General features: G+C 48.9%; 10 protein-coding genes, 1 long non-coding RNA gene and 2 pseudogenes across 14 annotated transcripts; 5 read left to right on the forward strand and 8 right to left on the reverse strand.

The window, feature by feature from the left end:
• Positions 1–10,388: 10,388 nt before the first annotated feature.
• On the reverse strand, positions 10,389–16,555 carry LOC147091867 (uncharacterized). The gene is made up of 2 exons (XR_015075238.1): positions 14,993–16,555; positions 10,389–11,709 (listed from the first exon to the last, which is right to left on the reverse strand). It is a non-coding gene; the product is annotated as an uncharacterized LOC147091867 (long non-coding RNA).
• Positions 16,556–19,244: 2,689 nt separating this feature from the next.
• On the reverse strand, positions 19,245–102,211 carry LOC147091868 (uncharacterized). Its single transcript, XM_085976629.1, has 5 exons — positions 101,981–102,211; positions 99,159–99,336; positions 91,727–91,825; positions 84,345–85,086; positions 19,245–20,114 (listed from the first exon to the last, which is right to left on the reverse strand). Exons 1-5 carry the CDS (start codon positions 102,209–102,211, stop codon positions 19,355–19,357), a joined length of 2,010 nt encoding a protein of 669 aa, XP_085832755.1. The 3' UTR covers positions 19,245–19,354.
• LOC147091869 (histone H2B type 1-A-like) lies at positions 55,924–57,413 on the forward strand (annotated as a pseudogene).
• LOC147091870 (histone H1.4-like) lies at positions 57,907–58,801 on the forward strand. Its single transcript, XM_085976461.1, has 2 exons — positions 57,907–58,266; positions 58,523–58,801. The coding sequence occupies exons 1-2, from the start codon at positions 57,907–57,909 to the stop codon at positions 58,799–58,801; spliced, it is 639 nt and encodes a 212-aa protein (XP_085832587.1).
• On the forward strand, positions 62,669–80,380 carry LOC147091871 (uncharacterized). 2 transcript variants are annotated; one of them, XM_085976883.1, is made up of 3 exons: positions 62,669–63,066; positions 70,769–70,950; positions 79,283–80,379. In XM_085976883.1, the coding sequence occupies exon 3, from the start codon at positions 79,389–79,391 to the stop codon at positions 80,172–80,174; it is 786 nt and encodes a 261-aa protein (XP_085833009.1). In that variant the 5' UTR covers positions 62,669–63,066; positions 70,769–70,950; positions 79,283–79,388; the 3' UTR covers positions 80,175–80,379. The 2 variants fall into 2 exon arrangements, with proteins under 2 accessions (XP_085833009.1, XP_085833008.1); XM_085976882.1 differs by lacking the exon at positions 70,769–70,950 and having other exon boundaries at positions 79,283–80,380.
• Positions 102,212–113,219: 11,008 nt separating the features above from the next.
• LOC147091872 (uncharacterized) lies at positions 113,220–149,635 on the reverse strand. Its single transcript, XM_085976901.1, has 5 exons — positions 149,433–149,635; positions 149,018–149,174; positions 139,470–140,184; positions 121,643–121,650; positions 113,220–114,313 (listed from the first exon to the last, which is right to left on the reverse strand). The coding sequence occupies exons 3-5, from the start codon at positions 140,073–140,075 to the stop codon at positions 113,386–113,388; spliced, it is 1,542 nt and encodes a 513-aa protein (XP_085833027.1). The 5' UTR covers positions 140,076–140,184; positions 149,018–149,174; positions 149,433–149,635; the 3' UTR covers positions 113,220–113,385.
• Positions 149,636–153,651: 4,016 nt separating this feature from the next.
• Positions 153,652–153,986, reverse strand: LOC147091873 (histone H4-like; annotated as a pseudogene).
• A 599-nt stretch (positions 153,987–154,585) lies between these two features.
• Positions 154,586–155,405, reverse strand: LOC147091874 (histone H2B-like). The gene has a single exon (XM_085976630.1). The coding sequence runs from the start codon at positions 155,403–155,405 to the stop codon at positions 155,031–155,033; it is 375 nt and encodes a 124-aa protein (XP_085832756.1). The 3' UTR covers positions 154,586–155,030.
• Positions 155,406–157,016: 1,611 nt separating this feature from the next.
• On the forward strand, positions 157,017–161,762 carry LOC147091875 (uncharacterized). Its single transcript, XM_085976884.1, has 2 exons — positions 157,017–157,396; positions 160,200–161,762. Exons 1-2 carry the CDS (start codon positions 157,389–157,391, stop codon positions 161,596–161,598), a joined length of 1,407 nt encoding a protein of 468 aa, XP_085833010.1. The 5' UTR covers positions 157,017–157,388; the 3' UTR covers positions 161,599–161,762.
• A 28,934-nt stretch (positions 161,763–190,696) lies between these two features.
• LOC147091876 (uncharacterized) lies at positions 190,697–215,873 on the reverse strand. Of its 3 annotated transcripts, XM_085976904.1 has the most exons (3): positions 215,466–215,873; positions 204,219–204,400; positions 190,697–192,762 (listed from the first exon to the last, which is right to left on the reverse strand). In XM_085976904.1, the coding sequence occupies exon 3, from the start codon at positions 192,312–192,314 to the stop codon at positions 191,610–191,612; it is 705 nt and encodes a 234-aa protein (XP_085833030.1). In that variant the 5' UTR covers positions 192,315–192,762; positions 204,219–204,400; positions 215,466–215,873; the 3' UTR covers positions 190,697–191,609. The 3 variants fall into 3 exon arrangements, with proteins under 3 accessions (XP_085833030.1, XP_085833031.1, XP_085833032.1); XM_085976905.1 differs by lacking the exon at positions 204,219–204,400; XM_085976906.1 differs by lacking the exons at positions 204,219–204,400; positions 215,466–215,873 and adding an exon at positions 196,032–196,107.
• A 4,062-nt stretch (positions 215,874–219,935) lies between these two features.
• LOC147091877 (uncharacterized) lies at positions 219,936–220,577 on the reverse strand. The gene has a single exon (XM_085976631.1). The coding sequence runs from the start codon at positions 220,575–220,577 to the stop codon at positions 219,936–219,938; it is 642 nt and encodes a 213-aa protein (XP_085832757.1).
• Positions 220,578–221,817: 1,240 nt separating this feature from the next.
• On the reverse strand, positions 221,818–222,318 carry LOC147091878 (histone H2B type 1-A-like). The gene has a single exon (XM_085976575.1). It carries the CDS (start codon positions 222,302–222,304, stop codon positions 221,894–221,896), a length of 411 nt encoding a protein of 136 aa, XP_085832701.1. The 5' UTR covers positions 222,305–222,318; the 3' UTR covers positions 221,818–221,893.
• A 9,091-nt stretch (positions 222,319–231,409) lies between these two features.
• Positions 231,410–231,721, forward strand: LOC147091879 (histone H4-like). Its single transcript, XM_085976576.1, has one exon. It carries the CDS (start codon positions 231,410–231,412, stop codon positions 231,719–231,721), a length of 312 nt encoding a protein of 103 aa, XP_085832702.1.
• Positions 231,722–267,870: the final 36,149 nt, after the last annotated feature.

Here is a 267,870-nt window from a genome sequence, read left to right on the forward strand (position 1 = left end):
TTCTCTGTTCCAAGGAGGACAGTCCGAACTTAGAACATAAGAAGTAGGAGCAGGAGTCGGCCATACGGCCCCTCGGGCCTGCTCCGCCATTCAATAGGATCATGGCTGATCCGAACCTAGACTCACATCCACTTCCCTGCCCGCTCCCCGTAACCCCTAATTCCCTTATCAGCTCAGAAACTGTCTATCTCCATTTTAAATTTATTTAATGTCGCAGCTTCCACAACTCTCTGAGGTAGCAAATTCCATAGATTTACTACCCTCTGAGTGAAGAAGTTTCTCCTCATCTCAGTTTTGAAAGGGCAGCCCCTTATTCTAAGATTATGCCCCCTAGTTCTAGTCTCACCCATCAGTGGAAACATCCTCCCCACATCCACCCGATCAAGCCCCCTCACAATCTTATATGTTTCGATAAGATCGCCTCTCATTCTTCTGAATTCCAATGAGTAGAGGCCCAACCTACTCAACCTTTCCTCATAAGTCAACCCCCTCATCTCCGGAATCAACCGAGTGAACCTTCTCTGAACCGCCTCGAGAGCAAGTATATCTTTTCTTAAATATGGAAACCAAAACTGTACGCAATATTCCAGGTGTGGCCTCACCAGTCTGTCAATATGCTTCTATTATGATCTCTTGATCTGTGGCCATAAAAACCTTCAGTCTCAGCCCTTATTATAGAATAATAGATGGAGTATATTCTTTGTGGCTTACACAATACTGCCTGAGCAATTTGGACTTCTGCTTAAAGCCCAAATCATAAGGCAGTAGAATGTACCAGGACAACCCTACCGGATTATTAATTTCAATTAATTTTATTACTTTTCCAACCTCTCCTCATAACTGAAGTCCCTCATCCCAGGTAACATCCTGGTAAACCTCCTCTGGGCCCTTTCTAAGGCCTTTACACCTTTCCTCAAGTGTGGGGCCCAGACTTGTCCACAACACTCCAGCTAAGGCCTAACATGTGATTTATGAAGTTTCAGCATCATCTCTTTGCTTTTATATTCTATTCCTCTGTGTATAAACCCAAGTAACCGGTTATTGGTTGTTTAATATCTGTGGGGCACTGGGGCACTTGCCTTCATGGGTTTTGCTCCCATCTGGTGTCACTGGGGCAACTCAGAGTCACCCCTACAGGTGGTGAAAAATGGCCCAATCTCAATCGGATGACAAAGATGAGGAGAAATGTTTTCACTCAGAGAGTTGTTGGGATCGGGAACGCTCAGGGAGTGGGTTAATGAACCCCGGGATCCCTGATAGCCAGCCAGGATCTTGTGCTGCTGCTGTGCCAGAAGAGAAGAGAGGAGAGGAGAGGTCTCTCTCTCTCTCTCTCTGTGTCCAGGAGGAGAGACCACATCTGTTGCTGCTGCAGCTACTATTGGGGTGCCAGAGGAGAGGAGAGACCAGGAGACCAGACCAGAGCTAACAACAAAGGGAAGCCATTCCATCATTGTTTCCCCAACTGGTCTCCATTACAGGAGAGGGAGAGAGGGGAGAAAAATGAACATCCTACATCTGTTCAGAAGGAGGGAGAGCCGTTGGAAAATTTCTACAGGTGGGTGTCTCATGGTGCACTCTCATAAAGACTTTGTATTTAAGTGGGGGGGAGGAAAGAAGGAGAAGTAAACATCTAGGGGTGTGTGTGAGTGTGTGTGGTTCTTGTAAAAACTAGGCCACACACACCACTAGCAAGCACCCCTCCCTATTGCTTGACCTGGGACAGCTGGAGCTGCACAGGCGAAGTCATCATTTAATTATCACATCGTTAAGACCTGGTGGTGGACTGAGCCTGGGCATCTCCAGCTTTATTTTCCCAGGTGAAGACATCTTCTCCCCCCACAAGAAGACCATCAATAGAGACTTATTTTTCAGAGAGTGCACCCCTGCGAGCACCCACCCGCCATCTTGAGTGGAGACCCAGCCCCTGCGGCCTCCCTCCTTCCCACCCCCCTTTCTCTCTCTCTTTGTCTCTCTCTAAAGAGGCACCTCATATCCATTAATTGCCCGTTGAGCAGAGGGGTGAAGGCCCCTCTCCCAATTTAATCAACAAGGGGAGAGGTGCGCCTTCACTTTTAAAGTTCCCTCTGCTCAGGGAAAACAACCATTGAGGCCATTAAGATCGCCAGGCCTGTGACTTGGGTGGGTGTAGCCCTTTATAATAAGCGCCCCACGATGGTGACCACATCATCGCCGGTGATGGGGCCAGCAAAATCATACGCAAGTGTGGCAGCCACGGCCAAGGCTGCTCCCGCTGCTTCTGCTGCCCCGTCACCTTTCCAGCTTCTCACTAAAAAACACGGGGTGAAGAGCTACACTCACCCCAACATGACTATTGAGGCGTGCGTGAAGGCCATGGCTGAGGTTGTCAGCCCTTCAGCCATCATCGCCGCCTCGAAAATGTACGGCAAGGCTGTGTTCTTCCTGGCTTTGGAGCGGGCGGTGTCCTTGGCCGTAACCAAGGGGCTCACCCTGGGCGGGACCTTCCTGCCGGTGGATCCTCTCGAGGCCACCGTGCAGAGGATCCTCTTATCAAACATCCCGCCCTTTGTTTCGGTTGAGCTCCTCCTCCCCCATCTACGTCAACTGGGGGAGGTGAGGTCGGGGATCACACCAACCCCGCTCGGATGCAGAGAGGCCAGCCTCCAGCACGTCTTCTCCTTCCGGCGCCAGCTTTTTGTTCAGCTGGCGTGGGAGGAGGACACCGAGGGCACTTTTATTGTCTGTCACGAGGGGGCTGCTTACCGCATCTTTTGGACGTCGGACGGTGTGCGGTGCCACGCCTGTAAGGATGTGGGGCACGTACTAAAGAACTGCCCCGCCTCCAAGGCCCTAGGCAGATGGTCAGATCTCGTGCTGCTCGTTGGCTCCATCCGTGCCGCTGTCAAATTCATGGGTGCGGATGAGGGCATGAGGCCGCGCGAGCAGCATCGGATCAACAAGTTCCTCGCTGGGCTGCTGAGGGAGTGAAGTTCGAATAGCAGCCACTCTCCCTCCTCCCATTAGGTTAAGTAGAGGTTGCACTATGCTCTTGTCATGAAGATAACCATAGCCAGCCTCAACATCAATGGCAGCAGAGATGCGCGCCGTAGATTTAATAACTTCTCGGTCCTCCGGGACGGGAGGTATGCGGTGTGCTTCCTGCAAGAAACCCACACCATTCCCGAGGATGAGGCCACGTGGCCCCTGGAGTGGCAAGGAGGGGTCAGCATGAGTCACCTCTCCAACTATTCCAGCGGGGTGGCTATCTTGCTGGCCCCGCATTTTCAGCTGGAGATCTTGGGGGTCAAGGAGCACGTGCCGGGCTGCTTGCTCCAGGTCACTGTTTGCCTGGGGGGCGTGCCGCTCCATCTAGTGAACATGTATGCCCCGTGGCCGGTGCGCAGCAAGTGCGCTTCTTTGAAGAAGTGTCCGCTCTTCTGGGCTCCATCGACGTCGGCGAGTGCGTCATCCTCGGGGGGGATTTTAATTGCAGCCTCGAGGTGAGGGACCATTCAGGTCCCCCGTACGGCCTGGCGGCGATGGAGAAGTTGAAGGACCTGGTCGGGTCCTTCAACTTGGTGGACGTCTGTCAAAATTTTCATCCCGACTCCAGCGCCTTCACTTACGTGAGGTCTGGAGGAGGAAGGTCCAGAATCGACCGCCTTTACATTTCCCGGGCGTACGTCTCCTGCATTCCGGCAGCTTCCATGCGGCCGGTGCCATGCATGGACCACCACCTGGTGTGGGCGGAGCTTGTTCTGTTACGCGCACGGTGGGGTCTGCGTATTGGCATTTTAACAATCTGCTGCTGGAGGACGAGCTGTTCCGGGATTCATTTCGTCAGTTCTGGGCTGACTGGAGAAGGAAGCGGGGGGGCTTCCCCTCCTTGAGGCTATGGTGGGACGTGGGCAAGGCTCACGTCCATCTCTTCTGTCAGGAGTACGCGAGGGGGTCGACCAAGAGGCGGGAGGCCCGGGTCGGGCGGTTGCAGAGTGAGGTGCTCAAACTGGAGTCCCGTCTCGGTCAAGTCGTCAATGACCCAGCCCTGCGGATGGTGTACAAAGAGAAGAAGGGCGCACTGAAGGACCTGCAGCTCGTCGGGTCCCGAGGTGCGTACGTGAGGTCGCGGATCCAGATCCTCCGGAACCTGGACCGCGGCTCCCCCTTCTTCTACTCGCTGGAAAAAAGATGGGGGGTCCGTAAGCAGCTCTTGGGGCTGCTGGCCGACGATAGATCACTGGTCTTGGATCCGGAAGGGATCAGTGCGGAGACCCGGGCCTATTACGGGGCTCTGTTCTCTCCAGATCCGTCCAGCAAGGATGCGTGCAAAGTTTTGTGGGAGGAGCTGCCGAAGGTCGGCCGGGTGGGCGCCGAAAAATTGGACGCTCCGCTAAGCTTGGCGGAGCTGACTGGCGCCCTCAGCCAGCTCTCGAGGGGAAAGTCCCCGGGGCTGGGCGGGCTGACTGTGGAGTTCCACAGGGCATTCTGGGATGTCCTGGGGGGCGACTAAGCGGGGGTCATGGGGGAAAGTCTGGTGACCGGGGAGATGCCCCTCTCTTGGCGCAGGGCGGTCATTATCCTACTGCCTAAGAGGGGCAATCTCCGCCTTTTAAAAAACTGGTGCCCGGTCTCCCTCCTTAGCACGGATTATAAAATTTTTGCCATGGCCATGTCTGCCCGCCTTGGCACCATGCTGGCCCACATGATCCACCCCGACCAGTCCTACATGGTCCCGGGCCAGACTATCCATGATAACATCCATCTGGTCCGGGATCTGGTCCACCATTCCCAGAGGGCTGGTCTGTCGGTCACCTTTTCCTGAATCAGGAGAAGGCGTTCGACAGGGTGGATCACGAGTATCTCTTCGGAACTCTGCACGCATTCGGGTTCGGGACGCATTTCATCGCCCGGATCCGACTTCTGTACACCGCCACGGAGTGTCTGATTAAAGTTAATGGGTCTTTGACGGCGCCCCTTCGCTTCGGGAGGGGGGTGCGTCAGGGATGCCCCATGTCCGGTCAGTTATATGCCATCTGCGTGGAGCCTTTCCTGCGCCTCTTGCGGAAGAGGTTGATGGGACTGGCTCTGCAAGGGCCGGGCGTGGAAGTCGTCCTCTCGGCTTACGCCGATGACGTGCTTCTCATGGTCACGGATCCCGCTGACTTGCGGAGGATGCGAGAATGCCAGCAGATTTACTCGGACGCATCCTCCGCCAGGATCAACTGGGAGAAATGTTCTGGACTCCTGGTGGGCCAGTGGCGGGTGGACTCCCTGCCGGAGGAGTTCAGGCCCTTCGCCTGGAGCACCATGCACCTCCTCTACTTAGGAGTCTACCTCAGCCCCACCGAGGACGCCTGGCCGGCGAACTGGCAAGAGCTGGAGGCCAAAGTCACCACTCGCCGAGGACGCTGGACAGGACTGCTCCGAGTGTTGTCCTACAGGGGTCAAGTGCTGGTCATAAACCAGCTGGTGGCTGCCATGTTGTGGTACCGGTTGGTCACTTTGATCCCGCCCCCTGCGTTTGTCGCCAAGATGCAGAAGAAGCTCATTGACTTCTTCTGGGACAAAGGGAAGCACTGGGTCTCTGCCGCAGTTCTGAGTCTCCCGCTTAGGGAGGGCGGTCAGGTGCTGGTGTGCCTTCGCACCCGGGCGGCGACTTTCCATCTTCGGAGCCTGCAGAGATACCTGTACATCGAGAATCCTCCTCGATGGTGTGCGCTGGCGATGTATTTCTTCCGCCATCTGCACGGCCTCAACTATGACACGCAGCTCCTGTTTGTGGAATTGGGTCATACGCATGCCTACCTGCAAGAGTTGCCTGTCTTCTACCAGGAACTGCTATGGGTCTGGAACAGCATCGCCTCCAAGCGGAGTTCTCCCCCGTCAGGAGTGGTGGCTCTCCTTCAGGAGCTGCTGCTCAGGAATCCGCACCTCCGTGACTGCTGGATCGGGCGGCTGGCCTGGTAAGGTGACCAGAGTTGGGGACCTGCTTAATGGCAGAGGAGTGGGCTGGATGGTGCCGGAGGAGCTGGTGTAGCGCCTGTCCTGGGCCAATGTCCGGCTCGCAGCCAAAGCCATCGAGACGCTGAAAGCGGCACTGGGCCCCGACTCCACTAGGTGTATCGAGGAGGCTCAGGCATGTGGGGCGATCCCGTCCTAACTGAACCCTGTTCAAACGTAATTCCTCATCGGCGCGCGGCCCCGAAACCCCTCTCGGGGACCGGCACCTCACAACTTGAGCCATCTCGGGGAAATGCCCTCCATGCCTTTCAGTTCTGCGCGGAGGGGTTTCCTGTACCGGCTGCTCCTGCACACTCTCCACTTTGCCACCTTCACCTGCTGTCTGGACACGCCTTGGCGTGCCATCTTGCTGTCCGGCGGAGGTCCCCAATGGGGGGCTCTCTATGCGGGAGTCCTCCCTTTATCTATTGGGGACTTGGCCTGGAGGGTGTTGCATGGAGCAGTCCCGTGCAATAAGATTTTAAGTAAGTTCACAGACTCCCAGGCCTCTTGCTATTTTTGCGGCCTAGAGCAGTCCGTGTTCCATGTTTATGTGGAATGTGAGAGGTTGCAGCCCCTGTTCCATTATTTGAAGGGGCTGCTCCTTGATTTTTGGCTGCACTTCAGTCCCACGCTCCTGATCTACGGCCACCCGGTGCGGAGGAGAGAGGGCAGGTCGGAGGAACTCCTTGTAGGACTGCTCCTGGGCCTGGCCAAAGTGGCCAGAAACAGGTCCAGGCAGCGGGTGGTCGATAGGCCCGATTGCCTGCCTCTCTTCCATGGCTATGTTCGTGCCCGGGTTGCCCTGGAGATGGAGCACGCGGTGTCTGCTGGCATGCTTGAGGCCTTCCGAGACTGGTGGGCACCACGGGGACTGGAGTGCATCACCACCCCGGCCAATGTGATTTTAATTTAATTTGATAAGTTTTTTTAATTAATCCAGTGTTTTTAAGCTTCTTTACAGTCCATTTGTTCAGCTGGGAGAAGGGGAGGCTCCGCTCCGCGATGCAGAGAGCCCTGCAGATGGAGAAGAATGTCAACCAGAGTCTGCTGGATCTGCACAAACTCTCCATTGGGAGCGCCGACCCTCAACTGTGCGAATTTCTGGAGACCCACTATCTGGATGAACAAGTGAAGATGATCAAGAAGCTTGGAGATCACATCATTAACTTGAAGAGACTGGGACCCCTGCCTTGTAGGCATGAGGCCTTGTGACTTTGTACAAAGAGCCGAGACTTGAGATCTGTGAATGTCATTAAAATAAATAAATAAATAAATAAATAAACTCTGGGTATGCCGCGCCGCAGGGTTTATAAAGTTGGAGAACGGTCTCAGGCCCGAATGAGATCCAGTGGCCGAATGTGTTCCGCCAGACGGCAGCGGTGAGGCTTTTTCTCGGTGACAGACCCGGGTTACGCGCCACCATCTTGGTGAAGGAAAGACAGACCGGTTCGACCTGCAGCAGGGCGCATGCACGGCCATCTTTGTACAGGAACAGAGAGTGGGCAGGGCTTCAGGGTCCCAGTGACCAAGAGAGACAATCATTGACTCATTGATTTTATTCTCACTCTGCACACAGCAGGTGTAGAACTGAACCCAACCAGAGTAGAGGGAGGGGGAAAACAGGGAGTGGAGGAAAGAAATGTTGGAGATGGTGCGATGGGTTTGGATTTCAGCACAGGGAGGAGGGAGAGTGTGTGGGATGGGGATTTACAGCTTTGGGGTTAAAATGTGTTATTCCGGTTATATTTCTAGATTTTCCATTTTCTGCCCACAGGGCAATCACAGTGCACTGACCAACACCTCAGCTTGTCAGAATAGGGCAGGTGGAACCGAGCCAGAGGCAGCTCTGGGACTTCAGCTTCTGAGCATTGGGTTGGGAAAGAAGAATTCCATTGTTTATTGGGCCCTGGCGAGCACTGCCCTCCCTCCCACAATTTTAATATTTTGATGCATCTGTCTATTTATATACTAGGAATGTTTTAATTACTTTCACAGCAAAATGCATTTATTATTAAACCTCCACAGAAGGAACTGTGGTAACAATTGAATAAAACTCAGAGAGTTGTCAGGATCTGGAACGCTCGACCTGAAAAGGTCATGAGCTGATTCCATCAATGATTTTAAAAGGGAGTTGGGCGGGTACTTGAGGATGAGGATCTTACAGGGTTACAGACAACAAGCAGGGATGTGGGACTAAGCACGAGTGCACTTTCTAAGAGCCAGCACAGGCACGATGGGCCGAATGGCCTCCTTCGTGCTGTACTTTTCAATGATTCTATGAAAACTAACAGAACCAAAGAAATGATCTTCCTTGGTTATTGATCATTTCACTAAATTTCAAGAGTTCTCTATACACCAACAACAACTTACCTTTATATAGAGCTTTTAAAACATCTCAAGACACTTTACAGTAGGGTAATAAGACAATAATTGACACACATACTTTGTTTGCGGTCCAGTGCACTGACACAAAGTTCCTTCACAACTGTAACAATTTTATTGCAGTTGCTGTGAAGGCTGCGCTCACTCTACTCGTACACCTGGTCTCCAAAGGAGGCAAAACTGGACTAATGCTGCCGAGCTCAGCTCTTTTTGATCAGAAAATATCAACTGTTTTGCCTCGCCAGGAAATGCACAAAAGAGGCAGCAGTGCTGATTGGCTGCCCAGGGAAGTCCTATTTAGATTAAACTCCTTCACCCAGAGGGTGCTGAGAATGTGGAACTTGCTGCCACAGGGAGTAGTTGAGGTGAAGAGCATGGATGTATTTAAGGGGAAGCTGGATAAACACATGGGAGAAAGGAATAGAAGGAGATGCTGATAGGGTGAGATGAAGAGAGATGGGAGGAGGCTCGTGTGGAGCATAAACACCACATGGACCAGTTGGGCCGATCGGCCTGTTTCTGTGCTGTACAATCTGTGTAATTCTATGTAATAAGAGAGGAGAGAATGTTCCATAGAAACTAGAATTATCTGTTCCGAAATTTAATCCTGAACTTACAGTGATGTCTTTTGTAAACTGCTTTTACAGGGAATATCATCGGCCTTTGAATGTGGAAGGAGAAATGTTTGTTTGTTCTGTCTGTGGGAAAAGATTTCAAAGATCGGTGTGACTGGAAAAGCACCGAGACACACACACCCGAGTGAGAGTGTTCCTGTGCACTGACTGTGGAAAGAGCTTTAACCAGTTACACAGTCTGAAAAAACATTGCACCATTCACAGCGGGGAGAAACCGTACACATGTGTGTGTGGATGAGGCTTCAACCGATTGTCCAACCTGGAGAGACACAAGGACATCCACACCATGGAGAAACTGTGGGAATGTGGGGACTGTGGGAAGGGATTTAGCTCCCCGTCCCGGCTGGAAACTCATCAATGCAGTCACACCGGGGAGAGGCCGTTCACCTGCTCCAAGTGTGGGAAGGGATTTAGTGAGTCATCCCACCTTCTGACACACCAGCAACTTCACACTGAGGAGAGACCATTCAGTTGCTCTCACTGTGGGAAGAGGTTCAGGCAGTCATCTCACCTCATTGAGTACCAGTGCATTCACACTGGGGAGAGACCGTTCACCTGCCCTGTGTGTGAGAAGGGATTCACTAATTCCTCTGACCTTCTGAGACACCAGCGCATTCACACTGGGGAGAGGCCATTCACCTGCTCCGTGTATGGGAAGGGATTCAATCAGTCATACAACCTGCTGACACACCAGCGAGCTCACACTGGGGTGAGGCCGTTCACCTGCTCCGTGTGTGGGAAGAGATTCACTCAGTCATCCAACCTGCTGACACACCAGCGAGATCACACCGGGGAGAGGCCGTTCACCTGCTCAGTGTGTGAGAAGGGATTCAATGTCATCCAACCTGCTGAGACACCAGCAAGTTCACAAGTGACTGCAGAGGTTCGATTCTGCTGTTAATCACATCCAGGACTGAACCATGTTCATTCTGACAGTTGGGGTTTGTTTCTGCTGATGTTAATAACCCCTATAACTGGGCTGGATTTTAATATTCTGGATATATAGCTGATTTGAGTTGTCGGGGCTGCAGTGTCCCTTTAAGTACTGCTGTCTGATCTTTCCCCTTAATTTCTGATGAGTGTTCCTGAAATATTTTACGATAAAATTATGAACTTTTACTTCAATCGTATATTAATCTTTGCTATAAAATCTACAATTCATTGTCTGAAAGATTCCATTGACTATCATCTCCAATTAGAAAGTGCTGATTAATCCTCGCTGACAGCTCTTACTGACTTGCACATTACACACAGTGGCACCTCCATTATCCACCAGAAAGAAGGGGAATGGGAATCGGTGGAGAATCGAGAGTCCTGTTAGAACCGGGATTTCCTGGTCCTCGTCTTGAGTTCCGTAGTACGAAGAATGATTTCAGGCTCGACGGTTCGGAGAGTTAAAACAACATTTTATTACTTCCAACTGTTCGCAGTGGTCACACAGTGTATTGAGGTCTTTTACAGTACATTCGTGTCCCGAGAGTCACATCGGGTTAGGCACGTGTTGCCAGCATTTACATCTCCGGGAGGTGTCTGACTCTCTTGATGATCCACACGTCTTCTGGCTAAGAGCGAATACCGGTAGGGAAGCCCCTTTTATACAGTGGGACAAGGGTCATTACATCACTTCCCTGGCAACAAGCGTTCTCCAATGGGGATCACTTAAGCCCTTTCAGTTTGGCCATGATCTGGTCTTCAGTCTGGCGGGCAAGTCCTGACTTGTCTCACTGCTGCATATGCCTTCCTTAAGTACCGGATCGTGATTGGGCACCGCCCAATAGCTAGTCAATCATCATCTAGCTAGCAGTTAAGCCCTTTCAGTGACCTTTATTGCTCGTTAACACTTGGCCGCAGGCTGGGGCAGGTGTCTCTCTTTTCTGCTAGCTTTGCACTTTGCAAAGCTGGGGCTGCTCTTTAATCTAATCTAGACTTCCCTTGTGCGAAGCCATTTTTGTAAGCCAATTCATCGTCCATTTTATTCACATTTCCACATTCCGCCCTTTGATTCTTTGTACAATCTCCAAGAATCATTATATACAAGGTATCCTCCTGATAGTGCACTTTATCAAGACCATACCCAGTGGCTCCGTTTTGTTTGTGTTCTGGCCATGAACACAACCAAAAGGGTTTTAATTTCGAGTTTACAGACAACTGTGTAGGACCGAACAGGCTTCCTCTGGGGGTTTCCCCTCCTCTGCTGCGTCTACTTCTACCCTAATTCGGGAGAGGCGAGGGAGTATAGTAGCTCCTGCACGACTTATACAACATTTGATAATAGTTACAAAAATAATAATTCCCAAAATTACGCCACTTATAACAATCAAACCATACAGTAATTTCTGTAGCATACACTCCGGTCTCCGTGTATCTGTAGGTGGGTCTGATAAAATAAGTTATTCTCTATAACTCCTACCCATGTTAGAAAAAGGGTAAAGGAGATGGCTAGCAATATGCTGATGGGAATCATGGTACACAATAAGTCCAATTTATTCTTCTGTTGGGGCTCCTGTCGTATCTCTTTTCACGTGTGTCGCGTGTATCCAAGCTTTTTTTTTCCTTGTACTTTCACGGCTGCTCCTGTGGTCAACAGGATGACATACGGACCTTCCCACTTGTCTTCCAGGGGGGCTGGCTTTATTTTCTTTACCCAAACTTGTAGCCCGGGGACTAAACTGTGTCCTCCCGGTGGGGGTTCTTGCCAAGCTGCGCTGACCTGTTGGGAAGCAAAACTGACAGCATCTGTTAGATCTTTACAATACTTTAGTACTGTATCACTTAGAAGATGAATGTCAGCCCTACGTAGATCTATTGTTCCGGGTAGCGACATTGGTCTACCGGTAACGACCTCATAGGGACGGAGTCCAGTGGTCCTATTCGGGGTGGCTCGAATACTACATAGGACGAGGGGTAGGGCCTGAGGCCATGGCATTCCTTGAGAGTGATACTTAGTGAGCCGTTGTTTAATTGTCCTGTTTGCTCTTTCCACTTGTCCCGATGATTGGGGGTAGTATGGGCAATGCAATGACCATTGTATTTGTAGTAGTCTACAAAGTTCTTTAATTATTTCCCCCGTAAAATGTGTGCCTTGGTCTGAGTCAATACATAAGGGCACGCCCCATCTAGGAATGTAATCTTTACACAAGACTTTTGCGGCTGCAGCAGCGGTGGCGCTTCGAACTGGGGTGGCTTCGATCCATCGTGAAAAGCGATCGACCATCACCAATACATCTGTATATCCCTGACATTTTGGCAAGGAAATATAGTCGACCTGCAAATGTTGGAAGGGCCCTGCCGGAGCAGGTGCTTTTAACATTGGTACTTCAATTTTTTGTCTGGTATTTACTTTTTGGCATGTCACACATTGCTCCACTATTCTTTGGGCTTGAGTTCGAAACCCTTTTGCCCACCAGTTTCTCTGGAATCTGGCTGTCATTTGCTGTGCGGCTATGTGTCCACACGAGTGTATTTGTTGGGCCAAAAACGGCATCAGTTTCTTTGGGCATCCTACTGCTCCCGTTTTGAGATGTTGCCATATGCCATCTTTATTGGCTTGCAACCCATTTTCTAACCATGTCCATTGTTCCTCCCTTGGGGTCTCTCTTTGCATTAGTAGGATGTCCCCTTGGTCGTTGTTTGTCGTGATATATCGCACCTGAGGTGTTGGGGGGGTAATGGTACAGGCGGCGTATTTTGCTGCTTCGTCTGCCCTAGCATTGCCCCTAGCTTCAGGGGTATCTTCTTTGTTATGGCCCTTACATTTTAGTATGGCCACTTCTTCGGGTAACTGGATGGCATCCATTAATGCTGTTACCTCTCTTCCATTTTTTATGGGTGTACCTGCAGCTGTCAGAAAACCTCTTTGTTTCCATAATTGTCCAAAGTCATGAGCGATGCCAAAGGCATATCTAGAATCGGTATATATATTGGCCGTCTTGTCTCGAGCATAGAGACAGGCTTGGGTGAGGGCGACTAGTTCTGCCTGTTGTGCTGAGGCCCCTCCTCCCATACTTCCTGCTCGTACTACTGCGAATTCTGTTGTAACCGCCCACCCTGCCAATCAGGTTCCTTTTTCCACAAAGGATGACCCATCCGTGTAAAGGACCATTTCGGGATTGTGTAAGGGTAGTTCCTGCATCTCAGCCCTCTGCTGCATGGCGTCTAACAGGTTTACACAGTCGTGATCACTTTCTAGTTCTTCGGGGTTTGTCAGGGGCACCATGCTTGCTGGATTGCCCGGTCCGGATTTAGTAATGGTCAAATTATCTGTTTCCATAATCGTGGTCCATCGGGTCCATCGAGAGGCGGTCACTTGAGCTACCTTATTCATTCCTAACATAGCATGGACGGTGTGCGGGCATTGGACCACCAACTTTTGTGATAAAACTACCGGGGCTGTAACTTCTATTGCTAGGCAGGTTGCTTGCATAGCTCTCAGACAGTTACCCCATCCTTGGGCCACCAAATCCAACTGGGTACTATAGTATCCTACGGGCCTGTGTCTATCTCTGTGGGCCTGGGTTAGTACTGCTGTCATATACCCGTCCTTTTCGTGTACATAGAGGCGGAATGGCATCCGCGCATCGGGAATGACTAAAGCCGGTGTGCTACATAGGGCGCGCTTCAGTTCTTCGAACGTCCGCATTTGCTCTGGGTTTAATGCGATCTGATCCCTGGAACCCGGATTGTCCTTTAGCAGTTTGGTCAAAAGCTGCGCTTTTTGGCTGTATGATTCTATCATAGCTAGGTCAGGGGGGACTATTAGGACTGGTGGAGCTGGAGGTGGTACGGCAGGGAGTGCGGCTCCGGCAGCTGGAGGTGGGTTGGCTGCTTGATGCGCCGCTAATGCCGCTTGGTGTGCTTGTCTGGCTGTGTTAAGTAGGGCGTTTGCTCGTCTGGGGATGGCCATATTTACTATTGCCATCAGGGCGGCCGACTCTCTTGCGCTAACTACTACTGCTATAACCTGGCATCCATCAAATGGGTGCAGGTTATAGATTGTTCTTTTTCGTTCCAAGAACTGACAGGCTTATACTCCGCTTTTCTTTGGGTGCGGCATATCAGTTGCCCATTGATCTATATCTTTTGGGTTGGCCGGGTAATAGGTATAAATTCGGAGATTTCGGCCGCCTACTTCATGTTTTTGTAACCTGATGGGGGCAAGGCGTGGGGGTGGTTTCTCGGTTATATCTTCTTCATCTGATGAGTCCGTAAGAGGAGTATTTATTTTAGCAATATGGGCTTCGTTTGATCGGGGTTGGGGCGTGGGCTGTTCATATGCCGGACGGGCTGTAGGGGGGGTTGCAGGATAGGTAGGGTACAAGGGCGTCGGGGTAATCGTCACCACTTTTGGGCTTTCCCTGTGTGCCTCCCTTTCCTTCTTGGTTTTTGCCTTCCACTTTTCTGCTCTTTGGTTTGCTTTTTCAAGGCATTTTTGGTGTTTCTCTAACTCGGTTTTGTATTTTGTTATCTGTTCATGGAGAGCTGTTTTTTGTTCTTTTTCTTTGGCCTCTGCCGCCTTCTGAGTTATTTCTCCTCTCTGCCTACACTGTTTCAAGGTGGCCAATACCCAGCCCGTTTTTCTTTTCCCTCCTTTCATACGGGTGGTCTTGCCCCATGCTCTTTTTATATCATCAAGGGACCATTGTCCTTTTGAGGCATCAAATTTTTGTTCGATATTATATTCATGTTGTGGGACGTCGAATGTACTTTCTATATACTGTAAGTTGGATTACTATTTCTTCTAACGTGGTTTCGGGAGGGGCTTTGCCTCCTTTTTCCGTCGTTGGTTTTTTACTTGGTTCTGTCATGTTGCCACAGGTCGTAGACTTAACGAATAAGTTTATCGATAGATCAGAGTCCCGGACTCTGTCGCGTGCTAGCAATGGGACACTGTGCTCCGTTAACCGCCAGCCAGAGGGTACGCTACCCGATTGGTTCGTTCAATAAAGATCACAGAGACAGGGTGCAAAAAGGGCACAATAAATTATAGTGCTTACCTTTTTCCCCTTTCTTGATGTCTTGCGATCCTGTCGACTACGCCAAGTTGTTAGAACCGGGTTTTCCTGGTCCTCGTCTTGAGTTCCGTAGTACGAAGAATGATTTCAGGCTCGACGGTTCGGAGAGTTAAAACAACATTTTATTACTTCCAACTGTTCGCAGCGGTCACACAGTATATTGAGGTCTTTTACAGTACATTCGTGTCCCGAGAGTCACACCGGGTTAGGCACGTGTTGCCAACATTTACATCCCCGGGAGGTGTCTGACTCTCTTGATGATCCACACGTCTTCTGGCTAAGAGCGAATACCGGTAGGGAAGCCCCTTTTATACAGTGGGACAAGGGTCATTACATCACTTCCCTGGCAACAAGCGTTCTCCAATGGGGATCACTTAAGCTCTTTCAGTTTGGCCATGATCTGGTCTTCAGTCTGGCGGGCAAGTCCTGACTTGTCTCACTGCTGCATATGCCTTCCTGAAGTACTGGATCGTGATTGGGCACCGCACAATAGCTAGTCAATCATCTTCTAGCTAGCAGTTAAGCCCTTTCAGTGATCTTTATTGCTCGTTAACACTTGGCCGCAGGCTGGGGCAGGTGTCTCTCTTTTCTGCTAGCTTTGCACTTTGCAAAGCTGGGGCTGCTCTTTAATCTAATCTAGACTTCCCTTGTGCGAAGCCATTTTTGTAAGCCAATTCATCGTCCATTTTATTCACATTTCCACAGTCCCAAAATGTTGCCCCTCCCGTCTGGTACAGCAATCCCCTTGGCACGGGAATGGAGACAAGTCCAGTTATTGTGACGGGATGAGTTAAAGGTATTTACTCAGACGGGCGGAAGGTGGGAAGTGGTGTTCCACGGGGATTGGTGCTGGGACCACTGTTGTTCACCATTTACATGAATGATTTGGACTTGGGAATCAGAAGTACAATTTCAAAATTTGCTGATGACACTAAATTGGGGGGTGTAGTTAATACTGAGGAAGACTGCGATAGCATCCTTGTAGAATTATTCAGTTGTGTTCAGTAAATAACACCATTTATTAATTTGCTTTGACTGATCACATCACTATATAGTTATGTGAAAAACAGAAATCATTAAAAGCTCCCAATTTCAGAATTGTTAGATTCAAACTCAACTTCTTCCAAGTACATTTCAAAAATAGTAATGGATGTAGGCGAGATATTAGGACTGTTGTCTAACACAATCCAAACACAGTGACACACAGACAGATGGGCAGGTGTTGCTTCACAGCGAATCCTTTCAAGCCTCACTAAAAAGTGGCAGACTGGCAATCCATTGGTCACTAATGGAGTTGTGATCTTTGTAAATTAAGAAATGGAAATGTGTCAAAGAGTTGATTAACAGAGTGGGGCATCATCTTCCTTTGATTTCTATTTCTGACACCAGGCAACAGAAAAAGGTCATTACAACACGACATAAACAGACTCTTCAGGTGTGAGACATCAGACTTCAGAACAACATGTCTGCCAGCTCTGGCCACAAACCTCAGTACAGTCAACCTTTCAGCAGCTGCAGCCGTGATTAAATAACTAGTAGTTTAACATGTCTAGTAGAGCTTTTGTATCAAAATAGAAGAAATGTATTTGTGACACACACACAATTAATAATTCAATCACAATGTGATTGTGAGGATGGATTATCGCCTCTTCATACCTTCCATGTCCAGCGGTCGAGGAAGGTATCAAGTTAACCGGTGGACACCGCCTGCTCCCTCTCCAGGGCCACCTAGGCAGGGACAAGACCATGGGAGAGAGGCAGGCAGCCAGAGCGACCCCCCATGGGCCCCACCCATCCTGGACCTACTAATTGCTGTTTTCGCAAGGCCCAAGAGCAGGTCCAGGAGAAGATCCTCCCACTTACCCACCCCCCTCCGCACCGGGCGGCCAAAGATTAGGAGCGTGGGGCTAAAGTGTAACCAAGAGTTGAGGAGCAGCCCCTTCAGGTAACTACACAGGGGCTGCAACCTCTCACACTGAATATATACACGGCCCGTGGACTCCTCTAGGCCACAGAAACCACATCTGGCCTTGGAGTCCAGAAAGGAGCTTAAAAACTGTTGCACACGACAGCTCCCTGCAACAGTCTCCACCCCAGATCCCCAATGGTGCTGGGAAGGACTCCCGCATAGAGAGCCCTCCACTGGGGACCCTCGCCTCCGTCAGACAGCAAGATGACCCGGCAGTCTGATTGAGATTGGGCAATAAACAAAATTAATCAATAAATTATACAGAAACCCTGGTGTGAAGTACGCTGGCCACCAATTTTCCGTTACTAACTCGCACCTCAGGCCCCGCCCAGTCTGGTTTAATTACTAAATGTTTTCTAACTCGGGTTCAGGCCTGTCATTCTGAGGGAAACAAGGCCTCATTTATTGGTGTGTCCCACCCGAGTGGCTGTTAATAGCTTTAATAAACTGGCAGCAAGGTTTTTTTTAAAAAGGTGGAAAGAGGTGAAAAATGCCACTAGCGATGCCTCAAAACTCACGGACAGAGAAATCCACTTCATCAGTGCCCCTGCCACAGGACTCAATATCCACCCCCTCCACCACTGGTGCACTGTGTCTGCAGTATGTACGGTCTACAAGATGACCACGGTCAGGCCGTGTGGAGTCAAGGGCCAGGCAGCAGAATGGATGGAAAGATCGCTACAAACTTCCCTTAACTCCAACCCTCTGATTCCTGTTTTGTAGCCAGCTCTCCATCCATTCTGCTGCCTGGCCCTTCCCTCCACACGGCCTGACCTGGGTCATCTTGTAGATCTTACATACTGTTATGGATAGCAAGCTGGTCACAAAACAGAAAACAGAGAGTAGGGGTTGGGAGTAGCTACTCAGACTGGCAAAAGGTGGGAAGTGGTGTTCCACAGGGATCGGTGCTGGGATCACTGTTGTTCACCATTTACAGAAACGATTTGGACTCGGGAATCAGAGGTACAATTTCAAAGTTTGTTGAGGACACCAAATTGGGAGGTAGAGTTAATCCTGAGGAAGACAAAATGCAAGAAGACATTAATAAATTTCAGAATGGGCGTATAATTGGCAAATGAATTTCACTGTAGATCAGTGTGAGAGGGTGTGTTTTGGTGGGAAGAATAAGGAGGCCACTCACTATTTGGACAAGGGGGTGAAATTGGGTTGCTTTGTGCCTCCCGCGATATTCAGCGGGAGGTTAGCGGTGGCGGTAGACGGTAGCGCCCCGCGGCACTGCACCGCCGGCAATGACGTCATCGCCATGCGCAGCACCCCGGCTGCAACCTTGGGTATGCGACCCCTGACCTATTGCCGGACGATATGTCTGACAGGGTCAGGGGTTGTTCCTGCAGCCGCGGCGACGCCACTGAAAAGGCAGGTGTTGGGCGGCAACATTTTATTTTGGCTGACTGCCAGCACCTGCCCCCTTCCCCTTTCTTCCTCGGGGTGCTGGCCATGATCGCTCAGCCCGGCACTCTTCTTGATCTGACACCCCGCTCCCCAGTGGTCCAGCAGGGCCCTGGTGTGCGCAGTGCTATGCCCCTCCACTTCAATCAGGGAGGGAGGTCTGCTATGACAAGGTGCTATGTGCCAACAGGCATGGCGCTGTTTCACAAAGCACCGTGAAATTCACTGGTAGTGCCTCAAAGAGGGAGGGGAGCGCTTCCAGTAGCACCCTGCCTCCTGCTTGGGGCGCCACCGCCGAATATAATGCACAGGGGCGCTAACTTTGTCAGGGGGCTAAAATTAGCCCCGGTGACGTTAGCGACCCAAAGGGGGCGCCACCGAATTTCCCCCTAAGAGTCTAAATGGGCTGGAGGAGCGGAGGGATCCAGGGATACAGATACACAAATCACTAAAAGTAGCAATACAGGTTAATAAGGCCATTAAAAAAAAAAGCACTGGGGTACATACCTAAAAGGAGCCTTCTGTTCCGTGCCTAGGAGCTCTGAACCATGGCAGAGAGCGGCTGGGACACGTTTCTCACACGCCTCGAGATTAACCCGCACGGCAACTTTGCTGTCAGTGAAGAGAGACAAGGAAAACCAAAGTGCCGTTTGCCCCTCTCAGTGTGGCCCTGAAGGACTGTGTCCAGGCTGGAGTTCTGTTCCCGCCGTACGATCCTCCCCCAGATTGTCCTTTCTAAGCTCCAGCCAGGTGATGCTAAACACTCAGGTGGGAAAGAAGAAAATCTACAACAATGTGTTTAAAACAAAGCTGGTTTATTTGACATCTATCCAGAATATTAAACTCCAGCCCAGTTCCCGGAGTTATTAACATCAGCAGAAACAATCCCCACCTGTCAGAATGAACATGGTTCAGTCCTGGATGTGATTAACAGCAGCAACAACAGCAGAATCCAACCCTTGCAGTCACTTGTGAACTCGCTGGTGATTCAGCAGGTTGGATGACTGAGTGAATCCCTTCCCACACACGGAGCAGGTGAACGGCCTCTCCCCAGTGTGAGTGCGCTGGTGTACAGTGAGCTCAGATGTTCGCCTGAACCCAGTCCCGCAGTGAGAGCACCTGAAAGGTCTCTCCCCAGTGTGAGCACGTTGATGGTGTATCAGTTCCCCGGAACTTTTAAAGCACTTCCCACAGTTCGAGCATTTAAAAGGTCTCTCGTCAGAGTGAACTCGCTGGTGATTCAACAGGGTGGATGAGCGACTGAATCCCTTCCCACACGTGGAGCAGGTGAACGGCCTCTCCCCAGTGTGAGTGCGCTGGTGGACAGTGAGATCAGATGACTGCCTGAACCCAGTCCCGCAGTGAGAGCACCTGAACGGTCTCTCGTCAGTGTGAACACGTTGATGGCATATCAGTTCCCAGGAAGTTTTAAAACACTGCCCACAGTCCGAGCAGTTAAAAGGTCTCTCATCAGAGTGAACTCGCTGGTGTCTCAGCAGGTTGGATGGATCAGTGAATCCCTTCCCACACTCAGAGCAGGTGAACGGCCTCTCCCCAGTGTGAACTCGCTGGTGTGTCAGCAGGGTGGATGCCTGAGTGAATCCCTTCCCACACTCAGAGCAGGTGAACGGCCTCTCCCCGGTGTGAATGTGCTTGTGTCTCGATAGGCCAGAGGATTGGCTGAAGCCTTGTCCACACACAGAACACGTGTACGGTTTCTCCCCGCTGTGAACGGTGCTTTTTGCTTCCATATTCAAAGGCCGATGATATTCAGTTCCTGATGAATCGAGTGACTGTCAGATGATGTGTGGTTTGAGTTTCCCATCTGCAAATCCTCCCCTTCTAATACCCTGTAAAATTAATTTAAAACAGGGAGCGTGAGAGAGAACCCACGAAAGAGGCAGGTTGTGAAATTGAGCTCAATGTATCTGGTCATTTGTGGGGCCGGCACTAGAAAAAAGTGACCATGAAAGCTGCCGGATTATCATAAAATCCCACTGGTTCACTAATGTCCCTCAGTGAAGGGAATCTGCCACCTGGTCTGGGCCTCTGGCCTCTATGGGAGGAGAGAGAGAGAGGTGGGAGTGGGAGGGGGCAAAGGAAAGGAACTTTATACATCTGCAACTCGACCAGAACTTTGACAGAACCTCCAAAACCCGCAACCTCCAGCACCTAGAAGGACAAAGGCAGAAGGTGCATGGGAGCACCATCACCTCCAAGTTCTCCAAGTCACACACCATCCTGACTTGGACATATATCGCCGTTGCTACATCATCACTGGGTGAAAATCCTGGAACTCCTTACACAACAGCATTGTGGGAGTACCTTCACCACACGGACTGCAGCGGTTCAAGAAGGTGGCCCACCATCACCTTCTCAACGGGAAAATGGGGATTGGCAACATATTCTGGTCTTGCGAGTGACACCCACATCCCAAGAATGAATTAAAACAAATCTGTAGATGTAAACTGGATTAAAAGCCTCTACAGAAATACCTATTCCTAAAACAATATTCTTTTACATTGTAGGGACAGTGTCTGTGTAACAACCTAATCTCCCCCAGAATCCACCTCTTGACTGTCACACATTGGAAATTGTTGGGTCCTCCTGGGCTCAGAAGTACAGGGGGATAAACCCAGCAGCTTCTCCTCCATCTCCACTCCAGCTCAAACTGAAGCAACAAAAAGACCCACACAGGCGGCCAGGGACCTACCTTCCGTCAGCCTGCAGTAAAACTCTTCCCTACAGGCACTGACTAATGGCGGCCGCAGCACCCACAATTCCCCGCGCCCCAGAAACCGCTCTATCCAACATGCTGATTTCCCTGCTGAGAGTGCGCATGCTCCCCGGGGCCGCGGGCCATTCTGGGAGCCTGGCTCCTGTCCTTTGTCCCGAGTCGGACTTGGTGGAACCGGCTGAAGAAACCGGGAAGCGGCAGCTCGGATGGGGGAGGCGCTGCACCCTGGGTTTCATGGTACGAGGGCCCTGGCCGCACGTCTGCCTGGCCTGGCGCTCTGATTCTGATAGAGGTTTTTGATGAGGTAACAGAGAGGGTTGATGAGGGCAATGCAGTTAACATGTTGTACATGGATTTCCAAAAGGCATTCGACAAGTGCCACATAATAGGCTTGCCAGCAAAGTTGAAGGCCATGAAATAAAAGGGACAGTGGCAGCATGGTTACAGAATTGGCAAAGTGACAGGAAACAGAGAGTAGTGGTGAACGGTTGTTTTTCAGACTGGAGGAAGGTATACAGTGGTGTTCCCCAGGGGTCGGTACTAGGACCACTGCATTTCTTGATTAATATATATATATATTAATGACTTAGATGTGGGTGTACAGGGCACAGTTTCAAAATATGCAGATGACACAAACCGTGGAAGTATAGTGAACAGTGAGGAGGATAGTGATAGACTTCAAGAGGACATAGACATGCTGGTGGAATGGGCGGACACATGGGAGATGAAATTTAACGCAGAAAAGTGTGAACGGATATATTTTGTTAGGAAGAATGAGGAGAGGCAATATAAACTAAAGGGTATAAGTCTAAAATGTGTGCATGAACAGAGAGACCTGGGGTATGTGTGCACAAATCGTTGAAGGTGGCAGGGCAGGTTGAGAAAGCAGTTAAAAAAGCGTGCGGGATCCTGGGCTTAATAAATAAAGGCATAGGCCTAGAAATTGGGTTTTGGCTTAGCCAGGGCTTTAGCGCCGGAAGTTAGTGCCGGTGCTAAGTCCCCCTGCGCGCGGCAAAAATTCAGTAGCGCCGTGCCCAAACGGCTGCCGGCGCTACTGAAGGGTCTTAGCGCCTGGAAAAGGGCGCTAACTGCCGTTTAGCACTGCAATTCCGGCGCTGCGGCACCCGATGCAGTGCGGCAGGCTGGGGAAGTGCAGGCCTCCTCCTTCCGTTAAGGAGGAGCTGCCTGCACCTGGCCGCGGCCGGCGCAAATCTGTTTAAAAATGAGCCCGGCACCTCGGACAAGTGCCGGGCTTGCATCTGTTCCGGGGGTGGGGGGGGGAGAAGTCCGGGGAGGGAGCTGCGGGCAGGCGGCCGGCGGGAAAGCGGCCGGCCGCCGCGGGGCCTTTAATGCGCCGGCGCAAACACATGTTGGACTCTGTTGCCAGAGTCTTAGTTGCGGCTGCCACGGGCGAGGCGGCCGCAACTGAATTTCGGCGCTGGGGCCCGTCGGCATGGCAACCGGGACGCTGCGCACACCGATGACGTCATCGGTGCCGGCGCAGCGCTACAGGTGCAACGCCACTTTAGGGCCCCAGGGAATTATTCAACTGGCCACAACTCTGGCGCTAGTCCCTCTAGCGCCTCAAAAGCGGCGCTAAGGCTAGTGAATTTCTAGGCCATAGAGTCCAAAAGCAAGGAAGTTATGATGAACCTTTATAAAACACTGGTTCGGCCTCAACTGGAGTATTGTGTCCAATTCTGTGCACCGCACTTTATGAAGGATGTGAAGGCCTCAGATTTACAAGAATGGTTCCAGGGATGAGGGACTTCAGTTAGGTGGATGGACTCGAGAAGCTGGGGTTATTCTCCTTAGAGCAGAGAAGGTTGAGATGAGATTTGATAGAGGTATTCAAAATCATGAGGGTTCTGGACAGAGTAGAGAGAGAAACTGTTCCCATTGGCGGAAGGGTTGAGAACCAGAGGACACAGATTTAAGGTGATTGGCAGAAGAACCAAACGCGACATGAGGAAAAACTTTTTTTACTCAGCGAGTGGTTAGGATTTGGAATGCACTGCCTGAAAAGGGTGGTGGAGGCAGATTCAATCACGGCTTTCAAAAGGGAATTGGATAAGTGCCAGAAGTAAAGAAATTTGCAGGGTTACGGGGAAAGGGACTAGCTGAAGTGGTCTTGCAGAGAGCCGGCACGGGCTAGACGGGCTGAATGGCCTCCTTCTGTGCTGTAACCATTCTGTGATTCTATAAAATATTAGAAAGTTTGTTCTACAGAAGCACGAGGTTTATCTGCTTTTATTGATGAATTTTAAAAGTCTCTATTAAAACCTGAGCCAGTGTGTTGTGAGCCAAAGAGCCTTGTGTCCAATGAGGGGAATAAAGGCCCACAGCCTCCCCTGGCCCCGAACAAGGGACTGGAGAAAGTCGCTGCCCTGTGGATCAGACAATCAGCCGGCGCTAGTCCCGCCCCTCGGGCTCCCCGATTGGTTGGTTGGAGGACTCGCCGCCGGCTCGCTCCTCCAGCCCTGCCCCGCTCGCTCCCTATTAGTTGGAAGCTCCCGTCAATCAGGCCCTGGGCCCAGGTCATGTGTCCCCGAGGAGATCACGTGCTCCGTCCAACTGCCGCCGCTCGGTCCGGGGCCTCGCGGCCTCTCAGGTTTTTCTATTTCTCTTTATTCTCTCCCGATCCACCACTCCCCCCAACCCTGCGCGATTCTCCACCCAATCGGAGCGGAGAAAACTCACTTTGTGTCACCGATCGCGACTCTGGAACTGACATCAAGGCCTTTCCCCGGAATAGCCCACGCCGACTCCGTCCGGCAGCAGCCGACCGCGCAGGTGCTGCTCAGAGTGGGGGAGGGGGGTTGGCCCCCTCTGGGCATGCGCGGTTATTACCCTTGATCGCTGTGCCGGACTCTGTCTAAACCACCGCTCCCTGTGCGCATGCGCAGACTATCGTCTGTCAATCAACCATCAGCCAGTAGAGGTCGCTGGTGAGACCAGTGAAGAAAGAAACACTTGCATTTCTATAGCGCCTTTCACCACCACCGGACGTCCCAAAGTGCTTTACAGCCAATGAAGTACTTTTGAAGTGTAGTCACTGTTGTAATGTAGGAAATGCGGCAGTCAAATAGCGCACAGCAAACTCCCACAAACAGCAATGTGATAATGACCAGATAATCTATCTTTTTGTTAACTCTGTTTCTCTCTCTACGGATGTTGCCTGGCCTGCTGAGTGTTTCCAGCATTTCCTGTTGTTATTTCAGATTTCCAGCATCCGCAGTATTTTGCTATTATCCTTTTGTTACACTGATTGAGGGATAAACATTGACTACGACACCTGGGATATTTCCCCTGCTCTTTCCCACATTACAACAGTGACTACACCTCAAAAGTACTTCATTGGCTGTAAAGCACTTCAAGACGTCTGCTGGTCATGAAAGCACTATATAAATGCAAGTCTTTCTTTCTCAAAATAGTGTCATGGGATCTTTTACATCCACCTGAGAGCAGACAGGGCCTCAGTTTAATGTCTCATCCGAAAGACGCCACCTCTGACAGTGCCTCAGTACTGCACTGGAGTGTCAGCCTGAACTTTGTGCTCAAGTCTCTGGAGTGGGACTTGAACCCACAACCTTATGCCTCAGAGGCAAGAGTGCTACCATAGAGTCATAGATTTATACAGCACAGAAAGTGGCCCTTCGGCCCATCGTGTCCGCACCGGCCATCAAGCCCTGTCTATTCTAATCCCATTTTCCAAGCACTTGGTCCGTAGCCTTGTATGCTATGGCGTTTCAAGTGCTCATCTAAATGCTTCTTGTGGTAAACCACTGTTTGTATTCCATTGTGTACATGCCTGGACATGCCTCGGCTGACTCCACCCACAAGTCCTAGTATAAAAGTGGCTGCTCCCCAGCCCTTTGTATTTCTGGACCGGTCGACCACTCGAGGCAGACCTTCATTCTTTTGTTAATAAAAGCCTTTAGTTACTCTCTTAACTCTCAGTCTTTTATGAGTAATTGATAGCGCATCAATTTTATTAACAAAATTTTTATAATGGAGAAGATCCTCACACCAGCATGCCTGGACTTAGATCATCGGGAGGCGGACTCATCCACCAAGTTTACTCACTGGCTTAAGTGTTTTGAAAAATTCCTGATCGCCTCCGCTGCAACGGTCAAATCGGACGAGGACAAACTGGATGTCCTGACCTCCAAAGTGAACCACCGACTGTACTCGGTCATCCAAGACGCGACCTCGTACGCGGACGCCATCAAGCTCCTCAAGGACCAGTACACGCGCCCAGTGAACGAAGTGTACGCCCGGCACCTTCTGGGGAGTCGTAAGCAACAACCTGGGGAATCGACCGTGGAATACCTTCAGGCACTGTATGTGCTTGGCCGGGCCTGTGGTTGTAAGGATGTAAAAGCCGCCGTGTACACAGAGGAACTTATCCGGGACGCTTTTGTAGCGGGCCACAGGTCCAACTACACCCGACAGCGACTGTTGGAGCAGAGTGACCTCGATCTCAACAAGGCCTCTGAACTCACACTTTCATTGGATGCAGCCTACCAGGGCATGGATGCCTACTCCTCTGCACCGTGGACGCCGCGGGGAATGACAGCCTGGGACACGGTAGGACCGTCTCATAGCGCCGTGCCACCCCAGCCACGGCCCAACTACCGCAGCAGTGTCCCAAGGCCAGACAGCAGTGCCCCAAGGCCAGAAATGCTACTTCTGTGGCCAGGCAAAACACCCCAGAGCGCGCTGCCCGGCGAAAAACGCGACCTGCTCGGGCTGCGGGAAGAAGGGACACTACGCTAGCGTCTGCAAGGCCAAAGCCACCCCGAACCCCAGCAGCGCCGCGTGTGGGCCATGCGGGCCGCCATCTTGGGCCCCCCCGGCCATGTGCGAACCACCGGTACAGCAGCCATTTTGGACGCCTCCAGCCACAGGGGGATCATGGACGCCGCCATCTTGGACGACAGCCGGAACGCAGCAGGCCCCCAACACCGCCTCATCTGATACCCGCAGCGACACACCGACCCCTACGCTGGCATCCGTTACACTGGACCAAGCGAGACCGCACCAGCTGGCCAGCTCCACAATGGACATTAAGGTAAACGGTCACGATACAATCTGCCTTTTTGACTCTGGGAGCACGGAGAGCTTCATCCACCCCGACACGGTGCGGCGTTGCTCTCTCCCGGTCCTGCCTGTGCACCAGCGGATTTCTATGGCCTCCGAGTCCCAGTCGGTGGACATCGGCGGCTACTGCGTGGTGACACTCGTAGTAGACGGGACTGTGTACGATCATTTTAAACTCCTGGTTCTGCCCGACCTCTGCGCTGCCGTACTGCTGGGGTTAGATTTTCAGTGCCACCTTAAAAGTGTTATGATGGCGTACGGTGGACCCCTACCCCCACTCACAGTCCGCAGCCAGCAGCTTCCAAATTGCCCGCCGCGCACCAGGTGTAACCTCTCCACACTCAGTCACCCCCCCCCCCCCACTGTTTGCTAACCTCACCCCCGACTGTAAGCCCATCGCCACAAAGAGCAGGCGATACAGTGCCGGGGACAGGGTTTTCATTAAAACCGAAGTGGAGCGGCTCCTGAAGGAAGGGATTATTGAGGGCAGCACCAGCCCCTGGCGAGCCCAGGTTGTGGTCGTTAAGACCGGCGAGAAGCAGCGCCTGGTCATCGACTACAGCCAGACAATAAATCGCTACACCCTGCTGGACGCCTACCCACTCCCCCGCATAGCTGATATGGTCAACCAGATCGCGCAGTACCGCGTCTTCTCGACCATTGACCTGAAATCAGCGTACCACCAGCTCCCTATCCGCCCTGAGGACTGCCAGTATACTGCCTTTGAGGCAAACAGCCGCCTCTATCACTTCCTTAGGGTTCCCTTTGGCGTCACCAACAGGGTCTCCGTCTTCCAAAGGGAGATGGACCGGATGGTAGATCAAAATGCGTTGCAGGCCACTTTCCCATATCTGGACAATGTGACCATCTGTGGCCGTGACCTGCAGGACCATGACGCAAACCTCGAAAAATTCCTCCGCACCGCCCAACTCCTAAACCTGACATATAACAAGGAGAAGTGCATATTCCGCACAAACCGCCTCGCCATCCTTGGCTGTGTTGTGGAACACGGAGTCATCGGCCCCGACCCCGACCGGATGCGTCCCCTTATGGAACTCCCACTGCCTCAAGGCCCTGAAGAGGTGCCTAGGGTTTTTCTCCTATTACGCCCAGTGGGTTCCCTGCTATGCGGACAAGGCCCGTCCGCTGATCAAGTCCACCTCTTTTCCCTTGACGACAGAGGCCCGCTTAGCCTTCCACCGTATCAAGGAGGACATTGCCAAAGCCACCATGCACGCAGTGGACGAATCCATCCCCTTCCAGGTGGAAAGCGACGCGTCCGACTTTGCCCTGGCCGCTACCCTCAATCAGGCGGGGAGACCTGTGGCCTTCTTTTCACGAACCCTCCAAGGCCCGGAGACCAGACACTCCGCTGTTGAGAAGGAGGCCCAGGCGATTGTGGAGGCTGTGCGTCATTGGAGGCACTACCTGGCCGGAAAACGATTTACCCTGCTCACTGACCAGCGTTCAGTTGCTTTTATGTTTAACAACAAGCAGAGGGGCAAAATCAAAAATGACAAGATCTTGAGGTGGAGAATCGAACTTTCCACCTACAACTACGAGATCTTGTACCGGCCCGGGAAGCTAAATGAACCCCCGGATGCGCTATCGCGTGGCACCTGCGCCAGCGCGCAGATCGATAGACTGCGGGCCCTCCACAATGACCTCTGCCACCTGGGGGTCACCAGGTTCTTCCACCTCATCAAGGCCCGCAACCTGCCTTACTCTATTGAGGAGGTCAGGACCATGACCAGGAACTGCCAAGTCTGCGCTGAGTGCAAACCACACTTTTATAGACCAGACAGGGCCCACTTGATAAAAGCCACTCGCCCCTTCGAGCGCCTGAGCGTTGATTTTAAAGGGCCTCTCCCCTCCTCCGACCGCAATGTGTACTTCCTCAATATTATTGATGAGTACTCCCGTTTCCCGTTCGCCTTCCCCTGCCCGGACATGACCAGTGCCACGGTCATTAAATGTCTGAACGACCTCTTCACCCTGTTCGGTTTCCCCAGCTATATCCATAGCGACCGGGGCTCATCGTTTATGAGCGACGAACTCCGTCAGTACCTGCTAACTAGGGGTATTGCCACAAGCAGGACCACCAGTTACAACCCCCGGGGGAACGGACAGGTGGAAAGAGAAAATGCGACAGTTTGGAAGGCCGTCCTGCTAGCCTTAAAGTCTAGGGGCTTTCCAACCTCCTGCTGCCAGGATGTGCTCCCCGATGCGCTCCACTCTATTCGGTCACTGCTCTGCACGGCCACTAACGCCACCCCTCATGAGAAAATGTTTGTCTTCCCAAGGAAGTCCACATCGGGGACATCGCTACCGCCATGGCTGACGTCCCCAGGGCCCGTCCTACTGAGAAGACACGTGAGGACCCATAAAACGGAACCCCTGGTCGAGAGGGTCGACCTCCTCCACGGCAACCCCCAGTATGCTTACATTGCGTACCCGGACGGGCGGGAGGACACAGTCTCCAGAAGAGACCTTGCACCCTCGGGGGCCTCAGTAACCCACTACCCACTACCACCCCCCCTCCACGATCCGATACCCAGCCCCAGCAGACGGCAGGCCTGGGTCCCGCGACCCGCTCGACATCTACGAGGACGACACGCCAGCGCCACAGCCTACGCGGGACTTGATGCCGGAAGCTTCACTACCCCTGCCGTCGCCACGCCGATCACAGCGGCAGACAAGACCTCCGGAGAGACTCCAATACACTAACTTTTAATACACTTCACCCCGCCGGACTCAATTTTCAAACAAGGGGTGAATGTGGTAAACCACTGTTTGTATACTGTTTGTAGTCCATTGTGTACATGCCTGGACATGCCTCGGCTGACTCCTCCCACAAGTCCTAGTATAAAAGTGGCTGCTCCCCAGCCCTTTGTATTTCTGGGCCGGTCGACCACTCGAGGCACACCTTCCTTCTTTTGTTAATAAAAGCCTTTAGTTACTCTCTTAACTCTCAGTCTTTTATGAGTAATTGATAGCGCATCACTTCTTGAATGTTGTGAGGATTTAATGCCTCTACCACACTTTCAGGCAGTGAGTTCCAGATTCCAACCACCCTCTGGGTGAAAAACCTTTTCCTCAAATCCCCTCTAAACCTCCTGCCCCTTACCTTGAAACTATGCCCGCTGGTTATTGACCCCTCTACTAAGGGGAAAAGTTCCTTTCTATCTACCCTATCTATGCCCCTCATAATTTTGTACACCTCAATCAGGTCCCCCCTCAGCCTTCTCTGCTCTAAGGAAAACAACCCCAGCCTGTCCAGTCTCTCTTCATAGCTGAAGCACTCCAGCCCAGGTAACACCCTGGTGAATCTCCTCTGCACCCTCTCCAAAGCAATCACATTCTTCCTATAGTGTGGCAACCAGAACTGCACACAGTATTCCAGCTGTGGCCCAGCTAGCGTTTTGTACAGCTCCATCATAACCTCCCTGCTCTTATATTCTATGCCTCGGCTAATGAAGGCAAGTATCCCATATGCCTTCTTAACCACCTTATCTAACTGTCCTGCTGCCCTCAGGGATCTATGTACATGCACACCAAGGTCCCTCTGATCCTCTGTCCTTCCTAGGGTTCTACCATTTATTGTGTATTCCCTTGTTAGTCCTCCCAAAATGCATCACCTCACACTTCTCAGGGTTAAATTCCATTTGCCACTGTGCTGCCCATCTAACCAACCCGTCTATATTCTCCTGTAGCCTGAGGTTTCCCTCCTCGCTATTTACCACTCCACCAATTTTCGTGTCATCTGCAAACTTACTGATCATACCTCCTACATTCATATCTAAATCATTAATGTACACTACAAACAGCAAAGGACCCAGACCCTGTGGTACACCACTGGACACAGGCTTCCAGTCACAAAAACAACCTTCGACCATCACCCTCTGCCTCCTGCCACTAAGCCAATTTTGGATCCAATGTGCCAAATTGCCCTGGATCCCATGGGGTCTTACCTTCTTGACCAGTCTCCCATGTGGGACTTTGTCAAAAGCCTTACTGAAGTCCATGTAGACTACATCAACTGGACTGCCCTCATCCACACACCTAGTCACCCCCATCGAAAAATTCAATCAAATTGGTTAGACATGATCTCCCCCTGACAAAGCCATGCTATCCTTGATTAATCCTTGCCTCTCCAAGTCCCTCAGAATTTTTTCCAATAATTTCCCTACCACTGATGTTCGGCTCACTGGCCTGTAATTCCCTGGTTTATCCCTACCACTACCCTTCTTGAATAATGGTACTACATTAGCTGTTCTCCAGTCCTCTGGCAACTCCCCTGTGGCCAGAGAGGTTCTGAAAATTTGTGTCAGAGCCCCTGCAATCTCCTCCCTTGCCTCACACAGCAGGCTGGGATACATCTCGTCTGGGCCTGGGGGTTTATCCACTTTTAAGCCCGCTAAAACCACTAGTACCTCCTCCCTCTCAATACTAATTTGTTCAAGTATATCACAATTCCCCTGCCTGATTTCTATGCCTACATTGTCCTTCTCCATAGTGAACACAGATGCAAAATATTAATTTAAAACCTCACCTACATCTTCTGGCTCTACACACAGATTGCCACTTTGGTCCCTAATGGGCTCTACTCTTTCCCTGGTTGTCCTCTTGCCCTTAATATACTAATAAAACACCTTGGGATTTTCCTTTATTTTGCCCGCCAGTGTTTTTTCATGACCCCTCTTCGTTCTCCTAATTTCTTTTTTAAGTATCCATCTGCACTTTCTATACTCCTCTAGGGCTTCCACTGTTTTTAGTCCTTTGTATTTGCCAAAAGCCTCCCTTTTTTTCCTAAACCATTCTCCTATATCCCTTGACATCCAGGGTTCCCTGCGCTTGTTGGTCCCACCCATGACCTTCACGGGAACGTGTTGGCGTTGTACTCTCTCTAATTCCTTTCTGAAAGACTCCCACTGCTCTGATGTGGATTTTCCTACAAGTAGCTGATCCCAGTCCACTTTGGCCAGATCCTACCTTATCATATTAAAATCGGCCTTCCCCCAATTTAGAACCTTTATTTCCGGTCCATCTTTGTCCTTTTCCATAACTACTTTAAATCTCACCGAATTATGGTCACTGTCACCAAAATGCTCTCCTACCAACCCTTCTACCACTTGCCCTGCTACATTCCCTCGAATTAGGTCCAGTACCGCCCCCTCTCTTGTAGGACTTTCGACATGTTGGCTGAAAAAGCTCTCCTGGATGCACTGTAAGAATTCCACACCCGCTAAGCCTTTCACACTGTGACTATCCCAGTTAATACTGGGGAAGTTGAAATCCCCAACAATTCTTACCCTATTATTTCTACACTTCTCTGAGATTTGCCTACATATCTGTTCCTCTATCTCCCCCTTACTGTTTGGGGGCCTATAGTACACTCCCAGCAAAGTGCTTGCCCTCTTTTTGTTCTTAAGTTCTACCCATATGGCCTCATTAGAGGAACCTGCTAAGATATCATCCCTCCTTACAGCAGTAATTGACTCCTTGATTAATATTAGTAACCTGATTTTTGGTCAACTCTTGGAGTATTCACATTTAATAAATCTCCGGGAGAAAAAGTCGCTTCACTTGTACTGGTTCCTGTGCCCTGATCACCTTCCCCAGGAGCAGGGCCTTGACCCTGACTTTGTTCACTTGTACTGGTTCCTGGGGCCTGACCACAGACCCCACAAGCAGGGCCTTGATTTTGGGGGTGCTTTACTGCACCGCTTGGTTTAGTTGAGAAGAGCCCCATCAGGGCGAGCGTGGGTCAGGGGTCGAGCGCGGGTGGGTAAGGGGGTCGAGCGCGGGAGGGTAAGGGGGTCGAGCGCGGGAGGGTAAGGGGGCGAGTGCGGGAGGGTCAGGGGGCGAGTGCGGGAGGGTCCATCTCCAGGAGCAGTGTGTATCTGAGTCAATGGGACTCCCTCTGATCTTTCTCCTCGGTCCATCTCCAGGACCAGTGTGTATCTGAGTCAATGGGACTCTCTCTGACCTTTTTCCCCCCAGTCGATCTCTGGAAGCTCTTTGAATCGGAAGAGTTCTCTCCGGTTGGTGCTCTCACAATCCTGTGCTGGTTCACCTGCTGTCGTTCCTCAGTCTGCAATCCCTGTTTACTCTCAGCTGTGGACCTTTCTCAATCACTCAGTTTTTCACCGGGAAATCTAATTATGGCAGGACTGAAAATAACAACATGAATAGTGTGAAGTAATGTAATATAGACATTTCTTCTGCTAAATAACAATAAAAGTTTGGGTCCGAGTACTTTCGTCCGATTGTGTCCCTTTTCTCAGATCCCCGCCATGCCCGCCTGGGCTTCCAGCAAATCACCAAAGTTCTGGATAGAAATGTACAATTTCCCTGTGCTTTAGGCAAACCGAAGCTGGGGCCATCTTTCCCAGGTAACACAGTCTGATCTCACTGGACTCATCCTCTCCGGGTTACACACTGTCTGATCTCACTGGGCCCATCCTCCCCAGGTTACACACTGTCTGAGCTCACTGGGCCCATCCTCCCCGTGTTACACACTGTCTGATCTCACTGGGCCCATCCTCCCCAGGTTACACACTGTCTGATCTCACTGGGCCCATCCTCCCCGGGTTACACACTGTCTGTTCTCACTGGGCCCATCCTCCCCGGGTTACACACTGTCTGATCTCACTGGGCCCATCCTCCCCGGGTTACACACTGTCTGATCTCACTGGGCCCATCCTCCCCGGGTTACACACTGTCTGATCTCACTGGGCCCATCCTCCCCAGGTTACACACTGTCTGATCTCACTGGGCCCATCCTCCCCGTGTTACACACTGTCTGATCTCACTGGGGCCATCTTTCCCAGGTAACACACTGTCTGATCTCACTGGGCCCATCCTCCCCAGGTTACACACTGTCTGATCTCACTGGGCCCATCCTCCCCGTGTTACACAACGTCTGATCTCACTGGGCCCATCCTCCCCAAGTTACACACTGTCTGATCTCACTGGGCCCATCCTCCCCGGGTTACACACTGTCTGATCTCACTGGACCCATCCTCCCCGGGTTACACACTGTCTGATCTCACTGGGCCCATCCTCCCCGGGTTACACAATCATAGAAATTTACTGCACAGAAGGCCGCCATTCGGCCCATCTTGTCTGAGCCGGCTGACAAAGATCTATCCACTCTAATCCCACTTTCCAGCACTTGGTCCATAGCCTGGTAGCTTACGGCACTTCAAGTGCATATCCAAGCAGTTTTTAAACGTGATGAGGTTCTCTGCCTCTACCACCCTTTCAGGCAGTGAGTTCCAGACCTCCACCACCCTCTGGGTGTAAAAAACTCACCTCAAAACCCCTCTAATCCTTTGACCATCTTCTTTAAATCTATGCCCCCCTGATTATTGACCCTTCTGCTAAGGGAAATAGGTCTTTCCTATCCACTCTATCTAGGCCCCTAATAATTTGATACACCTCAATCGAGTCTCCCCTTGGCCTTCTCTGTTCCAAAGAAAACAACCCCAGCCTATCCAATCTTTCCATAGCAAAAATTCCCCAGCCCAGGCAAAATCCCCGTAAGTCTCCTCTGCACCCTCTGTAATGCAATCACAGCCTTCCTGTAATGTGTTGACCAGAACTGCATGCAGTATTCTAGCTGCGGCCTAGCTATACAGTTCACGCATTACCTCCCAGCTCTTATATTCCATGCCTCGGCTAGTAAAGACCTTTCTCCCCTGTCCATCCACTAGAGGGTGCAGAGTGTAGTGTATGTAACCGTTCCACCTTTAAGAGAACTATTTTAAGGGTTGCACTACTTTATCTTGGCTGCTGTATACTGTAATACCGGTGGTGACCATATAAGTGCTGTGTAATGATTTATTGGGCAGTTCCGCCCTGACCTTCAACCAGTAAAGACCTGTTAAAGTTTACTCTTGTGGTCTGTATAATAATTCTCATTGTAACACACAGACTTAACAGTGGCGACGAGTACGATCTTACCCTGCGGCAGAGATACATCCAAGGCAGTTTAACGGGCGTCGAGAGGAGGCATCCGCCCTCATCATTCTGCTGAGAGAAGACTCGGGTCTGCAGAGAAAAGGAAGAATTCTGACACGAAGCCTTCCATCAGCAACAGGCAGTGATCATCCCTTCTATCACGGTGGTGGGTAAGCCAATCAGCGATGAGCAGCAAGTCGGCCACGTTGACTGTGAGTAGGGGAGAAAATTAAAAAAAAAAAAAAACGGAGGATATAAGGGCGGAGAACTCGACCACGGCCGGGGAAAAGAGCCGGACAGAAATCGGGGCCAGAGGCGCTGAGACTGGGGCAGCGTAAGGCACGGAAGCCGCAGTGAATGCAAACGCAGCCGGTGTGAGAGACCGGGCTACAAGCGGGCTGGGAGACGCAACAGCGTCGAGAGAGAGCTCGACCGTGACCGGTGAGAAAGGCCGGGCAGCTACCAAGGCCGCGAGGCGCAGCGACCGGGTCAGCGTAAGGCGCGGGAGAATTTTTTTTAAAAAACCGCGGAGAACTCAGCCGCAGCCGGGGGGGGGAAAGGACCGGACTGCAAGAGGGGCTGGGAGGCGCGATTTGAAAATCGCTGGGGGAGGGCGAACACAGCAATACGGCAATCACCATTACAGCCAGCGGGGGAGAAAGGCAAACGCGGGAAGCCGCCATTTTCAGAGGCGGGGGAAGACAAGCGCGGGAAACCGCCATTTCGGAAAAAAAAATTAAAAAAAATAATTATTTTGTTTCTCAAGAAGATCGCGAGGATGCCTAAGCGTGGTAACATCAACGATTTTGATCCCGATGTTGAAGATTGGGCCACGTATGTAGAACGCATAGATGAAGGCAAATAAAATATCAGATGAAGATAAAGCACTAACCTTACTAAACTCAATGGGTGCGAAGACATACGGGCTATTGAAGCATTTTCTATCACCAGCTAAACCGGCGGATCAGACTTTCGCTAAAATTGTTGCTGTCCTGAAGAATCATTTGAACCCCACACCGCTGATGTTAGCGGAACGATTTAAATTTTATGCGAGAACGCAACTGAAAGAGGAAAGCAACGCGGAGTATTTAATTGAACTGTGCAAGCTAGCGAAATACTGCCAGTTTGGGGAAAGCCTGACAGAGGCACTGAGAGACAAATTCGTGTGTGGATTGTCGAAAGAAGGAACACAAAAGCGGTTGCTTGAAGAGAATGATCTTACACTGGATAAGGCTGTCACTATTGCAGCATCGCACGAAGCCGCAGCGAGAGGCACCGCGGAAATGCAGCTGAAGGCAGCGGTACTCAGCGTAGATCAAATGGCTTCGGGTACAACGAAATGTTATCGTTGTGGGAAGACAACACACGATCAGAACCAATGCTGGTTTAAAAACCACGAATGTAGAAAATGTGGCAAGCTTGGTCACATAGCTAAAGTATGCCGGTCAGGAAAGAAGACCAGCAACAAAAAGTCACCACAGGAAAAGTGCAGAAAGGTACATAAGGTGGCTGAGAAGAGTTCGGATGAACAGAATTCGGATTCAGACTCCAACAGCAAGGAACTGGGTAGTCTGAGAATTCACAACGTGAGTAAGGAAGCTGACCGACAAACTATCTGGGTCACACTGCAGATAGCAGGAGTCCAAGTGAAGATGGAATTGGACACCGGATCGGCGTTGACGGTCATGAATAAGCAAGATTACAAAAAGTTATTCAAACATATTACCCTACGGGATACGGAGATAGTATTGCAGACATACACGGGGCAAAAAGTATACCCCATCGGAAAGATAAAAGTCAAGGTGATACACAAGGGCAAAGAACACCAAGGAATGGACTTATATGTACTACCTGAGGGAGGTCCACCACTTCTGGGACGGGAGTGGATCAGGAAAATAAATATGGACTGGCACTCCCTAAACGCAATAATGGTAGATTCCAGAAAAAAAGATGTCAAACCTGAACGATTGTCCAGAATGTTGAATGAGGCTAAAGAGGTGTTCCAACAGGGACTGGGAACACTGAGAGGAATTAAGGCAAAAATCAAGATTGCAGAACATGCAAACCCAAAATTTTTCAAAGCCAGACCGGTGCCGTATGCGATACGACCTGCTGTGGAAGCTGAGCTGGAAGGGCTGGAACGTTCAGGAGTACTGTCTAAGGTGGACTGGAGTGAGTGGGCCACGCCCATTGTTCCCGTCATGAAGCGTTCATCGAGTAACAAGCCAGGTGAACCGGGGAAGGTCCGCATCTGTGGAGACTTCAAGATCACAGTTAATCCGGTGCTTCACACGGTGCAATATCCGCTTCCGCGGATTGAGGATATCTTTGCTTCATTGTCTGGCGGGAAATGCTTCACCAAGATAGACCTGGCGCAAGCGTACTTACAGATGGAAGTTGAGGAAGAGTCGCGCCAGTATCTCACAATCAGCACGCACAGAGGCTTGTATCGATATAATAGACTGGTTTTTGGAGTGGCTTCGGCAATTTGGCAGAGGGCCATGGAGCAGGTATTACAGGGAATTCCAAGCACTCAATGTTACTTGGACGATATCCTGATTACAGGAGATGACGATGAGGGACACCTTGCAAATTTGAAACTGGTGCTCACCAGGTTGAAGGAGTATGGCCTTCGAGTTAATCGCCAGAAATGTGAGTTCTTTCAGAAACGGATCTCGTACTGTGGTCATGTCATTGACCAGGAGGGGCTGCACAAGTCACGTGACACGATCGAAGCTGTTGTGAAGGCTCCCGCTCCGGAAAATGTATCCCAGTTGAGATCGTTCCTAGGGTTAACTATTACCATAAGTTTCTGCCAAATCTATCCACGGTGCTGCACCCGCTGAATGCTCTTTTGCAGAAAGAAGTACCATGGAAGTGGAGCGAGGACTGTAAGAAGGCCTTTCGCAAAAGCAAGACATTGATCACCTCAGAGGAAGTGTTGGCTCACTTCAACCCAACGCTACCTATTCGTTTAGCTTGTGATGCTTCTCCTTATGGTATTGGAGCAGTACTCTCACACAAGTTGCCAAATGGCTCGGAAAGGCCAGTCGCATTTGCATCCAGATCATTGACCTCCGCTGAGCGCAACTATGCTCAGATAGATAGGGAGGCTCTCAGCCTGGTGTGGGGAGTAAAGAAGTTTAATCATTACCTGCAGGGCCAGAAGTTTACACTGCTGACAGACCACCAGCCGTTGGTATCCATATTCAACCCTAAAAAGGGCGTTTCCATTATGACAGCGCAAAGGCTACAGAGGTGGTCCCTTTTCCTAGGGGCACACCAATATGACATAGAATACAAAGGATCAAAACAGCATGGGAATGCTGACGGTTTATCACACCTACCGTTGCCAACGGTAGAAGAGGCGCCTACAGTGGACCCAGTGGAGATGTTCCACTCAACCATAGTGGAATGTCTACCAGTAACAAATTCTACGATCGAAAAGGAAACAAGAAATGACCCGACTCTCTCACGAGTCTACGATTTAACGGTGAAGGGATGGCCAGCACATGGCGAACCACTGTTGCCAGCATTTTCGCAAAGAAGAGAACAGCTGTCAGTGTGCCGAGGAACTTTGATGTGTGGATCCAGAGTGGTGATTCCACCCAAACTCCAGGATAAAGTGCTGAAGGAGCTTCACGAGGGGCATCTGGGTGGAGTGAAAATGAAGAACCTAGCCAGAGCGTTCGTGTGGTGGCCAGGTATCGATGGAGACATCGAAGAAATGACCAAGAGCTGTTTAGGATGCCAGAAGGTCCAAAACGCCCCACCACAAGCTCCTCTGCATCCATGGGAGTGGCCCTCATCTCCATGGCAAAGGGTACATATCGACTTTGCTGGTCCATTTATGGACTCAATGTTCTTAATCACGGTGGATGCACACTCCAAGTGGCCGGAGGTAATAAAGATGTCCTCCACCACCACGGAAAAAACCATCACAGTATTAAGGACCATATTTGCCAGGAATGGGCTGCCGGAACAGATCTGTTCTGATAATGGACCGCAATTTGTGTCCGAAGAATTCAGGAAGTTCTTAAAAAAATGGGGTTAAGCACTACACGTCCGCCCCATACCATCCCGCCACCAATGGATTAGCTGAAAGGTTTGTCCAGACCTTCAAGAAGGCCATAAAGGCCATGGGTAATGAAGACATAAATCTACAACATAAGGTAGATAACTTCTTGTTGGCGTACAGGAATGCAACACATGCGGTCACAAACCAAACTCCCGCCATGATGTTTTTCAATAGAAGACTAAGATGCCGGCTGGATTTGATCAAGCCAAACATCAGAAGGGACGTAGAGAACCAGCAATTTCAAGGCATGAATGAAAGGCCAACTAGAACCTTCCAGATAGGTCAACAAGTTTTGGCCCGGGACTACCGTACCAAGAAATGGCAGCCTGGAACTATTTGCACACGACTAGGACCGCTGATGTATACTGTGGACATTGGTGAAAGCATAATAAGGCGCCATGCTGACCAGATCATAGCGTCATCCGAAAAGGGACAACCTACACAACTCTATACGCCTAATGATGAAGCAGAGATACCCATAGTATCTACCTCCGATCCGGTGATACTGGAACCAGATGAACCCGACACTGACATTCAAGCGGAATCGACCTTGCCAAAAGAACCTACTACACCCCCGAAAACTACTACACCACCGAGGCGTTATCCGGACCGAGTCTGGTAGCCTCCAGAGAGACTGAATCTGTGAACTGTTTTTACATTAAGTTGTGTATATATGTTATGATGTTATGTTTAATGGGAAGATATACTGTTAACCTAAAAAGGGAGGATTGTAGTGTATGTAACCGTTCCACCTTTAAGAGAACTATTTTAAGGGTTGCACTACTTTATCTTGGCTGCTGTATACTGTAATACCGGTGGTGACCACACCGGTATATAAGTGCTGTGTAATGATTTATTGGGCAGTTCCGCCCTGACATTCAACCAGTAAAGACCTGTTAAAGTTTACTCTTGTGGTCTGTATAATAATTCTCATTATAACACACAGACTTAACACAGAGCAGATGTAATTTTTTTCACCCAGAGGGTGATGGGGGTCTGGAACTCACTGTCTGAAAGGGTGGTAGAGGCAGAGACCCTCAGCACATTTAAAAAGTACTTGGGTGTACACTTGAAGAGCCGTAACCTACAGGGCTGTGGAGCAAGAGTCTGCAGGACGGGTTCATGGAATCCATTCGGGACAGTTTCCTGGAACAAAATGTAATGGAACCAACAATGTTAGAACTTGTATTGTGTAATAAGACAGGGTTAATTAGCAATCTCATAGTAAAGGATCCACTGGGGCAGAGTGATCATAATATGTTAGAACTTCACATTAATTTTGAGAGTGACTTGCCGAAGTCCGAAACTAGTGTCTTAAACTTAAATAAAGCCAATTACATAGGTATGAGGGGCGAATTGGCTGAGGTAGATTGGAAAAATAGATTAAAAGGTATGGCGGTAGATAAGCAGTGGCTAGCATTTAAAGAAATATTTCATAATTCTCAACTAAAATACATTCCATTGAGAAACAAAAACTCCACAGGAAGTGATCCAACCATGGCTAACTAAAGAAGGTAAGGATAGCATTAGATTGAAAGAAGCTTATAATGTTGCAAAGAATAATAGTAAGCCTGAGGATTGAGAGTTTCAGAAACCAGCAAAGATTGACCAAAAATTGATAAAAGGGAAAAAATGCAATGACAGAAAACTAGCAAGAAATCGAAAAGCAGATTGTAAGATTTTCTACAAGTATGTAGGAAGGAAGAGAGTAGCAAAAGTAAACATTGGTCCCTTAGAGGCTGAGACAGGAGAAATTATTATGGGGAATAAGGAAATGGCAGAAACGTTAAACAAATATTTTGTATCTGTCTTCACAGTAGAAGACACAAAAAGCAGACCAAAAATGGTGGGGAACCAAGGGTCTGATGAGGGTGAGGAACTGAACATAATTCATATAAGTAGAGAAAAAGTACTAGAGAATCTAATAGGACTGAAAACAGACAAATCCCCTGGACCCGACGGCCTACATCCTAGGGTTGTAAAAGAGGTGGCTGAAGAGATAGTGGATACATTGGTTTTGATCTTCCAAAATTCCCTAGATTCTGGAATGGTCCCAGCGGATTGGAAGGTCGCAAATGTAACACCGCTATTCCAGAAAGGAGGGAAGAGAGAAAACAGGGAACTACAGGCCAGTTAGCCCGACATCAGTCATTCGGAAAACACTGGAATCCAGTGTTAAGGAAGTGGTATCAGGGCACTTAGAAAAATCATAACATGATTAGGCAGAGTCAACATGGTTTTATGAAAGGGAAATCATGTTTGACAAATTTATTAGTTTTTTGATGATGTTACTAGCAGGGAGATAAAGGGGAACCAGTGGATGTAGTATATTTAGATTTCCAAAAGGCATTCGATAAGGTGTCACATAAAAGGTTATTGCGCAAGATTAGGGCTCATGGGGTTGGGGTAATATAGTCGCATGGATCAAGGATAACATAATTCATATACAGGAAACTTTGTGCTATCCGGAGGTGAGCTATCCGGAGAGGAAAATCATGTTTGACAACTTTTAGTTTTTTGATGATGTTACTAGCAGGGTGGATAAAGTGAACCACCACCACCACTACTACTACTACTACTACTACTACTACTTCCCAGAGATTGCCTAAGAGAGGCCGGCGCTGCTGTAAATGTCGGAGATTCTCTGATCCACACTCACCGCACCATCCGCCGCTCCTCAGTCCCGCCGCCATTTTATCTCCTTCCTCAAACCGGAGCCTCATCCGGGGACTGCGAGCAGCACCGAGCATGCGCACTGCGGCCACGCAGCCCGCGCTTAAAATCGCTCACTGAGTCCGTCTCTTCTATTGGCTGTGACTCGTAGATTGACAGCTGGGCTCACCAATCGCAGCCCGCAACGCCTCGGGGCCCCGCCCACTGTTAAAAGGCCGCCGCCAGCTCCGGGGTCACGTGGCTCCTGATCGGCCGTTCAACCGCCTCAGCGCGCGGGTGAGGTCATAGCCCCGCCCACCCGCGAGCCCTTGTTGCCCAAGGTGCCGGCCGACTGCTGGCCCTTCTCCCCGGGCGGGCGGCGGCTGTCCTTCCCCCCGGGGGGGAGACTCCTCTCTAACTCTGTTCTCCAACTGCTCCTCCCCGCTCCGGGCTGCGGCTTTTATAGCAGCCGCCGGCCCCGCCCAGGCCAGCCCATCCGCGCCTTCTGATTGGCTGAAAACCCGGCAAATCTCTGCCTCTGATTGGCGCGTTTTTCAATCCGCTCCAACCTCGGACACCAACGAAAAAGGCGGCTTATAGAATAAGAGCTCGTCTGTGATTCAGACTCGTTATTGTTAAAGTGATGGCCCTCTGTGGGACTGAATATTAACCAGTTATTAAAATCATTGCATCTGTGGGACTGAATAATAATCATTATTGTTAAAATTATTGCATCTGTGGGATTGAATAATAATCGTTAAAATTATGGTATCTGGGACTGAATAATAATTAAAACTATGGCATTTGTGAGACTAAATAATAATCATTACTGCTAAAGATTGTCATCTGTGGGACTGAATAATCATTTTAATTAAAATTATAGCGTCTGTGGGACTGAATAATCATTAAAATGGCATCTGTGAGACTGAATAATTCATTATTAAATTGTGAATTATGGCAAATTGATCCTTTAAAATTACTGGTCCCTGAATTGAGATTTAATTTTATTTTAGCTTTTCAGCGACCCGCTTGTAAATGAGTGCTTTATACAAAACAGGGCAGTGACAATGCATCATTTTGTTATTATATATTTGTTAAATTTCAATCTATTTTAAATTAACGATATACTGTATTACAAAAACACCATCAAAATCTGAACATACGACAAAAAAATGAAAGTGAGGGTTAAATAAAGAAAGGATGATAAAACATTTTTTAAAAGAGTTTCATTCTTTATGCTGTCCATATTTCAAATGTCATTAGTCAAATGAAAATAAATAGTCTCTTCTGGATCTCGTGAGTGGCTCTGAAAAGAGCCTTTGGGTTGAGTTTTTAAGGTGGGAGGAACGAGAGGCTTTATTTGCAGCTGATGTATTTGGTGACTGCTTTGGTCCCCTCTGAGACGGCGTGCTTGGCCAGTTCCCCGGGCAGCAGGAGGCGGATGCCGGTCTGGATCTCCCGGCCGGGAGGAGATGGTCTGGCGTTTGGGGTAATGGATCAGGCGGGAAGGCCTCACAGGCGATGCGCTCGAAGATGTCGGTGATGAACGAGTTCATGACACTCATGGCCTTGGAGGAGATGCCGGTGTCGGGTCGGGGTGGGCCTGCTTCAGCGCCTTGTAGATGTAGATGCTGTAACTCTGCTTCCTGGTCTTCCTGCGCTTCTTGGTAGCCGCTTTCTTCGGCCCCTTTTTCGGGACGACGCCACTTCAGGCCTGGTGAATGGACACGAGAGGTTGTGATGGAGAAAGTCTCCCGGACGCGCTATTTAATAGCTAGCCGTATGCAAATGAGGAATCAGAAAGTGAAGGATTCCTATTGGTGAACCAGCGCATAAGTATCTATTGTGAGTTAGGAACAAGGGGTGCCAACTGGCCAATCAGAAACGCTCATGGTGTTGCAGCTGGTTTCAGGCACGTGGGGGAGAGTCTCCACATGGCTGCAGCTTGAAAAATATATTACAATAGGAAAATACTGCGGAAGCTGAAATAACAACAGAAAATGCTGGAAATACTTGATGAAGGGTCCCAGACCTGAAACGTTAACTCTGTTTCTCTCTCCACGGATGCTGCCTGGCCAGCTGAGTATTTCCAGCATTTTCTGTTGAAAAATGTATTTTTGGTACCATAAGTTGCCCTGTTAAATTGCAGACTGCTTGCCCAACATTGATCCAGCTGAATGTTGGGAAGACCGGTCCCCGCCACTAACTGCGTCCCCACGCCACCGACTCCCTCCCTCTCCCTGGGCAGCTGGCTGAGCCAGACTGTTCGTAACCGTGGTGTCATATATGAACCCCCACCCCCCTCAGATGAGCTTCCGACTACATATCCACGCCAGCACTAAAACCGCCTATTTCCGCCGCCGGTACATCACCCAACCCCGCCTCTGCCTCAGCTCATCTGCTGCTGAAACCCTCATCCACGCCTTTGTTCCCTCTAGACTTGACTATTCCAACGTACTCCTGGCCGGCCTCCCACATTCCACCCTACGTAAACTTGAGGTCATCCAAAACTCTGCTGCCCGTGTCCGCACGTGCACCAAGTCCCGTTCAACCATTACCCCTTGTGCTCGCTGACCTACAGAGGCTCCCGGTTAAGCAACGCCTCGATTTAAAAAATCTCATCCTTGTTTTCAAATTCCTCCATGGACTCGCACCCCCCCTCCTCCCCCACACACACACAAAGCTAGGTGGGCGTGTGTGCTGTGAGGAGGATGCTGAGAAACTCCAGTATGATTTGGACAGGTTGGGCGATTGGGCAGATGCATGGCAGATGCAGTATAATGTGGATAAATGCGAGGTTATCCACTTTGGTGGCAAAAACAGGAAGGCAGATTATTATCTGAACGGCAATAGATTGGGAAAAGGGGAAGTGCAACGAGACCTGGGTGTCCTTGTGCACCAGTCGTTGAAGGTAAGCATGCAGGTGCAGCAGACGGTTAAGAAAGCAAATGGTATGTTGGCCTTCATAGCGAGAGGATTCGAGTAAAGGAGCAATGATGTCGTGCTGCAGTTGTACAGGGCCTTGGTGAAACCACACTTTGAGTATTGTGTGCAGTTTTGTTCGCCTTATCTGAGGAAGGATGTTCTTGCCATGGAGGGAGTGCAGCGAAGATTCACCAGACTGATACCTGGGACGGCAGGAGTGACGTATGAGGAGAGATTGGGTCGATTGGGCTTGTACTCACTGGAGTTTAGAAGAATGAGAGGGGATCTCATTGAAACTTATAAAATTCTAACAGGACTAGACAGACTTGATGCAGGAAGGCTGTTCCCGATGGCGGGGAGTCCAGAACCAGGGGTCACCGTCTACGGATAAGGGGTAAGCCATTTAGGACTGAGATGAGGAGGAATTTCTTCACCCAGAGAGTGGTGAACCTGTGGAATTCTCTACCACAGAAGGCAGTAGAGGTCAATTCATTAATTATATTCCAGAGAGAGTTAGATATATTTCTTAAGGCTAAAGGGATCAAGGGATATGGGGAGAAGGCAGGGACAGGGTACTGAGCTTGGATGATCTGCCATGATCTCATTGAATGGCGGAGCAGGCTCGAGGGGCCGAATGGCCTACTCCTGCTCCTATCTTCTATGTTTCTATGTTTTTTCTATGTTTCTACCGTTATTTAATGGAATTAAATCCTCTCTACCTCTCTCTCTCCGCCTTTAAAACGCTCCTTAAAACCTCCGTCTTTCTGCCCTAATATCTCCCGATGTGGCTCGGTGTCAATGTTTGTCTGATTACTCTCCTGTGAAACGTCTTAGGACGTTTTACTACATTAAAGGCACTATATGAATGCAAGTTGTTGTTGGAATACCTAGGCTAGGCAGATGGATCATGGAGACCTGGGATTATCGTTAGCAGCATGACTCGATATTTCATCCATAAACCACGCCTGAAATCAAATATAAAGAGGCACATTCTTTGACAACGATACACATAAAACATACCATAGTCACGCTGAAGCAAAGATTCTGCTACTTGAACAGGTCTGGGAGGGTGAAGGGTGGGTGCTGTCCTATTGCACAGCGCTAGAAAGGTATCCATTATAGTGGTATGCTGCAAAGTGCATAATTATGCTCTCAGAAGACACGTCACCATGCAGTAGTTGGGACAGGAAGGACAGTCAGGATCGACAGAGGCTGAGCTCACGGCTGGCTGCTCCACCAGACTGGCGGCAAGGAAGACAAGCCCAGCAACTTCTAATGGACAACCATTTCAATTAGACATTCAAAGGTCACTTCAACACCAGCATTGCTGAACTCATGTTCCCAACGAAACTGATGCACCAAACCCATCCACACCATTAAGCTCTACCCAACCCTGGCCATCAAACATATCAATCCCATTCATTTCCTGCTACCGAAATGTGCCCCAGTAAGAGTGAAAACGTGATTCCAATAAACAGTGCAGGATTCATTATGAATTAATGCCTCCTTATCCCACTGCTTCTCTGTGTCCAGTGCGTCTCCAACTACCTAATGTAAGCGACCTGATGGACGTGACTGAATGTTTACTTGGACACAGATGACTCTTTACCTCCTTCTGCTGGGCCATAAGATTGCCCTGTTAATGCCACATCTAACACTGCAGCGGCTGCCTGAGATTGCACTCTCTGGCTCAGTAGGATGGCAAGGATACAGCAGGACCCTGAGCAACAACTCCCTTCTCCAATATATCCAAGTTTGCTGATGATACAAAGCTGGGTGGGAATGTAAGTTGTGAGGAGGATGCAAAGAGGTGTCAAGGGGATATAGACAGGCTAAGTGAGTGGGCAAGAACATGGCAACTGGAATATAATGCGGAGAAATTTGAAGTTATCCACTTTGGTAGGAAAAATAGAAAAGCAGAGTATTTTTTAATTGGTGAGAGATTGGGAAATGCTGGCGTTCAGAGGGACCTGGGTGTCCTTGTACACGAATCACTCCAAGTTAACATGCAGGTACAATTAGGAAAGCAAATGGTATGTTGGCCTTTATTACAAGAGGATTTGAGTATAAGAGTAAAGACATCTTACTGCAATTATATAGGGCTCTGGCGGACCACACCTGGAGTATTGTGTACAGTTTTCATCTCCTTACCTAAGGAAGGATATACTTGCCATAAAGGGAGTGCAACAAAGGCTCACCAGACTGATTCCTGGGATTGGGAGATTGTCCTTTGAGGAGAGATTGAGGAGACTAGGCCTATATTCTCTAGAGTTTATTAGATTGAGAGGTGATCTCATTGCAACATACACAAGTCTGACAGGGCTTGACAGGGTCGATGCAGGGAGGATGTTTCCCCTGGCTGGGGAGTCTAGAACCAGGGGTCAGTCTCAAAATAAGGGGTCGGCCATTTAGGACGGAGGTGAGAAATTTCTTCATTAGAGGGTTGTGAAACTTTGGAATTCTCTACCCCAGAGGGCTAAGGAGGCTCAGTGATTGAATATATTCAAGACAGAGAAATAGATTTTTTAATATTAAGGGCATCAGGGGATAGTTCAGGAAAGTGGAGATGAGGAGGCGGAGCAGGCTCGAAGGGCCAAATGGCCGCCTGCTGTTCCTGTTTCTTATGTTCTTATCTGTGCCTACGCCTGCCACGCCCCTCATTGTCAAATCTCGCAGTGAGGTTTACCAGAATTTTTACATTTCACAGACCTCTTGTCGATTGAATGGGTGGCTATTAAAAGAACCTTTTTTCTTTGGTTCAGATCCATAATTTTAATTTAATCTTTTCAACCACCGAATCCATGGAGTGTCCGCCCCTGGTGTTTCAGCGCATACGCCACGTCCAGGGCAGTGACCATCCTGCGCTTCACGTGTTCCGTGTAGGTGACCGAGTCTCTGATGATGTTCTCTAGGAAGACCTTCAGCACACCCCGGGTCTCTTCATAGATGAGACCGGAAATGCGCTTGACGCCACCTCGCCGAGCCAGGCGGCGGATGGTGGGCTTGGTGATACCCTGGATGTTGTCACGAAGGACTTTGCTGTGCAGCTTGACTCCACCTTTCACAGAATCACAGAAACCCCACAGTGCAGATAGAGGCCATTTCGGCCCATCGAGCCTGCACCGTCACATATCCCACCCGATCCCCATAACCCCTACACCAACACATATCCCACCCTATCCCCGTAACCCCACGTATTTAATCCCCCTAACACTTAGGGTCAATTTATCATAGCCAATCATCCTAACCCGCACATCTTTGGACTGTGGGAGGAAACCGGAGCACCCGGAGGAAACCCACGCAAACACGGGGAGAATGTGCAAACTCCACACAGACAGTCACCCGAGGCCGGATTCGAACCCGGATCCCTGGCGCTGTGAGGCAACAGTGCTAACCACAATGCCACGGTGCTGCCCAGCCCCTTGCCCCCTTTCCCTCTGCCAGTCATAACTGAAACTTAAGCTATTGCAAAAGAAACAACCCCAGTAATTGAATTGGGAATAAGAGTTTTGGCGCCGCACACTCCTTTTATACAATGCTGGCGGACCAGGTTGGAAACCCATAAATGGGCGGAGTCAGGATGAAAATGAGGACTCCCGGTTCCTTCTCAAGTAGCCAATATTGAACTGCACCCATGGGGGAGATAAGCAAAATACTGCGAATGCTGTCAAATCTGAAATAAAACAGAAACTGCACGGAATATACGCAGCAGGTTGGGCAGCACCTGTGGAGAGAGAGAGAGAGAAATATAATCGATCTTCCTTGTGCCACACCTTGTTTTGGACACAGTTTTGTCTCCTTCAGCTGTGCTTTATTGAAGTCCTTCCCAGTTTTTATCTCCCATTACATGTTTCGGTCCTTCCAGCAGACGACTTTTCCATTGTACCACTGTTCCCTCCACCCCCCTCCCTCCGCCTTTGTGGGGTGTTTCCAGTTCACCCGGGTTTTCACAAGTTAACAGGGGTGGAGGGTGGGGGTGGGGAGATGCCTTCAGTTAGATGCAACCTGGATGAAGGCAGCCTAGACACCTCTTTCACAGAGTGTTGTAATCGCTGATAAGCACAAAGGTTTAATATAATAATGACTGGGAGATGGCTACTCTCCGAGTCCTCCTGACCCTCAGACTTGAGCACCTACCAGCAATCAGTGAAATCCCAATTGTGATCTGAGGTGAAACCTTTGCTTTAGAAAGTAGCTCCAGGGGTTTCAGAATGCAAGGGCCACTCTATGTGTGTTGTCCATCAGCAGCTTTACCAGCAAAAAAATTAATCAGAAGAGCAAATGACAGAATAAACAGCCACTTGCCAATATACAGACAAGACTACTAGGAATCATTCCTAATAGAAATGTTACTCCATCTCCCCATATTTCCAATTGCATGTGATTACTATGGTTTACAATACTAATCAATCTTTGCTAGATAGGAAGGTCTATGGATGCAACATTAATATTTTGTGGCCTATTTCTCAGTAATTGTTTTCCATTGTTTCCCTAAACCTCTCTGTCTCTCAACCTCTCTTTCCTCCTTCAAGACACTCCAAAAAACCTACCCCTTTGACCAAGCTTTTGGTCATCCACCCTCATCTCTCCTTATGTGGCTCGCTGTCAAATGTTGTTTGATAATCGCTCCTGTGAAGCGCCTTGGGACGTTTTACTACATTGTTGTTGTTTTGTGCACCTCTTAAGTTAATATGCAGCATATTCCTTTCTTTCCTGTGAAATTGGAAGTGGTAGAGAACCAGGAGCCAATGTCGGCCGACAAGAGCAGGGGTGATTTGTGAGCGGGACCTGGTGCGGGATAGAAAGCGGGCAGCAGAGTCTTGGATCAGCTGAAGTTTGCCGAGGATGAAGGAAGGGAGAAACAACAACAGAAAATGCTGAAAAAACTCAGCAGGTCAGGCAACATCCGTGGAGAGAAATTTGAGTTGACGTTTCGGGTCGAACCCTTATCGACCCGAAACGTCAACTCAAATTTCTCTCCACGGATGCTGCCTGACCTGCTGAGTTTTTCCAGCATTTACTGTTGTTGTTTCGGATTTCCAACATCCGCAGTATTTTGCTATCATACTAATGAAGGAAGGGAGGCTGCCCAGGAGAGCCTTGGAATAGCCGTGCCTGGGGGGCGACAAAGGTACGGATGTGACTTTCAGCAGCAAATGGTCTGAGGCAGGGGTGGAGGCAGGCGATGCCACAGGGGTGGAAGTAGGTGATATTCGTGATGGAGAGTAAGGGGAGAAACCCAGGGGCTAGATTTTCACCTTAGCACTCAGGCGTAAAACGACTGTTGCGGATCGGCTGCCCGTTAATTAAACCGCCCGATTTTCATTCCGTTGAATTTAATGTAGTGAAAATTGGATGACTTCTATAACAGGAAGACTCGCCAGATTCAACCCCCAGACTGAGCCTTATGACATTTATGAACTAACAAAGCAGGTTCACTCCTAAGTTAGAAATTTCTTCCAAATCCATGGGAATCTTGAATTGTTTTTTTTATTGTTTTGAAAGCCTCTTGCATTAATATACAACATTCCTTTTCTTTTAAATTGGAGGTGTTAGGGAGCCAGGAGCCAAAGTAGGTCAGCAAGGGCAGGGGTGATTTGTGAGAGGGACCTGCTTTCAGCTGTTGCTCTGTGGGTAGCACCCTTGCCTCTTGAATCAGAAGGTTGTGGGTTCAGAACCCCCACTCCAGAAACATCAGCACACAATCTAGGCTGACACTCCAGTGCAGTGCTGAGGGAGCGCTGCACTGTCGGAGGTGCAGTCTTTTGGATGAGACGTTAAACCGAGGCCCCGTCTGCTCTCTCAGGTGGATGTAAATAGATCCCAAGGGCCACGATTTCGAACAAGAGCAGGAGAGTTATCCCCGGTGTCCTGGCCAATATTTATCCCTCAATCAACATAACAAAAACAGATTATCTGGTCTTTATCACATTGCCCATTTGTGGGAGCTTGCTGTGCGCAAATTGGCTGCTGCATTTCCTACACTGCAACAGTAACTACACTTCAAAAGTATTTCATTAGCTGCAAAGAGCTTTGGAACATCCTGAGGTCATGAAAGGCGCTACACAAATGCAAGTCTTTCTTTACTTAATCACATGTTTTTTTAACTTGTCACAAACAAGGCTTTTCGTTCAGCCTGTTATACCGAACGCTCAACCATTCCGTCCAGGGAGATCAAGACTGCCATGCTTCTTCAGCCTGGGGAGAACTGGACAAACAGGCCAGGTTGCTTTCTTCAGTGCCCAGGTGTAGTGCTTGGCAGGGCAAAAGCTCCAATGGCAGAAATTGGAACAAAAAGCATATCCTTCCATTGTACTGGTTTGTGACCAAATTTTAACCTGGTCTTATGTAGTCATGAAAATCTATAATGAATCTAAAAATGCAAAATTGGAGAATTTCCCCAGTCTCCTTTACGTTCTAAACATTGGTGATTTTAGCAAAGATGGCTATAAAACGGAGGATAGGAGTTAATGGAAGTTTCATGGACTGGCAGAAAATGGGAAGTGGTGTCCTACAGGGACCACCGTTGTTCACCTTATAGATATATATATATAAATGATTTAGACTCAGAAATCGGAGATCTAGAGTCGAAATTTGCTGATTGGCATATAGGAACAGAAGGAGGCCATTCAGCCCCTCGAGCCTGTTCCACCATTCAATGAGATCATGGCTGATCTGTATCTCAACCCCCTCTACCAACCTTGTTCCTGTGACCCTTAATAACTTTGCCTAACAAAAATCGATCAATTTGATACCAAATTGGGGTGAGGTTGGGGGGGGGGTAGAGCTAATAATGTGGGGAGCTACACCAAAACACAGGAAGATATAAACAGGCTTGCAGAATGGGCAGAAAAATGGCAAATGAAATTCACTATAGCTAAGTGTGAGGTGGTTCATTTTGGTAAGTGGAATAAGGAGGCCACTTATTCCTGGGAATACAGATACAGTACATAAATTGCTAACTGAAGTAACACACCTTGATAAGGTCATAAAGAGTACAAATAAATTACTGAGGTTCATTGCTGGAGAAATTGAATAAAAAAGCAGAGATGCCAATTTATATAGAACCTTGGTTAGACCACCACTGGAGTACTGTGTACTGTTCTTGTATCCATATTACAAAAAGGATACTGAAGCATTGGGAAAACTGCAGGAAAGACTTACAAGAATGTTTCCAGAATCGAGAGCACGGGAACTATCAGCAGGCTGGGGTTCTTTTCTCCGGAGAAGTGATGACTATGAGGAGACCCGATCAAGGTCTTTCAAATTAGGAAGGGGTTCTATGGGGTGGATGTGGAGAAATTGTTTCCACTTGTGGGTCCAGAACAAGTGGGCTTAAACATAAGAGAGCCACTAACAGATCAAATAAGGAATTCAGGAGGATTATTTTGACACAGAGAGTGGTGAGAATGTGGAACTGGCTGCCACATGGAATGGTTGAAGCAGAGAGCACCGGTGCATTTAAGGTAGGCTTGATGCATACATGAGGGAGAAGGGACTAAAGAAGGAAAGACTTGCATTTATATAGCACCTTTCATGACCACCAGACATCTCAAAGCGCTTTACAGCCAATGAAGTACTTTTGGAGTGTCGTCACTGTTGTAATATGGCAGCCAATTTGCCTACAGCAAGCTGCCACAAACAGCAACGTGATAATGACCAGATAATCTGTTTTTGTTATGATGGCTGAGGGATAAGTATTGGTCCCAGGACACTGGAGAGAACTTCCCCTGTTCCGAAATAGTGCCATGGGATCTTTTACATCCACCTAAGACGGCAGACGGGACCTTGGTTTTAACGTCTTATCTGAAAGACGGCACCTCCGACAGTGCCGCACTCCCTCAGCACTGCACTGCAGTGTCAGCCTAGTTTTATGTGCTCAAGTCTCTGGAGTGGGACTTGAACCCACAACCTTCTGACTCAGAGGCGAGTGTGCTGCCCACTGAGCCACAGCTGACACTGTAGTACAGTGCAGAATAGAGGGCTAGGGTGGGAAGGGGCAATTCGAGTGGTAGGAGGTTTGTGGGCAGTATAAACATCGGCATCGAGCAGTTGGGCCAAATGGTCTGTTTCTGTGCTGTAGATTCTATATTGACCATTGAACCAGATCTCAGTCTCTGCCTCTGGTCTTAGTATGGCCTCAGTTGTCCACCGATATAAAAGTCCTTTTACATTAATAACAAAACTATTTGTTGCTGGAAAAAGAAACAAAGAAAGACTTGCATTACTACTGCTTTGGTCTGGCGGGTAAAGCTTATGATGGGATGTCTAGTTTGGCCATCCATCCGATGGCCTCCTGAGATGCCGAGCGGAGAAATGAGGTGCCTCCCACAACAGATCTTTAGTGGGCATGTGTGATGTGTTCCATGGTCTGGGACTCATGGCCACAGTCGCACATCGGGTCGTCCCTCATCTTCCACTTGTGGAGCGGCTGGCCGCAGCGTCCATGTCCTGTGCGGATTGGGTTGAGCGCTGTCCGCTGTCTTTGAGCGAGGTCAAAGCCAGGGGCCTCTGCTGTTGAGTCAGTGATGAGGTGTCGGTTCTTTATGTTGCATGCATCCCACGAATCTGTCCATCTGGATAGTGGGTCGATACCAGCTGCATCAAAAGTGGCTGCTGTTTCCCAGAATGGCCGGTGCAACTTTCAGCGCCTTCGTGGTGGGTTTATCCAGTCTTTGTGAATGGGAAGGTCGATGTTGCTCATGATTTCTTCCATCTCATGGAGCATGGTGGCATCGTGGTGAATGGCAGGCGGGGCAATGTGGGACTGCACCGGGAGCAAGTTCAGTTGGAATGGACTTAAGCATCCCTGACACCGTCCTCAGCACCTTTCACCACCTCAGGATGTCTCAAAGTGCTGTACAGCCAATGAAGTATTTTGAAGTGCAGTCGCTGTTGTAATGTAGGAAACACGATTTTCACATGACTGCATATAATGATATTTCAAGCACCAGGCAGAATGGAGATGATTCGGAAATACCTGCATCAATCATGCCTGGAGACCACACAGCTGTAAATGACTGGGATTAATTTTAAGCATATCATTTCTATTATGGAACTATCCTCCACTCACGGCATTTCATTGGAGAAATAAACTCACTATTATCGGGAGACTTTGCTGTAGTTTCGATCATGAGTTATGTTTCCTGTAGTTTGTTAAATAGACTTTGTTTGCTGTATGCTGAGTAATAGGCTGTTTAATCCTGTTGTGACGTGTTTTAAAATATGGTTCAATCTTTTTTTATTATTCATTCATGGGATGTGGGCGTCACTGATAAGGCCGGCATTTATTGCCCATCCCTAATTGCCCTTGAGCTGCCTTCTTGAACTGTGACGTGATGATAATCCCGTTGAATGTCAAGGGGAGGTGGCTAGACTCTCTCTTGTTGGAAATGGTCATTGCCTGAAACTTGTGAGTTGCGAATGTTACTAGCCACTTATCAGCCGAAGCCTGAATGCTGTCCAGGTCTTGCTGCATGCGGGCAAGGACTGCTTCATTGCCTGAGGAGTAATTGGTGTAAGACAAGCCCGAATTCAAAGTTTGAAGAGCGCAACCAGATCGGATGCACCCGCCCAGGGAGGGGGAGGGGGGTATTGAAAGTTTGAAGAATGCAGCCAAATTTGATGCGCCTGCCCATTGAGGGGAGGTGGGTGTTGGGTTGTAGGTTTGAAGAATGCTGTCCCATTGCATGTCAAGGGGAGGTGGCTAGGCTCTCTCTCTTGTTGGAGCTGGTCATTGTCTGGCACTTGTCAATTATCAGCCCAATCCTGAATGTTGTCAGGGTCTTGCTGCAGGCGGGCAGGGACTGCTTCGTTATCTGAGGAGTAATCGGTGTACTCTTTTGATTGGGTACTTAAACAAAATGTCTGTAAATTAATAAAACTTTAAATAAAACTTAATAAATTAAATTAAAATTTGATTGTCCGGGTTGATAATGCACTCCAGTCCCCGCAGCGCCCACCGGTCGCGGAATGGAGTAATCGGTGTGAGGCAAACCCGAATTCAAAGTTTAGTTCGCATGGTTAATGTAATGGATGCACCACCTCGGGTGAAAGAGGGGTTGTAGGTTTGAAGAATGCAACCAAAAGGGATGCACCCGCCTCAGGAGAGGGAGGGGTTGAAGGTTTGAAGAATGCAACCAAAAGGAATGCACCCGCCTAGGGAGAGGGAGGGGTTGAAGGTTTGAAGAATGCAACCAAATCTTTCCACGCTCACACTCACACAGAAAGAGTCGCAGGCGGCGCTCGGCCACGCGCCGGGTCCCGGTGGAGGAGTTGCCTCTGGACCGTCCGCCTTGAGCTTACAAAAGGCGCGGCCGCCGCCGCCGCTCGGCAGCTGGACTCGGCGCGGTGAGGAGCGCGGAGCAGCCGGAGGAGGGGGGGAGGCGCTGAGCGGAGCAGCTGGACTCGGCGCGGTGAGGAGCGCGGAGCGGCCGGAGGAGGGGGGGAGGCGCTGAGTGAGCGAAAAAATAAAATGGCTTCGGGCGACCAGACCAAAGGCCCGGCCCGAGGCCGCAAGGCCAGGAAGAGGAGGAGCCCAGCCCAAGGCGCGGCCGGCGGGCGGGCCCACGGTGTCGGGCCACATCCTGCAGGCGGTGGCGGCTTCCAGGGAGCGGCGCGGCCTGTCGCTGGCCGCCGTCAAGCAGGCGCTGTCGGCCGCCGGTTACGACATGCCGCGCGTCAACTGGCGGGTGAAGCAGGCGGTGCGGAGCCTGGTGACCGAGGGCTCGCTGGTGCGGCCGGCCGGCAAGAACAAGCCCAGGGGCAGAGGAGGAAGGAGGCCGGGGGCGGTGATCCTGCTGCTGCTGCCGCCCGCCGGAGAAAGGCCGAGAAGAGGGCGGGCGGGGTCCGCCAGGGGGCGAGGCCCATCGGGCGACCCGGGAGCCGTCGGGGGCCCCAGGTCCCCTCCAGGGGCAGGAAGCCCGGGAGCTGCCGAGACCAGAAGGCGGCAGCAGCCCCACGGGCAAGACTGAAAACCCCAAAACAGAAATACTACCCGTGTGAACCGAAACAACAGGCTCTTTTCAGAGCCACCACGCCCTTCAGATGAAAGAGGTTGTTCCAGAATTATACAATAAATATCTTTATTTTTAAATCATTGCTGCGGCCGATAAACCCGAGAATCTTCGAATGATCCTGGCGGTTGTCCTCCAGCTCTCGGGAGCCTTTGCAACCAGCTGCGGCCGTCGTGAAGCATCTTGCAGACTAGAATGAGTTGGAGAAAAAATAGTCACAGAAATGATTGGTAGTCATTGGATTAAGAGTTGGAATTGTGTTGGTGTTTCTGCTCCATACGATCATCCATGTCGCCCTACTTTACCTCATGTTTCCAGCGTATTCTGCAGTGAGTGTCTCACTTCCTGACTCCAAGCCTTTCCACCATCTACAAGGCACAAGTCAGGAGTGTGATGGAATACTCTCCAGTGTGGACCATCGACAAGATGCACTGCAGCAACTCGCCAAGGCTTCTTCGGCAGCATCTCCCAGACCCGCGACCTCTTCCACCTAGAAGGACAAGGGCGGCAGGCGCACGGGAACACCACCACCTCCAAGTTCCCGTCCAAGTCACACACCATCCTGACTTAGAAATATATCGCCGATCCTGCATCGTCACTGGGTCAAAATCCTGGAACTCCCTCCCTAACAGCACTGTGGGAGTACCTTCACCACACGGACTGCAGCGGTTCAAGGGGGCGGCTCACCACCTCCTCCTCAAGGGCGACTAGGGATGGGCAATACAAGCTGGCCTTGCCAGCGATGCCTACATCCCGAGAATCTTTTTAAATACCAAATAAATTGCCTCAGGTTCAGCATTTGTGTACTATGCCATAAGGATTTCAGTAAATAGCTAATATTGCAGTGGCCTTTTTAAACAGAAGCGATTAAGTGCATATATTTTTTTCTTAGACAATCTCTTTTGTAGTTTCTGGGACCCGTCTAATTTGTATATTATGGGGAGTTCCAGAATTGTTGTGGCTCGAATGAATTTATTTCGCATCAGACATTTACTGTGGACGTGTCACATGAGAGTATGAGATTTTATATATATATATATAGCTTCGGGGTTTTGCTCCAGCAAATTAAGGTTTCCCCATTCCTTGCGTGGCAGCGGCTTCTGGCAAAAAAAACTTGATAGGTGACTGTGATTTGTGCAGACTGAACATGTGGTATGTCAAGGATCAGCCAATTGGAATAGACAATTTGGCATCCGTCATTAGCATAAAGCTGTGTATATAAAGGAGGGGTTGCGGGCTGCAGTTCGATGTTGCTTTGTGTTTTTATTAACCAGTCGAGGTGGAGAAGGAATTGAAGGGCTTGCCATGCCGACTGCTGCTGCTGTTTCCACCAGTTCCACCACAGCCGGTGTCAAGGGCGCCGTCACCAAGAAGGGTTCGAAGAAAACCGCCATGAAAATGACCAGGAGAGGGGACAGGAAGCACAGGAGGAGCAGGAAGCAGAGTTACAGCATCTACATCTACAGGGTGCTGAAGCAGGTCCACCCCGACACCGGCATCTCCTCCAAGGCCATGAGTGTCATCAACTCGTTCCTCACCGACATCTTCGAGCGCATCGCCTGCGAGGCCTCCCGCCTGATCCATTACACCAAACGCCAGACCATCTCCTCCCGGCCGGGAGATCCAGACCGCCATCCGCCTCCTGCTGCCCGGGGAACTGGCCAAGCACGCCGTCTCGGAGGGGACCAAGGCGGTCACCAAATACACCAGCTCCAAGTAGAGTCCCCCTCCCAAAATAAAACCTGCAATTAAATCACCAAACGGCTCTTTTAAGAGCCACTTCGCAAAGCCTTAAAACGGAGCTATAAAACAAAACCGAGACCCCTGAACAAATACTTCTGTTAGGCTGTATGTTAATGCAATGAATTGCCAAATTAATCATCCGGTTCATCCATCTACATGTGGTGCGTTCTATTTATGAAAGCTGTTTTAATTCGCATTTCTTACTTGTGAGTATAAGTCCCTGAAGAGATTGGGGAATTCACGGGGAAGGGGGCAATCGGTGCTCAATAACTCCGAGAACAAGGATTTCGGTTGAAACCAAGGCTCTTCCCTGCCAGTTGAAGAATTTACTCTTGATATTGAAACCCAGGAGTACAGCGAAGATCAATGTTGCCGGACCGCCAATATTGTGGAAAAAAGCGGGTAAAATAGGAGGTCGCTCAAGCATTAATGTTCAGTGACGCCACATTTCGGTTTAGGAAGACCTTTGTTTTGTACAGGGAAGGGGAGAACTTGGAGACAAGAAATCATTGAGACCGCGACTTGGAGTAGGAGATAAGACGGACACATTTCCCCAGATCAAGAAATCTGCACAACTCGCATTTACAAACGACATTTAAGGTCGAAACACGTCCCAAGACGCTTCACGGGGGAAAGAGATGAAGAGACGCTCAAGTCTTTACAGAGAGTTGAGCTAAAGATACATGAAAAAAACATAAGATTCAGAAGAACTTAATAATAATAATAATCAACTTTATTGTCATTGTTAGTGCACAAGTGCAGTACAATGAAATGTAGGCTTGCGGCTCCCGAGAGTGTACATTTAGATTAAGACATTTAACATTCGACATTCATTTGACTTGTAATACATAAACATAAACATAATAAAGTGCATTGGCAGATGTGCAGGCTTTAGAGTTTATTTGTGGAGTTCAGTAGGACGACAGCCCTGGGAAAGAAGCTGTTCCTAAATCTGGTCGTTCGGGTGCGAATGCATCTGTAGCATCTCCCAAATGGCAGGAGGGCGAACAGACTGTGGCTGCGGTGGGTAGGGTCTTTGATGATGGTCAGTGACCTCCGTAAAGAGCGAGAGAGAATGTCTCTGGGGATATATCATCGCTCTGAGGTGATACACGCTTTGGAAAGAAGGCGACTTTGTTTTGTGTTTTGTTGGAAGGCATTTTTCAGGAGATGAGACCTTTGGCTCTGCAGCGTCTGGTTCGCCTGGTTAAATAGCGCGGGCTGCTGGAAACTCTTCATCCCCCAACACATACTGAGATAGAGAGAGAGAGAGAGAGAGAACAGGTCCCAGCCCAAGCCATGGCCGACACTCTCCCTGCCAGGAACACCAGGAGGAAGATCAGGACTGCACCCCCGGCCAGGAGACCCGGCGCCACCGTGTCCCAGCAGTTCCTGGAGGCGGTGGTGGACACCAAGGAGTGCCGGGGGCTCTCGGCTCTCAAGAAGGTCCTCTCGGGCCGCGGCTCTGACGTGGCCAGAAACAACTGGTGGGTCCACCAGGCGGCCCGGAGCCTGGTGACCAAAGGCTCACTGCTGCAGCCCACCGGCACCGGTGCCTCGGGATCCTTCAGGCTCAGCAAGAGGTGGGGTGACCGGGAGGAGGAGGAGAAACCCAAGAGGGAGCCCGCCGCTGCCGCCAGGGAAAGGAGCAGGAGGAGGAGGAGGATTTGGACATGAGTCTAGGTTCGGATCGGTCATCGCCCTGTGGTTAGCGGAGCGGGCTCAGGGGCCGTGTAGCCTGATCCTGCTCCTATTTTGTGTGTCTAATTCTGTTAGATGCAGTAGATGGTTCTGTGATAGTGGATTGGCAGTTAGGATCAGATCAGCCATGATCTTACTGAATGGCGGAGCAGACTCGAGGGGCCGATTGGCCTACTCCTGCTCCTATTTCTTATGTTCTTATGTTCTTATGAAGCAAGGTGTGGTCAGGAAAGCGGCGCCCAGGAGCAGAGGCTCGCCCAGGAAGACCAAGAAACAGGGCGCCACCAGGAAGGGGGCGAGGAGGGCCACCGCCCGCAAACCCAAGGGCAGGAAGGCGGCCAGGGCTGAAGGGAAAGGCAAACGCCAGCGTGCCAAGCCGAGAAAGCTGGCCAAACAACCGGAGCAGGAAGCGGACCAAACCCCCGCTCAGGAGGAGACCTCCCTTTCGGAGAAAGAAAGCCAAGTTTGCTCAGACCAAGAGGACAGCTCCTGAAGGGGAGACCAATCAGAGGATGAATACCTTCAATATCAAACGGCTCTTTTCAGAGCCACAAAAAACATTCACAAAGAGCCGGACCGGAGGGTTGGGTGTGTGAAAAAAGGAACATTGCAATTGACCCGATGGTATAAGACCAAAATCATCCTTATTGAAAAATAGAAAACCAATTATTTCCCCATTACAAAACTGGAAATTATTAAAAATTCGATTGAGTTTTAATTCCTGAAGTATACCTTCCAGGAATAATATAATATATGAACCAATATTGGTTTTTAACTCCTATTTTAAAGGTGGTTAAATTGACAGCAGCAGAGCTGTGATAGATTGTAGGGCGGGAGAATCGGAAGACCAGGAGTCCTCAGCCTTGGCGCCACTTTCAACAGTCCTCAGCCAGCTCCGCAACCGCAGCTTTTGCCTCAAATTGTTCATTTTGTTATATTTCTCGCTTCAGCAATGAGACTATCTGAAAATTATAAATGGTTGAAATCCAATCCTGTCGTGCAGCTGATGATTGTTGCTGCAAGTATTTATTGCAATGGGCATATCGTGAAACTATAAACGTCTTTATGAACTCCTGCGGTTGTGGCGATGCCTTGTAGATAGCATTTAAATTCTGTTAGTTAGTGACACGATTTCGGTAGGTCAGTCGTCTTCGCCACTTGAATGTGTAAGAATCAACGTTGAAACAACAATAATGAGCTATTTTCGCTTCCATTGTGTGCTTCCGATACACTTTTAATAGCCGAGCTGAGATTGTCTTTGTCAAGACCACCAATTTACATTTTTTAACGTAAAGAAACGGATGGTATCGCAGAATACAACCTCCAAAATGCTGGGGAAATTCCTACAAAACGTGGTACTAAAATTCAGGCACCATAAACCAGGTGGCCCTACTTATAAACACATGGAATTTTAGAATGTGGTCTCCAACGTACTGGTGAAATGTTTGGGACTTCCCAACATCCCAGGTAATAGGATTTGGTCACCAAGAACCAGTGTGTGATTGTGCAGACCCAGATCGATGAGTAGCCCCACAACCTATCAGCAACATTCAACACAACGCTTGAGAATGGAAGTTGCAGGTGATCCTTTCAAATGTTTATTTTCAAAAGTACAGCTCCGTGACCATGGCCGAAATTAATAGAACCTATGGGGTAAAGGCCACAAAACAGCATCGACATCTAAATGACATGACCTGCTGCATCAACGCATTGAAATGAAAATGCTGCTTATTGCCTGTTGGATCTTCTTGGGCACGGCGGCCGCAGATCTAATGTGCATGATCTCTGCCCAAACTTGCGGTAGGCAGCCCTCTGATTATCGCTATTGATAGGACGTGGCCTTCTCAAACATCCGCTCTCCTGTGAATTCAAAACCCCTCGGGTGTTTACAAGCTCTCCCATGCCACGACTTCAAATTATATAGTGCCTTTCAAATCCTCTGGACATCCCAAAACACCTGACAACCTAAGATTACTCTTCAATGAAGGAACAGCCAGACAATGTGTTTTAGGTGGTGTTGGCTGAGTTGTGAAATGTTGGTGACATAGGAACAGGAGTTGGCCATTCAGCCCTTCCAGTCTGCTCTGCCATTCAATTAGATCATGGCTGATCTGTACCTCAACTCCATGTACCCACCTTAGCTCCGTATCCCTTCATATCCTTACAAAGGTGGTTGGGACACGGAGACACCTTTTTCTTCTTCAATTACTGCTACGGGACTTATATCCACCCGAACTGAAGATTTCACCTGAATGACTGTGTAAGGGTAAACCGGGAGAGCTTCTTCTCGCCTCTGGTATAAAGGGTCGACGTCCGCCTTATTCCCTATCAATCACTCAGAGTCCTGCGAGGCCTCCCGCCTGATCCATTACACCAAACGCCATGCCTGGAGGAGTCAGTGTTCCACGTATATATGGAGTGTGAGAGGTTGCAGCCCCTCTTTCATTACCTGAAGGGGCTGCTCCTCGATTTTTGGTTGCACTTCAGTCCCACGCTCTTGATCTACGGCCACCCGGTGCGGAGGGGAGCGGGCAGGTTGGAGGACCTCCTTGTAGGCCTGCTCCTGGGCCTGGCTAAAAAAGCCATCAATTGGTCCAGGCAGCGGCGGTCGAGTGGGTCGTCCAGCCAGATTGCCTGCCTCTCTTCCGCGGCCATGTTCGCGCCTGGGTGGCCCTGGAGATGGAGCACGTGGTGTCTGCCGGCACGCTTGAGTACTTCCGCGACTGGTGGGTGGCGCGGGGACTGGAGTGCATCATCAACCCGGACCACCAAATTTTAATTTGATTTGTTTAAGTTTTATTTGAACTTTTGTTAATTTACAGTCAATTTGTTTAAGCACCAACCAAAAGAGTGCACCAAACGCCAGACCATCTCCTCCCGGCCGGGAGATCCAGACCGCCGTCCGCCTCCTGCTGCCCGGGGAACTGGCCAAGCACGCCGGACCATCTCCTCCCAGCCGGGAGATCCAGACCGCCGTCCGCCTCCTGCTGCCCGGGGAACTGGCCAAGCACGCCGGTCCATCTCCTCCCGGCCGGGAGATCCAGACCGCCGTCCGCCTCCTGCTGCCCGGGGAACTGGCCAAGCACGCCGTCTCGGAGGGGACGAAAACTGTCACCAAATACACCAGCTGTAAATAAAGCCTCTCGTTCCTCCCACCTTAAAAACTCAACCCAAAGGCTCTTTTCAGAGCCACTCACCAGATCCAGAAGGGACTATTTATTTTCATTTGCCGAATGACATTTGAAATATGGACAGCATAAAGAACGAAACTCTTTAAAAAAATGTTTTATCATCCTTTCTTTATTTAACCCTCACTTTCATTTTTTTGTCGTATGTTCAGATTTTGCTGGTGTGTTTTTGTAATACAGTATATCGTTAATAGAAAATAGATTGAAATTTAACAAATATATAACAAAATGATGCATTGTCACTGCCCTGTTTTGTACAAAGCACTCATTTATAAGCAGGTCACTGAAAAGCTAAAATGAAATTAAATCTGTCAATTCAGGAACCAGTAATTTTAAAGGATCAATTTGCCATAATTCACAATTTAATAATGAATTATTCAATCTCACAGATGCCATTTTAATGATTATTCAGTCCCACAGACGCTATAATTTTAATTAAAATGATTATTTAGTCCCACAGATGACAATCTTTAGCAGTAATGATTATTATTTAGTCTCACAAATGCCATAGTTTTAATTATTATTCAGTCCCAGATACCATAATTTTAACAATTATTATTCAATCCCACAGATGCAATAATTTAAACAATAATGATTATTATTCAATCCACAGATGCAATAATTTAAACAATAATGATTATTATTCAGTCCCACAGATGCAATAATTTAAACAATAATGATTATTATTCAATCCCACAGATGCAATAATTTAAACAATAATGATTATTATTCAATCCACAGATGCAATAATTTAAACAATAATGATTATTATTCAATCCCACAGATGCAATAATTTAAACAATAATGATTATTATTCAGTCCCACAGATGCAATGGTTTTAACAATAATGATTATTATTCAGTCCCACAGATGCAATGATTTTAATAACTGGTTAATATTCAGTCCCACAGAGGGCCATCACTTTAACAATAACGAGTCTGATTCACAGACGAGCTCTTATTCTGTAAGCCGCCTTTTTCGTTGGTGTCCGAGGTTGGAGCGGATTGAAAAACGCGCCAATCAGAGGCGGAGATTTGCCGGGTTTTCAGCCAATCAGAAGGCGCGGCGCGGCTGGGCTGGGCGGGGCCGGCGGCTGCTATAAAAGCCGCAGCCTGGAGCGGGGAGGAGCAGTTGGAGAACAGAGTTAGAGAGGAGTCCCAGCGCCCCCCCCCCCCCCCCCCGGGGGAAGGACAGCCGCCGCCCGCCCGGGGAGAAGGGACAGCAGTCGGCCGGCACCTTGGGCAACAAGGGCTTGCCGGTGGGCGGGGCTATGACGTCACTCGCGCGATGAGGCGGTTGAACGGCCGATCGGGAGCCACGTGACCCCGGAGCTGGCGGCGGCCTTTTAACACAGTGGGCGGGGCAAGGAGGCGTTGCGGGCTGCGATTGGTGAGCGCAGCTGTCAATCTAGGAGTCGCAGCTAATAGAAGAGACGGACTCAGTGAGGGAATTTAAGCGCGCGCTGTGTCCGCAGTGCGCATGCTCGGTACTGCTCGCAGTCCCCGGATGAGGCTCCGCTTTGAGGAAGGAGATAAAATGGCGGCGGGACTGAGGAGCGGCGGATGGTGCGGTGAGTGTGGATCAGAGAATCTCCGACATTTACAGCAGCGCCGGCCTCTCTCAGGCAATCTCAGGGAACCTGGGGTCGAAGCGGGCAGGCGGCAGCGGGGGGGGGGTTCTTGGGTTGACGTGCGCTGCCTGCGCTTGTCTTCCGCTTGCTCCCGGCCAAGAGACTCGAGGTGTTCGGCGCCTTCCCGGATTCTTCTCCTCCACTTTGTGCGGTCTTGGGCCAGGGATTCCCAGGTGTCGGTGGGGATGTTACACTTTTTCAAGGAGGCTTTGAGGGTGTCCTTGAAGTGTTTCCTCTGCCCACCTGGGGCTCTCTTGCCGTGCCGGAGCTCCGAGTAGAGCGCTTGTTTTGGGAGTCTCGTATCGGGCATGCGGACAATGTGACCCGTCCATCGGAGCTGATCGAGTGTGGTCAAAGCTTCGATGCTGGGGATGTTGGCCTGAGCGAGCACACCGATGTTGGTGCGCCTATCCTGCCAATGGATTGGCAGGATCTTGCAGAGGCAGCGTTGGTGGTACCTCTCCAGTGCTTTGAGGTGCATGCTGTACATGGTCCATGTCTCTGAGGCATACAGCAGGGCGGGTATCACTGCTGCTCTGTAGACCATGAGCTTAGTGCCGGGATTGAGGTCTTGGTCTTCAAACACTCTCTTCCTCAGGCGACCGAAGGCTGCACTGGCACACTAAAGGCGGTGTTGGACTTCGTCATCGACGTCTGTCCTTGTTGACAGTAGGCTCCCGAGGTATGGAAAGTGGTCCACGTTGTGAGACTATGCCCCCTAGTTCTAGACACACCAGCCAGGGGAAACAACCTCTCAGCATCTACCCTGTCAATCCCCTTCAGAATCTTGCATGTTTCAATGAGATCACCTCTCATTCTTCTAAACTCCAGAGTGTATAGGCCTATTCTACACAATCTCTCCTCATAGGACAGCCCCCTCATCCCAGGAATCAATCTAGTGAACCTTCATTGCACCGCCTCCAAGGCAAGTATATCCTTCCTTGGATAAGGAGACCAAAACTGTGCACAGTACTCCAGGTGTGGTCTCACCAAGGCCCTGTACAATTCGAGCAAGACTTCCTTACTCTTATACTCCAACCCCCTTGCAATAAAGGCCAACATGCCACTTGCCTTCCTTATTGCTTGCTGTACCTGCACTCTAGCTTTCTGTGTTTCTGGTACGAGGACACCCAAATCTTTCTGAACACCAACATTTGAAAGTTTCTCACCATTTAAAAAATATTCTGTTTTTCTATTCTTCCTACCAAAGTGAATAACCTCACATTTCCCCATATTACACTCCATCTGCCACCTTACTGCCCACTCACTTAGTCTATCTATATCCCTTTGCAATCTTTGTGTTCTCACCGCTTACTGTCCCACCTAGATTTGTATCATCAGCAAACTTGGATACATGACACATTGTCCCTTCATCCAGGTCATTAATATAGATTGTAAATAGCTGAGGCCCCAACACTGATCCTTGCGGCACCCCACTAGTTCCAGCCTGCCAACCTGAAAAAGATCCGTTTATCCCTACTCTCTGTTTTCTGTCTGTTAACCAATCCTTGATCTATGCTACTATATTACCCCCAACCCCATGAGCCAGAATCTTGTGCAATAACCTTTTATGTGACACCTTATCGACTGCCTTTGGAAATCCAAATATACTACATCCACTGGTTCCACTTTATCTACCCTGCTAGTAACATGATCAAAAAACTAAAATTTGTCAAACATGATTTCCCTTTCATAAAACCATGTTGACTCTGCCTAATCATGTTATGATTTTTCTAAGTGCCCTGATACCACTTCCTTAACACTGGATTCCAGTGTTTTCCGAATGACTGATGTTGGGCTAACTGGACTGTAGTGCCCTGTTTTCTCTCTTCCCTCCTTTCTGGAATAGCGGTGTTACATTTGTGACCTTCCAATCCGCTGGGACCATTCCAGAATCTGGGGAATTTTGGAAGATCAAAACGAATGTATCCACTATCTCTTCAGCCACCTCTTTTACAACCCTAGGATGTAGGCCGTCGGGTCCAGGGGATTTGTCAGTTTTCAGTCCTGTTAGATTCTCTAGTACTTTTTCTCTACTTACAGGAAACTTTGTGCTATCCGGCACCCACAGGACCGAGCTGCTGCCATTGCCTCAAAACTGCCGTACTCTCCAGAGTTAATGTTGAGAGATACGGAGATTCTTATCTGTATTTGACAACAAACACTGTTGCTTAGCAACAGCTTCTAAACACTCGGGTGTGGCCTGCAAGCTCTGTATATGAAGCTGTTGCTATAGCTACAGACCTTGCACAGCTTGACTGTTCAAACAAAGCAAAAAAAACAAACAAAAAGAATAAAAAACGGCGGCTGATTTTTGCCGGTGGCTCCAGATTGCCGGATAGCTCACCTCCGGATAGCACATAGTTTCCTGTATATGAATTACGTTAAGTTCCTCACCCTCATCAGACCCTTGGTTCCCCACCATTTTTGGTCTGCTTTTTGTGTCTTCTACTGTGAAGACAGATACAAAATATTTGTTTAACGTTTCTGCCATTTCCTTATTCCCCATAATCATTTCTCCTGTCTCAGCCTCTAAGGGACCAATGTTTACTTTTGCTACTCTCTCCCTTCCTACTTACTTGTAGGAAATCTTACAATCTGCTTTTAGATTTCTTGCTCGTTTTCTGTCATTGCATTTTTTCCCTTTTATCAATTTTTGGTCAGTCTTTGCTGGTTTCTGAAACTCTCAATCCTCAGGCTTCCTATTATTCTTTGCAACATTATAAGCTTCTTTCAATCTAATGCTATCCTTACCTTCTTTAGTTAGCCATGGTTGGATCACTTCCCGTGGAGTTTGTTTCTCAATGGAATGTATTTTAGTTGAGAATTATGAAATATTTCTTTAAATGCTAGCCACTGCTTATCTACCGCCATACCTTTTAATCTATTTTTCCAATCTACCTCAGCCAACTCGCCCCTCATACCTAATGGCATTGGCTTTATTTAAGTTTAAGACACTAGTTTCGGACTTAGGCAAGTCACTCTCAAAATTAATGTGAAGTTCTAACATATTATGATCACTCTGCCCAGAGGATCCTTTACTATGAGATTGCTAATTAACCCTGTCTTATTACACAATACAAGTTCTAACATTGTTGGTTCCATGACATTTTGTTCCAGGAAACTGTCCCGAATGGATTCCATGGGCAGCACGGTGGCATAGTGGTTAGCACTGTTGCCTCACAGCGCCAGGGACCCGGGTTCAAATCCGGCCTCGGGTGACCGTCTGTGTGGAGTTTGCACATTCTCCCCGTGTTTGCGTGGGTTTCCTCCGGGTGCTCCGGTTTCCTCCCACAGTCCAAAGATGTGCGGGTTAGGTTGATTGGCCATGATAAAAATTGACCCTTACTGTTAGGGGGGATTAAATACGTGGGGTTACGGGGATAGGGCTTGGGTGGATGGCTGTCAGTGTAGGGACTGGGTGCTAGGGTTTGGATGATCAGCCATGATCTCGTTGAATGGCGGAGCAGGCTCGAAGGGCCGAATGGCCTACTCCTGCTCCTATCTTCTATGTTTCTATGTTTCTATGAACCCGTCCTGCAGACTCTTGCTCCACAGCCCTGTAGGTTACGGCTCTTCAAGTGTACACCCAAGTACTTTTTAAATGTGCTGAGGGTCTCTGCCTCGACCATCCTTTCAGACAGTGAGTTCCAGACCCCCACCACCCTCTGGGTGAAAAAAATTACATCTGCTCTGCACCCTCTAGTGGATGGACAGGGGAGAAAGGTCTTTACTAGCCGAGGCATAGAATAGAAGAGCTGGGAGGTAATGCATGAACTGTATAGCTAGGCCGCAGCTAGAATACTGCGTGCAGTTCTGGTCAACACATTACAGGAAGGATGTGATTGCATTACAGAGGGTGCAGAGGAGACTTACGGGGATTTTGCCTGGGCTGGGGAATTTTTGCTATGTGGAAAGATTGGATAGGCTGGGGATGTTTTCTTTGGAACAGAGAAGGCCAAGGGGAGACTCGATTGAGGTGTATCAAATTATTAGGGGCCTAGATAGAGTGGATAGGAAAGACTATTTCCCTTAGCAGAAGGGTCAATAATCAGGGGGGCATAGATTTAAAGCAGATGGCCAAAGGGTTAGAGGGTCTTTGAGGTGAGTTTTTTACACCCAGAGGGTGGTGGAGGTCTGGAACTCACTGCCTGAAAGGGTGGTAGAGGCAGAGAACCTCATCACGTTTAAAAATTGCTTGGATATGCACTTGAAGTGCCGTAAGCTACCAGGCTACGGACCAAGTGCTGGAAAGTGGGATTAGAGTGGATAGATCTTTGTCAGCCGGCTTGGACAAGATGGGCCGAATGGCGGCCTTCTGTGTAGTAAATTTCTATGATTGTGTAACCCGGGGAGGATGGGTCCAGTGAGATCAGACTGTGTTACCCGGGGAGGATGGGCCCAGTGAGATCAGACAGTGTGTAACCCGGGGAGGATGGGCCCAGTGAGATCAGACAGTGTGTAACCCGGGGAGGATGGGCCCAGTGAGATCAAACAGTGTGTAACCCAGGGAGGATGGCCCCAGTGAGATCAGACAGTGTGTAACCTGGGGAGGATGGGCCTAGTGAGATCAGACAGTGTGTTACCCGGGGAGGATGGGCCCAGTGAGATCAGACAGTGTGTAACCCGGGGAGGATGGGCCCAGTGAGATCAGACAGTGTGTTACCCGGGGAGGATGGGCCCAGTGTGATCAGACAGTGTGTAACCCAGGGAGGATGGGCCCAGTGAGATCAGACAGTGTGTAACCCGGGGAGGATGGGCCCAGTGAGATCAGACAGTGTAACCCGGGGAGGATGGGCCCAGTGAGATCAGACAGTGTGTAACCCGGGGAGGATGGGCCCAGTGAGATCAGACAGTGTGTAACCCAGGGAGGATGGGCCCAGTGAGATCAGACAGTGTGTAACCCGGGGAGGATGGGCCCAGTGAGATCAGACAGTGTGTAACCCGGGGAGGATGGGCCCAGTGAGATCAGACAGTGTGTAACCCGGGGAGGATGGGCCCAGTGTGATCAGACAGTGTGTAACCCGGGGAGGATGGGCCCAGTGAGATCAGACAGTGTGTAACCCGGGGAGGATGGGCCCAGTGAGATCAGACTGTGTTACCCGGGGAGGATGGGCCCAGTGAGATCAGACTGTGTTACCCGGGGAGGATGGGCCCAGTGTGATCAGACAGTGTGTAACCCAGGGAGGATGGGCCCAGTGTGATCAGATGGTGTGTAACCCGGGGAGGATGGGCCCAGTGAGATCAGACAGTCTGTAACCCGGGGAAGATGGGTCCAGTGAGATCAGACAGTGTGTAACCCGGAGAGGATGGGCCCAGTGAGATCAGACAGTGTGTAACCCGGGGAGGATGGGCCCAGTGAGATCAGACAGTGTGTAACCCGGGGAGGATGGGCCCAGTGAGATCAGGCAGTGTGTAACCCGGGGAGGATGGGCCCAGTGCGATCAGACAGTGTGTAACCCGGGGAGGATGGGCCCAGTGAGATCAGACAGTGTGTAACCTGGGGAGGATGGGCCCAGTGAGATCAGACAGTGTGTAACCCGGGGAGGATGGGCCCAGTGAGATCAGACAGTGTGTAACCCGGGGAGGATGGGCCCAGTGAGATCAGACGGTGTGTAACCCGGGGAGGATGGGCCCAGTGAGATCAGACAGTGTGTAACCCGGGGAGGATGGGCCCAGTGAGATCAGACGGTGTGTAACCCGGAGAGGATGGGCCCAGTGTGATCAGACGGTGTGTAACCCGGGGAGGATGGGCCCAGTGAGATCAGACAGTGTGTAACCCGGGGAGGATGGGCCCAGTGAGATCAGACAGTGTGTAACCCGGGGAGGATGGGCCCAGTGAGATCAGACAGTGTGTAACCCGGGGAGGATGGGCCCAGTGAGATCAGACAGTGTGTAACCCGGGGAGGATGGGCCCAGTGAGATCAGACAGTGTGTAACCCGGGGAGGATGGGCCCAGTGAGATCAGACAGTGTGTAACCCGGGGAGGATGGGCCCAGTGAGATCAGACAGTGTGTAACCCGGGGAGGATGGGCCCAGTGAGATCAGACGGTGTGTAACCCGGGGAGGATGGGCCCAGTGAGATCAGACGGTGTGTAACCCGGAGAGGATGGGCCCAGTGTGATCAGACAGTGTGTAACCCGGGGAGGATGGGCCCAGTGAGATCAGACAGTGTGTAACCCGGGGAGGATGGGCCCAGTGAGATCAGACAGTGTGTAACCCGGGGAGGATGGGCCCAGTGAGATCAGGCAGTGTGTAACCCGGGGGGGATGGGCCCAGTGAGATCAGACAGTGTGTAACCCGGGGAGGATGGGCCCAGTGAGATCAGGCAGTGTGTAACCCGGGGAGGATGGGCCCAGTGAGATCAGACAGTGTGTAACCCGGGGAGGATGGGCCCAGTGAGATCAGACAGTGTGTAACCCGGGGAGGATGGGCCCAGTGAGATCAGACAGTGTGTAACCCGGGGAGGATGGGCCCAGTGAGATCAGACAGTGTGTAACCCGGGGAGGATGGGCCCAGTGAGATCAGACAGTGTGTAACCCGGGGAGGATGGGCCCAGTGAGATCAGACAGTGTGTAACCCGGGGAGGATGGGCCCAGTGAGATCAGACAGTGTGTAACCCGGGGAGGATGGGCCCAGTGAGATCAGACAGTGTGTAACCCGGGGAGGATGGGCCCAGTGAGATCAGACGGTGTGTAACCCGGGGAGGATGGGCCCAGTGAGATCAGACGGTGTGTAACCCGGAGAGGATGGGCCCAGTGTGATCAGACAGTGTGTAACCCGGGGAGGATGGGCCCAGTGAGATCAGACAGTGTGTAACCCGGGGAGGATGGGCCCAGTGAGATCAGACAGTGTGTAACCCGGGGAGGATGGGCCCAGTGAGATCAGGCAGTGTGTAACCCGGGGGGGATGGGCCCAGTGAGATCAGACAGTGTGTAACCCGGGGAGGATGGGCCCAGTGAGATCAGGCAGTGTGTAACCCGGGGAGGATGGGCCCAGTGAGATCAGACAGTGTGTAACCCGGGGAGGATGGGCCCAGTGAGATCAGACAGTGTGTAACCCGGGGAGGATGGGCCCAGTGAGATCAGACAGTGTGTAACCCGGGGAGGATGGGCCCAGTGAGATCAGACAGTGTGTAACCCGGGGAGGATGGGCCCAGTGAGATCAGACGGTGTGTAACCCGGGGAGGATGGGCCCAGTGAGATCAGACAGTGTGTAACCCGGGGAGGATGGGCCCAGTGTGATCAGACGGTGTGTAACCCGGGGAGGATGGGCCCAGTGTGATCAGACAGTGTGTAACCCGGGGAGGATGGGCCCAGTGTGATCAGACGGTGTGTAACCCGGGGAGGATGGGCCCAGTGAGATCAGACAGTGTGTAACCCGGGGAGGATCTGCCCAGTGAGATCAGACAGTGTCTTACCTGGGAAAGATGGCCCCAGCTTCGGTTTGCCTAAAGCACAGGGAAATTGTACATTTCTATCCAGAACTTTGGTGATTTGCTGGAAGCCCAGGAAGGCGTGGCGGGGATCTGAGACAAGGGACAACATCAGACAGAAGCACTCGGACCCAAACTTTTATTTTTATTAAGCTGAAGAAAAGCCTACATTACATTACTTCACACTATTCATGTTGTTATTTTCAGTCCTGCCATAATTAGATCTCCCGGTGAAAGACTGAGTGATTGAGAAAGGTCCACAGCCGAGAGTAAACAGGGATTGCAGACTGAGGAACGACAGCAGGTGAACCAACGCAGGATTGTGAGAGCACCAACTGGAGAGAACTCTCCCGATTCAAAGAGCTTCCAGAGATCGACTGGGGGGAAAGGTCAGAGAGAGTCCCATTGACTCAGACACACACTGGTTCCTCCCTCCCTTCCGTTTCCTGATTTACAGCTATTTCTGGGATGTTACTTGTATCCTCTATGGTGAAGACCGATACAAAATACCTGTACAATTCAACTGCCATCTCCTTATTTTCCATTTAAAATTCCCTGACACTTTTTTTATTGGACCAACACTCACTTTGTTAAATCTTTTCTTTATTAAATATCAATAGAAGCTCTTGCTATCTGTTTTTATATTTCTAGCTAGCTTTCTCTCGTACTCTAATTTTTCTCGTTATTAATCTTTTAGTCACTCTTTGCTGTTTTTTATATTCTGTCCTATCTTCTGACCTGCCAGCCATCTTTGCGCAATTATATGCTTTTTCTTTAAGTTGGATGCTATTGTTAATTTTTTTAGTTAACCACGGATGGTGGGTCCTCCCCTTGGAATTTTTCTTTCTCGTTGGAATGTGTATATTCTGTGTATTCTGAAATATCCCCTTAAATGTCTGCCACTGCATCTCTATTGACCTATCCCTGAACCTAATTTGCCAGTTCACTTTAACTAGCTCTGCTTTCATGTCCTCGTAATTGCCCTTATTTAATTTTAAAATACTAGTCTTGGACCCACTCTTCTCTCCCTCAAACTGAAGGTAAAATTCAATCATATTATGATCGCTGCTACCTAGGGGCTCCTTCACTGAGGTCTTTAATCCTATCTCATTGCACAATACCAGGTCTAGTATAGTCTGCTCTCTGGTTGGCTCCAGAACGTGCTGTTGTAAGAAACTATCCTGGAAACATTCTATGAATTCCTCATTTAGGCTACCTTTGCCCATCTGATTTTTCCGGTCTCTATGTAGATTAAATCCCCCATGATAATTGTCATACCTTTCTGACAAGCTCCCATTATTTCTTCCTTTATACTCCATCCTACCATGTGGTTACTGTGAGGGGGCCTGTACACCACTCCCACAAGTGACTTCTTGCCTTTATCATTTCTCATCTCTACCCAAACCGCTTCTACATCCTGGTTTCCTGAACTTAGGTCATCCCTCTCTATTGTGCTAATACCATCATTAATTAACAGAGCCACCCCTCCACCTTTTCCTAGCTTTCTGTCCTTCCTAAATGTCACGTACTCTTCAATATTCAGGTCCCAATCTATGTCATCCTGCAGCCATGTTTCTGTAATGGCGATCAGATCATACTTATTTATTCCTGTTTGCGCTATCAGTTCATCTGTTTTGTTTTGAATGCTACGTGCATTCAGATGCAGAGCCTTTAGTTTTGTCCTTTTATTTTTGTAACCTCTAGCCTTAACTGTTGATTTAATCTTAGATTTGTACTCTCTATCCAGGCAGGTAGTGCAGGGGTCCCCTGTGACCATCCCCCTCTCAGATATGCCGCTTTGGATATTGTTGGGGAGGATGGCTTATCAGGGGAAGGCAGCAGCAGCCAACTTCCTGGCACCGTGGGTGGTTCTGCTGCACAGGACGGGAGGAAAAAGAGTGGGAGAGCTATAGTAATAGGGGATTCTATTGTAAGGGGAATAGATAGGCGTTTCTGCAGCTGCAAACGTGACTCCAGGATGGTATGTTGCCTTCCTGGTGCAAGGGTCAAGGATGTTTCTGAGCGGCTGCAGAACATTTTGGAAGGGGAGGGTGAACAGCCAATTGTTGTGGTGCATATAGGTACCAACGATATAGGTAAAAAAACGGGATGAGGTCCTAAAAGCTGAATATAGGGAGTTAGGAGGTAAATTTAAAAAATAGGACCGCCAAGGTAGTAATCTCAGGATTGCTACCAGTGCCACGTACTAGTCAGAGTAGAAATAGAAGGATATTTCAGATGAATACGTGGCTAGAGGAATGGTGCAAGGGGAAGGGATTCAAATTCCTGGGACATTGGAGCTGGTTCAGGGGGAGGTGGGACCAGTACGAACCGGACGGTTTGCACCTGGGCAGGACCGGGACCGATGTCCTGGGGGAGTGTTTGCTAGTGCTCTGGGGGAGGGTTTAAACTAAAATGGCAGGGGGTTGGGAACCTGAGCAGGGAGACAGAGGAAAGGGAAACCAGGATAGAAGCAAAAGACAGGAAGGAGAAAAACAAAGGTGGTGGTCAGAGAAATCATGGGTTTAAATCAAACAGCCACAGTAAATAATAATTCTAAAAGGTGTAAGAGTGTTAAAAAAACAAGCCTGAAGGCCTTGTGTCTTCATGCGAAGAGCATTCGTAATAAGGTGGATGAATTAGCTGCGCAAATAGAGGTAAACGTATATGAGATGATTGGGATTACGGAACCATGGCTCCAGGGTGGCCAAGGCTGGGAACTCAACATCCAGGGGTATTCAATATTCAGGAAAGATAGGCCAAAAGGAAAAGGAGGTGGGGTAGCATTGCATTTTAAAGAGGAGATTAACACAATTGAAAGAAAGGATATTGGCTCTGATGATGTGGAATCTGTATGGGTAGAGCTGAGAAATACCAAGGGGCAGAAAACGTTAGTGGGAGTGTTATACAGACCTTCAAACATTAATGCGGAGGTTGGGGATGGCATTAAATGGGATATTAGAGACGCGTGCAATAATGGCACAGCAGTTATCATGGGTGACTTTAATCTACATATAGATTGGGCTAACCAAATTAGTAACCATACTATGGAGGAGCAATTCCTGGAGTGTATACGGGATGATTTCCTGGACCAATATGTCGAGGAACCAACAAGAGATCAGGCCATCTTAGACTGGGTATTATGTAATGAGAGAGGTTTAATTAGCAATCTTGTTGTATGAGGCCCCTTGGGTCAGAGCGATCATAATATGATCGAATTCTTCTTTAAGATGGAGAGTGAAGTAGTTGACTCAGACTAGGGTCCTGAATTTAAATAAAGGAAACTAGGATGGTATGAGGCGCGAGTTGGGTAGGATTGATTGGGGAATGTTACTCCAAGGGTTGATGGTGGATAGGCAATGGCAAACATTCAACGATGGCATGGATGAACTACAGAATTTGTTCATCCCTGTTTGGCATAAAAATAAAACAAAAAAGGTGACTCAACTGTGGCAAACAAGGGAAATTAGGGATAGTATAAGATCCAACGAGAGGACATATAAATTGGCCAGTAAAAGTAATAAACCTGAGGATTGGGAGCAGTTTAGGCTTCAGCAAAGGATGACAAAGGGATTAATTAAGAGGGGGGAAAATAGAGTATGAGAGTAAGCTTTCAGGGAACATAAAAACTAACGAGATATGTGTAGAGAAAAGGATTGGTGAAGTCAAGCGTAGGTCCCTTGCAGTCAGAATCAGGGGAATTTATAATGGGGAACAAAGAAAAGGCAGACCAATTAAATACATACTTTGGCTCTGTCTTCACAAAGGAGGACACAAATAACCTCCCAGAGATGTCGGGGAACATAGGGTCTAATGAGATGGAGGAACTGAAAGAAATCAGTATTTGTAGGGAAATGGTGTTAGGGGAAATTGACGGGATTGAAGGCCGATAAATCCCCAGGGCCTGATAATCTACATCCTAGGGTACTTAAGGAAGTGGCCCTAGAAATAGTAGATGCATTGCTGGTCATCTTCCAACATTTGATAGACTCTGGAACCGTACCCATGGATTGGAGGGTAGCTAATGTTAGCCCACTATTCAAAAAAGGTGGTAGAGAGGAAATGGGGACTTACAGACCGGTAAGCCTGACATCGGTAGTGGGGAAAATGCTAGAGTCCATTGCAAAAGATGTAATAGCAGAGCACTCGGAAAACAGTGACAGGATCGGACAAAGTCTACATGGATTTACAAAAGGTAAATCATGCTTGACTAATCTACTGGAATTTTTTGAGGATGTAACTGGTAGAATAGATAAGGGAGAACCAGTGGATGTGGTGTATTTGGACTTTCAGAAGGCTTTCGATGAGGTACCGTATAAGAGATTAGCGTGTAAAGTTAAGGCACATGGGATTGGGGGCAAGGTACTGACTTGGATAGAGAACTGGTTGGCAGACAGGAAGCAAAGAGTTGGAATAAACGGGACTTTTTCTGAGTGGCAGGCAGTGACTAGTGGGGTACCGCAGGGATCGGTCCTAGGACCCCAGCTATTCACAACATATATAAATTATCTAGATGAGGGAACTAGATGTAACATCTCCAAGTTTGCAGACGACACAAAGCTGGGTGGGCGTGTGTGAGGAGGATGCCGAGAAACTCCAGTATGATTTGGACAGGTTGGGTGATTGGGCAGAAGCATGGCAGGTGCAGTATAATGTGGATAAATGCGAGGTTATCCACTTTGGTGGCAAAAACAGGAAGGCAGATTATTATCTGAACGGCAGTAGATTGGGGGAAGGGGAAGTGCAACGAGACCTAGGTGTCCTTGTGCTCCAGTCGCTGAAGGTAAGCATGCAGGTGCAGCAGGCAGTTAAGAAGGCAAATGGTATGTTGGCCTTCGTAGCGAGAGGGTTTGAGTACAGGAACAAGGATGTCTTGCTGCAGTTCTACAGGGCCTTGGTGAGACCACACCTTGAGTATTGTGTGCAGTTTTGGTCGCCTTATCTGAGGAAGGATGTTCTTGCCATGGAGGGAGTACAGCGAAGATTCACCAGACTGATACCTGGGATGGCAGGAATGATGTATGAGGAGAGATTGGGTCGATTGGGGTTATACTCGCTGGAGTTTAGAACAATAAGAGGGGATCTCATTGAAACTTATAAAATTGCAGCAGGACTAGATAGACTAGATGCAGGAAGGATGTTCCTGATGGTCGGTGAGTCCAGAACCAGGGCTCAGTGCAAGGATAAGGGGTAAGCCATTTAGGACAGATGAGGAGGAATTTCTTCACCCAGAGAGTGGTGAACCTGTGGAATTCTCTACCACAGAAAGCAGTGGAGGCCAATTCATTAAATATATTCAAGAAGGAGTTAGTTATATTTCGTAAGGCTAAAGGGATCAAGGGATATGGTGAGAAGGCAGGGACAGGGTACTGAATTTGGATGATCAGCCATAATCTCATTGAATGGCGGAGCAGGCTTGAGGGGCCGAATGGCCTACTCCTGCTCCTATCTTCTATGTTTCTATGTAATTCCCTTTTGAAAGCCGTGTTCTTGTAAATCTTTTCTGCAATTTCTCTAAGGCCTTCACATCCTTCCTAAAGTGCGGTGCCCAGAATTGGACACAATACTCCAGTTGAGGCCGAACCAGTGTTTTATAAAGGTTCATCATAACCTCCTTGCTTTTGGACTCTATGCCTCTATTTATTAAGCCCAGGATCCCGCACGCTTTTTTAACCACTTTCTCAACCTGCCCTGCCACCTTCAACAATTTGTGCACACATACCCCCAGGTCTCTCTGTTCATGCACACACTTTAGAATTGTACCCTTTAGTTTATATTGCCTCACTTGGTTATTCCTACCAAAATGTATAACTTCGCACTTTTCTGCGTTAAATTTCATCTCCCATGTGTCCGCCCATTCCACCAGCCTGTCTATGTCCTCTTGAAATCTATCACTATCCTCCTCACTGTTCACTATACTTCCAAGTTTTGTGTCTGCATATTTTGAAATTGTGCCCTGTACACCCAAGTCTAAGTCATTAATATATATCAAGTAAAGCAGTGGTCCTAGTACCGACCCCTGGGGAACACCACTGTGTACCTTCCTCCAGTCCGAAAAACAACCGTTCACCACTGCTCTCTGTTTTCTGTCACTTTGCCAATTTCGTATCCATGCTGCCACTGCCCCTTTTATTCCATGGGCTTCAGCTTTGCTGGCAAGCCTATTATGTGGCACTTGTCGAACGCCTTTTGGAAATCCATGTACACCACGTTAACCGCATTGCCCTCATCAATCAACCCTCTCTGTTACTTCATCAAAAACTCAATCAGAATCAGAGCGGCTGGGCCCGGCGGATGGGCGGCCAGGGCCCCGGCACCAGGAAACCCAGGGTGCAGCGCCTCTCCCATCCGAGCCGCCGCTTCCCGGTTTCTTCAGCTGGTTCCACTGAGTCCGACTCAGGACAAAGTACAGGAGACAGGCTCCCAGAATGGCCCGCAGCCCCGGGGAGCATGCGCACTCTCAGCGGGGAAATCAGCGCATTGCAGAGAGCGGTTTCTGGGCGCGGGGAATTGTGGGTGCTGCGGCCGCCATTAGTCAGCGGCTGTGGGGAAGAGTTTTATTGCAGGCTGACGGAAGGTAGGTACCTGGCCGCCTGTGTAGGTCTTTGTGTTGCTTCATTGTTGAGGATGTAACTAGTAAAATAGATAAGGGAGAACCAGTGGATGTTGTGTATTTGGACTTTCAGAAGGCTTTCGATAAGGTCCCGCATAAGAGATTAGTGTGTAAAATTAAGGCACCTGGGATTGGGGGAAAGGTATTGGCTTGGATAGAGAACTGGTTGGCAGAGAGACAGCAAAGAGTTGGAATAAACGGGTCTTTTTCCGAGTGGCAGGCAGTGACTAGTGGGGTACCACAGGGATCAGCCCTTGGACCCCAGCTATTCACAATATATATTAATGATCTAGACAAGGGAACTAGATGTAGTATCTCCAAATTTGCAGACGATACAAAGCTGGGTGGGTGTGTGTGCTGTGAGGAGGATGCCAAGAAACTACAGGATGATTTGGACAGGTTGGGTGATTGGGCAGAAGCATAGCAGATGCAATATAACGTGGATAAATGTGAGGTTATCCACTTTTGTGGCAAAAACAAGAAGGCAGATTATTATCTGAATGGCAATAGATTGGGAGAAGGGGAAGTGCAACGAGACCTGGGTGTCACTGTGCACCAGTCGCTGAAGGTAAGCATGCAGGTACAGCAGGTGGCTAAGAAGGCAAATGGTATGTTGGCCTTCGGAGCGAGAGGGTTTGAGTACAGGAACAAGGATGTCTTGCTGCAGTTGTACAGGGCCTTGGTGAGACCACATCTTGAGTATTGTGTGCAGTTTTGGTCACCTTATCTGAGGAAGGATGTTCTTGCCGTGGAAGGAGTTCAACGAAGATTCACCAGGATGATACCTGGGATGGCAGGAATGATGTATGAGGAGAGATTGGGACGATTGGGCTTGTCCTCGCTGGAGTTTAGAAGAATGAGAGGGGATCTCATTGAAACTTATAAAATTCTGACAGGACTGGACAGACTAGATGGAGGAAGGATGTTCCTGATGGTCGGGGAATCCAGAACCAGGGGTAACAGTCGAAGGATAAGGGGTAAGCCATTTAGTACAGAAATGAGGAGGAATTTCTTCACCCAGAGAGTGGTGAACCTGTGGAATTCTTTACCACAGATGGCAGTAGAGGCCAATACATGAAATATATTCAAGAAGGAGTTGGATATATTTCTTGAAGCTAAAGGGATCAAGGGGTATGGGGAGAAAGCAGGGACCGGGTACTGAATTTGGATGATCAGCCATGATCGCATTGAATGGCGGAGCAGGCTCGAGAAGCCGAATGGCCTACTCCTGCTCCTATCTTCTGTGTTTCTATGCTCGTATGTTTCAGTTTGAGCTGGAGTGGAGATGGAGGAGAAGCTGCTGGGTTTAACCCCCAGTACTTGAGCCCAGGAGGACCCAACAATTTCCAATGTGAGACTGTCAAGGGAGGTGGATTCTGGGAGAGATTAGGTTGTTACACAGACACTGTCCGTACAATGTAAAAGAGCATTGTTTTAGGAACAAGTATTTCTGTACAGGCTTTTAATCCAGTTTACATCTACAGATTTGTTTTAATTTATTTTTGGGATGTGGGTGTCGCTCGCAAGAGCAGCAAATATTGCCAATCCCCAGTTTCCCGTTGAGAAGGGGGTGGTGAGTCGCCTTCTTGAACTACTGCAGTCCGTGTGGTGAAGGTATTCCCACAATGTTGTTCGGTAAGGAGTTCCAGGATTATGACCCAGCAACGATGAATATATCTGAGTCAAGATGATGTGTGACTTGGAGGGGAACTTGGAGGTGATGGTGCTCCCATACAACAGCTGCCCTTGTCCTTCTAGGTGGTGGAGGTTGCGGGTTTTGGATGTTCTGTCAAAGTTCTGGTCGAGTTGCAGGTCTATAAAGTTGCTTTCCTTCGCCCCCTCCCACCTCTCTCTCTCTCTCTCTCTCTCTCTCTCTCCTCCCATAGAGGCCAGAGTCTTGTGTAGGCCCAGACCAGGTGGTGGATTCCCTTCTCTGAAGGACATCAGTGAACCAGTTGGGTTTTTATGACAATCCAGCAGCTTTCATGGTCACTTTTTTCTAGTGCCGGCCCACCAAATGACCAGGTTCACTGAGCTCAATTTCACAACCTGCCTTTGTTTTCTTGTGGGTTCTCTCTCACGCTCCCTGTTTTATATTAATTTTACAGGGTATTAGAAGGGGAGGATTTACAGACAGGAAACTCAAACCAAACATCACGTCAAGATCTGACAGTCACTCGACTCATCGGATCTGAATATCATCAGCCTCTGAACATGGAAGCAAAAAGTACCGTTCACAGCGGGGAGAAACCGTACACGTGTTCTGTGTGTGGACGAGGCTTCAGCCAACCCTCTGGCCTAGCGAGACACAAGCGCATTCACACCGGGGAGAGGCCGTTCACCTGCTCTGAATGTGGGAAGGGATTCACTCAGTCTTCCAACCTGCTGACACACCAGCGTGTTCACACCGGGGAGAGACCATTCACCTGCACTGAGTGTGGGAAGGGATTCACTCTGTCATCTAGCCTTCAGACACACCAGCGCATTCACACCGGGGAGAGGCCGTTCACCTGCACTGAGTGTGGGAAGGGATTCATTCATTCATCCAACCTGCTGATACACCAGCGAGTTCACACTGGGGAGAGGCCGTTCACCTGCACTGAGTGTGGGAAGGGATTCACTCGTTCATCCATCCTGCTGACACACCAGCGCATTCACACCGGGGAGAGGCCGTTCACCTGCTCTGAGTGTGGGAAGGGATTCACTAATTCATCCCACCTGCTGACACACCAGCGAGTTCACACTGATGAGAGACCCTTTAAATGCTCGAACTGTGGGAAGTGCTATAAAAGTTCTGGGGAACTGACGGCCCATCAAAGTGTTCACACTGACGAGAGACCGTTCAGGTGCTCTCACTGCGGGACTGGGTTCAGGCGATCATTTGAGCTCACTGTACACCAGCGCATTCACACTGGGGAGAGGCCATTCATCTGCTCCGTGTGTGGGAAGGGATTCACTCGTTCATCCAACCTGCTGACACACCAGCGAGTTCACAAGTGACTGCAGGGGTTGGATTCTGCTGTTGTTGCTGCAGTTAATCACATCCAGGACTGAACCATGTTAATTCTGACAGTTGGGGTTTGTTTCTGCTGATGTTAATAACCCCTATAACTGGGCTGGAGTTTAATATTCTGGATAGATGTCAAATAAACCAGCTTTGTTTTGAACACATTGTTGTAGATTTTTGTCTTTCCCACCTGAGTGTTTAGCATCACCTGCCTGGAGCTCAGAAAGGACAATCTGGGGGAGGATCGTATGGCGGGAACAGAATTCCAGCCTGGACACAGTCCTTCAGGGCCACACTGAGAGGGGCAAATGGCACTTTGGTCTTTCTTGTCTCTCTTCACTGACAGCAAAGTCTCTGTGTGGGTAATCTGGAGGCGTGTGAGAAGCGTGTCCCAGCCGCTCTCTGCCATGGTTCAGAGCTCCTAGGCACGGAACAGGAGGCTCCTTTACGAATGTAGCCCAGTGCTTTTTTTTAATGGCCTTATTAACCTGTGTCGCTGCTTTTAGTGATTTGTGTATCTGTGTCCCTGGATCCCTCTGCTCCTCCAGCCCATTTAGACTCTTAGGGGGAAATTCGGTGATGCCCCCTTTGGGTCGCTAACGTCGTTGGGGCTAATTTTAGCACCCGAAAAAAGTTAGCGCCCCTGTGCATTAAATTCAGTGGTAGCGCCCCAGGCAGGAGGCAGGGTGCTACTGGAAGCGCTCCCCTCTTGAGGCGCTACCAGTGAATTTCGCGGTGCTTCGTGTAACAGCGCCACGCCCGTCGGCACATAGCACCGCATCATAGCAGACCTCCCCCCCCCCACCCCCTGATTAAAGGGGATTGGCCTAGCACTGCGCACACCGGGGCCCTGCTGGACCACTGGGGAGCAGGGTGTCGGATCAAGAGGAGTGCCGGGCTGAGCGATCGCGGCCAACAGCCCGAAGAGGGAAGGGGGCAGGTGCTGGCAGTTGGCCAAACTAAAAAGTTACCACCCGACACCTGCCCTTTAAGTGGTGCCGCCACGGCTGCAGGAACGACCCCTGACCCTGTTAGACATATTGTCCGGCGATAGGTCAGGGTTCACAACCCAAGGTTGCAGCCGGGACGCTGCGCACGGTGATGACGTCGTTGCCGGCGGTGCAGTGCTGCGGGGCGCTACCGGCTACTGTCGCTGCTAACCTGCTGAATATCGCGGGAGGCGCAAAGCAAACCAATTTCACCCCCTTGTCCAAATAGTGAGTGGCCTCCTTATTCTTCCCACCAAAACACACCACCTCACACGGATCTATAGTGAAATTCATTAACACACCACCTCCCACTGATCTATAGTGAAATTCATTAACACACCACCTCACACTGATCTGCAGTGAAATTCATTTGCCAATTACATGCCCATTCTGAAACTTATTATTATCTTCTTGCATTTTGTCTTCCTCAGTATTAACTCTACCTTCCAATTTAGTGTTAATGACAAACTTTGAAATTGTTCTTCTGATTCCTGAGTCCAGATCGTTTTTGAATGTGATCCCAGCACCGATTCCTGTGGAACACCACTTCCCACCTTTTGCCAGTCTGAGTAGCTACTCCCAACCCCTACTCTGTTTTATGTTTTGTGACCAACTTGCTATCCATTAAACAGTATGTAAGATCTACAAGATGACCCAAGGTCAGGCTGTGTGGAGTGAAGGGCCCGTCAGCAGAATGGATGGAAAGATGGCTACAAAATGGAAATCAGAGGGTTGGAGTTAAGAGAAGATTGTGGTGATCTTTCCATCCATTCTGTTGCCTGGCCCTTGACTCCACACGGCCTGACCGTGGTCATCTTGTAGACCATACATACTGCAGACACAGTGCACCAGTGGTGGAGGGGGTGGATATTGAGTCCTGTGGCAGGGGCACTGATGAAGTGGATTTCTCTGTCCGCGAGTTTTGAGGCATCGCTAGTTGTGTTTTTCACCTCTTTCCACCTTTAAAAAAAAACATTGCTGCCAGTTTATTAAAGCCATTAACAGCCGCTCGGGTGGGACACAGCAATAAATGAGGCCTTGTTTCCCTCAGAATGACAGGCCTGAACCCGAGTTAGAAAACATTTAGTAATTAAACCAGACTGGGTGGGGCCTGAGGTGCGAGCTAGTAACGGAAAATTGGTGGTCAGCGTACTTCACACCAGGGCTGAGGACCTGGGGACTTGGGTTTCTGTATCATTTATTGATTAATTTAGTTTATTGCCCAATGTCAATCAGACTGGCAGGTAAGCTTGCTGTCTGGCGGAGGCAGGGGTCCCCAATGGAGAGCTCTCTATGCGGGAGTCCTTCCCAGCACCATTGGGGATCTGGGGTGGAGACTGTTACAAAGAGCTGTCGTGTGCAACAGTTTTTAAGCTCCTTTCTGGATTCCAAGCCCAGATGTGGTTTCTGTCACCTAGAGGAGTCCACGGGCCGTGTATATATTCAGTGTGAGAGGTTACAGCCCCTGTGTAGTTCCCTGAAGGGGCTGCTCCTCAACTCTTGGTTACACTTTAGCCCCACGCTCCTAATCTTTGCCCGCCCGGTGCGGAGGCGGGTGGGTAAGTCGGAGGATCTTCTCCTGGACCTGCTCTTGGGCCTGGCATAAACAGAAATTTGTAGGCCCAGGATGGGCGGGGCCCATGGGGGGGTCACTCTGGCTGCCTGCCTCTCTCCCATGGTCTTGTCCCTGCCTGGGTGGCCCTGGAGAGGGAGCAGACGGTGTCCACCGGTTCACTTGATACCTTCCTTGACCGGTGGACACAGAAGGTATCAAGAGGCGATAATCGATCCTCACAATCACATTGTGATTGAATTATTAATTGTGTTTGAGTTACAAATACATTTCTTCTATTTTGATACAAAAGTTCTACTAGACATGTTAAACTACTAGTTATTTAATCAGGGCTGCAGCTGCTGAAAGGTTGACTGTACTGGGGTTTGTGGCCAGAGCTGGCAGACGTGTTGTTCTGAAGTCTGATGTCTCACACCTGAAGGGTCTGTTTATGTCGTGTTGTAATGACCTTTTTCTGTTGCCTGGTGTCAGAAATAGAAATCAAAGGAAGATGATGCCCCACTCTGTTAATCAACTCTTTGACACATTTCCATTTCTTAATGTACAAATATCACAACTCCATTAGTGAACAATGGATTGCCAGTCTGCCACTTTTTAGTGAGGCTTGAAAGGATTTGCTGTGAAGCTACACCTGGCCATCTGTCTGTGTGTCACTGTGTTTGGATTGTGTTAGACAACAGTCCTAATATCTCGCCTACATCCATTACAATTTTTGAAATGTTAGATTGTACTTGGAAGAAGTTGAGTTTGAATCTAACAATTCTGAAATTGGGAGCTGTTAATGATTTCTGTTTTTCACATAACTGTATAGTGATGTGATCAGTCAAAGCAAATTAAAAGATGGTGCTATTTACTGAACACAACTGAATAATTCTACAAGGATGCTATCGCAGTCTTCCTCAGTATTAACTCCACCCCCCAATTTAATGTCATCAGCAAATTTTGAAATTGTACTTCTGATTCCCAAGTGCAAATCATTCATGTAAATGGTGAACAACAGTGGTCCCAGCACCGATCCCCGTGGAACACCACTTCCTACCTTCCGCCCGTCTGAGTAAATACCTTTAACTCATCCCGTCACTATAACTGGACTTGTCTCCATTCCCGTGCTGAGGGGATTGCTGTACCAGATGGGAAGGGCAACATTTGGGGACTCTCGATTCTCCACCAATTCCCATTCCCCTTCTTTCTGGTGGAAAATGGAGGTGCCACTGTGTGTAATGTGCAAGTGAGTAAGAGTTGTCAGCGAGGATTAATCAGCACTTTCTAATTGGAGATGATAATGGAATCTTTCAGACAATGAATTGTAGATTTTATAGCAAAGATTAATATACGATTGAAGTAAAAGTTCATAATTTTATTGTAAAATATTTCAGGAACACTCATCAGAAATTAAGGGGAAAGATCAGACAGCAGTACTTAAAGGGACACTGCAGCCCCGACAACTCAATCAGCTATATATCCAGAATATTAAAATCCAGCCCAGTTATAGGGGTTATTAACATCAGCAGAAACAAACCCCAACTGTCAGAATGAACATGGTTCAGTCCTGGATGTGATTAACAGCAGCAATAACAGCAGAATCGAACCTCTGCAGTCACTTGTGAACTTGCTGGTGTCTCAGCAGGTTGGATGACTGATTGAATCCCTTCTCACACACTGAGCAGGTGAACGGACTCTCCCCGGTGTGAACTCGCTGGTGTGTCAGCAGGTTGGATGACTGAGTGAATCTCTTCTCACACACGGAGCAGGTGAACGGCCTCACCCCAGTGTGAGCTCGCTGGTGTGTCAGCAGGTTGTATGACTGATTGAATCCCTTCTCACACACGGAGCAGGTGAATGGCCTCTCCCCAGCGTGAATGCGCTGGTGTCTCAGAAGGTCAGAGGAATTAATGAATCCCTTCTCACACACAGGGCAGGTGAACGGCCTATCTGCAGTGTGAATGTGCTGGTGTATCAGCAGGGTGGATGAATTAGTGAATCCCTTCTTACATACAGGGCAGGTGAATGGTCTCTGCCCAGTGTGAATGCACTGGTGCTCAATGAGGTGAGATGACTGCCTGAACCTCTTCCCACAGTGAGAGCAACTGAATGGCCTCTCCTCAGTGTGAAGTCGCTGATGTGTCAGAAGGTGGGATGACTGACTAAATCCCTTACCACACTTGGAGCAGGTGAACGGCCTCTCCCCGGTGTGACTGCATCGATGAGTTTCCAGCCGGGACGGGGAGCTAAATCCCTTCCCACAGTCCCCACATTCCCACAGTTTCTCCGTGGTGTGGGTGTCCTTCTGTCTCTCCAGGTTGGACAATCGGTGCGATGTTTTTTCAGACTGTGTAACTGGTTAAAGCTCTTTCCACAGTCAGTGCACTGGAACACTCTCACTCGGGTGTGTGTGTCTTGGTGCTTTTCCAGTCACACCGATCTTTGAAATCTTTTCCCACAGACAGAACAGGCAAACATTTACCTTCCACATTCAAAGGCCGATGATATTCCCTGTAAAAGCAGTTTACAAAAGACATCACTGTAAGTTCAGGATTAAAATTTGGAACAGATAATTCTAGTTTCTATGGAACATTCTCTCTTATTACATAGAATTACACAGATTGTACAGCACAGAAACAGGCCAATCGGCCCAACTGGTCCATGTGGTGTTTATGCTCCACACGAGCCTCCTCCCATCTCTCTTCATCTCACCCTATCAGCATCTCCTTCTATTCCTTTCTCCCATATGTTAATCCAGCTTCCCCTTAAATACATCCATGCTCTTTGCCTCAACTATTCCCTGTGGCAGCAAGTTCCTCATTCTCAGCACCCTCTGGGTGAAGGAGTTTAATCTAAATAGGACTTTCCTGGGCAGCCAATCAGCACTGCTGCCTCTTTTGTGCATTTCCTGGCGAGGCAAAACAGTTGATATTTTCTGATCAAAAAGAGCTGAGCTCGGCAGCATTAGTCCTGTTTTGCCTCCTTTGGAGACCAGGTGTACGAGCAGAGCGAGCACAGCCTTCACAGCAACCGCAATAAAATTGTTACAGTTGTGAAGGAACTTTGTGTCAGTTCACTGGACCACAAACAAAATATGTGTGTCGATTGTTGTCTTTTTACCCTACTGTAAAGTGCCTTGAGATGTTTTAAAAGCTCTATATAAAGGTGTCGTCGACAGTGCCATCAAGCGGCACTTACTCAGCAATAACCTGCTAACTGACGCCCAGTTTGGGTTCCGCCAGGGCCACTCAGCTCCTGACCACATTACAGCCTTGGTCCAAACATGGACAAAAGAGCTGAACTCAAGAGGTGAGGTGAGAGTGACTGCCCTTGACATCAAGGCAGCATTTGATCGAGTGTGGCATCAAGGAGCCCTAGCAAAACTGAAGTCAATGGGAATCAAGGGGAAAACTCTCCATTGGTTGCAATCATACCTAGCACAAAGGAAGTTGGCTGTGGTTGTTGGAGGTCATTCATCTCAATCACATGACATCACTGCAGGAGTTCCTCAGGGCAGAGTCCTAGGCCCAACCATCTTCAGCTGTTTCATCAATGACCTTCCCTCCATCATAAGGTCAGAAGTGGGGATGTTCGCTGATGATTGCACACTGTTCAGCACAATTCAAGACTCATCAGGTACTGACGCAGTCTGTGTCCATATGCAGCAAGACCTGGACAACATTCAGACTTGGGCTGACAAGTGGCAAGTAACATTCGCACCACACAAGTGCCAGGCAATGACCATCTCCAACAAGCGAGACTCTAACCATCTCCCCTTGACATTCAATGGCATTACCATCGCTGAATCCCCCACTATCAACATCCTGGGGGTTACCATTGATCAGAAACTGAACTGGACCAGCCATATAAATACTGTGGCTACAAGAGCAGGCCAGAGGCTGGGAATTCTGCAGCGAGTGTCTCACCTCCTGACTCCCCAAAGCCTTTCCACCATCTACAAGGCACAAGTCAGGAGTGTGATGGAGTACTCTCCACTTGCCTGGATGAGTGCAGCTCCAACAACACTCAAGAAGCTCGACACTTTTCAGGATAAAGTAGCCCGCTTGATTGGCACTCCATCCACCACCTTCAACATTCACTCCCTCCACCACCGGCACACTGTGGCTGCAGTGTGTACCATCTACAAGATGCACTGCAGCAACTCGCCAAAGCTCCTTCAACAGCACCTTCCAAACTCATGACCTCTACCACTTAGAAGGACAAGGGCAGCAAACACATGGGAACATCACCACCTACAAGTTCCCCTCCAAGCCACACACCATCCTGACTTGGACCTGTATCGCCGTTCCTTCACTGTCGCTGGGCCAAAATCCTGGAACTCCCTTCCTAACAGCATTGTGGGTGTACCTACACCATATTGACTGCAGCGGTTCAAGAAGGCGACTAACCACCATCTTCTCAAGGGCAATTAGGGATGGGCACTAAATGCAGGCCTAGCCAGCCAGCGACACCCACATTCTATAAATGAATTTTTAAAAAGTTGTTGTTGGTGTATAGAGAACTCTTAGTGAAATGATCAATAACCAAGGAAGATCATTTCTTTATAATTGCAAAATACTGCGGATGCTGGAAATCTGAAATAACAACAGAAAATGCTGGAAATACTCAGCAGGCCAGGCAGCATCCGTGGAGAGAGAAACAGAGTTAACGTTTCAGGTCTGGGACCCTTCATCAGAACTTCATCAAAGATCATTTCTTTGTTTGGTTCTGTTAGTTTTCATCGAATCATTGAAAAGTACAGCACGAAGGAGGCCATTCGGCCCATCGTGCCTGTGCTGGCTCTTAGAAAGAGCACTCGTGCTTAGTCCCACATCCCTGCTTGTTGTCCGTAACCCTGTAAGATCCTCATCCTCAAGTACCCGCCCAACTCCCTTTTAAAATCATTGATGGAATCAGCTCATGACCTTTTCAGGTAGAACGTTCCAGCTCCCGACAACTCTCTGAGTTTTATTCAATTGTTACCACAGTTGCTTCTGTGAATGTTTAATAATAAATACATTTTGCTATGAAAGTAATTAAAACATTCCTAGTATATAAATAGACAGATGCATCAAAATATTAAAATTGTGGGAGGGGGGTCAGTGCTCGCCCAGGGCCCAATAAACAATGGAATTCTTCTTTCCCAACCCAATGCTCAGAAGATGAAGTCCCAGAGCTGCCTCTGGCTCGGTTCCACCTGCCCTATTCTGACAAGCTGAGGTGTTGGTCAGTGCACTGTGATTGCCCTGTGGGCAGAAAATGGCAAATTTAGAAATATGACCAAAATAACACATTTAACCCCAAAGCTGTAAATCCCCGTCCCACACACTCTCCCTGCTCCCTGTGCTGAAATCCAAACCCATTGCACCATCTCCAACATTTCTTTCCTCCACTCCCAGTTTTCCCCCTCCCTCTACTCTGGTTGGGTTCAGTTCTACACCTGCTGTGTGCAGAGTGAGAATAAAATCATGAGTCAATGATTGTCCAGGTCACTGGGACCCTGAAACCTTCAGTTCTACACCTGCTGTGTGCAGAGTGAGAATAAAATCATGAGTCAATGATTGTCTCTCCTGGTCACTGGGACCCTGAAGCCCCGCCCACGCTCTGTTCCTGTACAAAGATGGCCACGCATGCGCCCTGCTGCAGCTAGAAATGGTCTGTCCTTCCTTCACCAAGATGGTGGCGTGTAACCCGGGCCTGCCACCGAGAAAAAGCCTCACTGCTGCCGTCCGGCAGAACACATTCGGCCGCTGGATCTCATTTGGGCCTGAGGCCATTCTCCAACTTTATAAACCCTGCGGCGCAGCCTGCCCACAGTTTTTTTATTTATTTATTTGCCGTGGTGCAGGTGGAATCGGTCTGTCCTTCCTCCACCAAGATGGCGGCGCGTAACCCAGGCCTGTCACTGAGAAAAAGCCTCACAGCTGCTGTCCGGTGGAATACAGACTGGGCCGTTGGATCTTATTCAGGCCTGAGACCATTCTCCAGCTTTATAAGCCCTGTGGCGCGGCCTACCAGCAGTTTTTTTTTATTCATTATTTTTTGGTTCATTTTTTTTGTGTTTTTTTTTAATGACATTCACAGAGCTGAAGTCTCAGCTCTTTGTACAAAGTCACAAGCCCTCATGCCTACATGGCAGGGGTCCCAGTCTCTTCAAGTTAATGATGTGATCTCCGAGCTTCTTGATCATCTTCACTTGTTCATCCAGATAGTGGGTCTCCAGGAATTCACACAGTTGAGGGTCGGCGCTCCCAGTGGAGAGTTTGTGCAGATCCAGCAGACTCTGGTCGACATTCTTCTCCATCTGCAGGGCTCTCTGCATCGCGGAGCGGAGCCTCCCCTTCTCCCAGCCGAACAAATGGTCTGTAAAAAGGTTAAAAACATTGGATTAATTAAAAAAACGTATCAAATTAAATTAAAATCACATTGGCCGGGGCGATGATGCACTCCAGTCCCCACGGCACCCACCACTCTCGGAAGGTCTCAAGTGTGCCGGCAGACACCGCGTGCTCCATCTCCAGGGCCAACGGGCGCGAACATAGCCGCGGAAGAGAGGCAGGCAATCGGGCCGAACGACCCCCACGCCCGACCGCCCGCTGCCTGGACCTGTTTATGGCCACTTTGGCCAGGCCCAGGAGAAGTCCCACAAGTAGGTCCTCCGACCTGCCCTCTCTCCTCCGCACTGGGTGGCCGTAGATCAGGAGCGTGGGACTGAAGTGCAGCCAAAAATCAAGGAGCAGCCCCTTCAAATAATGGAACAGGGGCTGCAACCTCTCACATTCCACATAAACATGGAACACGGACTCCTCTGGGCCGCAAAAATAGCAAGAGGCCTGGGAGTCCATGAACTTATCTAAAATCTTATTGCACGGGACTGCTCCATGCAACACCCTCCAGGCCAAGTCCCCAATAGATAAAGGGAGGACTCCCATGTAGAGAGCCCCCCATTGGGGACCTCCGCCGGATGGCAAAATGGCACACCAAGGCGTGTCCGGACGGCAGGCGAAGATGACAAAGTGGAGAGTGTGCAGGAGCAGCCCATACAGGAAACCCCTCCGCGCAGAACTAAAAGGCACAGAGGGCATTTCCTCGAGACGGCTCAAGTTGTGAGGTGCCAGTACCCGAGAGGGGTTCCAGGGCCGTGCGCCGATGAGGAATTCCGTCCGAACAGGGGTCAGTTCGGACAGGATCGCCCCACATGCCTGAGCCCCCTCGATACACCTATTGGAGTCGGGGCCCAGTGCCACTTTCAGCGTCTCAATGGCTTTGGCCACGAGCCGGACGTTGGCCCAGGAGAGGCGCTGCGCCAGCTCCTCCGGCACCATCCAACCCACTCCTCCGCCATCGAGCAGGTCCCCGACCCTGGTCAACTTACCAGGCACAGCCCTGCCCTCCGCCAGCCACCCGATCCAGCAGTCACGGAGGTGCGGATTCCTGAGCGGCGGCTCCTGAAGGAAAGCCGCCACTCCTGACGGGAGAGAACTCCGCCTGGAGGCGATGCTGTTTCAGACCCATAGCAGTTCCTGGTAGAAGACAGGCAACTCCCGCAGGTAGGCACACGTACGGCCCAATTCCACAAACAGGAGCTGCGTGTCATAGTTGAGGCCTTGCAGCTGGTGGAAGAAATACGTCGCCAGCGCACACCATCGAGGAGGATTCTCGATGTACAGGTATCTCTGCAGGGTCTGAAGACAGAAAGTCGCCGCCCGGGTGCGAAGGCACACCAACGCCTGACCGCCCTCCCTAAGCGGGAGACTCAGAACCGCGGCAGAGACCCAGTGCTTCCCTTTGTCCCAGAAGAAGTCGATGAGCTTCTTCTGCATCTTGGCGACAAACGCAGGGGGCGGGATCAAAGTGACCAACAGGTACCACAACATGGCAGCCACCAGCTGGTATATGACCAGCGCTCGACCCCTGTCAGACAACACTCGGAGCAGTCCTGTCCAGCGTCCTAGGCGAGCGCTGACTTTGGCCTCCAGCTCTTGCCAGTTCGCCGGCCAGGCGTCCTCGGTGGGGCTGAGGAAGACTCCCAAGTAGAGGTGTGTGGTGCTGCAGGTGAAGGGCCTGTGAACTCCTCCGGCAGGGAGTCCACCCACCACTGGCCCACCAGGAGTCCAGAACATTTCTCCCAGTTGATCCTGGTGGAGGATGCATCCGAGTAAATCTGCTGGCATTCTCACATCCTCCACAAGTCAGCGGGATCCGTGACCATGAGGAGCATGTCATCGGCGTAAGCCAGGAGGACGACCTCCACGCCCGGCCCTTGCAGAGCCAGTCCCGTCAACCTCTTCCGCAAGAGGCGCAGGAAAGGCTCCATGCAGACGGCATATAACTGGGGCACGGGGCATCCCTGACGCACACCCCTCCCAAAGCGAAGGGGCACCATCAAAGACCCGTTAACTTTTATCAGACACTCCGCGGCGGCATACAGAAGTCAGATCCAGGCGACAAAATGCGTCCAAAACCCGAATGCGTGCAAAGTTCCGAAGAGATACTTGTGATCCACCCTGTCGAACGCCTTCTCCTGATCCAGAGAAAGGAAGGCGACCGACAGACCAGCCCTCTGGAAATGGTGGACCAGGTCCCGGACCAGATGGATGTTATCGTGGATAGTCCGGCCCAGGACCGTGTAGGACTGGTCAGGGTGGATCATGTAGGCCAGCACGGTGCCAAGGCAGGCAGACATGGCCCTGGCAAAAATTTTATAATCCATGCTGAGGAGGGAGACCGGGCACCAGTTTTTTAAAAGGCGGAGATCACAACTCTTAGGCAGCAGGACAATGGCCGCCCTGCGCCACGAGAGGGGCATCTCCCTGGTCGCCAGACTTTCCCCCAGGACCCACGCATAGTCACCCCCCAGAATGTCCCAGGATGCCCTGTGGAACTCCATGGTCAGCCCATCCAGCCCCGGGGACTTTCCCCTCGAGAGCTGGCCAAGGGCGCCGGTTAGCTCCGCCAAGCTTAGTGGAGCATCCAATTTTTCGGCGCCCTCCAGGCTGACCTTCGGCAGATCCTCTCACAAAACTCTGCGCATCCTCGCTGGACGGATCCGGAGAGAACAGAGTCCCGTAATAGGCCCGGGTCTTCGCGCTGATCCCCTCTGGATCCGAGACCAGATATCCGTCATCAGCCAGCAGCCCCAAGAGCTGCTAACGGACCCCCTGTCTTTTTTCCAGTGAGTAGAAGAAGGGGGAGCCGCGGTCTCGGTCCCGGAGGATCCGGATCCGCGACCTCATGTACGCGCCTCTGGACCTGACGAGCTGCAGGTCCTTCAGCGCGCCCTTCTTCTCTTCGTACACCTTCCGCAGGGCCGGGTCATTGACAACTCGACCGAGACGGGACTCCAGGTCGAGCACCTCCCTCTCCATCGCCCGACCTGGGCCTCCCGCCTCTTGGTCGACCCCCTCGCGTACTCCTGACAGAAGAGATGGACGTGAGCCTTGTCCACGTCCCACCATAGCCTCAAGGAGGGTGTTAAGTCTGTGTGTTATATTGAGAATTACTACACAGGCCACAAGAGTAAAATTTAACAGGTCTTTACTAGTCGAAGGTCAGGGCGGAACTGCCCAATAAATCATCACACAGCACTTATATACCGGTGTGGTCACCACCGGTATTACAGTATACCGCAGCCAAGATAAAGTAGTGCAACCCTTAAAATAGTTCTCTTAAAGGTGGAACGGTTACATACACTACAATCCTCCCTTTTTAGCTTAACAGTATATATTCCCCATTAAACATAACATAATAATATATATACACAACTTCATGTAAAAACAGTTTACAGATTCAGTCTCTCTGGAGGCTTCCTGACTCGGTCCGGATAACGCCTCGGTGGTGTAGTAGTTTTCGGTGGTGTAGTAGGTTCTTTTGGCAAGGTCGATTCGGCTTGAAGGCCAGTGTCGGGTTCATCTGATTCCAGTATCACCGGATCGGAGGTAGATGCTATGGGTATCTCTGCTTCATCATTAGGCGTATAGAGTTGTGGAGTAGGTTGTCCCTTTTCAGATGACTCTATGGTCTGGTCAGCATGGCGCCTTATTATGTTTTCACCAATGTCCACGGTATACATCAGCGGTCCTAGTCGTGTGCAAATAGTTCCAGGCTGCCATTTCTCGGTACGGTAGTCCCGGGCCAAAACTTGTTGACCTATCTGGAAGGTTCTAGTTGGCCTTTCATTCATGCCTTGAAATTGCCGGTTCTCCACATCCCTTCTGATGTTCGGCTTGATCAAATCCAGCCGGCATCTTAGTCTTCTATTGAAAAACATCATGGCGGGAGTTTGATTTGTAACCGCATGTGTTGCATTCCTGTACGCCAACAAGAAGTTATCTACCTTATGTTGTAGATTTATGTCTTCATTACCCATGGCCTTTATGGCCTTCTTGAAGGTCTGGACAAACCTTTCAGCTAATCCATTGGTGGCGGGATGGTATGGGGCGGACGTGTAGTGCTTAACCCCATTGTTTTTTAAGAACTTCCTGAATTCTTCGGACACAAATTGCGGTCCATTATCAGAACAGTTCTGTTCCAGCAGCCCATTCCTGGCAAATATGGTCCTTAATACTGTGATGGTTTTTTCCGTGGTGGTGGAGGACATCTTTATTACCTCTGGCCACTTGGAGTGTGCATCTACCGCGATTAAGAACATTGAGTCCATAAATGGACCAGCAAAGTCGATATGTACCCTTTGCCATGGAGATGAGGGCCACTCCCATGGATGTAGAGGGGCTTGTGGTGGGGCGTTTTGGACCTTCTGGCATCCTAGACAGCTCTTGGTCATTTCTTCGATGTCTCCATCGATACCTGGCCACCACACAAACGCTCTGGCTAGGTTCTTCATTTTCACTCCACCCAGATGCCCCTCGTGAAGCTCCTTTAGCACTTTATGCTGGAGTTTGGGTGGAATCACCACTCTGGATCCACACATCAAAGTTCCTCGGCACACTGACAGCTGCTCTCTTCTTTGCGAGAATGCTGGCAACAGTGGTTCGCCATGTGCTGGCCATCCCTTCACCGTTAAATCGTAGACTCGTGAGAGAGTCGGGTCATTTCTCGTTTCCTTTTCTATGGTAGAATTTGTTACTGGTAGACATTCCACTATGGTTGAGTGGAACATCTCCACTGGGTCCACTGTAGGCGCCTCTTCTACCGTTGGCAACGGTAGGCGTGATAAACCGTCAGCATTCCCATGCTGTTTTGATCCTTTGTATTCTATGTCATATTGGTGTGCCCCTAGGAGAAGGGACCACCTCTGTAGCCTTTGCGCTGTCATAATGGAAACGCCCTTTTTAGGGTTGAATATGGATACCAACGGCTGGTGGTCTGTCAGCAGTGTAAACTTCTGGCCCTGCAGGTAATGATTAAACTTCTTTACTCCCCACACCAGGCTGAGAGCCTCCCTATCTATCTGAGCATAGTTGCGCTCAGTGGAGGTCAATGATCTGGATGCAAATGCGACTGGCCTTTCCAAGCCATTTGGCAACTTGTGTGAGAGTACTGCTCCAATACCATAAGGAGAAGCATCACAAGCTAAACGAATAGGTAGCGTTGGGTTGAAATGAGCCAACACTTCCTCTGAGGTGATCAATGCCTTGCTTTTGCGAAAGGCCTTCTTACAGTCCTCGCTCCACTTCCATGGTACTTCTTTCTGCAAAAGAGCATTCAGCGGGTGCAGCACCGTGGATAGATTTGGCAGAAACTTATGGTAATAGTTAATCAACCCTAGGAACGACCTCAACTGGGATACATTTTCCGGAGCGGGAGCCTTCACAACAGCTTCGATCTTGTCAGGTGACTTGTGCAGCCCCTCCTGGTCAATGACATGACCACAGTACGAGATCCATTTCTGAAAGAACTCACATTTCTGGCGATTAACTCGAAGTCCATATTCCTTCAATCTGGTGAGCACCAGTTTCAAATTTGCAAGGTGTTCCTCATCGTCATCTCCTGTAATCAGGATATCGTCCAAGTAACATTGAGTGTTTGGAATTCCCTGTAATACCTGCTCCATGGCCCTCTGCCAAATTGCTGGAGCCGAAGCCACTCCGAAAACCAGTCTATTATATCGATACAAGCCTCTGTGCATGTTGATTGTGAGATACTGGCGCGACTCTTCCTCAACTTCCATCTGTAAGTACGCTTGCGCCAGGTCTATCTTGGTGAAGTGTTTCCCGCCAGACAATGAAGCAAAGATATCCTCAATCCGCGGAAGTGGATATTGCACCGTGTGAAGCACCGGATTAACTGTGATCTTGAAGTCTCCACAGATGCGGACCTTCCCCGGGTCCCCTGGCTTGTTACTCGATGAACGCTTCATGACGGGAACAATGGGCGTGGCCCACTCACTCCAGTCCACCTTAGACAGTACTCCTGAATGTTCTAGCCCTTCCAGCTCAGCTTCCACAGCAGGTCGTATCGCATAAGGTACCGGTCTGGCTTTGAAAAACTTTGGGTTTGCATGTTCTGCAATCTTGATTTTTGCCTTAATTCCTCTTAATGTTCCCAGTCCCTGTTGGAACACCTCTTTAGCCTCATCCAATATTCTGGACAATCGTTCAGGTTTGACATTTTTTTTTCCGGAATCTACCGTCATTGCTTTTAGGGAGTGCCAGTCCATATTTATTTTCCTGATCCACTCCCATCCCAGAAGTGGTGGACCTCCCTCAGGTAGTACATATAAGTCCATTCCTTGGTGTTCTTTGCCCTTGTGCATCACCTTGACTTTTATCTTTCCGATGGGGTATACTTTTTGCCCCGTGTATGTCTGCAATACTATCTCCGTATCCCGTAGGGGAATATGTGTGAATAACCTTTTGTAATCTTGCTTATTCATGACCGTCAATGCCGATCCGGTGTCCAATTCCATCTTCACTTGGACTCCTGCTATCTGCAGTGTGACCCAGATAGTTTGTCGGTCAGCTTCCTTACTCACATTGTGAATTCTCAGACTACCCAGTTCCTTGCTGTTGGAGTCTGAATCCGAATTCTGTTCATCCGAACTCTTCTCAGCCACCTTATGTACCTTTCTGCACTTTTCCTGCGGTGACTTTTTGTTGCTGGTCTTCTTTCCTGACTGGCATACTTTAGCTATGTGACCAAGCTTGCCACATTTTCTACATTCCTGGTTTTTAAACCAGCATTGGTTCTGATCGTGTGTCGTCTTTCCACAACGATAACATTTCGTTGTACCCAAAGCCATTTGATCTACGCTGAGTACCGCTGCCTTCCGCTACATTTCCGCAGTGCCTCTCGCTGCGGCTTCGTGCGATGCTGCAATAGTGACAGCCTTATCAAGTGTAAGATCATTCTCTTCCAGCAGCCGCTTCTGTGTTCCTTCTTTCGACAATCCACACATGAATTTGTCTCTCAGTGCCTCTGTCAGACTTTCCCCAAACTGACAGTATTTCGCTAGCTTCCGCAGTTCAATTAAATACTCCGCGTTGCTTTCCTCTTTCAGTTGCATTCTCGCATAAAATTTAGATCGTTCCGCTAACATCAGCGGTGTGGGGTTCAAATGATTTTTCAGGACAGCAACAATTTTAGCGAAAGTCTGATCCGCCGGTTTAGCTGGTGATAGAAGATGCTTCAATGGCCCGTATGTCTTCGCACCCATTGAGTTTAGTAAGGTTAGTGCTTTATCTTCATCTGATATTTTATTTGCCTTACAATATATCTCTATGCGTTCTACATACGTGGCCCAATCTTCAACATCGGGATCGAAATCATTGATGTTACCACGCTTAGGCATCCTCGCACTCTTCTTGAGAAACAAAAGGAAATTTTTCTTTTATTTTTTTTTTCCAAAATGGCGGTTTCCCGCGCTTGTCTTCTTCCCCCGCCTACGAAAATGGCGGCTTCCCACATTTGCCTTTCTCCCCCGCTGGCTGTAATGGCGATTGCCGTATTGCTGCGTTCGCCCTCCCCAGCGGTTTTCAAATCGTGCCTCCCAGCCCCTCTTGCAGTCCGGTCCTTTCCCCCGGCTGCGGCTGAGTTCTCCGCGTTTTTTTTAAATTTTCTCCCGCGCCTTACGCTGACCTGGTCGCTGCGCCTCGCGGCCTCGGTAGCTGCCCGGCCTTTTTCACCGGTTGCGGTCGAGCTTGCAGTCCGGTCCTTTCCCCCGGCTGCGGCTGAGTTCTCCGCGTTTTTTATTTTTTATTTTCTCCTGCGCCTTACGCTGACCCGGTCGCTGCGCCTCGCGGCCTCGGTAGCTGCCCGGCCTTTTTCACCGGTCGCAGTCGAGCTCTCTCTCGACGCTGTTGCGTCTCCCAGCCCGCTTGCAGCCCGGTCTTTTACACCGGCTGCGTTTGCATGCACCGCGGCTCCCGTGCCTTACGCTGGCCCCAGTCTCAGCGCCTCTGGCCCTGACTTCTGTCCGGCTCTTTTCCCCGGCCGTGGTCGAGTTCTCCGCCCTTATATCCTCCGTTTTTCCCTCCCCTACTTCACGCCAACGTGGCCGACTTGCTGCTCGTCGCTGATCGGCTTACCCACCACCGTGATAGAAGGGATGATCACTGCCTGTTGCTGATGGAAGGCTTCATGTCAGAATTCTTCCTTTGCTCTGCAGACCCGAGTCTTTTCTCAGCAGAATGATGAGGGCGGATGCCTCCTCTCGACGCCCGTTAAACTGCCTTGGATGTATCTCTGCCGCAGGGTAAGATCGTACTCATCGCCACTGTTAAGCCTGTGTGTTATATTGAGACTTACTACACAGACCACAAGAGTAAAATTTAACAGGTCTTTACTAGTCGAAGGTCAGGGTGGAACTGCCCAATAAATCATTACACAGCACTTATATACCGGTGTGGTCACCACCGGTGTTACAGTAAACAGCAGCCAAGATAAAGTAGTGCAACCCTTAAAATAGTTCTCTTAAAGGTGGAACGGTTACATACACTACAGAGGGGACACCCCCCCGCTTCCTTCTCCAGTCGGCCCAGAACCGACAAAACGAATTCCGGAACCGCTTGTCCTCCAGCAGCAGGTTGTTAAAATGCCAGTACGCGGACCCCCCCGTGCGCGTAACAGAACGAGCTCTGCCCACACCAGGTGGTGGTCCGTGCATGGCACTGGCCGCATGGAAGCCACTGGAACGCAGGAGACGTACGCACGGGAAATGTAAAGGCGGTCGATTCTGGACCTTCCTCCTCCAGACCTCATGTAAGTGAAGCCGCTGGAGTCGGGATGGAGATTTCGGCAGACGTCCACCAAGTCGAAGGACCCGACCAGGTCCCTCAACTTCTCCCTCGCCTCGAGTGTGCAGTTAAAATCCCCCCCGAGGATGACGCACTCGCCGACATCGATGGAGCCCAGAAGAGCGGACACTTCTTCAAAGAAGCGCACTTGCTGCGCACCGGCCGCGGGGGCGTACACGTTCACTAGATCGAGCGGCATGCCCCACAGGTGGACAGTGACCTGGAGCAAGCGGCCCGGCACATGTTCCTTGACCCACAAAATAACCGGCTGAAAATGCAGGGCCAGCAAGATAGCCACCACGCTGGAATAGTTGGAGAGGTGACTTATGCTGACCCCTCCTTGCCACTCCAGGAGCCACGTGGCCTCGTGCTCCAGAACGGTGTGGGTTTCTTGCAGGAAGCACACCGAATACCTCCCGTCCCGGAGGACTGAGAAGTTATTAAATCTACGGCGTGCATCTCTGCTGCCATTGATGTTGAGGCTGGCTATGGTTATCTTCATGACAAGAGCATAGTGGAACCTCTACTTAACCTAACAGGAAGAGGGAGAGTGGCCGCTTGTCGACCGCCACTCCCTCAACAGCCCAGCGAGGAACTTGTTGATCCGATGCTGCTCGCGCGACCCCGCGCCCTCGTCCGCACCCATGGATTTGACAGCGGCACAGACGGGGCCAACGAGCAGCGCCAGATCTGACCATCTGTTTAGGGCCAGCCGGATTTTGCCAGGGCGATCCCGGCACGCAGCCAGAAAGTCCCGGAGTTCCACAACAGGGATGAGGGGGGACTCGGAGGGGGGCACGAGGGTATCCGCCGCCTCACTGGCGACGGAGTCTGACTCGTCCTCGGTGCTCTCTGCCGGGTCCCCGTCCTCCTCCGCGAGTTCGTCATCAGCCAGCCCCGCCTCTGTCTCGATCCCACCCCCAGGATCAGCGGCAGAGGATTCCTCCCTGGGCTCCTCCAGAGGTGCCGGGTCAGGAGGCGGCGGCGGTTCGGGGCCCCCCTCCGCCCCAGGCACCGGGGTGCATGGGGAAACCGGGGAGTACACTATCCCCATTTCCCTCAACACCCCCGGCGACAGCATCGGAGGCGGAGTCAGGGGGTCTTCCCCCTCACCGCCATCAGCCACCAACCCAGCGGACTGGGGAGCTTGAATACATTCCTCGGCCACGTCAAGCAGCGCCTGGGAATGGTCGGGACTGTCCTGGCAAGCCCAGCCTCACTGGCCTCGCCCACCCTCACTGGCCTCGCCCACCCCAGTCTCCAGGGTGCCCGACATGGTGAGATGTAACGGTTCTTTTGGTATTTCCTCCGCGGGTAGATCCGCAGTCCCCCCCACGCGCAGGGTCTCTTCCCAATCCCCAGGAGGCGCAGGCGGGGCAGACTCATCTGTCTTACCCTCCCGAGGGACAGGCAACTCCTGCCGAACACAGATGTCAGTAACGGTAGGGAGGGGGGCACAGCACCCATGGTGGGAGACGATTCTCTCCGCGAGGAGGTGTAGTGATCAATAACATGTCATTCTGTGGTGGACACTAGGTGGAGCAGTAGAGCTGTATATAGCTGTATGTATAAGACTACACTACCCAGCTATACATTATATTAAGACTACATTACCCATGAGGCTAGGCTACCCACAAGGCAGCAGTCAAGATGGAAGCCTCTACAAGATGCTGTACAAGCCCACATGTGCTCCATAAAAGTAGCTAGCAAAAGCTAGCTGTGTTCATAATAAGAATGTCTATTTATTAATGAACATAACATGGTACCAGGGTGGTGAAGATCTGCTGAAAATTGTGAAAAGCGACATGGAGAATTTGAAGACACCAGAGCATTTGAAACTCACAGAAAAAATCGACTACAATTGGCAGACTTTTAAACAGCAATTCGAATTCTACATTGCAGCCATCGGATTCGGTACAAAGCCAGACGCAAGGAAGATAGCGTTGCTGCTTACGGTTGCAGGCCCACAGGCGATAGAGGTATTTAATACATTTGTATTTAATCCAGCGGAGAACAGAGACAAATTAGACGATGTGCTACAGAAATTTGATGCACATTGTTCTCCCAAAAAGAATGAGACGTATGAAAGATATATCTTCCATTCTCGGACACAGCAACAAAATGAGACTTTTGATAGCTTTATAACTGATCTGAAACTGAAAGCAAAGACATGTAATTTCTCTGAGCTCAAAGCATCCATGATTCATGACCAGATTGTGTTTGGTATTCATGATAAAAAAAGTCAGGGAACGTCTGTTGAGAGAAACCGAACTAAATTTGGAAAATGCGGTGAAAATATGCCAAGCCAGCGAGCTAGCTCGAAAGCACGCGCAGACTTTCAGTGAAATCAATAATGATGCGATTGTAATGAGTGATAATGCTATAAAGAAACATGGGCAGAACAGAAATGAAAAGCAATCGGAGGATGAAATTTTTAATTGTAAATGCTGTGGTTACAAACACCAGTTAAGACAATGCCCAGCATTTGGAAAAATGTGCACAAAGTGTAATGGAAAGAATCACTTTGCCAAACAATGCTTTTCAAAAGTAAAAACGATGAAAGGGCAACGAGTTAATGTGATTGAGGACATTGATTTAAGTGAGACATTTTTTGTAGGAATGGTGTCATGTGACGATATCAAAAAAGATACAGAAAATGGATGATCCCACTGCAGATAAATGGAGCATTAGTGACATTGAAACTGGACACTGGGGCAAAAGCAAACTTAATCAGTATGAGTGACATTAACAATAGGAAAGAAAAGCCCAAAATACAGAAAAAGTCAGTGCTACTGAAGGACTATAATGGACAGAAAATAGATAGCTTAGGTGTATGCAGACTTAAAGTGACAGTCAAAGACAAAGTGCATCATCTCATGTTTTCTGTTGTGGCTGAAAGACTTGATTCGATACTAGGTGACAAAGCTTGTGAAGACTTAGAACTGGTCAAGAGAGTCTACCGTATAAACTGTGCCATAAGCAGACCAGATGACTCAGGTGATGAAGCAGAGAGCCCATCAAGGATGAAAAGGCCAAAGGGTATCCATGTCTTCAAAAAGCCTAGTTTGAAGGTCATAGAGAAGCCAAAGGAAGAAAAGCACAAAGAGGAAAAACACAAGGAGAAAAAGTCCAAAGATATAACCGCAGCAGATGTTGTTAAGCAGTGGAAAGAGAAAAAGAAAAAGAAGAAGCCTGCACCAGAGCAGGAAGCAGTTCCGGTGGATACTCCTTCTTCCCTCAGGCCACTCTTTGGTGTTCCATTAGCCGAGGCTGCTGAGAGGACTATGCTGTATGACGGGATCCAGCTGCCAGCAGTTTTTCGAGTGCATTGACTACATTGAGAGTTATGGCATGAAGAGTGAAGGAAACACTGAAACCCTCTCCAAGCAAAGATTGCAAGGAGACCTCGATCTATACAAGAGCAGATTGATGACAATGCCGCAACTGCATCTTGTCATTCACCGCCAGAACAATCTCATGAAGACACATCAGACTTACCCGTGTTGAGAAGATCCACACGTGAAGTAAAAGAGCCTGATAGACTTAATCTTTGAGTACAATGTAAAGCTTGGAAAATGTGTTGAGTTTTGAAAATGTTTATGTTTATAGAGCACTAACAAAAGTGTTACTGATATTATCTTTATTGTTTTCTTGAAAGTTGATTGATATTGATTTTGTTAAACCTCAAAGAAAGGAGGATGTAGTGATCAATAACATGTCATTCTGTGGTGGACACTACGTGGAGCAGTAGAGCTGCATATAGCTGTATGTATAAGACTACACTACCCAGCTATTCATTATATTAAGACTACATTACCCATGAGGCTAGGCTACCCACAAGGCAGCAGTCAAGATGGAAGCCTCTAAAAGATGCTGTGCAAGCCCACATGTGCTCAATAAAAGTAGCTAGCAAAAGCTAGCTGTGTTCATAATAAGAATGTCTATTTATTAATGAACATAACAGGAGGGACATTGTCTCTCGTGGCCCTCCTCCTCTCCCAGGGACTCGCGCCTCCTTTTTGTTATGGAGGGACACGAAGGCTGGAGACCATCATACCTACCGAGGACTCCTCCTCTGTTCCCTCCCGTCGAGCGGGTTGCTCGGGTCCCTCGAGCCCGAGCCCGGTCGCAGGTCTTAAATCTTCCGCCTCAGTGGTTGCGATCACGGGCATGAGGCCCCCCAAACTCTGAGACTCCGCCGCCACCAGCGCAAGGTATGCGGGCGTAAGTTCCGCCAGATCGTCCGTATCCGTGTGCTCACCGAGGGGACCCGCCCTAAGGTGCTTCATCATCTTCCGCACCTTCCATTCGCGCGGACACTCTCCCTCCCCCCCCACTGGAGGCCGTGATGGCATTGGCCTCCGATGTCGACTGCGAATCAGGTGCTGAGGACGCGCGGACAGAATCGGGGGGGGGGAGCGGCGGCGGCGCCAGCCTTGGCCGCCTCAAATGTTCTGGCGGCCTTGGAGGTGGGGCAGTTCTTTCGTACATGCCCCACCTCCTTACAGGCATGGCACCGCACACCTTCCGACGTCCAAAAGAAGCGGTGGGCAGCCCCCTTGTGGCACACAATAAAAGTGCCCTCAGTGTCCTCCTCCCGCGCCAGCTGAACTAAAAGCTGGCACCGGAAGGAGAAGACGTGCCGGAGGCTGGCCTCCCTGCATCCGAGCGGGATTGGTGTGATCCCCGACCTCACCTCCCCCAGTTGACGTAGGTGGGGGAGGAGGAGCTCAGCTGAAACAAAGAGCGGGATGTTTGATAAGAGGATCCTCTGCATGGTGGCCTCGAGAGGATCCACCGGCAGGAAGGTCCCGCCCATGGTGAGCCCCTTGGTTACGTCCAGGGTCACCGCCCGCTCCGATGCCAGGAAGAACACAGCCTTGCCGTACATTTTCGAGGCGGCGACGATGGCTGAAGGGCCGACAACCTCAGCCATGGCCTTCACGCATGCTTTGATAGTCATGTTGGGGTGAGTGTAGCTCTTCACCCCGTGTTTTTTAGTGTGAAGGCGGAAAGGTGACGGGGCAGCAGAAGCAACGGGAGCAGCCTTGGCCGTGGCTGCCACACTTGCATATGACCTTGCTGGCCCAATCACCGGTGATAATGTGGTCACCATCGTGGGGCGCTTATTATAAAGGGCTACACCCACCCAAGTCACAGGCCTGGCAATCTTAATGGCCTCAATGGTTGTTTTCCCTGAGCAGAGGGAGCTTTAAAAGTGAAGGCACACCTCTCCCCTTGTTGATTAAATTGGGAGAGGGGCCTTCTTCCCTCTGCTCAATGGGCAATTAATGGATACGAGGTGTCTCTCTAGAGAGAGACAAAGAGAGAGGCAAAGAGAGAGAAAGGGGGGTGGGAAGGAGGGAGGCCGCAGGGGCTGGGTCTCCACTCAAGATGGTGGGTGGGTGCTTGCAGGGGTGCACTCTCCGAAAAATAAGTCTCTATTGATGGTCTTCTTGTGGGGGGAGAAGTTGTCTTCACTTGGGAAAATAAAGCTGGAGATGCCCAGGCTCAGTCCACCACCAGGTCTTAACGATGTGATAATTAAATGATGACTTCGCCTGGGCAGCTCCAGCTGTCCCAGGTCAAGCAATAGGGAGGGGTGTTTGCTGGTGGTGTGTGTGGCCTAGTTTTTACAAGAGCCACACACACTCACACACACCCCTAGATGTTTCTTCTCCTTCTTTCCTCCCCCCACTTAAATACAAAGTCTTTATGAGAGTGCACCATGAAACACCCACCTGTAGAAGTTCTCCAACGGCTCTCCCTCCTTCTGAACAGATGTAGGATGTTCGTTTCTCTCCCCTCTCTCCCTCTCCTGTAATGGAGACTAGTTGGGGAAGCAGTGATGGAATGGCTTCCCTTTGTTGTTAGCTCTGGTCTGGTCTCCTGTCCTCTGGCACCCCAATAGTAGCTGCAGCAGCAACAGATGTGGTCTCTCCTCCTGGACAGAGAGAGAGAGAGAGACCTCTCCTCTCCTCCCCTCTCCTCTCTTCTGGCACAGCAGCAGCACAAGATCCTGGCTGGCTATCAGGGATCCCGGGGTTCATTAACCCACTCCCTGAGCATTCCAGATCCCAACAACTCTCTGAGTGAAAACATTTCTCCTCATCTTTGTCATCCGATTGAGATTGGGCCATTGTTCACCAACTGTAGGGGTGACTCTGAGTTGCCCCAGTGACACCAGACGGGAGCAAAACCCATGAAGGCAAGTGCCCCAGTGCCCCACAGATATTAAACAACCAATAATGGGTTACTTGGGTTTATAAACAGAGGAATAGAATATAAAAGCAAAGAGATGATGCTGGAACTTCATAAATCACAGGTTAGGCCTCAGCTGGAGTGTTGTGGACAAGTCTGGGCCCCACACTTGAGGAAAGGTGTAAAGGCCTTAGAAAGGGCCCAGAGGAGGTTTACCAGGATGTTACCCGGGATGAGGGGCTTCAGTTATGAGGAGAGGTTGGAAAAGTTTGGACTGTCCTCCTTGGAACAGAGAAGGTTCAGAGGTGATTTAATAGAGGTTTTCAAGATGGTGAGCGATTTTGATAGAATAAATTGGGAAAGAAACATTCGCTCTGGTGAGTGGGTCAATAACTAGAGGTCAAAGGTTCAACAATATTGGCAAAAGATCTAGAGGAGAAATGTTTCCACTCAGAGTTGTGGGGATCTGGAACACTCGACCTGAAAAGATGGTGGAAGCTGATTCCGTTAATAATTGTAAAGCAGAGTTGGACGGGAACTTGAGCAACTGACAGGGTTACGGACAAAAAGTGAGGATGTGGGACTAAACACGACAACTCTTTCAAAGAGCCGGCACAGGCACGATGGGCCGAATGGCCTCCTTCTGTGCTGTAAGTCTCTGTGAATCTATTCTATGAATAATAACTGTACAATACAGCGACACTCACAAATAATAATTCAATCATAATGTGACTGTGAGGATCGATTATTGCCACTTAGAATCATAGAAAGTTACAGCACGGAAGGAGGCCATTTCAGCCCATCGTGTCCGCGCCAGCCAACAAAGAGCGATCCAGCCTAATCTCACTTCCCAGCTCTTGGTCCGTAGCCCCGCAGGGTAAAGCATCCCAAGTGCACATCCAAGTACTTTTTAAATGTGGTTAGGGTTCCTGCCTCTATCACCCTTTCAGGCAGTGAGTTCCAGACTCCCACCACCCTCTGGGTGAAGACATTTCCCCTCAAATCCCCTCTAAACCTTCCCCCAATTACTTTAAATCTGTGGCCCCTGGTTTTTGACCCCTCTGCTAAGGGAAATAGGTCCTTTCTATCCACTTTATCTAGGCCCCTCATAAATTTATACACCTCAATAAGGTCTCCCCTCAGCCTCCACTGTTCTCAGGAAAATAGACCCAGCCTATCCAGACTTTCCTCAGAGCTAAGATTCTCTACTCCCAGCAACATCCTTGTAAATCTCCCCTGTACATTCTCTAGTGCAATCACATCTTTCCTGTAATGTGGTGACCAGAACTGCACGCAGTACTCTAGCTGAGGCCTAACTCGTGTTTTATACAGTTATAGCATAACCCCACTGCTCTTGTATTCTATGCCACGGCTAATAAAGGCAAGCATTCCGTACACCTTCTTAACCACCTTATCTACTTGGCCTGCTACCTTCAGGGATCTGTGGACATGCACTCCAAGGTCCCTTTGTTCCTCTACACTACTCAGTGTCCTACCATTTAATGTGTATTCCCTTTCCTTGTTAGTCCTCCCTAAATGCATTACCTCACACTTCCCCGGATTGAATTCCATTTGCCACTGTTCTGCCCACCTGACCAATTTATTGATATTCCTGCAGTCTGCAGCTTCCTCCTTCAGTATCAACCACACAGCTGATTTTAGTATCATCTGCAATCTTCTTAATCATACCCTCTGTAACCTGAGGCACCCACCGGTCACAGAAGGCATCAAGCGTACCGGTCAAAACACCGCCTGCTCCCTCTCCAGGGCCACCCAGGCACGGACAAGACCACGGGAGAGAGGGAGGCAGCCAGAGTGACGCCACCCCATGGGCCCCACCCATCCTGGACCTACAAATTGCTGTTTTCACCAGGCCCAAGAGCAAGTCCAGGAGAAGATCCTCTGACTTACCCACCCACCTCCGCACCGGGCGGCCAAAGATTAGGAGCGTGGGGCTAAAGTGTAACCAAGAGTTGAGGAACAGCCCCTTCAGGTAACTACACAGGGGCTGTAACCTCTCACACTGAATATATACACGACCCGTGGACTCCTCTAGGCCGCAAAAAACACATCTGGACTTGCAATGGTGCTGGGAAGGACTCCCGCGTAGAGAGCCCTCCACTGGGGAACCTCGCCGCCGCCAGACAGCAAGATGACCCACCCGTCTGATTGACATTGGGCAATAAACAAAATTAATCAATAAATTATACAGAAACCCGAGTCCCCGGGTCCTCAGCCCTGGTGTGAAGTACGCTGGCCACTAATTTTCCGTTACTAACTCGCACCTCAGGCCCCACCCAGTCTGGTTTAAATGTTTTCTAACTCGGGTTCAGGCCTGTCATTCTGAGGGAAACAAGGCCTCATTTATTGGTGTGTCCCACCTGAGCGGCTGTTAATGGCTTTAATAAACTGGCAGCAAGGTTGTTTTTTAAAAGGTGGAAAGTGGTGAAAAACGCCACAAGCGATGCCTCAAAACTCACGGACAGAGAAATCCACTTCATCAGTGCCCCTGCCACAGGACTCAATATCCACCCCCTCCACCACTGGTGCACTGTGTCTGCAGTATGTACGGTCTACAAGAGGACCACGGTCAGGCCGTGTGGAATCAAGGGCCAGGCAACAGAATGGATGGAAAGATCGCTACAAACTTCCCTTAACTCCAACCCTTTGATTTCTGTTTTGTAGCCAGCTTTCCATCCATTCTGCTGCCTGGCTCTTCACTCCACACGGCCTGACCTTGGTCATCTTGTCGATCTTACATACCGTTTATGGATAGCAAGCTGGTCACAAAACAGAAAACAGAGAGTAGGGGTTGGGAGCAGCTACTCAGACTGGCAAAAGGTGGGAAGTGCTGTTCCACAGGGATCGGCGCTGGGATCACTATTGTTCACCATTTACATAAACGATTTGGACTTGGGAATCAGAGGTACAATTTCAAAATTTGTCGATGACACCAAATTGGGAGGTAGAGTTAATACTGAGGAAGACAAAATGCAAGAAGACATTAATAAATTTCAGAATGGGCGTGTAGTTGGCAAATGAATTTCACTGTAGATCAGTGTGAGGTGGTGTGTTAATGAATTTCACTATAGGTCAGTGTGAGGTGGTGTGTTAATGAATTTCACTATAGATCAGTGTGAGGTGGTGTGTTAATGTCACTATAGATCAGTGTGAGGTGGTGTGTCAATGAATTTCACTATAAATCAGTGAGAGGTGGTGTGTTAATGAATTTCACGATAGATCAGTGTGAGGTGGTGTGTTAATGAATTTCACTATAGATCAGTGTGAGGTGGTTTGTTTTGGTGGGAAGAATAAGGAGGCCACACACTACTTGGACAAGGGGGTGAAATTGGGTTGCTTTGTGCCTCCCGCGATATTCAGCGGGAGGTTAGTGGCGGAGGTAGTCGGTAGCTCCTCGCGGCACTGCACCGCTGGCAATGATATCATCGCCATGCGCAGCACCTCGGCTGCAACCTTGGGTTGCGACCCCTGACCTATCGCTGGCGGGAATCCTGAGCGGCAGAGCGGGGCTATAAAAGTCCCAGAGACCAGGTAAGGCCTCACAGCGTTGGTGGGAATCCTGAGCGGCAGAGCGGGGCTATAAAAGTCCCAGAGACCAGTTAAGGCCTCACAGCATCGGCGGGAATCCTGAGCGGCAGAGCGGGGCTATAAAAGTCCCAGAGACCAGGTAAGGCCTCAGTGCGTCGGCGGGAATCCTGAGCGGCAGAGCAGGGCTATAAAAGTCCCAGAGACCAGGTAAGGCCTCACAGCGTCGGTGGGAATCCTGAGCGGCAGAGCGGGGTATAAAAGTCCCCAGAGACCAGGTAAGGTGTACCAGTCTCCAGTCTGGAAGGAGAGAGGTAAAAAGTAATCCAAGTGTGAAGTCACCAGAAAGCGGGTAAGTGATTGGTTGGTAAGTATTTCTCCCTTTTTAAGCTTAAATCTCTTTGGTTTATAGATTCTAAGGTGTGATATTCACCATCTAGAATCGGGGCAGAGGATATTTAAGAATAATATTAATATATTTAATTAATTACATAGAATGGGAGATCAGGTGATGTGTTGCTGCTGCAATATGTGGGAGCTGGTGAACACCATTGATGCTCACGGTGATCACATTTGCAGTAAGTGTTGGCTGCTCGAGGAATTCCGGCTCCGTGTTGAAGAGCTGGAGTCCGAGCTTCAAACACTGAGACACATCAGGGAGGGGGAGAGTTACCTGGACTCTGTGTATCACGAGGTAGTCACACCAATTAGATTAATTAATTCAGATGTAGTCCGTGGCCAGGGTCAGGATGGTGTGACTAGAAGTGAGGCAGGTACGGGGATCCAGGAGGTAGTGTTGGAGGAGCTGCAGCCCTTGCACTTGTCCAACAGGTTCAAGGCTCTTACTCCCTGTGAGGATGGGAACAGGGACTGCGGGGAGGATGAGCAACCTGACCACAGCACCGTGGAGCAGGGGGCCATTCAAGTGGGGGGAGTTAAAAGAAATGTTGTAGTGGTAGGGGATAGTATCGTTAGGGGGATAGATAGAGTTCTTTGCAGCCGAGAGCGAGAGTCCCGAAGGCTGTGTTGCCTGCCTGGTGCCAGGGTTAAGGACATCTCCTCTGGACTGGAGAGAAACTTGGAGTGGGAGGGGGAGGATCCAGTTGTCGTGGTCCATGTTGGTACCAACGACATAGATAGGACAAGGAACGAGGTTCTGCTGAGGGAGTTTGAGCAGCTAGGGGCCAAATTAAAAAGAAGAACCACAAGGGTAATAATCTCTGGATTATTACCTGAGCCACGAGCGAATTTGGCTAGGGCAAATAAAATTAGAGAGTTAAATGCGTGGCTCAAAGACTGGTGTGGGAGAAATGGGTTTTGCTTCCTGGGACACTGGCACCAGTACTGGGGCAGGAGGGAGCTGTTCCGTTGGGACGGGCTTCACTTGGCCAGTGCTGGGACTAGAGTCCTGGCGGATCATATAATTAGGGCTGTAGAGAGGGCTTTAAACTAACTAGTGGGGGGGGGGGGGGTGGAGGTTCCGAGAGAGCAAATAATAAAAATGACAACAGAGAAGGTCATAGACTTAGGTAGCAGTGGTGAAATTAAAAACCAGAGTGTGTCAGGAAGGGGCAGAAGGTATGGAGTAAAAGGTAAAGTAATAAAAAGGGCAAAAGCAGGAACTAAGTGTCACAAAACATATTTGAAAGTTCTCTATCTGAATGCACGTAGCATTCGTAACAAAATAGACGAGTTAATGGCTCAAATAACTACATATGGGTATGATCTTGTGGCCATTACAGAAACATGGCTGCAGGGTGACAATGCCTGGGAATTAAACATATCAGGTTATTTAACGATCAGGAAGGACAGGCAGGAAGGAAGGGGAGGTGGGGTGGCTTTTTTAATAAAGGAAGGAATCACTGTAATACAGAGAAATGATATTGGGTCAAAAGATCAGGATAATGAAACAGTTTGGGTGGAGATAAGGAATAATAAGGGGAAAAAAACACTAGTGGGTGTAGTCTATAGGCCTCCGAACAGTGGCAACTCTGTTGGACGGAGTATCAATCAGGAAATAGTTGAGGCTTGTAATAAGGGAACATCTATAATTATGGGGGATTTTAACTATCATATTAATTGGACAAATCAAATTGGGCAGGGCTGCCTTGAGGATGAGTTCATTGAGTGTATTAGGGATGGGTTTCTTGAGCAGTATGTAACTGAACCGACCAGGGGGCAAGCAACCTTAGATCTGGTCCTGTGTAACGAGACGGGATTAATTAAAAATGTCCTAGTAAAGGATTTCCTTGGAATGAGTGACCATAACATGGTTGAATTCCATATTCAATTAGAGGGTGAGAAGGTTGGATCTCAAACAAGCGTGCTAAGCTTGAATAAAGGAGACTATGAAGGTATGAGAGCGGAATTGAGTAGAGTGGATTGGGAAAATAGATTAAAGGGTAAGACGATACATGATCAGTGGTGTACATTTAAGGAGTTATTTTACAACTTCCAAAAAATATATATTCCACTGAGAAGAAAAGGGTGTAAAAGAAAAGACAGCCATCCGTGGCTAAGAAATTAAGGATAGTATTCGACTAAAAACAAGGGCATATAAGGGAGCCAAATCTAGTGGGAGGATAGGGGATTGGGAAAACTTTAAAAGACAGCAAAAAATAACAAAAAGATTGATTAAGAAAGGGAAGATAGATTATGAAAGTAAATTAGCAAAAAATATAAAAACAGATTGTAAGAGTTTTTATAGTTATATAAAAAGATAAAGGGTGGCTAAAGTAAATGTTGGTCCCTTAGAGGATGCGACCGGGAAATTAATGGTGGGAAATATGGAGATGGCAAAAACACTGAATGAATATTTTACATCAGTCTTTACAGTAGAAGACACGAAGAGTATCCCAACACTGGACAAACAGGGGGCTAAAGGGGGGGGGGGAGGAGCTAAACACTAACAAAATCACTAAGGAAGTGGTACTCGGTAAAATAATGGGACTCAAGGCGGATAAACCACCTGGACCTGATGGCTTACATCCTAGGGTCTTGAGGGAAGTAGCAGTAGGGATTGTGGATGCATTGGTAATAATTTTCCAAAACTCCCTGGACTCGGCAAAGGTCCCGGCAGACTGGAAAACTGCTAATGTAACACCCTTATTTAAAAAGGGCAGTAGACAGAAGGCTGGAAACTATAGACCGGTTAGCCTAACATCTGTGGTAGGTAAAATTTTGGAGTCCATTATTAAGGAGACAGTAACAGGACATTTGGATAATCATAATTTAATAGGACAAAGTCAGCATGGTTTTATGAAGGGGAAGTCATGTTTGACAAATTTGCTGGAGTTCTTTGAGGAAGTAACGTATAAGGTGGATAAAGGGGAACCAGTGGACGTAGTGTATTTAGACTTCCAAAAGGCATTTGACAAGGTGCCACACAAAAGATTATTGCTCAAGATAAAAAATCACGGGATTGGGGGTAATATTCTGGCATGGATAGAGGATTGGCTATCTAACAGAAGGCAGAGAGTTGGGATAAATGGTTCATTCTCAGACTGGCAATCAGTAACTAGTGGTGTTCCGCAGGGGTCAGTGCTGGGTCCCCAACTCTTTACAATCTATATTAACGATTTGGAGGAGGGGACCGAGTGTAACATATCAAAGTTTGCAGATGATACTAAGATGGGAGGGAAAGTAGTGAGTGAGGAGGACATAAAAAACCTGCAAGGGGACATCGACAGGCTAAGTAAGTGGGCAGAGATTTGGCAGATGGAATACAATACTGGAAAGTGGGAGGTTATGCACTTTGGCAGGAAAAATCATAGAGCAAGTTATTATCTTAATGGCAAGAAACTGGAAAGTACTGAAGTACAAAGGGATCTGGGGGTCCTGGTGTACGAAACTCAATAGGTTAGTATGCAGGTGCAGCAAGTGGTTAAGAAGGCCAATGGAATGTTGGCTTTCATTGCTAGGGGGATAGAATATAAAAATAGGGAGGTATTGCTTCAGTTGTACAAGGTATTGGTGAGACCGCACCTGGAATACTGCGTACAGTTTTGGTGTCCATACTTAAGAAAGGACATACTTGCTCTCGAGTCAGTACAAAGAAAGTTCACTTGGTTAATCCCGGGGATGAGGGGATGGACATATGAGGAGAGGTTGAGTAGATTGGGACTCTACTCATTGGAGTTCAGAAGAATGAGAGGCGATCTTATTGAAACATATAAGATTGTGAAGGTGTTGGATCGGGTGGATGCGGGGAAGATGTTCCCGATGATGGGTGAAACTAGAACTAGGGGGCATAGTCTTAGAATAAGGGGCTGCTCTTTCAAAACTGAGATGAGGAGGAACTACTTCACTCAGAGGGTGGTAGGTCCATGGAATATGCTGCCCCAAAAAGCTGTAGAAGCTACATCATTACATAAATTTAAAAGAGAAATAGACAGTTTCCTAGAAGTAAAGGGAATTAAGGGTTACGGGGAGCGGGCAGGAATTTGGACATGAGTCTAGGTTCGGATCGGTCATGGCCCTGAGGGTAGCGGAGCGGGCCCAGGGGCCGTGTAGCCTGATCCTGCTCCTATTTCGTGTGTCTAATTCTGTTAGATTCAGGAGATGGTTCTGTGATAGTGGATTGGCGTTTAGGACCAGATCAGCCATGATCTTATTGAATGGCGGAGCAGGCTCGAGGGGCCAATTGGCCTACTCCTGCTCCTATTTCTTATGTTCTTATGATATGTCAGACAGGGTCAGGGGTCGTTCCTGCAGCCGCGGCGACACCACTTAAAGGACAGGTGTCGGGCGGCAAATTTTTATTTTGGCCGACTGCCAGCACCTGCCCCCTTCTCCTTTCTTCTTCGGGGTGTCAGCCGTGATCGCTCAGCCCGGCGCTCCTCTTGATCCGACACCACGCTCCCCGGTGGTCCAGCAGGGCCCCGGTGTGCGCAGTGCTAGGCTCCTCCCCTTTAATCAGGGAGGGAGGTCTGCTATGACGCGGTGCTATGTGCCGACGGGCGTGGCGCTGTTACACGAAGCACCATGAAATTCACTGGTAGCGCCTCAAGAGGGGAGCACTTCCAGTAGCACCCCGCCTCCTGCTTGGGGCGCTACCACTGAATTTAATGCGCAGGGGCGCTAACTTTTTTAGGGGGCTAAAATTAGCCCCGGAAACGTTAGCAACCCAAAGGGGACGCCACCGAATTTCCCCCTAAGAGTCTAAATGGGCTGGAGGAGCAGAGGGATCCAGGGACACAGATAAACAAATCACTAAAAGTAGCAACACATGTTAATAAGGCCATAAAAAAAGCACTGGGGTACATTCCTAAAGGAGCCTTCTGTTCCGTGCCTAGGAGCTCTGAACCATGGCAGAGTGTGGCTGGGATACGTTTCTCACACACCTCGAGATTAACCCGCACGGCAACTTTGCTGTCAGTGAAGAGAGACAAGAAAGACCAAGTGCCGTTTGCCCCTCTCAGTGTGGCCCTGAAGGACTGTGTCCAGGCTGGAGTTCTGCTCCCGCCGTACGATCCTCCCCCAGATTGTCCTTTCTGAGCTCCAGCCAGGTGATGCTAAACACTCAGGTGGGAAAGACAAAGATCTACAACAATGTGTTTAAAACAAAGTTGATTTATTTGACATCTATCCAGAATATTAATAACTCCGGGAAATGGGCTGGAATTTAACATCAGCAGAAACAATCCCCAACTGTCAGAATGAACATGGTTCAGTCCTGGATGTGATTAACAGCAGCAACAACAGAATCCAACCGCTGCAGTCACTTGTGAACTCGCTGGTGTCTCAGCAGGTTGGATGACTGAGTGAATCCCTTCCCACACATGGAGCAGGTGAACGGCCTCTCCCCAGTGTGAGTGCGCTGGTGGACAGTGAGCGCAGATGACTGCCTGAACCGAGTCCCGCAGTGATGGCACCTGAACGGCATCTCCCCAGTGTGAGTGCGCTGGTGTACAATGAGCTCAGATGACCACCTGAACCCAGTCCCGCAGTGAGAGCAGGTGAACGGTCTCTCCCCAGTGTGAACACGTTGATGGTGTATCAGTTCCCCGGAACCTTTATAGCACTTCCCACAGTCCGAGCAGTTAAAAGGTCTCTCCTCAGTGTGAACTCGCTGGTGATTCAGCAGGGTGGATGAATCAGTGAATCCCTTCCCACACTCGGAGCAGGTGAACGTCCTCTCCCCGGTGTGAACACGCTGGTGTGTCAGCAAGTTGGATGAATTAGTGAATCCCTTCCCACACTCAGAGCAGGTGAACGGCCTCTCCCCGGTGTGAACACGCTGGTGTGTCAGCAAGTTGGATGAATTAGTGAATCCCTTCCCACACTCGGAGCAGGTGAACGGCCTCTCCCCGGTGTGAACACGCTGGTGTGTCAGCAAGTTGGATAAATTAGTGAATCCCTTCCCACACTCGGAGCAGGTGAATGGCCTCTCCCCGGTGTGAACACGCTGGTGTGTCAGCAGGTTGGATGAATTAGTGAATCCCTTCCCACACTCGGAGCAGGTGAACGGCCTCTCCCCAGTGTGAACTCGCTGGTGTATCAGCAGGTTGGATGAATTAGTGAATCCCTTCCCACACTCGGAGCAGGTGAACGGCCTCTCCCCGGTGTGAATGCGCTTGTGTCTCGATAGGCCAGAGGGTTGGCTGAAGCTTCGTCCACACACAGAACACGTGTACGGTTTCTCCCCACTGTGAACGGTGCTTTTTGCTTCCATGTTCAGAGGCCGGTGATATTCAGATCCGATGTGTCGACTGACTCTGTCAGATCTTGAAGTGATGTTTGGTTTGAGCTTACCATCTGTAAGTCCTCCCCTTCCAGTGCCCTGTAAAATTAATTTAAAACAGGGAGCATGAGAGACAACCCACAAAGGCAGGTTGTGAAATTGAGCTCAGTGAATCTGGTCATTTGGTGGGCCGGCACTCGAAAAAAGTGACCATGAAAGCTGCCGGATTGTCATAAAAACCCAACTGATTCACTAATGTCCTTCAGGGAAGGGAATCCACCACCTGGTCTGGGCCCACACAAGACTCTGGCCTCTATGGGAGGAGAGAGAGAGAGAGAGGTGGGAGTGGGAGGGGGGAGGGGGGCGAAGGAAAGGAACTTGATACATCTGCAACTCGACCAGAACTTTGATAGAACCTCCAAAACCCGTAACCTCCACCGCCTAGAAGGACAAGGGCAGCTGTTGTATGGGAGAACCATCATATCCAAGTTCCCCTCCAAGTCACACATCATCCTGACTCAGATATATTCATAGTTACTGGGTCAAAATCCTGGAACTCCTTACCGAACAACATTGTGGGAATACCTTCACCACACGGACTGCAGCGGTTCAAGAAGGCGACTCACCACCCCCTTCTCAACGGGAAACTGGGGATTGGCAATATTTGCTGCTCCGGCGAGCTACACCCACATCCCAAGAATGAATTAAAACAAATCTGTAGATGTAAACTGGATTAAAAGCCTGTACAGAAATACTTGTTCCTAAAACAATACTCTTTTACATTGAACGGACAGTGTCTGTTTAACAACCTAATCTCCCCTAGAATCCACCTCCCTTGACAGTCTCACATTGGAAATTGTTGGGTCCTCCTGGGCTCAGAAGTACTGGGGGTTAAACCCAGCAGCTTCTCCTATATCTCCACTCCAGCTCAAACTGAAGCATACAAACATACAAACATAGAAACATAGAAGATAGGAGCAGGAGTAGGCCATTCGGCCCCTCTAGCCTGCTCCGCCATTCAATGCGATCATGCTGATCATCAAAATTCAGAACCCGGTCCCTGTTTTCTCCCCATACCCCTTGATCTCTTTAGCCTTAAGAAATATATCCAACTCCTTCTTGAATATATTTAATGTATTGGCCTCTACTGCCTTCTGTGGTAGAGAATTCCACAGGTTCACCACTCTCTGGGTGAAGAAATTCCTCCTAATTTCTGTCCTAAATGGCTTACCCCGTATCCTTAGACTGTGACCCCTGGTTCTGGACTCCCCGACCATCGGGAACATCCTTCCTGCATCTAGTCTGTCCAGTCCTGTCAGAATTTCATAAGTTTCAATGAGATCCCCTCTCATTCTTCTAAACTCCAGTGAGTACAAGCCCAATCGTCCCAATCTCTCCTCATACGTCATTCCTGCCATCCCAGGTATCAGTCTGGTGAATCTTCGTTGAACTCCCTCCCCGGCAAGAACATCCTTCCTTAGATAAGGCGACCAAAACTGCACACAATACTCACGATGTGGTCTCACCAAGGCTCTGTACAACTGCAGCAAGAAATCCTTGTTCCTGTACTCAAACCCCCTCGCTACGAAGGCCAACATACCATTTGCCTTCTTAACCGCCTGCTGCACCTGCATGCTTACCTTCAGCGACTGGTGCAAAAGGACACCTAGGTCTCGTTGCACTTCCCCTTCTCACAATCTACTGCCATTCAGATAATAATCTGCCTTCCTGTTTTTGCCACCAAAGTGGATAACCTCGCATTTATCCACATTATACTGCATCTGCCATGCTTCTGCCCAATCACCCAACCTGTCCAAATCATACTGGAGTTTTTCGGCATCCTCCTCACACACGCCCACCCTGCTTTGTGTTGTCTGCAAACTTGGAGATGTTACATCTAGTTCCCTCGTCTAGATCATTTATTTATATGTATATATATTGTGAATAGCTGGGGTCCTAGGACCGATCCCTGCGTTACCCCACTAGTCACTGCCTGCCACTCGGAAAAAGACCCGTTTATTCCAACTCTTTGCTTCCTGTCTGCCAACCAGTTCTCTATCCAAGTCAGTACATTGCCCCCAATCCCATGTGCCTTAACTTTACATGCTAATCTCTTCTACGGTACCTTATCAAAAGCCTTCTGAAAGTCCAAATACACCACATCCACTGGTTCTCCCTTATCTATTCTACCAGTTACAATCTCAAAAAATTGCAGTAGATTAGTCAAGCATGATTTACCTTTTGTAAATCCATGTTGACTTTGTCCGATCCTGTCACTGTTTTCCAAGTGCTCTGCTATTACATCTTTTATAATGGACTCTAGCATTTTCCCCACTACCGATATAATTCCCCGTTTTCTCTCTACCACCTTTTTTGAATAGTGGGGTAATATTAGCAACCCTCCAACCCATAGGAACTGTTCCAGAGTCTATCGAATTTTGGAAGATGACCAGCAATGCATCTACTATTTCTAGGGCTACTTCCTTTAGTACCCTAGGATGTCGATTATCAGGCCCTGGGGATTTATCGGCCTTCAATCCCGTCAATTTCCCCTAACACCATTTCCCTACAAATACTGATTTCTTTCAGTTCCTCCCTCTCATTAGACCCTATGTTCCCCGACATCTCTGGAAGGTTATTTGTGTCCTCCTTTGTGAAGACAGAACCAAAGAATGTATTTAATTGGCCTGTCATTTCTTTGTTCCCCATTATAAATTCCCCTGATTCTGACTGCAAGGGACCTATGCTTGACTTCACCAATCTTTTTCTCTTCACATATCAACAGTTAGTTTTTATGTTCCCTGAAAGCTTACTCTCATACTCTATTTTCCCCCTCTTACTTAATCCCTTTGTCCTCCTTTGCTGAATCCTAAACTGCTCCCAATCCTCAGGTTTACTACTTTTTCTGGCCAATTTATATGTCCTCTCCTTGGATCTTATGCTATCCCTAATTTCCCTTGTTAGCCACGGTTGAGTCACCTTTTTTGTTTTATTTTTATGCCAAACAGGGATGAACAAATTCTGTAGTTCATCCATGCAATCTTTGAATGTTTGCCATTGCCTATCCACCATCAAGCCTTTGAGTAACATTCCCCAAGCAATCCTACCCAACTCGCGCCTCATACCATCGTAGTTTCCTTTATTTAAATTCAGGACCCTAGTCTCTGAGTCAACTACTTCACTCTCCATCTTAATGAAGAATTCTATCATATTATGATCGCTCTGACCCAAGGGGCCTCGCACAACAAGATTGCTAATTAATTCTTTCTCATTACATAATACCCAGTCTAAGATGGCCTGATCTCTGGTTGGTTCCTCGACATATTGGTCCAGGAAACCATCCCGTAAACACTCCAGGAATTCCTCCTCCAGAGTATGGTTACTAATTTGTTTAGCCCAATCTATATGTAGATTAAAGTCACCCATGATAACTGCTGTGCCCTTATTGCACGCGTCTCTAATTTCCCATTTAATGCCAACCCAACCTCTGCATTACTGTTTGGAGGTCTGTATAACACTCCCACTAATGTTTTCTGCCCCTTGGTATTTCTCAGCTCTACCCATACAGATTCCACATCATCAGAGCTAATATCCTTGCTTTCAATTGTGTTAATCTCCTCTTTAAAAAGCAATGCTACCCCACCTCCTTTTCCTTTTTGCCTATCTTTCCTGAATATTGAATACCCCTGGATGTTGAGTTCCCAGCCTTGGTCACCCTGGAGCCATGTTTCCGGAATCCCAATCATATCATATCCGTTTACCTCTATTTGCGCAACTAATTCATCCACCTTATTACGAATGCTCTTTGCATTAAGACACAAGGCCTTCAGGCTTGTCTTTTTAACACTCTTACACCTTTTAGAATTATTATTTACTGTGGCTATGTTTGATTTAAACCCATGATTTCTCTGACTGCCACTTTTGTTTTTCTCCTTCCTGTCTTTTGCTTCTATCCTTGTTTCCCTTTCCTCTGTCTCCCTGCTCAGGTTCCCAACCCCCTGCCATTTTAGTTTAAACCCTCCCCCAGAGCACTAGCAAACACTCCCCCTCGGACATCAGTCCCGGTCCTGCCCAGGTGCAAACCGTCCGGTTTGTACTAGCCCCACCTCCCCCAGAACTGGTTCCAATGTCCCAGGAATTTGAATCCCTCCCCCTTGCACCATTCCTCTAGCCACGTAGTCATCTGAAATATCCTTCTATTTCTACTCTGACTAGCACGTGGCACTGGTAGCAATCCTGAGATTACTACCTTGGAGGTCCTATTTTTTAATTTACCTCCTAACTCCCTATATTCAGCTTTTAGGACCTCATCCCATTTTTTTACCTATACCGTTGGTACCTATATGCACCACGACAATTGGCTGTTCACCCTCCCCTTCCAAAATGTTCTGCAGCCGCTCTGAGACACCCTTGACCCTTGCACCAGGAAGGCAACATACCATCCTGGAGTCACGTTTGCGGCCGCAGAAACGCCTATCTATTCCCCTTACAATCGAATCAATTCAATTCAATTCAATTCAATTCAAATCGCTTTATTGGCATGATAAGGTACATCTTATGTTGCCAAAGCATCAAAATACATTTATGGTTGAACACATAAACGCAGTTCTATTCATACAGTGTATAAACAGGTATATCCCTGAGTGTATAAATATACATTCGCATTATTTATATATACTCTTTTCTTAGGTTTACTGGTTGTCCCTCTGTTCATGGCAAGCTGTAACCTAGTGTGCCGCCAGTGCTACACAGCTTCTCTCCTCCCCCAGTAGGTATGGGAGTTTTTGGTCGTCATTCAGATTTCTGAATTCAGGGCATATTTGTGAGAATTTTTGGTAGAAATTCTCCCTGATGCCCTGATATTTTCCACAGGCTGTGAGGAAGTGCATCTCTGTCTCCACTACTCCCTGACTGCAGTGAGAGCATATCCTGTCCTCTCTTGGCAGCCTGGTCTGCCTGTGTCTGCCTTTTTCGATCGCTTATTACTATAGCTCTCCCACTCTTTTTCCTCCCGTCCTGTGCAGCAGAACCACCCACGGTGCCAGGAAATTGGCTGCTGCTGCCTTCCCCTGATAAGCCATCCTTCGCAACAATATCCAAAGTGGTATATCTGTTTGAGAGGGGGATGCCCACTGTAATGAAATCTGTTTGTTCTTGCCTGTATTCGTTTTGCACTCATGTATATTACCCTCCCCCACACGGTGTATGGTTTCACTTCCTCTTTCCTGACTAACCTGTATGGCTCATTCCTGCGAGCCAGTCAGTGTGTTGAGATGTTAGCTCTGATCTTAGTGATTAAAAGCCAACTTGTTAAAGTCTATAACTTCTAGTTTTGTGGTTATTGAAGGCACATCAATTTTAATCACTAAAGAATACTAGGATGGGTCGACTCCTAAAACCAGAGCGTCTGGACTTGGATCCACATTCTGCTGAAGCATCAAATCAATTTGGACACTGGCTCAAATGCTTCGAACTCTTCGTGAGGGCCTCATCTGCTAGCGAGGTAGATAAACTGAGTCTACTGACTACTCGCGTTAATCATCGGATTTATTCGTTCATCCGGGACGCCACCTCTTACACGGAGGCCATCACTATCCTGAAGGCCCAATACCAGAGGCCAGTAAACGAAGTGTACGCCAGACATCTGCTGGCTACACGCAGGCCGCGACCTGAGGAATCAATGGACGATTTCTTACAGGGCTTAAAGGACTTGGTCCCGGACTGTAACTGCAAGGCCGTGACGGCCAATGTGTACTCTGACGAATTGGTCCGCGATTCCTTCATCACGGGCCTCAAATCGAATTATATCCGGCAGAGACTGCTGGAGAAGGAGGTCCTGGACTTAAAAAAGGCAGTGGCCACTGCGCGATCGCTGGACGTGGCCCAGAAAAACTCTGACTCTTATTCTTCTGGCCATGCGGCCCTCACCGCCTCGTGCGCGCCGAGCGGGCCGCCATCTTGGAATCAGCCATCTTCCCCATCCAGGTCTCAGACCAGCTCTACACCGCCGGAGTCCCCACACAGAAGTTCACCCAGGAGTCCTACTACAGCGGCAATGTCTCGAGGCCCGAAATGCTACTTCTGCGGCCAGGCCAAGCACCCCAGACAACGATGCCCAGTGAAGGACGCTACATGCTTCAAATGTAAGAAAAAGGGGCATTTTAGCAAAGTCTGCAGGGGGAATCCGATTTCCAACTCCGTCACCGCCTCGTGCGTGCCGTGCGGGCCGCCATCTTGGGATCCGCCATCTTTTCCCGACTCAACGGCCGCCCAGGGCCCAACAGTGGCTTCGATCACGGTGGATCAATCCAGGCCACACCCGTTGACAAAATCCATGGTGGACATACAGGTAAACGGGAATTTAACTAAATGTTTAATTGACTGTGGGAGTACCGAGAGTTTTATCCACCCTAGCCTGGTATGGCAGCACTCATTAACGGTAACCCCTACACGGAGCAGAATTGCTATGGCTGCTAAGCCCCACACTTCGGACATTTTGGGCTACTGTGTGGTAACATTGACTGTAAAAGGCACGGACTACAAGGACTTTAAACTCCTCGTGATGCCAGAACTCTGTGTTAATGTAATCTTGGGTCTGGACTTCCAGTGCCACCACGAAAGTGTCACGCTAGCATATGGCGGGTCCCAGCCGCCACTCACAGTCTGTGGCCTATCAACCTTAAAAATCAGCCCACCCTCTTTATTCGCTAATCTCGCTCCGAACTGTAGGCCCATAGCGACTAAAAGTAGACAGTACAGTCTGGAAGACAGACACTTTATCAAGGCGGAAGTGGACAGACTCCTGCGGGAAGGCATTATTGAATGCAGTACCAGTCCGTGGCGTGCCCAAGTAGTCATAGTTAAAAATAGCGAAAAGAAACGGATGGTAATTGACTACAGCCAGACTGTTAATATTTATACCCAGCTGGACGCCTACCCTTTACCCCGCATATCAGAAATGGTCAACCAGATCGCGCAATACCGAGTCTTCTCGACTATCGACCTCAAATCCACGTATCACCAGCTCCCCATTAGAATGGAGGACCGCCCATACACCACCTTCGAGGCGAACGGACGCCTCTACCATTTTCTCAGAGTGCCCTTCGGGGTAACAGATGGGGCTTCGGTCTTCCAACGTGAGATGGACCGCATGGTTGACGAGAATAAACTACAAGCTACCTACCCCTATCTGGACAATGTCACTATCTGCGGGCACAACCAGCAAGACCACGATCTAAATCTTGCGAGATTTTTAAAAACTGCCCTAAAGCTGAATCTAACCTACAACGAAGACAAATGTGTCTTCAACACAACCCGTCTCTGTATCCTCGGCTGTGTGGTGGAAGATGGGGTAATTGGACCGGACCCTGACCGATTACGCCCCCTAAAGGAACTGCCCCTGCCACACAATCCCAAAGCTTTAAAAAGGTGCCTGGGATTTTTTTCGTATTATGCCCAATGGGTGCCCAATTACTCTGATAAGGCCCGACCCCTCATTAAATCAACGTCCTTCCCACTACCAGCTGAAGCTCGGGAGGCTTTCACTAGTATTAAACAGGACATTGAAAGGGCTGCACTGTGTGCAGTGGATGAAAGCATTCCCTTTCAAGTCGAAAGCGATGCGTCAGACTTTGCTTTAGCTGCAACCCTCAATCAGGCTGGGAGACCTGTGGCCTTCTTCTCCCGAACCCTTCAGGGACCTGAAATCAGGCACTCTTTTGTCGAGAAGGAGGCACAGGCTATAGTGGAGGCAGTGCGGCACTGGAGACACTACCTAGCCGGCAAACGTTTCACCCTGCTCACCGACCAGCGGTCGGTGGCTTTCATGTTTAATAACAAACAAAGGGGGAAAATCAAGAATGACAAAATGCTCAGGTGGAAGATCGAACTATCCACGTTCGACTATGATATTATGTACAGGCCGGGAGCCCTTAATGAACCCCCAGACGCCCTATCGCGGGGAATGTGTGCCAGCATTCATACGGACAAATTACAGGGTCTCCACAATGACCTCTGTCACCCAGGGGTCACCCGACTATACCATTTTATAAAGTCCTGCAATCTGCCCCACTCCATCGAGGAGGTCAGGGCAATGACCAGAGCCTGCCACATCTGTGCGGAATGCAAGCCTCGTTTCTACAGGCCTGACCGTGCACACCTTATCAAAGCCACATGGCCATTCGAGCGCCTAAGTCTGGACTTCAAGGGACCCCTTCCCTCTGCCGACCGTAACATATACTTCCTCAATATCATTGATGAATATTCCCGCTTCCCCATTCCCTGCCCAGACATGACCAGTGCCATGGTCATCAAGTGTTTCGGTAATCTATTCTGCATGTTTGGCATGCCGAACTACATGCACAGCGATAGGGGGACCTCATTTATGAGTGACGAACTGCGCCAGTTCTTGCTCTCAAAGGGGATAGCCACTAGCAGAACCACTAGCTACAACCCCCGGGGTAATGGGCAAGTGGAAAGGGAGAATGCTACTGTTTGGAAGGCTGTCACGTTAGCCTTAAAGTCAAAAGGCCTTCCGACCTCCCGCTGGCAGAAAGTCCTCCCAGACGTGCTCCACTCCATAAGGTCTCTGTTATGTACTGCCACTAACGCTACCCCTCACGAAAAGATGTTCGTTTTCCCCCGGAAATCAACCTCGGGCATATCTCTACCCGCGTGGCTGACGTCTCCGGGGACAGTACTATTGCGGAAGCACGTGAGAGGCCATAAAACGGACCCCCTTGTGGAAAAGGTACAGCTCCTCCATGCAAACCCTCAGTACGCCTATATCGAATACTCTGACGGGCGAGAGGACACTGTTTCCATAAAAGACCTCACTCCCTCGGGGAGCGGAGAGAACGATGAGAGACTACCCGAGGAAGACCTACACAAAGAGACAGGATGCCCAGAGGTATCAATACCCAACTTTAACCTGGAGGACACTGCAGATAACCTGGAAGACACTGCGGAGGCCCGGACAGCGAAGGAACCAGAATCCACTCCCCTAGAGGCACCCCAACCGGCTTTGCGCCGATCACTGAGAACCGCAAATCCTCCTGACAGACTCACTTATACCAATTTGTAAGAAACATCACCCCGATGGACTAAATCTAAAGAAGGGGTGAATGTAATGAAATCTGTTTGTTCTTGCCTGTATTCGTTTTGCACTCATGTATATTACCCTCCCCCACACGGTGTATGGTTTCACTTCCTCTTTCCTGACTAACCTGTATGGCTCATTCCTGTGAGCCAGTCAGTGTGTTGAGATGTTAGCTCTGATCTTAGTGATTAAAAGCCAACTTGTTAAAGTCTATAAATTCTAGTTTTGTGGTTATTGAAGGCACATCACCCACAGGGGACCTCTGCACTACCTGCCTGCGACTACTACTCTGCCTGGTGGTCATCCATTCTCTTCCTGCCTGTGCAGCCTTTACCTGCGCTGTGACCAACTCCCTAAACGTGCTATCCACGATGTCCTCAGCATCGCGAATTCTCCAGTATGTATCCACTCACAGCTCCAGCGCCACAATGCGGTCTGTCAGTAGCTGCAGCTGGATACACTTCCCGCACACATGGTTATCAGGGACACAGGAAGCGTCACAAGAATTAAAGACACCCTATAAACTCCGCCGCCTCGCTCTTTATATCACCGCCGCCGCTCCTCACAGGTCCACTGCTGTGGGGCCAACCTGCTCCACCACCTCACTTTATATCACCGCCGCCACCGCCGCTGTGGGGCCTACCTGTGCCTCGGATTATAGATACATAGAAGATAGGAGCAGGAGTTGGCCATTCGGACCCTCGAATACCTGAAGGAAAGAAATTTGCAGGGTTACGGGGAAAGGGCGGGGAGTGGGACTCCCTGAAGTGGTCTTGTAGAGAGCCGGCATGGGCTCAACGGGCCGAATGGCCTCCTTCTGTGCTGTAACCATTCTATGATTCTATAAAATGTTAGAAAGTTTGTTCCACAGAAGCACCAGGTTTATCTGCTTTTATTGATGAACTTAAAAAGTCTCTATTAAAACCTGAGCCAGTGTGTTGTGAGCTAAAGAGCCTTGTGTCCAATGAGGGGAATAAAGGCCCACAGCCTCCCCTGGCCCCGGGCCCTGAACAAGGGACTGGAGAAACTCGCTGTCCTGCGGATCAGACAATCAGCCGGCGCTAGTCCCGCCCCTCGGGCTCCCCGATTGGTTGGAGGACCCGCCGCCGGCACACTCCTCCAGCCCCACCCGCTCGCTCCCTATTGGTCGGAAGCTCCCGTCAATCAGGCCGTGGGCCCGGGTGACGTGTCCCCGAGGAGATCACGTGCTCCGTCCAACTGACGCCGCTCGGTCTGGGGCCTCGCGGACTCTGAGGTTTTTCTATTTCTCTTTACTCTCTCCCGATCCACCGCTCCCCACCACCCCGCGCGATTCTCCGCCCAATCGGAGCGGAGAAAACTCACTTTGCGTCACCGATCGCGACTCTGGAACCGACATCAAGGCCTTTCCCCGGAATGCCCCGCGCCGACTCCGTCTGGCAGGATCCGAGTGCGCAGGTGCAGCTCCGAGTGGGGGAGGGGGGTTGGTGTCCTCTGGGCATGCGCGGTTATTACCCTTGGTGACCGGGAGGGGTCGCTGTGCCGGACTCGGCCCAAACCGCCGCTCCGTGTGCGCGTGCGCGGACTCTCGGTTGTCAATCAACCAACTAACTGCCAGAAGAGGTCGCTGGTGAGAACAGTGAAGAAAGAAAGACTTGCATTTCTATAGCGCCTTTCACCACCACCGGACGCCCCAAAGTGCTTTACAGCCAATGAAGTATTTTTGAAGTGTAGTCACTGTTGTAATGTAGGAAACGCGGCAGCCAATTAGCGCACAGCAGGCTCCCACAAACAGAAATGTGATAATGACCAGATAATCTATCATTTTGTTACATTGATTGAGGGATAAACATTGACTAGGACACCGGGGATAATTTCCCTGCTCTTTCCCACATTACAATAGTGACTACACTCCAAAAGTACTTCATTGGTTGTAAAGCACTTCAAGACGTCTGGTGGTCATGAAAGGCACTATATAAATGCAAGCCTTTCTTTCTTGAAATAGTGCCATAGGATCATTGACGTCCACCTGCGAGAGCAGACGGGGCCTCAGTTTAACGTCTCATCTGAAAGATGCCACCTCTGACAGTGCCGCACTCCCTCAGTACTGCACTGCAGTGCCAGCCTAGATTTTTGTGCTCAAATCTCTGGAGTGGGACTTGAACCCACAGCTTTCTGACTCAGAGACGAGAGTGCTACCAACTGAGCCACAGCTGACACGAAAGAAGAAGTAGTTCTGACGAAAGGTCATCGACCTGAAACGTTAACACTGTTTCTCTCTCCACAGACGCTGCCTGACCTGCTGAGTATTTCCAGCATTTTCTGTTTTTATTAAAGAAACGAGGGAGTGATTGCTGACTGGAAGAGTGTTGGGTTGTCCTGCGCATGCGCACCTCCCTGGCGGCTGAGGCGAAACACTGACTCGCTCCCACCTGAGCCGCGCATGCATACCAGATGTTGCGGCTCCGCATGCGCGCCCGATGTTCCAACCGTGGGGCTTTGTGCCCTGAGAATGCGCGTTGCGGACCGATCGGAACGGGTGATTGTAGAGCAGGAGGGAAAGCGCGGGGGCCATGAGCACATGTGCGGGACTCAGAGTCAACAGAGCGCTTTCTGCAGTGCCGGGGGCTTGTGGGTATTACAGCCACCATTACTGCTGATCCTTTCAACCAACTTGTGCAGCAGCTGGGGCCTGAAAATCAGCTTCACTGCCCCTAGGTTCGGAAAGGGGAAAATTAAACAACAGTTTGCCTCTGATCCTTTTCTGAACTCGATTTACAGGGTTATAGAAGTGAGCAGTTACAGGCGGGAAGCTCAGACCAAACATCACGTCAAAATCTGAGGGTCGGTCGATTCATCAGGACCTGAATATCATCGGCCTTTGCACATGGAAGGAGAAAGCAGCGATGACAAACCGCACACGTGTTCAGTGTGTAGACACGGATTCAGCCGATCGCGTGACCTGGTGGGACACGTGCAACGTCACACTGGGGAGAAACGGGGTAAAGGTGGGGACAGTGGGAAGGGAGTCAGTTCCCCATCTGCATTGGAAGTTCAACGGCGCAGTCACACCAGGGACAGTCCATTCACCTGCTCCGTGTGTGGAAAGGGATTTGTTTGTTCATCCCACCTGCAAACACACCAGCGAGTTCACACTGGGGAGAGACCATTTCAATGTCCTGACTGTGGGAAGAGCTTTAAAAGCCCCGGGCATCTGAAGCGACACCAGCTTGTTCACACTGATGAGGCCGTTTACAGCTTCTGACTGTGGGAAGAGCTTTAAAAGCCCCGGGATCTGAAGGGACACCAGTGCCTCCACACTGTGGAGAGGCCATTCACCTGCTCCATGCGTGGGAAGGGATTCTTGCAGTCCTCCACACTGCTGACACACCAGCTTGTTCACACTGATGAAAGGCCATTTAAATGTTCTCACTGTGGGAAGAGCTTTAAAATCCCCCGGGAGCTCAAGCAACAACAGCGAGTTCACACTGGGGAGAGGCCATTCACCTGCTTCGTGTGTGGGAAGGGATTCACTCAGTCATCCACCCCGCAGACACACCAGCTTGTTCACACTGACGTGAGACCCTTTAAATGTTCTTACTGTGGGAAGAGCTTTAAAAGGTCCTGGTAGCTGAAGAGACACAACACCTAAACACTGGGGAGAGGCCGTTCACCTGCTCCGTGTGTGGGAAGGGATTCGCTCAGCCCTCCAAGCTGCTGATACACCAGCGAGTTCACACTGACGAGAGACCCTTTAAATGTTCTGACTGTGGGAAAAGCTTTAAAAGCCCTGGGGAGCTGAAGAGACACCGGCTCCTACACGCTGGGGAGAGGCCGTTCACCTGATCCGTGTGTGGGAAGGGATTCGCTCGGTCCTCCAACCTGCTGGCCCATCAGCAAGTTCACACTGGAGAGAACCCCTTTAAATGCTCTGGCTGTGGGAAAAGATTTAAAAGCTCCAGGGAGCTGAAGAGACACCGGCTCCTATACACTGGTGAGAGGCCGTTCACCTGCTCCGTGTGGGGGAAGTGAATCACTCAGTCATCTCACCTGCTGATACACCAGCGAGTTCACACTGACGAGAGACCCTTTAAATGTTCTGACTGTGGGAAGAGCTTTAAAATCTCGAAGAGCCTTAAGGGACACCAGCGTGTTCACACTGATCATAGAATCTAACAGCACAGAAGGAGGTGATTCGGCCCATCGTGTCTGTGCCGGCTCTTTGAAAGAGCTGTCCAATTTAGTCCCACACCCCAGCTTTATCCCCAGAACTCTGCAAACTAGTCCTCTTCAAGGACATGTCCAATTACTGTTTGAAAGTTCCTGTGGAACCTGATTCCAGCATCCTTTCAGATGGTGCGTTCCAGATCTTAACAACCCTCTGTGTGAAAACAATTCTCCTCATTTCCCTCTAGTTCTTTTAGCAACTATTTTAAAGCTGTGACCTTTGGTTACCGACCCACTTGCCAGAGTGAACAGTTTCTCCCGACTTGCTCGATCAAAACCCCTCATCATTTTGAACCCCTCTATTAGGTCTCCTCTTAACCTTCTCTGCTCTAAGAGGAACAATCCCAGCTTCTCCAATCTCTCCACATAACTGAAGTCCCTCATCCCTGGTACCATCCTGGTCAACCTCCTCTGCACCCTCTCCAAGGCCTTGACATCCTTCCTAAAGTGTGGTGCCCAGAACTGTACACAAGACTCCAGCTGAGGCCAAAACCCTGCAGCTGTACAACACCCTGGTTAGACCACACCTGGAGTACTGTGAGCAGTTCTGGGCACCACACCTTAGGAAGGATATATTGGCCTTGGAGGGAGTGCAGCGTAGGTTTACCAGAATGATACCTGGACTTCAAGGGTTAAGTTACGAGGAGAGATTACACAAATTAGGGTTGTATTCCCTTGAATTTAGAAGGTTAAGGTGTGATCTGATTGAAGTTTTTAGGATATTAAGGGGAACAGAGGATAGATAGAGAGAATCTATTTCCGCTGGTTGGGGATTCTAGGACTGGGGGCATAGTCTAAAAATTAGAGCCAGACCTTTCAGGAGTGAAATTAGGAAACACTTCTACACACAAAGGGTGGTAGAAGTTTGGAACTCTCTTCCGCAAATGGCAATTGATGCGAGATCAATTGTTAATTTTCAATCTGAGATTGATAGGTTTTTGTTACCCAAAGGTATTAAGAGATATGGGCCAAAGGCGGGTGTATGGAGTTAGATCGCAGATCAGCCATGATCACATTGAATGGCAGAACAGGCTCGAGGGGCTGAATGGCCTCCTCCTGTCCTATGTTCCTAACTAGTGATTTGTAAAGGTTTAGTGTAACTTCCTTGTTTTTGTATTCAATGGCCCTATTTACAAAGCCAAGTATCCCAAACGCTTTCTGAAACCTCACCAACTTGCCGTGGCACTTTCAACGATTTGTGAATATGGACCCCCAGGTCCCTCTGCTCTTGCACCCCCTCAAAATAGTCCCATTTAGATTATACGGCCTCTCCCTGTTGTTTCTCCCAAAGTGCATCACTTCACACTTATCCTCATTTAATTTCATCTGCCTTGTGTCTGCTCATTTCACAGTCTGTCTCTGTCCTTCTGAAGTCTGCTACTACTATGCTCACTATTTACTACGTTGCCAAGTTTTGTATCATCCGTAAACTTCAAAATTGTACACCTATACCCAATTCCAGGTCAGTTATATATAACAAGAAAAGCAATGGTCCTAATCCCGACCCCTGGGGGAACCCACTGCATATTTTCCTTCAGTCAGAAGAACATCCCTCAGCACTGCTCACTGCCTCCTCTCCCTCAGCCAATTATATACCCAAATTACCATCATCCCTTTAATTTCCTGTGCTTCTATTTTCCGAATAAGTCTCTTATGTGGTACTTTGTCAAATGCCTTTAGAAAGTCCATATATACATCTGCTGCACTACCTTCATCAACCCTCTGTTACTTCATCAAAGAACTCAATCAGGTTAGTCAGACACGATTTACCTTTAACAAATCCATACTGGCTGCCCCTTATTAACTCATGCTTCTCCAAGTGAGAATTAATTTCGACCTTGACAATGGTCTCTAGTCATTCACCCACCACTGACAGACTGATTGGCCTGTAGTTAGCAGGTTTATCCCTCTCCCCTTTTTTAAACAGGGTGTAACATTTGCAATCCTCCATTCCTCTGGCACCCCTCCCATATAACTGAGGGAGATTGAAAGATTGTGGTCGGAGTTTCTGCTATCTCCACCCTAGCGTCCCTCAACAGCCTAGGATGCATCCCATCCGGACCGGGTGACTTGTTAACTTTGAGTGATGACAACCTATTTAGCACCTCCTTTCTATCCATTTTTATCCACTTTCTCTACTCCCCCCTCCTCTACTGCGACATGAACTTCATCCTCTTCTTTTGTGGAGACAGATGCTAAGTGCTCATTCAGTACCTTAGCCATGCCCTCTGCCTCCGTATGATGTGCTCCTATTTGGTCCCTAATTGGCCCCACCATTCCTTTAGCTATCCTTTTACTTTTCATATGTTTATAGAAGATTTTTGGGTTCTCTTTTATGTTACCCGCTAATCTTTTCTCATATTCTCTTTGCCCTTATATCCTGTTTCAATTTCCCCAGCACTCTCTGTATTCTCCTGGTTTTGGACTGTATTCTGTACCTGACATTTGTTGTAAACCTCCTTTCTCTGTTTTATTCTAACCTCGATATCCTTTGTCATCGGGAGCTCTAGCTTTGGATGCCCATCTTTCCTCCTTATGGGAATATGCTTGGTTTGTACCCAAACTATCTCAGCCTTGAAGGCCTGCCATTGGTCATTCACTGTTTTCCTGGACAATCTTTGTTTCCAGTCCACCTGTGCTCGATCCCTTCTCAAATCACTGAAATTGGCTCTATTCCAGCTGCTTATTTTCACCATTGATTCTTCTTTGTCCCTTTCCATAACTACATTAAACCCAATGATATTGTGATCACTGTTAACCAGATCCCTCCTGTCCCAGAACTGATGAGAGACCCTTTAAATGTTCTGACTGTGCAAAGAGGTTTCAGAGTTCATCCAACCTGCTGAGTCACCAGCGAGTTCACACAGATCTTCAAAAAAAGGAAGATGTTTTAGAAAGGCTGGCAGCACTAAAAGTTCACAGCCATCTCAGAGTAGTGTCCCTTTAATTACAATCTCGCGGAACAAGAAGAATCGCTGTCCCTTTAACTACCACAAATCCCTGTGTGGAGGAGAGGGGGAGATACAGTCTGTCCCAGTAACTGTCGCAGGACAGAATTAACGACCCTGTCCCATAAGGGCTTGACCCACCCCCACTCCCTGCTTTTCCTCAAGTGTCTCATCCTTAAAATTCTCAGCCTTGTTTTCAAATCCCTCCGTGGCCTCGTCCCTCCCTATCTCTGTAATCTCTTCCAGCCTCTACAAACCACCCCCCACCCCCGCGAGATATTTGTGCTTCTCTAATTCTGCCCTCTTGAGCATCCCCGATTTTAATCGCTCCACCATTGGTGGCCGTGCCTTCAGCTGCCTGGGCCCTAAGCTCTGGAATTCCTTCCCTAAACCTTTCCATCTCTCTGCCTCTCTCTCCTTCTTTAAGATGCTCTTTGACCAAGCTTTTGGTCATCTGCCCGAATATCTCCTTATGTGGCTCGGTGTCAAATTTTGTTTCATAACGATCCTGTGAAGAGCCTTGGGATGTTTTACTACATTAAAGGCGCTTTATAAATACAAGTGGTTGTTGTTGTTTCCTGAAACTAATAATAAATTCCCCAGAGGGAAAAAAACTTGTACTTTTACTCCCAAATATTAGAAAGTTTGTTCCACAGAAGCACGGGGTTTATCTGCTTTTATTGATGAAATTAAAAAGTCTCTATTAAAACCTGAGCCAGTGTGTTGTGAGCCAAAGAGCCTTGTGTCCAATGAGGGGAATAAAGGCCCACAGCCTCCCCTGGCCCCGGGCCCTGAACAAGGGACTGGAGAAACTCGCTGCCCTGCGGATCAGACAATCAGCCAGCGCTAGTCCCGCCCCTCGGGCTCTCCGATTGGTTGGAGGACCCGCCGCTGGCTCGCTCCCTATTGTTCGGAAGCTCACGTCAATCAGGCAGTGGGCCCGGGTCACATGTCCCTCACCGACATTACAAGGAAAACCACGCGCGGTCGCCGGGCAAAGTTGCAGGTCGGTGGGAGCAGGTTCGGGAGGTTAATAAACTGCGGGTAGGCCGCGCCTCAGCGTTTATAAAGTTGGAGAACGGTCTCAGGCCCGAATGAGATCCAGCGGCCGAATGTGTTCCGCCGGACGGCAGCGGTGAGGCTTTTTCTCAGTGACAGGCCCGGGTTACCCGCCACCATCTTGGTGAAGGAAAGACAGACCGGTTCTACCTGCAGCAGGGTGCATGCGCGGCCATCTTTGTACAGGAACCGAGAGTGGGCAGGGCTTCACTGTCCCAGTGACCAGGAGAGACAATCATTGACTCATTGATTTTATTCTCACTCTGCACACAGCAGGTGGAGAACTGAACCCAACCAGAGTAGAGGGAGGGGGAAAACTGGGAGTGGAGGAAAGAAATGTTGGAGATGGTGCGATGGGTTTGGATTTCAGCACAGGGAGGAGGGAGAGTGTGTGGGACGGGGATTTACAGCTTTGGGGTTAAATGTGTTATTTTGGTCATATTTCTAGATTTGCCATTTTCTGCCCACAGGGCAATCACAGTGCACTGACCAACACCTCAGCTTGTCAGAATAGGGTAGGTGGAACCGAGCCAGAGGCAGCTCTGGGACTTCATCTTCTGAGCATTGGGTTGGGAAAGAAGAATTCCATTGTTTATTGGACCCTGGCGAGCACTGCCCTCCCTCCCACAATTTGAATATTTTGATGCATCTGTCTATTTATATACTCGGAATGTTTTAACTGCTTTCACAGCAAAATGCATTTATTATTAAACCTCCACAGAAACAACTGTGGTAACAATTGAATAAAACTCAGAGAGTTGTCGGGATCTGGAACGCTCGACCTGAAAAGGTCATGAGCTGATTCCATCAATGATTTTAAAAGGGAGTTCGGCGGGTACTTGAGGATGAGGATCTTACAGGGTTACGGACAACAAGTAGGGATGTGGGACTAAGCACGAGTGCTCTTTCTAAGAGCCAGCACAGGCACGATGGGCCGAATGGCCTCCTTCGTGCTGTACTTTTCAATGATTCTATGAAAACTAACAGAACCAAAGAAATGATCTTCCTTGGTTATTGATCATTTCACTAAATTTCAACAGAGTTCTCTATACACCAACAACAACTTACCTTTATATAGCGCTTTAAAAACATCTCAAGGCACTTTACAGTAGGGTAATAAGACAATAATCGACACACATATTTTGTTTGTGGTCCAGTGCACTGACACAAAGTTCCTTCACAACTGTAACAATTTTATTGCAGTTGCTGTGAAGGCTGCGCTCACTCTGCTCGTGCACCTGGTCTCCAAAGGAGGCAAAACAGGACTAATGCTGCCGAGCTCAGCTCTTTTTGATCAGAAAAAATCATCTTTTTCGCCTCGCCAGGAAATGCACAAAAGAGGCAGCAGTGCTCATTGGCTGCCCAAGGAAGTCCTATTTAGATTAAACTCCTTCACCCAGAGGGTGCTGAGAATGTGGAACTTGCTGCCACAGGGAGTAGTTGAGGTGAAGAGCATGGATGTATTTAAGGGGAAGCTGGATAAACTCATGGGAGAAAGGAATAGAAGGAGATGCTGATAGGGTGAGATGAAGAGAGATGGGAGGAGGCTCGTGTGGAGCATAAACACCACATGGACCAGTTGGGCCGATTGGCCTGTTTCTGTGCTGTACAATCTGTGTAATTCTATGTAATAAGAGAGGAGAGAATGTTCCATAGAAACTAGAATTATCTGTTCCGAATTTTAATCCTGAACTTACAGTGATGTCTTTTGTAAACTGCTTTTACAGGGAAATATCATCGGCCTTTGAATGTGGAAGGAGAAATGTTTGCCTGTTCTGTCTGTGGGAAAAGATTTCAAAGATCGGTGTGACTGGAAAAGCACTGAGACACACACACCCGAGTGAGAGTGTTCCAGTGCACTGACTGTGGAAAGAGCTTTAACCAGTTACACAGTCTGAAAAAACATCGCACCATTCACAGCGGGGAGAAACCGTACACGTGTTGTGTGTGTGGATGAGGCTTCAACCGATTGTCCAACCTGGAGAGACACAAGGACACCCACACCACGGAGAAACTGTGGGAATGTGGGGACTGTGGGAAGGGATTTAGCTCCCCGTCCCGGCTGGAAACTCATCAATGCTGTCACACCAGGGAGAGGCTGTTCACCTGCTCCAAGTGTGGGAAGGGATTCAGTCAGTCATCCCACCTTCTGACACACCAGCGACTTCACACTGAGGAGAGACCATTCAGTTTCTCTCACTGTGGGAAGAGGTTCAGGCAGTCATCTCACCTCATTGAGCACCAGTGCATTCACACTGGGGAGAGACCGTTCACCTGCCCTGTGTGTGAGAAGGGATTCACTAATTCATCCACCCTGCTGATACACCAGCACATTCACACTGCAGAGAGGCCGTTCAGCTGCCCCGTGTGTGAGAAGGGATTCACTAATTCCTCTGACCTTCTGAGACACCAGCTCATTCACACTGGGGAGAGGCCATTCACCTGCTCCGTGTGTGGGAAGGGATTCAATCAGTCATACAACCTGCTGACACACCAGCGAGTTCACACCGGGGAGAGGCCATTCACCTGCTCCGTGTGTGGGAATGGATTCACTCAGTCATCCAACCTGCTGACACACAGCGAGTTCACACCGTGGAGAGGCCGTTCACCTGCTCAGTGTGTGAGAAGGGATTCAATCAGTCATGCAACCTGCTGAGACACCAGCAAGTTCACAAGTGACTGCAGGGGTTGGATTCTGCTGTTATTGCTGCTGTTAATCACATCCAGGACTGAACCATGTTCATTCTGACAGTTGGGGTTTGTTTCTGCTGATGTTAATAACCCCAATAACTGGGCTGGATTTTAATATTCTGGATATATAGCTGATTGAGTTGTCGGGGCTGCAGTGTCCCTTTAAGTACTGCTGTCTAATTTTTCCCCTTAATTTCTGATGAGTGTTCCTGATATATTTTACAATAAAATTATGAACTTTTACTTCAATCGTATATTAATCTTTGCCATAAAATCTACAATTCATTGTCTGAAAGATTCCATTGACTATCATCTCCAATTAGAAAGTGCTGATTAATCCTCGCTGATAACTCTTACTCACTTGCACATTACACACAGTGGCACCTCCATTATCCACCAGAAAGAAGGGGAATGGGAATCGGTGGAGAATCGAGAGTCCCCAAAATGTTGCCCCTCCCATCTGGTACAGCAATCCCCTCGGCACGGGAATGGAGACAAGTCCAGTTATAGTGATGGGATGAGTTAAAGGTATTTACTCAGACAGTGGGAAGGTGGGAAGTGGTGTTCCACGGGGATTGGTGCTGGGACCACTGTTGTTCACCATTTACATAAATGATTTGGACTTGGGAATCAGAAGTACAATTTCAAAATTTGCTGATGACACTAAATTGGGGGGTGTAGTTAATACTGAGGAAGACTGCGATAGCATCCTTGTAGAATTATTCAGTTGTGTTCAGTAAATAACACAATTTTTTAATTTGCTTTGACTGATCACATCACTATATAGTTATGTGAAAAACAGAAATCATTAAAAGCTCCCAAATTCAGAATTGTTAGATTCAAACTCAACTTCTTCCAAGTACAATCTAAAATTTCAAAAATTGTAATGGATGTAGGTGAGATGTTAGGACTGTTGTCTAACACAATCCAAACACAGTGACACACAGACAGATGGGCAGGTGTAGCTTCACAGCGAATCCTTTCAAGCCTCAGTAAAAAGTGGCAGACTGGCAATCCATTGTTCACTAATGGAGTTGTGATCTTTGTAAATTAAGAAATGGAAATGTGTCAAAGAGTTGATTAACAGAGTAGGGCATCATCTTCCTTTGATTTCTATTTCTGACACCAGGCAACAGAAAAAGGTCATTACAACATGACATAAACAGACTCTTCAGGTGTGAGACATCAGACTTCAGAACAACACGTCTGCCAGCTCTGGCCACAAACCTCAGTACAGTCAACCTTTCAGCAGCTGCAGCCCTGATTAAATAACTAGTAGTTTAACATGTCTAGTAGAGCTTTTGTATCAAAATAGAAGAAATGTATTTGTGACACACACACAATTAATAATTAAATCACAATGTGATTGTGAGGATCGATTTTCGCCTCTTGATACCTTCCGTGTCCAGCGGTCGAGGAAGGTATCAAGTGAACCGGTGGACACCACCTGCTCCCTCTCCAGGGCCACCCGGGCAGGGACAAGACCATGGGAGAGAGGCAGGCAACCAGAGTGACCCCCCATGGGCCCCGCCCATCCTGAGTCTACAAATTGCTGTTTTCACCAGGCCCAAGAGCAGGTCCAGGAGAAGATCCTCCCACTTACCCACCCCCCTCCGCACCGGGCGGGCAAAGATTAGGAGCGTGGGGCTAAAGTGTAACCAAGAGTTGAGGAGCAGCCCCTTCAGGGAACTATACAGGGGCTGCAACCTCTCACACTGAATATATACACGGCCCGTGGACTCCTCTAGGCCGCAAAAAACACATCTGGCCTTGGAGTCCGGAAAGGAGCTTAAACTGTTGCACACGACAGCTCCCTGCAACAGTCTCCACCCCAGTTTCCCAATGGAGCTGGGAAGGACTCCCGCATAGAGAGCCCTCCATTGGGGACCCTCGCCTCCGTCAGACAGTCTGATTGAGACTGGGCAATAAACAAAATTAATCAATGACACAGAAACCCGAGTCCCCGGATCCTCAGCCCTGGTGTGAAGTACGCTGGCCACCAATTTTCTGTTACTGACTCACACCTCAGGCCCCACCCAGTCTGGTTTAATTGCTAAATGTTTTCTAACTCGGGTTCAGGCCTGTCATTCTGAAGGAAACAAGGCCTCATTTATTGGTGTGTCCCACCCGAGCGGCTGTTAATGGCTTTAATAAACTGGCAGCAAGGTTTTTTTTTAAAAAGGTGGAAAGAGGTGAAAAACGCAACTAGCGATGCCTCAAAACTCACGGACAGAGAAATCCACTTCATCAGCGCCCCTGCCACAGGACTCAATATCCACCCCCTCCACCACTGGTGCACTGTGTCTGCAGTATGTACGGTCTACAAGATGACCACGGTCAGGCCGTGTGGAGTCAAGGGCCAGGCAGCAGAATGGATGGAAAGATCGCTACAAACTTCCCTTAACTCCAACCCTCTGATTTCTGATTTGTAGCCAGCTTTCCATCCATTCTGCTGGCTGGCCCTTCCCTCCACACGGCCTGACCTTGGTCATCTTGTCGATCTTACATACTGTTATAGATAGCAAGCTGGTCACAAAACAGAAAAGAGAGAGCAGGGGTTAAGAATAGCTACTCAGACTGGCAAAAGGTGGAAAGTGGTGTTCCACAGGGATCGGCGCTGGGATCACTATTGTTCACAATTTACATAAACGATTTGGATGCGTGAATCAGAAGAACAATTTCAAAGTTTGTCGATAACACCAAATTGGGAGGTAGAGTTAATACTGAGGAAAACAAAATGCAAGACGACATTAATAAATTTCAGAATGGCCGTGTAATTGGCAAATGAATTTCACTGTAGATCAGTGTGAGGTGCTGTGTTAATGAATTTCACTATAGATCAGTGTGAGGTGGTGTGTTAATGAATTTCACTATGGATCAGTGTGAGCGGGTGTGTTAATGAATTACACTATAGGTCAGTGTGAGGTGGTGTGTTAATGAATTTCACTATAGATCAGTGTGCGGTGTTGTGTTAATGAATTTCACTATAGATGAGTGTGAGGTGGTGTGTTAATGAATTTCACTATGGATCAGTGTGAGCGGGTGTGTTAATGAATATCACTATAGGTCAGTGTGAGGTGGTGTGTTAATGAATTTCACTATAGATCAGTGTGCAGTGGTGTGTTAATGAATTTCACTGTAGATCAGTGTGAGGTGGTGTGTTAATTAATTTCATTATAGATCACTATAGATCAGTGTGAGGTGGTGTGTTAATGAATTTCACAGCAGATCAGTGTGAGCGGTGGTGTTAATGAATTTCACTATAGATCAGTGTGAGGTGGTGTGTTCATGAATTTCACTATATCAGTGTGAGGGGGTGTGTTAATGAATTTCACTATAGATCAGTGTGAGGTGGTGTGTTAATGAATTTCACTGTAGATCAGTGTGAGGTGGTGTGTTAATGAATTTCACTATAGATCAGTGTGAGGTGGTGTGTTTTGGTGGGAAGAATAAGGAGGCCACTCACGACTTGAGCAAGGGGGTGAAATTGGGTTGCTTTGTGCCTCCCGCGATATTCGGAGGGAGGTTAGTGGCGTAGGTAGTCGGTAGCTCCCCGCGGCACTGCACCACTGGCAATGACATCATCGCCACACGCAGCACCCCGGCTGCAACCTTGGGTTGCGACCCCTGACCTATCACCGGACGATATGTCCAACAGGGTCAGGGGTCGTTCCTGCAGCCGCGGCGATGCCACTTATAGGGCAGGTGTCGGGCGGCAACTTTTTATTTTGGCCGACTGCCAGCACCTGCCCCCTTCCCCTTTCTTCTTCGGGGTGTCGGCCGCAATCGCACAGCCCAGCGCTCCTCTTGATCCGACACCCCACTCCCCGGTGGTGCAGCAGGGCCCAGGTGTGCGCAGTGCTGCGCCCCTCCCCTTTAATCAGGGAGGGAGGCCTGCTATGGTATGGTGCTACGTGCTGACGGGCATGGCGCTGTGACACAAAGCGCCGTGAAATTCACTGGTAGCGCCTCAAGAGGGAGGGGAGCGCTTCCAGTAGCACCCTGCCTCCTGCCTGGGGCGCTACCACTGAATTTAATGCGCAGGGGCGCTAACTTTTTCAGGGCGCTAAAATTAGCCCCGGTGACATTAGCGACCCAAAGGGGGCATCACCGAATTTCCCCCTAAGAGTCTAAATGGGCTGGAGGAGCAGAGGGATCCAGGGATATAGATACACAAATCACTAAAAGTAGCAACACAGGTTAATAAGGCCATTAAAATAAAAGCACTGGGGTACATTCCGAAAGGAGCATTCTGTTCCGTGCCTAGGAGCTCTGAACCATGGCAGAGAGTAGCTGGGACACGTTTCTCACACGCCTGAAGATTAACCCGCACGGCAACTTTGCTGTCAGTGAAGAGAGACAAGAAAAACCAAAGTGCTGTTTGCCCCTCTCAGTGTGGCCCTGAAGGACTGTGTCCAGGCTGGAGTTCTGTTCCCACCGTACGATCCTCCCCCAGATTGTCCTTTGAGCTCCAGCCAAGTGATGCTAAACACTCAGGTGAGAAAGAAGAAAATGTACAATAATGTGTTTAAAACAAAGCTGGTTTATTTGACATCTATCCAGAATATTAAACTCCAGCCCAGTTGTAGGGGTTATTATCAGCAGAAACAAACCCCAACTGTCAGAATGAACATGGTTCAGTCCTGGATGTGATTAACAGTAGCAATAACAGCAGAATCCAACCCCTGCAGTCACTTGTGAACTCGCTGTGTGTCAGCAGGTTGGATGACTGAGTGAATCCATTCCCACACTCAGAGCAGGTGAACGGCCTCTCCACAGTGTGAACTTGTTGGTGTGTCAGCAGTTTGGGTGCCAGTGAATCCCTTCCCTCACACGGAGCAGGTGAATGGCCTCTCCCCAGTGTGAACTCGCTGGTGATTCAGCAGGTTGGATGCCAGAGTGAATCCCTTCCCACAAACGGAGCAGGTGAACAACCTCTCCCCAGTGTGACTGCGCTGGTGTACAGTGAGCTCAGATGATCACCTGAACCCAGTCCTGCAGTGAGAGCACCTGAACGGTCTCTCGTCAGTGTAAACACGTTGATGGCGTATCAGTTCCCAGGAAGTTTTAAAGCACTTCCCACAGTCTGAGCAGTTAAAAGGTCTCTCATCAGAGTGAACTCGCTGGTGTCTCAGCAGGTTGGATGAATCAGTGAATCCCATCCCACACACAGAGCAGGTGAACGGCCTCTCCCCAGTGTGAACTCGCTGGTGATTCAGCAGGTTGGATGACCGAGTGAATCCCTTCCCACACTCAGAGCAGGTGAACGGCCTCTCCCCGGTGTGAATGCGCTGGTGTCTCAGTAAGTGGGATGACAGAGTGAATCCCTTCCCACACTCGGAGCAGGTAAACGGCCTCTCTCCAGTGTGAACACGCTGGTGTGTCAGTAGGTGAGATGAATTAGTGAATCCCTTCCCACACTCAGAGCAGGTGAACGGTCTCTCTCCAGTGTGAACTCGCTGGTGATTCAGCAGGCTGGATGACTGAGTGAATCCCTTCCCACACACAAAGCAGGTGAATGGTCTCTCCCCGGTGTGAACACGCTGGTGTGTCTGAAGGTCAGATGACTGAGTGAATCCCTTCCCACACTCAGAGCAGGTGAATGGCCTCTCCCCGGTGTGAATGCGCTTGTGTCTCGATAGGCCAGAGGGTTGGCTGAAGCCTCGTCCACACACAGAACACGTGTACGGTCTCTCCCCGCTGTGAATGGTGCTTTTTGCTTCCATGTTCAGGGGCCGGTGAGATTCAGATCCGGCGAGTCGAGTGACTCTGTCAGATCTTGAAGTGATGTTTGGTTTGAGCTTACCGTCTGTAAATCCTCCCCCTGCCAGTGCCCTGTAAAATTAATATAAAACAGGGAGCGTGCGAGACAACCCACAGGAAAACAAAGGCAGGTTGTGAAATTGAGCTCAATTAATCTGGTCAATTGTGGGCCCGGCACTAGAAAAAAGTGATCATAAAAACCCAACTGGTTCACTGATGTTCTTCGGGAAGGGAATCCGCCACCTGGTCTGGGCCTACACACAACTCTGGCCTCGATGGGAGGAGAGAGAGAGAGAGAGAGAGAGAGAGAGGTGGGAGTGGGAGGGGGCGAAGGAAAGGAACTTTATACATCTGCAACTCGACCAGAACTTTGATAGAACCTCCAAAACCCACAACCTCCACCACCTAGAAGGACAAGGGCAGCTGTTGTATGGGAGCACCATCATATCCAAGTTCCCCGCCAAGTCACACATCATCCTGACTCAGATATATTCATCGTTGCTGGGTCATAATCCTGGAACTCCTTACCGAACAACATTGTGGGAATACCTTCACCACACGGACTGCAGTAGTTCAAGAAGGCGACTCACCACCCCCTTCTCAACGGGAAACTGGGGATTGGCAATATTTGCTGCTCTTGCGAGCTACGCCCACATCCCAAAAATGAATTAAAACAAATCTGTAGATGTAAACTGGATTAAAAGCCTGTACAGAAATACTTGTTCCTAAAACAATACTCTTTTACATTGTACGGACAGTGTCTGTGTAACAACCTAATCTCCCCTAGAATCCACCTCCCTTGACAGTCTCACATTGGAAATTGTTGGGTCCTCCTGGGCTCAGAAGCACTGGGGGTTAAACCCAGCAGCTTCTCCTCCATCTCCACTCCAGCTCAAACTGAAACATAGAAACATAGAAACACAGAAGATAGGAGTAGGAGTAGGCTATTCGGCCCCTCAAGCCTGCTCCGCCATTCAATGCGATCATGGCTGATCATCCAAATTCAGTACCCGGTCCCTGCTTTCTCCCCATATCCCTTGATCCCTTTAGCTTTAAGAAATATATCCAACTCCTTCTTGAATATATTTAATGTATTGGCCTCTACTGCCTTCTGTGGTAGAGAATTCCACAGGTTCACCACTCTCTGGGTGAAGAAATTCCTCCTAATTTCTGTCCTAAATGGCTTACCCCATATCCTTAGACTGTGACCCCTGGTTCTGGACTCCCCGACCATCAGGAACATCCTTCCTGCATCTAGTCTGCCCAGTCCTGTCAGAATTTTATAAGTTTCAATGAGATCCCCTCTCATTCTTGTAAACTCCAGCGAGTACAAGCCCAATCGTCCCAATCTATCCTCATACGTCATTCCTGCCATCCCAGGTATCAGCCTGGTGAATCTTCGTTGAACTCTTTCCACGGCAAGAACATCCTTCCTCAGATAAGGCGACCAAAACTGCACACAATACTCAAGATGTGGTCTCACCAAGGCCCTGTACAACTGCAGCAAGACATCCTTGTTCCTGTACTCAAACCCTCTCGCTACAAAGGCCAACATACCATTTGCCTTCTTAACCGCCTGCTGCACCTGCATGCTTACCTTCAGCCACTGGTGCACAAGGACACCCAGGTCTCATTGCACTTCCTCTTCTCCCAATCTATTGCCATTCAGATAATAATCTGCCTTCCTGTTTTTGCCACCAAAGTGGATAACCTCACATTTATCCACGTTATATTGCATCTGCCATGCTTCTGCCCAATCACCCAACCTGTCCAAATCATCCTGTAGTTTCTCGGCATCCTCCTCACAGCACACACGCCCACCCAGCTTTGTGTCGTCTGCAAATTTGGAGATATTACATCTAGTTCCCTTGTCTAGATCATTAATATATATTGTGAATAGCTGGGGTCCAAGGACCAATCCCTGCGGTACCCCACTAGTCACTGCCTGCCACTCGGAAAAAGACCCGTTTATTCCAACTCTTTGCTGTCTCTCTGCCAACCAGTTCTCTATCCAAGTCAATACCTTGCCCCCAATCCCAGGTGCCTTAACTTTACACACTAATCTCTTATGCGGGACCTTATCGAAAGCCTTCTGAAAGTCCAAATACACAACATCCACTGGTTCTCCCTTATCTATTTTACTAGTTACATCCTCAACAATGAAGCAACAAAAAGACCTACACAGGCGGCCAGGGACCTACCTTCCGTCAGCCTGCAATAAAACTCTTCCCCACAGCCGCTGACTAATGGCGGCCGCAGCACCCACAATTCCCGCGCCCGAGAAACCGCTCTATGCAACGCGCCGATTTCCCCGCTGAGAGTGCGCATGCTCCCCAGGGCCGTGGGCCATTCTGGGAGCCTGGCTGTTGTCCTTTGTCCCGAGTCAGACTCAGTGGTACCAGCTGAAGAAACCGGGAAGCGGCGGCTCGGATCGGAGAGGCGCTGCACCCTGGGTTCCCTGGTGCCGGGGCCCTGGCCGCACGTCCGCACCGCACTTTATGAAGGATGTGAAGGCCTCAGAAAGGGTGCAGAAAAGATTTACAAGAATGGTTCCAGGTATGAGGGACTTCAGTTAGGTGGATAGACTGGAGAAGCTGGGGTTGTTCTCCTTCGAGCAGAGAGGTTGAGAGGAGATTTGATAGAGGTGTTCAAAATCACGAGGGGTCAGGACAGAGTAGAGAGAGAGAAACTGTTCCCATTGGCGGAAGGGTTGAGAACCAGAGGACACAGATTTAAGGTGATTGGCAGAAGAACCAAAGGCGACATGAGGAAAAACTTTTTACGCAGCGAGTGGTTAGGATGTGGAATGCACTGCCTGAAAGGCTGGTGGAGGCAGATTCAATCATGGCTTTCAAAAGAGAATTGGATAAGTACCTGAAGTAAAGAAATTTGCAGGGTTACGGGGAAAGGGCGGGGAGTGGGACTAGCTGAAGTGGTCTTGCAGAGAGCCGGCACGGGCTCGACGGGCTGAATGGCCTCCTTCTGTGCTGTAACCATTCTAGGATTCTATAAAATATTAGAGTTTGTTCCACAGAAGCACGAAGTTTATCTGCTTTTATTGATGAATTTAAAAAGTCTCTATTAAAACCTGAGCCAGTGTGTTGTGAGCCAAAGAGCCTTGTGTCCAATGAGGGGAATAAAGGCCCACAGCCTCCCCTGGCCCCGGGCCCTGAACAAGGGACTGGAGAAACTCGCTGCCCTGCGGATCAGACAATCAGCCGACGCTAGCCCCGCACCTTGGGCTCGCTCCCCCAGCCCCGCCCGCTCCCTATTGGTCAGAAGCTCCCATCAATCAGGCCCTGGGCCCAGGTCACGTGTCCCCGAGGAGCTCACGTGCTCCGTCCAACTGACGCCGCTCGGTCCGGGGCCTCGCGGACTCTCAGGTTTTTCTGTTTCGCTTTATTCTCTGCCGCTCCACCCCTCCCCCACCACCCCGCGCGATTCTCCACCCAATCGGAGCGGAGAAAACTCACTTTGCGCCACCGATCGCGACTCTGGACCCGACACCAAGGCCTTTCCCCGGAATGGCCCGCGCCGACTCCATCCGGCAGGATCTGAGTGCGCAGACGCAGCTCCGAGTGGGGGAGGGGGTTGGTGTCCTCTGGGCATGCGCGGTTGTTGCCCTTGGTGACCGGGAGAGGTCGCTGTGCCGGACTCGGCCCAAACCGCCGCTCCCTGTGCGCATGCGCGGACTATCGTCTGTCAATCAACCATCAGCCAGAATAGGTCCCTGGTGAGACCAGTGAAGAAAGAAAGACTTGCATTTCTATAGCGCCTTTCACCACCACCGGACGTCCCAAAGTGCTTTACAGCCAATGAAGTACTTTTGAAGTGTAGTCACTGTTGTAATGTAGGAAATGCGGCAGTCAAATAGCGCACAGCAAGCTCCCACAAACAGCAATGTGATAATGACCAGATAATCTATCTTTTTGTTAACGCTGTTTCTCTCTCTACGGATGTTGCCTGGCCTGCTGAGTGTTTCCAGCATTTCCTGTTGTTATTTCAGATTTCCAGCATCCGCAGTATTTTGCTATTATCCTTTTGTTACATTGATTGAGGGATAAACATTGACTAGGACACCTGGGATATTTCCCCTGCTCTTTCCCACATCACAACAGTGACTACACCTCAAAAGTACTTCATTGGCTGCAAAGCACTTCAAGACGTCTGCTGGTCATGAAAGCACGATATAAATGCAAGTCTTTCTTTCTCAAAATAGTGTCATGGGATCTTTTACATCCACCTGAGAGAGCAGACAGGGCCTCAGTTTAATGTCTCATCCGAAAGACGCCACCTCTGACAGTGCCTCAGTACTGCACTGGAGTGTCAGCCTGAATTTTTGTGCTCAAGTCTCTGGAGTGGGACTTGAACCCACAACCTTATGCCTCAGAGGCAAGAGTGCTACCATAGAGTCATAGATTTATACAGCACAGAAAGGGGCCCTTCGGCCCATCGTGTCCGCGCCGGCCATCAAGCCCTGTCTATTCTAATCCCATTTTCCAGCACTTGGTCCGTAGCCTTGTATGCTGTGGCGTTTCAAGTGCTCATCTAAATGCTTCTTGAATGTTGTGAGGGTTCCTGCCTCTACCACCCTTTCAGGCAGTGAGTTCCAGATTCCAACCACCCTCTGGGTGAAAAAGCTTTTCCTCAAATACCCTCTAAACCTCCTGCCCCTTAACTTGAAACTATGACCCCTGGTTATTGGCCCCTCTACTAAGGGGAAAAGTTCCTTTCTATCTACCCTATCTATGCCCCTTATAATTTTGTACACCTCAACCTGGTCCCCCCTCAGCCTTCTCTGCTCTAAGGAAAACAACCCCAGCCTGTCCAGTCTCTCTTCATAGCTGAAGCGCTCCATCCCAGGTAACACCCTGGTGAATCTCCTCTGCACCCTCTCCAATGCAATCACTTCCTTCCTATAGTGTGGCAACCAGAACTGCACACAGTATTCCAGCTGTGGCCTAACTAGCATTTTGTACAGCTCCATCATAACCTCCCTGCTCTTATATTCTATGCCTCGGCTAATGAAGGCAAGTACCCCATATGCCCTTTTAACCACCTTATCGAGCTGTCCTGCTGCCCTCAGGGATCTATGTACATGCACACCAAGGTCCCTCTGATCCTCTGTCCTTCCTAGGGTTCTACCATTTATTGTGTATTCCCTTGTTAGTCCTCCCAAAATGCATCACCTCACACATTTCAGGGTTAAATTCCATTTGCCACTGTGCTGCCCATCTAACCAACCCGGCTATATTCTCCTGTAGCCTGAGGCTTCCCTCCTCGCTATTTACCACTCCACCAATTTTCATGTCATCTGTGAACTTACTGATCATACCTTCTACATTCATATCTAAATCATTGATGTACACTACAAACAGCAAAGGACCCAGACCCTGTGGTACACCACAGGACACAGGCTTCCAGTCACAAAAACAACCTTCGACCATCACCCTCTGCCTCCTGCCACTGAGCCAATTTTGGATCCAATGTGCCAAATTGCCCTGGATCCCATGGGCTCTTACCTTCTTGACCAGTCTCCCATGTGGGACTTTGTCAAAAGCCTTACTGAAGTCCATGTAGACTACATCAACTGGACTGCCCTCATCCACACACCTAGTCACCCCCATCGAAAAATTCAATCAAATTGGTTAGACATGATCTCCCCCCTGACAAAGCCATGCTGACTATCCTTGATTAATCCTTGCCTCTCCAAGTGGAGACTAATTCTGTCCCTCAGAAGTTTTTCCAATAATTTCCCTACCACTGATGTTCAGCTCACTGGCCTGTAATTCCCTGGTTTATCCCTACTACTACCCTTCTTGAATAATGGTACTACGTTAGCTGTTCTCCAGTCCTCTGGCACCTCCCCTGTGGCCAGAGAGGTTCTGAAAATTTGTGTCAGAGCCCCTGCAATCTCCTCCCTTGCCTCACACAGCAGCCTGGGATACATCTCGTCTGGGCCTGGGGGTTTATCCACTTTTAAGCCCGCTAACACCACTAGTACCTCCTCCCTCTCAATACTAATTTGTTCAAGGAAATCACAATCCCCCTGCCTGATTTCTATGCCTGCATCGTCCTTCTCCATAGTGAACACAGATGCAAAATATTAATTTAAAACCTCACCTACATCTTCTGGCTCTACACACAGATTGCCACTTTGGTCCCGAATGGGCTCTACTCTTTCCCTGGTTATCCTCTTGCCCTTAATATACTAATAAAACACCGTGGGATTTTCCTTTATTTTGCCTGCCAGTGTTTTTTCATGACCCCTCTTCGTTCTCCTAATTTCTTTTTTAAGCACCCCCCTGCACTTTCTATACTCCTCTAGGGCTTCCTCTGTTTATAGTCCTTTGTATCTGCCAAAAGCCTCCCTTTGTTTCCTAAACCATTCTTGTATGTCCCTTGACATCCAGGGTTCCCTGGGCTTGTTGGTCCCACCCTTGACCTTTACAGGAACATGTTGGTGTTGTACTCTCTCTATTTCCTTTCTGAAAGACTCCCACTGCTCTGATGTGGATTTTCCTACAAGTAACTGATCCCAGTCCACTTTGGCCAGATCCTGCCTTATCATATTAAAATCGACCTTCCCCCAATTTAGAACCTTTATTTCCGGTCCATCTTTGTCCTTTTCCATAACTACTTTAAATCTCACCGAATTACGGTCACTGTCACCAAAATGCTCTCCTACTAACCCTTCTACCACTTGCCCTGCTACATTCCCTCGAATTAGGTCCAGAACCGCCCCCTCTCTTGTAGGACTTTCTACATGTTGGCTGAAAAAGCTCTCCTGGATGCACTTTAAGAATTCCACACCCTCTAAGCCTTTCACACTCCGACTATCCCAGTTAATATTGGGGAAGTTGAAATCCCCAACAATTATTACCCTATTATTTCTACACTTCTCTGAGATTTGCCTACATACCTGTTCCTCTATCTCCCCCTTACTGTTTGGGGGGCTATAGTACACTCCCAGCAAAGTGCTTTCCCCATTTTTGTTTTTAAGTTCTACCCATATGACCTCATTAGAGGAACCTGCTAAGGTATCATCCCTCCTTACAGCAGAAATTGACTCCTTGATTAATATTACTAACCTGATTTTTGGTCAACTCTTGGAGAATTCACGTTTAATAAATCTCCGGGAGAAGGAGTCGCTTCACTTGTACTGGTTCTTGGGGCCTGATCAACTTCCCCAGGAGCAGGGCCTTGACCCTGACTTTATTCATTTGTACTGGTTCCTGGGGCCTGATCACCTTCCCCAGGAGCAGGGCCTTGATTCTGCGGGTGTTTTATTGCACCGCTTGGTTTACTTGAGAAGAGCCCCATCAGGACGAGGGCGGGAGGGTCCGGGGGCGAGGGCGGGAGGGTCCGGGGGCGAGGGCGGGAGGATCCGGGGGCGAGGGCGGGAGGGTCCGGGGGCGAGGGCGGGAGGGTCCGGGGGCGAGGGCGGGAGGGTCCGGGGGCGAGGGCGGGAGGGTCCGGGGGCGAGCGCGGGAGGGTCCGGGGGCGAGCGCGGTAGGGTCCGGGGGCGAGCGCGGGAGGGTCCGGGGGCGAGCGCGGGAGGGTCCGGGGGCGAGCGCGGGAGGGTCGGGGGGCGAGCGCGGGAGGGTCCGGGGGCGAGCGCGGGAGGGTCGGGGGGGTGAGTGCGGGAGGGTCGGGGGGGTGAGTGCGGGAGGGTCGGGGGGGGTGAGTACCTGAGTCAATGGGACTCTGACCTTTCTCCCCAGTCCATCTCCAGGACCAGTGTGTATCTGAGTCAATGAGACACTCTCTGAACTTTTTCCCCAGTCCATCTCCAGGAAAATTGGTGGGGTGGTAAATAGCGAGGAGAGTAGACTCAGTCTGCAGGACGATATAGATGGGTTGGTCAGATGGGCGGAACAGTGGGAAATGGAATTTAACCCTGAAATGTGTGAGGTGATGCATTTTGGAGGGAGAAACAAGGCAAGGGAATACACAATGAATGGTAAGACCCTAGGAAAGACAGAGGATCAGAGGGACCTTGGTGTGCATGTACATAGATCCCTGAAGGCAGCAGAACAGGTGGTTAAAAAGGCGTATGGGATACTTGCCTTCATTAGCCGAGGCATAGAATATAAGAGCAGGGAGGTTATGACGGAGCTGTACAAAACACTGGTTAAGCCACAGCTGGAATACTGTGTACAGTTCTGATCGCCACACTATTGGAAGGATGTGATTGCTTTGGAGAGGGTGCAGAGGAGATTCACCAGGATGTTACCTGGGCTGGAATGCTTCAGCTATGAAGAAAGACTGGACAGGCTGGGGTTGTTTTCCTTGGAGCAGAGAAGGCTGAGAGGGGACCTGATTGAGGTGCACAAAATTATAAGGGGCATAGATAGGGTAGATAGAAAGGAACTTTTTCCCTTAGTAGAGGGGTCAATAACAAGGGGGAATAGATTCAAGGTAAGGGGCAGGAGGTTTATAGGGGATTTGAGGAAGAACTTTTCACCCAGAGGGTGGTTGGAATCTGGAACTCACTGCCTGAAAGGGTGGTAGAGGCAGGAACTCTCACAACATTCAAGAAGCATTTGGATGAGCACTTGAAATGCCATAGCATACAAGGCTACGGACCAAATGCTGGAAAATGGGATTAGATTAGACAGGGCATGATGGCCGGCGCGGGCGCGATGGGCCGAAGGGCCTCTTTCTGTGCTGTATAACTCTATGACCAGTGTGTATCGGAGTCAATGAGACTCTCTCTGACCTTTCTCCCCAGTCCATCTCCAGGGCCAGTGTGTATCTGAGTCAATGGGACTCTCTCTGACCTTTCTCCCCAGTCCATCTCCAGAACCAGTGTGTATCTGAGTCAATGGGACTCTCTCTGACCTTTCTCCCCAGTCCATCTCCAGGACCAGTGCGTATCTGAGTCAATGAGACCCTCTCTTACCTTTTTCCCCCAGTCGATCTCTGGAAGCTCTTTGAATCGGAAGGGTTCTCTCTGGTTGGTACTCACAATCCTGTGCTGGTTCACCTGCTGGTGTTCCTCAGTCTACAATCCCTGTTTACTTTGAGCTGAGCACCTTCCTCAATCACAACCGGGAGATCTAATTGTGGCAAAGCAGAAAATAAGAACAATATTGAAAGCGTGAAATAATGTAATGTAGACTTTTAATCTGCTTACTAATAATTCAATTTCAAGACCGAGTATTTGTTTGATTTTGTCCCTTTCCTCAGATCCCCAGTTCGAGGGCTGTGTGCTTAGTTTGGAGATTTTCCTCACTGTAAATTTCCGGCCTCCTGAGACTCCCCCATTTTCACTGCTCTGGGCGGAAATGCGCCATTTTCTGTGCGGAGTTACTAACCGGAGCGGTGACCCTGTGACCTTCCCTCGCTGTGATCTAAACTCGGGGCTGAGCAGCCGCTGTCGGGCCGGGTGCTGAATGGAGCCGAATTCCCACAGGCACAGAGGGGCCCTGTAACCCGGACAACCAGCCTGTTACTGACCGCCCGGCCCAGCACGCAGCAAACCCATGATCAGCAGGGGAGCGGCACTGCGCCTGCGCGGGAGGGCAGTGGAGCGGCACTGCGCCTGCGCGGGAGAGAGAAAGTGAGCGGCACTGCGCCTGCGCCGGAGTGAGAGAAAGGAAGCGGCACTGCGCCTGCGCGGGGGGCGAGGGAGCGGCACTGCGCCTGTGCGGGAGAGGGAACGGGAGCGGCACTGCGCCTGCGCGGGAGGGAGAACGGGAGCGGCACTGCGTCTGCGCCGTAGTGCAAGGAGCGGCACTGCGCATGCGCGGGAGAGCGATGTCGCACGAACGCATCACTATCGCTCCCAGTGGTGGGAGGACTACATCGGAGCATATTGTCAGGAGGCGGCCATTCAGCCCCTCCAGCCTGTTCCACCAGCCAATTCCATTCACTCCACCTGATTTCAAGAAAGGGTTGAGCATACTGGATACAGCAAACACCTGACAACACCCCGAACTAGCCGCGCCTCTAGCCAAGCTGTTCCAGTACAGCTACAACACTGGCATCTATCCGACAATGTGGAAAACTGCCCAGGTATGTCCTGTCCACAAAAAGCAGGACAAATCCGACCCGGCCAATTACCGTCCCATCAGTCTACTCTCAATCATCAGCAAAGTGATCGAAGGTGTCGTCGACAGTGCTATCAAGCAGCACTTACTCAGCAATAACCTGCTAACTGATGCCCAGTTTGGGTTCCGCCAGGGCCACTCAGCTCCTGACCTCATTACAGCCTTGGTCCAAACATGGACAAAAGAGTTGAACTCAAGAGGTGAGGTGAGAGTGACTGCCCTTGACATCAAGGCAGCATTTGAACAAGTGTGGCATCAAGGAGCCCTAGCAAAACTGAAGTCAATGGGAATCAAGGGGAAAACTCTCCATTGGTTGGCATCATACCTAGCACAAAGGAAGTTGGCTGTGGTTGTTGGACGTCATTCATCTCAATCACATGACATCACTGCAGGAGTTCCTCAGGGCAGTGTCCTAGGCCCAACCATCTTCAGCTGTTTCATCAATGACCTTCCCTCCATCAAAAGGTCAGAAATGGGGATGTTTGCTGATGATTGCACACTGTTCAGCACCATTCGAGACTCGTCAGATACTGATGCAGTCCATGTCCATATGCAGCAAGACTTGGACAACATTCAGACTTCGGCTGACAAGTGGCAAGTAACATTTGCACCACACAAGTGCCAGGCAATGACCATCTCCAACAAGCGAGACTCTAACCATCTCCCCTTGACATTCAATGGCATTACCATCGCTGAATCCCCCACTATCAACATCCTGGGGGTTACCATTGATCAGAAACTGAACTGGACCAGCCATATAAATACTGTGGCTACAAGAGCAGGCCAGAGGCTGGGAATTCTGCGGCGAGCGTCTCACCTCCTGACTCCCCAAAGCCTTTCCACCATCTACAAGGCACAAGTCAGGAGTGTGATGGAATACTCTCCACTTGCCTGGATGAGTGCAGCTCCAACAACACTCAAGAAGCTCAACACCATTCAGGATAAAGCAGCCTGCTTGATTGGCACTCCATCCAGCACCTTCAACATTCACTCCTTCCACCACCGGCGCACCGTGGCTGCAGTGTGTACCATCTACAAGATGCACTGCAGCAACGTGCCAAAGCTCCTTCAACAGCACCTTCCAAACCCGCGACCTCCACCACTTAGAAGGACAAGGGCAGCAGACGCATGGGAATATCACCACCTACAAGTTCCCCTCCAAGCCACACACCATCCTGACTTGGACCTGCATCGCCGGTCCTTCACTGTCGCTGGGCCAAAATCCTGGAACTCCCTTCCTAACAGCATTGTGGGTGTAGCTACACCATATGGACTGCAGCGGTTCAAGAAGGCGGCTCACCACCATCTTCTCAAGGGCAATTAGGGATGGGCACTAAATGCAGGCCTAGCCAGCCAATGACGCCCACATCCCATCAATGAATAAACATTTTTTTTTAATTAGCAGGGAAAAATATGTCTGGATCAATGTGTTTAATTTTCCCTATGGAATTATTGCCCCAATAAGAAATGGTGATCCCATCAAACGCTCATTCTCGGTTTTTAACATTCGTTTATTTTCGGCTCTCCCAACAGTGTGTTCAAAGACGACTCCTCTCAGGTTACGATTCTGTTAGTTTTGCTTTTCTCTGAAGCCAGTCTCTCTCTATATTGAATAACTGATCTGATTTTCTGCTTATTGCAATCTCCCTGCAGTGTTTGTGGATCTAGATCTCTACATGATCGACAAAGTGTCTTGTTTATAACCAAAAATGGCTGAGGATCATTTCTGATCAGGAAACTCCCTGCTTAATTGCAGAGATTTAACATATTAAATTAATTCTGGGCTATCTGTGCTCCATAGGACAGAACAGGAACCAGCCCTTTCCTAGAAAGTGTGGGTGGCTCTGAAAAGCGCCTTTGGGTTATTAGATTGAATCTTCTTTTCCTCAACCATTCTCAAACTCGATTTCAAACACAAAGTGATGCAAAGCCGCTCCGCGCTCGGAATATATAGGCAACCCCAAAGCCCTATGCTAATGACGGATTGGTGAAGGCAATGATTGTGAATGGCTGGTTAGGAATTATGTCAATTTTCATTATTCTGCATCTTTCTGATTGGCTTTTTCATCTATCCAATCAGATTGTGTGTTTGCCACCAGCACGTCCTCTGCAGTCAGTAAGGTCATCCCAAGAGCAGAGGGAGAATCATCTGCCCACTCACCGATTCCCAGACCATTATATGCAATGCCCCAAGCACACCTTTTCAGATGGGACAACAACTTAGATGTACTCCACTGCTGCGGCAGTGAAGCTAGAACTGGGAGTCCATCTGTGAAAAGAGAGGGAGAGAGTGTTCAAACTGACCCCGTTCTGGTCTCTATAAGAACTCCCATTCTGGGTTGTTACGCTGCAGAAAATCTCAATTAATAAACGGATTGACTCCCAAATGGAATTTAAAAAATTGGAAAGGTCTTGACAAGAGTACAAGATGATTGAAATCAGTGTCTCGTCCCTTAAACAAGCTTTTAATTCGTCGGCAGGCGCTGTAGATGAACGGGACTGAGAGCAAAGGGAAAGAGCGACCACGACCGTGTTTGTAGTTCTTATCAGTCGAGCCCAGAGGAAACGGCATCCGCTGGGGGAGCGGTGCTCGCAGGGGCCCTTCCCATGGGTTTAAAAAGTGTGGGGGAGGCCGAGGCGAGGGTTGTATTTTAGCGCAAGATCAGTCTTTTTAGCACACTTAAATCAGCCAAAATGTGATCGTTTCACAAATCACTTTTATCATTCATTCAATGGGCCTCATGGAGATGATGTTAATTATCATCCGAATTACTGATAAACTGAGTGTGTGACCCGCAGGCTGGAGTGGGAGTTCCTGAACAGGTTCACACATTCCGTCAGTTGAGATTTTATTTTCACCCAGAGGGTGGTGGGGGTCAGGAACTATTTGCCTGAATGGGTTGTAGAGGCAGAAACCCTCATCGCTTTTTAAAAAGTTCATGGTCATATCCAAGCAGTGCCGTAAACTGCAAGGCTGCGGATTAAGAGCTGTAAAGTGGGATTTGGCTTTATAGATTGTTTATGGCCGACACAGACACGATGGGCCGAATGGCCTCCTGCTATACTATACATCGCAGAGACAGAGCGCTATAAAGACAACTCACATACTAGACCCTAACAAATACACAGTAACTCAGTCAGATCCCAGAAAGTGACAGATATAGAGTAAAATCAACACCCACATAAATCCCAGAGCAGAAACTGACAGGTACTGAAATGCCGCTACCGACAAGGCTATGGCCGGCAGAGACGAAGGGTCGAATAGCCTCCTTCACTGCCGTAAATGTCTACGATTCAACAACTGAAGGCCATTCGACCCATCGTGCGTATGCTGATTTAAAACACCTCCACACCTAAATTTGATCTTGGAATTAAATATAGACCTTCACCGATCACAATGTAAATCATCAATCTATCCCCGCTCCCAGGTCACTGCTCCCTCTGTGAGCTGTTGGTTGGCTCTTAAAAGAGCCTTTGTGTTGTGTTTGGTTGAAAGGGTCGAGTTGTTCAGCCGCCGAATCCATAGAGAGTGCGGCCCTGCCGTTTCAGGGCGTACACCACATCCATGGCAGTGACCGTCTTGCGCTTGGCGTGCTCAGTGTAGGTGACCGCATCCCTGATCACATTCTCCAGGAAAACCTTCAGCACCCCGCGGGTCTCCTCGTAGATCAGCCCCGAGATCCGCTTGACACCGCCACGGCGAGCCAGGCGGCGGATGGCTGGTTTGGTGATGCCCTGGATGTTGTCACGGAGCACTTTACGGTGCCGCTTGGCTCCGCCTTTGCCCAGTCCTTTGCCTCATTTACCTCGTCCAGTCATGATGATTCTTCACTGAAATCATCGCTGAATGAGATTCCCTCGCCTTACAACATTACTTATGCAGCTTGAGCGGACCTGGCTGAGAAAGGCAGACTGTACGTGAGGCGGAAGTGAGGGGATTGAAAGAGAGGGAGCAGAGAGAGCGGGAAGGTAGAAGACAGATTCAGAGTGAGAGAGAAAGGGCTCTGAGCTACCAGCAACCTCTCCACATTGACGTTACAATCCTCTGTAAAAATCTTCACAAACGCTAAATACACATTCAGAGAAATCCTGATAATCAAGGATTTCTATAAAAACAATAAACGCTGTATATAATTAAAATTCAACAAATGGGGCATGCTGCCCTACAAATCGATTGCAGAATCGTTACAGCACAGTAGGAGGCAATTCGGCCCATTGAGCCCATGTCGGCTCTCTGTAAGAACACTTCAGCTAATCCCACACACCTGCCCTTTCTCCGTAGCCCTGCATTTTTCCCCTACAGGTACTTATCCAATTCTCTGTTGAACGCTACGATTGAGTCCGCCTCCACCTCCCTCTCAGTCAGTTCATTCCAGACCCTGACCACTCGCTTCCCAGAAAAGCAACAAGCGGACATTATAATTAAAATTCTTTAAAAGAGGCACTCTGCACTTCAAATCTATTACAGATTCATTACAGCACATTGGCGGCCATTCGGCCCATCTCATATCCGAGTCTCATCCCGGAAACAAGCTTTTAATTCCTCGGCAGGTGCTGGAAATAGACGCAGAGTCTGAGTGCAAAGGGAAATAAAGACCACAGACCGTGTTTGTAATTAACTGGACAGGAAATTCAACAGCGGCGCTAAGGTCGATCGGGTCAGTGAACCTGCTTATCTGAGAATTCAAACCTAAATCTACAGCTGGAACTTCAAAAGTTCTCAAACACACTTGTTCAGTAAATAATTACAGTAAATTGAGTCTAAAGGGAGATGTGATTGTGCAGCTCTTTCAGAGAGATTGTGGGTAGCTCTTCAAAGAGCCGTTGTGTTTTGGGTTTGTTCTTTCAGGACAGCGTGGAGTTTTACTTGGAGCTGGTGTATTTGGTCACCGCCTTTATCCCTTCCGACACGGCGTGCTTGGCCAGCTCCCCGGGCAGCAGCAGGCGCACGGCGGTCTGGAGCTCCCGGGAGCTGATGGTGAGCCGCTTGTTGTAATGGGCCAGGCAGGAAGCCTCACCCGCAATGCGCTCGAAAATATCGTTCACAAACGAGTTCATGATGCTCATGGCCTTGGAGGAGATGCCGGTGTTGGGGTGAACCTGCTTAATCACTTTGTAGATGTAGATGGAGTAACTCTCCTTCCTCGACCTTCTGCGCTTCTTGCCGCCCTTCACTGCCGGTTTAGTGACGGTTTTCTTGGCGCCCTTCTTGGCCACTGTTTTCTTTTCCTCAACCATTCTCAAACTCGATTTCAACACAAAATGACGCAAATCCCGCTCCACGCTCAGAATAAATAGACTGCCCCACAGCCCTATGCTAATGTGGGATGGGTTAAGGTAATGATTGTGATTGGCTGGTTCACCAATAGGAATCATTCACTCTCTGATTCCTCATTTGCATACGGCTAGCTATTAAATAGCACATCCGGGAGACTTTCTCCATCACAAACCCTCGCCTCCATTCACCAGGCTTGAAGCGGCGTCGCCCCGAAAAAGGGGCCGAAGAAAGCGACCACCAAGAAGCAGGCCAAAGGCGACAAGAAGCCCAGGAAGACCAGGAAGCAGAGTTATAGCATCTACATCTACAAGGTGCTGAAGCAGGTCCACCCCGACCCGACACCGGCATCTCCTCCAAGGCCATGAGTGTCATGAACTCGTTCGTCACCGACATCTTCGAGCGCATCGCCTGCGAGGCCTCCCGCCTGATCCATTACCCCAAACGCCAGACCATCTCCTCCCGGCCGGGAGATCCAGACCGCCGTCCGCCTCCTGCTGCCCGGGGAACTGGCCAAGCACGCCGTCTCGGAGGGGATGAAAGCTGTCACCAAATACATCAGCTGCAAATAAAGCCTCTCGTTCCTCCCACCTTAAAAACTCAACCCAAAGGCTCTTTTCAGAGCCACTCACCAGATCCAGAAGGGACTATTTATTTTCATTTGACTAATGACATTTGAAATATGGACAGCATAAAGAATGAAACTCTTTTAAAAAATGTTTTATCATCCTTTATTTAACCCTCACTTTCATTTTTTTGTCGTATGTTCAGATTTTGCTGGTGTGTTTTTGTAATACAGTATATCGTTAATTTAAAATAGATTGAAATTTAACAAATATATAACAAAATGATGCATTGTCACTGCCCTGTTTTGTACAAAGCACTCATTTATAAGCGGGTCGCTGAAAAGCTAAAATGAAATTAAATCTGTCAATTCAGGAACCAGTAATTTTAAAGGATCAATTTGCCATAATTCACAATTTAATAATGAATTATTCAGTCTCATAGATGCCATTTTAATGATTATTCAGTCCCACAGACGCTATAATTTTAATTAAAATGATTATTCAATCCCACAGATGACAATCTTTAGCAGTAATGATTATTATTTAGTCTCACAAATGCCATAGTTTTAATTATTATTCAGTCCCAGATACCATAATTTTAACGATTATTATTCAATCCCACAGATGCAATAATTTAAACAATAATGATTATTATTCAATCCCACAGATGCAATGATTTTATTAACTGGTTAATATTCAGTCCCACAGAGGCAATGATTTTAATAACTGGTTAATATTCAGTCCCACAGAGGGCCATCACTTTAACAATAACGAGTCTGATTCACAGACGAGCTCTTATTCTATAAGCCGCCTTTTTCGTTGGTGTCCGAGGTTGGAGCGGATTGAAAAACGCGCCAATCAGAGGCGGAGATTTGCCGGGTTTTCAGCCAATCAGAAGGCGCGGCTGGGCTGGGCGAGGCCGGCGGCTGCTATAAAAGCCGCAACACGGAGCGGGGAGGAGCAGTTGGAGAACAGAGTTAGAGAGGAGTCTGCCCCCCCACGGGGGAAGGACAGCCGCCGCCCGGGGAGAAGGGACAGCAGTCGGCCGGCACCTTGGGCAACAAGGGCTCGCGGGTGGGCGGGGCTATGACGTCACCCGCGCGCTGAGGCGGTTGAACGGGGTGTCAGGAGTCACGTGACCCCGGAGCTGGCGGCGGCCTTTTAACACAATGGGCGGGGCCCCGAGGCGTTGCGGGCTGCGATTGGTGAGCGCAGCTGTCAATCTACGAGTCGCAGCCAATAGACTAAACGGACTCAGTGAGGGACTTTAAGCGCGGGCTGCGTGGCCGCAGTGCGCATGCTCGGTGCTGCTCACAGTCCCCGGATGAGGCTCCGGTTTGAGGAAGGAGATAAAATGGCGGCGGGACTGAGGAGCGGCGGATGGTGCGGTGCGTGTGGATCAGAGAATCTCCGACATTTACAGCAGCGCCGGCCTCTCAGGCAATCTCTGGGAACCTTGAGGCGCGGGTGGAAGCGGGCGCTCGGGGGAGAGAGAGGCGGGCGCCCGAGGGAGGAAGGGGGGGTTGTGAGAGCGGGGGCGAAGTGAGTGGGGGGGAAAGGGAGAGGGAGCCAGCAGACCCTGTCTGGGCCGGAAGCCTGGGACTGGAGTTGCGTTGCCGGCTGTTGGAGAAGCCTAGGCCTCGGGCCCCTACACTGACATGGCCCAGCTTACCTTTTAATACCTTGAAACATGAAACTTAAAGTACTTATAAAACATTTTTGGTAAATCTTTCTATAACATACACTTTACAACCTCACCAACCTTTTTATTACCTGTCAGTGTGTTGTATCACAAACAACAATGGCCGCTGCTTGCTGTTCAGTTGGAAAGATTAGGCCCCGCCCACACACTCGATTGTCTCTCCAGGACCCGATTGGGAGCACTGAAGCCCCACCCACTCTATGTTCCTGTACTAAGATGGCCACACATGCACTCTTACACACTGAATCAAAATGGCGACACAAACTTTTCGCCCTCCTTGACAAAGATGGCTGCTGTTAACCTGGGGCTGTCAGCAGAAGAAATCCCCTCAGCTGCAAACACAGGACCTTCAGATAATTATTCAAGGCTTGCGACCTACCCCAGTTGCTTATGAAGCCTCCCCACCTACCAACCCCTGGAATGGAGCGGAGGCAGCAGACCCTCTCCCCTCTGCCAGTGTTGGTCCCTGTCCAGGCCGGGAGCCTGGGACTAGAGTTGCGCTGCTGGCGGTTGGAGAAGCCTAGGCCCCGGGCCCCCGCACTGACATGGCCCCGAGAAATAAATCACACACTGGACTCATTTATTACGCGCAAATTATATAATGAGCTATTTGGGCTCCTAAGTACCAAATTTGTGCTGGATAAAATCCCCTCCACACACACAGAAAGTGGGAAAATAAATCAATAGCTATTAGCTAGGAATCAAGATGGCTGACACTCACCTCGGTTCAGAATGATAAGGCCCGCCCACACACGCACCGATTGGTCAACCGTCAGGTCACTGAAGTGTAGGATTGGTTAATGGTCCTGTCACTCGACTGTAGGATGGCCCGCCCGCGCACACAATGAACCCGCCCCCGCTCGATGCTAATGAGCGGAATTTTGAAAGTTTTTTGGATACCGTTGGCACATCTTTTGTCCGAGCAAAAAGTAAATACGCCTACAAGAGTCCCCTAATGATGAGCTTTCTTTTGATATAACATATGTGTAGGTACGCTCTATAACTTTTGATTGTATAGCCGGACAGAGAGACATATCCTTTTATATATAGATATAGATAGATAGAGATATATATATATAATATATATATTAATCAAGAAAAGCAGTGGTCCTAGTACCGACACCTGGGGAACACCACTGTATACCTTCGTCCAGTCTGAAAAACAACCGTTCACCACTACTCTCTGTTTCCTGTCACTTTGCCAATTTCGTATCCATGATGCCACTGTCCCTATTATTCCATGGGCATCAACTTTGCTGGTAAGCCTAGTATGTGGCTCTTTGTCGAACGCCTTTTGGAAATCCATGTACACCACGTTAACCGCATTGCCCTCATCAACCCTCTCTGTTACCTCCTCAAAAAACTCAATCAGAATCAGAGCGGCCTGGCGGATGTGCGGCCAGGGCTCCGGCACCAGGAAACCCATGGTGCAGCGCCTCCCCCATCCGAGCCGCCGCTTCCCAGTTTCTTCAGCCGGTTCCACCAAGTCCGACTCGGGACAAATGAGAGGAGCCAGGCGCCCAGAATGGCCCGGGGAGCATACGCACTCTCAGCGGGGAAATCAGCGCGTTGGATAGAGCAGTTTCTGGGGCATGGGGGATTGTGGGTGCTGCGGCCGCCATTAGTCAGCAGCTGTGGGGAAGAGTGTGTCGGTCTTTTTGTTGCTTCAGTTTGAGCTGGAGTGGAGATGGAGGAGAAGCTGCTGGGTTTAACCCCCAGTACTTCTGAGCCCAGGAGGACCCAACAATTTCCAATGTGAGACTGTCAAAGGAGGGGGATTCTGGGGAGATTAGGTTGTTAAACAGACACTGTCCCTACAATGTAAAAGAGTATTGTTTTAGGAACAATATTTCTGTAGAGGTTTTTAATCCATTTTACATATACAGATTTGTTTTAATTCATTCTTGGGATGTGGGCGTTGCTCGCAAGACCAGAATATGTTGCCAATCCCCATCTTCCCGTTGAGAAGGTGATGGTAAGCCGCCTTCTTGAACCGCTGCAGTCCGTGTGGTGAAGGTACTCCCACAATGCTGTTGTGTAAGGAGTTCCAGGATTTTCACCCAGTGATGATGTAGCAACGGCGATATATGTCCAAGTCAGGATGGTGTGTGACTTGGAGAACTTGGAGGTGATGGTGCTCCCATGCACCTTCTGCCTTTGTCCTTCTAGGTGCTGGAGGTTGCGGGTTTTGGAGGTTCTGTCAATGTTCTGGTCGAGTTGCAGATGTATAAAGTCCGTCTCCTTCGCCCCCTCCCACTCTCACCTCTCTCTCTCTCCTCCCATAGAGGCCAGAGGCCCAGACCAGGTGGCAGATTCCCTTCACTGAGGGACATTAGTGAACCAGTGGGATTTTATGACAATCCGGCAGCTTTCATGGTCACTTTTTTCTAGTGCCGGCCCCACAAATGACCAGATTCATTGAGCTCAATTTCACAACCTGCCTCTTTAGTGGGTTCTCTTTCACGCTCCCTCTTAAATTCATTTTACAGGGTATTAGAAGGGGAGGATTTGCAGACAGGAAACTCAAACCACACATCACGTCAAGAGCTGACAGAGTCACTCGATTCATCAGGAACTGAATATCATCGGCCTTTGAATATGGAAGGAAGAAGCACTGTTCACAGCGGGGAGAAACTGTACACGTGTTCTGTGTGTGGACGAGGCTTCAGCCAATCATCTGGCCTATCGAGGCACAAGCACAGTCACACTGGGGAGAGGCCATTCACCTGCTCTGAGTGTGGGAAGGGATTCACTAATTCACCCAACCCGCTGACAGACCAGCAAGTTCACACTGGAGAGAGGGCGTTCACCTGCTCTGACTGTGGGAAGGGAGTCACTCAGTCATCTGACCTTCAGACACATCAGCGAGTTCACACTAGGGAGAGGCCGTTCACCTGCTCCGAGTGTGGGAAGGGATTCACTAATTCATCCAACCCGCTGACAGACCAGCAAGTTCACACTGGAGAGAGGGCGTTCACCTGCTCTGACTGTGGGAAGGGATTCACTAATTCACCCAACCCGCTGACAGACCAGCAAGTTCACACTGGAGAGAGGTCGTTCACCTGCTCTGACTGTGGGAAGGGATTCACTCAGTCAGCTGACCTTCAGACACATCAGCGAGTTCACACTAGGGAGAGGCCGTTCACCTGCTCCGAGTGTGGGAAGGGATTCACTCAGTCATCCCACCTGCTGACACACCAGCGAGTTCACACTGGGGAGAGGCCGTTCACCTGCTCCGAGTGTGGGAAGGGATTCACTAATTCATCCAACCTGCTGACACACCAGCGAGTTCACACTGGGGAGAGACCTTTTAAATGCCTGGATTGTGGGAAGTGCTTTAAAGGTTCCGGGGAACTGAAACGCCATCAACGTGTTCACACTGGGGAGAGACCGTTCAGGTGCTCGCACTGCGGGACTGGGTTTAAGCAGTCATCTCAGCTCACTATACACCAGCGCACTCACACTGGGGAGAGACCGTTCAGGTGCTCTCAATGTGGGACTGGGTTCAGGCGATCATCTGAGCTCATTGTACACCAGCGCACTCACACTGGGGAGAGACCGTTCAGGTGCTCTCACTGTGGGACTGGGTTTAGTCGATCATTTGAGCTCACTGTACACCAGCGCACTCACACTGGGGAGAGACCGTTCAGGTGCTCTCACTGTGGGACTGGGTTCAGTCGATCAACTGAGCTCACTGTGCACCAGCGCACTCACACTGGGGAGAGGCCGTTCACCTGCTCCGTGTGTGGGAAGGGATTCACTCGTTCATCCACCCTGCTGAGACACCAGCGAGTTCACACTGGGGAGAGGCCATTCACCTGCTCTGAGTGTGGGAAGGGATTCACTGAGTCATCCCACCTGCTGACACACCAGCGAGTTCACAAGTGACTGCAGGGGGTGGATTCTGTTGTTGCTGCTGTTAATCACATCCAGGACTGAACCAAGTTCATTCTGACAGGTGGGGATTGTTTCTGCTGATGTTAAACTCCAGCCCAGTTCCTGGAGTTATTAATATTCTGGATAGATGTCAAATAAACCAGCTTTGTTTTAAATACATTATTGTAGATTTTCTTTCCCACCTGAGTGTTTAGCATCACCTAGCTGGAGCTCAGAAAGGACTATCTGGGGGAGGAGCGTACAGTGGGAACAACTCCAGCCTGGACACAGTCCTTCAGGGCCAGACATTCTTGCCTCTCTTCACTGACAGCAAAGTTGCCGTGCGGGTTAATCTCGAGGCATGTGAGAAACGTGTCCCAGCCGCTCTCTGCCATGGTTCAGAGCTCCTAGACATCGAACAGAAGGCTCCTTTAGGAATGTACCCCAGTGCTTTTTTTTTTAATGGCCTTATTAACATGTGTTGCTACTTTTTAGTGATTTGTGTATCTGTATCCCTGGATCCCTCTGCTCCTCCAGCCCATTTAGACACTTGGGGGGAAATTCGGTGGCGCCCCCTTTGGGTTGCTAACGTCACCGGGGCTAATTTTAGCCCCCTGAAAAAGTTAGCGCCCCTGCGCATTAAATTCAGTGGTAGCACCCCAAGCAGGAGGCGGGGTGCTATTGGAAGCGCTCCCCTCCCTTTTGGGGAGCTACCAGTGAATTTCCTGGAACTTCGTGTAACAGCGCCATGCCCGTCGGCACATAGCACCGTGTCATAGCAGACCTCCCTCCCTGATTAACGGGGAGGAGCCTAGCACTGCACACACCGGGGCCCTGCTCGACCACCGGGGAGCAGGGTGTCAGATCAAGAGGAACGCCGGGCTGAGCGATCGCGGCTGGCACCCCAAAGAAGAAAGGGGAAGGGGGCAGGTGCTGGCAGTCAGCCAAAATAAAAAGTTGCCGCCCAACACCTGCCCTTTAAGTGGCGTCGCCACGGCTGCAGGAATGACCCCTGACCCTGTCAGACATATCGTCCAGCTATAGGTCAGGGATCGCAACCCAAGGTTGCAGCCGGGGTGCTGAGCATGGCGATGACGTCATTGCCAGCGGTGCAGTGCCACAGGGCGCTACCATCTACTGCCACCGCTAACCTCCCGCTGAATATCACAGGAGGCACAAAGCAACCAAATTTCACCCCCTTGTCCAAGTAGTGAGTGGCCTCCTTATTCTTCCCACCAAAACACACCACCTCACACTGATCTACAGTGAAATTCATTAACACACCACCTCACGCTGATATATAGTGAAATTCATTAACACACGACCTCACACTGATCTATAGTGAAATTCATTTGCCAATTACACGCCCATTCTGAAATTTATTAATATCTTCTTGCATTTTGTCTTCCTCAGTATTAACTCTACCTCCCAATTTGCTGTCATCGACAAATTTTGAAATTGTTCTGATTCCCGAGTCCAAATCGTTTATGTAAATGGTGAACAAGACTGGTCCCAGCACCGATCCCTGTGGAACACCACTTCCCACCTTTTGCCAGTCTGAGTAGCTACTTTTAACCCCTACTCTCTGTTTTCTGTTTTGTGACCAGCTTGCTATCCATAAACGGTGTGTAAGATCGACACGATGACCCAGGTCAGGCTGTGTGGAGTGAAGGGCCAGGCAGCAGAATGGATGGAAAGCTGGCTACAAAACAGGAATCAGTGGGTTGGAGTTAAGGGAAGTTTGTTGTGATCTTTCCATCCATTCTGCCTGGCCCTTGACTCCACACGGCCTGACCGTGGTCATCTTGTAGACCGTACATACTGCAGACACAGTGCACCAGTGGTGGAGGGGGTGGATGTTGAGTTCTGTGGCAGGGGCACTGATGAAGTGGATTTCTCTGTCCGTGAGTTTTGAGGCATCACTAGTGGCGTTTTTCACCTCTTTCCACCTTTTAAAAAAAAAACCTTGCTGCCAGTTTATTAAAGCCATTAACAGCCGCTCAGGTGGGACACATCAATAAATGAGGCCTTGTAAGTTTCCCGTAGAATGACAGGCCTGAACCGAGTTAGAAAACATTTAGCAATTAAACCAGACTGGGTGGGGCCTGAGGTGCGCGTTAGTAATGGAAAATTGGTGGCCAGTGTACTTCACACCAGGGCTGAGGACCCGGGGACTTGGGTTTCTGTGTCATTTATTGATTAATTTTGTTTATTGCCCAATCTCAATCAGACTGGCGGGTCATCTTGCTGTCTGACGGAGGCGAGGGTCCCCAGTGGAGGGCTCTCTGCGGGAGTGCTTCCCAGCACCATTGGGGATCTGGGGTGGAGACTGTTGCAGGGAGCTGTCGAGTGCAACAGTTTTTAAGCTCCTTTCTGGACTCTAAGGCCAGATGTGGTTTCTGTGGCCTAGAGGAGTCCATGGGCCGTGTATATATTTAGTGTGAGAGGTTACAGCCCTTGGATAGTTACCTGAAGGGGCTGCTCCTCAACTCTTGGTTACACTTTAGCCCCACGCTCCTAATCTTTGTCCGCCCGGTGCGGAGTGGGGTGGGTAAGTGGGAGGATCTTCTCCTGACCTGCTCTTGGGCCTGGCGAAAACAGCAATTTGTAGGCCCAGGATGGGCGGGGCCCATGGGGGGCGGGATCACTCTGGCTGCCTGCCTCTCTCCCATGGTCTTGTCGCTGCCCGGGTGGCCCTGGAGAGGGAGCAGGCGGTGTCCACTGGTTCACTTGATACCTTCCTCGACCGGTGGACACGGAAGGCATCAAGAGTCGATAATCGATCCTCACAATCACATTGTGATTTAATTATTAATTGTGTGTGTGTCAAATACATTTCTTCTATTTTGATACAAAAGTTCTACTAGACATGTTAAACTACTAGTTATTTAATCAGGGCTGCAGCTGCTGAAAGGTTGACTGTACTGGGGTTTGTGGCCGAGCTGGCAGACGTGTTGTTCTGAAGTCTGATGTCTCACACCTGAAGAGTCTGTTTATGTCGTGTTGTAATTACCTTTTTCTGTTGCCTGGTGTCAGAAATAGAAATCAAAGGAAGATGATGCCCCACTCTGTTAATCAACTCTTTGACACATTTCCATTTCTTAATTTACAAAGATCACAACTCCATTCGTGAACAATGGATTGCCAGTCTGCCACTTTTTAGTGAGGCTTGAAAGGATTTGCTGTGAAGCTACACCTGCCCATCTGTCTGTGTGTCACTGTGTTTGGATTGTGCTAGACAACAGTCCTAATATCTCGCCTACATCCATTACAATGTTTGAAATGTTAGATTGTACTTGGAAGAAGTTGAGTTTGAATCTAACAATTCTGAAATTAGGAGCTTTTAATGATTTCTGTTTTTCACATAACTATATAGTGATGTGATCAGTAAAAGCAATTTAAAAGATGCTGCTATTTACTGAACACAACTGAATAATTCTACAAGGATGCTATCGCAGTCTTCCTCAGTATTAACCACATCCCCAATTTAGGGTCATCAGCAAATTTTGAAATTGTACTTCTGATTACCAAGTCCAAATCATTCATGTAAATGGTGAACAACAGTGGTCCCAGTACCAATCCCCGTGGAACACCACTTCCCACCTTCCGCCCATCTGAGTAAATACCTTTAACTCATCCCATCACTATGATGCGCTATCAATTACTCATAAAAGACGGAGAGTTAGGAGAGTAACTAAGGCTTTTATTAACAAAGAACAGAGCATGCCTCTCGTGGTTGACTGGTTTCCAAGAAGGCAGGGGGCTGCAGAGCAGTCACCTTTATACCTGGGCGTGTGGGTGGAGCCAGGGGCGGAGCCAGCTGAGGCATGCATAGACACTACAGTGTGCAACAACAACAACAACGGTGAACAACAATAACAGTGGTTTACCACATTCACCCCTTGTTTAAAATTGAGTCCGGCGGGGTGAAGTGTACTAAAGGTTCGTGTAAGTAAGTCTATCAGGTGGCCTTGTATGCCGTCCTGATCATCGTGGTGGCGGCGGTGATGGTGCAGCATCCAACGTTGAATCTGGCGTCTCATTGAGTGGTTGGGTGGTCAAGGATGGGTCCTGGGGCTGCGGCATGCTGTCTACAGGGGTTGGGTTGTGGGTGGTGGTGGATGGCAATGGTAGTGTTTCAGGGGCACCCGAAGGTGCGAGGTCTCGTATGGAGACTGTGTCCTCCCGCCCGTCCGGGTACGCCACGTAAGCATACTGGGGGTTGGCGTGGAGGAGGCTCACCCTCTCGACCAGGGGGTCCATTTTATGGGACCTCACGTGCTTCCGCAGTAGGACGGGTCCTGGAGACGTCAGCCATGTCGGTAGCGAGGTCCCCGATGTGGATTTCCTGGGGAAAGTGAACATTTTTTCATGGGGGGTGGCATTGGTGGCCGTACAAAGCAGTGACCGAATGGAGTGGAGCGCTGCAGGGAGGACCTCCTGCCAGCGAGAGGTCGGAAGGCCCTTAGATTTTAAGTTTAAGAGGATGGCCTTCCAAACCGTCGCGTTCTCTCTTTCCACCTGGCCGTTCCCCCGGGGGTTGTAGCTGGTGGTTCTGCTTGTAGCAATACCTCTCGTGAGCAGGTACTGACGGAGTTCGTCGCTCATAAAGGATGAGCCCCGGTCGCTATGGATATAGCTAGGGAAGCCGAACAAGGCGAAAAGGTCATTCAGACATTTAATGACCGTGGTACCGGTCATGTCTGGGCAAGGGATGGGAAACGGGAGTACTCATCAATTATGTTGAGGAAGTACACGTTTCGGTCAGAGGAGGGGAGGGGCCCTTTAAAATCGACGCTAAGGGGCGAGTGGCCTTGATCAGGCTTGCTCTGTCTGGCCTTTAAAAATGCGGTTTGCACTCGGCACAGATTTGGCAGTTCCTGGTCATGGTCCTGACCTCCTCGATGGAGTAGGGCAGGTTACGGGATTTGATGAAATGGAAGAAGCTGGTGACCCCCGGGTGGCAGAGGTCATTGTGGAGGGTCTGCAGTCTATCAACCTGCGCGTTGGCGCATATACCACGTGATAGGGCATCTGGGGGCTCATTGAGTTTCCCGGGCCGGTACAAGATATCGTAATTGTAGGTGGAGAGTTCAATTCTCCACCTCAAGATCTTGTCGTTCTTGATTTTGCCCCTCTGCTTATTATTAAACATAAAAGCTACTGAACGCTGGTCAGTTAGCAGGGTAAATCGTTTTCCGGCCAGGTAATGCCTCCAATGTCGCACCGCTTCCACAATGGCCTGGGCCTCCTTTTCGACAGAGGAGTGTTGAATCTCGGGGCCCTGGAGGGTCCTTGAGAAAAAGGCCACGGGTCTCCCCGCCTGGTTAAGAGTTGCAGCTAGGGCGAAGTCGGATGCGTCGCTCTCCACTTGGAAAGGGATGGACTCATCCACTGCGTGCATTGTGGCCTTCGCAATATCTCTTTTTATGAGAGTGAAGGCTGCACATGCCTCTGCTGTCAGGGGGAAGGAGGTGGACTTGATGAGGGGTCTGGCTTTGTCCGCATAGTTGGGCACCCACTGAGCATAGTAAGAGAAAAACCCTAGGCATCTCTTCAGTGCTTTTTGGCAGTGGGGGAGGAGGAGCTCCATAAGGTGGTGCATTCTGTCGGGGCCGATGACTCCATTCTCCACTACGCAGCCAAGAATGGCGAGGCGCGTGGTGCGAAACATACATTTGTCCTTGTTGTATGTTAGATTCAGCCGCTGGGCCGTACGGAGGAATTTCTCTAGGTTAACGTCATGGTCCTGCTGGTCATGGCCACAGATGGTGACGTTGTCTAGATAGGGGAAGGTGGCCTGCAGCGCGTTCTGGTCAACCATTCGTTCCATCTCCCTTTGGAAGACCGAAACCCCGTTGGTGACACCGAAGGGGACTCGGAGGAAGTGGTAGAGATGACCGTCAGCTTCAAAAGCTGTGTACTGGTGGTCCTCAGCCCTGATGGGGAGCTGGTGGTATGCCGACTTCAGATCAATCGTCGAGAACACCCGGTATTGTGCTATCTGATTGACCATGTCAGATATGCGGGGGAGTGGGTATGCATCTAACTGGGTGTAGTGATTGATCGTCTGGCTGCAGTCAATAACTAGGCGCTGTTTTTCGCCAGTCTTTACTACCACCACTTGTGCTCGCCATGGGCTAGTGCTACCCTCAATAATCCCTTCCTTCAGGAGTCTTGCTACTTTGGATTTAATGAAGCTCCTATCCCTGGCACTGTACCGCCTGCTTTTGGTAGCGATGGGCTTACAGTCGCGGGTGAGGTTAGCGAACAAGGTGGGGGGGAGACTTTAAGCATGGAGAGGCTGCAAATGGTGCGCGGCGGGCGATTTAAAAGCTGCTGGCTGCAGACTGTGAGTGGGGGGAGGGGTCCGCCGTACGCTAATGTGACACTTTTAAGGTGGCACTGAAAATCCAACCCCAGTAGAACGGCAGCGCAGAGATGGGGCAGGACAAGCAGTTTAAAATTTTTGTATTCTGTGCCCCTTACTGAAAGGGTCACTACACAGTAGCCACCGACGTCTGCTGAATGGGATTTGGAAGCCATGGAGATCTGATGGCATGTTGGCAGGACCGGGAGAGAGTAACTGTGCACCGTGTTGGGGTGGATAAAGCTCTCCGTGCTCCCGCTGTCGAAAAGGCAGGTAGTGGCGTGGCCGTTTACCGTAATGTCCATCATGGACCTGGACAGTTGGTGAGGGAGAGATTGGTCCAGCGTCACGGAGGCCAGCGTATGGTCAAGCGAGTCACTGTGGTTGTCAGGCAAGGCGGTGGTTGAGTCCGGGTCATCCGTGATTGGAGTTGGAGGCGTCCAAGATGGCGGACAAGATGGCTGCCCCCACGGTTCACACGCGGCGCTGCTGGCGTTAGCGGTTTTACCTTTGCAGGCGCTGACGTAGTGTCCTTTCTTCTCGCAGCCAGAGCAGGTAGCGTTTTTCGCCGGGCAGCGTGCTCTGGGGTGTTTTGCCTGGCCACTAAAGTAACATTTTGGGCCCTTGGACATCGCTGCAGCAGTTGGTGCCGGGGGTGGCGGTCCCATGACCCAAGGCTGCGGCGTCCACGGTGTGGAGCGGTTAGGGGAGAATGCGTCCATATTCCGGTGGGCCGCGTCTAGCGAGAGCGCGAGGGACACTGCCTTCTTCAGGTCGATTTCGCCCTTCTCCAACAGTCTCTGCCGGGAGTAGTCGGACTTGAGGCCCGCAACTAAAGCATCTCGGATAAGTCCCTCCATGTGTGTCGCGGCCGATACCTCTTTACAATCGCAGGCTCGGCCGAGTATCTGTAGTGCCCGTAGGAATGCCTCCACCAATTCCCCGGACTGCTGTTTGCGGGATCTCAGGAGGTGTCTGGCATAAACCGTATTTACCGGGCGTGTGTATTGTCCTTTTAGCAGATCGATAGCCGCTGCGTAGGTAGTCGCGTCCTGGATGAGCGTGTAGACTTGGTGGCCCGGATTTTTAGTTTGTTTCCATCTAGTGTCACGGCTGAGGCTTCCAGGTAAGCTTTGAAGCAACGCAGCCATTGTGCGAACTTGGTAGACGAACCCGCCTCTTGAGGGTCTAGGTCCAGGCATGTTGGTCTGAGGGCATGCAGCAGCGCCTGCTGCTCAGCGTTTGGTGCCGACATTTTGTCTTTGTTAATAAAATTGATGCGCTGTCAATTACTGATAAAAGACGGAGAGTTAGGAGAGTAACTAAAAGGCTTTTATTAACAAAGAACAGAGCATGTATTAACAAAGAACAGAGCATGCCTCTCGTGGTTGACTGGTTTACAAGAAGGCAGGGGGCTGCAGAGCAGTCACCTTTATACCTGGGCATGTGGGTGGAGCCAGGGGCAGAGCCAGCTGAGGCATGCATAGATACAACAGTGTGCAACAACAACAACAATGGCGAACAACAATAACAGTGGTTTACCACACACAATAACTGGACTTGCCTCCATTCCCGTGCCGAGGGGATTGCTGTACCAGATGGGAGGGGCAACATTTGGGGACTCTCGATTCTCCACCAATTCCCATTCCCCTTTCTGGTGGATATTGGAGGTGCCACTTTGTGTAATGTGCAAGTGAGTAAGAGTTGTCAGCGAGGATTAATCAGCACTTCCTAATTGGAGATGATAATGGAATCTTTCAGACAATGAATTGTCGATTTTATAGCAAAGATTAATATACGATTGAATAAAAGTTCATAATTTTATTGTAAAATATTTCAGGAACACTCATCAGAAATTAAGGGGAAAGATCAGACAGCAGTACTTAAAGCAACACTGCAGCCCCGACAACTCAATCAGCTACATATCCAGAATATTAAAATCCAGCCCAGTTATAGGGGTTATTAACATCAGCAGAAACAAACCCCAACTGTCAGAATGAACATGGTTCCATCCTGGATGTGATTAACAGCAGCAATAACAGCAGAATCGAACCTCTGCAGTCACTTGTGAACTTGCTGGTGTCTCAGCAGGTTGGATGACTGATTGAATCCCTTCTCACACACTGAGCAGGTGAACGGTCTCTCCCCGGTGTGAACTCGCTGGTGTGTCAGCAGGTTGGATGATTAGTGAATCCCTTCCCACACACGGAGCAGGTGAATGGCCTCTCCCCAGTGTGAATGCGCTGGTGTCTCAGAAGGTCAGACGAATTAGTGAATCCCTTCTCACACACGGGGCATGTGAATGGCCTCTCTGCAGTGTGAATGTGCTGGTGTATCAGCAGGGTGGATGAATTAGTGAATCCCTTCTCACACACAGGGCAGGTGAACGGTCTCTCCCCAGTGTGAATGCACTGGTGCTCAATGAGGTGAGATGACTGCCTGAACCTCTTCCCACAGTGAGAGAAACTGAATGGTCTCTCCTCAGTGTGAAGTCTCTGGTGTGTCAGAAGGTGGGATGACTGACTAAATCCCTTCCCACACTTGGAGTAGGTGAATGGCCTCTCCCCGGTGTGACTGCATCGATGAGTTTCCAGCCGGGACGGGGAGCTAAATCCCTTCCCACAGTTTCTCCGTGGTGTGGGCGTCCTTGTGTCTCTCAAGGTTGGACAATCGGTTGAAGCCTCATCCACACACACAACACGTGCACGGTTCCTCCCCGCTGTGAACGGTGCGATGTTTTTTCAGACTGTATAACTGGTTAAAGCTCTTTCCACAGTCAGTGCACAGGAACACTCTCACTCGGGTGTGTGTGTCTTGGTGCTTTTCCAGTCACATCGATCTTTGAAATCTTTTCCCACAGACAGAACAGGCAAACATTTCTCCTTTCACATTCAAAGGCGATGATATTCCCTGTAAAAGTTGTTTACAAAAGACATCACTGTAAGTTCAGGATTAAAGTGCAGAACAGATAATTCTAGTTTCTATGGAACATTCTCTCCTCTCTTATTACATAGAATTACACAGATTGTACAGCACAGAAACAGGCCAATCGGCCCAACTGGTCCATGTGGTGTTTATGCTCCACACGAGCCTCCTCCCATCTCTCTTCATCTCACCCTATCAGCATCTCCTCCTATTCCTTTCTCCCATGTGTTTATCCAGCTTCCCCTTAAATACATCCATGCTCTTCGCCTCAACTACTCCCTGTGGCAGCAAGTTCCTCATTCTCAGCATCCTCTGGGTGAAGGAGTTTAATCTAAATAGGACTTTCCTGGGCAGCCAATGAGCACTGCTGCCTCTGTTGTGCATTTCCTGGCAAGGCGAAACAGTTGATTTTTTCTGATCAAAAAGAGCTGAGCTCGGCAGCATTAGTCCTGTTTTGCCTCCTTTGGAGACCAGGTGTACGAGCAGAGCGAGCACAGCCTTCACAGCAACAGCAATAAAATTGTTACAGTTGTGAAGGAACTTTGTGTCAGTGCACTGGACCACAAACAAAATATGTGTGTCGATTGTTGTCTTATTACCCTACTGTAAAGTGCCTTGAGATGTTTTAAAAGCTCTATATAAAGGTGTCGTCGACAGTGCCATCAAGCGGCACTTACTCAGCAATAACCTGCTAACTGACGCCCAGTTTGGGTTCCGCCAGGGCCACTCAGCTCCTGACCTCATTACAGCCTTGGTCCAAACATGGAGAAAAGAGCTGAACTCAAGAGGTGAGGTGAGAGTGACTGCCCTTGACATCAAGGCAGCATTTGATCGAGTGTGGCATCAAGTAGCCCTAGCAAAACTGAAGTCAATGGGAATCAAGGGGAAAACTCTCCATTGGTTGGAATCATACCTAGCACAAAGGAAGTTGGCTGTGGTTGTTGGAGGTCATTCATCTCAATCACATGACATCATTGCAGGAGTTCCTCAGGGCAGTGTCCTAGGCCCAACCATCTTCAGCTGTTTCATAAATGACCTTCCCTCCATCATAAGGTCAGAAGTGGGGATGTTCGCTGATGATTGCACACTGTTCAGCACCATTCGAGATTCATCAGATACTGACGCAGTCCGTGTCCATATGCAGCAAGACCTGGACAACATTCAGACTTGGGCTGACAAGTGGCAAGTAACATTCGCACCACACAAGTACCAGGCAATGACCATCTCCAACAAGCGAGACTCTAACCATCTCCCGTTGACATTCAATGGCATTACCATCACTGAATCCCCCACTATCTACATCCTGGGGGTTACCATTGATCAGAAACTGAACTGGACCAGCCATATAAATACTGTGGCTACAAGAGCAGGCCAGAGGCTGGGAATTCTGCGGCGAGTGTCTCACCTCCTGACTCCCCAAAGCCTTTCCACCATCTACAAGGCACAAGTCAGGAGTGTGATGGAATACTCTCCACTTGCCTGGATGAGTGCAGCTCCAACAACACTCAAGAAGCTCGACACTGTTCAGGATAAAGCAGCCCGCTTGATTGGCACTCCATCCACCACCTTAAACATTCACTCCCTCCACCACTGGCGCACCGTGGCTGCAGTGTGTACCATCTACAAGATGCACTGCGGCAACTCGCCAAAGCTCCTTCAACAGCACCTTCCAAACCCGCAACCTCGACCACTTAGAAGGACAAGGGCAGCAGACGCATGGGAACATCACCACCTACAAGTGCCCCTCCAAGCCACACACCATCCTGACTTGGACCAGTATCGCCGTTCCTTCACTGTCGCTGGGCCAATATCCTGGAACTCCCTTCCTAACAGCATTGTGGGTGTACCTACACCATATGGACTGCAGTGGTTCAAGAAGGCGGCTCACCACCATCTTCTCAAGGGCAATTAGGGATGGGCACTAAAGGCAGGCCTAGCCAGCCAGCGACGCCCACATCCCATCAATGAATTTTTAAAAAAGTTGTGGTTGGTTTATAGAGAACTCTGTTGAAATTTAGTGAAATGATCAATAACCAAGGAAGATCATTTCTTTGTTTCGTTCTGTTAGCTTTCATAGAATCATTGAAAAGTACAGCACGAAGGAGGCCATTCGGCCCATCGTGCCTGTGCTGGCTCTTAGAAAGAGCACTCGTGCTTAGTCCCACATCCCTGCTTGTTGTCCGTAACCCTGTAAGATCCTCATCCTCAAGTACCCGCCCAACTCCCTTTTAAAGTCATTGATGGAATCAGCTCATGACCTTTTCAGGTAGAACGTTCCAGATCCCGACAACTCTGAGTTTTATTCAATTGTTACCATAGTTGCCTTCTGTGAATGTTTAATAATAAATGCATTTTGCTGTGAAAGTAATTAAAACATTCCTAGTATATAAATAGACAGATGCATCAAAATATTAAAATTGTGGGAGGGAGGGCAGTGCTCGCCAGGGCCCAATAAACAATGGAATTCTTCTTTCCCAACCCAATGCTCAGAAGATGAAGTCCCAGAGCTGCCTCTGGCTCGGTTCCACCTGCCCTATTCTGACAAGATAAGGTGTTGGTCAGTGCACTGTGATTGCCCTGTGGGCAGAAAATGGCAAATCTAGAAATATGACCAAAATAACACATTTTAACCCCAAAGCTGTAAATCCCCGTCCCACACACTCTCCCTCCTCCCTGTGCTGAAATCCAAACCCATCGCACCATCTCCAACATTTATTATCTCCACTCCCAGTTTTCCCCCTCTCTCTACTCTGGTTGGGTTCAGTTCTCCACCCGCTGTGTGCAGAGTGAGAATAAAATCAATGAGTCAATGATTGTCTCTCCTGGTCACTGGGACCCTGAAACCTTCAGTTCTCCACCTGCTGTGTGCGGAGTGAGAATAAAATCAATGAGTCAATGATTGTCTCTCCTGGTCACTGGGACCCTGAAACCTTCAGTTCTCCACCTGCTGTGTGCAGAGTGAGAATAAAATCAATGAGTCAATGATTGTCTCTCCTGGTCACTGGGACCCTGAAACCTTCAGTTCTCCACCTGCTGTGTGCAGAGTGAGAATAAAATCAATGAGTCAATGATTGTCTCTCCTGGTCACTGGGACCCTGAAGCCCCGCCCACTCTTTGTACCTGTAGAAAGATGGCTGCGCATGCACCTTGTTGCAGCAGGAACCGGTCTGTCTTACCTCCACCAAGATGGCAGCGCCTAAGCCAGGCCTATCACTGAGAAAAAGCCTCACCGCTGCCATCCGGTGGAACACATTCAGCCGCTGGATCTCATTCGGGCCTGAGACCATTTTCCAACTTTATAAACCCTGCAGTGCGGCCTACCCGCAGATTATTAATCTCCCGACCCCACTCCCACCGACCTGCAACTCCGCCCAGCGACCGTGCAGAGCTTTCTCTGTAAAGTCGGTGAGGGACACGTGACCCGGGCCAGCGGCCTGACTGACGGGAGCTTCCGACCAATAGGGAGCGAGTGGGGTGGGGCTGGGGGAGCGAGCTGGCGGCAGGTCCGCCAACCTATCAGGGAGCCCGAGGGGCAGGACTAGCGCCGGCTGTTTGTCTGATCCACAGGACAGCGAGTTTCTCCAGTCCCTTGTTCAGGGCCAGGGGAGGCTGTGGGCCTTTATTTCCCTCATTGGACACAAGGCTCTTTGGCTCACAACACACTGGCTCAGATTTTAAAAAACAGGTTTACAGGAAATGAGTGGAATCGACCCACCACAGTCACAATGTGGACACTCTGGTGTGTCAGCGGGTGGGATACACCAGGGAATCCCTTTCCACACACTGAGGTTGACTCTAATGATCGGGAGTCCCAGGGTTTCAGATACCAGACAGTCAAGCTCACAGGAACACAAATTGTCTCTCCAGGCTTTATTAAGAGCGCTGCATAACACAGATCGGGTGGTAATTCCCTCAATCTGGAGAATAGAAGTACAGTGGATTCACGCGCGATCTTCTCGAGTCTGTTCCAACTGACAACGGCTTAACTGGCCTGTTCTTATACACAAGCTTGGTTACCGCTCAGGAAATGGGATTGTTTGGACCCGTCTGTTGACCGCCTCCTGAACTCCTGCTAATTCAGGGAATTTTGTCCATCTGTGACCAGACTATAACCACAAGCCCGTCTGGTTATCACACCTATACGGTCCGTGAGGTTATTATTAGATTCACACCCAGACATTGTGTCTTTACTTGTCTGGCACTACATCCCATAACATGGGTACAGGGGCTCAGTAATGTTTCATTCATCAGAAAAAGACAAAGTACAACAACATACTGGTCAGCTTAACAGAATCTCATCATATTTAAGTGGCCATAAATATAATAGTCACTAATAAATTCAGTAATCAATTCAGGAGACTTAAGCTGTTGTCAGTTGGAACAGACTCGATCATTAGAGTCAACCTAAGTGTGTGGAAAGGGATTCCATGGTGTATCCCACCCGCTGACACACCAGAGTGTCCACATTGTGTCTCAATTTCTCTGGTCCCCTCACTCACTCCAAACTACCTCCCTCTGAGCTTGCAGGATCCCGTTCGCTCTGATCCAACCCTAACATTGTCATTAAACCTGCTGACAAGGGTGGTGCTGTTGTTGTTTGGCGAACCAACCTCTACTGTGCAGAGGCTGATCACCAACTCTCTGACACCTCCTCCAGCTCCCCCTGGACCATGACCCCACTACCACATCAAGCCATTGTTTCCAGGACTGTCACTGACCTCGTCTCCTCTGGAGATCCTCGCTCCATGGCTGTCAACCTCATAGACCCCCAACCCCGCACAGCCCGCTTCTACCTCCTTCCCAAGATCCACAAACAGGGCTGCCCTAGTAGGCCCAGCGATTCAGCCTGTTTTTGCCCCACGGAACTTATCTCTTCCTATCTCAACTCTATTTTTTCTCCCCTTGTCCAGTCTCTTCCTAACTACATTCATGGGAACTAGATGTAATATCTCCAAGTTTGCAGACGACACAAAGCTGGGTGGGCAAGTGTGCTGTGAGGAGGATGCTGAGAAACTCCAGTAAGGTCCCGCATAAGAGATTAGCGTGCAAAATTAAGGCACATGGGATTGGGGCAGGGTATTGACTTGGATAGAGAACTGGTTGGCAGACAGGAAGCAAAGAGTTGGAATAAACGGGTCGTTTTCTGAGTGGCAGGCAGTGACTAGTGGGGTACCGCAAGGATCGGTCGAAGGACCCCAGCTGTTCACAATATATATTAATGATCTGGACGAGGGAATTGGATGTAATATCTTAAATTTGCAGAGGACACAAAGCTGGGTGGGAGGGTAAGCTGTGAGGAGGATGTCGTGAAACTCCAGTATGATTTGGACAGGTTGGGTGATTGGGCAGAAACATGGCAATTGCACTATAATGTGGATAAATGTGAGGTCATCCACTTTGGTGGAAAAAACAGGAAGGGAGACTATTATTTCAAAGGCAATAGATTGGGAGAAGGGGAAGTGCAAAGAGACCTGGGTGTTCTTGTGCACCAGTCGCTGAAGGTAAGCATCCAGGTGCAGCAGGCAGTTAACAAGGCAAATGGTATGTTGGCCTTCGTAGTGAGAGGGTTTGAGTACAGGAACAAGGATGGTTTGCTGCAGTTGTACAGGGCCTTGGTGAGACCGCACCTTGAGTATTGTGTGCAGTTTTGGTCACCTTATCTGAGGAAGGACGTTCTTGCCATGCAGGGAGTGCAGCGAAGATTCACCAGGCTGATACCTGGGATGGCAGGAATGACGTAATAAGAGAGATTGGGTCGATTGGGCTTATACACACTGGAGTTTAGAAGATTGAGAGGGGATCTCATCGAAAGCTATAAAATTCTGTCAGGCCTGGACAGACTAGATGCAGGAAGGATGTTCCCGATGGTCGGGGAGTCCAGAACCAGGGGTCACAGCCTAAGGATAAGGGGTAAGCCATTTAGGACTGAAATGAGGAGGAATTTCTTCACCCAGAGAGTGGTGAACCTGTGGAATTCTCTGCCACAGAGGGTGGTGGAGGACAGTTCGTTAAATATATTCAAGAAGGAGTTGGATATATTTCTTAAGGCTAAAGTGATCAAGGGATATGGGGAGAAGGCAGGGACAGGGTACTGAATTTGTTTGATCAGTCATGATCTCACTGAATGGTGGAGCAGGCTCGAAGGGCCGAATGGCCTACTCCTGCTCCTATCTTCTATTTTTCTATGTTTCTATGAGTTGGACAGGTTGGGTGATTGGGCAGAAGCATGGCAGATGCAGTATAATGTGGATAAATGCGAGGTTATCCACTTAGGTGGCAAAAACAGGAAGGCAGATTATTATCTGAACGGCAATAGATTGGGAGAAGGGGAAGTGCAACAATCCAAATTCAGTATCCTGTCCCTGCCTTCTCCCCATATCCGTTGATCCCTTTAGCCTTAAGAAATATATCTAACTCCTTCTTGAATATATTTAATGAATTGGTCTCCACTGCCTTCTGTGGTAGAGAATTCCACAGGTTCACCACGCTCTGGGTGAAGAAATTCCTCCTCATCTCTGTCCTAAATAGCTTACCACTTATCCTTAGACTGTGATCCCTGGTTCTGGACTCCCCCGACATCGGGAACATCCTCCCTGCATCTAGTCTGTCTAGTCCTGTTAGAATTTTATAAGTTTCAATGAGATCCCCTGTCATTCTTCTAAACTCCAGCGAGTATAAGCCCAGTCGACCCAATCTGTCCTCCTACGTCATTTCTGCCATCCCAGGTATCAGTCTGGTGAATCTTCGCTGCACTCCCTCCATGGCAAGAACATCCTTCCTCAGATAAGGTGACCAAAACTGCACACAATACTCAAGGTGTGGTCTCACCAAGGCCACGTACAACTGCAGCAAGACATCCTTGTTCTCGAAACCTCTTGCTACGAAGGCCAATGTACCATTTGCCTTCTTAACTGCCTGCTGCACCTGCATGCTTACCTTCAGCAACTGGTGCACAAGGGCACCCAGGTCTCGTTGCACTTCCCCATCTCCCAATGTATTGCCATTCAGATAATAATCTGCCTTCCTGTTTTTGCCACCAAAGTGGATAACCTCACATTTATCCACATTATACTGCATTTGCCATGCATCTGCCCAATCACCCAACCTGTCCACATCATACTGGAATTTATCAGCATCCTCCTCATAGCACACACGCCCACCCAGCTTTGTGTCATCTGCAAACTTGGAGATATTACATCTAGTCCCCTTGTCTAGATCATTAATATATATTGTGAATAGCTCGATTCCTGCGGTACCCCATGAGTCACTGCCTGCCACTTGGAAAAAGACCCATTTATTCCAACTCTTTGCTTCCTGTCTGCCAACCAGTTCTCTATCCAAGTCAGTACCTTGCCCCCAATCCCATGCGTTTTAACTTTACACGCTAATCTCTTATGCGGAACCTTATCGAAAGCCTTCTGAAAGTCCAAATACACCACATCCACTGGTTCTCCCTTATCTATTCTATCAGTTACATCCTCAAAAAATTCCAGTTGATTAGTCAAGCACGATTTTCCTTTTGTAAATCCATGTTGACTTTGTCTGATCCTGTCACTGTTTTCCAAGTGCTCTGCTATTACATCTTTTATAATGGACTCTAGCATTTTCCCCACTACTGATGTCAGGCTATAATTCCCTGTTTTCTCTCTAACACCTTTTTTGAATAGTAGGTGAAAGGTTATCGGGGATAGGCCGGGAAAGTGGAGTAATCAGATCAGCCATGATCTTATTGAATGGTGGAGCAGGCTCGAGGAGTCAAGAGGCCGACTCCTGCTCCTAATTCATATGTAACCTGTGCAGCAGCTGGGGCCTGAAAATCAGCTTCACTGCCCCTGGGCTGGGAAAGGGGGACATGAGGCAACATTCTCCTTCTTACCCCTTTCTAAACTCCTTTTACAGGGTTTTGAAGTGGAGCATTTACAGACAGGAAGCTCAGACCAAACATCACGTCAAGATCAAACAGAATTGCTCGATTTATCAGGATCTGATTCAATTGCTCCTCCAATCTGCTGATACACCAGAGAGTTCACACTGATGAGAGACCTTTTAAATGTTCTGGGTGTGGGAAGAGCTTCAAAATCTACAAGTACCTGAAGTGACACCAGTGTCTACACACTGGGGAGAGAACATTCACCGGCCCCATGTGTGGGAAGGGATTTACTCAGTCATCCGCTCCGATGGTATTATGTCCGTGTGTAATTGAGACACGGACTGCAGGAGCTGGTTACAACAGGTGTTTACTGAGTGGAGACAAAACTGGAACTACTATGCAAAGTTACTTCACAGGCTTATATACAGGGATGGTCACTATTGGTACTGCAGTATACAGGGGCTGCAGAATATAGTTCCTTCTGCAAAGTACATACACTACAATTCCTCCCCTTTTAGCTAAACAGTACATAACATTTGATTAATAATTAAACAACATATTTACAATTACAGTTGTTAGATATATTAGCTGAAGTTAAGCAATTATAAGTTCAGTCTTTGAGGAGGCTTCCTGATTCTGTCCGGATAACGCCTTTTTGGGGTATCAGGTTCTTCTGGCAAAGTTGATTCGGGATCAATGTCATTGTTTGGTTCGTCTGCTTCCAATATAACCGATTCTGAGGTAGTTGCAATTGGTATTTCGGTTTCATCACCAGGTGTATCGGATCATGGTGTGGATTTGATGTTTTCCAGTAACTCTAGAATCTGGTCAGCATGGCGTCTTACAATGCTCTCTCCAACGTCCACGGTATACATTAGAGGTCCTTGCCGTATGCAGATCGTTCCTGGCTGCCATTTCTCTGTGCGGTAGTCCCGGGCCAAAACTGGTTGACCTATCTTAAAACTCCTGGTCGGCCTTTCATTCATATTCTGAAACTGCCTGTTCTCCACATCTCTTCTGATGTTTGGCTTAACCAAATCCAAGCGGCATCACAGTCTTCGATTGAAGAACATCATGGCTGGAGTTTGGTTGGTAACCGCATGTGTCGCATTCCGGTAGGCAAACAAGAAGTTATCCACCTTGTGTTGTAGGGGTATGTCTTCATTACACATTGCCTTGATAGCCTTCTTGAATGTTTAAACGAACCTCTCAGCCAATCCATTGGTGGCTGGATGATATGGGGCGGATGTGTAATGCTTAACACCATTGTTCTATAAGAACCTCCGGAACTCTTCAGACACAAACTGTGGTCCATTGTCGGAGCAAATCTGTTCAGGCAGCTCATTTCTGGCGAATATGGTTCGTAAGATTGTGATAGTTTTTTCTGTGGCGGTTGAGGACATTTTTATTACCTCTGGCCACTTTGAATGTGCATCCACCGCAATTAAAAACATCGAGTCCATAAATGGACCAGCAAAATCAACGTGCACCCTTTGCCATGGAGATGAGGGCCACTCCCATGGATGTAGAGGGGCTTGTGGTGGGGCGTTTTGGACCTTCTGGCATCCTGTACAGCTCTTGGTCATCTCTTCGATTTCTCTATCGATTCCCGGCCACCACACAAATGCTCTGGCTAAGTTCTTCATTTTCACCCCTCCCAGATGACCCTCATGAAGCTCATTGAGCACTCTATCCTTCAATTTGGTTGGAATTACTACTCTGGATCCATACATCAAGGTTCCTCTGCACACTGACAGCTGTTCTCTTCTCGGCGAGAATGCTGGCAACAGTGGTTCGCCATGTGCTGGCCATCCCTTCACCGTTAAATCATAGACCCTGGAGAGTGTCGGGTCATTTCGTGTTTCCTTTTCTATGTTTGCATTCGTCACAGGTAGACATTCGACTATGGTCGAGTGGAATATCTCCACAGGATCCACTGCAGGTGCTTCTTCCACCATCGGCAATGGTAGGCGCGACAATCCATCAGCATTCCCATGCTGTTTAGTTCCTTTGTACTCAATGTCATATTGGTGTGCCCCTAGGAAAAGGGACCACCTCTGTAGCTGTTGTGCTGTCATTATTGGGACGCCCTTCTGAGGGTTGAAAATGGAGACAAGAGGTTGATGATCAGTTAGTAGAGTAAATTTCTGACCGTGCAGGTAGTGATTGAACTTCTTCACCCCCCACTCCAGGCTCTCGGTCAATCTGGGCGTAGTTACGCTCAGCTGAAGTTAACGAGCGTGACGCAAAAGCTATCGGCCTCTCTGAACCATCAAGGAGTTTATGTGACAGTACCGCTCCAATGCTGTAGGGAGACGCATCACACGCCAGTCTTATCGGTAGTGATGGGTTGTAGTGAGCCAATACTTCTCTTGAAGTGATTAGGTCTTTACTCTTCTGAAAGGCCCGCTTTCATTCATTGCTCCATTTCCAAGCTACTCCAGTTTGTAGTAGGGCAGTCAGTGGGTGCAGAATTGTGGACAAATTCGGCAAAAACTTATGGTAGTAATTCACCAATCCTAGGAATGACCTCAGTTGCGACACATTTTCAGGCGCTGGAGCCTTAACTACCGCTTCAATTTTGTCAGGGGACTTATGTAACCCCTCTTCGTCAATCACGTGGCCACAATACGATATCTGTTTCTTAAAAAACTCGCACTTAGGGCGATTGGCTCATAGCCCGTGTTCTCTTAGTCTAGTGAGCACCTGCTCTAGGTTGGCAAGGTGTTCACTGTCATTTTCACCTGTCACTAGGATGTCGTCCAAGTAACACTGGGTCCCCGGACTCCCTTGCAGGACTTGTTCCATCGCTCTTTGCCATATCGCCGGAGCTGATGCTACTCCGAATACCAGTCGATTATACTGGTAAAGACCTTTGTGAGTGTTTATCGTGAGATACTTCCTAGAGGATTCTTCAACCTCCATCTGCAAATATGTTTGTGCTAGGTCAATTTTTGTAAAATGCTTCCCTCCAGATAGTGAGGTGAAAATATCTTCTATCCTTGGAAGAGGATACTGTACTGTGTGAAGCACTGGGTTCACCATCACCTTAAAGTCCCCACAGATGCGAACCTTCCTTGGCTCCTCAGACTTATTGTTTAACGTTTTTTTCATGACAGGAACGATGGGTGTCGCCCACTCGCTCCAGTCTACCTTAGATAACACGCCTGCATTCTCCAGCTCTGCCTCGACAGCTGGGCGAATTGCATATGGTACCGGTCTTGCTTTGAAAAACTTGGGGATTGCATTCTCTTCTATTTTTATCGAGGCGGTTACACCTTTAAGAGTTCCCAGTTCTTGATCCTTTTTACCAGCCACAGTCAGTGCCTGAATGGAGTGCCAGTCTAAACTTATCTTTCTGATCCATTCACGTCCCAATAACAGTGGTCCACCATCTTGCAGTATGTACAGATACAATTTCTGTATTTCTTTGCTGTTGTATTCGACAGGCACCCTTATTTTCCCTCTGGGGTATACTTTCTGCCCCGTATATGTCTTCAAGACAATGGATGTCTCTTTCAAGGGTATGTGTGAGAATAGCCGCTCGTAGTCTCGTCGATTCATGGCGGTCAGGGCTGATCCTGTATCCAATTCCATTTTGACTTGGGACCCTGCTATCATGAGGGTGACCCAAATGGTTCGGTGATCCTCTTTCGCGATTACGTTGTGAAGTTTGAGACAGCTTAGTCTCTTGTTCCCGGATTCACTATCGCTCTTCTGGTCTTCGGAACTACTGTCCGTCATCTTTTATACTTTCCTGTACTGTTCCTTAGTAGCCTTTTTGTTGTCGTTAGTCTTCTTTCCAGAGCTGCAAACTCATGCAATGTGTCCCACCTTCCCACATTGCCTGCATATTTTGTCCTTGGACCAGCAGTCCTTCTGGTCATGGGTTGTTCTGCCGCAGCGATAACATTTTTCAAATCCCCATGTCATTTCATGGGTGCCGTATTCCTGTGGCTTTTGCTGTATTTCCGCAGCTCCCCTTGCTGCTGCTTCGTACGATACTGCCATGCTGAAAGCCTTATCCAGCGTCAGCTCTTTCTCTGAGAGTAACCTCTTCTGGGTTCCTTCACTCAGGAGTCCACAGACAAATTTGTCCCGTAGAGTGTCTGTCAGTCCTGCTCTGAACTGGCAGTGCTTTGATAGCTTGCGTAGTTCCGTAAGGTCATCAGCATTGCTCTCATCTTTATGCTGATTTCGCCTGTGGAATTTAATTCTTTCTGCTATCAGCAGCAGTGTAGGATTTAGGTGTTCCTGTAGGATATCAACAATTTCGTTAAAACTCTTCGCCATCGGTTTGGCTAGAGTGATCAGGTTCCGCAATAGGCCATACGTTCTTGCACCCATTAAGTTTAGGAGTACCGATGCCTTTTTCTCATCGACTACTTTGTTTGCCTTGCAATATACTTCGACTCTTTCCACATACGTGGTCCAGTCTTCTATTGCATTATCGAAGGCGGTGATATTGCCAGTCTTCGGCATCTTGGAAATCTAAGATGGCGCCTCCCGCACTTTGCCTTCTTCCCCGATTTAACAAAATGGCGCCTCCCGCGCTTTGCCTTCTTCCCCGCTGGATTAAGATGGCACCTCCCGCGCTTTCTGTCTTCTCCGCTGCTGCTAACGCTGTTGCTGGCATTTTTATGCCTTGATGGCGACACCCTATGGTCTTCGCGCACTTCCCCCTGCGCTGCTGCTAACACCGCTCTCCGCGGTCCCCGTGGCAAACTGCAGCTCCTCGCGGCTTTCTGCGCTTCTAATTTCTTTTATTTTCCCATCGTCATAGCAAACCCTACGGGACACTTTCCTCCCTCTTCTCGGGTCTGTACGCTGCCCGGCTTCATAGCACCGGCCGCGCCCTGAGTGCTCCACCCTCTCTCTCTCTTTCCTCTTCCCAACAACGCTGCTCGGCCCCGTTGAAAAGCCAGCCGATCGAGCTCTAGCCTGCCACAGCCCAGGAAGGATCACTGTACTACCTGCCACCAGCCCGATTAGCTGGAACACCATAGACAGGATAACCAAGCCCCGCTCTCGACAGCCTCTCCTGCAATCTTCAAATCCAATGAATCAGAGGCGGTTGCCCACGGTCGATGCTCGTTTCTTCTGTTTGTTTGGTTTTTTTCTTTCGTTCCTTCTTCCTTCTGGCCTCGACCTCTGACAACTTCGCTTCAGGGATGGATCCCCATGAGGTGGTGCAGACTGTAGGTAAGTTCGGATCTGCTCGTCACCAGTATTATGTCCGTGTGTAATTGAGACACGGACTGCAGGAGCTGGTTACAACAGGTGTTTACTGAGTGGAGACAAAACTGGAACTACTATGCAAAGTTACTACACAGGCTTATATACAAGGGTGGTCACTACTGGTACTGCAGTATACAGGGGCTGCAGAATATAGTTCATTCTGCAAAGTACATATACTACAGATGGCATACCAGCAAGATCACACTAGAGAGAGACCTTTAAACCGCTCCGTGTGTGGGCAGGGATTAATTGCACCCTCCGTGCTGCTGAGACACCAGCTTATCCACACCAATGAGAGACCATTGACCTGCTCCGTGTTTTTGAAGCGATTTTCTCATTCTGCCACCCTCCTGAGACACCAGCTTGTTCACATTAAATCTTCTGACTGTGGGAAGAGCTTTAATAGGTCCCAGGATCTGAAGAGACACCAGCTGGAGAGAGCAGGAGAGATTCTGTTCACCTGCTCAGTGTGTGGGACGGGATTCACTCAGCCCTCGAATCTGCTGGCACACCAGCGAGTTCACACTGGGGAGAGGCCGGTGAAACATTCCGACTGTGGGGAAAGCTTTAAAAGGTCCCAGGAGCTGAAGGGGCACCAGCTGGAGAGAGCAGAAAAGAGGCCATTCACCTGCTCTGTGCATGGGAAGGGATTCACTCAGTCATCCCACCTACTGACACACCAGCGAGTTCACACTGGGGAGAGACCATTCACCTGCACTGTGTGGGAAGCGATTCACTCAGTCATCAAGCCTGGTGAGACACCAGCGATATCACACTGGGGAGAGACCATTTAAATGTTCTGATTGTGGGAAGAGCTTTAAAAGCTCTGGGATCTGAAGGGACACCAGCGAGTTCACACTGATGAGAGACCGTTTACATGTTCTGTCTGTGGGAAGAGCTTTAAAAGCTCCAGGAATCTGAACAGACACCAGCGAGTTCACACCGGGGAGAGCCCGTTCATCTGCTCCATGTGTGGGAAGGGATTCACTCGGTCATCCCACCTGCTGACACACCAGTGAGCTCACACTGATGAGAGACCATGTAAATGTTCTGACTGTGGTAAGAGCTTTAAATGGCCGAAGGACCTGAAGAGACACCAGCGAGTTCACATTGTTCTGTTGCGCAGGGCCCTGTAGACAGCTGGGGTGATATGAATGTGGAATGGATGAATGTTTTATAAATTCTTGTACTGCTGTTTAATCTTTAAGACTGTTGTGCTGATGATTCCCTTCGATTGACTGTTCATGGTGTTACATAGAATGTACAGCACAGAAACAGGCCATTCGGCCCAACTGGTCCATGCCAGTGTTTATGCTCCACACCCACTCTACTTCAATTAACCCGATCAACATCTCCTCCCACTCCTTTCTCCCTCATGTGGCTTCCCCATAAATCCATCTGTGCTGTTCACCTCAACTACTCCCTGTGGTAGCAAGTCCCACATTCTCACCATTCTCTGGGTAAAACAGTTTCTCCTGAATTCCCTCCTGGATTTATCAGTGACTTTTATATTTATAGCTCTTTCAAAGAGCTGACACAGGCACAATGGGCTGAATGGCCTCCTTCTGTGCTGTATGATTCTAGGAGCCACTCCTGGAGTGGAGTGGTGCCCGCAGGGAGCGCTTGGCAAGAAATTGGGAGGAGGTGGTGCACACGCAGACAGCACCCGATTTCGAGACGCTGTCCTTTTAAAATTGGTCCTCCACAGGCAAGGAGGGTCCCGGTCCCTTTAATGAAAATCACATTGAAAAGGAGAGTCCCTGTCCCTTTAAGAGCCCTCTGCCCACCACTCCCACCTTTTTCTTAAAGTCTTTGAAATTAATAATAAAAGTTCATGCAGAAAAAATGTGTGTGTTGTCTGTATTTTAGTGAGTATCTGTGTCTGTGTGTCTGTCTGACTGTATGTGTGTGTGTGTCTGTGTGGAATAGCATCATAGAATGATACAGTATGGTATCTCCTCTTAATCTTCTCTGCTCCAAGAAGAACAACCCCAGCTTCTCCCGCCTCTCCACGTAACTGAAGTCCCTCATCCTTGATCAAATTCTCGTAAATTTCTTTTGCACCCTCTCTAAGGCTTTGACATCCTTCCTAAAGTGCGGTGCCCAGCGGAAGCCGAGCCAGTGTTTTATAAAGGCTTAGCATAACTTGCTTGCTTTTGTACTCTATTCCTCTATTAATAAAGTCAAGGATCCTGTTTGCTTTTTAACAGCCTTCTCAACTTGTCCTGCCACCTTCTAAGATTTGTGTACATACCCCCCGAGGCCTCTCTGTTCCTGCACCCTCTTTAAAACTGGACCATTTAGTTTATATTGCCTCTCCTCATTCTTCCTACCAAAATGTATCACTTCACACTTCTCTACATTAAATTTAATCTGCCACGTTTCTGCCCATTTCACCAGTCTGGCTACATTCTCCTGAAGTCTGTTACTATCCTCATTGCTTGCTACATTTAAGAGTTTCATGTCCTCTGCAAACTTTGAAATTATGCCCTGTATCTCCAAGTCCAGGTCATTAATATATATCAGAAAAAGCAGTGGTCCGAATCAATGTTCACGTTAAGTTGCACGGCCACGCAGCGGTATGGAGGTCCCGCGCAGCTGGCTCACCGCCCTATAAATGGAAAAAACGAGCATGCGCGGAAATTTGAATGGGCTGCACAGCCTGTTAAAGGGGCCACGCACCTCAAAAAAAATAAAGGGAACATTGGTCCTAATACCGACCCCTGGGGAACATCACTGTTTACCTCCCTCCAGTCTGAAAAGAAACCGTTCACCACTACTCTCTGCTTTCTGTCCCTTGGCAGAAAATTGGGAGGGGGCGAGAGCAAACAGCACCTGATTTCTCACCAAGCACTCACGGGAGCAGGGGATTTGCCCTACTTTAAATGTCAGTCTCTTATATATACATTATATAGAAAAGGAGACGCTGTCCCTTTAAAATCAGTCATCCACAGGGACACGGTCCCTTTAATGAAAATCACATAGAAAAAGAGTGCCTGTCCCTTTAAGAGAACCCCCCACCCCATATTTCTCTTAAAGTGCTTGAAATTAATAATTACAAACGCTGGAAATTAATATTTTAAAAATTAATTCAGGGAGAAAAGTATTTTTACTCACAAGTATTTGCTCCAGAGGGTTTATGCTTCTGCTTCATCAATTTAAAAACAAACTGCTTTTTTAAAAGCTTATGCAAAACAAAATTAGTTTGAGCTGTAAAATGTGAAAGGAACATTAAAAATAAACGTTCCCAGGCTCACAGATCCTGACCAGGCCCCTTTACAAAATGGCAGCGGGCCGATCCGTCCAATGAGCCGGTTCCAGGTCCCGCCTCCTCCTTCGCCGCGATTGGTTGGAGGACCAAAGCCCCTCAGTCGGTCCTCCAGCCTCAGCCTCCCCTCGCTCATTGGTGGAGAGCTCAGTGTCAGTCAGTGCATGCTGGCAACGTCGTGACGTTGCAGGGTGGGCGGTTGGAGCAGGCGGGAAATTAAATTTAAATTAAATCTCCCGTCAGCCTCCTCTGTCCCAATCAGCCAGCGCAAGTCCCGCCCCTCAGGCTCCCCGATTGGTTGGAGGACCAGCCGCCAGCTCGCTCCTCCAGCCCCGCCCTGCTCGCTCCCTATTGGTCAGAAGTTACCATCAATCAGGCCCTGGGCCCGGGTCACGTGCCCTGGAGCGAGCTCTGCCAAACCGAAGAAGCTCCGCTCGGGGCCTGCATCGGCGGACTCTCAGGTTTGGATTCCCCTTTAGTCTCTCCCCTCCTCTGATCTCAATCGGATCTGGGGGAAAACTCACTTTCCCTCACTGATTGCGGCTCTTAACCAACACCGACTTTACAAAGAAAGCCCCGCGCAGCAGCCTGGAGCTCAGGGGCCCAGGGCGCAGGGGAGGTGCGGGCCGGGCGCCTGTGGAGCAGGAGACGGCAGGGCCATGGGGCGTATGCGCGATGTCAGCCACAACTCAGCGCGGCGGCCGGAGCGCTTTCTGGAGCGCGGGGCTTGTGGGCATTGCAGACGCCATTACTGTGGATCATTTCAACCAACCTGTGCAGCAACTGAGACCTGAAAATTAGCTTCTCCGTCTTCGCCGCGTCTGTTCTGACGATGCGACCTTCCATACCAGTGCTTCCGACGTGTTCCTTTTTCCTCAACCGAGGATTCCCCTCTACTGTGGTTGACACGGTCCTTGACTGTGTCCGTTCTATTTCCCGCACTTCTGCTCTCGCCCCTTCCCCTCCCTCCCAGAACCACGTTAGGGTTCCCCTTGTCCTCACCTTTCACCCCACCAGCCTCCTCAGTCAACGGATCATCCTCCGCCATCTCCAACGTGATCCCACCACCAAAACACATCTTCCCCTCACCTCCCCTTTCAGCATTCTGAAGGGACCGCTCCCTCCGCGACACCCTGGTCCACTCCTCAATCACCCCCAACAGCCCTTCTCCTTCACCCGGCACCTTCCCGTACAATCGCAGGAGATGCAACACATGCCCTTTTACCTCCTCCCTTCCCACTGTCCAGGGCCCCAAACACCCCTTCCAGCTGAAACAGCGATTTACTTGTACTTCTTGCAATTTAATATACTGTATTCGCTGCTCACATAGAAACATAGTAACATAGAAGATAGGAGCAGGAGTAGGCCATTCGGCCCTTCGAGCCTGCTCCGCCATTCAATGAGACCATGGCTGATCATCCAAATTCAGTACCCTGTCCCTGCCTTCTCCCCATATCCCTTGATCCCTTTAGCCTTAAGAAATATATCCAACTCCTTCTTGAATATATTTACTGAACTGACCTCCACCGCCCTCTGTGGCAGAGAATTCCACAGGTTCACCACTCTCTGGGTGAAGAAATTCCTCATTTCTGTCCTAAATGGCTTACCCCGTATCCTTAGACTATGACCCCTGGTTCTGGACTCCCCGACCATCAGGAACATCCTTCCTGCATCTAGTCTGTTCAGGCCTGACAGAATTTAATAGGTTTTGATGAGATTCCCTGTCAATCTTCTAAACTCCAGTGAGTATAAGCCCAATTGACACAATCTCTCCTCATACGTCATTCCTGCCATCCCAGGTATCAGCCTGGTGAATCTTCGCTGCACTCCTTCCATGGCAAGAACATCCTTCCTCAGATAAGGCGACCAAAACTGCACACAATACTCAAGATGCGGTCTCACCAAGGCCCTGTACAACTGCAGCAAGACATCCTTGTTCCTGTCCTCAAACCCTCTCGCTATGAGGGCCAACATACCATTTGCCTTCTTAACCGCCTGCTGCACCTGCACCTCACGATGCGGTCTCCTCTACATTGGGGAGACCAAACGCAGATTGGGCAACCGCTTTACGGAACACCTCCATTCAGTCCGTAAGCGTGACCCTGAGCTTCCGGTCGCCTGTCACTGTAATTCACCGCTTCTCTCTCACTCTGATCTCTCGGTCCTCAGCCTCTTACATTGTTCCAATGAAGCTCAACGTAAGCTCGAGGAACAGCACCTCGTCTTTCGATTAGACACTTTACAGTCTGCCGGACTCAACATCGAGTTCAACAATTTCAGATAATTATCCCTGCCCCCATTTTTCATGCAGTATAGACATAGAAGATAGGAGCAGGAGTAGGCCATTCGGCCCTTCGAGCCTGCTCCGCCATTCAATGTGATCATGGCTGATCATCCAAATTCAGTACCCGGTCCCTGCTTTCTCCCCATACCCCTTGATCCTTTTAGCCTGAAGAAATATATCCAATTCCTTCTTGAATATATTTAATGAATTGGCCTCTACTGCCTTCTGTGGTAGAGAATTCCACAGTTTCACCACTCTCTGGGTGAAGAAATTCCTCCTCATCTCAGTCCTAAATGGCATACCCCTTATCCTTAGACAGTGACCCCTGGTTCTGGACTCCCCGACCATCGGGAACATCCTTCCTGCATCTAGTCTGTCCAGTCCTGTCAGAATTTTATAAGTTTCAATGAGATCCCCTCTCATTCCTCTAAACTCCAGCGAGTACAAGCCCAATCGACCCAGTCTCTCCTCATGCGTCATTCCTGCCATCCCAGGTATCAGCCTGGTGAATCTTCGCTGAACTCCTTCCATGGCAAGAAAATCCTTCCTCAGATAAGGGGACCAAAACTGCACACAATACTCAAAAGATGTGGTCTCACCAAGGCCCTGTACAACTGCAGCAAGACATCCTTGCTCCTGTACTCAAACCCTCTCACTATGAAGGCCAACATACCATTTGCCTTCTTAACTGCCTGCTGCACCTGCATGCTTACCTTCAGCGACTGGTGCACAAGGACACCCAGGTCTCGTATGATTTTTGCCACTCCCATTTGCAACTTTTAATCTTTCCTGCCTCTTACAAAAGTACAGGATGTTCTTTCAATTCCTTCCTCCCCTCCTAACTCCCCCCCCCCCTGCCGTCTCTGCACCTGCTTAATATCTGTTACATCTCCAGCTTTTTCCAGTTCTGATGAAGGGTCCCAGACCTGAAACGTTAACTCTGTTTCTCTCTCCACGGATGCTGCCTGGCCTGCTGAGTACTTCCAGCATTTTCTTTTGCCCTCCTGTTCCGTTCTGGGCCCCGCCCCTCAGGAAGGATATACTGGCCGTGGAGGGACGCAGCACAGATTTACCAGAATGATACCGGAGCTGAAAGGGTTAAGTTATGAGGCCAGGTTGCACAGACTGGGCCGGTATTCCCTCGAGTATAGGAGATTCAGGGGTGATCTAATGAGGTGTTTAAGATGACTAAAGGAGTTGATAGGGTCGAGAGAGAAACTATTTCCTCTGGTGGAGCTGTGGGGAGTCCAGAACAAGGGGGCACAACCTTAAAATTAGAGCTAAGCCCTTCAGGGGTGATGTCAAGAAGCACTTCTTCACACACAGGGTAGTGGAAATCTCAATCACACTCCCACAAAAAGCTGTTGAGACTGGGGGTCAACTGAAAATATCAAATGGAGAATGATAGAATTTGTTGGGTATGGGTGGTGAGGATTACAGAACCAAGGCGGGTAGATGGAGTGAGATACGGATTAGCCGTGATCTGATTGAATGGCGGAATAGGCTCGAGGGGCTGAATGGCCTCGTCCTGTTCCGAGGTTCCTTCCCCACCCTGTGCAGATTGTGAATCTCCATCTCCTGTTGTAGAGGTGAGTAAAGGGGATTTAGTCCATCTGTGACCAGACCATAACCACAAGCCCGTCTGGGTATCACACCTATACGGTCCGTGAGGTTATTATTAGATTCACACCCAGACGTTGTGCCTTTACTTGTCGACCTATTCTATGTGATAACATGAACAGTCCACCGGCGCACTCGAGGCCTTCCACAACCGGTGGGTACCGGAGGGACTGGCGTGCATCATCACCACCGAAAATAGAATTTTAATTTCATTTGTTAAGTTCCCTTTAAACCTTTTTTTGTTATGTTACACGTTTTATTGGTTGTGCGGGCACATGGTTGACTTTTAATAGGCAATTGCCTGTGATAAGGGAAAAAAATTACATGAACAGTCAAATCAAGGGAATCATCAGCACAACAGTTTGAAAGATTAAGCAATAGTACAGGAATTTATAAAACATTCATCCATTCCATGTTCATGTCACCCAGCTGTCTGCAGGGCCCTGCACTACAGAACAGTGTGAACTTGCTGGTGTTGCTTCAGATGCCCGGAGCATTTAAAGTTCTTCCCACAGTCAGAACATTTAAAGGGTCTCTCATCAGTGTGAACAAGCTGGTGTCTCAGCAAGGTAGTTGACTCAGTGAATCCCTTTCCACACATGGAGCAAGTAAACAGACCCTCCCCAGTGTGAACTCGCTGGTGTCTGGTCAGAACCCCAGGTCTTTTAAAGCTCTTCCCACAGTCAGAACATTGAAACGCTCGCTCATCAGTGTGAGCAAGCTGGTGGCTGGTCAGCTCCCCGGAGCTTTTAAAGCTCTTCCCACAGTCGGAACATTTAAATGCTCTCTCATCAGTGTGAGCTCGTTGGTGTCTGGTCAGATTCCCTGAGTTTTTAAAGCTCTTCCCACAATCGGAACATTTAAACGGCCTCTCATCAGTGTGAGCAAGCTGGTGTTGCTTCAGGTCCCCGGGGTATTTAAAGCTCTTCCCACAGTCGGAACATTTAAACGGCCTCGCCCCAGTGTGAACTCGCTGCTGTATCTGCAGGGTGGATGACTGAGTGAAATGTTTCCCACACTCACAGCAGGAGAAAGGCCTCTCTCCAGTGTGAACTTGCTCACATTGCAGCAGGTTGGATGACACAGTGAAACCCTTCCCACACACAGAGCAGATGAACAGTCTCTCTCCAGTGTGAGACCGCTGGTGTGTCATCAGATTCGTGGAGCTTTTAAACCTCTTCCCACAGTCAGAACATTGAAACGGTCTCTCATCAGTGTGGACAAGCTGGTGTCTCAGCAGGTGGGATGTGCGAGTGTATTCCTTCCCAAACACGGAGCAGGTGAACAGACCGTCCCCAGGGTGACTGTGCGGATGAACTTCTGATGTAGACGGGGAACTGAATCCATTCCCGCCGTCCCCACCTTTACCCGGTTTCTCCCTGGTATGACGGTGCACGTGTCTCGACAGGTCAGGTGATCGGCTGAATCACAGTCCACGCACGGAACACGTGTGTGGTTTGTCCGCACTGTGATCGCTGCTTTCTCCTTCCATGTGCAAAGGCTGATGATATACAGGTCCTGATGAATCGAGCGACTCTGTCAGACCCTGACGTGATGTTTGGTCTGGGCTTCCCGTCTGTAAATGCTCCACTTCTAAAACCCTGTAAAAGGAGTGTAGAAAGGGGTAAGAGGGAGAATGTTGCCTCATGTCCCCCTTTCCCAGCCCAGGGGCAGTGAAGCTGATTTTCAGGCCCCAGCTGCTGCACAAGTTGGTTAGCCTACCATCAGTAGTAGGGAAAATGCTAAAGAGTCTATTATAAAGGATGTGATAACAGGACACTTAGAAAATATCAACGGGATCAGACAAAGTCAGCACGGATTTATGAAAGGGAAATCGTGTTTGACAAACCTACTGGAGCCTTTTGAGGATGTAACTGGTAGAATAGATAATGGAGAACCGGTGGATGTGGTGTATTTGGATTTTCAGAAGGCCTTTGATAAAGTCCCACATAAAAAGAGGTTAGTGTGCAAAATTAAGGCAATGGGATTGGGGGTAATATACTGGCATGGATTGAAAATTGGTTAACAATGGGTGGAGAACTGTTCGTACAATCGATTTCAAAATTCTCATCCTGGCGCAAATCCCTCCATGGCCTCACCCACCTCCCCATCTCTGCAATCTCCTCCAGCCACCACCCCCCAAAAAAGATCTCTGCACTCCTCCAATTCTGGCCTCTTGAGCATCCCTGATTTTTAATCGCTCCACCATTGGCGGCCGTGCCTTTAGCTGCCTGGGCCCTAAGCTCTAGAATTCCCTCCCTAAACCTCTCCGCCTCTCTTTCCTCCTTTAAGATGCTCCTTAAAACCCACCTCTGTGACCAAGCTTTTGGCCATCTCCCCTAATATCTCCTTATGTGGCTCGGTGTCAAATTTTTTGTCTTCTAAAACTCCTGTTAAGCACCTTGTGACGTTTTACTATTTTAAAGGCGCAATATAAATACTTCTTGTTGTTGGTGTAGACTTCTGTACTGTGAACCTGTCCATTTTGAGAGACTTCAGGCTTTCTTGAACAGTCTCTCTGTTTTCTGAAGATTAAGTTTAATTCCATTTCCCCCCCCCCACAGTTTCCACATGTACGCCGACGACACCCAGCTCTACATCACTACCACTTCTCTCAACCCCTCCACTGTCTCTAAATGGTCAGACTGCTTGTCCGACATCCAGTTCTGGATTAGCAGAAATGTTCTCCAGTTAAATATCGAGAAGACCAAAGCCATTGAGGTATGATATGATAGGGATTAGGGAAACATGGCTCCAGGGTGACCAGGGCTGGGAACTCAACATCCAGGGGTATTCAATATTCAGGAAAGACAGGCAAAAAGGAAAAGGAGGTGGGGTAGCATTGCTGGTTAAAGAGATTAACACAATAGTAAGGAAGGATATTAGCGCTGATGATGTGGAATCTGTATGGGTAGAGCTGAGAAATACCAAGGGACAGAAAACGTTAGTGGGAGTTGTATACAGACCCCCAAACAGTAATGTTAAGGTTGGGGATGGCATTAAACGGGAAATTAGAGACACGTGCAATAAGGGCACAGCAGTTATCATGGGTGACTTTAATCTACATATAGATTGGGCTAACCAAATTAGTAACAATACTATGGAGGAGGAATTCCTGGAGTGTATACAGGATGGTTTCCTGGACCAATATGTCAAGGAGCCAACTAGAGATCAGGCCATCTTAGACTGGGTATTATGTAATGAGAAAGGAATAATTAACAATCTTGTTGTGCGAGGCCCCTTGGGGCGTAGCGATCATATGATGATCGAATTCTTCATTAAGATGGAGAGTGAAGTATTTGACTCAGAGACTAGGGTTCAGAATTTAAATAAAGGAAACTACGATAGTATGAGGCGCGAGTTGGGTAGGATTAATTGGGGAATGTTACTCAAAGGGTTGACGGTGGATAGGCAATGGCAAACATTCAAAGATCGCATGGATGAACTACAGAATTTGTTCATCTGTGTTTGGCATAAAAATAAAACAAAAAAGGTGAATCAACTGTGGCTAACAAGGGAAATTAGGAATAGCATACGATCCAAGGAGAGGACATAAATTGGCCAGAAAAAGCAGCAAACCTGCGGATTGGGAGCAGTTTAGGATTCAGCAAAGGAGGACAAAGGGATTAATTAAGAGGGGGGAAATAGATTATGAGAGGAAGCTTGCAGGGAACATAAAAACTGACTTTAAAAGCTTCTATATATATATATGTGAAGAGAAAAAGATTGGTGAAGTCAAGCATAGGTCCCTTGCAGTCAGAATCAGGGGAATTTATAATGGGGAACAAAGAAATAGTAGATGCATTGCTGGTCATCTTCCAAAATTCTATAGACTCTGGAACAGTTCCCATGGATTGAAGGGTAGCTAATGTTACCCCACTTTTCAAAAAAGGCGGTAGAGAGAAAACGGGGAATTATAGCCCGGTAAGCCTGACATCAGTACTGGGAAAAATGCTAGAGTCCATTAGAAAAGATGTAATAGCAGAGCACTTGGAAAACAGTGACAGGATCGGTGTTAGGGAATATATATATATATATATATATATATATATATATTCATTTTAATAACATAGATTTTAATATGATTAAACTATGAACAATGAAAGTGCTGATTAAGCTTAATACTGAAAGTGCTGATTTAAGCTTAATACTGAAAGTGCTGATCTAAGCTTAATACTGAAAGTGCCGATTTAGCCTAACTGGAGAACAAAGGAATGAGTGATGTATCAGAGATCCAATCAGTGCGATGTAGCTGAACCAACCATAGCTCTGTATGCATGCTGCTGAGCCAATGGTAATAAAGGGGGCGGGTACATCTACTGCTGTATAAAGCCAGCCATTTTGAACATGCTTGTTAGTTGCTGAAGGAAGTCAAACAGTGTAAATCAAGTGATGCAATAAATCGACTATTTAAAACTTACCACCGGACTCGCAAACTTTTATTTTAGTGTGTTGACCTCAGATCAGTGTGGTCCACTGAAATTACCTTGATCTAACAATTTGGCGCTGCGAGCAGGGTCGCTGAAGGAAGAGACAGAATCTGAGACACCAGACCTATATCGGAGGTAAGGACTCCTCGTTATAAAAGTCCTCGGTTGGTTGTCTAGTCATCTCCCCTCCACGTGACTCTGCAAACCTCCTGGGTAGCGAACCCTCTGGGTGGTAAGATGGCTCGAGCTCCCCTATAGAGCTCTAACTTACTGACTCGGCTGAAAAGCCTACGACTTGAGACCCCCAAGTAAAGAAATTGATATTATGGCACCACTCGATAAACCTACAACTATTAAAGGGGGGCGTGCCCCACCTGAGATTTCAGAAGACGAAATTCTGTGGGAGTTGAAAGACTATATAGAATTACAGTTTGACTTACCTAAAACCTGGTTCGAAATCGAACAAAAGTACGGTACCTCCTCTGAACAGTGGTCTTTGGATGACAAAGAGGGTCTGGGGAAAAACGACCCGTATGAAAGATAAAAGACGGATCAGATGGTCCTTGGCAGTTATGGGCCAGATCCGACAGCAAAATGAGATTAAGACACAATCCCAACATAATCACGATTTGACCAATGCAAAAGAGCAAAATGATGCGATTTATGAACAATTGAAAAAGAAAATAAATGAGCTTGAAAAGTCAGAAGTGGAAGGTAAAAAACTTAAAGGTGAAGTTCAGGACTGTAAAAAACAATTCCACCCGTGGGACGGAGTCCAAATTCTGATTGTAATGATACCCAGGAGAGAGGGAAATATGTTACACAGCAAAGACTGGCCTGGGAAATGATGAGCAAGAATTAGATGCCGGATGGGATGCGATCCAACAGTGGTTACAAGTGATTAGCCCTGCAAAAACGGATTGGGGAAAGATCATAGCCTGTCGACAGAAAGGGACGGAGGAAGTGTTAGAGTACGACGGGAGATTTAAAACTAACTGGTTGGAACACTCGGGGCTGAACACAGGAGAGATAAAGAAGGAAAAAGATCTCATTTGCAGGCTAACCAATCTGAGAACTCAGCAAAGGAAGGAAAAAAACAGGGATTTGGAAAGCCAGGAAATGCTGAGACGCCGATGGAAAAAGAGGATAAAAAGAGAAACTTAAAGTTTTACTGACATGGAAGTTATTAACATCTGTGCTGAGACAAATAAAACACAAGATTTGCTGAGTGAAAGGAACCTTAAAAAATGACTATGAATGTTTAAGAAGTTACAGTATTTCTTTTGTCTGATTAGATGTTCTTTAAAAGAAAGATTCTGTTATGTGTGTTTTAGCTCCACCCACTTCTGTGTTAAAAGCGTTTAAATCTTTTGTCTTGTCTTGGATTTTGGAAGTTTTAAGAATGTGCGAATAAGATTGTGCCCCAAGAATCGAAAAAAAACCTTTGAACTAATTTAAGTTAAGCTGGTGTGTAAAAACTGAGAAGAGCAACAAAAAGTTTGCTTAACAAAAGATTGCGATAGATTTTTGTACTTGCAGTGCAAACTGTACAAGGTTACATTAAGTTTCAGTCTAAGATTTAACCTTGGAGTCGCGGTTGCTATGGTGAAATCTTCTAAAGCAGTTTGATTTGATTTGTTTAAATGTGAAAAACTAATTTTTCTCCAGTTATATTCAATGTTTTTACAGTATTTTGGAAAGACATCTGAAAAAAGGACAATAAGAAATATGATGTAATTTACTGTTTTCTGCAAGAATGTGCCATTTTGTTCTGTTTTATCTGTTCTGTTCGTGTTTAGTTAAAGTGTGAAAACACAACTGTCTTTTTCGATCAGGAAAGTTTTTTTTTTTTTAAATTTACGTGAAGTGACGCAATTGCGCCTGATAATGTTTTGCTCCACCTTCTTAAAAACCTGCAAAGGAGTTAACCCTTTCCACTGGCAGCTGTTTAAGTTCACCAAGCAACAATTTTAGTATGAAATTTAAAGATATGGGACATTATTAAATTTAAGTTTCTTAATTTTAAAGTTAATATTTCCCCACAGTGATAGAAAGAAAATCATGATTTGATAAATGGAAGTTATCTTGTAAACTAATTGCATGATAATGTGCAACATGAACTTGTACTGGTAGCGCTAGATTTAACCGAAACGGCTTTACCTACGTGGTGTTAATGGGCTCCTAGGGTTGGTATTGGTAATACCGTAATGGCACCCCAAGCCCAAGGCACTACTGAATGGGCTCCTAGGGTTGGTATTGGTAATACCGGTAATGGCACCCCAAGCCCAAGGACGAGAGGTGTACCGAATACAGAATATTGGGGTAGTGAAGGACGGAATGCACATATCCCACATGTAATTAAAGGAAAGTGATTGAGAGTGTAAGATTGAAGCAGGAGAATTACACTACTGGATGGGCTCCTAGGGTTGGTATTGGTAATACCGTAATGGCACCCTAAGCCCAAGGCACTACTGAATGGGCTCCTAGGGTTGGTATTGGTAATACCATAATGGCACCCCAAGCCCAAGGCACTACTGAATGGGCTCCTAGGGTTGGTATTGGTAATACCGTAATGGCACCCTAAGCACCCCAAGCCCAAGGCACTACTGAATGGGCTCCTAGGGTTGGTATTGGTAATACCGTAATGGCACCCTAAGCCCAAGGACGAGAGGTGCACCGAATACAGAATATTGGGGTAGTGAAGGATGGAATGCACATATCCCACATGTAATTAAAGGAAAGTGATTGAGAGTGTAAGATTGAAACAGGAGAATTACACTACTGAATGAGAACTTGCAAAATGCTCTCAGGCAGTTTAAAAGAGCAGAAACAAAACTGAAAAAAAATCAGTCTGAACTCGATGATCTGAAACAAGAAGAAAATAATTTGAACGACCGCTTACTAAATCTCCAGGTAGATTGCCAGACCAAGGAAGAACTGGTTTCAGACTTGGAGAATAAATTAATGAAGTCAAAGCAGAATGAAAATTCTCTTGCCTCCCTTCTAGCTGAGAAGGAAGATGCTTTACTTGAAAAAGTTGACAGGTTAAAGCAGTTTTCGGAAAACATTGAGAAAAGTCAGGCAACAATAGAGACCGTGGAAAAAGAAAAGTTGAATCTTGAGAATAACTTTAAGCAACAGATTATGCTTTTAGAGAGCCTAATAGCTGAGAAAACCGCATTAGTGAAAGCACAACTACAGGAAAGAGCACTTCAGGAGAAAGAAATGGAAGAGATTAATGTAGAGCTAGTTACTGCTAAAAATCAGCTTGAAATCAAGCAGGCTGAAGTGGCCAGATTACAGGCAGAGGGCCAAGAGCTCAGGTCAAAGCTTAAATAGCAGCAAGTAAGACCCTGAAGAAGTATTCAGCCATTAGACGACTACAATCTTTCGATAAGATACCTGAAAGCCCGAGAAAGGCTTGTATCGGACGGTATGGGCGACATGATAGTGAGATACCGGTATGAGTGTGTAACTGTGATTTGTTACGTATGAAGTAATTACCATCCAGGAATGTGTGGTGAGTTTACACTGAAGAACGGGTCTCAGACATGCTCAGTTACTTGACAACAGCAAGGCATGAAATGGTTAATGTGGCTCAGGAGAGCGAGACAACTTTTAAAGCATGGACACATACTCCATCGAGAAACTATCTAATTGATGAAACAATCAGAATAGATTTAAACACACTGGTACCTGTTAGAGGGATTGAAATTGAAGTTGAAGTGGAGAGTTACATGGAATCTGGATTGGGACAATTGAGGGCTAAGGAGAAATCATGTTTAATAAGAATTATCCACAAGATGGATACGAGTAAAAGAGATCTGGAGAATCTTTTAAATCCATGATTTGTTGATTAGATGTTAAACTGTAATGTCGCTTGAAATGATTGTAATACTGAATTTAACTGTGACTGTAATAATTGTGTTTTGTAGGTAACAGAGTGTGGGAAAAACCAGTACGAACCCAGTATGAGGTGGTTTTGGTGGTGCCTCCTGTGTCACTACTACTGCAATTACCATGCTTTACGGGTCTAACAGGACCTGTCCCATCAACCAACACATTTTTAAGTATGAGCTACACAATTATGTGGCACAATTCGAATACGACATTCCCCTGTTGTTTGTGGGTTTCAGTGAGCTCATGATGCGACTGAACTCCTCCCTAAAGCATTTTTATGTTTTGGAGCAAGACAACTCGAGGATATTGAAATTGACAGCATAGGGGACAACTCACACTGGTGGGATATTGGGCTTAATACATCAGCACACCCTTAGGTTCGTATTATTTCACATGCTCTGGTAGCTATCCAACTTGTAATGATAGTGTATTTGATATATGTAACGTGTGGAGTAAGACTTTGATACATAAGCCAATTGGGTACTCATGCCCATGACTGACAAGCACTAACAAATTAATTGAGCACACCAAAAGAGAAGATCCGAAGTAATGTAGAGGAGACCCCAGGCGGGGTAACATCAGGAAAGATAGAAGAAACAGAGGATTCCCCAGGCGGGGCAGAATTGGAACACCGGAACAGTGAATTGAATTTGAGTAAGGGGTCAGAGGTTGCTCCTCCCCCTCAAAGGAATGGACTGTAAGGAAGGGAGAAATCTTTAAGACTCCCTACTAACTAACGCCCAAGTTGAGAGTGCAATAAGAGCTAGCTAGATTAGTCAAGAGCCGATTGTGAGAAATCAATAAGGATATTTCCTTCTCAAAGAAGGGAATTGCAAGAAATAGCTGTTAGATTCAAAGATGGGTTTTAATTCTTAGACCAGGGACTGACAACAGGCAAGCGGAAAAAGATAGCATATATGCCAGCAAGGTCGAATATCAAGCATCAAAAGACAAACATAGAAATGATAAGGGAATGGTAAAATGCAAGGAAACAGGGAGGATAGCACCTGCTAGATAACAAGGAGCCACGAAGCCATAAAATGCCGTTGAAGAATCTTGACAAAACACTCCTCAGAAAGATAAGAGGGAGGCCTTGTACAATAGGATGGGGATCAAATTGTGTGTTTCTGTTGATTAAATGTGCTTGCCACCAGGCGGCTGCTGCCCCGCGGCCAAGACGCCTTGCAGGTCGCCGCAGACCGTTTTTACATCTTAAAGAGGCATGTTATATTTAGTTGCTAGATTGTTTTGTACCTTTTTACCTGAATGTATTTTTCAAAGCCATAAGCTGAGGGGAGTTCCTCCCACTTTTTAAGATGCACTAATTAATTTAAGATCATGAAATCAATTAACTTATTAAAGCCAGGCTTTTACTGTGGCCACGTAAAATCCTGGTTGATGTAAATTTGTGCAAAAGCCACTGATCCGGACAGTGGCAAAACACAGCAATGATTGATTATATTTGTAATCTGACTTTATTTTTATGATTCAATGTTTGAAAGAATCAAAGTGGGGGGGGGGGGGGGGGAGGGAAAGAGAGTGTTAGGTATATTTTAAAATAACAGATTTGAATATGATTAAAATCTAATGATTTAAAGAAATCAGATTATGCTTAAGCTGACCACATGCCAAAGGATGGTGTGATGTATCAGATCCAATCACAGCTGGTAACTCACATCGGCTGACTTAAAAACAGAACAATGAAAATGCTGATTTAGCTTAAACTGTGAAAGTGCTGATCTTAGCTTAAAACTGAAAGTGATGATTCTGCTTAGAGAACAAAGGAATGATTGATGTATCAGAGATCCAATCAGTGTGATGTAGTTGAACCAACAATAGCTCTGCATGCATGCTGCTGAGCCAATGGTAATAAAGGGGTGGGTACATCTGCTGCTGTATAAAAAACAGCCATTTTGAATATGATGTTAGTCGGATGAAGGAAGTCAAACAGTGTAAATCAAGTGATGCAATAAATCGACTATTTAAAACTTACCACCGGGCTCGCAAACTTTTATTTTAGTGTGTTGACCTCAGATCAGTGTGGTCCACTGAAATTAATTACCCGATCGAACACCCAGTGATCCAGGAAACTAAAGCCCTCCCTCCTGCACCAACTCTTTAGCCACGCATTCATCTCCTCCTATTCCTATAATCACTAGCACGTGGCACCAGGAGTAATCCAGAGATTACAACCTTTGAGGTCCTACTCTTTAATCTGCTACCTAGCTCCCTAAATTCTTGCTGCAGGATCATCCCTCTTCCTACCTATGTCGTTGGTCCCAATGTGAACCACGGCCTCTGCCTGTTCACCCTCCCCCTTCAGAATGCCCTGCAGCCGTTCAGTGACATCCTTGACCCTGGCACCAGGGAGGCAACAAACCATCCTGGAGTCACGTCTATGGCCACAGAAACGCCTATCTGTTCCCCTTACGATAGAATCCCCTACCACTATTGCTCTCCCACTCTTTTTCCTCCCTTCCTGAGCAGCAGAAGCACCCCTGGTGCCAGGAAGTTGGCTGCTGCTGCCTTCCCCTGGTGAGTCATCCCCCTCAACAGTATCCAAATTGGTATAGCTGTTTGAAAGGGGGATGGCCACAGGGGTCCCCTGCACTACCTGCCTGCTTCTATTGCTCCGCCTGGTGGTCACCCATTTCCCTTCTGCCTGTGCAGCCCGACCCTGCGGCGTGGCCAACTCAAACGTGTAATCCACGACCCTCTCAGCATCGTGAATGCTCCACAACCCATCCATCCGCAGCTCCAGTGCCTCAATACGGCCCGTTAGTAGCTGCAGCTGGATGCATTTCTGGCACACGTGGTCATCAGGGACACTGGCAGCGTCCCTGAATTCCCACATAGAGCAAGAGGAGCATAACACGGGGCTGGGCTCTCCTGGCATGACTTACCCCTTTAATTAATTTAAATTAATTCAATACCACCAGTTAAAGATATACTCTAGGGTGCTTATTTACCAACTGTCCCCACTCCACCGCAGAGACGCAAGAAAATATAAACCGCAGAATTTAACCCTGTCTCACTGCTCCCGAAACCAGCCTCTGTAAAGAAAGCCCACGAAAGTGAGTTTAAATACTCACTGGGTCTCCGGTCTCACTGCTCCCGACACCAGCCTCTGTAAAGAAGGCCAAGGGGCAGGGCCAGAGCGGGGGGGGGGCGCCAGCGCGGGAGGGGGGGGGCCAGCGCGGGAGGGAGGGGGCCAGCGCGGGAGGGGGGGGCCAGCGCGGGAGGGGGGGGCCAGCGCGGGGGGGGGGCCAGCGCGGGGGGGGGGGGGGCCAGCGCGGGGGGGGGGGGGGGGCCAGCGCGGGGGGGGGGGGGGGCCAGCGCGGGAGGGGGGGGGCCAGCGCGGGAGGGGGGGGGCCAGCGCGGGAGGGGGGGGGCCAGCGCGGGAGGGGGGGGGGCCAGCGCGGGAGGGGGGGGGGGCCAGCGCGGGAGGGGGGGGGGGCCCAGCGCGGGAGGGGGGGGGGCCAGCGCGGGAGGGGGGGGGGGCCAGCGCGGGGGGGGGGGGCCAGCGCGGGAGGGGGGGGGGGGCCAGCGCGGGAGGGGGGGGGGGCCAGCGCGGGAGGGGGGGGGGGGCCAGCGCGGGGAGGGGGGGGGCCAGCGCGGGAGGGGGGGGGGCCAGCGCGGGAGGGGGGGGGGCCAGCGCGGGAGGGGGGGGGGGGCCAGCGCGGGAGGGGGGGGGGCCAGCGCGGGGGGGGGGGGGGGGGGGCCAGCGCGGGAGGGGGGGGGCCAGCGCGGGAGGGGGGGGGGCCAGCGCGGGAGGGGGGGGGGGCCAGCGCGGGAGGGGGGGGGGCCAGCGCGGGAGGGGGGGGCCAGCGCGGGAGGGGGGGGGGCCAGCGCGGGAGGGGGGGGGGCCAGCGCGGGAGGGGGGGGGGCCAGCGCGGGAGGGGGGGGGCCAGCGCGGGAGGGGGGGGGCCAGCGCGGGAGGGGGGGGGCCAGCGCGGGAGGGGGGGGGCCAGCGCGGGAGGGGGGGGGCCAGCGCGGGAGGGGGGGGGCCAGCGCGGGAGGGGGGGGGCCAGCGCGGGAGGGGGGGGCCAGCGCGGGAGGGGGGGGGGCCAGCGCGGGAGGGGGGGGGCCAGCGCGGGAGGGGGGGGGGCCAGCGCGGGAGGGGGGGGGGCCAGCGCGGGAGGGGGGGGGCCAGCGCGGGAGGGGGGGGGGCCAGCGCGGGAGGGGGGGGGGGCCAGCGCGGGAGGGGGGGGGGCCAGCGCGGGAGGGGGGGGGGGCCAGCGCGGGAGGGGGGGGGCCAGCGCGGGAGGGGGGGGGCCAGCGCGGGAGGGGGGGGGGCCAGCGCGGGAGGGGGGGGGCCAGCGCGGGATGGGGGGGGGGGGGGGGGGGGGGGGGAGGGGGCCAGCGCGGATGGGGGGGGGGGGGCCAGCGGCGGATATGGGGGGGGGGGGGCCAGCGCGGATATGGGGGGGGGGGGGGCCAGCGCGGATATGGGGGGGGGGGGGGCCAGCGCGGATATGGGGGGGGGGGGCCAGCGCGGATATGGGGGGGGGGGGGCCAGCGCGGATATGGGGGGGGGGGGGCCAGCGCGGATGGGGGGGGGGGGGGGGCCAGCGCGGATATGGGGGGGGGGGGCCCAGCGCGGATGGGGGGGGGGGGGGCCAGCGCGGATGGGGGGGGGGGGGGTGGCTAGCGCGGGAGGGGGGTGAGTGCGGGAGGGTCCATCTCCAGGACCAGTGTGTATCTGAGTCAATGGGACTGTCTCTTACCTTTTCCCCCAGTCGATCTCTGGAAGCTCTTTGAATCGGAAGAGTTCTCTGCAGTTGGTGCTCTCACAATCCTGTGCTGGTTTACCTGCTGTCGTTCCTCAGTCTGCAATCCCTGTTTACTCTCAGCTGTGGACCTTTCTCAATCACTCAGTCTTTCACCGGGAGATCTAATTATGGCAGGACTGAAAATAACAACATGAATAGTGTGAAGTAATGTAATGTAGACTTTTCTGCCGCTTAATAAAAATAAAAGTTTGGGTCCGAGTGCTTCTGTCTGATGTTGTCCCTTTTCTCAGATCCCCGCCCGCCTGGGCTTCCAGCATATCACCAAAGTTCTGGATGGAAATGTACAATTTCCCTGTGCTTTAGGCAAACCGAAGCTGGGGCCATCTTTCCCCGGGTAACACACGGTTTGATCTCACTGGGCCCATTCTCCCCAGGTTACACACTGTCTGATCTCACTGGTATTTCTATTCTATAACTCCGTCCTCTCGCCAAACCCAGTTTCAAGGCAGAGTATTTAGTTTGGAGATGTTCCTCACAGTAAAATTCCGGCCTCCTGAGACTCCCCCATTTTCACTGCTCTGGGCAGAAATCCGCCATTGTGTGTCCAAACTGCTGATGAACCCCCCGTGCCCTCCACCCCCGGACCAGGCCCTGTATTGTCAGCCGGTTCAGCGCATTCCCCGGGACCTGATGAACCCACCGCAGCCTCCACCCCCGGACCAGCCCCTGTATTGAGAGTCAGGTCAGCTCATTCCCCGGGACCTGATGCTAACAGGAATCTCCCCTCCATTACAAACCGGTTCTGTTGCACTTTACCCTCCCTCCTTGTGATGTAAAACATTAGAACTGAGACTTCCGCATTCTCACTCCTGTAGACTGAAACGCGCCATTTTCTGTGTGGAGTTACTAACTAGAGCGGTGACCCTGTAACCCTCCCTCACTCGCTGTGATCTAAACTCGGGGCTGAGCAGCCGCTGTCGGGCCAGGTGTTGAATGGAGCAGAGTTCCCTCAGTCACAGAGCAGGCCCTGTAACCCGGGCAACCAGCCGGTGTCTGACCCACACTCACCGATCAACCCGCGCCGCCCAGCACTGCGCCTGCACGGGACGGCAACACAGCAGGAGAGTATCACTATCGCTCCCCTTAAACACCTCAATTAGATGACCCCTTGATCTTCTATGTTCCAGGGAATAGAAGGCTAGTCTTTGCAATAATTGAACCATTTTAGCTCAGGTGATGAATCCCCTCTGCATCCCCTCCAAGGCCAACATCTCTCTCCTGAGGGGCGGTGCCCAGAACTGAACAACATGTGGAACAATATTCACTACTCAAAAATATAATGAGACAGAGTTTATCAAATTTAAAAAAGAAAGTTACTAAACCATAGCAAGAGGAAGTCTTACCAATGATATGTATCCACATACCCTACTGCTCAGAACCAACAGGTTCCTACTCCTGGACTGCCGAGTACATAGACAGGAGTTTACACTGAATGTTTCACAGACTTTCAGATATAAATTGGAGCCAAGGCCTCTGGCACTGAGATCTGACAGATTGTTACCCTGACAACAGAGGAAATCACTCACCGACAATAACCGAAAACAGAAATAACAAAACCAACATCACATGTTCGGAGTTTAGTGAAGAACATTAACCCTGAACATTCAGCCAGTGTTTCTAACCATGAAGCTGCGATTCCAATAACAGATTTTTACACCACTAGACCAGACACTGCGGGTTTACTGAATCCACCGTCAGTTCAATCTGTACAGAACATTAAGCAGTGCCACATCTACAGAAATACATCAATACAATAGTCGCATTGTTGGAGATTCACCCTGTGACCGCTGAAAAGCAGATTGTCTTAAACCAGCTGAATCTGTTAGTTCTCGAATTGTATGTCTCCAGACACCTGGATCATGGGACCAACAAGAATCTTTTCTCTGACAACACAAAATAATTTTACTAATAATCATGAAAATATAAGATTTACGTATCATTTTATCAGTTTATACTTAAATGATAATCATTTAATTCAACTGCCATCGCAAAATTCAGAAATAGATTTACTGATAGAAAATAACTCAGTAAATCCAGCGTCCAGTTCAGAATTGTAATTCACAACTGAGTGCCGTTTGTCACGGAGTGCAGCTTGGAACAGAAACATAGAAGATAGGAGCAGGAGCAGGCCATTCGGCCCCTCGAGCCTGCTCCGCCATTCAATGAGATCATGGCTGATCATCCAAATTCAGTACCCTGTCCCTGCCTTCTCTCCATATCTCTTGATCCCTTTAGCCTTAAGAAATATATCCAACTCCTTCTTGAATATATTTAATGAATTGGCCTCCACCGCCCTCTGTGGCAGAGAATTCCACAGGTTCACCACTCTCTGGGTGAAGAAATTCCTCCTCATTTCTGTCCTAAATGGCTTACCCCTTATCCTTAGACTGTGACCCCTGGTTCTGGACTCCCCGACCATCGGGAACATCCTTCCTGCATCTAGTCTGTCCAGTCCTGTTAGAATTTTATAAGTTTCAATGAGATCCCCTCTCATTCTTCTAAACTCCAGCAAGTACAAGCCCAATCGACCCAATCTCTCCTCATACGTCATTCCTGCCATCCCAGGTATCAGCCTGGTGAATCTTCGCTGCACTCCCTCCACGGCAAGAACATCCTTCCTCAGATAAGGCGACCAAAACTGCACACAATACTCAAGATGTGGTCTCACCAAGGCCCTGTACAACTGCAGCAAGACATCCTTGTTCCTGTACTCAAACCTTCTCGCTACGAAGGCCAACATACCATTTGCCTTCTTAACTGACTGCTGCACCTGCATGCTTACCTTCAGCGACTGGTGCACAAGGACACCCAGGTCTCATTGCACTTCCCCTTCTCCCAATCTATTGCCATTTAGATAATAATCTGCGTTCCTGTTTCTGCCACCAAAGTGGACAACCTCACATTTATCCACGTTATATTGCATCTGCCATTTTCTGTCCAATCACCCAACATGTCCAAATCATCCTGGAGTTTCTCGACATCCTCCTCACAGCACACACGCCCACCCAGCTTTGTGTCATTTGCAAATTTGGAGATATTACATCTAGTTCCCTCGTCTAGATCATTAATATATATTGTGAATAGCTGGGGTCCTAGGACCGATCCCTGCGGTACCCCACTAGTCACTGTCTGCGATTCAGAAAAAGTCCTGTTTATTCCAACTCTTTGCTTTCTGTCTGCCAACCAGTTCTCTGTCCAAGTCAGTACCTTGCCCCCAATCCCATGTGCCTTAACTTTACACCGACTGTAAACCTGTGCATTTGATGAGAAAGGGAGTTAGGCGAGGAGTGGAGGGAAGTGCTCCTTTATCTATCTTTCTCAGCCTCCAGGACAGCAGAAGTTAAAAAGCTGCACGAGGGGACAGAGAACCAGTGGGAGTTCAGCTCTGTGAAACCCCCCAACCGCATTCGGAGAAAAATAAAAGGTGACATCACAGGGAAACGGGTAAGTGATTGGTCGGTGAGTATTTTGCTCACTTCTCTTATCTTTTAATAGTAGCCATGGTGTGGAGATGCAGGTGTTGGACTGGGGTGGACAAATGTACGAAGTCACACACCAGGTTATACTCCAACAGTTTTATTTGAAATCACAAGCTTTCGGAGCGCTGCTCCTTCGTCAGGTGACTTCACTGGACTATAACCTGGTGTTGTGTGACTTCTTACACTTATCTTTTAAAGCCCAGGAAGTTTTAGTAACTGTACGGTTTCATTAGTATTAGTAAAGATTACTAGCAGTAATAAATCTTATTGGGTGTAGTAGGGTTATAAAATAAATTAATTAAGACTCAATAAAGATAGCAGGGCAGGTGATGTGTTGCGACTGCAGTATGTGGGAGCTCCTGGACGCCAGTCTGATCCAGGACGAACACGTCTGTGATAAGTGTCTGCGGCTCGAGGAGCTTCGGCTCAGAGTTGAGGAGCTGGAGGCCGAGTTGTGGACACTGCGATACATCAGGGAGGGGGAAAGTTACCTGGACACATTATTCCAGGAGGCAGTCACACCCCTTAGGATAGGGTCTTTGGATTTGGTCAGTGGTCAGGGACAGGAGGATGTGACTGCGAGTGAAACATAGAAGATAGGAGCAGGAGTAGGCCATTCGGCCCCTCGAGCCTGTTCCACCATTTATTGAGATCAAGGCTGATCATCCAAATTCAGTACCCTGTCCCTGCCTTCTCCCCATATCCCTTGATCCCTTTAGCCTTAAGAAATATAGCTAACTCCTTCTTGAATATATTTAATGAATTGGCCTCCACTGTCTTCTGTGGTAGAGAATTCCACAGGTTCACCACTCTGGTGAAGAAATTCCTCCTCATTTCTGTCCTAAATGGCTTACCCCTTATCCTTAGACTGTGACCCCTGGTTCTGGACTCCCCGACCATCGGGAACATCCTTCCTGCATCCAGTCTGTCCAGTCCTGTTAGAATTTTATAAGTTTCAATGAGATCCCCTCTCATTCTTCTAAACTCCAGTGAGTATAAGCCCAATCGACACAATCTCTCCTCATACGTCATTCCTGGCATCCCAGGTATCAGTCTGGTGAATCTTCGCTGCACTCCCTCCATGGCAAGAACATCCTTCCTCAAATAAGGTGACCAAAACTGCACACAATACTCAAGGTGACGTCTCACCAAGGCCCTGTACAACTGCAGCAAACATCCTTGTTCCTGTACTCGAACCCTCTCGCTACGAAGGCCAACATACCATTTGCCTTCTTAACCGCCTGCTGCACCTGCATGCTTACCTTCAGTGACTGGTGCACAAGGACACCCAGGTCTCGTTGCACTTCGCCTTCTCCCAATCTATTGCTGTTCCGATAATAATCTGCCTTCCTGTTTTTGCCACCAAAGTGGATAACCTCGCATTTATCCACATTATACTGCATCTGCCATGCTTCTGCCTAATCACCCAACCTGTCCAAATCATACTGGGCTTTCTCGGCATCCTCCGCACAGCACACACGCCCACCCAGCTTTGTGTCGTCTGCAAACTTGGAGATATTACATCTCGTCCCCTCGTCTAGATCATTTATATATATTGTGAATAGCTGGGGTCCGAGGACCGATCCCTGGGGTACCCCACGAGTCACTGCCTGCCACTCGGAAAAAGACCCGTTTATTCCAACTCTTTGCTTCCTGTCTGCCAACCAGTTCTCTATCCAAGTCAGTACCTTGCCCCCAATCCCATGTGCCTTAACTTTACACGCTAATCTCTTATGCGAGACCTTATCGAAAGCCTTCTGAAAGTCCAAATACACCACATCCACTGGTTCTCCCTCATCTATTTTACCAGTTACATCCTCAAAAAATTCCAGTAGATTAGTCAAGCACGATTTACCTTTTGTAAATCCATGTTGACTTTGTCTGATCCTATCACTGTTTTCCAACTGCCATTACATCTTTTATAATGGACTCTAGCATTTTCCCCACTACCGATGTCAGGCTTACCGGTCTGTAATTCCCCATTTTCTCTCTACCACCATTTTTGAATAGTGGGGTAATATTAGCTATCCTCCAATCCATGGGAACTGTTCAAGTCTATTGAATTTTGGAAGATAGACTATTTCTATGGCCACTTCCTTAAGTACCCTAGGATGTAGATTATCAGGCCCTGGGGATTTATTGGACTTCAATCCCATCAATTTCCCTCACACAATTTCCCTACAAATACTGATTTCTTTCAGTTCCTCCCTCTCATTAGACCCTATGTTCCCCGACATCTCTGGGAGGTTATTTGTGTCCTCCTTTGTGAAGACAGAACCAAAGTACAGGAAACTTCGCGATATCCGGCACCGACGGGACCGAGCTGCTGCCGATCTATCCAAACTTCCGGATAGACCAGCGCTAATGTTGTAGGATACGGAGGTTTTCATCTCCGTATCTGACAACAAACACTGTTGCTGAGCAACAGCTTGTAAACACTCGGCCCGTATCTTGGAAGCGTCTCTGAAGCTGTTGCTAAGCTAGAGATGCTTTCCAGAGCCTGCCTGTTAAAAGAATGCTAGAAGAAAAAAAACCTCACCAAAACGGCTGCTGATTTCTGCAGTTAGATTGAGGTTTACGGACATACAACCGCCGGATAAACCAAAGTTTCCTGTATGTATTTAATTGGTCTGCCATTTCTTTGTTCCCCATTATAAATTCCCCTGATTCTGACTGCAAGGGACCTACGCTCGACTTCACCAAACTTTTTCTCTTCACATATCTATAGAAGCTTTTGCAGTCAGTTTTTATGTTCCCTGCAAGCTTACTCTCATACTCCATTTTCCACCTCTTAATTAATCCCTTTGTCCTCCTTTGCTGAATCTGAAACTGCTCCCAATCCTCACGTTTACTGCTTTTTCTGGCCAATTTATATGTCCTCTCCTTGGATCTTACGCTATCCCTAATTTCCCTTATTAGCCACGGTTGAGTCAACTTTTTTGTTTTATTTTTATGCCAAACAGGGATGAACAAATTCTGTAGTTCATCCATGCGGTTCATCTTTGAATGTTTGCAATTGCCTATTCACCATCAACCCTTTGAGTGACATTCCCCAATCTATCCTACCCAACTCGCGCCTCATACCATCGTAGTTTCCTTTATTTAAATTCAGGACCCTAGTCTCAGTCAACTACTTCACTCTCCATCTTAATGAAGAATTCTATCATATTATGATGATCGCTCCGACCCAAGGGGCCTCGCACAACAAAATTGCTAATTAATCCTTTCTTATTACATAATACCCAGTCTAAGATGGCCTGATCTCAACTTGGTTCCTCGACATACTGGTCCAGGAAACCATCCCGTATACACTCCAGGAATTCCTCCTCCACAGTATTGTTACTAATTTGGTTAGCCCAATCTATATGTAGATTAAAGTCACCCATGATAACTGCTGTGCCCTTATTCCACGCATCTCTAATTTACCGTTTAATGCCATCTCCAACCTCCGCATTACTGTTTGGGGTTCTGTATACCACTCCCACTAACGTTTTCTGCCACTTGGTATTTCTCAATTCTACCCATAAGGATTCCACATCATCAGAGCTAATATCCTTCCTTACAATTGTGTTAATCTGCTCTTTAACCAGCAATGCTACCCCACCTCCTTTTCCTTTTTGCCTTTCTTTCCCGAATATTGAATACCCCTGGATGTTGAGTTCCCAGCCTTGGTCACCCTGGAGCCATGTTTCCATAATCCCAATCATATCATTCTGTTTACCTCTATTTGCGCAGCTAATTCATCCACTTTATTACGAATGCTCCTTGCATTAAGACACAAAGCCGTCAGGCTTGTTTTTTTAACGCTCTTAGACCTTTTAGAATTATTATTTACTGTGGCCATATTTGATTTAAACCCTTGATTTCTCTGACTGCCACCTTTGTTTTTCTCCTTCCTGTCTTTTGCTTCTATCCTGGTTTCCCTTTCCTCTGTCTCCCTGCTCAGGTTCCCAACCCCCTGCCATTTTAGTTTAAACCCTCCCCCACAGCACTAGCAAACACTCCCCCAAGGACATCGGTCCCGGTCCTGCCCAGGTGCAAACTGTCAGTTTTGTACTGGTCCCACCTCCCCCAGAACCGGTTCCAATGTCCCAGGAATTTGAATCCCTCCCCCTTGCACCATTCCTCTAGCCACGTATTCATCTGAAATATCCTTCTATTTCTACTCTGATTAGCACGTGGCACTGGTAGCAATCCTGAGATTACTACCTTTGAGGTCCTATTTTTAAATTTACCTCCTAACTCCCTATATTCATCTTTTAGGACCTCATCCCGTTTTGTACCTATATCGTTGGTACCTATATGCACCACGACAACTGGCTGTTCACCCTCCCCTTCCAAAATGTTCTGCAGCCACTCTGGGGACATCCTTGACCCTTGCACCAGGAGGCAACATACCATCCTGGAGTCACGTTTGTGGCCGCAGAAACGCCTATCTGTTCCCCTTACAATAGAATCCCCTATTACTATAGCTCTCCCACTCTTTTTCCTCCCGTCCTGTGCAGCAGAACCACCCACGGTGCCAGGAAGTTGGCTGCTGCTGCCTTCCCGATAAGCCATCCTCCCCAACAATATCCAAAGCGGTATATCTGTTTGAGAGGGGGATAGTCACAGGGGACCCCTGCACTACCTGCCTGCGCCTACTACTCTGCCTGGTGGTCAACCATTCTCTTCCTGCCCGTACAGCCTTTACCTGCGGTGTGACCAACTCCCTAAATGTGCTATCCACGACATCCTCAGCATCGCGAATGCTCCAGTATGTATCCACTCGCAGCTCCAGCACCACAATGCGGTCTGTCAGTAGCTGCAGCTGGATACACTTCCCGCACACATGGTCGTCAGGGACACAGGAAGTGTCCCTGATTTCCCACATAGTGCAGGAAGACCATACGACGGCACAGAGCTCTCCTGCCATGCCTTACCCTTTAATTCATTCAAATTAAATTAAAAGTGAGGCAGCTATGGGGACCCAGGAGGTGGGGGAGCCTCAGCCTTTGCAATTGTCCAACAGGTTTGAGGTTCTTGCGGCCTGTATGCATGAAAGCGGTGGCTGCAGGGTGGATGAGGAAACTGACCGTGGCACAGGAAGCGATTCAAGCGGGGGGAGTTAATAGGAATATAGTGGTAATAAAGGATAGCATAGTCAGGGCGATAGATACAGTTCTCTGCGGCCAAGAGTCCAGATGGCGGTGTTGCCTGCCCGGTGCCAGGGTTCAGGATATCTGCTCTGGGCTAGAGGAACTTGCAGTGGGAGGGGGAGGAGCCAATGGCCATGGTCCATGTAGGTACCAACACAGTTAGAACTAGGAAAGCGGTTCTGCTGAGAGACTATGAGCAGCTAGGGGCTAAATTAAAAAGCAGAACCTCAAGGGTAATAATGTCTGCATTATTACCTGAGCCACGAGCAAATTGGCATAGGGTAAATCAAATTAGACAGATGAATGTGTGGCTCAAAGACTGGTGTGGGAGAAATGGGTTTCGATTCCTGGGGCACTGGCACCACACTGGGGAAAGTGAGATCTGTGTCATTGGGACGGTCTTCACTTGAACCGTGCTGGGACCAGTGTTCTGGCGAGTCATATAACTAGGGCGGTAGAGAGGGTTTTAAACTAAATAGTGGGGGCAAGGGATCAAATTTGGGAAGATGTGGTAAATCAAAGAGTAGAGACAAGGCAATAGAGAAAGGTATTAATATGGGAAATGATAAACAGACCGTGACAGGAAGGGGTAGAGAGGACAAATCTAAGAGTAAATCAACAGTTAAGGCTAGAGGTTACAAAAATAAAAGGACAAAACTAAAGGCTCTGCATCTGAATGCACGTAGCATTCAAAACAAAACAGGTGAACTGATGGCGCAAATAGGAATAAATAAGTATGATCTGATAGCCATTACAGAAACATGGCTGCAGGATGACATAGATTGGGACCTGAATATTGAAGAGTACGTGACATCTAGGAAGGACAGAAAGCTAGGAAAAGGTGGAGGGGTGGCTCTGTTAATTAATGATGGTATTAGCACAATAGAGAGGGATGACCCAAGTTCAGGAAACCAGGATGTAGAAGCGGTTTGGGTAGAGATGAGAAATGATAAAGGCAAGAAGTCACTTGTGGGAGTGGTGTACAGGCCCCCGAACAGTAACCACACAGGATGGAGTATAAAGGAAGAAATAATGGGAGCTTGTCAGAAAGGTATGGCAATAATCATGGGGGATTTAATCTACATAGAGACCAGAAAAATCAGATGGGCAAAGGTAGCCTAAATGAGGAGTTCATAGAATGTTTTCAGGATAGTTTCTTACAACAGCACGTTCTGGAGCCAACCAGAGAGCAGGCTATACTAGACCTGGTATTGTGCAATGAGATAGGATTAAAGACCTCATAGTGAAGGAGCCCCTAGGTAGCAGCGATCATAATATGATTGAACTTTACCTTCAGTTTGAGGGAAAGAAGAGTGGGTCCAAGACTAGTATTTTAAAATTAAATAAGGGCAATTACGAGGGCATGAAAGCAGAGCTAGTTAAAGTGAACTGGCAAATTAGGTTAAGGGATCGGTCAATAGAGATGCAGTGGCAGACATTTAAGGGGATATTTCAGAATATATACATTCCAACAACAAAGAGAAATTCCAAGGGGAGGACCCACAATCCATGGTTAACTAAAAAATTAATGATAGTATCAAACTTAAAGAAAAAGCATATAATTGCGCAAAGATGGCTGGCAGGTCAGAAGATAGGACAGAATATAACAAACAGCAAAGAGTGACTAAAAGATTAATGAGAAAAATTAGAGTACGAGAGAAAGCTAGCTAGAAATATAAAAACAGATAGTAAGAGTTTCTATCGATATTTATTGAAGAAAAGATTTAACAAAGTGAGTGTTGGTCCGATAGAGAGTCAGGGAATTAATAATGGAAAATAAGGAGATGGCAGTTGAATTGTACAGGTATTTTGTATCGGTCTTCACCATAGAGGATACAAGTAACATCCCAGATATAGCTGTAAATCAGGAAATGGAAGGGAGGGAGGAACCAGTGTGTCTCTGAGTCAATGGGCCTCTCGCTGACCTTTCTCCCCAGTCCATCTCCAGGATCAGTGTGTATCTGGGTCAATGGGACTCTGACCTTTCTCCCCAGTCCATCTCCAGGACCAGTGTGTATCTGAGTCAATGGGCCTCTCGCTGACCTTTCTCCCCAGTCTATCTCCAGGACCAGTGTGTATCTGAGTCAATGGGACTCTCTCTGACCTTTCTCCCCAGTCTATCTCCAGGACCAGTGTGTATCTGAGTCAATGGGACTCTCTCTGACCTTTCTCCCCAGTCTATCTCCAGGACCAGTGTGTATCTGAGTCAATGGGACTCTCTCTGACCTTTCTCCCCAGTCTATCTCCAGGACCAGTGTGTATCTGAGTCAATGGGACTCTGACCTTTCTCCCCAGTCCATCTCCAGCACCAGTGTGTATCTGAGTCAATGGGACTCTCTGACCTTTCTCCCCAGTCCATCTCCAGGACCAGTGTGTATCTGAGTCAATGGGACTCTCTCTGACCTTTCTCCCCAGTCTATCTCCAGGACCACTGTGTATCTGAGTCAATGGGACTCTCTCTGATCTTTCTCTCTCGCCCGCCCCTTCGACCCCAGGTTCCCAGAGATTGCCTGAGAGAGGCCGGCGCTGCTGTAAATGTCGGAGGTTCTCTGATCCACACTCACCGCACCATCCGCCGTTCCTCAGTCCCGCCGCCATTTTATCTCCTTCCTCAAACCGGAGCCTCATCCGGGGACTTCGAGCAGCACCGAGCATGCGCACTGCGGCCACGCAGCCCGCGCTTAAAGTCCCTCACGGAGTCCGTCTTTGCTATTGGCTGCGACTCGTAGATTGACAGCTGCGCTCACCAATCGCAGCCCGCAACGCCTGGGGCCCCCGCCCACTGTGTTAAAAGGCCGCCGCCAGCTCCGGGGTCACGTGGCTCCTGATCGGCCGTTCAACCGCCTCAGCGCGCGGGTGACGTCATAGCCCCGCCCACCGCGAGCCCTTGTTGCCCAAGGTGCCGGCCGACTGCTGTCCCTTCTCCCCGGGCGGGCGGCGGCTGTCCTTCCCCCAGGGGGCGAACTGCTCTCTAACTCTGTTCTCCAACTGCTCCTCCCCGCTCCGGGCTGCGGCTTTTATAGCAGCCGCCGGCCCCGCCCAGCCCAGCCCAGCCGCGCCTTCTGATTGGCTGAAAACCCGGCATATCTCTGCCTCTGTTGTTATTTCGGATTTCCAACATCTGCAGTATTTTGCTATCGTACTAGTGTTTGGTTCACTGCCACACCTCTTCTAGGAATGCCTACCTTGAAGAAGTTCTGCTCTTCTCTGCGACGGGATCTCCGTTTGGCTCTTCAACCTTGTTCATCTTCATTACTTTCAGTTTCCCTTCTCGTGTTTGATCTAGCTTCTAATCTCTTTTACTTCTTTTGGTTCTTTTATTCTTTTGTCCGATCGCAGCCCTGCCTTCGATCTAGTTCCTTTTCTCTCCAGTTTTGAAGAAGGGTCAAACCCGAAACGTCAACTCAAATTTCTCTCCACGGATGTTGCCTGACTTGCTGAGTTTTTCCAGCATTTTCTGTTGTTATATCTCTGCCTCTGATTGGCGCGCTTTTCAATCCGCTCCAACCTCGGACACCAACGAAAAAGGCGGCTTATAGAATAAGAGCTCGTCTGTGATTCAGACTCGTTATTGTTAAAGTGATGGCCCTCTGTGGGACTGAATATTAACCAGTTATTAAAATCATTGCATCTGTGAGACTGAATAATAATCATTATTGTTTAAATCATTGCATCTGTGGGATTGAATAATAATCATTATTGTTTAAATTATTGCATCTGTGGGATTGAATAATAATCATTATTGTTTAAATTATTGCATCTGTAGGATTGAAAAAAATCATTATTGTTTAAATTATTGCATCTGTGGGATTGAATAATAATCATTATTGTTAAAATCATTGCATCTGTGGGATTGAATAATGATCGTTAAAATTATGGTATCTGAGACTGAATAATAATTAAAACTATGGCATTTGTGAGACTAAATAATAATAATTACTGCTAAAGATTGTCATCTGTGGGACTGAATAATCATTTTAATTAAAATTATAGCGTCTGTTTGACTGGATAATCATTAAAATGGCATCTGTGAGACTGAATAATTCATTATTAAATTGTAAATTATGGCAAATTGATCCTTTAAAATTACTGGTTCCTGAATTGACAGATTTAATTTCATTTTAGCTTTTCAGCGACCCGCTTATAAATGAGTGCTTTGTACAAAACAGGGCAGTGACAATGCATCATTTTGTTATATGTTTGTTAAATTTCAATCTATATTAAATTAACGATATACTGTATTACAAAAACACACCAGCAAAATCTGAACATACGACAAAAAATGAAAGAGGGTTAAATAAAGAAAGGATGATAAAACATTTTTTACAGAGTTTCGTTCTTTATGCTGTCCATATTTCAAATGTCATTAGTCAAATGAAAATAAATAGTCCCTTCTGGATCTGGTGAGTGGCTCTGAAAAGAGCCTTTGGGTTGAGTTTTTAAGGTGGGAGGAACGAGAGGCTTTATTTGCAGCTGGTGTATTTGGTGACAGCTTTCGTCCCCTCTGAGACGGCGTGCTTGGCCAGTTCCCCGGGCAGCAGGAGGCGGACGGCGGTCTGGATCTCCCGGCCGGGAGGAGATGGTCCGGCGTGCTTGGCCAGTTCCCCGGGCAGCAGGAGGCGGACGGCGGTCTGGATCTCCCGGCCGGGAGGAGATGGTCTGGCGTTTGGTGCACTCTTTTGGTTGGTGCTTAAACAAATTGACTGTCAATTAACAAAAGTTCAAATAAAACTTAAACAAATCAAATTAAAATTTGGTGGTCTGGGTTGATGATGCACTCCAGTCCCCGCGGCGCCCACTGGTTGCGGAAGTACTCAAGCGTGCCGGCGGACACCGCGTGCTCCAGCTCCAGGGCCACCCGGGCGCGAACATGGCCGCGGAAGAGAGGCAGGCAATCTGGCTGGACGACCCCCTCGACCGCCCGCTGCCTGGACCAATTGATGGCTTTTTTAGCCAGGCCCAGGAGCAGGCCTACAAGGAGGTCCTCCAACCTGCCCGCTCCCCTCCGCACCAGGTGACCGTAGATCAAGAGCGTGGGACTGAAGTGCAACCAAAAATCGAGGAGCAGCCCCTTCAGGTAATGAAAGAGGGGCTCCAACCTCTCACACTCCATATATACGTGGAACACCGACTCCTCCAGGCATGGCGTTTGGTGTAATGGATCAGGCGGGAGGCCTCGCAGGACTCTGAGTGATTGATAGGGAATAAGGCGGACGTCGACCCTTTATACCAGAGGGGAGAAGAAGCTCTCCCGGTTTACCCTTACACAGTCATTCAGGTGAAATCTTCAGTTCGGGTGGATATAAGTCCCGTAGCAGCAATTGAAGAAGAAAAAGGTGTCTCCGTGTCCCAACCACCTTTGTAAGGATATCAAGGGATACGGAGCTAAGGTGGGTACATGGAGTTGAGGTACAGATCAGCCATGATCTAATTGAATGGCAGAGCAGACTGGAAGGGCTGAATGGCCAACTCCTGTTCCTATGTCACCAACATTTCACAACTCAGCCAACACCACCTAAAACAGATTGTCTGGCTGTTCCTTCATTGAAGAGTAATCTTAGGTTGTCAGGTGTTTTGGGATGTCCAGAGGATTTGAAAGGCACTATATAAATTGAAGTAGTGGCAAGGGAGAGCTTGTAAACACCCGAGGGGTTTTGAATTCACAGGAGAGCGGATGTTTGAGAAGACCACATCCTATCAATAGCGATAATCAAAGGGCTGCCTACCGCAAGTTTGGGCAGAGATCATGCACATTAGATCTGCGGCCGCCGTGCCCAAGAAGATCCAGCAGGCAATAAGCAGCATTTTCATTTCAATGCGTTGATGCAGCAGGTCATGTCATTTAGATGTCGATGCTGTTTTGTGGCCTTTACCGCATAGGTTCTGTTAATTTTGGCCATGGTCGCGGAGCTGTACTTTTGAAAATAAACATTTGAAAGGATCACCTGCAACTTCCATTCTCAAGCGTTGTGTTGAATGTTGCTGATAGGTTGTGGGGCTACTCATCGATCTGGGTCCGCACAATCACACACTGGTTCTTGGTGACCAAATCCTATTACCTGGGATGTTGGGAAGTCCCCAACATTTCACCAGTACATTGGAGACCACATTCTAAAATTCCATTTGTTTATAAGTAGGGCCACCTGGTTTATGGTGCCTGAATTTTAGTACCACGTTTTGTAGGAATTTCGCCAGCGTTTTGGAGGTTGTATTCTGTGATACCATCCGTTTTTTTACGTTATAAAAATGTAAATTGGTGGTCTTGACAAAGACAATCACAGCTCGGCTATTAAAAGTGTATCGGAAGCACACAATGGAAGCGAAAATAGCTCATTATTGTTGTTTCAACGTTGATTCTTACACATTCAAGTGGCGAAGACGACTGACCTACCGAAATCGTGTCAATAACTAACAGAATTTAAATGCTATCTAGAAGGCATCGCCGCAACCGCAGGAGTTCATAAAGACGTTTGTAGTTTCACGATATGCCCATTGCAATAAATACTTGCAGCAACAATCATCAGCTGCACGGCAGGATTGGATTTCAACCATTTATAAATTTTCAGATAGTCTCATTGCTGAAACGAGAAATATAACAAAATGAACAATTTGAGGCAAAAGCTGCCGTTGCGGAGCTGGCTGAGGACTGTTGAAAGTGACTCCAGGCTGAGGACTCCTGGTCTTCCGATTCTCCCGCCCTACAATCTATCACAGCTCTGCTGCTCTCAATTTAACCACCTTTAAAATAGGAGTTAAAAACCAATATTGGTTCGTATATTATATTATTCCTGGAAGGTATACTTCAGGAATTAAAACTCAATCGAATTTTTAATAATTTCCAGTATTGTAATGGGGATATAATTGGTTTTCTATTTTTCAATAAGGATGATTTTGGTCATATACCATCGGGCCAATTGCAATGTTCCTTTTTTCACACACCCAACCCTCCGGTCCGGCTCTTTGTGAATGTTTTTTGTGGCTCTGAAAAGAGCTGTTTGATATTGAAGGTATTCATCCTCTGATTGGTCTCCCCTTCAGGAGCTGCCCTCTTGCTCTGAGCAAACTTGGCTTTCTTTCTCCGACAGGGAGGTCTCCTCCTGAGCGGGGGTTTGGACCGCTTCCTGCTCCGGTTGTTTGGCCAGCTTGCTCGACTTTGCACGCTGGCGTTTGCCTTTCCCTTCGGCCCTGGCCGCCTTCCTGCCCTTGGGTTTGCGGGCGGTGGCCCTTCTCACCCCCTTCCTGGCGGCACCCTGTTTCTTGGTCTTCCTGGGCGAGCCTCTGCTCCTGGGCGCCGCTTTCCTGACCGCACCTTGCTTCATCCTCCTCCTCCTCTCCCTGGCGGCGGCGGCGGGCTCCCTCTTGGGTTTCTCCTCCTCCTCCCGGTCGCCCCACCTCTTGCTGAGCCTGAAGGAGCCCGAGGCACCGGTGCCGGTGGGCTGCAGCAGTGAGCCTTTGGTCACCAGGCTCCGGGCCGCCTGGTGGACCCGCCAGTTGTTTCTGGCCACGTCGTAGCCGCGGCCCGAGAGGACCTTCTTGAGAGCCGAGAGTCCCCGGCACTCCTTGGTGGCCGCCACCGCCTCCAGGATCTGCTGGGACACGGTGGTGCTGGGTCTCCTGGCCGGGGGCGCAGTCCTGGTCTTCCTCCTGGTGTTCCTGGCAGGGAGAGTGTCGGCCATGGCTTGGGCTGGGACCTTCTCTCTCTCTCTATCTATCTGAGTGTGTGTTGGGGGATGAAGAGTTTCCAGCAGCCGGCGCTATTTAACCAGGCGAACCGGACGCTGCACAGCCAAAGGTCTCATCTCCTGAAAAATGCCCGCCAACAAAACACAAAACAAAGTCGCCTTCTTTCCAAAGCGTGTATCACCTCAGAGCGATTATATATCCCCAGAGACATTCTCTCTCACTCTTTACGGAGGTCACTGACCATCATCAAAGACACTACCCACCCCAGCCACAGTCTGCTCGCCCTCCTGCCATCTGGGAGACGCTACAGATGCATTCGCACCCGAACGAACAGATTTAGGAACAGCTTCTTTCCCAGGGCTGTCATCCTACTGAACTCCACAAATAAACTCTAAAGCCTGCACATCTGCCAATGCACTTTATTATGTTTATTTTTATGTATTACAAGCCAAATGAATGTTGAATGTTAAATGTCTTAATCTAAATGTACACTCTCAGGAGCCGCAAGCCTACATTTCATTGTACTGCACTTGTGCACTAACAATGACAATAAAGTTGATTATTATTATTATTAAGTTCTTCTGAATCTTATGTTTTTTTCATGTATCTTTAGCTCAACTCTCTGTAAAGACTTGAGCGTCTCTTCATCTCTTTCCCCCGTGAAACGTCTTGGGACGTGTTTCGACCTTAAATGTCGTTTGTAAATGCGAGTTGTGCAGATTTCTTGATCTGGGGAAATGTGTCCGTCTTATCTCCTACTCCAAGTCGCGGTCTCAATGATATCTTGTCTCCAAGTTCTCCCCTTCCCTCTACAAAACAAAGGTCTTCCTGAACTGAAATGTGGCGTCACTGAACATTAATGCTTGAGCGACCTCCTATTTTACCCGCTTTTTTCCACAATATTGGCGGTCCGGCAACATTGATCTTCGCTGTACTCCTGGGTTTCAATATCAAGAGTAAATTCTTCAACTGGCAGGGAAGAGCCTTGGTTTCAACCGAAATCCTTGTTCTCGGAGTTATTGAGCGCCGATTGCCCCCTTCCCCGTGAATTCCCCAATCTCTTCTGGGACTTATACTCAAAAGTAAGAAATGCGAATTAAAACAGCTTTCATAAATAGAACGCACCCCATGTAGATGGATGAACCGGACGATTAATTTAGCAATTCATTGCATTAACATACAGCCTAACAGAAGTATTTGTTCAGGGGTCTCGGTTTTGTTTTATAGCTCCGTTTTAAGACTTTGTGAAGTGGCTCTTAAAAGAGCCGTTTGGTGATTTAATTGCAGGTTTTATTTTGGGAGGGGGACTCTACTTGGAGCTGGTGTATTTGGTGACCGCCTTGGTCCCCTCCGAGACGGCGTGCTTGGCCAGTTCCCCGTGCAGCAGGAGGCGGACGGCGGTCTGGATCTCCCGGGAGGAGATGGTCTGGTGTTTGGTGTAATGGATCAGGCGGGAGGCCTCGCAGGCGATGCGCTCGAAGATGTCGGTGAGGAACGAGTTCATGACACTCATGGCCTTGGAGGAGATGCCGGTGTCGGGGTGGACCTGCTTCAGCACCTTGTAGATGTAGATGCTGTAACTCTGCTTCCTGCTCCTCCTGTGCTTCCTGTCCCCTCTCCTGGTCATTTTCATGGTGGTTTTCTTCGAGCCCTTCTTGGAGACGGCGCCCTTGGCACCAGCTGTGGTGGAACTGGTGGAAACAGCAGCAGCAGTCGGCATGGCAAGCCCTTCAATTCCTTCTCCACCTCGACTGGTTAATAAAAACACAAAGCAACATTGAAATGGAGCCCGCAACCCCTCCTTTATATACACAGCTTTATCCTAATGACGGATGCCAAATTATCTATTCCAATTGGCTGATCCTTGACATACCACATGTTCAGTCTGCACAAATCACAGTCACCTATCAAGTTTTTTTTGTCAGCAGCCGCTGCCATGCAAGGAATGGGGAAACCTTAATTTGCTGGAGCAAAATCCCGAAGCTATATATATATATAAAAAAATCTCATACTCTCATGTGACACGTCCACAGTAAATGTCTTATGTGAAATACATTCATTCGAGCCACAACAATTCTGGAACTCCCCATAATATACAAATTAGACAGGTCCCAGAAACTACAAAAGAGATTGTCTAAGAAAAAAATATATGCGCTTAATCGCTTCTGTTTAAGAAAGGCCACTGCAATATTAGTTATTTACTAAAACCCTTATGGCATAGTACACAAATGCTAAACCTGAGGCAATTTATTTGGTATTTTAAAAGATTCTCGGGATGTAGGCATCGCTGGCAAGGCCAGCTTATATTGCCCATCCCTAATCGCCCTTGAGAAGGAGGTGGTGAGCCGCCTCCTTGAACCGCTGCAGTCCGTGTGGTGAAGGTACTCCCACAGTGCTGTTAGGGAGGGCGTTCCAGGATTTTGACCCAGCAACGATGAAGGATTGGCCGATATATTTCTAAGTCAGGATGATGTGTGACTTGGAGGGGAACTTGGAGGTGGTGGTGTTCCCATGCGCCTGCCGCCCTTGTACTTCTAGGTGGAAGAGGTCGCGGGTCTGGGAGGTGCTGCCGAAGAAGCCTTGGCGAGTTGCTGCAGTGCATCTTGTCGATGGTCCACACTGGAGAGTATTCCATCACACTCCTGACTTGTGCCTTGTAGATGGTGGAAAGGCTTGGAGTCAGGAAGTGAGACACTCACTGCAGAATACGCTGGAAACATGAGGTAAAGTAGGGCGACATGGATGATCGTATGGAGCAGAAACACCAACACAATTCCAACTCTTAATCCAATGAATACCAATCATTTCTGTGACTATTTTTTCTCCAACTCATTCTAGTCTGCAAGATGCTTCACGGCGACTGCAGCTGGTTGCAAAGTCTCCCCAGAGCTGGAGGACAACCGCCAGGATCATTCGAAGATTCTCGGGTTTATCGGCCGCAGCAATGATTTAAAAATAAAGATATTTATTGTATAATTCTGGAACAACCTCTTTCATCTGAAGGGTGTGGTGGCTCTGAAAAGAGCCTGTTGTTTTGGTTCACACGGGTAGTATTTCTGTTTTGGGTTTTCAGTCTTGGCCGCCGCCCGTGGGGCTGCTGCCGCCTTCTGGTCTCGGCAGCTCCCGGGCTTCCTGCCCCTGGAGGGGACCTGGGGCCCCCGACGGCTCCCGGGTCGCCCGGCGGGCCTCGCCCCCTGGCGGACCCCGCCCGCCCTCTTCTCGGCCTTTCTTCGGCGGCAGCAGCAGCAGGATCGCCGCCCCCCGGCCTCCTTCCTCCTCCGCCCCCTGGGCTTGTTCTTGCCGGCCGGCCGCACCAGCGAGGCCTCGGTCACCAGGCTCCGCACCGCCTGCTTCACCCACCAGTTGATGCGCGGCATGTCGTAGCCGGCGGCCGACAGCGCCTGCTTGACGGCGGCCAGCGACAGGCCACCGCCTGCAGGATGTGGCCCGACACCGTGGGCCCGCCCGCCGGCCGCGCCTTGGGCTGGGCTCCTCCTCGTCCTGGCCTTGCGGCCTCGGGCCGGGCCTTTGGTCTGGTCGCCCAAAACCATTTTATTTTTTCGCTCACTCAGCGCCTCCCCCCCTCCTCCGGCTGCTCCGCGCTCCTCACCGCGCCGAGTCCAGCTGCTCCGCTCAGCGCCTCCCCCCCTCCTCCGGCTGCTCCGCGCTCCTCACCGCGCCGAGTCCAGCTGCCGATCGGCGGCGGCGGCCGCGCCTTTTGTAAGCTCAAGGCGGACCGTCCAGAGGCAACTCCTCCACCGGGATCCGGCGCGTGGCCGAGCGCCGCCTGCGACTCTTTCTGTGTGAGTGCGAGCGTGAAAAGATTTGGTTGCATTCTTCAAACCTTCAACCCCTCCCTCTCCCGAGGTGGGTGCATCCCATTTTGTTGCATTCCTCAAACCCAGAACCCCTTCCTCTCCCGAGGCGGGTGCATCCCATTTTGTTGCATTCCTCAAACCCAGAACCCCTTCCTCTCCCGAGGCGGGTGCATCCAATTTGGTTGAATTCTTCAAACCGTCAACTCCCCGAGGCAGGTGCATCCATGACATTAACCATGCGAACTAAACTTTGAATTCAGGCTTGCCTTACACCGATTACTCCCCCTGGAGATGGAGCACGCGGTGTCTGCTGGCACGCTTGAGGCATTCCGCGACCGGTGGGCGCCGCGGGGACTGGAGTGCATTATCAATTTGGACAACCACATTTTAATTTGATTTGTTATGGTTTATTTAAAGTTTGATTAATTTACAGATAATTTGTCTTTTGGTCCAATCAAAAAGAGTACACTGATGACTCCCCCTGGAGATGGAGCACGCGGTGTCCGCCGGCATGCTTGAGTATTTCCGCGACTGGTGGGCACCGCGGGGACTGGAGTGCATCATCAACCCGGACAACACAATTTTAATTTGATTTGTTTAAGTTTCATTTGAAGTTTGTTTAATTTACAGTCAAATTTGATTCTGGTCCAAACAAAAGAGTACACCGATTACTCCCCCTGGAGATGGAGCACGCGGTGTCCGCCGGCACGCTTGAGTACTTCCGCGACCGGTGGGCATCGGGGGGACTGGAGTGCATCATCAACCCGGACAACCAAATTTTAATTTAATTTGTTAAGTTTTATTTAAAGTTGTATTAATTTACAGACATTTTGTTTAAGTACCCAATCAGAAGAGTACACCGATTACTCCTCAGATAACGAAGCAGTCCCTGCCCGCCTGCAGCAAGACCTGGACAACATTCAGGATTGGGCTGATAATTGACAAGTGCCAGACAATGACCAGCTCCAACAAGAGAGAGAGCCTAGCCACCTCCCCTTGACATGCAATGGGACTGCATTCTTCAAACCTACAGCCCAACACCCACCTCCCCTCAATGGGCAGGTGCATCAAATTTGGTTGCATTCTTCAGACTTTCAATACCCCCCTCCCCCTCCCTGTGCGGGTGCATCCGATCTGGTTGCGCTCTTCAAACTTTGAATTCGGGCTTGTCTTACACCAATTACTCCTCAGGCAATGAAGCAGTCCTTGCCCGCATGCAGTGAAACCTGGACAGCATTCAGGCTTCGGCTGATAAGTGGCTAGTAACATTCGCAACTCACAAGTTTCAGGCAATGACCATTTCCAACAAGAGAGAGTCTAGCCACCTCCCCTTGACATTCAACGAGATTATCATCACGTCACAGTTCAAGAAGGCAGCTCAAGGGCAATTAGGGATGGGCAATAAATGCCGGCCTTATCAGTGACGCCCACATCCCATGAATGAATAATAAAAAAAGATTGAACCATATTTTAAAACACGTCACAACAGAATTAAACAGCCTATTACTCAGCATACAGCAAACAAAGTCTATTTAACAAACTACAGGAAACATAACTCATGACCGAAACTACAGCAAAGTCTCCCGATAATAGTGTGTTTATTTCTCCAATGAAATGCCGTGAGTGGAGGATAGTTCCATAATAGAAATGATATGCTTAAAATTAATCCCAGTCATTTACAGCTGTGTGCTCTCCAGGCATGATTGATGCAGGTATTTCTAAATCATCTCCATTCTGCCTGGTGCTTGAAATATCACTATATGCAGTCATGTGAAAATCGTGTTTCCTACATTACAACAGCGACTGCACTTCAAAATACTTCATTGGCTGTACAGCGCTTTGAGACATCCTGAGGTGGTGAAAGGTGCTGAGGACGGTGTCAGGGATGCTTAAGTCCACTCCAACTGAACTTGCTCCCGGTGCAGTCCCACATTGCCCCACCTGCCATTCACCACGATGCCACCGTGCTCCATGAGATGGAAGAAATCATGAGCAACGTTGACCTTCCCATTCACAAAGACTGGATAAACCCACCACGAAGGCGCTGAAAGTTGCACCGGCCATTCTGGGAAACAGCAGCCACTTTTGATGCAGCTGGTAACGACCCACTATCCAGATGGACAGATTCGTGGGATGCATGCAACATAAAGAACCGACACCTCATCGCTGACTCAACAGCAGAGGCCCCTGGCTTTGACCTCGCTCAAAGACAGCGGAGAGCGCTGAACCCAATCCGCACAGGACATGGACGCTGCGGCCAGCCGCTCCACAAGTGGAAGATGAGGGACGACCCGATGTGCGACTGTGGCCATGAGTCCCAGACCATGGAACACATCACACATGCCCACTAAAGATCTGTTGTGGGAGGCACCTCATTTCTCTGCTCGGCATCTCAGGAGGCCATCGGATGGACGGCCAAACTAGACATCCCATCATAAGCTTTACCCATCAGACCAAAGTAGTAGTAATGCAAGTCTTTCTTTGTTTCTTTTTCCAGCAACAATTTGTTTTGTTATTAATGCAAAAGGACTTTTATATCGGTGGACAACTGAGGCCATACTAAGACCAGAGGCAGAGACCGAGATCTGGTTCAATGGTCAATATAGAATCTACAGCACAGAAACAGACCATTTGGCCCAACTGCTCGATGCCAATGTTTATACTGCACACAAACCTCCTACCACTTGAATTGCCCCTTCCCACACTAGCCCTCTATTCTGCACTGTACTACAGTGTCAGCTGTGGCTCAGTGGGCAGCACACTCGCCTCTGAGTCAGAAGGTTGTGGGTTCATAGTCCCACTCCAGAGACTTGAGCACATAAAACTAGGCTTGCAGTGCTGAGGGAGTGCGGCACTGTCGGAGGTGCCGTCTTTCAGATGAGACGTTAAAACCAAGGTCCCGTCTGCCCTCTTAGGTGGATGTAAAAGATCCCATGGCACTATTTCGAAGCAGAGCAGGGGAAGTTCTCTCTGGTGTCCTGGCCAATGCATATCCCTCAGCCATCATAACAAAAACAGATTATCTGGTCATTATCACGTTGCTGTTTGTGGGAGCTTGCTGTAGGCAAATTGGCTGCCACATTACAACAGTGACGACACTCCAAAAGTACTTAATTGGCTGTAAAGTGCTTTGAGATGTCCGGTGGTCATGAAAGGTGCTATATAAATGCAAGTCTTTCCTTCTTTAGTCCCTTCTCCCTCATGTATGCATCAAGCCTCACCTTAAATGCACCGGTGCTCTCTGCTTCAACCATTCCATGTGGCAGCCAGTTCCACATTCTCACCACTCTCTGTGTCAAAATAATCCTCCTGAATTCCTTATTTGATCTGTTAGTGGCTCTCTTATGTTTAAGCCCACTTGTTCTGGACCCACAAGTGGAAACAATTTCTCCACATCCACCCCATAGAACCCCTTCCTAATTTGAAAGACCTTGATCGGGTCTCCTCGTAGTCATCACTTCTCCGGAGAAAAGAACCCCAGCCTGCTGATAGTTCCCGTGCTCTCAATACTGAAAACATTCTTGTAAGTCTTTCCTGCAGTTTTCCCAATGCTTCAGTATCCTTTTTGTAATATGGATACAAGAACAGTGCACAGTACTCCAGTGGTGGTCTAACCAAGGTTCTATATAAATTGGCATCTCTGCTTTTTTATTCAATTTCTCCAGCAATGAACCTCAGTAATTTATTTGTACTCTTTATGACCTTATCAAGGTGTGTTACTTCGGTTAGCAATTTATGTACTGTATCTGTATTCCCAGGAATAAGTGGCCTCCTTATTCCACTTACCAAAATGAACCACCTCACACTTAGCTACAGTGAATTTCATTTGCCATTTTTCTGCCCATTCTGCAAGCCTGTTTATATCTTCCTGTGTTTTGGTGCAGCTCCCCACATTATTAGCTCTACCCCCCCCCCCCAACCTCACCCCAATTTGGTATCAAATTGATCGATTTTTGTTAGGCAAAGTTATTAAGGGTCACGGGAACAAGGTTGGTAGAGGGGGTTGAGATACAGATCAGCCATGATCTCATTGAATGGTGGAACAGGCTCGAGGGGCTGAATGGCCGCCTCCTGTTCCTATATGCCAATCAGCAAATTTCGACTCTAGATCTCCGATTTCTGAGTCTAAATCATTTATATATATATATCTATAAGGTGAACAACGGTGGTCCCTGTAGGACACCACTTCCCATTTTCTGCCAGTCCATGAAACGTCCATTAACTTCTATCCTGTTTTATAGCCATCTTTGCTAAAATCACCAAAGTTTAGAACGTAAAGGAGACTGGGGAAATTGTCCAATTTTGCATTTTTAGATTCATTATAGATTTTCATGACTACATAAGACCAGGTTAAAATTTGGTCACAAACCAGTACAATGGAAGGATATGCTTTTTGTTCCAATTCTGCAATTGGAGCTTTTGCCCTGCCAAGCAATACACCTAGGCACTGAAGAAAGCAACCTGGCCTGTTTGTCCAGTTCTCCCCAGGCTGAAGGTGCACGGCAGCCTTGATCTCCCTGGACGGAATGGTTGAGTGCTCGGTATAACAGGCCTAACGAAAAGCCTTGTTTGTGACAAGTTAAAAAAAACATGTGATTAAGTAAAGAAAGACTTGCATTTGTATAGCGCCTTTCATGACCTCAGGATGTCCCAAAACTCTTTGCAGCTAATGAAATACTTTTGAAGTGTAGGTACTGTTGCAGTGTAGGAAATGCAGCAGCCAATTTGCGCACAGCAAGCTCCCACAAATGGGCAATGTGATAAAGACCAGGTAATCTGTTTTTGTTATGTTGATTGAGGGATAAATATTGGCCAGGACACCGGGGATAACTCTCCTGCTCTTGTTCGAAATCGTCCCCCTTGGGATCTATTTACATCCACCCGAGAGAGCAGACAGGGCCTCGGTTTAACGTCTCATCTGAAAGACTGCACCTCCGACAGTGCAGCACTCCCTCAGCAGTGCACTGGAGTGTCAGCCTAGATTTTGTGCTGATGTTTCTGGAGTGGGGACTCTGAGCCCACAACCTTCTGATTCAAGAGGCAAGGGTGCTACCCAGTGAGCCACAGCTGAAAGCAGGTCCCTCGCACAAATCACCCCTGCCCTTGCTGACCTACTTTGGCTCCTGGCTCCCTAACACCTCCAATTTAAAAGAAAATGAATGTTGTATATTAATGCAAGAGGCTTTCAAAACAATACAAATAAATTCAAGATTCCCATGGATTTGGAAGAAATTTCTAACTTAGGAGTGAACCTGCTTTGTTAGTTCATAAATGTCATAAGGCTCAGTCTGGGGGTTGAATCTGGTGAGGCTTCCTGTTATAGAAGTCATCCAATTTTCACTACATTAATTCATCGGAACGAAAATCGGGCGGTTTATTTAACGGGCGGCCGATCCGCAACATCCGTTTTACACCTGAGCACTAAGGTGAAAATCTACCCCCTGGGTTTCTCCCCTTACTCTCCATCACGAATATCACCTACTTCCACCCCTGTGGCATCGCCTGCCTCCGCCCCTGCCTCAGACCATTTGCTGCTGAAAGTTGCATCCATGCCTTTGTCGCCCCCCAGGCACGGCTATTCCAATGCTCTCCTGGGCAGCCTCCCTTCCTTCATCCTCAGCAAACTTCAGCTTATCCAAGACTCTGCTGCCCGTATCCTATCCCGCACCAGGTCCCGCTCACAAATCAGCCCTGCTCTTGTCGGCCTACTTTGGCTCCTGGTTCTCTACCACTTCCAATTTCACAGGAAAGAAAGGAATATGCTGCATATTAACTTAAGAGGTGCACAAAACAACAACAATGTAGTAAAACATCCCAAGGCGCTTCACAGGAGTGATTATCAAGCAAAATTTAACAGCGAGCCACATAAGGAGAGATGAGGGTGGATGACCAAAAGCTTGGTCAAAGAGGGAGGTTTTAGGAGTGTCTTAAAGGAGGAAAGAGAGGTCGAGAGACGGAGAGGTTTGGGGAAACAATGGAAAACAATTACTGAGAAATAGACCAGAAAATATTAATGTTGCATCCATAGACCTTCCTATCTAGCAAAGATTGATTAGTATTGTAAACCATAGTAATCACATGCAATTGGAAATATGGGGAGATGGAGTAACATTTCCATTAGGAATGATTCCTAGTAGTCTTGTCTGTATATTGGCAAGTGGCTGTTTATTCTGTCATTTGCTCTTCTGATTAATTTTTGTGCTGGTAAAGCTTCTGATGAACAACACACATACAGTGGCCCTTGCATTCTGAAACCCCTGGAGCTACTTTCTAAAGCAAAGGTTTCACCTCAGATCACAATTGGGATTTCACTGATTGCTGGTAGGTGCTCAAGTCTGAGGGTCAGGAGGACTCGGAGAGTAGCCATCTCCCAGTCATTATTAGATTAAACCTTTGTGCTTATCAGTGATTACAACACTCTGTGAAAGAGGTGTCTAGGCTGCCTTCATCCAGGTTGCATCTAACTGAAGGCATCTCCCCACCCCCACCCTCCACCCCTGTTAACTTGTGAAAACCCGGGTGAACTGGAAACACCCCACAAAGGCGGAGGGGAGGGGGTTAGCAGTGGTACAATGGAAAAGTCATCTGCTGGAAGGACCGAAACATGTAATGGGAGATAAAAACTGGGAAGGACTTCAATAAAGCACAGCTGAAGGAGACAAAACTGTGTCCAAAACAAGGTCTGGCACAAGGAAGATCGATTCTATTTCTCTCTCTCTCTCTCCACAGGTGCTGCCCAACCTGCTGCGTATATTCCGTGCAGTTTCTGTTTTTATTTCAGGTTTGACAGCATTCGCAGTATTTTGCTTATCTCCCCCACGGGTGCAGTTCAATATCGGCTACTTGAGAAGGAACCGGGAGTCCTCATTTTCATCCTGACTCCGCCCATTTATGGGTTTCCAACCATGTCCGCCAGCATTGTATAAAAGGAGTGTGCGGCGCCGAAAACTCTTATTCCCAATTCAATTACTGGGGTTGTTTCTTTTGCAATAGATTAAGTTTCAGTTATGACCGGCAGAGGGAAAGGGGGTAAGGGGCTGGGGAAAGGCGGAGTCAAGCGGCACAGCAAAGTCCTTCGTGACAACATCCAGGGCATCACCAAGCCCGCCATCCACCGCCTGGCTCGGCGAGGCGGCGTCAAGCGTATCTCTGGTCTCATCTACGAAGAGACCCGGGGTGTGCTGAAGGTCTCCCTGGAGAACATCATCAGAGACTCGGTCACCTACACGGAACACGCGAAGCGCAGGACGGTCACTGCCCTGGACGTGGTGTATGCGCTGAAACACCAGGGGCAGACACTCTATGGATTCGGCGGTTGAAAAGATTAAATTAAAATTATGGATCTGAACCAAAGAAAAAAGGCTCTTTTAATAGCCACCCATTCAATCGACAAGAGGTCTGTGAAATGTAAAAATTCTGGTAAACCTCACTGCGAGATTTGACAATGAGGGGCGTGGCAGGAGTAGGCACAGATAAGAACATAAGAAACAGGAACAGGAGTCGGCCATTTGGCCCTTCGAGCCTGCTCCACCACCTCATCTCCACTTTCCTGAGCTATCCCCTGATGCCCTTAATATTAAAAAATCTATTTCTCTGTCTTGAATATACTCAACGACGGAGCCTCCTTAGCCCTCTGGGGTACAGAATTCCAAAGTTTCACAACCCTCTAGTGAAGACATTTCTCACCTCCGTCCTAAATGGCCGACCCCTTATTCTGAGACTGTGACCCCTGGTTCTAGACTCCCCAGCCAGGGGAAACATCCTCCCTGCATCTGCATAGGGACTGATGAAAGAGAGGAACTGAAAGAAATCAGTATTTGTAGGAAAATGGTGTTAGGAAAATTGATGGGATGGAAGGCCAATAAATCCCCAGGGCCTGATGGTCTACATCCCAGGGTACTTAAGGAAGTGGCCCTAGAGATAGTAGATGCATTACTGATCATCTTCCAGAATGCGATAGACTCTGGAACAGTACCCATGGATTGGCGGGTAGCTAATGTTACCCCACTATTCAAAAAAGGTGGTAGAGAAAAAGCGGGGAATTATAAACCAGTAAGCCTGACATCGCTGGTGGGGAAAATGCTAGAGTCTATTATAAAAGACATAATAGCAGAGCACTTGGAAAGCAGCGACAGGATCGGACAAAGTCAACATGGATTTACAAAAGGTAAATCATGCTTGACTAATCTACTGGAATTTTTTGAGGATGTAACTGGTAAAATAGATAAGGGACAACCAGTAGATGTGGTGTATTTGGACTTTCAGAAGGCTTTCGATAAGGTCCCACATAAGAGATTAGCGTGCAAAATTAAGGCACATGGGATTGGGGGCAAGGTATTGACTTGGATAGAGAACTGGTTGGCGGGCAGAAAGCAAAGAGTTGGAATAAATGGGTCGTTTTCCGAGTGGCAGGCAGTGACTCGTGGGGTACCGCAAGGATCGGTCCTAGGACCCCAGCTGTTCACAATATATATTAATGATCTGGACGAGGGAATTGGATGTAATATCTCCAAATTTGCAGACGACACAAAGCTGGGCGGGAGGGTAAGCTGCGAGGAGGATGTCGGGAAACTCCAGTACGATTTGGACAGATTGGGTGATTGGGCAGAAACATGGCAAATGCACTATAATGTGGATAAATGTGAGGTTATCCACTTTGGTGGCAAAAACAGGAAGGCAGATTATTATTTGAATGGCAATAGATTGGGAGAAGGGGAAGTGCAAAAAGACCTGGGTGTCCTTGTGCACCAGTCGCTGAAGGTAAGCATGCAGGTGCAGCAGGCGGTTAAGAAGGCAAATGGTATGTTGGCTTTCGTAGTAAGAGGGTTCGAGTACAGGAACAAGGATGTCTTGCTACAGTTGTACAGGGCCTTGGTGAGACCGCACCTTGAGTATTGTGTGCAGTTTTGGTCACCTTACCTGAGGAAGGACGTTTATGCCATGGAGGGAGTGCAGCGAAGATTCACCAGGCTGATACCTGGGATGGCAGGAATGACGTATGAGGAGAGATTGTGTCGATTGGGCTTATACTCACTGGAGTTTAGAAGATTGAGAGGGGATCTCATTGAAACCTATAAAATTCTGTCAGGTCTGGACAGACTAGATGCAGGAAGGATGTTTCTGATGGCCGGGGAGTCCAGAACCAGGGATCATAGTCTAAGGATAAGGGGTAAGCCATTTAGGACTGAAATGAGGAGGAATTTCTTCACCCAGAGAGTGGTGAACCTGTGGAATTCTCTGCCACAGAGGGCGGTGGAGGCTAGTTCATTAAATATATTCAAGAAAGAGTTGGATATATTTCTTGAGGCTAAAGGGATCAAGGGATATGGGGAAAAGGCAGGGACAGGGTACTGAATTTGTATGATCAGCCATGATCACATTGAATGGCGGAGCAGGCTCGAAGGGCCAAATGGCCGACTCCTGCTCCTATCTTCTATGTTTCTATGTTTCTGTCAAGCCCTGTCAGACTTGTGTATGTTTCAATGAGATCACCTCTCAATCTTCTAAACTCTAGAGAATATAGGCCTAGTCTACTCAATCTCTCCTCAAAGGACAATCTCCCCATCCCAGGAACCAGTCTGGTGAACCTTTGTTGCACTCACTCTAAGGCAAGTATATCCTTCCTTAGGTAAGGAGACCAAAACTGTACACAATACTCCAGGTGTGGTCTCACCAGGGCCCTATGTAATTGCAGTAAGACTTCTTTACTCTTATACTCAAATCATCTTGTAATAAAGGCCAACATACCATTTGCTTTTCTAATTGTACCTGCATGTTAACTTGGAGTGATTTGTGTACAAGGACACCCAGGTCCCTCTGAACACCAGCATTTCCCAATCACTCACCAATTAAAAAATACTCTGCTTTTCTATTTTTCCTACCAAAGTGGACAACTTCACATTTCTCCGCATTATATTCCAGTTGCCATGTTCTTGCCCACTCACTGAGCCTATCTATATCCCCTTGACACCTCTTTGCATCCTCCTCACAACTTACATTCCCACCCAGCTTTGTATCATCAGCAAACTTGGATATATTGGAGACGGGAGTTGTTGCTCGGGGTCCTGCTGTATCCTTGCCATCCTACTGAGCCAGAGAGTGCAATCTCAGGCAGCCACTGCAGTGTTAGATGTGGCATTAACAGGGCAATCTTATGGCCCAGCAGAAGGAGGTAAAGGATCATCTGTATCCAAGTAAACATTCAGTCATGTCCATCAGGTCGCTTACATTAGGTAGTTGGAGACGCGCTGGACACAGAGAAGCATTGGGATAAGGAGGCATTAATTCATAATGAATCCTGCACTGTTTATTGGAATCACGTTTTCACTCTTACTGGGGCACATTTCTGTAGCAGGAAATGAATGGGATTGATATGTTTGATGGCCGGGGTTGGGTAGAGCATAATGGTGTGGATGGGTTTGGTGCATCAGTTTCGTTGGGAACATGAGTTCAGCAATGCTTGTGCTGAAGTGACCTTTGAATGTCTAATTGAAATGGCTGTCCATTAGAAGTTGCTGGGCTTGTCTTCCTTGCCGCCAGTCTGGTGGAGCAGCCAGCCATGAGCTCAGCCTCTGTCGATCCTGACTGTCCTTCCTGTCCCAACTACTGCATGGTGACGTGTCTTCTGAGAGCATAATTATGCACTTTGCAGCATACCACTATAATGGATACCTTTCTAGCGCTTTGCAATAGGACAGCCCCACCCTCCACCCTCCCAGACCTGTTCAAGCAGCAGAATCTTTGCTTCAGCGTGACTATGGTATGTTTTATGTGTATCGTTGTCAAAGAATGTGCCTCTTTATATTTGATTTCAGGCGTGGTTAATGGATGAAATATCGAGTCATGCTGCTAACGATAATCCCAGGTCTCCATGATCCATCTGCCTGGTCTAGGTATTCCAACAACAACCTGCATTCATATAGTGCCTTTAATGTAGTAAAACGTCCTAAGACGTTTCACAGGAGAGTAATCAGACAAACATTGACACCGAGCCTCATCGGGAGATATTAGGACAGAAAGACGGAGGTTTTAAGGAGCGTTTTAAAGGCGGAGAGAGAGAGGTAGAGCGGATTTAATTTCATTAAATAACGGTAGAAACATAGAAAAAACATAGAATCATAGAAGATAGGAGCAGGAGCAGGCCATTCGGCCCCTCGAGCCTGCTCCGCCATTCAATGAGATCATGGCAGATCATCCAAGCTCAGTACCCTGTCCCTGCCTTCTCCCCATATCCCTTGATCCCTTTAGCCTTAAGAAATATATCTAACACTCTCTGGAGTATATTTAATGAATTGGCCTCTACTGCCTTCTGTGGTAGAGAATTCCACAGGTTCACCACTCTCTGGGTGAAGAAATTCCTCCTCATCTCAGTCCTAAATGGCTTACCCCTTATCCGTAGATGGTGACCCCTGGTTCTGGACTCCCCGCCATCGGGAACAGCCTTCCTGCATCTAGTCTGTCCAGTCCTGTTAGAATTTTATAAGTTTCAATGAGATCCCCTCTCATTCTTCTAAACTCCAGCGAGGATAAGCACAATCGACCCAATCTCTCCTCATACGTCATTCCTGCCATCCCAGGTATCAGTCTGGTGAATCTTCGCTGCACTCCCTCCATGGCAAGAACATCCTTCCTCAGATAAGGCGAACAAAACTGCACACAATTCTCAAGGTGTGGTTTCACCAAGGCCCTGTACAACTGCAGCATGACATTGTTGCTCCTGTATTCGAATCCTCTCGCTACGAAGGCCAACATACCATTTGCCTTCTTAACCCTCTGCTGCACCTGCATGCTTACCTTCAATGACTGGTGCACAAGGACACCCAGGTCTCGTTGCACTTCCCCTTTTCCCAATCTATTGCCGTTCAGATAATAATCTACCTTCATGTTTCTGCCACCAAAGTGGATAACCTCGCATTTATCCACATTATACTGCATCTGCCCAATCACCCAACCTGTCCAAATCATCCTGGAGTTTCTCAGCATCCTCCTCACAGTACACACGCCCACCTAGCTTTGTGTGTGTGTGGGGGAGGAGGGGCGGGGTGCGAGTCCATGGAGGAATTTGAAAACAAGGATGAGATTTTTTAAATCAAGGCGTGCTTAACCGGGAGCCTCTGTAGGTCAGCGAGCACAAGGGGTAATGTTTGAACGGGACTTGGTGCACGTGCGGACATGGGCAGCAGAGTTTTGGATGACCTCAAGTTTACGTAGGGTGGAATGTGGGAGGCCGGCCAGGAGTGCATTGGAATAGTCAAGTATAGAGATAACAAAGGCGTGGATGAGGGTTTCAGCAGCAGATGAGCTGAGGTAGAGGCGGGGTCGGGTGATGTACCGGCGGCGGAAATAGGCGGTCTTAGTGCTGGCGTGGATGTGGTCGGAAGCTCATCTGAGGGGGGTGGTGGGGGATCAAATATGACACCACGGTTGCGAACAGTCTGACTCAGCCAGCTGCCCAGGGAGAGGGAGGGAGTCGGTGGTGTGGGGGCGCAGTTAGTGGCAGGGACCGGTCTTCCCAACATTCAGCTGGATCAATGTCGGGCAAGCAGTCTGCAATTTAACAGGGCAACTTATGGTACCAAAAATACATTTATCAACAGAAAATGCTGGAAATACTCAGCTGGCCAGGCAGCATCCGTGGAGAGAGAAACAGAGTTAACGTTTCAGGTCTGGGACCCTTCATCAAGTATTTCCAGCATTTTCTGTTGTTATTTCAGATTCCGCAGTATTTTCCTGTTGTAATATATTTTTCAAGCTGCAGCCATGTGGAGACTCTCCCCCACGTGCCTGAAACCAGCTGCAACACCATGAGCGTTTCTGATTGGCCAGTTGGCACCCCTTGTTCCTAACTCACAATAGATACTTATGCGCTGGTTCACCAATAGGAATCCTTCACTTTCTGATTCCTCATTTGCATAAGGCTGGCTATTAAATAGCGTGTCCGGGAGACTTTCTCCATCACAAACCCTCGCGTCCATTCACCAGGCCTGAAGCGGCGACCAGGGGCATCGCCCCGAAAAAGGGGCCGAAGAAAGCGGCCACCAAGAAGCGCAGGAAGACCAGGAAGCAGAGTTACAGCATCTGCATCTACAAGGTGCTGAAGCAGGTCCACCCCGACCCGACACCGGCATCTACTCCAAGGCCATGAGTGTCATGAACTCGTTCGTCACTGACATCTTCGAGCGCATCGCCTGCGAGGCCTCCTGCCTGATCCATTACACCAAACGCCAGACCATCTCCTCCCGGCCGGGAGATCCAGACCGCCGTCCGCCTCCTGCTGCCCGGGGAACTGGCCAAGCATGCTGTCTCGGAGGGGACGAAAGCAGTCACCAAATACACCAGCTGCAAATAAAGCCTCTCGTTCCTCCCACCTTAAAAACTCAACCCAAATGCTCTTTTCAGAGCCACACACGAGATCCAGAAGGGACTATTTATTTTCATTTGACTAATGACATTTGAAATATGGACAGCATAAAGAACGAAACTCTTTTTAAAAATGTTTTATCATCCTTTCTTTATTTAACCCTCACTTTCATTTTTTTGTCGTATGTTCAGATTTTGCTGGTGTGTTTTTGTAATACAGTATATCGTTAATTTAAAATAGATTGAAATTTAACAAATATATAACAAAATGATGCATTGTCACTGCCCTGTTTTGTACAAAGCACTAATTTATAAGCGGGTCGCTGAAAAGCTAAAATTAAATTAAATCTGTCAATTCAGGAACCAGTAATTTTAAAGGATCAATTTGCCATAATTCACAATTTAATAATGAATTATTCAGACTCACAGATGCCATTTTAATGATTATTCAGTCCCACAGACGCTATAATTTTAATCAAAATGATTATTCAGTCCCACAGATGACAATCTTTAGCAGTAATGATTATTATTTAGTCTCACAAATGCCATCGTTGTAATTATTATTCAGTCCCAGACACCATAATTTTAACGATTATTATTCAATCCCACAGATGCAATGATTTTAACAATAATGATTATTATTCCGTCCCACAGATGCAGTGATTTTAATAACTGGTTAATATTCAGTCCCACAGAGGGCCATCACTTTAACAATAACGAGTCTGATTCACAGACGAGCTCTTATTCGAAAAGCCGCCTGTTTCGTTGGTGGCCAAGGTTGGAGCGGATTGAAAAACACGCCAATCAGAGGCAGAGATTTGCCGGGTTTTCAGCCAATCAGAAGGCGCGGCTGGGTTGGGCTGGGCGGGGCCGGCGGCTGCTATAAAAGCCGCAGCCCGCAGCGGGGAGAAGCAGTTGGAGAACAAAGTTAGAGAGCAGTCCGCCCCCCTCCCCACACCCCCAACCCCCCCTCCCACCCGGGGAGAAGGGACAGCAGTCGGCCGGCACCTTGGGCAACAAGGGCTCGCGGGTGGGCGGGGCTATGACCTCACCCGCGCGCTGAGGCGGTTGAACGGCCGATCAGGAGCCACGTGACCCCGGAGCTGGCGGCGGCCTTTTAAGACAGTGGGCGGGGCCCCGAGGCGTTGCGGGCTGCGATTGGTGAGCGCAGCTGTCAATCTACGAGTCGCAGCCAATAGAAGAGACGGACTCAGGGAGGTACTTTAAGCGTGGGCTGTGTGGCCGCAGTGCGCATGCTCGGTGCTGCTCGCAGTCCCCGGATGAGGCTCCGGTTTGAGGACGGAGATAAAATGGCGGCGGGACTGAGGAGCGGCGGATGGTGCGGTGAGTGTGGATCAGAGAATCTCCGATATTTACAGCAGCGCCGGCCTCTCAGGCAATCTCTGGGAACCTTGGGTCGGGCCCGGGGCCCGGGGGAGAGATATGGGGAGAAAGCAGGGACCGGGTACTGAACTTGGATGATCAGCCATCATCGCATTGAATGGCGGAGCAGGCACGAGGGACTGAATGGCCTCTCCTGCACTGTATAGAAACATAGAAGATAGGAGCAGGAGTAGGCCATTCGGCCCCTCGAGCCTGCTCCACCATTCAATGAGATCGTGGCTGATCAACCAAATTCTGTACCCTGTCCCTGCCTTCTCCCCATATCCCTTGATCCCTTTAGCCTTAAGAAATATATCTAACTCCTTCTTGAATATATTTAATGAATTGGCCTCTACTGCCTTCTGTGGTAGAGAATTCCACAGGTTCACCACTCTGGGTGAAGAAATTCTTCCTCATCTTTGTCCTAAATGGCTTACCCCTTATCCTTAGACTATGACCCCTGGTTCTGGACTCCCCGACCATTGGGAACATCCTTCCTGCATCTAGTCTGTCTAGTCCTGTTAGAATTTTATAAGCTTCAATGAGATTACCTCTCATTCTTCTAAACTCCAGCTAGTATAAGCTCAATCGACCCAATCTCTCCTCATACATCATTCCTGCCATCCCAGGTATCAGTCTGGTGAATCTTCGCTGCACTCCCTCCATGGCAAGAACATCCTTCCTCAGATAAGGTGACCAAAACTGCACACAATACTCAAGGTGTGGTCTCACCAAGGCCCTGTACAACTGCAGCAAGACATCCTTGTTCCTGTACTCGAACCCTCTCGCTACGACGGCCAACATACCATTTGCCTTCTTAACCGCCTGCTGCACCTGCATGCTTACCTTCAGCGACTGGTGCACAAGGACACCCAGGTCTCGTTGCACTTCCCCTTCTCCCAATCTATTGCCATTCAGATAATAATTTGCCTTCCTGTTTTTGTCACCAAAGTGGATAACCTCGCATTTACCCACGTTATTTTGCATCTGCCATGCATCTACCCAATCGCCCAACCAGTCCAAATCATACTGGAGTTTCTCGGCATCCTCCTCACAGCACACAAGCCCACCCAGCTTTGTGACATCTGCAAACTTGGAAATATTACATCTAGTTCCCTCGTCTAGTGTCTTTTTTACCTTGCGGTGGCGTGCGCCGATCCAACCGACCCCTGGGCGTTGCGTGCTGGCATCAGCGCGTAATCGGAGGGGGGTGATTGACGCGAGGCGCCCGCCAATCAGGAGCGTGGAAAACGCTGGGAGGATCGGGCGGGCTGACGGTCCTCCAACCAATGGCGGGAGGGAGGGGGGTGGGACCTCGGTAGGCTGCAGGCTGTTTTCCTGCTTTCATTGTCTGCAGGAGCTGTTAAAGGGGAGGGTGGGAAAAAAACAAGCTTGTGAGTGTTTATTCCTTTGCATTACCTTTATTGCAAGGCTATTCATCAATTGCATTGATTTAAAAATAAGTGAACCTTTTCTCTTTTTGATTTTTATCCAGAACAAAGAGCCCTGGTGCTGTGAACATTTTCGTGGGCAGCCACTTTTAAAGGGACAAAGACCAGCATTCTTCCTCCTCTCTCTCTCGTGAGTATTTGTGGTGGGTGAGAGGGTGGGGGGGAGTCAAAGGCGACTGCGGCCCCTTTTCAAAAAAACAAAAAAAAAATTGCTTGGTCATTTAAAGGGGAATGGGTGCCCCCCAGGTATTTAAAGGGGCAATGCCTCTCTCTTTCTGTATCATGTAAGAGCAGGGAGATTCTGCTTGAACTTTACAAAAACACCAGTTAGGCCACCGCGTGCAGTTCTGGTCGTCTCATTGCAGGAAAGATGTGACTGCTCAAGACGGGAGATTTACGAGGATGTTGCCAGGACTAGAGAATTTCAGCTACAAGGAAAGATTAAATACATAGAAACATAGAAGATAGGAGCAGGAGTAGGCCATTTGGCCCCTCGAGCCTGTTCCGCCATTCAATGAGATCATGGCTGATCATCCAAATTCAGTACCCTGTCCCTGCCTCCTTCCCTTAAGAAATATATTAGTACAGGAGTAAAGAAGTCTTACTTCAATTATATAGGGCCTTGGTGAGACCACACCTGGAGTACTGGGTACAATTGTGGTCTCCTTACCTAAGGAAGGATATACTTGCCATAGAGGGAGTGCAATGAAGGTTCACGAGATTGATTCCTGGGATGGCGGGACTGTTGTATGAGAAGAGATTGAGTAAACTAGGCCTGTATTCTCTTCAATTCAGAAGAATGAGAGGGGACCACATTGAAACATACAAAATTATTACAGGGCTTGATAGGGTGGATGCTGGGAGAATGTTCTCCCTGGCTGGGGAGTCTAGAACCAGGGGTCACAGTCTAAGGATAAGGGGTAAGCCATTTAGGACAGAAATGAGGAGGAATTTCTTCACCCAGAGAGTGGTGAACCTGTGGAATTCTCTACCACAGAAGGCAGTGGAGGCCAATTCATTAAATATATTCAAGAATTAGTTAGATATATTTCTTAAGGCTAAAGGGATCAAGGAATATGGGGAGAAGGCAGGGACAGGGTACTGAGTTTGGATGATCAGCCATGATCTTATTGAATGGCGGAGCAGGTTAGAGGGGCCGAATGGCCTACTGCTCCTATCTTCTATGTTTCTATGTCTTAAAGGAGGATAGCGAGGCGGAGAGATTCAGGGAGGGAATTACAGAGCTTAGGGTCGAGGCAACAGAAGACACGGCCACTGATGGTGCAGCGATTATAATCAGGGATGCTCAAGAGGGCAGAATTGCAGGAGCGCAGATGTCTCGGGGGGAGGAGGCTGAGGGGAGACCTGATTGAGGTGTATAAAATTCTGAGGGGCCGAGATAGGAAGGACCTATTTCCCTTGGCAGAGGGGTCCACAACCAGGGGGCGTAGATTTAAAGTAATTGGTCAGAGCTTTAGAGGGGAGTTGAGGAGAAATGTTTTCACCCAGAGGGTGGTGGGGGTTTGGAACTCACTGCCTGACAGGGTGGTAGAGGCAGAAACTCTCATCACATTTTAAAAAGTACTTGGATGTGCACTTGAAGTGCCGTAACCTACAAGGCCACGGAGCAAGTGCTGGAAAGTGGGATGAGTGTGGATAGCATTTAATCGGCCGGCACGGACAAGATGGGCCGAATGGCCTCCTGTGTCATAATTTTTCTATGATTCTATCGTGGGCGGCGGGTGGTTGTGAGGCTGAAGGGAATAACTAAGATAGGGAGGGGCGAGGCCAGGGAGGGATTTGAAAACAAGGATGAGAATTTTGAAATCGAAGCATTGCTTAACCGGGAGCCAATGTAGGTCAGAAAGCACAGGGGTGATGGGTGAACGGGACTTGGCGTTGAGTTATGACACGGGTAGTTTTGGATCACCTCAAGTTTACATAGGGTAGAATGTGGGAGGCCAGCCAGGAGTGCGTTGGAATAGTCGAGTCTAGAGGTAAGAAAGGCTCGGCTGAGGGTTTCAGCAGCGGATGAGCTGAGGCAGGGGTGGAGACGGGTGATGTTACCGAGGTGGAAATAGGCGGTCTTTGTTATGCTGCAGATATGTGTTCGGAAGCTCATTTCAGGGTCAGACATGACGGCGAGGTTGTGAACAGTGTGGTTCAGCCTCAGACAGATGTCAGTGAGAGGGATGGAGTCAGTGGCTAGGGAACGGAGTTTGTGGCAGGGACTGAAAACAATTGCTTTAGTCTTCCCAATATTTAATTGGAGAAAATTTCTGCTCACCCAGAACCGGATTAGAGATCGTGGAGGGGTCGAGAGAATTGGTGGTGAGGTAGAGCTGGGTGTCGTGAGCGTACATGTGGAAACTGAGGCTGTGTTTTCAGATGATGTCACCAAGGGGCAGCATTTAGATGAGAAATAGGAGGGGCCCAAGGATAGATCCTTGGGGGACACCAGAGGTAACGATGCGGGAGCGGGAAGAGAAGCCATTGCAGGTGATTCTGTGGCTACGATTAGATAGATAAGAATGGAACCAGGCGAGTGCAGTCCCACCCAGCTGGACGACGGTGGAGAGGCGTTGGGAGAAGGATGGAGTGGTCAACCCTGTCAAAGGCTGCAGACAAGTCAGGAAGGATGAGGAGAGTTAGTTTACCTTTGTCACAGTCACAAAGGATGTCATTTGATGAGACTTGTTTTGACTTCAGGACCAAGTCACTGAGGTGGATTGGGCTGTTTCTGGCCCGGTGGTTATTGTGGGCACGGCTGGACACCAGTGGGACCGGCTCTACCCTGTTGGTTCTTTGAGACAAAATTAGCCCAAAAAAAACCCTTCTTCCCCACTTACCCTTTCTGCACTCCTTTTACAGGGTTTTAGAAGTGGAGCATTTACAGACAGGAAGTTCAAACCAAACATCACGTCAAGACCTGACAGAGTCGCTCGATTCATCAGGACCTGATTCAGTCGCTCCTCCAATCTGCTGGAACACCCGTGAGTTCACACTGATGAGAGACCTTTTAAATGTTCTGAAAGAGCTTCAAAATCTACAAATACCTGAAGCGGGGAGAAACCCCGGCCCCGTGTGTGGGAAGGGATTCACTCAGCCATCCGCTCCAATGATACACCAGCAAGTTCACACTAGGGAGGGACCTTTAACCCGCTCCGTGTGTGGGCAGGGATTCACTCAGCCATCCGCTCCAATGATACACCAGCAAGTTCACACTAAGGAGAGACCTTTAACCCGCTCCGTGTGTGGGCAGGGATTAATTTCACCCTCCATGCTGCTGAGACACCAGCTTGTCCACACCAATGAGAGACCGTTCACCTGCTCCGTGTTTTTGAAGCGATTCTCTCATTCTGCCACCCTCCTGAGACACCAGCTTGTTCACATTAAATGTTCTGACTGTGGGAAGAGATTTAAAAGGTCCCAGGATCTGAAGAGACACCAGCTGGAGAGAGCAGGAGAGATTCTGTTCACCTGCTCCGTGTGTGGGAAGAGATTCACTCGGTCCTCGAATCTGCTGGCACACCAGCGAGTTCACACTGGGGAGAGACCATTTAAATGTTCCGACTGTGGGAAGAGCTTTAGCACCTCTGGGAATCTGAAGCAACATCAGCAAGTTCACTCCGATCAGCGACCATTTACATGTTCGGTGTGTGGGATGAGCTTTAACACCTCTGGGAATCTGAAGCAACACCAGCGAGTTCACACCGATGAGAGACCATTTAAATGTTCTGCCTGTGGGAAGAGCTTTAAATCCTCTGAGGATCTGAAGCAACATCAGCAAGTTCACTCCGATCAGCGACCATTTACATGCTCGGTGTGTGGGATGAGCTTTAAGAGCTCCAGGAATCTGAACGGACACCAGCGAGTTCACACCGGGGAGAGACCATTCACCTGCTCCGTGTGTGGGAAGGGATTCACTTGGTCCTCAAATCTGCTGGCACACCAGCAAGTTCACACTGGGGAGAGGCCGGTGAAACATTCCAACTGTGGGAAAAGTTTTCAAATGTTCCAGGAGCTGAAGGGACAGCAGCTGGAGAGAGCAGGAAAGAGGCCATTCACCTGCTCCGTGTGTGGGAAGGGATTCACTCGGTCATCCCACCTGCTGACACACCAGCGAGTTCACACTGGGGAGAGACCATTTAAATGTTCTGACTGTGGGAAGAGCTTTAACACATCTGGGAATCTGAAGCAACACCAGCGAGTTCACACCGATGAGAGACCGTTTACATGTTCTGTCTGTGGGATGAGCTTTAACAGCTCTGGGAATCTGAAGCAACACCAGCGAGTTCACACCGATGAGAGACCATTTACATGTTCTGTCTGTGGGAAGAGCTTTAACACCTCTGGGAATCTGAAGCAACACCAGCGAGTTCACACCGATGAGAGACCATTTAAATGTTCTGCCTGTGGGAAGAGCTTTAAATCCTCTGAGGATCTGAAGCAACATCAGCAAGTTCACTCCGATCAGCGACCATTTACATGCTCGGTGTGTGGGATGAGCTTTAAGAGCTCCAGGATTCTGAACGGACACCAGCGAGTTCACACCGGGGAGAGACCATTCACCTGCTCAGTGTGTGGGAAGGGATTCACTTGGTCCTCAAATCTGCTGGCACACCAGCAAGTTCACACTGGGGAGAGGCCGGTGAAACATTCCAACTGTGGGAAAAGCTTTCAAATGTTCCAGGAGCTGAAGGGACACCAGCGAGTTCACACCGGGGAGAGGCCATTCACCTGCTCTGTGTGTGCGAAGGGATTCACTCTGTCATCGCACCTACTGAGACACCAGCGAATTCACATTGTTCTGTAGCGCAGAGCCCTGTAGACAGCTGGGGTGACATGAACGTGGAATGGATGAATGTTTTATAAATTCTTGTACTGCTGTTTAATCTTTAAGACTGTTGTGCTGATGATTCCCTTCTTTTGACAGTTCATGGTGTTACTTAGAATGTACAGCACAGAAACAGGCCATTCGGCCCAACTGGTCCATGCCAGTGTTTATGCTCCACACCCACCCTACTTCAATTAACCCGATCAACATCTCCTCCCACTCCTTTCTCCCTTGAGTGTCTTCCCCATAAATCCATCTATGCTGTTCACCTCAACAACTCCTTGTGGTAGCGAGTTCCCCATTCTCACCATTCTCTGGGTCAAGAAGTTTCTCCTGAATTCCCTCCTGGATTTCTTAGTGACTTTTATATTTATAGCCACATAAATATGATGAGATTCTGTTAAGCTGACCAGTACGTTGTTGTACTTTGTCTTTTTCCGATGAATGAAACATTATTGAGCCCCTGTACCCATGTTATGGGATGAAGTGCCAGACAAGAAAAGACACAACGTCTGGGTGTGAATCTGATAATAACCTCACGGACCGTATAGGTGTGATAACCAGACGGGCTTGTGGTTATAGTCTGGTCACAGATGGACTAAATTCCCTGAATTAGCAGGAGTTCAGGAGGCGGTCAACAGACGGGTCCAAACAATCCCATTTCCTGAGCGGTAACCAAGCTTGTGTATAAGAACAGACCACTTAAGCCGTTGTCAGTTGGAACAGACTCGAGAAGATCGCGCGCGAATCCACTGTACTTCTATTCTCCAGATTGAGGGAATTATCACCCGATCTGTGTTATGCAGCGCTCTTAATAAAGCCTGGAGAGACAATTTGTGTTCTTGTGAGCTTGATTATCTGGTATCCGAAACCCTGGGACTCCCGATCAATAGAGTCAACCAGTGTGTGGAAAGGGATTCCCTGGTGTATCCCACCCGCTGACACACCAGAGTGTCCACATTGTGACTGCGGTGGGTCGATTCCACTGTTTCTGATGCCTTTAATCGCATCCAGGACTGAACCATGTTAATTCAGGCAACTGGGGCTTGTTAATGTTAAGAGCCCCCAATAACTGGACTGGATTTAAAGATTATTCCCTGTTCTCTCAGTACTCGTGAGCAGAGAGAAGCTGATGTTATAGAATCATAGAGCACAGTAGGATGCCTTTCGGCCCATCGTGCTGGTGCCGGCTCTCTGAAAGAGCGATGCAATTAGTCCCACTGCCCTGCTCTTTCCCCACAGCCCTGCAAATTTCTGCCTTTAGTATATATCCAATTCCCTTTTGAAAGTTACTATTGAATCTGCTTCTGTAAAGTCTGTAGGTTGTGCAGTAAATAACTTCAGAGACTTTAGAAGTACAAACAAAACAGGTCTTTACTATTCAGAGGTCTGGGCGATTTCTGATCTAGTTAACGTATCACAACCCTTATATACTGGTGTGGTCACTATCGGTATTACAGTATACATGAGCCAATAAATAGTGCCACCCTAAAGTAGTGCTCTTAAAGGCGAACGGTCACATTCTATAGTTCCCTTAAAGGTAAACGGTTACATACACAACACTCCTCCCTTCCTAGCTTATTACTTACAGAATCCCGTTAAACATACAATCTTCAATTTTATATAAACAGTTTGCAGATATACTCTCGATGGAGTCAACGTCATATAACAATTTACAGATATACTCTCGATGGAGTCAACGTCATATAACTTCATGTTTAACATAACATAATAACATATATAACTTCATGTCAAAACAGATCACAGATTCAGTCTCTGTGGAAAACAGTTCATAGATTCAGTCTCTGTGGTGTAGTCGGTTCACATTGCTGGAGTGACTCATTCAATAGTCCTTCCATGGTTTTAACAGTTTGAACTTCCGAACTGAATTGGCTCCGTTCGGAGGGACCACGTGTGTGATCTGGTAGAGGTAATAATGGTTCAGATGGGTCATCTTCTGTTTCGACTTTTCCTTTTCTGCTTCTTGGAGACTCTCTGGGCTCCACTGTCAGCTGCCAGCTGCATGCGCAGTTCCTCCTTCTCTTCCTCCTTTTTCCGTAGTAGAGCCACCTTCTCCCGATGTTCCGTAGACTTTCGGTGCTCCTCCATGATTTCTGTATGGTGGGAGTCGAAGTTACAAGTTGGGCAGGACAGGACATAGTAATATTCGGAGTCGTCCTGAGCTAGGCCAGCGAGAGGGTCTTCTATGTCCTCCCTACCCAGCTGGACGTCAGCCAGCTTTTGTTCCAAATCCAGACATCTTTCCTGAAGAGACTTCTTCACGTGTTCCGCTTCCTCTAACTTTTTCTGGGCTTTCAGCAAGTTGTTTACTAATGACCTCATTTGTGATTTTAATACTTCAACTTCCTTTGGAGATTGATTGATCGGACTATTCAATCCCTCTACCGGAGCAGTTGTTTCAGCGTTCTGTTGTTCAACCTTGACATGAGTCAGCGTACTTTTGGTATCTAAGGGTTGCTCTGCTGCCATCTTCTCAGTCTGTGTTGCAACCTCGGCTATTTCAATAACTTTTGAGAGCTCCAAACCCTTCTCCTCTGATGATTTAAGCTCATGTTCATGGCCCATTCTTACGGTCTCTGTGTTTCTTACAGTTCCCTTTTCTTCCACTGAAAAGATTTCCAGTTGCATCTGTTCTTCAAGTCGTTGGACCTCGGCCATTGCCGCTTCATATTTATTTTGTGTTTCCTTTAATAATTTAACGAGTTCTTGGACATCCTGTATTCCCTGTTCTGGTATGTCTTCCACCACTAATTTTTTTCCTATGGATTGAATCCCTAACGATGAGTCAGCCTTGGCCTGAAGCTCATCAAACATTTCCTGCAGACTTTGTAATTCTTGCTTATGGTCAACCTTTAGTCGTTCATGTTCAACCTTTAGTTGCTCATATGCTTTCACTAACACGAGCTTTTCGGAAGTTGCCAAGTTAACCCCTTCCAGGATTGTAGTCCGAGCCTGTTCATACTGTTCTTTCAACTCGTTACACTCTGCTTGCAACAAGTCGTAGAGGTGAACTGGAATACCATCCTGACTTCCTGAAGATTCCTCTTCCTTTGGATCGTTCTGTGTATATTCTAGTTCCTGAACAGCCTCGGGGAGATGTGATTGGTACTTGGCCACGATGGCTCTATGGTCGCTCTCTGCTTGAGCGAGCTGTCTCTGTTGTCTTTCCAGGGACTCCCATTCGGTGTCCCAGAACTTTTTCACCTTTTCCATCTCTTGTAGGAGACGGGCACTCAACTGTTCTAATTGTCGTTGTACTTTGACATAACGTTGAGTTCTAGCCCGGTGTTCCTCCGTAATGCATATGTCTGTAGCTTGAACAGACTCAGAATTCTCTGTCTTTATGCACGCCATCGATTTCCCAACCTTAGTCCGTGAGTTCATGTTAATCTTGTTTTTCATACATAAGCTGAACTTATCGTCTTCCGGCTCGGAGTCTGAGCTGCTTGTCTGCACCGAGTCCTCACTCGTCATTGCTTGTCGGTAGTGCCATTCCATGTCTATTTTCTTGATCCACTCCCGTCCCAGAAGTGGTGGTCCTCCCTCAGGTAGTACGTACAGATACATTCGTGGGTGTTCTTTACCCCTATCTCTCACCTTGACTCGTATTTTTCCCAGGGGGTATACATGATGCCCCGTGTATGTCTGTAATACGAATTTGGTATTTCTTAAGGGTATGTGAGAGAATAGCCGGTGATAGTCCTTTTGGTTGATGACGGATACAGCTGATCCCGTGTCCAGCTCCATTCGTACTTGGACTCCCGCTATTTTTAGTGTGACCCAGATCAACTGTAGATCAGTTACTTTACCCACATGGTGGATTCTCAGACTATCCAGCTCCTGGCTGTTTGGGTCTGAGTCTGAATTTTGTTCGTCTGAACTCTTTTCAGCCACCTGATGCACCTTGTTGTACTTTCCTTGTGGTGGTGGCTTCCTTTGCTTGTTGGTCTTCTTTCCGGACCTGCATACCTTTGCGATGTGACCCAGTTTGCCACATTTCCTGCACTCTTGGTTCTTAAACCAGCACTGATTCTGGTCGTGCGTTGTCTTTCCACAACGGTAGCATTTGGGAGTGCTTGCTGTAATTTGGTCCACCCCGAGTGCCGCCGCCTTTAGCTGCATTTCCGCCGTCCCTTTCGCTGCGGCTTCGTGCGATGAAGCTATGAGGACAGCCCTGTCCAGTGTGAGGTCGTTTTCTTCCAGAAGTCGCTTCTGCGTTCCTTCTTTGGCCAAGCCGCATACGAACTTGTCCCGCAGTGCCTCTGTCAAATTCCCTCCAAACTGGCAGTATTTCGCTAGCTTACGCAGTTCGACTAAGTATTCCGCATTGCTTTCATCTTGCCTCTGGGTTCTGGCGTAAAATTTAAATTGTTCAGCCAGCATCAACGGTGTGGGGTTCAAGTGATCCTTCAACACTGTTACGATCTCTTCGAAGGTCTGGTCCACTGGTTTAACTGGTGCTATTAGATGTTTCAAAAGCCCGTATGTTTTTGCTCCCATCGAATTTAACAAAGTTATTGCCTTGTTGTCATCCTCAATTTCGTTGGCTACGCAATATATTTCTATGCGTTCCACATACGTGACCCAGTCTTCTATTTCTGCATTAAAGTCATTAATATTTCCTCGCTTAGGCATCTTCTCTTTTTGAGAACAGTACAAGTATTACTTTACTTATTATTAATTTTCTTCTCTCTTCTTGAGAACACACCAGCCTTTCTGAAAAATCTTATTACTTTTCTGAAATTCTTAATAATTTCCAAGATGGCGGTTTCCCGCTTCTTCCTTCTTCTTCAGCGGTTTTCCCCGAAAAATGGCGGCTTTCCCGCGCTTCTCGCTCTCCCCGCCCACTTCAATGGCGGTTTTCCCGCGCTTGGCGGTCTTCACCCGGTCCCCCGACGCCGTCTGTCAGCCCGAGTGCGGCCCTTATCTATAATGCGATCGCTGGATCGCGAAGCGGCTGCCGGCCCTTATCTGTAGATCCGATCGCTCTCGCGGCTCTCGGCCCTTATCTGGAGATGCGATCGCTGGCTTGCAACGCCTCCCGCTCGGTTCTGGCTCCCCCGCTCGCGCGGCTCTCGGCTCTGACACTCCCGCGCCTACTCGCAGGCTCAGCGCTTCGTGGCAGCGGTTGCTGCACGGCTTCTCACATTGCCCGCGGTCCGGCTGTCACCCGACGCCGTTGCACCCGAATGCTTTGCCCTTCTCCTCCAAATACTTCTACCCCGTTTTTTTTAAATTTATTTGTTTTAACTACTCACAGTCTCTTCGGCCGCCTTGTTTTAGGCTGATTGGCTCGCTCAAGATGTGGTAGCAGGGTAATCTGTGCCTGTTGCTGCCGCAGCTTTGCTGTTAATCTTCCAGCTTCCAGTAAGTACTATACTTTTAGTAGACGGAGCCTCGTGTTTTCTTTTTGAAGCTCTCTGCTACTGGTTAGTCTTGCCGCAGGGTACGATCGGACTCGTCGCCACTGTAAAGTCTGTAGGTTGTGCAGTAAATAACTTCAGAGACTTTAGAAGTACAAACAAAACAGGTCTTTACTATTCAGAGGTCTGGGCGATTTCTGATCTAGTTAACGTATCACAACCCTTATATACTGGTGTGGTCACTATCGGTATTACAGTATACATGAGCCAATAAATAGTGCCACCCTAAAGTAGTGCTCTTAAAGGCGAACGGTCACATTCTATAGTTCCCTTAAAGGTAAACGGTTACATACACAACAGCTTCCACCTCCCATTCAGGCAGTGCATTCCAGATCATCACAATTCGCTGTGTAAAAAAAGTCTCCTCATTTCCTCTCTAGATTCTTTTGCCAATGATCTGAAATCTGTGTCCTCTCGTTACCGACCCTCCTGCCAGTGACAACAGCTTCTCCTTGTTTGCTCGATCAAAACCCCTCATAATTTTGAGCACCTCGATCACAGCTCCACTTAACCATCTCTGCTCCAAGTTATATTGCCATTGTTTCGAGAATTGTTGCTGTGATCGAGGTGCTGGATGTCCGTGCCTGGGGAATGGGACATTCTATCCTCGTGAGCACCAAGTGTCAGCTTCCAGCAATCTCTGGTCAGGGACTGTCTTTTTAAACTGCCTCACCTGAGCTTTTTGATTCCCTGATTTCATTATTAAACACCTCAGAGTTTTTGCAGACTGACCAAGGCTGAACAGATAAATAGAAACATAGAAGATAGGAGCAGGAGTAGGCCATTCGGCCCCTCGAGCCTGCTTCACCATTCAATGAGATCATGGCTGATCATCCAAATTCAGTACCCTGTCCCTGCCTTCTCCCCATACCTCTTGATCCCTTTAGCCTTAAGAAATATATCCAACTCTTTCTTGAATATATTTAATGAATTGGCCTCTACTGCCTTCTGTGGTAGAGAATTCCACAGGTTCACCACTCTCTGGGTGAAGACCCAATCTCTCCTCATACGTCATTCCTGCCATCCCAGGTATCAGCCTGGTGAATCTTCGCTGAACTCCTTCCATGGCAAGAACATCCTTCCTCAGATAAGGTGACCAAAACTGCACACAATACTCAAGGTGTGGTCTCACCAAGGCCCTGTGCAACTGCAGCAAGACATCCTTGTTCCTGTACTCAAACCCTCTCGCTGCGAAAGCCAACATACCATTTAGCCTTCTAAACCACCTGCTGCACCTGCATGCTTACCTTCAGCGACTGGTGCACAAGGACACCCAGGTCTCGTTGCATTTCCCCTTCTCCCAATCTATTGCCATTTCCCCGTCTCCCAATCTATTGCCATTCAGATAATAATCTGCCTTCCTGTTTTTGCCACCAAAGTGGATAACCTTGCATTTATCCATGTTATATTGCATCTGCCATGCTTCTGCCCAATCACCCAACCTGTCCAAATCATCCTGGAGTTTCTCGGCATCCTCCTCAGAGCACACATGCCCACCCAGCTTTGTGTCATCTGCAAACTTGGAGATATTACATCTAGTTCCCTTGTCTAGATCATTAATATGTATTGTGAATAGCTGGGGTCCAAGGACCGATCCCTGCGGTACCCCACTAGTCACTGCCTGCCACTCAGAAAAAGGCCCGTTTATTCCAGCTCTTTGCTTTCTGTCTGCCAACCAGTTCTCTCTCCAAGTCAATACTTTGCCCTCAATCCCATGTGCCTTAACTTTACACGCTAATCTCTTATACGGGACCTTATCGAAAGCCTTCTGAAAGTCCAAAAGCACCACATTCACTGGTTCTCCCTTATCTATTTTACCAGTTACATCCTCAAAAAATTCCAGTAGATTAGTCAAGCACGACTTACCTTTTGTAAATCCATGTTGATTTTGTCCGATCCTGTCACTGTTTTCCAAGTGCTCTGCTATTACATCTTTCATAATGGACTCTAGCATTTTCCCCACTACCAATGTCAGGCTTACTGGTCTGTAATTCCCCGTTTTCTCTCCCACCTTTTTTGAATAGTGGGGTAACATTAGCTGCCCTCCAATCCATGGGTACTGTTCCAGATTCCATCGAATGTTGGAAGATGACCAGCAATGCATCTACTTTTTCTAGGGCCACTCTCTTAAGTACCCTAGGATGTAAATTATCAGGTCCTGGGGATTTATCGGCCTTCAATCCTGTCAATTTCTCTAACACCATTTCCCTACAAATACTGATTTCTTTCAGTTCCTTTCATCAGACCCTATGTTCCCCGACATCTCTGGGAGGTTATTTGTGTCCTCCTTTGTGAAGACAGAAGCAGAATATGTATTTAATTGGTCTGCCATTTCTTTGTTCCCCATTGTAAATTCCTCTGATTCTGACTGCAAAGGACCTACGCTTGACTTCACCAATCTTTTTCTCTTCACATATCTATAAATGCTTTTATATTCACTGCAAGCTTACTCTCATATTCTATTTGCCCCTTCTTAATTAATCCACTTGTCCTCCTTTGTTGAATCCTAAACTGCTCCCAATCCTCAGGTTTACTGCTTTTTCTGGCCAATTTATATGTCCTCTCCTTGGATCTTATGCTATCCCTAATTTCCCTTGTTAGCCACGGTTGAGTCACCTTTCTTGTTTTATTTTTATGCCAAACTGGGATGAACAAATTCTGTAGTTCATCCATGCGGTCTTTGAATGTTTGCCATTGCCTATCCACCGTCAACCCTTTGAGTGACATTCGCCAATCAATCCTACCCAACTCGCGCCTCAGGCCATTGTAGTTTCCTTTATTTAAATTCTGGACCCTAGTCTCAGAGTCAGCTACTTCATTCTCCATCTTAATGAAGAATTCTATCATATTATGATCGCTCCGACCCAAGGGGCCTCGTACAACAAGATTGCTAATTAATCCTTTCTCATTACATAATACACAGTCTAAGATGGCCTGATCTCTGGTTGGTTCCTCGACATATTGGCCCAGGAAACCATCCCGTAAACACTCCAGGAATTCCTCCTCCACAGTATTGTTACTAATTTGGTTAGCCCAATCTATATGTAGATTAAAGTCACCCAAGATGACTGCTGTGCCCTCATTGCATGCTTCTCTAATTTCCCTTTTAATGCCATTCGCATTACTGTTTGGAGGTTTATATACCACTCCCACTAACGTTTTCTGCCCCTTGGTATTTCTCAGTTCTGCCCACACAGATTCCACATCATCAGAGCTAATATCCTTCCTTACAATTGTGTTAATCCCTTCTTTAACCAGCAATGCTACCCCACCTCCCTTTCCTTTTTGCCTATCTTTCCTGAATATTGAATACCCCTGGATGTTGAGTTCCCAGCCTTGGCCACCCTGGAGCCATGTTTCCATTATTCCAATCAAATCATATTGGTTTACCTCTATTTGCGCAGCTAATTCATCCACCTTATTACGAATGCTCCTCGCATTAAGACACAAAGCCTTCAGGCTTGTGTTTTTAACACTCTTAGACCTATTGGAATTATTATTTACTGTGGCCATGGTTGATTTAAACCATTGATTTCTCTGACTGCCACTTTTATTTTTCTCCTTTCTATCTTTTGCTTTTATACTTGTTTCCCTTTCCACTGTCTCCCTGCTCAGGTTCCCAACCCCCTGCCATTTCAGTTTAAACCCTACCCTGTGAGGTATTACATTTTGGTAGGAAGAATGGGGAGGTCACATCACTTGGAGGGTGCGAGTCTAGGTGGGGTAGAGGAACAAAGGGATCTCGGAGTCCAAATACACAAATTACTAAAAGTTGCGACACAGGTTAGCAAGGCCATAAAAAAAGCAAACCAAGCACTAGGTTTTATTTCGCGAGGTATAGAATTGAAAACTAGTGAAGTTATGCTAAACCTGTATCGAACCTTGGTTAGACCACACAGGGAGTACTGTGTACAGTTCTGGTTGCCATATTATAAAAAGGATATAGAGGCACTGGAGAGGGTGCAGCGAAGATTTACAAGGATGATACCAGAAATGTGAGGGTATACATATCAGGAAAGGATAAACAGGCTGGGTCTCTTTTCTCTTGAAAGAAGGCTGAGGGGTGACCTAATAGAGGTCTTTAAAATTATGAAAAATGTTGATAGAGTGGATACAGAAAGAATGTTTCCACTTGTGGGGAAGAGCATAACTAGAGGCCTCAATATAAGATAGTCACCAAGAAATCCAATAGGGAATTCAGAAGAAACTTCTTTACCCAGAGAGTGGTGAGAATGTGGAACTCGCTGCCACAGGGAGTGGTTGAAGCGAATAGTATCGATACATTTAAGGGGAGGCTAGACAAGCATATGAGGGAGAAGGGAATCGAGGGTTATGCTGATAGATTTAGATGAGGAAAGACGGGAGGAGGCTCGAGTGGAGCATAAACACCGGCATGGACTGGTTGGGCCGAATGGCCTGTTTCTGTGCCGTATATCCAATGTAATCCTATGTCAAGTATCCCAGCTGGCTTAGCTCCAGGCACTTTAGCTCAGTGGGCAGCACTCTCACCTCTGAGTCAGAAGGTCGTGGGTTCAAGTCCCAGTCCAGAGACTTGAGCATAAAAATCTACGCTGACACTCCAGTACTGAGAGAGTGCTGCACTGTCAGAGGTGCCGTCTTTCGGATGAGATGTTAAACCGATGCCCCCGTCTGCTCTTTCAGGTGGATGTAAAAGATCCTGTGGCACTACATTGAAGAAGAGCAGGGGAGTTCTCCCCGGTGTCCTGAGGCCAATATTTATCCCTCAATCAACATCACTGAAATAGATTACCTGGTCATTGTCACATTGCTGTTTGTGGGAGCTTGCTGTTGCGCCAATTGGCTGCCGCATTTCTCACATTACAACAGTGACTACACTTCAGAAGTACTTCATTGGCTGTAAAGCGCCCTGGGACGTCCTGAGGTTGTGAAAGGCGCTATATAAATGCAAGTCTTTCTTTCTCAGCAAGAGGGCGAGTGTCAGTGGTTGGAGGGAGGAGCTCAGTGTTGTCACTGGGTGGACACAGACAGATTGAAGCTAAAAGACAGAGAATGCTGAAGTTTGGAATGATAACACCCAAAGTCAGGAGATGAGCCCTTTGCCTAGATAAGGGAGGTGGTTGCTAAGAGACCCACAGACCTAATAACACTGCAAACTGCTCAGGCAGCAGACTTGTTGCAACATGTGAGGTCACGAGTGAGTTGGTGCCCAGACAACAGAGCCTTGGGCATTCCTGAGAGAGAGAAACTGGTTCTGTAACCGGGAGAACAGGTTGAGGGAGTCACCCTACGTGGGACGGCTCGCCTGAGGTGTTAACACAGAGTCAGCCTGGGGAATGGGATGATCAATGAATCATAGAAATTTACAGCACAGAAGGAGGCCATTCGGCCCATCTTGTCCATGCCAGCCGACAAAGAGCTATCCAGCCTAATCCCACTTTCCAGCACTTGGTCCGTAGCCTTGTAGGTTACAGCACTTCAAGTGCATATCCAAGTACTTTTTAAATGTGATGAGGGTTTCTGCCTCTACCACCCTGTCAGGCAGTGAGTTCCAGACCCCCACCACCCTCTGGGTGAAAAACATTTCTCCTCAAATCCCCTCTAAGCTTCCGACCAATTACTTTAAATCTATGCCCCCTGATTATTGACCCTTCTGCTAAGGGAAATAGGTCCTTCCTATGCACTCTATCTAGGCCCCTCATAATTTTATACACCTCAATTAGGTCTCTCCTCAGCCTCCTCCGTTCCAAAGAAAACAACCCCAGCCATCTCTGCTTATATATAAAATTCCCCAAACCAGGCAACATCCTCATAAATCTCCTCTGCACCCTCTCTAGTGCAATCAGATCCTTCCTGTACTGTGGTGACCAGAACTGCATGCAGCACTCTAGCTGCGGCCTAACTAAAATTTTATACAGTTCAAGCAAAACCTCCCTGCTCTTATATTCTATGCCTCGGCTAATAAAGGCAAGTATCCCGTATGCCATCTTAACCACCTTATCTACCTGTCCTGCTACCTTCAGGGATCTGTGGACATACACCCCAAGGTCCCTCTGATCCTCTGCACTTCTCAGTGTCCTACCATTTATAGTGTATTCCCTTGCCTTGTTAGCCCTCCCCAAATGCATTACCTCACACTTCTCCGGATTGAATTCCATTTGCCACTGTTCTGCCCACCTGACCAGTCCATTGATATCTTCCTGCAGTCTGTAGCTTTCTTCTTCATTATCAACCACACAGCCAACTTTTGCATCATCTGCAAACTTCTTAATCATACTTCCTACATTCAAGTCCAAATCATTGATTTATACCACAAAAAGCAAAGGACCCAGTATTGAGCCCTGTGGAACCCCACTGGAAACAGCCTTCCAGTCACAAGAACACCCTTCTGTAGGAGTCTACGTACTCCTAGCAAAAAATACTGCACTCGGAGAGGTTCAACAGAAAAGGTTTAATTGTTGAGGCTGCATGCTGAACACAAAATGGAGTCTGAGACCACACAAAGTACAACTGCCTTTCATCAGTGCACAGCTTCGAACCCTCCTCCCCCGCTCTGGGCTTAACTATATGCAGACCGAGTTTCTTAAAGGTGTGATGCTTCTTAAAGGCATGACGCCTGATTTATATTCTACGGACCGGAAAGCGGATTGTGTCCGTTCTGTGATCGGTACGCCACACTTCGACTATTACCCTTTGTTTCCTGCCTCTGAGCTAATTTTGGATCCAACTTGCCACTTTGCATTGGATCCCATGGGCTTTTACTTTCATGACCAATCTACCATGCGGGACCTTATCAAAAGCCTTGCTAAAATCCATATAGACTACATCAAACACACTACCCTCATCGACCCTCCTTCTTACCTCCTCAAAAAATGCAATCAGGTTTGCCAGACACGACCTCCCCTTAACAAATCCATGCTGTCTGTCCCTGATTATTCTAAATGAAGATTTATCCTGTCCCTCAGAATTCTTTCCAATAATTTTCCCACCACCGACGTTAGGCTGACTGGCCTGTAATTACTCAGTCTATCCCTTTCTCCCTTTTTAATCAACGGTACCACGTTAGCAGTCCTCCAGCACCACACCTGTAGCCACAGAGGATTGGAAAATGATGGTCAGAGCCTCTGCTATTTCCTCTCTTACTTATCTTAACAGTCTGGGATACATTTCACCCGGCCCTGGGGATTGAACCACTTTCAAAGATGCTAAACCCTTTAATACTTCCTCTTTCACTATGTTTATTTCATCTAATATTTCACACTCCTCCTCCCTGATCGCAATGTCTGCATCGACCCTTTTGTGAAAACAGAGGTAAAGCATTCATTAATATATATAGATGATGTGAGGTTAGTGTGCCCTTACCCCTGTATATTATTCAATCAGTGATTGTCCCTTTGCTAGGCCCGCTGACTGCGGCCCCTCTCCCAGATTCCAGCCCCAGCTCTGTGCTGACTGAGCTGCTCTCACCTGGGGACAGCGCGTCACAATCGGCCCCAGCACACCTGAGCTAGAGAGGAGGCTCCGCCCCCTTGCCGCACCACCATTGGTTGGAGGGCTTGCCGCCAGTCAGCTCCGCCCGCGCTCTTCCTATTGGTCAGAGCTCCTGTCAGTCACAGGCCCCGCGATCACGTGCCGCGGTTCACGCCACCCCCTCGCAAAACTCACTTTCCCTCACTGATTGCGGCTCTTCACCAACACCGACTTTACAACGAAAGCCCCGTGCGGCAGCCTGGAGCTCAGGGGCCCAGCGCGCAGGCGCTTGTGCTGGGGAGGATGATTGACAGGGGCCCAGGGTGTGTGCTGAGCATGCGTGGTGCGGGCCGGGCGCCTGTGGAGCAGGAGAGGGCAGGGCCATGGGGCGTATGCGCGGGGTCAGCCACAACTCAGCGCGGCGGCCGGAGCTGATGAGAGACACAAGAACATAAGACGTAGGAGCAGGAGTAGGTCATTTGGCCCCTCGAGCCTGCTCCGCCATTCAGTAAGATCGTGGCTGATCTGATCTTGACTTCAACTCCACTTATCTGCCCGCTCCCCATAACCCTTGACTCCCTTATCGTTCAAAAATCTGTCTATCTCCATCTTAAACACATTCAATGACCCAGCCTCCACAGCTCTCTGGGGAAGAGAATTCCAAAGGTCAGAGGCTGGGTATCCTGTGGCAAGTGTCTCACCTCTTGACTCCCCAAAGCCTTTCCACCATTTACAAGGCACAAGTCAGGAGTGTGATAGGATACTCTCCACTTGCCTGGATGAGAGCAGCTCCAACAACACTCAAGAAGCTCGACACCATCCAGGACAAAGCAGCCCGCCTGATTGGCACCCCAGCCACCACCTTAAATATTCACTCCCTCCACCACCGGTGCGCTGTGGCTGCAGTGTGCACCATCTACAAGATGCACTGCAGCAACTCGCCAATACTTCTTTGGCAGCTCCTCCCAAACCCGTGACCTCTACCACTTAGAAGGACAAGGATAGCAGGCACATGGGAACACCACCATCTCTGAGTTCCCCTCCAAGATACACACCATCCTGACTTGGAAATATATCGCCGTTCCTTCATTGTCACTGGGTCAAAATCCTGGAACTTCCTCCCTAACGGCACTGTGGGAGTACCTTCACCACAAGGATTGCAGCGGTTCAAGAAGGCAGCTCACCATCACCTGCTCAAGGGCAGTTGGGGATGGGCAATAAATGCTGGCCTTGCCAGCGACGCCCACATCCCATGAATGAATAAAAAATGTGTTTGATGGGATAGTGTAGAGGGAGCTGTATTCTATATCTGTATTCTGTATCTCACCCCTGCTGTACCTGTCCTGGGAGTGTTTAATGGGACAGTGCGGAGGGAGTCTTAATCTGTATCTAACCCATGCTGATCATCCACTTAATTTTTGAAATATAATAATAAACTATAACAATTTAATCTCATCTTCTAACCCTTTCTAAAATTGTGCTAGTTGCCCATGCGCTGAGTGTATCCGAGCATTGCTCCAATGGACGCTGCGCGGCTCATCCCGGTGTCTGAAATCACAGGAATCAACTTTCATTGATTTTCTCCTCCTCCTATTGCTTGCTCTAAATGTATCTCTGCACTCCTCAGCCGGCCGAGACAATGGCGGTGGTTGTTACCCAGAACGCTCCACGAGGGAGAATAGGCCCTATCAATGCTGCAGGGGACTGGTTCGCAGGCGCGGGGTGGGCGGGGCGGGTCCCATGCGTGCGCAGTCAGTGCCGCCAGTCGGGTGATGGCGGCGGAAGGCAGAGAGAAGATTCCGGAGCGGGGAGGTGGTGTTGGGGTGCAGGGGAGCAATGGAACCGGCGGGGAGGTTTTATAAACACCCGGTGTAGGCCTCAAGCCCCCGAATAAGTACCTACGGTTCCCACGTTTGCCACGAGTGGGGCAGCGGCTGCGGGACTTTCTCCCGGTGACAGGCCCGGCTCAACGGCTGCCATCTTGAGAGGCCGAGTGTGCAGCGGGGCGCATGCGCGGCCCCCTTGGGCCAGGGAGCAGGAGGAGCGAATGTTGTCAATTTCTGTCCTGGACTCTCAGTGATGGCTTTTGTAAACTCCTTTCACAGGCTGTGAGATGGGCAGGATTGACAGACGGGGAAACTCAAACCAAACATCACATCAAGAGCTGAGAGAGTCACTCCATTCATCAGGACCTGAAATTCATCGGCCTTTTGAGTGTGGAAGGAGAAATGTTTGGGAGGTAAGTAGCACTGAGTCCAGTTCTATGGAGTATTGCTTCTACAGAGTACTGAACTCGGGAATTGGGTGAGTGAGTGAATTCGATGAGGTGGGGGTAAGAGGTGCTGCTTGATACATTAAAAAATATAGAAACAACTAGGATTTAATTAGGACTGTAGGCTAAGTTACAGTAAAGACCTAATGCATATAACTACATTTAATAAATTAAACAAGGTTATTACCAAGATTAAAAACTATTGATAGACAATTGAGTATTTCAAAACTTGAAAACCTAATTAGTTAAATAAAATACAATAGAGATGGCAGGGCAGGTGATGTGTTGCATAGAGTCATAGAGGCACAGAAGGAGGCCATTCAGCCCATCGAGTCCATGCCGGCTCTCTGTAGAGCAATCCAGTCAGTCCCATTCCCCCGCTCTATCCCCGTAGCCCTGCAAGTTTATTTCCCTCAAGTGTCTATCCAGTCTCCCCTTGAAAACATTCAGTGTCTCCGCTTCCACCACTTCCGTTGGCAGCGAGTTCCAGGTCATCCCCACTCACTCTGTAAATAGTTTTCCCTCACATCCCCCCTGTATCTCTTGCTCAAAACCTTAAATCTGTGTCCCCTCGTCCTTGGACCATCAACTAGTGGGAACAGCCTTTCCCCGTCTAGCTTATCCAAACCTGTCATAATCTTGTACACCTCTGTCAAATCACCCCTCAACCTCCTTTGCTCTAATGAAAACAAATCCAGCTTCTCCAACCTGTCCTTGTAGCTAAGATCCCCCATCCCCGGAACCATTCTGGTAAATCTCCTCTGCACCCTCTCAAGGGCCTTCACATCCTTCCTAAAGTGTGGTGACCAGAAGTGTCTGCAGCGCGAGGAACTTCGGCTCAGAGTTAGAGTCATAGAGTTATACAGCACAGAAAGATGCCCTTTGGCCCATCGTGTCCGCGCCGGCCATCAAGCCCTATCCTAATCCCATTTTCCAGCACTTGGTCCATAGCCTTGTATGCTATGGCGTTTCAAGTGCTCATCTAAATGCTTCTTGAATGTTGTGAGGGTTCCCGCCTCTACCACCCTTTCAGGCAGTGAGTTCCAGATTCCAACCACCCTCTGGGTGAAAAAGTTTTTCCTCAAATCCCCTCTAAACCTCCTTCCCCTTACCTTGAAACTATGCCCCCTGGTTATTGACCCCTCTACTAAGGGGAAAAGTTCCTTTCTATCTACCCTATCTATGCCCCTCACAATTTTGTACACCTCAATCAGGTCCCCCCTCAGCCTTCTATGCTCTAAGGAAAACAACCCCAGCCTGTCCAGTCTCTCTTCATAGCTGAAGCGCTCCATCCCAGGTAACACCCTGGTGAATCTCCTCTGCACCCTCTCCAATGCAATCACATCCTTCCTATATTGTGGCAACCAGAACTGCACACAGTATTCCAGCTGTGGCCTAACTAGCGTTTTGTACAGCTCCATCATAACATCCCTGCTCTTATATTCTATGCCCCGGCTAATGAAGGCAAGTATCCCATATGCCTTCTTAACCACCTTATCTACTTGTCCTGCTGCCTTCAGGGATCTATGTACATGCACACCAAGGTCCCTCTGATCCTCTGTCCTTCCTAGGATCCTACCATTCATTGTGTATTCCCTTGCCTTGTTAGTCCTCCCAAAATGCATCACCTCACACTTTTCAGGGTTAAAGTCCATTTGCCACTGTTGGGCCCATCTGACCAACCCGTCTATATCGTCCTGTAGCCTGAGGCTTCCCTCCTTGCTATTTACCACTCTAATTTTCATATCATCTGCGAACTTGTGGTAAACCACTGTTTGTATTCCACTGTGTACATGTCTGTACATGCCTCGGCTGACTCCTCCCACGATTCCAGGTATAAAGGTGACTGCGCCACAGTCCCTCTGTATTCTGGACTGGTCAACCACTCGAGGCACACCTTCATTCTCTTGTTAATAAAAGCCTGTTAGTTACTCGCTTAACCTCAGTCTTTTGAGTAATTGATAGCGCATCAATTTTTTTAACAAGATTTTTTATAATGGAGAAGATCCTCACACCAGCATGCCTGGACTTAGACCATCTGGAGGTGGACGCATCCACCAAGTTTGCTCACTGGCTTAGGTGCTTCGAAAAATTCCTGATCGCCTCCGCTGCAACGGTCAAACCGGATGAGGACAAACGGGATGTCCTGACCTCCAAAGTGCCCCACTGCCTCAAGGCCCTGAAGAGGTGCCTAGGGTTTTTCTCCTATTACGCCCAGTGGGTCCCCTGCTATGCGGACAAGGCCCGTCCGCTGATCAAGTCCACCTCTTTTCCCTTGACGGCAGAGGCCCGCTTAGCCTTCCACCGTATCAAGGAAGACATTGCCAAAGCCACCATGCACGCAGTGGACGAATCCATCCCCTTCCAGGTGGAAAGTGATGCGTCCGACTTTGCCCTGGCCGCTACCCTTAATCAGGCGGGGAGACCCATGGCCTTCTTTTCACGAACCCTCCAGGGCCCGGAGACCAGACACTCCGCTGTTGAGAAGGAGGCCCAGGCTATTGTGGAGGCTGTGCGTCATTGGAGGCACTACCTGGCCGGAAAACGATTTACCCTGCTCACTGACCAGCATTCAGTTGCTTTTATGTTTAACAACAAGCAGAGGGGCAAAATCAAAAACGACAAGATCTTGAGGTGGAGAATCGAACTTTCCACATACAATTACGAGATCTTGTACCGGCCCGGGAAGCTCAATGAACCCCCGGATGCTCTATCGCGTGGCACCTGCGCCAGCGCGCAGATCGATAGACTGCGGGCCCTCCACAATGACCTCTGCCACCCTGGGGTCACCAGGTTCTTCCACTTCATCAAGGCCCACAACCTGCCTTACTCCATTGAGGAGGTCAGGGCCATGACCAGGAACTGCCAAGTCTGCGCTGAGTGCAAACCGCACTTTTATAGACCAGACAGGGCTCACCTGATAAAAGCCACTCGCCCCTTCGAGCGCCTGAGCGTTGATTTTAAAGGGCCTCTCCCCCCCCTCCGACCGTAATGTGTACTTCCTCAACATTATTGATGAGTACTCCCGTTTCCCGTTCGCCATCCCCTGCCCGGACATGACCAGTGCCACGGTCATTAAATGTCTGAACGACCTCTTCACCCTGTTCGGTTTCCCCAGCTATATCCATAGCGACCGGGGCTCATCGTTTACGAGCGATGAACTCCACCAGTACCTGCTCGCTAGGGGTATTGCCACAAGCAGGACCACCAGTTACAACCCCCGGGGGAACGGACAGGTGGAAAGAGAGAATGCAACAGTTTGGCAGGCCGCCCTGCTAGCCTTAAAGTCTAGGGGCCTTCCGACCTCCCGCTGGCAGGATGTGCTCCCCGATGCGCTCCACTCTATTCAGTCACTGCTCTGCACTGCCACTAACGCCACCCCTCATGAGAAAATGTTTGTCTTCCCAAGGAAGTCCACATCGGGGACATCGCTACCGCCATGGCTGACGTCCCCAGGGCCGATCCTACTGAGAAGACACGTGAGGACCCATAAAACGGACCCCCTGGTCGAGAGGGTCGACCTCCTCCACGCCAACCCCCAGTATGCTTACATTGCGTACCCGGACGGGTGGGAGGACACAGTCTCCATATGAGACCTCGCACCCTCGGGGTCCCCAGTAACCCACTACCCACTACCACCCCCGCCACGATCCAATATCCAACCCCAGCAGACAGCACGCCTGAGCCTCGCGACCCGCTCGACACCCACGAGGACTACACACCAGTGCCCATCTAAATCATTAATGTACACTACAAACAGCAAAGGACCCAGCACCGATCCCTGTGGTACACCACTGGACACAGGCTTCCAGTCACAAAAACAACCTTCGACCATCACCCTCTGCCCCCTGCCACTAAGCCAATTTTGGATCCAATGTGCCAAATTGCCCTGGATCCCATGGGCTCTTACATTCTTGACCAGTCTCCCATGCAGGACTTTGTCAAAAGCCTTACTGAAGCCCATATAGACTACATCAACTGCACTACCCTCATCCACACACCTAGTCACCCCCTTGAAAAATTAAATCAAATTGGTTAGACATTATCTCCCCCTGACAAAGCCATGCTGACTATCCTTGATTAATCCTTGCCTGTCCAAGTGGAGACTAATTCTGTCCCTCAGAATTTTTTCCAATAATTTCCCTACCACTAATGTTCGGCTCACTGGCTTGTAATTATCTGGTTTATTCCTACTACCCTTCTTGAATAATGGTACTATGTTAGCTGTCATCCAGTCCTCTGGCACCTCCCCTGTGGCCAGAGAGGTTCTGAAAATTTGTGTCAGAGCCCCTGCAATCTCCTCCCTTGCCTCACACAGCAGCCTGGGATACGTTTCATCTGGGCCAGGGGATTTATCTACTTTTAAGCCTGCTAAAACCGCTAGTTCCTCCTCCCTCTCAATACTAATTTGTTCAAGTATATCAGAATCCCACTGCCTGATTTCTATGCCTACATCGTCCTTCTCCATAGTGAACATGGAGGCAAAATATTCATTTAAAACCTCACCCACATCTTCCGGCTCTACACACAGATTGCCACTTTGGTCCCTAATGGGCCCTACTCTTTCCCTGGTTATCCTCTTGCCCTTAATATACTTATAAAACACCTTGGGATTTTTCTTTATTTTGCCCGCCAGTGTTTTTTCATGCCCCCTCTTTGCTCTCCTAATCTCTTTTTTAAGTACCCCCCTGCACTTTCTATACTCCTCTAGGGCTTCCACTGTTTTTAGTCCTTTGTATCTGCCAAAAGCCTCCTTTTTTTTCCTAATCCATTCTTGTATATCTCTTGATATCCAGGGTTCCCTGTGCTTGTTGGTCCCACCCGTGACCGTTACGGGAACATGTTGGCGTTGTACTCTCTCTATTTCCTTTCTGAAAGACTCCCACTGCTCTGATGTGGATTTTCCTTCAAATAGCTTATCCCAATCCACTTTGGCCAGATCCTGCCTTACTGCATATAGTTTTGGTCTCCTTATTTAAGGAAGGATATACTTGCATTGGAGGCAGTTCAGAGAAGGTTCAGTAGGTTAATTCTGGAGATGAAAGGGTTGTCTTATGAGGAAAGGTTGAGCAGGTTGGGCCTATACTCATTGGAGTTTAGAAGAATGAGAGGTGATCTTATTGAAACATGCAAGATTCTGAAGTGGCTTGACAGGGTAGATGCTGAGAGGATGTTTCCCCTCGTGGGGGAATCTAGAACTAGGGGGCATAATTTCAAAATAAGGGGGCACCCTTTTAAATCGGAAATGAGGAGGAATTTCTTCTCTCAGAGGGTCGTGAATCTTTGGAATTCTCTTCCCCAGAGAGCTGTGGAGGCTGGGTCATTGAGTGTGTTTAAGGTGGAAATAGACAGATTTTTGAACGATAAGGGAGTCAAGGGTTCTGGGGAGCGGGCAGGGAAGTGGAGTTGAGGCCAAGATCAGATCAGCCATGATCTTATTGAATGGTGGAGCAGGCTCGAAGGGCCACATGACCTACTCCTGCTCCTACATCTTACGTTCTTATGAACTCATATTTCTTAGCATGAAATTTAATTTGACATCTACCCGCCCCATATACAAACCTGTGTATTCACACTGAAGTCAATTACAGTCCTCTTCACAGGTGGCCATGCTCCCTATTTCAGCCTCATCTGGTGAATTTGACCTTGTGCCCCATAAACACAAGCCCAGCTCATTCAGTTATATTGAGAAGAGCAATGGTGCCAACACTGACCCTGGGGGACACCGCTGTTTACATCCCTCCAGTCTGAAGAACAGCCATTAACCACTACTCTCTGTTTTCTGCCCTTTACCCAACTTCCTATCCACGCTGCCCCCTCCCTTTAATACCGTGAGCCTTAATTTGATCAACAAGCCTCCTGTCCAGCACCTTATCAAACACCTTTTGACAATCCATCTACACAACATCCACTGCATTTCCTCCCTCACTACACTGTGTTATTTCCTGAAATAATCCCTGCTGTCTGTCCTGAATGAATCCATTTCACTACCAAATGTTGCGATGTTTGCTCCACACCACAGGGTTTCATCTGTTTAAAGCCACAACAGAAAGGGCCAGTTTTCTCCTGGAGTTTGAGAGAAATCAGGTTTGAAAATGATGCAGAGTTTCAGCCAATGAGGGAGCTCCAGGCTGAGCCCCGCCCACTGGGTGCCGCAAGCCCTGCCCCTCACACACTCTGATTGGTTGGAGGACTCGCCGCCCACTCGGTCCTCCAGCCCCGCCCTGCTCTTTCTATTGGTCCGGAGCTCCCGTCAATCACCCGGGTAGTGTGAGCTGAGCATGCGCGGGCAGCGGTGGCGACTGTGGGTGAAGCAGCAGGTGAGAGATGGGTGGAGGGAGGATGCAAAACAGGACTAATGCTGCCGAGCTCAGCGCTCCATGTCTCTCCAGTGGCTGAAGGGTCTGTAACCCTGTCAGGGGCGCCCCTGCCACAGGACTCAATATCCACCCCCTCCACCACTGGTGCACTGTGTCTGCAGTATGTACAGTCTACAAGATGACCACAACTCTACACGGCCTGACCAAGGGCCAGGCAGCAGAATGGATGGAAAGATCGCAACAAACGTCCCTTAACTCCAACCCTCTGATTTCTGTTTTGTAGCCAGCTTTTCATCCATTCTGCTGCCTGGCTCTTCACTCCACACGGCCTGACCTTGGTCATCTTGTCAATCTTACAAACTGTTTTTGGATAGCAAGCTGGTCACAAAACAGAAAACAGAGACTGGAGGTTGGGAGTAGCTACTCAGACTGGCAAAAGGTGGGAAGTGGTGTTCCACAGGGATCGGTGCTGGGATCACTGTTGTTCATAAACGATTTGGACTCGGGAATCAGAAGTACAATTTTAAAGTTTGTCGATAACACCAAATTGGGAGGTAGAGTTAATACTGAGGAAGACAAAATGCAAGAAGACATTAATAAATTTCAGAATGGGCGTGTAATTGGCAAATGAATTTCACTATAGATCAGTGTGAGGGGGTGTGTTAATGAATTTCACTATAGGTCAATGTGAGGAGGTGTGTTAATGAATTTCACTATAGACCAGGGTGAGGTGGTGTTAATGAATGTCACTATAGATCAGTGTGAAGTGGTGTTAATGAATTTCACTATAGCTCAGGGTGAGGTGGTGTGTTAATTAATTTCACTATAGATCAGTGTGAGGTGGTGTGTTAATGAATTTCACTATAGATCAGTGAGGTGGTGTGTTAATGAATTTCACTATAGATCAGTGTGAGGTGGTGTGTTAATGAATTTCACTGTAGGTCAGTGTGAGG

This window comes from Somniosus microcephalus, unplaced genomic scaffold (genome assembly GCF_052327205.1).
Source record: "Somniosus microcephalus isolate GS21.2 unplaced genomic scaffold, FLI_Smic_1.0 unresolved_chr3, whole genome shotgun sequence".
NCBI lineage: Eukaryota > Metazoa > Chordata > Chondrichthyes > Squaliformes > Somniosidae > Somniosus > Somniosus microcephalus.

What these genes read in the sequence shown, in the direction of transcription:
- LOC147091868 (XM_085976629.1), bottom strand. Translation starts at nt 102,211, where the DNA reads ATGATGAAGCACCTTAGGGCGGGTCCCCTCGGTGAGCACACGGATACG. An exon ending in GACTGGGGTGGGCGAGGCCA is followed by an intron (nt 91,826 to 99,158) that starts GTGAGGGTGGGC and finishes TCTCGGATCCAG; the next exon opens with AGGGGATCAGCGCGAAGACC. An exon ending in TGTGAGAGGATCTGCCGAAG is followed by an intron (nt 85,087 to 91,726) that starts GTCAGCCTGGAG and finishes GGAAAGAGCTTT; the next exon opens with AACCAGTTACACAGTCTGAA.
- LOC147091878 (XM_085976575.1), bottom strand. Translation starts at nt 222,304, where the DNA reads ATGCCGACTGCTGCTGCTGTTTCCACCAGTTCCACCACAGCTGGTGCC.
- LOC147091874 (XM_085976630.1), bottom strand. Translation starts at nt 155,405, where the DNA reads ATGGTTGAGGAAAAGAAAACAGTGGCCAAGAAGGGCGCCAAGAAAACC.
- LOC147091870 (XM_085976461.1), top strand. Translation starts at nt 57,907, where the DNA reads ATGGCCGACACTCTCCCTGCCAGGAACACCAGGAGGAAGATCAGGACT. An exon ending in GGGAAAGGAGCAGGAGGAGG is followed by an intron (nt 58,267 to 58,522) that starts AGGAGGATTTGG and finishes GTTCTTATGAAG; the next exon opens with CAAGGTGTGGTCAGGAAAGC.
- LOC147091877 (XM_085976631.1), bottom strand. Translation starts at nt 220,577, where the DNA reads ATGGCCGACACTCTCCCTGCCAGGAACACCAGGAGGAAGACCAGGACT.
- LOC147091879 (XM_085976576.1), top strand. Translation starts at nt 231,410, where the DNA reads ATGACCGGCAGAGGGAAAGGGGGTAAGGGGCTGGGGAAAGGCGGAGTC.
- LOC147091872 (XM_085976901.1), bottom strand. Translation starts at nt 140,075, where the DNA reads ATGGAAGCAAAAAGCACCATTCACAGCGGGGAGAGACCGTACACGTGT.
- LOC147091876 (XM_085976905.1), bottom strand. Translation starts at nt 192,314, where the DNA reads ATGACACACCAGCGGTCTCACACTGGAGAGAGACTGTTCATCTGCTCT.